The sequence below is a fragment of the Eschrichtius robustus genome, chromosome 8 (genome assembly GCF_028021215.1).
Source record: "Eschrichtius robustus isolate mEscRob2 chromosome 8, mEscRob2.pri, whole genome shotgun sequence".
Classification (NCBI taxonomy): Eukaryota; Metazoa; Chordata; class Mammalia; order Artiodactyla; family Eschrichtiidae; genus Eschrichtius; species Eschrichtius robustus.
In genome coordinates this window covers 96,071,502-96,343,269 of record NC_090831.1, presented here as the reverse complement: position 1 = coordinate 96,343,269, position 271,768 = coordinate 96,071,502, and the positions used below count along the sequence as shown (strand labels likewise).

At 35.4% G+C, this 271,768-nt stretch overlaps 1 protein-coding gene across 3 annotated transcripts; it reads left to right on the top strand.

The window, feature by feature from the left end:
- Positions 1 to 90,345: 90,345 nt before the first annotated feature.
- Positions 90,346 to 232,297, top strand: TFEC (transcription factor EC). 3 transcript variants are annotated; one of them, XM_068550060.1, is made up of 8 exons: positions 90,346 to 90,543; positions 180,300 to 180,551; positions 199,038 to 199,124; positions 218,530 to 218,644; positions 220,637 to 220,693; positions 224,278 to 224,353; positions 230,530 to 230,677; positions 231,555 to 232,297. In XM_068550060.1, exons 1-8 carry the CDS (start codon positions 90,346 to 90,348, stop codon positions 231,933 to 231,935), a joined length of 1,314 nt encoding a protein of 437 aa, XP_068406161.1. In that variant the 3' UTR covers positions 231,936 to 232,297. The 3 variants fall into 3 exon arrangements, with proteins under 3 accessions (XP_068406161.1, XP_068406162.1, XP_068406163.1); XM_068550061.1 differs by lacking the exons at positions 90,346 to 90,543; positions 199,038 to 199,124 and having other exon boundaries at positions 180,372 to 180,551; XM_068550062.1 differs by lacking the exons at positions 90,346 to 90,543; positions 180,300 to 180,551; positions 199,038 to 199,124 and adding an exon at positions 208,103 to 208,172.
- The last annotated feature ends 39,471 nt before the right edge of the window (positions 232,298 to 271,768 follow it).

The window sequence follows — 271,768 nt, the reverse complement described above, 5'->3', positions numbered from 1 at the left end:
CTTCCCTCTCAACCCTCCCAGCATCACTTTGTGTATCATTGGCAAGGTGAAATGCAGTGATTTCTACCTGGAATCATTACTCTGCCAATTATATAGAAGATAACTTTGAGGTAGATAAGTATTAAGTTAGGAGGATGAGATTTCAATTTCTTATTTAGCTATTCAAGTGTTAAGCTAAAGAGATATTAAGGAGTTAGAACTGGCATTGATGACAAGATGTAGTTGATAACAGAAAAATGAGTAGAAGATGACACACGTTTCTGGCTTGATCATTTATATAGATGGTTCAGGAAAAGGGAAAATACAGGATGATGGGCAGTGTTTTTTTAGTTGTGTTTTCTTGGGGGTGAGGTGGGGACAAAGGGTACAGTTTTTTTTTTTTAACATCTTTATTGGAGTATAATTGCTTTACAGTGTTGTGTTAGTTTCTGCTGTATAACAAAGTGAATTAGCTATATGCATACATATATCCCCATATCCCCTCCCTGTTGCGTCTCCCTCCCACCCTCCTTATCCCACCCTTCTAGGTGGTCGCAAAACACCGAGCTGATCTCCCTAAGGGTACAGTTTTTAATATATTGGGTTTGAGGTTGGGATATTGAAGTAAGATATCCAAATATAAATCTTAGAGATGAGACTTGGACTGCTATGGTAATTTAGGAGTCAACATCTTACATAGACAAATAATTGAAAGCCATGGATGGAGTAAGATCAGCATGGGAGATTGCAAAATAAAACAATATCAAAGACTACAGCTGAGCAAAGCTGAGCAAGAAAAGCACAGAAAGGAGATGAGGGTTAGTCAGATGGTAAGAAAAAAAAATTAGAGTCCCAACAACTAGGAGAAGAAATTCAAGAAGGAATTCATCCACAATGTCAAATTGTGGAGAAGTGTCAAATTCTCATTGGATTTAACAAAAAGGAAGTCATTGGTAAACTTGGGAAGTGATAGCTATATCCCATGTGAAATAGGCTGTGGGCCAAACTGAGGCAGCAACAATTATGGAGAGTTAGAAGGAGTGACCAATGATTTTAAGGAGGTAGAAGATATTGGAATTGAGTGGTTGAATTGAAGGGAGGGAGGATGAGCATAGAGTGACTCTTAGGAATCTATTTTGGTAACTGGTATGATGGCTGTAAATCACTCAAGATAGGAAACAGGAGGAGGAAGTTTGAGAAAGATGAGGGGTTTCATTTGTATGTAATGATTTTGCAAGGCCAATTGGATCTGAGTTTGGCAGTCAAAAGAAACATCTGGGCTGGAGATACAGATGACTGATTATAAATACACAGGCACACACATCTACATATACACATGTGCATATAAACACACACACATGGTCAACATACTGTAAACACTAGGAAAAGGAAACACCAATTGGAAAGTTTTCTATACCAGGTAAGGTAAATTTTCAAGGTAAAGATGACTGTACCTGTCTCCTCAATTATTAATGTGGTCCAAGGTGGCCTCTTTAGTGAATATTAATCATTTATTAACACCTGTTAGAGGAACTCCTGTGCTACTGACATAGCTATTATTGCTCATTAGCAGCTTGTATAGGATTACACATTGTTCTATAGGGATATACCAACATTTCTCAGAGCAAACTATTACCTGTAAAAATTTTTTTAATTGACTAGGCGTTGGGGATTGGCTAAGCAAATAATGGATGATTCACATGATAGGTTTATATTAAATTGTTTTGTAACAGTAAACAATTATAATGTTATAGGAACAAAATAGAAAATAGAATTTATATAGATTGTGCTCACAACTATGCAAAAATATCATACACAGAAAAGAAACATGAGGAAAATTCACTAAAATGTCAGCAGTGGTTTGTCTGTGATTGGTGGGTCCATGGGGATTCCTTCCTTCTTTTAAAAAATATTCCATGATGATCATGTCATATTTCTTAATGGAAAAACCTTATTTAAAAATATATTATAGTGAGTCCCCTACATACGAATGAGTTCCATTCCCAGAGCACGTATGTAAGTCCAGTTTGTTTGTAAGTCCAACAAAGCTAGCCTAGGTACCCAACTAACACAATCAGCTATATAGTTCTGTACTGTAATAGGCTTATAATACTTTTTACACAAATAATACATAAAAAACAAATACAAAAAATAAAGAAAACATTTTTAATCTTACAGTACAGTACCTTGAAAAGTACAGTAGTACAATTCAACAGCTGGCATACAGGGCCTGGCATCAAGTGACAGGCAAGAAGAGTTACTGACTGGAGGAGGGAGACTAGGTGGGAGATAGTAGAGCTGAAGATCATCAGCAATAGGAGATGGAGGGCAAGCTGCAGTTTCACTCACCTGACATTGATGGCACAGGTTCTGGTTCCTTCCTGTATTCAATTCTACCCTCTTGAAAAAATGATCCAGTGTTGTCTGGGTAGTAGCTCTTTTTTTCTCATCATAGATGACACGATAGCCCTGGATTGCATTCTGAACAGCTGCTGCAACCTTCATTTACAATTCTACGTTCGGTTCCTGTGCCTCAAAAACTAACAGTGCCTCCTCAAATAAAGAAAATCCCCTTGCTATTTCCTGCATCGTGAATCTCTTAGTTCTTCAGTTACTTCTTCTTCCTCTTGTCTCTCTTCGTCCTTTCTATGGGCCTCCAATTCCATCAGGTCTTCTTTAGTAAGCTCCTTGTATTGCACAGCAAGGACGCATCTTTGAAATTTCCCAACTTGAAGGTTCCTATGTAGGGGACTTACTGTATTCAAAGCATTTTAGGAAGATAGGGCAGTGGCAGCATAATTTTTCAATCTGCCTGAAAATCTACATTAAAAAAACAAACAAACAGATCAACTGGTTAGCAAAGCTGAAAGCTATGGACAACCTTTACAATAAAACTGGGTGACAAGATATGTCCATAAATCCCCAAACACAAGAGGTAAGGACAAACCACCAAGAGCCACAAGACATGCATGTATAAGAAATTCTGTCGGGAGAGGGAGGGAAGCAATAAATTGGTGTCCGATGGACAGGAAAATTCAAGATGTTCTCCTCCAGTTACTCATTTTAAAACACTGCAGGCCAATTTTCTAACAGCAACTGAAACAGCGAAAAGTGACTGAAGGGGCTGAAGCAATCTCACCCTATGATATCTCAAAACTAACCCACCAGGACTCCTTTCTAGGAGAGGATCCCACAACAAGAAACTTTGTTGAGGGAAATCAAAATCAAGTAGGATGGGGCAGAAGAGACAGTGGAAAGTGAAAGGCTAGAGGAGCTCTCTCCATTAGAGTAGCCAGTAATCACATGTAGTTGTTTAAAATTTAATTAGATTAACTAAAATTAATTAAAATTTTAAATTTAGACATATTTCAAGTGCTCAACACCAGAAAGGGGAACAGAGTCCGGAAATCCGAAAAGTCCTGCTGTATTTTTAAGCACTCCATGAAAACAAGGGAAGATGGAGCTCTCTCAGGTTGGACACGGTTTTCTGAACCCTGCATCATTGTAAAAGTTTAGGAAAATTAATATCACATAAAAATAGGTAACAGTAAATGTTATATTAAGGTCAAATCCAATACAAGCTTATAAGAAAAGAGAGAAAACAGAGCAGAATAACTTCCCTACAGATAAAGAAAGAACGTCAGAAAGATGTGTCCACAAAACAGAACAAAACTATAAGCTATTACTTTAAAGCAAGTTAAAGACATTACAAAGTTAATGCATGTTATGAAAGAACCACACAAATCAGAGTTAGAAAAACTCAGAAGTGAGGTGATAGAACTCAGGAAAGAATTAGAAATGAAGAAAATAATATTACATAGATGAAAACTAAAGTGAAAAGAATACTAGGGCAAAAAACTGATAATGCCTACAAACGATGGATAATAAAAATTCTTTTTTCTAACAAAATAAAAAAATAATGAAGACAGAAATATAGCATTTTCTAGAGAATGTAACAAATATTGAAAATAAGATAAAGAGATCAAACATGGATGATAGGAGTCTCTGAAGAAGAAAACCAAACCAAAGGAACAAACAATAAAAAAATGTGATTCAAGAAAACTTTCCTGAATTAAAAAAAAAATGATATGAAACTAGATATTGAAAGATCATACTGCATACTTGAGAATATATTGACTCAAAATAACCAACACAAGACATATTCTAGTGAAGCTACTGGACTTTGAACAATAGGAAAAAAATCCTTTGGGTATCCAGCTTTAGGAAGGGATGTGACTTACAAGGGGAAGACAAATATATTAACATCACACTTTTTCTACAGCAATCCTCTAAATCAGAAGAAAGTAGAGTAACATATTTAAGCTATTCAAGAAAGATAGTGTAAACCAAGGATTTTCTATGAAGTGACTTTCAAGTATAAAGAGCACAAACTTTTATAAACATAGAACTTAGGAAATACAGTTCACATGAGCCCTTCCTGAGGAATCTTCACATGGCTGTTTTCTCTGTGTCTGAGTCTAAATCTCTCCTCTCTCTCATGAAGACACCAGTCATTGGATTTAGGGCCGAACCTAACCTGGTATGACTTCATCTTAACTAATTACATCTATAAACACCCTATTTCCAAATAAGGTTGTATTCTGAGGTTCTGGGTGGATATGAATTTTGGGGGGACACAATATGACCCATTACAGTGGGGGAACAAAAGTAACATACCCACAATAAAACTACTACTTGGAAAAAGCAGAAGCAATCAGTGGCCATTGTTCCACAGCAAACACTATGTCTTGCAGAATTGAGAATATAAGAACTAAATTTACTGTCAGCGGGGCTAGTTCCTTTGTCTTCTACTGTAGATGCACTGGATTATTACTTCTGGAAAACTCTTCCTTATCCAGTGTTCCCTAAGGTGAATTTCTAGAAAGGCATTGATTGAGGTTTTCCTTCTGGAGAGCTGTGCTAGCATACCCACCTTTTTGGAGGACTGAGGTATTTGGGATAACAACACCTTTTGCCGGGCTTGAGACTTAAGGTAACTATATGCCTGTCATTTTTATTTCAGGGGAACTTTAAATCGGCATTTCTCAAGCATGAGACCAATGACATTTTGAGCCAGATAATTATTGATATTTGTTGCAGAGGGCTGTCCTGTGTATTGTAGACTGTTTAATAGCATTCCTGGCTTTAACCCACTAGACGCCAGTGGCATCCCTCCCCAGTTGTGACAACCAAAAATATCTCCAGACATTGCCAGATGTCTTCTGTGGAGCAAAATCATCCTCGGTTGAGAACCACTCAGCTTTAAATGATTCCAGAAATCTATTATCTATTGCTGTGTAACAAACCACCCTAAAACTTAATAGCTTTACACAATAAGAACAACAAATTTATTTTGCTCACAGATCTGCAGTTTGAGCAGGAAAGGCCAGAATCCCTTGTCTCTGCTGCATGCATTATCAGCTGAGATGGCTGAACTGGAGTACTGCAAAATGGTTTTACATGACTGGCATGTTGGTGCTGGACCTCAGTGATGTTTGTAGGGGGGCGCCTCAGTTCCTCTCCAGCTAGGGCCTCTGTGCTATGGAAGTCACATAGTGCCACTTCTATCATGCTCTGCTGTTTGAGATAATCATAAAGATCTGCTCAAGTTTAAGCGGAGGAGACATAGACCCCACCTTGATGGGAGGAGTATCCAAATCACAATTTAAGAAGAGTATATAGGATGGGAGATATTGTTGCAATCTTCTTTGGAAAATATCATCTTCTACCTTCTACCCTATTGTCAAAAAAACTCACATCCCTTCCACATTATATTCCAAATATAATTATTTCATTCTCCAAGATCTTCAGGTCTTCTCAGTACAAAGTCTATTATCTGTCATCTAAATCAAGTATAGATGTGGATGATACTCAAGTGTGGTTAATTGGTTACAGCTCTTTGAATACCATTCCTCTTGATCTGAAAAACTCTGAACTAAAGAAACAAGATATCTGTACCTCACACACACTTAATATATAGTGGGCCAGTCCTAGAATACCTGCTGTAGACAATCCCTTTCAAAAATGGGTAAAACAGGAGGCATATAACAATCACTGTTCCATAGCAGTTCTGAAATCCAGCCAGGACCATGTTGTGACTTTCTTGATTAGGACTCATTTCTACTCCCTGGCAATTGTTCTTCATGGATCTTGGCTCCACTCTCTGGAATCTTGGCTCTGCTCTCTGAGGCATTCTTCCTTTTCTGTCAAAAGTACTCCATGTTTGCTTTTGAGTCATTGTCTCAATCTGCTTCCTGAATGCAAAAGTTAGGAATCCAAAGCCCTCTTTGCATTTTGTACTGACTCTGTCCCTTTCAGTCCAAGCTGGTATAATTATTTGAAAAATCATGTGTTGTCTTATGTGTCAATGTATAATCTATTATATTAAGCCAAAGTCGTATCCACAAACCTCTCTGATACTATCCTTTCTTTATCTTGTTCTGCCAGTGTGAAATTTCCATGAGATATTACATTTAGTATTCTTAGAAACTCTCTATTTTAAATGCAGAAGATTTCTGAGACACACCCTTAAGATCCTTAGGGGGCCTTCCATCTGTCTAAAAGTTTATATATGAGTCACTCTGTTAAACCTTTCTGATGTCTTAACAAAGGCTGTTACACACCAGCCTGGATTTGATCTTTACCCAGAAGTCATTTCTCAATTCTTAATTTAAAAATTATTTGACATATGGAAATGTTGGGTACGGGAAACAGTTTTACTTTTGAACGCAGACAGTACCAGTCCCTTTTTATTTAACAGTGCATTTCAGTCTTTAGTTCATCTCTCTTCTCACATTTTATCATAGATGGTAAAAAGAAGCCAGATGGCACTTTCAATATTCTTCAGTCATCAAGTTCTAGGTATTTTCTGTTTTCTACATTACTGCAGACAACAATCTTGGCAAACTTTCTGCCACTACATAACAACTGCTTTCTTTCTTCCAGCTTCTAGTAACACTTTCATACTTTCCTTTAAGCCCTCACTGATAGCTTCCTTTAGCTTCAGATAACTGTTGCCTAGAAGCCCATTAGACTTTCAGATAGTATCCTTAAGGCCCCTTAAGTTTCTTCTCACTTCTTCCCAAAGCCAGTGCCACCTGTTTTAGATTTTTTTGGGGGTGGGGGGGTGGGGCAGGACCCTACTTCCAGTGCTCAAAAGCTGTTGTTGTATTTATTGCTTTGTAACAAACCACCCCAAAGTTAGCTGCATAAAACAGCCATTTTAGTAGGGTTAAAAATTATGTGGGTCAAGAATTTGGAGAGAGCATAGTGGGAAAGTATTGTTCCATGATGTCTGGGACTTTAGCTGGAAGTCTTAAAGGCTAAGGATGACAAAATGGTTGGGGAACAAAATTCTCTGGAAGTGTCTTCACATGTCTGATTAATGATCGATATTGACCAGTACTATCAGCAAGAACATCTAAATATGACCTCTCTATGTGTTTTTTCTGCGTAGGCTAGTTTGAACTTCCTCACAGCATGGTAGCTGAATTCCAAGATCCCAGAGAGCAAGGTGGAAGTGCATGGCATCTTTCTGAACTAGCCTTGTGCTTAGTAGAGGGTTAACTCAGCAGACCTGGGTTGTTCAAACCCTGCACATTCCAAATATAAGATTGGCTTTAATTGTCACCTAGGAGATAACCTCTAAACCTTTGGAATATCCTGCCTGAGAAAAAAGTCTTTGTATATCTGGAGACTTAGGATATATTAGATGGTTTATATTAAAAATGTGACTCATGGTAAGGGCCTTGGACTGTGCTGTATCAATTTGACCTCTTGAGGGGCTATAGACTGAGTAACTAAGATCCATGCCTATGTGAATGACTACTAATAGTAACGGTGGACACCAAGGCTCAGGAGAGCTTCCTTGGTTGGCAATACTTCATGAATATTGTCACACATCATTACTGGGAGAATTAAGTGCTGTCCTTCTAACTCCACTGGGAGAAGACAACTAGAATCTCATATCTCTCCTGGATTCTGCCCTATGTGCCTTTTTCCTTTGCTGAAATTAATCTGTATCTTTTCATTGTAATAAAACATAACCATGAGTATAACAGTTTTTCTGAGTTCTTGAGTCTTTCTACTGAATCATTGAATCTGAGAGTGGTCTTGGGGACCACAGACATAGGAAAAGGCTTGTTTCTGTTACATCATGTTTGACGCTTTTGCTGGAAGACTTGAAACCTGAGGTTGTCTCAATGGTTAGGGTTAGAATTATCAGAAGGTGTTTCATGTGTCTAGCTGATGATGGCTGGTGATTAGGACTATCAACAAGAACATCTATAAATGGTCTCTCCATGTGTTCTTTCAGCATGAGCTAGTTTGAACTTCTTCACATATGGTAGCTGGGTTCCAGATTAAACATCAGAGAGCAAGGTGGAAGTGATTGACATTTTTCTGAACTAGCCTCATAAGTCTCATGGCATCGCTTTCACTAAATTCTGTTGGTCAAGGTAGTCACAAAGGTCCACTCAGGATCACGGGGTCATAGACTTTACTGTGCAATAGGAAGGATGTCAATATCACATAGTAAGAATATAGCATGGAAGATATTTTTGTGGCCATCTTTGGAAAATACAGTCGGCCACTCTTGTCAAGTAAAATCTTTGTATCTCTAGCCTATAGCCATAGATTTGATCTCTTAGCAACAAGTTTGGGTTTCTATCTACCCCCTCTAACCTCAATTTAATTGCCTGCTCTAGGCCACTGTCCTCAAACAGAGATAATAGAAAGCTTCTCCTTGCCACAGGGCTAATCCCTGGTTACTGTGGCTTGAAATGAGGGTTTTGGAGAGTAGTCTAGTAGGGAGTACACAGGAGATAATTTGGTGAATCATGGGAGATTAAATCTTCCCCATTTCTGTGATTCCTTCTGAAAGCACCACTCTAAGCCAACACACTACAATTAGTATGGGACAAAGTGTTCAGTCTTTGTAATGAGCAGAACACATGATTTTTTGACCTTCTGCTATTTTGGATTTCTGGCAACAGGTGGAAAGTGCTTCTCTTAAAAACACTGTTGATTGATCCCAAGGGATCCTTTCTTCTTTCTGATGAGCCAGCTTGGATCCTAGCTTATCTCTGTCTTGTAACTTATGAAGACTTCAAGATGTCACCCATACCCTCCAATACCCTGACATTTGCTATGGAATTCTTTTACGTGACAGCCTTGATGTGTATGGCCTGTGTCCTAACAGAAAACTGGAAAGAAATTTGACTTTCTTAATATCATTTTCAAAGAATTGTATCTCATTGTCACCTCCCTCCACAAACAGAATCACATATTAAAGTCTTTCTTTTGCAATACCCCATTTTCAGATAGTAATTTCTCAATGTCTTGCCATTATCTAGTTGCATAGGACAGAAACATAATTTGAACTAGTTTAAGCCAATTAGGTTTATTGACTTCATTATAATTCTTACTCTCTCTCTCTCTTTCTTCCTCTCCCCGCCCCTTGCAGTATTTCAGGTTCATTCTCTCAGACAAGCTTCTCCATGTCATGGGTGACAAGGCTACAGATAGTTCAAGCTTACATCTTTCATAACCAAATAAAATAAGGCTCTTCTTTACAAGTTCAATTTTGAAAAATTCTGGGAATGATCTATGATCAATCAAGCTTTCTTTACTTATTATACTAAGGAGTCACAAGGTGTTATTATCTATTTAAGTCCCTTATAATCTTAAGGAAGATACTGGCACAAAATACTCATTTTTCTATTCTAGGAAAAAAACATTTTTCTTTTGTTATTTTGGTTGAGAAAACTCCATACTATTGCACCAAAATTTAGTAATATTTATTTTTAACCTAAACCTAGAGCACTGAATAATCCTTCTTGAATTGCTGGATGAATTTAGAAATGATGTATAAAGCAGAAAGGAAAGATATTATCTGTTTCTCCTACAAGTCAGTGTTAAATGTTAATAATAATGCTAAGTATATGCTCACTACTTTCCTAGGCAAACAAGGAAAATGTGATATAAAAGATAGGGTTGTAAAATAAAAGGATGAGACATTATAGCATTGGAGTTTATTGAGGTAATTGGCTAGGAATCCCTGTGTGTCTTGTAATGGAGAATTTCACATCATTTTTATAATAAATATTTTCTTGTGGGCAAATGCAGTGAGTGCTGAATGGTATTTGTGGAATTATTGTCTATGGCAGCATGCTTCCTGGGTAGAATGATACCTTTTAGGAATAAGCAATGAGGGCTTTTTTAGTTTTGCTCAGTAATCAAAACAGCTGTGGAAAAGAACCATGAGCGCTGCCATAGACTAAATGTTTGCGTCTCCCCCAAAATTCATGCTGAAACCTAACCCCGATGTGGTAGTATTAAGAGGTGGGCCTTTGGGAAGTGATTAGGTCATGAGGGCAAAACTCTCATGAACGGGATTAATGCCCTTATAAAAGAGACCCCAAGGAACTCCCTTGCCCCTTCAGCAATGTGAAGACACAGGGAGAAGCAGGCTTTCACCAGACACCTAATCTGCTAGTGCCTTGAACTCAGACTTCCCAGTCTTCAGAGCTATGAGAAATAAATATTTGTTGTTTAAGCCACCCAGTCTATGGTATTTTCATTATACCAGCCCAAAAGGACTAAGACAAGTACCATGCAAAATTAAACAAATATTATTGTCTTACATTCTTTTAACTATTTTAGCAGTTTATATTTTAAACAATGTAATTATGGTTTTTCTAGTACAGTGTTTTAGTACAGAAAAAGACAAGTTGGCTTGTACATAAGACACAGTACTATGTGCAATTCCTATACAGCTCAAAGCTCACAGATATTTTAATTCTACATTAATTATAACACAATACCTTGCCTTAAAGGAGTATTATTACTTAATAGCAAAATCATAATTTTACTTTATAGGAAAATATTCTTCTATCTAATATATTGTCATTTAATAAATTTTCTTACCTTAAAAGTTTACACAGATCTCATTTTTTTTTAAACTGATTTTCCTTGGGTATACCATTTCCTGAGAGCTCAATATGTTATGGCTAATGGAAATGTTGTACTTTTAAGATTGCCTCTTAACCATAGTATAAATATGAGTCTCTGGTAAGCTTAAGTGTGAACACAAGCTACTAATTTATTTTTCATAAGTTGAATCAGTCCTAAAAAGGGATGACAACAGCCTATTGGTGACTATTTTAGTGTCATGCTTGCAGTAATAGCTGGGTAAGGAGGAAAATCAATTATAGTTCTGAAAGAGATGTAGATTTTGTTCACTTAAAACTCAGGCTTTTAATCCCTGGACAAAAACCTAGCCTGGAATGCATTCTAAAAGGCATTTCTTCTACCATTAAGAGGATGTAGTAACTCCTAGACGCCTATCATTTAAACAAAAGGATTAGTCAAAATAATGATGTGAGAGATATGCCAACATGTTCTTTTTGAATACGTGAAAAGGAAATTGCGCAATAAAATTTCCATCATATCTCATCTGTTTTTGATAGGTCATAGAAGCTGTATCAGTATTCATATGTGCACGAGACATTCCAGGAGTATCAAAGGTGAATGAACTAATTGACTGGTTTGCTTCTCCTTAAGACTGAAGTCCTCTGTAACCTTAAAAAATAAACACCTATACATATTCAAAATAGGTATACAGTTAATTTTGTCCTGGTGCTTCTGCTTTTGGTGAATAAAAGGAAAGAATGTTACATTTCACTGCCTGCAGCAGGCTACTAATTCCATTCAGTTTAATTAAACTCAGTTCAATTTATTTACTACTAAGAGCACATTCCTCTCCTATTCGATATGGTATATAGCCCAAAGATGTAAGACTATCCTCTTTTTCTCAAGTCCTAGTGTGAAAGGAGTGAATGCATAGTAAGAAATAGTTAAATATCAATTAATTTATTCAATTAATGCAAGTTATATGTGATAGACAGTAAGTGCTATAGACTTTAGAAATAAGGTGTTATAAGCACATTTACAAAGCTCTGCTTATAACTGCAAACTTCTGGAAATAACCAACATGCTCATTATCATTGGAGAAGATAAATAAGTTGTTTATATTCACACAATGGAATTCAACATTTAGAATGAATGAACTGTGGCTATATGCATCAACACTGGTGAATCTTATACATAATATTGGGGTGGAGCAACCAGGTAACTCCATTTAGGAAAAGATGCAGTTAGAGGGAGTCCTTGTACTACGCACTGATATAAACTCAAAGATTTAAATGAAATTATGTAAGTACTGGAAGAAGACATAGGAGAATGTCTTGATAAAATTAAATTAGGAAAGTACTTTGTACCTTTGATTAAAAATCCAGAGCTATGTTAAAACTGTCAAAACTAGTTACATTTAAAAAAATTTCTTGGTGGCAAAACTACAATACCCAAGGTGAAAAGACAAATGACAAATCAGAGAAAAATTGCTACTCATGTAAGTCTAAGAATTAATATGCTAGGAATTAATTTGAAAAAGTATCAATAATTTAAGAGAAAAATGTGCAAAAGACATGAGAAGCTATCTCACAGGAAAGACAGACAAATGGCTTTAAACATAAGAAAAACATACGCAACTTTAATTATAATACAATAGATGCATTTTACACCTATTAAATTCGCAAAAATCTAAGTTTAATGAGATAGCAGGGAAACAGGCACTTATATATCATTGGATGAGCATAAAATAGCACACCCTTTCTGAAGGGCAATTTGGTAATGCCTGTCAAAATTATAAATGTATTTCTCCTTCGACCCAGGAGTCCTACTCACAGGAATTTATCCTACAGAAATATATGCACACAGAAAAAAAATGGCATATGTTATTATCTGCAACATTGTACTAGTAAAAGATTAGAGAATATCCAAGTGTCCATTAGTAGAGGACTAGTTATAAAACTATGGTAGATGGACACCATGGAATGTTATGAAGTTATAAAAAAGCATAAGAAAGTGCTCCAAGATTTATATGGAAAGATTTATATGTGACGTCAGGTCCTTTATAAATTAAAAAGGTGGGGGGGGGGGCGAGTAAGAATACAATTGTGTTTGCTTTTATTGGAAAGATTCAAAAGAAGCTGATAGGAGTGATTATCTATGGGGACAATGTAGAGGGGGACATAGGTTGGCTGCAGCAGGGGAGGAAGTCAGGCTTTCAGTATTTTGTATTGTATCGTTTTGCTTTTTGAACCACGTATGTAATACCTACTCAAGTTAACTGACAGACCCATGATGATAAGAAGGAACAAAGTACAGAAGAATAAATACATTATGATTGCTTTTATGTGAAGTTAAAAAAAGACAAAATGTAGCAGTTTATTATTTCAGGAAATATACATGAATGATAAATTCTGTGAAACAAACCAGGAAGTAATAAACATAGAATTCAAAATAGTGTTTACCAGGTTTGGGGAGCGGGGGATAGAGGTATAGAACAAGGAGAATACAGTTTTAGAAGGGAAAAAGGAAGGAAGGAAGGAAGGAAGGAAGGAAGGGAGGGAGGGAGGGAGGGAAATACAGAAAAGAAAAAGAAATAAGAGATCAGTGAGGACTATAGGAGTTTAGTAAGACTTCTTGGAAGAAGAGGAGACTTAAACTGGTTCTTGAAGAGTGTGAATTCCAGTAAATGTAGTTTACATTAATGTATTATTATAGTTTACAAAACTTTGCATACACGTGATGTCATATTGAGTCTCATACTGAGGCAGAGAGGTGAGAGCAGGCATTCAATAACATAGCCAAAGCACAGAGGATATGAAGGCATAAAACCTTGAGGAATTAACCTAGCTGGACAGTTGGACTGGCAGTAATGAGTAATAGTCTAATAGATTCACAAGGTTTGATTATAATGGGATTGGGAGCTTATCTCAGAAGCCATTAAATGTATGTTTGTTTGCAGACAAAGACAGATCCAAGCAATATTTGAGAGTTGAACACAGCAGCATTTCTTAGGCCTTACCTAACACTGCCTCTAGCCTTAAGGCTTATCACCAACAGTCATCCACAGGAGTAACATCTCCCAATCCAGCTGTCCAGCCAGGTAGATCCACTGATTATTTAGGAGTGTGTTGTTTAACTTCTGTATGTTTGTGAATTTCTCAAATTTCCTTCTGTTATTGTGATTTTCTAACTTCGTTTCATTGGAGTTGGAGAGCACACTTTGTATGATTTCAATTATTTTAAATCTGAGACCTAACATATGATCTCTCCTGGAGAAGGTCCCATGTACATTTGAGAAGAATATATATTCTGATGTTGAGGGAGTGTTTTATAGATGTTCTGTGTCTGTTACTATGTTTATAATTTGATCAAGTTTCTATATCCATGTTGATCTGTCTAGTTGTTACGTCCATTATTGAAAATGGGATATTGAAGTGTCCAACAATTATTGTTGAATTGTCTATTTCTCCCTTCAGTTCTGTCAGTTTTTCTTCATGTATTTTGAAGCTCTGTTGTTAGGTGCATACATATTAGTGTTGTTTTATCTTCTTAATGAATTGACCCTTTTATCATTATGAAATGCCCTTTTTGTCTCTAGTAAAAATTTTTATCTTAAAATCCATTTTGTCTGATAATAGTACAGCCACTCCAGCTCTCTTTAGTTACCATTAGCATTTGTCTTCTGGGACAAAGTAGTGTATAGGAAAGAGGAGGAAACTAATGTTTATAAAGCTTCTAAAACTTCCTGAACTATGCAGGAAAATTCCCATATAAGCAATATTCTTTAACTGAGGATGATAATGCTTTCCAGGAATGAATACTTTCTGGCTTACCTCAATATTGTTATTATATAATAAAGTCCTAAGTTGTTTTTTTTTTTTTTAATTAATTAATTAATTAATTTATTTATTTTTGGCTGTGTTGTGTCTTCGTTTCTGTGCGAGGGCTTTCTCTAGTTGAGGCAAGCCGGGGCCACTCTTCATCGCGGTGCGGTGCGCGGGCCTCTCACTATCGCGGCCTCTCTTGTTGCGGAGCACAGGCTCCAGACGCGCAGGCTCAGTAGTTGTGGCTCACAGGCCTAGTTGCTCCGCGGCATGTGGGATCTTCCCAGACCAGGGCTCGAACCTGTGTCCCCTGCATTGGCAGGCAGATTCTCAACCACTGCGCCACCAGGGAAGCCCCAAGTCCTAAGTTTTGATAGAGAAGGTATAGAGTTTTTGAAAAACCAGGAAAATCTCATTCTATGACATGAAAATTAGTAAAAATCATTCAATTGCATAACTACTTAAATACTGATGGGCCATGATTGTGTTTATAGTTCAACACAATAGACCAGGTATAGCCTTTAGGAACATATTATTTGAAATATGACTGATGTAGAAAACACATACACACTTTCACTCACATCCCTCAATAAGTAATTGATTTAAGTATGTATACAGATGGTCCCCTACTTACAATGGTTTAACTTATGATTTTCAACTTTATGATGGTGCAAAAGCGATATGCATTTCAAACCATACTTTGAATCTTGAATTTTGATCTTTTCCCTGGCTAGTGATATGCATTAGATCTTCTCTTGAGATGCTGGGCAGTGGTGAGCCGCAACTTCCAGCCAGTCATGTGATCACAAGGGTAAACAACTGATAAACTTACAACCATTCTGTACCCATACAACAATTCTGGTTTTTTACTTTCAATACAGTATTCAAAAAACTACATGAGATATTCAACACTTTATTAAAAAATAAGCTTTGTATTTGATGACTTTCCCAACTGCAGGTTAATGTAAATGTTCTAAGCACGTTTAAGGTAGGCTAGGCTATGATGTTCAGAAGGTCAGGTTCATTAAGTGTATTTTTGACTTGATATTTTCAACCTACAATGGATTTATTGGGTCGTAACCCCATTGTAAGTTGAGGAAGATCTGTGTTGGTTTTCTATTGCTGCTGTAACAAATTACCACAAATTTAGTGGCTTAAAAAATACAAATGTATCATGTTACAATTCTGTAGGTCAGAAGTCCTACAGGGGTCTCACTGGACTAAAAACTAAGGTGTCAGCTGGATGCATTCCCTTTTGGAAGGTCTAGGGGAGATTTTGTTTCTTTGCCTTTTCCAGTTCCTAGAGGCTTCCTGAATTCCTTGGCTCATGGATCCCTTACTCCATCTCCTGACCCTGCTTAGGAGAGCAACTTAGCATCTCTCTGACCCTGCTTTCATCACATCACTTTCTCAGACTACATGTGGGAAAGGTTCTTTGCTCTACTGGGAAAGGTGATTAGACTGGATTCATCTCGATATTCCAGGATAATTTCCCCATCTCAAGGTCCTTAACCTTAATCACATCTGAAACTTCTTTTTTTTTTTTTCATGTAAGGTAACATATTCATAGGTTCTGGGGATTATGACATGAATATCTTTGGGGACCTTATTGTGCCTATCACAGTAGGGAAAATTAATGAATTCTAAAACCATTAAATGGTTGATGGGGAATACAGATTATATGCAGGTCCCAAAAGAAAATAATTTAACTTTAAAACCGAGAGATTAGCTCGTCTCCCATTTTTTAACTCAGTAATCCCATTTACTATCACTAATAGTGGGACATCAGACATGATATGACTTTCTATGTGATGCACAATGTTGTCCACAGTATCACCTAGGAAGAATTCTTGTTAAGAGTATAAACCTGAACATAATGCAGGAGGTCCAGTTTTAACCTCCAGTATATAGGAAATACAGGAGATAGAGGGTTAATTTAAAGGATACCAGAAGGAAATGAACAAAGCAAGGAAATGTAATATTCTACAAGACAACTTGTCTCAAGTCTGTATTGTAGAGGAAAAAGGAAGAGGGAGTTGTAATTGTTTTAGATTAAGGGAGACAACAACTAAAGACAATGCATGGTTCTTGATTATCTCTTGGTTTGAAAATAAAAACAGTTATAAAATATGTTTTGGAAATAAGTAGCAGTATTAAAATATAGACTGGGAAATAGATGACATTAGGAAGTTTTCTAAATTTATTAGATGTGATGACAGTGCTGTCAATAGGTAGGAGAATGCTCTTATTTTCTATAAATGCATGCTAAAGCAGTTAGGTTGAAGCATCAGAATATTTATAATTTATTTTATAATGGTTCAAGAAGAAAACATATATAGAAGAAACAAATACGGCAAAGTGCTAACAATATAGGGAGTCTCTGGGTGATAATTTGGTATTTCTACTTTTCTATATTATTAAACATTTTCATGTTAGTAAAACTTTAAATATCTAATATAAAAGTACATATACACATAACTTAATTGCATTATAACCTGTTGGAGATAATGAGGTTGTCATTACAGAAATAATGTCATCTGAAGGAATAATTAAGAAATAAATGTTTGTCAGCTTTGTCTAGTCTCAGCTTTTCTCATTGTTCTAGGGGACAGACTATTTTTCCTCTCATCTTTTTTTTAGAAGAGAGGGAGAGAGTTTCTAGAGTCACTATAACATGATGAATTTTTTAGAACTTTCAGTTTTTTTCAGTATGTTTGGAGGGCTCACCAAACCTTATACAATCTATATGTTGGGCTCCAATGTGTCCTAGGCAGATAACCAGTCCCAATTCTTGAAATGGGAAGAGCATGTTTCATTCATTTATCATGTGATAAAGCTGCCAGTGCAAGAGACTACATGGAGGTCAGTAAACCACAGACCACTGACTCACTTGAAGGACTCATCTGAACCTACCTCAATCAAGAGGGTCAGGCATCCAATAAACTTCTACTGCCGTAAGGTACCTGGTCTTCTTGATGAGTGAATGACACTGCTGGAAAAGCCCTTGTAATGGTGTAATGACAGCTAAAAGATACTCGTTGAGGGCTCGCCAGACAGATATTGCAGGAGTTGTTGGAGACCCCTGGTGGCAACATAAAGGAAAAACAGATCACCACAAAATTCCAGACTTTTTTAGTTTGGAAATCAGAGTAAATGGAAACTGAAACCAACTTCTCTAAGTCTCATTTACTTCTCTGACCTTTCCATTTCATTTTTCTTTCTCCCGTTCTTTAAAAACTTTGTCATTCTTTAAAGGTTTTTTCATGCCATTCTTCTCATTTATATATTCTCCTTTAATGATCACATCCATTCACCAAATCATAATTTTAGCATGGTTTTCTCTATTGAGCTTGTGCTCGTACTTCTAACTCCCTGCTAGATATTTCCATTTAGATAGCTCTTAAACTCAGCATGCCAAAAGAAAGCTCCTTGGGCAAACTTGCTAATCCTTTATTTCCTATCTCAGGAAATGCTGTCATAATACAGCCAAGCCAGAGGGCTTATACTTCAATAAAGCATAAAGCTACAAAGAGTCTTGCACACTTACCATGTACCAAGCACAGGGATAGTTGCTGGGATGAAGAAAATTAAGACATATCTTAGAGTGGAGTAAAGAAAACAGACCCTTTAATGTGACAGAGGAATGTATATCCTGCTTTGGGAGTTCTGAGGAAGGAAACCTAACCCAGCCTGAGATGGAAAGATTCAAGATGAAGGATTCCTAGAAGAAATTAAGAGCAAGCTATACGCTGTACACAGTAAGAATTTGTATTATGGGCTGAACTGTGTCTCCCCCGACACACACTCCAAAGTTGAAGTCCTAACCTCCAGAATGTGATGGTATTTGGAGATAGAGACTTTAAAGAGGTAATTAACTTAAAATGAGGTTATTAGGGTATGCTCTAATCCAATATGACTTCTGTCCTTGTAAGAAGAGGAAATTTGGACAAGATGGAAGACAATATGAAGACATGGGGGAGAAGACAGCCATCTACAAACCACTGACCTTGTCAACACTTTGATCTCGGATTTCCAGCCTCCAGGAAGTAAATTTGTGTTGTTTAATCCATGTAGTCTGTGGTACTTTGTTTTGATAGCTCTAGCAAACTGACATATTCTGATTTCTTTTTCAAAATAAAGGTAAGACTTTTCTAAGCAGAGGGAAGAGAATATGCAAAACAAGTAACCATGAACGATTATATCTTACTTGTGAAACTAGAGTAGTTCAGTATGACCAGATTACTGGGTATGCAATGGGGACCAGATGTGGGGAATTGGGGGGAATGAGGCTAGAAAGAGAGGGGGAGGCCAGATTATGAGAGGCCTCATGTGCCAAATTAAAATAGTGGAAATTGAGGGTGAAGATGCTATGGAATTAAAGAAGGTAGTATTAAAGAAGATCTCATATTATAGTTAGTTCCCTCTAATTAAAGTTTATTACTGGTGTGCAACTCTTAGGGCTTTGTCTAATCCAGTTTTCCACGTTAATACTATTATTTCATGATGGCAATTACCAGTTGTTCACTAGATAGAGGACTACTTTTAAAGAACTACATTAATCCTTATGTCTCACAAGATGTTTATCCCCCGCTGAGCAATCTAAATATTTTTTTACTGAATTTTATGTCAATATTCTTTCCTTCACATTTTATTCCAGCTTCAAAAATTTCTTCTTTCCAGTGTTTATATTTTAACAGTATCTGGAATTTGTTACAGCAAGGCTGTCAGGCTGATGCTTATATAAACTGTATCTAGCTAGAATATCATTACCTTTAAAAGTCAGTATTTTTATTTCTCAAGTCTTAGTATTTATTTTGCTTCTTTTTAATTATGATTAATTTTCCTAATATCTCAGATATGGATAATTTTGCTTTATTGCCCTTTCTTCAATCTCTCTATTATCTTTCAATGCTTGGATAGGACAGAATTGTTATGCCTAATAAAAAAAGGTATAAGCTCCCTGAAGGCAGTGGCCCTGACCCACCTGTTTATCAGTATGTTCCCAGTGCCTGATATAGTGCCTGACATATGATTGATAATAAATATATTTTATTTTATTTTTATTTTTTAAAAATTTTTATTGGAGTATAGTTGATTTACAATGTGTTATTTTCTGCTGTGCAACAAAGTGAATCAGTTATACATATAGCCACTCTTTTTTAGATTCTTTTCCCATATAGGTCATTATAGAGTACTGAGTAGAGTTCCCTGTGCTATACAGTAGATCCTTATTAGTTATCTATTTTATATATAGTAGTGTGTATATATGTCAATCCCAATCTCCCATTTATCCATCCCCCCCACTTCTCTCTGGCAACCATAAGATTGTTTTCTACATCTGTAACTCTATTTGTGTTTTGCAAATAAGTTCATTTGTACCATTTTTGTTAGATTCCACATATAAGGGATAATTGATAATAAATATATTTTAAAGGAAAAATACTGTTTGCTCACAGCCGTCTATCAACAAATCCTTATAAGACAGTTGTTCTTAAATTAGAGCAGTACTTCAGAATCCCCTGGATTTTCAGTATACATATGTGCTAGTCCCTCCCTATACCAAATACGAATTTGAGAGGAGGGGATAGAGGGCTCTAGGCATAAGTACTGTACAGTGAAAAATCTTCCAACATTATTTTGATATTTACTACTAACTGATAAGGGCAGAAGTTGTTACTGCTTTCATCTCAGGTAAATTCCTCCTGACCTGGGTACAAGGATGAGGAAATAGGTAGTGAGTGAAATGTTTTGGAGAAGGGGATTTTACCTAGAGCTTCTCAACACATTCTTTAGCTGCTTGTACTATTCATAAGGCTGGTCTCCATTGAGATCAATATCCTGTGTAGTCTTATCTTAAAAAAATGGTGGCTCTGGAAAGATGGGTAGTCCAATAGACTTAGAATCAGGGTTTTATGGCTAGCTTTTGCACTTATTAGGTTTGAGATCTCAAGCAAAATGGTTAGCTCTCTGAGATTCAGTTAACCTCATCTGTAGAAAGGGTGTAATAATATCTACAGTTGACCTTTGAGCAACGTGGGGGTTAGGGGCACCAACCCTCCAAGGAGTCCCCAGTACCCATATAATTTATAGTCAGCCCTCCATATCCGAGATTCCTCTTCATCCTCGGTCCTGCATCTGTGGATTCAACCAATTGCTGATTGTGTAGTACTATAGTATTTACTATTGAAAAAAATCTTTGTATAAGTGGACCCACATCGTTCAAACCCATTTTGTTCAAGGGTCAACAGTATTTGAAAAATAAGTAAATATCAGCATTTGAGGAATGAGTTGTTTTGATTAACTTTTGTACTTGAAGAGTACAACTTGCCACTCTGAACCTTAAGGCATGTGTTTTGCTTTCAAGAAGTAAACCAAGTGCTATTTATAGAAAAAAAAAGAGGTGTGAAGTTCTTAATAATAGACTTCCAGAGTTAGCTGTCTTCATAACTAAAATTACTGCTAATTGATTTCTCCTCCTGTAACTCAAATCAAGGACACAGCTGCAATGGCTTTTGGCAATGCCTTTCCAAACTGCCCCTTTAGGACAAGGCAGATCTCTCTGTGTTTTAAAGCCTTCATATTAGCTAGGTGGTGGTTTTTCACCACTAGAGATTTTTTCCCTGTGTCTTTGTAAGGGAACTTTCCATTCTAAGCAACTGAAACTGCGTAAGCTGGTTTGTTCTAAACATGAGGAAATGATAGAGAGTACAGGGATACCATGGGTCCCAAGGACAAGAAGTGCTATTGGACCTCATATGGCTCTTGCATCAAGAACGGAAAGTTACAGGAGCAGAGGAATACCATAAAGCACCAATATCCTACCTATTTGGGATACTTTGCAATGATGACTTCTGTTTATAATAGGGAATATGGTAGAAAGACACAGAATTTGATACATAAAAAGCAAGGAGGACATATAAAGTCACGAATATTTGACTATCAAGCTATAAACACTGATATGCTTCACATTTTTGTTTTAAGATTTACTTTGAATTTTTTGCTTATTTTAAAATTAATAGGAGTACTTTACTCAAATACTGGAAAATGGGAAAAAATAAATGCAATCCCCCTTATTCCTACCATCTTAGCACAATAACTGTTTGTCTTTTAGAGTATGATTTCTTATGCATTTTTCCCCCTACAGTTACAAACATGAGGGTAGGTAAGCTTGGTCAGAGGTTGGAGTTAGGGCACCCATAGGAATTCCTTTCTTTGTGACATTTAAGGGAAGCTGTTAGAATTTAAATTTGTAATTTCTTTCTGAGATTGTTCTGATCTGCCAGTGAACCAGCCATTCATGTTTGGCTGATGTGCTGTGAATTCTTACGAAGGTTCGTGAAGGGAATGGTCTCTCAGGATCCAGTGCAGAAACCGTGTCAGCCTGCTGGGACACCTACTCCAGGATCCCAGATGGCACTGGGCAGTGCCAGAGAGTGTCCACTGGGTAGCTGGCAGTGGAATTTCCGAGGGCCTTAGAGAAATGTGCGAGAGGAGACAGCGCCACTGTCAGCTATTGAAGAGACATGAAGTACACTCTTTAGACAGATATTTGTGTAAAAAATCAGAGAAAAAAGTGAGTTATAAAGGGTAAATACAGCAGGCCCAGTATATGGTAGAAGTTCTGTAAAAAAGAAGAGGTATGGCAGGAAGAAAATTACCAAAGACATAAAGGAAAACATCTCAAATTAGAAGAAGAAAGACAAAAGTATGGAGATAGAAAGAGCACATAGAGTTCAAAACAGAGTATAAGAAAAAAATGACTCATACCTACACATATTCCCATGGAATTTAGTTAATCTCAGGGAAAAAAATCCAATATCAATAGCTTTCTTAAACTATAGGTAACACCTGGGCAATTCAAATCATAAAAAATAATTTATCTGAGTTTCAATAATAGATAAAAACAAAATTAAGAGATGTTTTACTATATCTTGAAATCTTATTTTGTGTGGTAAAAAACTATTTATGCTTGCTTTTCTATAATATAATAGATGAACCTCTGTCTCTTTGTCTGCCTCTCCTAAAACCAGTGGTAAGGGATGTGAGAGGTAGGGTGCTTTTAATTTTCTATAATTGAAACAAAATATAGACCCTCACCATCAAAATAGAAAGTAAATAAGACTTCATTGAAAACAAACAAACAAACCTTTTTGACTAATATTTCTCTCTTAGATCTCTAGATCTTTCTTCACACTGTCCTACAAAAAAAGAACTCGTTAATTAAGAGCCCAACAAAGAGAAGGGAGTCCCCCTGCTAGTTGGCCAAGAGGTTCCCTAAAATATTTTTATATCTTTCTTGGTTTTTATTCCCCTTCCTAGTGGCTAGTCCCATTTTTTCAAGTTCCAGTTAAGATAGTCTTCTATCAGTCATATTCTTCTGTTTCTCATAGCTCATCTCTCTCAGATACAAGATCAGAATGATATTTATGATACCCATGAGTCACACTCCTGATGCCTCAGGATAATTGCCCTAGGAATACTTCCCTCACAGGCTTCCTGTGAGACTCAAGTGAGGTTAAATATTTGATATGACCTTCAAAATGTACTTTTTTTGTTATTTTTTTAAATATGTGAGCAACTATGCCTTTATTTATATAAATCTACACTGTATATATAAATCTACATTTATAAACACATCAGTGAAATACAAAGCTGGAGTTTTGACCACATAAAATGGATTATCTTTCAAACCACAAATTATCCTTGTATTGTAGCAGTTTTACATTTAATAGTAGTGTGTGGCATTTTTCTATTTAATAGAGAGGTGTACTCACTAGGCATATAATAGATTTTAACTGAGTTATTTTTATTCATGATATTTAAAAATGATAAGTACTTATAAAACACCCAAAGACATCTAAAATAAAATTCTAGTCATTTCTGTAAACCAAATTTGACCAAAAAAATTCTTTATATATTGGCAGACAGGATATACTCTGGAAAGGTGAATTTATGTGTAGCCTCCTACCCTATTTCAATTACCCTGTTGATGCAGACCACCACAAGAACTTCTAAATACACATTGAGTAGATTTGCATGCCCTTAAAGACAGATCTTTGGGATATCAGCAAAATGGCAGAGCAGGCAGCTCCAAGCTCCTGTCTCTCTACAGAAACACTGAAAAGAAACAGAAATTGGCAGAATCAACTTTGTCAGAACTCTGGAAAACAGTCAAAGGTTTACAGCAACCAGGTGAATGCTGAATCAAAAACAAACAAACAAACAAAAGGCAACTTAGCAATGATAGAAAAGCTCTGTGGCATTTTTTACTTCCCCTTGCCCCACCCCCTCCCCAGCTTGGTGGTGTTCTTGAAGGTGGCAGCCCACCTACCCAGTGTAAGACTCTGACCCCCAGTTCCATAGGGAGTAGAACAGATCTAATCGGCAAAATATTATGTTTGTCTGTTCTAAGCTCTCTGGGGGCTGCCTGAGACACTTATGCAAGGTCTCTGGTTTGCCTAACTTGGAGCTCACTCAGGGTGGAAAAGTGGCCAGCATTGCTCAGAAACATTGTAAGGTGAGGAACAACCCACAGCCAGCTGGGGCTAAAGATTACAACGGAGACACAACAGACTGCCCAAATGTTGGGAAGAAAACCTGGGGAGAATTGTTTTGAGAAATGAATATGGAAAAGCATCCATGTATATTGGGGAATTTAGAAAACCACACATTTGCTCAAGGAAGGTCAGATGCTCAGAAAAGACCATAGAATGCCCTAAGATTTTACCTCTGGCTGACCTCTAGTCTCAGTGTAAGCAGGAAGTGAAGTCTAAGTCAGAGTTGTAAACAGCCTGGCTGTGTTGAGGGAGTGACTCATCACAGAGCCAATCTGTGAAAACTGGAGAGGATTTTTTTTTTTTTAAGTTCCTAGTGTACAAGGAAATTGCTGTCAAAATACTAGCTGAACACAGATAAAGGATCAAAGACTTCAGTGGCAACACACAGAAATGGAATAGTTTATATTCATTTGGAATTGTAAGGGGCCCTGAATAGCCAAAACAATCTCAAAAAAGAGGGCAAAGTTGGGCAACTCACATTTCCCAATTAAAAAATTACTCTAAAGCTACCGTAATCAAAACAGTATGGTATTAGCATAAGCCTAGACATATAGAACAGTGGAATAGAATTGAGTGTTTAGAAATTAAACCCATACATCTATGGCTAATAGACTTTCAACAAAGGTGCCAAGACCATTCAATGGGTGAAGACTCATCTCTTCAATATATGGTGTGCAGACAACTGCATATCCACATTCAAAAAATGAAGTTGGAACCCTACCTCACACTATAAACACAAGTTAACTCAACATGGGTCAATGACCTAAATGTAAGAGTTAAAACAATAAAACTATGAGAGGAAAACATAGGGGTAAGTCTTTTTGACTTTGGATTTGTCAGTGGATTCTTAGGTATGACACCAAAAGAAAGACTGACAGAAGAAAAAAATAGATACATTGGAATTCATCTCAAACTTTTGTGTATCAAAGGATATTATCCAAAGAAGTGAAAAGATAACCTACAGAATGAGAGAAAATATTTTCAAATCATATATCTGACAAGGGACTAGTATCCAGAATATATAAAGAACTGTTACAACTCCACAATAAAAAGACAAACAACCCAATTAAAAAATGAGCTATGGATATGAATAGACATTTCTTCAAAGAAGATATACAAATGGCCAAAAAAGCACATGAAAAATGTTCAACATCGTTAGTCATCAGGAGAATATAAACCAAAACCACAATGAGGTACCACTTTACATCTCCTGGGATGACTATAATAATAATAATAAAATGGAAACTAAGTGTTGGCAAGGATGGGGAGGAATTGGAACCCTCTTACAGTGCTGGCGGGAATGAAAAATGATTCGGCCATTGTGGAAAGCAGTTTAGGAGTTCTCAGAAAGTTAAACATAGAATTACCTTATGACCCTGCAATTAAACTCCTAGGCATACATCTGAAAAAATGGAAAACAAGCACTAAAATAAGTACTTGGACACATATGTTCATGGCAGCACTATTTGTAATAGTCAAAAAGTAGAAACAGTCCAAATGTTCATCAACAGATAAATGGATAAACAAATTATGATTAAAAATATACATTTCAGGGACTTCCCTGGCAGTCCAGTGGTTAAGACTGAGCTTCCACTGCAGGGGGCGCGGGTTCAATCCCTGGTGGGGGAACTAAGATCCCACATGCTGTGCCACTCAGCCAAAAAATAAAAAATAAAAAACCTGTCTTGTTGTCATTAATACACACACACACACACACACAAACACACACATATGTATTTCAGCCATGAAAAGAACGAAGTACTTATACATGGTACAGTGTGGATGAAGTGGATGAACCTTGAAAACAGTATTCTAAGTGAAAGTCAGACATGAAAAGTCTAATATTGTATGATTCTATTTATATGAAATATACAGAATGAATAAATCCATAGAGAATTCAGATGTCCAGGGGCTAGGGAGAGGTGGAAATGGGAAGAAATGGCTTAATGGATACAGGGTTTTACTTTGAAGTGATGGAAATGTTTTAGAACTAGACTGAAGAGGTGGTTGCATAACATTGTGAATGTACTAGATATGTCACCAAATTATCACTTTAAAAATGCTGAATTTTATGTTACATGAATTTTATTTCAATAAGTTATTAAGAAAACAAATAAATCCAGGAAACACTTGAGACTGGCTTGAGGCAAATTTTCTTGTCTCCAGAAGCTATATCTCAACAGACAATTCCATAGGAACATCCAGTCTATTCTTCCCTGATGTTTCATGATAATGAAACTTCTTTCTCCAGGAACAAATGCATCACCCGTTCTAATCATTTTACACCAAACATGGTCTCTAGCAATGGCACAAGGAGTGTGAGGCAGGTTGTTACAAGGTGATTGTTGATCCAGTGTTGCCAGAGTGGGTTTATAAACATCAAAGATAAGAAAAGGGCCCAGAATGAAATGCTTCCAAAGAAGCTTCCCCCCAAACACAGTGAGCTAGAGTCAATCCCTTCCCATGACACCATGATTCTGTAACTGGCAGGTGACAACACGTGGTGGAGGCGGGTTTTGAGGGGTATGTGAATGAGCTTAGGAAGCCACAGGGGCACATCCTCCCTAAATGTGTGCTTCATAGCATATTTATAAAATAGAAATGGAAGGAACGAGTTTCTCTAAATTGATCACTTTATGGACCTTCTTGTGAACAGTGATGTAGGGCTGATTTATTCACGTGGAAAGTTACATAACTTTTGCCAGATTTCTTATTTTACACCACAGGTAAGTCCTGTGCTTAATGACAGGATCTCAGGATGTAGTAGACCCATTTCAGAAGTGTTTTCTAAGTCCACTACTGAATCTTCTCTGAAACTGCTTGCTCCACTGGGGCCTTCAACCCCTCCCTTGCTCCCAGAATAAAGAGAGAAGAGTAATACAAATGAGGGGATGCTGGTTACTAATTAGGTGCCAAAAGATTCTGACTGAAACTGACACAACAGGACAAGAAGTAGAGGCTTAAGTATATGTCTTAAAAAGCTTCCCGGGCTGTTTCACATGGCATATACTGAAAATGCTGTTTGTATGGCACTTGGAGGTAAATGGATGAGGCCCTTTGATCTGGAAGTGAGCATCCTGGGACATCTGGTAGTCCTAGGCCTGGAGACCCTGAGAGCCAAGGAGATAAAGATATCTGTACATCTGTTATACGTACGTGGTATAACCACCATGCCCCAGCTCACCTATTTATAAGTTCTTATTAAAGTTATGTGGAGAACTAAGGGGAGCCTTAAAAATAGTAGCATTAGAAGATATACAGATTGCCAACAAACACATGAAAGAATGCTCAACATCACTAATCATTAGAGAAATGCAAATCAAAACTACAATGAGATATCACCTCACACCAGTCAGAATGGCCATCATCAAGAAATCTACAAACAATAAATGCTGGAGAGAGGTGGAGAAAAAACCCTCTTGCACTGTTGGTGGGAATGTAAATTGATACAGCCACTATGGAGAACAGTATGGAGGCTCCTTAAAAAACTAAAAATAGAACTACCATATGACCCAGCAATCCCACTACTGGGCATATACCCTGAGAAAACCATAATTCAACAAGAGCCATGTACCACAATATTCACTGCAGCTCTATTTACAATAGCCAGGACATGGAAGCAACCTAAGTGTCCATCGACAGATAAATGGATAAAGATGATGCGGCACATATATACAATGGAATATTACTCAGCCATAGAAAGAAACGAAATTGAGTTATCTGTAGTGAGGTGGATGGACCTAGAGTCTGTCATACAGAGTGAAGTAAGTCAGAAAGAGAAAAACAAATACCATATGCTAACACATATATATGGAATCTAAAAAAAAAAAAAAAAAGTTATGAAGAGCCTAGGGGCAGGACAGGAATAAAGATGCAGAAGTAGAGAATGGACTTGAGGACACGGGGAGGGGGAAAGGTAAGCTGAGATGAAGTGAGAGAGTGGCATGGACTTATATATACTACCAAGTGTGAAATAGATAGCTAGTGGGAAGCAGCTGCATAACACAGGGAGATCAGCTCGGTGCTTTGTGACCACCTAGAGGGGTGGGATAAGGAGGGTGGGAGGGAGACGCAAGAGGGAGGAGATACGGGTATATATGTATATGTATAGCTGATTCCCTTTGTTATAAAGCAGAAACTAACACACCATTGTAAAGCAATTATACTCCAATAAAGATGTTAAAAAAAAATAGTAGCATTAGAAAATTTAGGATGATACCACTTTATACACATTAGAATGGGTAAAATGAGAAATACTGACAATATTAAGTGTTGGTGAGGCTGTAGAACGACTGGAACCCTCACATATTGCTCACTAGTGTGTAAAAGTACATAACTCTGGAAAACAGTTTGGCAGTTCCTTAAGGAATTAAGCCTTTCACTCTATAGGTACTTTGAGTCCTTGTACTTGGTATATTTCTGTCCCTATTTGGACCTTTTTCTGCTACACCCCAAGATATTAATGAAGGCAGGGGCAAGACCAGCATCCCATGGCAGAACTACAGGGATGGACGTGGGCCCTATAGAAGAGCTGAATTTGGGGATGAAGGAAGTGGATATCTTTATTTTATTCAGGAAATCTTAGACAAGCAATTTTGACAACGTGTGTTATAATGATTTTCAAGCTTGAATTTCTAGTTAAGAAGTACCTTTTTAGAAAGAGGGTAATTTCACTCAGATGACACAGGACTGGTGATAGAGGAGATGAAGGTTGCAGCCTAATGTTTTTGATGTTGCTGGTATTTATCGATTCCACGTTGAGTTCTTCCCACTGGAGCCAACTTCATAAAAATAGAAAACTCCTAGAGTATTATTGGCACATATAATCGACGGATTCTTTGGATTGAGCTGTAAAAGAAAGTAACTCTGATTTTTTTTTTAATTTGAAAGATAATTTGCTCTAACCATTAAGCCTTTAAATTCAATACACTGTTAATCTTGATGTTTATGGAGCCCCTTCTGCTGAGAGGTAACAATTGAACATGTTTATTTCTGTGTGCAGTCTAACCTGTCAAACCTGTTAGGAAGGCACTTGAAGACAAAGGCTTTGGAAGTGTTTTGCTGCCACCTAGTGGAATAAGTGGAATATTTTTCATTATTCTGCAATAGACAATTTCCCTTTTACCTCATGGAACATTCATATAAACCTCTAATAATTATTTTAACAAATATACTTGAATTGCAAATAATTTTTAAAATTTATATTAATTTTAACATTATTGGTGTATGTGTGTGTGTGTGTTCTGGTGGTGGTAATGCAGTGCGTATGGTAGAATGTGAAAATTAGTTTGATTAACCAGGTTTTAATCTAAGCATCATGACATTTTCTACAATTTTATTTGAATTAAATTTACCAAAGGCTTAAGGATCTAATAGATTGTTTATGAATACTGATCTTTTTTTTGCTCAATGAACTTTAAGCAATTCAGATAAACCTATGAGTGAAATGAAGAGTTAGTCATAATGTGAAAGGACCCTGGGGGAATAAATAGGAAAAGCATATATACATATATATATAAATATGTGAGAGAGAGAGGGAGAGATATCTGCCTGCTGAGCTTGAAAATATTCAAAGTTGTCTTTTTCTATTTATAATCTAATCTCATATTGTATTTATTTTAAAAAAAGGCAGGGATTGATTTTTGCCTCTTTTGCTCACTGATGAAGAATGCCTGGTACATTCTGAGCATTGGATAAATAGTATTTATGTGAGTGCGTAAACTCTAGAAAATAAAGGAAAGAAAGCAAAATCATCCATAACCCCTCTTGTAACATAAACCACATTAGTCTTCTGATGATACATAACTATGTAACTTGCAGTTCACTAGGCCGCTTCTGTTCCTTAAGTAACCTGAGGGTTGCTAGAGGATTTGACTGCAAAGTTTTTCATCTACATGTCCTTCTGGAGTATTTTTCAAATCCCAGGGGTCCTCCTCCATTACCAGTTTCCCTTTGGACTCTGGTATTTTTCTTCCCCCTTTGGGATTCTGACATATATTTACCCCAATATATTAACACTCTTTCCATTGGATCCATGGAACCTCTTGGCTATCCTATTGCTTTATCTTCCACAAAACCATCACATACGGTTTTCTAAGAGTACGTGACTTCTTTAGGACAAAGACAATTTTAGAAAGGAATTACAAGGTTGAAAGGACCAAACTTAAAGGCTTAGTGAACTTGAAGTTTCTCTTGTCCCGCAAGTTAAGGAACCTAAATACTTAGGGCTTCACGGGGATGGGGCTTTACGGATGACTTCTGCTCCGCCTTCTAAAGATTACCAGCCAGTTGTGTCTCCCTTCTAGCTTCACACACTCCTTCTTTGACACTCTTCGTTCATAACTCTACTATTTTCTCTTGGAAAAAACCACCACTTTCCACAGGAATGGCCATCACTCCCTGGATCCACCTGGGTCTGATACTCTGGGCTTCAGTCTGATGGACACTGACATTCATCACTGCCCAGACTCTAGGGGGACTGGCTGCAGTCGTAAGAGACAATGAATGCAGGTCCTTCAATTAGAATTTCCTTTTTAACACTTTCACAGCAAGAACTGTGTGTTTGCTGGTCCCTTTATTACATGACCTATTACCCAAAGTACCTTTCCTCAAAGTAATGACTAGGAATGATTATGGGAAGTTAAAATGTACGCTTTACCATTCAGATGTGCAAGAAAAACCAAGTAACCTTTCTTTACTGTCTTTATTTTTATGTTGTCTTGCTTACAAACCCCCATCTTTGCTACTGGGAGACTTGGGGGATAGGCATAAATATAAATTAAATAGCTCATGCTTTTCTGTTTTAAAATAGTCTCTTTTGGTTAAATTCAGTGTCTCTTTTGTCTTTCATATACTCTCTTCTACTTTGTTTCACAAAACTCACATCAGAGCCAAGGAAGAATATTTGCTTTGTACTTTGTCTCTATCTGTGGCTCCCATGGACCTTGGGTTGGGTTCTTTGGGCATCAAATTACACTCTTATAACTTAAATCACATCAGTCTTTTGTTGACACATAACTATGTAACTTATGGTTCACTAGCACCTTCATTGGGCTTTCCACGTCCACTGCCTCTTCTAATGAGTCCTCAGGTGGTGTAACTTGTGTTTTCTTCTCTTGGCATTGATATGGTGTGAGATTAAACTTGGTCCCCTCCCGCATCTGACCAAATCCTGTCCTGACTCTGTCGGAGAGGAAGAAATTTTCCTCCACCCTTCTAAGTTCTTATGGTTGGTCTAAGAATTAAATTGACATGAACCCGATTAACAGGAGCAAATCACACAAAAGTTTAATAACGTGTACATACAAGAGCCCCAGAAAATCTAACCCACCAAAAAGGCTGAAATTCTCACCTTAAATACCACCTTCAGCTAAAGACAAAAGAGGATGTTGAAGGTAGTGGTTTGGGACCTCAAAGGGGAAGAAGGCACTTGACATGGAGATGGAAAAACAAATGTTTGGTAAACAGATATTGCTAGGCCATGCAGAGACACAGAGAGAAATTTTAACAAACAGACTTTGCTAGGTTCCTCCCTGTCTACGCACCTAGTTCATACTATAGTTTTATATGGTGACAGCTCCCTTCCTGGAACAGGTCCCCATCTACATTCTTTAGGCAGTTAGGGGGAAGGTCAGAGTTTCTTCCTGAGTCTTTTGGGCCTTGATTGTTTTCATCACGAAATAATCCACATGCCAAAGAGACATTTTGGGGTGGCAAATTTTGCTGCAACTCCTTTCCACTATATGTGTCCCTGAAGGTCCAGCTATGATTCCAGTTCAATCCCTTACATGGGTAGTTAGCCTGAAAGCTGTGTGGTATAAGATAACTTCCTACTCATCCAGACCCCTCAGGTAAGCTCACTTCATCTACTTTCCACCCCACATGGGAACTTCTGGATCACTTCTCTGTTACTCAGGAGGCAAGGGGATGATGCAGGAATGCCCAGCCCCATGTACCTAGACCCTTTTCTCTGGCCCTGCTGATGTAGGGTTCCCCACGGTGTAAACTGGAGTATCAGCTCAGTTGCTCTCAGATTCATTCTCAACTTATTTGGAATTTCTATAAGAATTTCTATAAACCACTGGGTTGAGGCCCTTTTCAGGTACTTGCAGCTTCCTTACCCTGGACTTGTCTCATCTGACTTTCTCTGCTTACTCCCTGCATCTCTCATCCCATCTCCTATCCTCACCCCCGACATTCTCCTTCCCAATCGCTCATTTGAAACTGATAGGTGGACATGAGCTCCAGAATATTATGTGCTATCCTAATTCTTCTCTACTCATACCTTATAAAAAATTATGTATTCAGACCTCTAAGCTTGATATGCAAAGGCAAACTTCAGATTTTAGAACATTCTTTACTCTCTCAACAAAGCCTGACTTTCAAGAGTATTCTCTTGCTGTGGACTCAAAAATTGAAGCTTCGAGCTTCAAAGAGAAACAATGACTTCTTTGTTCCAGGCTTTTATCACTTTCTTTTTCTAGGACATTGAACTCTATGCCTTAGCCTTAGTGGTAGAAGGAATGGCTTTTAAAAGAAGGAGAAAAATAGGATGAATACAAGGGAAAATACAATGTGAGGTTTTTCAAAATGCTTTTATTTTCAAAATTTTATTTATTTATTTCTTAGAACATACTGAGGAAGAAAATGCTCCACATGAGCAAGGCTCTGGGAAACCCTTGATATTATAGGTCCCTACTGCAATGCTGAAGAGATGGGCAAAGTCACAGAAGAAGATCTGTTTGCAGTCTTTGCTGCTGCTGTTACATGGGGAATGGCAAGGCCTGGATTGCATTGTTTTGCTTTTGTATCACATTCAGATAGAAGATGTGGATGGGGGATAAGGGGGAAGGATGTGTAGCTAATTCTTGCTTTTGTTAAAATCACAGAATAAATACAATTTTAAACTGGGATGTAAATAAAACTTAGTGACAATATATTAACAACAATAATTCTTATTTTCAATGTACTTGACAAAATATTTTTGTTTCATTATATCATATAGAACCTTCAAAACCTTTCATTTAGGAGTTGTAAGTCCTACTTCAGAGATGAGAAACAGAATCCAGGGGATATTAAGTAACTTCTCTCATATGTGTAGATAATCAATGCCAGCTAATGAATGGTGTTAATCCATTTATAGTTGTTGATGTTGTTCTTGTTTAAATCATACCATAATACCTCTGCTGATAAAAGATATGATAATAATAATAGCCTTATCTCTTTTCTGCATGACATCCCTTCACCTGTTTGAAGGTCTTTATTATGTGTCTCTGTCAGATCTCTCTTAGTTTTCATAACAAAAAGGGTAAAGAAAGCTGGTAGGGAGGGAATAACCAAAGTGGGTGGAAGAGTCATTATCAAAGGAAGAATATGAGTGTGTAGAACCAGGAAGCTGAGTCCAGAGGTCCCACTCTGAAGGCATTTTAACTTCACTTAGAGTCTTCTCTCTTGATTTTTCCCTCCACTAAATCAAGTCAGATAGGATCTTAGACTTATAGAATTGGGAGTAAAATTGCAAATGTTGAACTATTCAATGCTGGAATTCTATAATACCTAGTAGTGTGATAGTAAATGTTTAGCCACCAGGCCTCGGGGGAAAACAAAGGCCCTTGTTTTCAGTGTTTGCTGATATTTTTGGTGTAAATACTACCATGATGGCCAGTTTCAACCTACTGAAATGATGTCAGTGAACATGGAGTTTGGAAGAGTTGCTAGCAATTATCTCTTGTGAGCTGGTACAAGACAACTTTAACAAACCATTCGTAGGTTGATTGGAACCCTAAAATGCTACCTAGCCTTAGCTTTGAATAGTACTGTGTCCAACATTACCATTCCACTGTTTGGTAATTCTAATTATTATTGTTCCTTTCCTGATAATGCTTCTAAAATAACCTTTGGTCCACTTTGGCCTTAGTCCTCCCTGTTTATTACCGTCTTAAACCTTCCCTTCTCCAGGATGTGTATTTTTTGCTAATTAAATCATATATATATATATGATATTTTTCACATGCCAAACCATTCTGATAACCCTGCCTTGGTAATAATAACCCTGACATTGTTAATGTTCTTTTACAAATTTGATGTTTATAACTGACCACATAACACAGCTCAGTAGAACTCTCATACCCTTTTAGATAGATATTTCTAACATAGATTAAGTCTATGTTGTTTTTCTTTTCTTTCTTTTTAACTAATTAATTAATTTTTAGCACCCACATGACTTAATTGGTTACTTTTGAGCTTGTGATCAACTACCAAAAATCCCCTTGGTCTTTTTCATGAGAATGGCTATTTTTACATGTCTGCCCTATCCCAATCAACCAAACTATAGAATGTTATCACAAAATGATCTACTTGCAGATCATCTAGTCCAAGTTCCTCACTTTAGAGATGAGGGAACTAGAGATCACAGGGGTTAATTAATTGAAATAAGATTGCACACCTTGTTGGTGACAAAGTCAGGTCTAGACCAGATCTTATGGCTGCTATAATTTCCTTGTATTCTATTATTTCCTCTTACTCTTAGAACACCATCAGATAGGAAAAGCAAGTTCTGTTAACTCCATTTTAAACATGATAATATTTAGAGTCAGGAATACCAAGTAATTTGCTAAGGCTACATGGGCAATAAATGGCAGCTGATTTTTTGAGCCTAAGTGTAAGGCTGTTATAGTTTATAATTTTGGTTATGGCCCCTTACATTCATTAGACTGTGAGATAATTTTTAATTTTGGCTATGTAATCCAGGGTTTTAACCATTCTTCCCATCTTCCCGTCTTTTATAAGTGTAATAAGCATAGGTCTCTGTCAGCCAGGGTCCCGACAGAAAACAGAAGCCAACTCAGATGGTTCAAAAGAGTTTAACAAAGTATTGTATTAGTTTCCCAGGGCTACCATAACAAATTACCACAAACTCAGTGGCTTAAAGCAAAAGTTAAGGAGGCCAAAAGTCCAAAATCAAGGTGTTGGCAGATTTGGTTCCTTCTAGAGCCTCTGAACGGTAAAAACTGTCCATGCTTCTCTCCTAGCTTCTAGTGTCTGCCAGCAATCCTTGACATTCATTGGCTTCAAAAGGCATCTTCACATAGCCTCTTCTTTGTGTATCTTTTTGTGTCCTCTCCTCTTTATATAAGGATATCAGTCATTGGATTTAAGGCTCACCTAAGTCCAGGATGATTTTATCTCAAGATCTTTAACTACATCTGCAAAGAGCCTGTGTCCAAATAAGGTCACATTCTGAGGTTCTGGGTAGACATGAATTTTTGAGCAACACTGTTCAGCACACTACAGGTACCATGTATGAAATTGTGGGTGGAATAAGGAAACAGGCAAGATGTAAGAAATGCTTACCAACCCTAAGCCTGAAGGGACAAGAAGAGGAATTGTGCCCCAGGGTCCCACTAAGGTGGACCAGTGAAGGAGGGGCCCACGGCAATAATTCTAGCTGTAGAGATATGAGTGCCCTGCCAGGACACTGGTTTCAGAACAGGTAGAGAACAGGAAGGAAACATCCCAACCACTTTCTCCTCTCAGTTGCCACTCTTCTTCGGATGATTCCTGTTAGCCACATCCAACCAGAAGCCAGGTGTATAAGTTTCCTATTACTGCTGTAAAAATTACTACAAACTTCATGGCTTAAACCAATTCAAATTTATTATCTTATAATTCTGGAGGCCAGAAGTCATACAGAGGTCTCACTGGGTTAAAATCAAGGTATCAGCAGGGCTTGTTCCATTCTGGAGGCTCTAGTGGAGAATCCATTTCCTTGCCTTTTCCAGCTTCTAGATGCCATCCACATTCTTTAGCTCATGACTCCCTTCCTCTATCTTAAAGCTTGCAACAGCAGATTGAGTCCTCATATCGCATCACTCTGACCTCTTTTGCTATGTAAGGCAACATATTCACAAGATCCAGGGATTAGGATGTGGACATCTTTGGGAGGAGCCATTCTTCTGCCTGCAGTATCAGTTGACAGCCTTTAGGATTTAACCTCCTGGGCAGGGTTGGATACAAGTCATGTGGCAATGGAGCTTATACAATTAGGAGGTACTCTACAAAAAAAATAATTCAAAATTATCTTAGGCACAATGCTTGGAAGGGGCAATACCTGAGGGGCCCTGAAGAGGAAGCTTCATTAGCTCAACAGTAAATCAGCCTCTGCTCCTGGGCACAGAACATGGCAAATCAGGGCAGAGAATAATCTGGGGTGGGGCAAATGGGCAAGAGTCAGAAGAGCATGCCTTAAACATTCCTCCAAATAGCTGATTAAAAGTTTGACTTGTTTGGAATCTGCTGCATTCTACTAGTGCCTCTACTTCAGAGTGATACCAATCTTCTTCAGTCAGCCATAAGTCAGCTGATTTTTGATCATCTTTTTCATGAGGATAGCATAAGAGATGGCCAACAGCTTAGGAAACTGATTTATACCATGCCTTCATAGAAGCCATTTTTCACTCTTACTGCATTTAGGCAAATGTATAGTAATGGTATTGGGGTTGGTGTATTCCTACTCAATACTATTCCTTAGCCTTTTAAGGCAGTGTAGATTTCATGGGCAACTTTCCCTCCAGTCTTCCCCTCAAATGACCTGTAACAAGTTGTTCACTCAATCCACAAAAGGTACAACTGAACCTTAGGTTTTATAATAAGTTCAGTCTTATTGTATCACCCATGGAAGTTCCATCTAGCCATAGTCTATTCAATTCTAAATTTGCTTCTCTCTTGTGACTATGTAGTGTATTTGATACAGAATTTTTCTTCTAGATCCCCTAAGTTCTAGGACTTTACAGCGCAGTCATATGAGAGTGAGTCAGCAGTTTAATTCCAATATCTGTCTCACCACTGCCCAGGGACTTTCTAACAAGAACCAAGACAGTTATTAGTTTTATTATCACCCAAGTAGAATAAAGAGGAACTACATTAACAAGAATAGAGAAGTGAAGAATACCAATTGCCCATGTCTTAATAGTAAAAAAATAAAATAAAATAAAAAAGGAGAAAGGGAGTAAATTCCACTGTAGATTTTACTTTATGAAAATAGAGCGACTTCCTGAAGAAAGTGTGGTTTTCAGGGTATTTTCTTGTTTTATTTATTTCCGCAAGTAGGATGAACTCTCTGATTGCCATAATTGAACCAAACTTCCAAATGGGAATTGCACTGAAAATAGAAAAAGGAAGAGAACTAATTGCACTTATAGACTGTAGAGGTTAGTGCATATAACCTAATGATGGACATTCTGGGTAATGTTCTTTTTTCAATTTAGGTCCATTGAATGAGCAAGTCACAAATAACCATAATGAAGTTAGGTGTTGGTTCAGTCTCTTATATCTATCAGCCAAGGGCTTTATTTGATATTAATATCTTAAAAAGAGAAATTTCTAACTCTGTAGTGAACATTTCTTAGATTTTTTTCTCCAGATACTTAAACAAAATATGAAAAGAAATAGCAATGGAGTAAAAATCAAAGGAAATTCAGGGAAAGGGAACTTTTAAAATGAAAGTGATGGTTATTTCAAGTGCTGGCACTTTCCAGAAGCTCATTGTCTGACTTAAATAGTCCATGGAGCACAACTTAATCTTTGATTCAACAGCAGTGCCAACACAAAATGCTACTTTAACATGTCCTATGCAAATGTGACATAAATACTGAAAGACCTCAGATGACCTTCTGGCTCGGTCACTTACTACCTGTGTGATCTTGGGTAAGATACTTAATTTTTTTAACCCTCTATTTCTAAGATTTAAAACGGGCATCATGTTATTTTCCTTAAGGTGCTGTAAGAATTACAGGTAATATGTGTAAAATGCCTATCGCCACCATAGGCAATTATGGTGCAGTATTACTCATATTACAAATTGCATAGAAGTTTTTAATTAGTTTATGTAACTCTTTCTTTGTATATTTAATTTTAAATAAGATTCAAGATTTTAAAATAATCTCTAGCTGGGGAATTATATGCATTTGTTTGTTAATGCGAGCGATAATTTTGGGTGAAATAGATAGCATACATCTTTCTCAATCTTTCTCAGTCAAAGGGGCTTTCCTTTGAGGATATGGTCTGCAGATGTTTATTAAAATGTGTCTCTTCTTTAGTAGAAGAAATAGAGAGCTCAATTATAGCTAAGTTTTACATGGTATATTCTATAGTTCTTAGTCTTCAGACTCCTGGGCCACAAATAATTGTTACAGTACTTTATGGAAGAACAAAACTATTTTCAGCAATATTTTGTGTAATTACAAAGGATATAAATACTTAAGGAAAACAAGTACATGAACGTGGAATTTTTGTAGTGAATGATAGCAAGGAAAGTCACTCACATTTTCCAGATATTTCCAAATAAGTTAAAAGATTTCATAGAACTGTATTTTAGTTTCTTTATCTATAAAATGGGGGGAAACCCCATAAATCTCTTCCTCTCAAGTCTCACATTTGTAATACCTTGTCAAGTTCCCTATGGCAGAGTCTCCTAGATGTCACCAAGATGCATTCTCCCCTTCTTTATTAAAAGAAATTATGAGTTTCAGCAGGGGGCCTGGCTGCTTGGCTAGGCAGTATGTTTCCCAGTTTCCCTCACAGACTTAGTTCTGACCAAAGGGATGGGAGAGAAAGTGATGTGTGCCACTAGAAGATGAAGGAAATGGGACAGGTACATTGGCTCAGAGATGGAAACCCCTTGTTGAGAGTGGCAGATCGCTTATACCAGTCCTGAGACCTCTTATCTCTGTACAATTATATGAATACAAAATAAACTACCTTGTTTAAGGTACTGTATTTTAGGTGTCTATTGAAGCTTAGCCTATGCCCTCCTAATTCGACTCACCAGAGGAACATAGCACTGTCCTACAGAAAAAGTAGGCAGTTTCTAGATAAACATTATAGTGGGGTCTTTACCACACTGAGTGTACACTCCTGACAGTCGGTAGTGGTAGTCAGAAAAGTCAGAGTTCTTTTTTTTTAGTTAATTAATTAATTAATTAATTAATTAATTAATTAATTAGTGGCTGTGTTGGGTCTTTGTTGCCGCAGGCGGGCTTTCTCTAGTTGCAGCGAGCGGGGGCTATTTTTCCTTGCAGTGTGCGGGCTTCTCATTGCGGTGGCTTCTCTTGTTGCAGAGCATGGGCTCTAGGTGTGCGGGCTTCAGTAGTCGTGGCACATGGACTCAGTAGTTGTGGTTCATGGGCTCTAGAGCACAGGCTCAGTAGTTGTGGCGCACAGGCTTAGTTGCTCCGCAGCATGTGGGATCTTCCCGGACCAGGGCTCAAACCTGTGTCCCCTGCATTGGCAGGTGGATTCTTAACCACTGCACCATGAGGGAAGCCCCAGAAATGTCAGAGTTCTTTAAAATTTCTAGAGATTCTAACTGAGCAGTGATCCATAGTTCTGAGCTGTGCAAACATTAGTAGTCTCAGAAGTTCTCAGTAGTTATTGGAGCTGCCTCCTGGCTTCCTTGACTTCAAGATGTAGACTCACATCAGCCTTAACTTTTCTTCTTTGCTTCCGGACTGCCCTGTGGCTTCTTTGGCATGCACAATCCAGATTATGCCTCTCTGCCTTCTTCCTGTTTCCCTGGGGCATGACCCCCAACCAACCTGAGCAACTGACTTTGTAACTGTCCTTTGGAACTGCCTGGGAATGTAGGTCCCTGTTTGGCTTCTCTGGCATTAAATGCTGGGCTATAGCTTAGGGGGGTCACTTTTCGATTGGCTCAAATTTCTCTGAAGTTTAGGAAAATGCCTTCTATAGAGAGTTTGAGATTTGTAAACCCAGACACTGGTAATAATTCTGCTGGTTGTATGTAACAAAGGGAAATGTTCTTGCAATAATAGAAACCAGTAACTATTGAATGTTTTGCAAAATGATGTGTCACAGTAATTCCATGATATCTCATGGTTTGTTTTACCTCCTGTTAAAGTGTCATAGAAAATTCAATTGATTTAGAGGTTCATCTTAGACTTCTAGACTGATGTGTCTGTTGTACTTCATAAGCCTACATTGCCTCTTGCTAGCTGTTCTTTCTAAATAACTTGTCTGATGTCTCCAGTAATAATAGGTCCACAGGTCATTTTTTTTTTTTTTAAGCCATATGTGTTGCCTCCATGTTCTTCTGTCTATCTGGATTGTCTTGATTCCTAATCTTCCCATTGAAGGTCACTTTTTGAAAATAACCAACCTTTAGCAAATACAATCTCTCCTCCTCCTCCTCTACTTCTTCTCTTTCTTCTTTTACACAGACTCTGTTCCTGTGCATCTCTCTTTTTTAAAAAATTTTTATTGGAGTGTAGTTGACTTACAATGTTGTGTTAGTTTCAAGTGTACAGCAAAGTGAATCAGTTATACATATACATATATCCACTCTTTTTTTAGATTCTTTTCCGATATAGGTCATTACAGACGATTGAGTAGAGTGCCCTATGTTAAACAGTAGGTCCTTATTAGTTATCTATTTTATATATTGCAGTGTGTATATATCAATCCCAAACTCTCAATTTATACACACACACACCCCGCCCCCTGCTTAACCCCTGGTAACCATAAGTTTGTTTTCTATATCTGTAACTCTGTTTCCGTTTAGTAGATAAGTTCATTTGTCCCCTCTTTTTAGATTCCACAAATAAGCATTATCATATGATATTTATCTTTCTCTGACTGACTTACTTCACCCAGTAGGACAATCTCTAGGTCCATCCATGTCACTGTAAATGGCATTATTTCATTCTTTTTTTATGGCTGAGTAATATTCCATTGTATATATGTACCACATCTTCTTTATCCATTCCTCTGTTGATGGACATTTAGGTTGCTTCCATGTCTTACTATTGTAAATCGTGCTGCTGTGAACATTGGGGTGCATGTATCTTTTCGAATTATGGTTTTCTCCGGATATATGCCTAGGAGTGGGATTGCTAGATCATATGGTAGCTCTATTTTTAGTTTTTTAAGGAACCTCCATACTGTTCTCCATAGTGGCTGTACCAATTTACATTCCCACCAACAGTGTAGGAGGGTGCCGTTTTCTCCACACCCTCTCCAGCATTTATTGTTTGTAGATTTTTTGATGATGGTGTGAGGTGATACTTCATTGTAGTTTTGATTTGCATTTCTCTAATAATTTGTGATGTTGAGCATCTTTTTTTTAGCCATCTGTATGTCTTTGGAGAAATGTCTATTTAGATCTTCCACCCATTTTTTGATTGGGTTATTTGTTTTTTTGATATTGAGCTGCATGAGCTGTTTGTATATTTTGGAGATTAATCCCTTGTCAATTGCTTTGTTTGCAAATATATTCTCCCATTCTGAGGGTTGTCTTTTTGTTTTGTTTATGGTTTCCTTTGCTGTGCAAAAGCTTTTAAGTTTAATTAGGCCCCATTTGTTTATTTTTGTTTTTATTTTCATTACTCTAGGAGGTGGATTGAAAAAGATCTTGCTGCGACTTATGTCAAAGCATGTTCTGCCTATGTTTTCCTCTAAGAGTTTTATAGTATCTGGCCTTACATTTAGGTCTTTAATCCATTTTGAGTTTATTTTTTTGTATGGTGTTAGGGAGTGTTCCAGTTTCATTAGTTTCTATGTAGCTGTCCAGTTTTCCCAGCACCACTTATTGAAGAGATTGTCTTTTCTCCACTGTATATTCTTGCCTCCTTTGTCATAGATTAGGTGACCATAGGTGCGTGGGTTTATCTCTGGACTTTCTATCCTGTTCCATTGATCTATATTTCTGTTTTTGTGCCAGTACCATACTGTTTTGATACAGAAATCTCTTGTGCATCTCTTAAGGCAAAGCCCTTCTTTCTTCCTTCACCATGTCAAGAGGCTATTCCTGGCATACATATACCCCTGCATATCAACACATTCCTTGGCTCTCTCGTTTGACTCTTGCCATAGTAACATAGCTCTGAGAATGGCTGCAGAAAGGAAATCTGATCCATGTATATATTATATAATCTATAAATATATTTATATGAATTTATATTAATATATGAATTTATATTAATATATAAATTATATATATATATATATCAAACTACTTGGAGCCAGTTGTCTCACCTGGACTATTTCAATAACCATCCAACTTATCTTCCTGCTTCCATAGTTGGCCTCCTACAATGCATTCTCCACAAAGCAGCCTTGATGATCCTTTGAAAATGTAAGCCAAATCATGTTCTACTCTGCTTAAAACTTTCCAGTGCTTTCTATCTCATTCAGAAAAATTTCATTGCCTTCATCATTGCCTACAAGAGACTTGGTTCCTCCTCCATGTCTTTGATCTCACCCCTTGTATTCATCCTCTTCTCAAGGTGCCTCAATCTAAATGGCTTTCATGCTGTTCTTCAGCTACACTAAGAACATTCCTGCCTCAGGGCCCTTGCACATGCTGCACCCATTGCCTGGAAAACTGTTCCCTCGAGTATCCACATGGTTCACAGTCCTAATTCTCTGCTCAAGTGTCAGCTTAACAAGGAGATTTCTCCTGACCACTTATCAAAATCACCCTTGCCTCCTTCTTTTCTCACATTCAGCCTCTGCTTGTCACTGTCTGTTTTCCTCCATCACAGCATAGAATTTGCCTAATTTGCTTAATTATCCACTCCTCCAGTGCATAGAACAATACCTGACATGGTAAATGATTAATAAGTATTTAACACATTAAAAATAATTAAACACTTGGCTAGTGAAAAGTATTACCTGAAAAAGATGTTCTCAATTAGTCTATAAACCAGCATTAGACATTGATTAAAGGCTTAAATAATTGTTGGAATAGAATTTACCTTTAGTTACTAATATTTATTTAGTATCCATTGTGATATAAAATATTTTACTTGGTGATAGGGCATTTAGAGAAGAATAGAATATATTTCTATCCTTTAATAAGGGCAACACATAAAACTTGTATATTATTTTATTTGTTACTCAACTTTGTTATATAAACAAAGAAACCATTATTGTACCCATTTTACAAATGGGAAACTTAAGTTTAGAGTGCTTAAATGACTTGCCCAAAGTAATGCAACAAGTTAGTGAGAGGTTCAAGCTTTGCTACTAATTAGTTTGCATTACTTTGGACAACTATCCAGATCTCCAAGCGTTGTCCTCTTTCCATATGATTAGTCTGCACATTCATTGTAGAGGCAAGGTAGCTCACAGGAGGGAGTGGAGGCTTGTTCTTATAGACACAAGTATTTAAAGGTACACTACTTTTGAAAATAGAGTAATTATAATTTCATCCCCTGAGCCAGTTAAAATTGGTTAGGTTAGGCACATAACTTCCAGATATCAGTAGTTAATAAAATAGTTTATTTTTCATTTGTGTTACAAGCCCAATGTAGGTGATAGGAGGGTTTTGTCTACCAGAGTCAAACCCAGGGGCCCTGGGTTGATGGAAACTCTTTGGACACTTGCTTCCATGATCACCAAGGCAGCCAGAAAGGAGGGCTGTAGAGCCAAGCACCAGCAAGAAATGTTTCAAACCCTCTTATTTCACTGGCCAAAAGTTAGTTCCATGGTCACTCCTAACTTCAAGTGAGTCAGAAGTATAGTAGAATGGAATATGAATGAAAATGGTGAACATTAAATGATTACCACACCCACCCATTGACAAATACTCATACAGATACAGATACACAGATGTATGTATGTTACTTTTCTTTTCTTTTTTTTCTGGAAACATAACTCACTTGTTCTTCCAAATCTTTGACTGAAGCAAGCCCAGTGTTTCCTACTTGAGTTTGTTAACTTTTCCAGAAGACAACTTGTAAAATCCAGAGAAACTACAGCCAGACAATGATGACAGAGGAACAATTTATCTTTTCCTAGGAGCCTTCACCTAAGGCAATATTGTCCTCTTATTACACATTGAAATTTGTGCTTACTTCTCAGTTTTTATATTAATCACTTCTAACTTTTATTTGCATATAGAGCACTGTTGATAAAATAATAAAATATTTGATAGGGGGAAAAAAGAATTGGGTTGTTCTTTGTAATTACAAATTATTAAAATCATGGTCAGTTAAATATTACTCATTCTCTTCAAAACTATAGTCAGGAATATGAGAAATGAATGTAATACCAAAAAGAGGAACTATATCATGCTTTATATAGCTTGGCCTCCCTTAGAAGTAGAACAGGTAGAGAAGTAGGAGTCAACAGAAAGATAATGCTTACAGTACATAGAAAGCAAATGGAGAGACTGACTCTTACAGATTATGTTCCTGAGACATTACAAAGGTAATTTTTTCCTCCAAATTATTTAATTAGAACTATAAAATATAAAATAACATATATCTAGGGGTTTAAAAGCACAAAACTATAAATTTCAACTTAATTTGAAATGTTTACATATTAAAAACGTTTAGATTTTAAGTTACATTTTACTCTATAAATTAGAAATAGATAAAATTTAGTGCTATTTTTTAAATTATTGGTAACATTTGATTATAATGCTTCAGTGATGAATTTAATAGAAGAAAAAGGAAATGAGTTGAAGAACTGATATGTGAGATTTCTAAATAGTTTACTCTTTTGGCTGTGCAAAAATGGTTTCAAATTTTGCCAAAGTTTATAGAGAATTGGCATGAGTATGTTTATCTCATTTTATGCAATATATGTGTTTACAAAGAACTGGTTGAGGATATAATTATTATCTTAATGTAAGGGATATAATCTATCTATCATCTCTCAATCATCTATCTAATTTAAAGAAAGATCACCAGACAAGAAAGTTATTCTATAGGGTATATTTTTGATAAAGAAGTATGCATTATAAATTTGAAAATTTGAAAATTATATATCCTTAAAGTGAGGCATAAATAGATTTGAATTTCATAATTTAATGGGTGATATTTATTTCTCATTATTCACTGCAGTAAATACACTTGTAACTTAGTGTTCATTTCATTTATCACATTGAATCCTAGTTCAGATAGCCCTTAAATGGAGAGAAATGAGTTATTTAAAAATAAAAACAATTAAAATAAAGTCTGTGGATTAGCTATATGAATGACATGAAATACAGATTGTTCATATTCGTATTTGTAATGATAAATTATATAATAAATAAATTAGTGCAACATTTTATAATCTTTTAAGATAAAAAATTCAAGAATATTTGATTATACCTTTTTGTCACTTCATATTTTTAATATAAGCAAGCATCAAAAATAAAAGCAAGTACAATTAAGCAAAGGCCCTCTTCAAATCATAATGTTAATGAAGAATTGTGCAATACTATAAGACCGAATTTACATTGTTATAATATGACATTAGTACTATGTTTTTACAGTTGTATGCGATCATAAAAGAAAGGAAAAACAACTGTTTATCCATTATTGTTTAAGCAAGGCCAACACAGGACTTCATAAAATATTTTTATAGCTCAGAACTTCATTCGCAGCTCCACACTTACCATCTCATTTTTTGTTTTCCCTCTGTTTCCTGGTTTCTCTTTCCCCCCCCAAACACTGTTCATTCCCTACTAAATGTATTTTGTCATCACATATTATTTGTAATAACTAATCCATTTCACTTACAGCATATGTTTTCCTTACTATGTTATTCCACATGCACTGAATATAGTATGCATTGTATGCATACTGTCAAGTAAAATTCAATTTGTAATGTTATTTTACTTGCTCATATATTCTGAACTGAACATCTAGGATCTTCTCTACTGTCATAAAGGAAGTTAATGAGAGAAAAAGGAAGAAAATGGGAAAAACAAGCCAAGGAAGAAAAAAGAAGAGAATGGAGAGAGAAAAGACAGGGGAAGGAGGGAGAGAGTGAGAGAGAAAGAAAAGAAAAAGAAAGGTTTCTTAAGAAATATAAGCAGCACTAAGCTAGTTCTTTTCATGTGCTTGCGAATCTTCTGCATGTGAAAGGAAGGTGTTCTGAGATAGCACATTTTAGGGAATATGATAGAAGAAGGACACAATTTAAAAACAGAACATGAGAAAGTATAGGAAAGGTCATCTGAGACATGTTAGAGGCCTAATATATGATATCAAAACTCTTGCTATGATTGGAAGTCCCCAAATTACTTTCTAAGTCACCAATTTTAATTGAAGATACTTCAGAATAAAGTTTAGTACACAGAAAAGCAGAGATGAAGGGAGAGGGCCAACAAGTCCAACTTAAGCTAAGTCTTCCATATGGTCTAAAATGTGTATGTGTAGCAGAATTACTTGATCATAGGATGTGAATATGACAAAATATTTTAATGACCTTTTAGTCCAAAACCTTCATTTTGGAGATGAGGAGATGGAGGCCTAAATATCTTTTCCAGTTACAAACAAGGAGCCAATAGGAGACCTGCCTAGATTTCATAGCCTGTATTCTTTTCCCATTAAGTTGAGGCCTATTAACATTACTACGGAAAATGTCAGATTTGTGGGCTACACTCAGGAAATGTAAAAGTAAGCCCTTGAGAAACCAAGCAGAAATTCTAGAGACTCACAAGAGAGAGCTACAAAATGCATGTGACCCATTTCTTTGTGGCCAAACTGTTTGAGAGATTCAAGGCTGAGGATGGGTGCAGTTATGGGGAAGCCCACATGAAATAAAATATTTCTCTAGTTTGTAATATCTTGTTTTCCCATGTTTCAAATGTATTTTGCTAATTGTGGGTTGATTGTAATCTTAGAAGTAGGACTGAACAAAACGACTCTGCGTTAGCCCTCTGAGTTAGACTCTGGCAGGCTTGCTGTAGGTTCAATGGCACAGTAAGAAGTACAACATGGAACTATGTCAAGTGTATATCAGAGAAGTGCCTTTTGTAGAATAGTCCTTCTTTGATATCTTAAATAATGTGATATTTGATCATCTGACGTCCCTTCACCTGGCTAACTTCTATTCATACTCCAGTTCTTAGTTTAAATATTAATTCTTAAAGGAAACTCTCTCTGATTCCCCAGTATAGATTAGATCTCCCATTACATATATTCATTGGACTATGTACTTGGCATTAATCAATATGATACGTGTATCAGTCAGGAAAACAGAAATCACACTAGATCTTTCAAGGAAAGTGAACTTAATAGAACGAATTAGTTATGCAATTGGCAAAATAGTTGATTCCATACTCTGGGTTCTTTTCGTACTGGACTGGGGTCAATTAACAGTGATATGGAAGATGTCAGATTTGTGGGCTATACTTTGGAACTGTAAAAACAAGGTGAGGTAACCCAGATTGGGAGTGTGTTTATGACTTCTTAGGGTGCCTAGCAGGGTGCTAGAATTGCCAAAGGGGACAATTTAGCATGGGCTACTATAGCTGAGTTAGGGAAATCAGAGCCAAGGATGGGACCCCAGAAGGGTCACACCCACTTTCATGGACACCACCACAAGGCAAAGAGAGAGGAATAAATGCCCAATAGAGAGGAAGACCCATGACTTTTCCCCTCCTGTCACCTTCCAATATTGTATCAATTCCTCTCATCAGCCAAACTTAACTGGAAGTCAGTTAGCAAGGAAATATGGGAAATATACTTTCTGGGGGTCTCTGGCCCCCTGTAAATAAGGCACAGAACATGGAAGAAAGTGATTGACCTCAGACAAATAATGTTAGTATACTAAACAAGTATATATTAATTAATGCTATTATCAGGGTAATGCCAGTCTTTCCAGGCAGTCTCTAATTTCCATGGATCAAGAATGTATCTGCCTTATTCACTAATATATTCCCAACACATTTCATAGTGCCTGGCCCATAAAAGATTTTGAATAAATAAAAAAAATATGGATGAATATTATTATTGCCACTATGCTTTCAAGAGTCATGATCTCCACTGAGAGTTATGTGCTCCTTCCAGTGCCAGTGTGAATAGGAGCTCTGTGATATACCAAGAGATAGTAAAGCCTCCATCTGAAGAAAGTGGGGGATAGAGATGAGAGCAAGGAAAGAAAGGAAGGGCTTTAATAAGTGACAGAGTTTCATAGCTTATAAAGTTTTCTTCAGCCTGAGTCTTAACTGCATTATCCATCTCTCCCTCACACCTTGGAGGCCACTCTAGTACATGTATCAACTTGGGAAGATTTTTGTCAAAAGTGGGAAGACAGGCATCATATGAAGAATGGCCACTGTAGCTCAATACTCTTACTAAAGTTAAATGATGATACTCCTAATGTCTGTTGCCTGACAATGTTTAGTGAACACTGTGTTCTTTACCATTATGCTAGGGCAGGATCACTCTTCTCTCCTTATGGTTTTATCTAATCCTCTGCTTCAAGGGATGGGCCACATACAAAAACTTTCAAAACCTAGGGACACTTTTTTGTTTTCCTTTTCCTTCTGTGACTCCAATTACATGTATATTAGCCTGCTTGAAGTTGTCTCATAGCTCACTGATAACCCCTTAATTTTTTCAGACTTCTTCTGTTAGTTTAATTTTGAATAGTTTCTACTATTATGTCTTTAAATTCACTGATCTTTTCTTTGGTGGTATCGAATCTGCTTTTAACCCTATCCAGTGTTTTGTTTTGTTTTGTTTTGTTTTTTACTTCATTATAAATTTTATTTGGTTTGCTAACCAGTAACGGAAGAGAGAGCTTTTTTTTTTCCTTTGCCTAACTATTGCTAATCACTATGGGTAAAGTGAATGATCAGAGGTAGAATGCAAAACACAGAATAAGTAACTACAACTATAGCATCAAAGAAATAGAAAATAGCCAGATTAACAATCATAATTGTTGCTTAATTTGCTCAAAGGATAAGGAATATCAAGGCTATTTGTCCAGCCTGTTGGTGTTTCCTGGTTGCAAGCTACTCCAGTTCCCAGGCTAGGATTTATATTATCCAGAGTAAACTTTATTTTAGACATTATATTTTCCTTTTCTAGAACTTAGATATTTTGTAGTATCTTTCATGTCTCTCCTTAAAAGGCTCGTTCTTTCCTCTACTTTCTTGAAAATATGGAGTATGGTTATAGTAGTTGTTTCAATGTGCTTTTTATTGTTGCTGTCATTTGTGTGATTCATTGGTCAGTTTCTACTGAATCAGTGTTTTCCATATTATTCTTCATATTTTCCCACTTCTTTGTATGTCTGGTAATTTTTGATTGGATACCAAGCATTGTGAGTATTGGCACTTTTAGTACTTTTTAGAAACATTTTTGAGCTTTGCTCTGGGATGAAGTTAAGTTGCTTGGAAACATTTTGATTCTTTCACAAGTAGCTTTAATTTTTGCTAGATGGAATCGAAGCAGTCTTTAGTCTAAGGCTAATTTTCTGCCTTAGTAAGGCAGTACCTTTCTGAGTACTCTTCTTGAGCCCTGTGTATTTTCTATCCCCTGGCTCTTGGGAACATAAACCGTTCCCAGCTTTGTGTGATCTCTAGAAATTATTCCTACTACTTCTTTCTGGTAGTTTGTTGCCCAGCCAAAAGGTAGTTTGCTGCCCAGCCAAAAGGTAGTTTGCTTATACACGTGCTCTGATCAGTACTCAGCTGAAGTCTGTAGGGGAACCCTCTGTGGATCTCAGGAGCTCCCTCTCTTTGTAACTCTCTCTGTTGTGGTACTCTGCCCTGCAAATTCTAACTGCCTTTGCCTCCCCAGATTCTTGTCTTTGTCTCCTCAATTCAGAGAGAACTCTGGGCTCTGCTTGGATTCTCTCTCCCTGTGGTGTGGTTTGGAAACTCTCCAGGAAGTAAACTGAAGCAATCACAGAGCTTAAGTAGTTTATTTTCCTTCTCTCAGGGATCACTGCTCTCTGCTGCCAGTTGTTCAATGTCTGAAAATCATTGTTTCGTATATTTTGTTAGACTTTTTAGTTGTTTAAGATACAAGCGTAAATCTGGTCCCTTTTCCTCTATCTTGGCTAGCAATGGAAGTCCTTGACATTTTTTCCAAACTAAAACTCATGAACACATTGCTCCTAAATGCTATTTTTTAAATTCTAAGTTTAATCCAGGTACACTTGGAGAGATCTGAGTATTACTCTGCACCATCACTTCAAAAGGTTTTAATACTTTGATAAAATGACCAGAGAGATCTACATTTATGTTTAAATTATCCTATTTCCTACATTGGGATATAATTAAAAATTTTCCAGGAATTTAATCTTTGCTGAAGTCCAAGGTGCTTACTGAATTAGAATGGATATTTCAGTGAAAAAAAAGTTAAAATCCAGTGAAACAAATCAATTCAGATTTTGTTATTATCTTATGAACCAATTAAATTGATGACTTTATGTTATCTTACACTACAGATGTTCATTCACTATTTCATCCATCAAAAATGCAAATCTTCCAATTATGAAAGTTTGTATAATGATATAAAGAGTTAAGTACATTTGTCCTACTGAATAAAAGAAAATTCCATTGTAACAAGTTTTCATTCTTGTTGAAAAAAAAAAAACCCTGTTAAGATAAGGAGAAAAATTCAGCTGGAGAGTAAAAATTTCAAAAGCTAATATCAAATGAAAATGTTCTGTGTTCAGATTAATGTTAGAAAAAAATCTGTTTTGAATTTAACTGAGATTAATCAATCAATCTTTCAAAAGAAATTCAGACTTTGTCACACATTTATTTATTCATTTTCATGTGCTAATGATGGAGTATATGCTACACACAACTTGCTAAAAATCTACTGCATTATTTTCAAAGGAAATCAATGAAAATATTGTAGTGTGAATAAAATTATGTTTAGAAGTTACAATTTTAAAACCTCAGATGTTGGTTTTATACTATTTATTATACTCACTTAAAAGAGATGCATAACAAAATTAATGTTTATCAAATTAAGCTTTGAGCCAAGACAAAACCATACGTCACAAGGGCTTTATTTCTATATGAACAAATATAATTTGAGTTTGAATCAAACTCACATGTCTTCCAATCACCCTTACTCTACCTCTGGATGCTAATATAAGAACACAAAAACCCTTTCATGAATTTTTAAATGTTAGTTTCACTTCCAGTTAACACACTATTAAAATAGTATTCCCCTAACTATACACTCTGCAAGAAAGAAATGTGACAGCAATAAAAATGCAAACATATTCTCTAAACATGTAGATGCCAGGGTAGTTGTTGTTGTTGTTATTGTTATTGTTTTAATATCCTTAACCATTTGTATATCACCATGTGACTGTGGTGGTTTAGTTTTTAAGCAGGAAGTTGAGCTGTGGATTTTTTTTTTCTTTAAGGCCATTTAATCATAGTTCTAGTGACTCCACAATAAAATTTAAAGACAAGGAAGCCCATAATCATTGTATTCAATATTGTAATAGAGGTCCCAGAAGATATAATACAATTTATTCCCTGACTTCTAATTTAAAAACAGATTTAATTCTTCTTATTATAAAAATAATTCATGCATATCATTGAAAATCTTGAAAGTTGAAGTTGGTAATTGGGAAGTCATAATTCCACTCCCCAAAGAAGAGGAGCTTTAACTGAAGTAAGGTTTTCTATTAACATTAAACCATTTTAAGTAAGAGACAGAAGATTAGTAGTAAACTGTAAAAGTAAACAAGGTGTAACAAAAAGGAAATTTTAGATTGTGTGAAAAATGTTTTGGTCTGTTGGAATGTGAAATTATTTGGATTTTAAAAGTCAACAGAAACTAACATCTAAAGCCCAGAATTAATTTACTAGGTGGGGAATCCAGATAGGGAGGAGGAAGTTTTTTGGGTTAGTCTGATTTCCATCTGGTTGCACATTGGCTGTTGTAAAGGAATTACAGTATGGATGCCCCATTACTTAGAGGCAATGCAAAATACTTGAGGAGTTAATGGTGAACTGCTGAGTTCAGTACCTCTTAATGTCTTTTTTCCAGTTCTTTATTGTCCCAAGGCTGAAAAGTTGTATGAATTTTTGTTTTGTTTAGCTGGATGTAGAATGTGGGAATCGGAAGAATGAGAGAAAAGTGTGAATTTTTCTACTGAAATTTGAAGATATCACTAAATATAACAGCAAATGTATTATTTTTTAGAAATAACTCAAAAAGCCTCTGTTCATCACTGCGACTTGAGAAATGATGATGCTTGAACTTGTATATACATACATACACCAGTCATACGCTCTCCTTACTTGTGTGTTATTCTTACACAGTATAATAGTTAAACATTGATTATTTGTAATCCTCAAAATTAGATATTGTTATTGATTTATTTAGATGCTTATTTAGATTCAACTGCTTTTTTAACTACTTCTGTGCTCACCATTCATTTTAGCCCCTCAAACCTTCCTTCTCAGATCATTTTCTTCCTAATTCCTTTAGTGAGGGTATGTTGGTAATAAATTCTTTCAATTTTTATTTATCTGAAAAATGTCTTTATTTCATCCTCATTTTGAAAAGATTATTGAAAGCCTTTTTTTTTGGGGGGGGGCTTCTCTTCTCTCCTCCAACGCTCCCTCCTCCAACTTTACTCTCAGTTGATGATCTTGCAAGATCTGATCTATGTGATGGAAGGAAAACCAAAAGAGGTACGGTGTGGCAAGTCAAGAAAATATATTAAAGAGTAGTGATTGTTTCAAATGCTACTGATAGTAGAGTATAATGGAAATTGGGAATTTAGTGCTGGATTTAGCCATGTAACCTTGAAGTAAGCGACTTGGTGGTGAGGCACAAACCTGATTGGATAGTTGGATAAGATAATTGAGAGAAATGGAAATAGGCCTTGAATAGTAGTTATTTCAAGGACCCTTCCTGCAAAGGGAACAGGGAAATATTGTGGTAGCTAACCATGCAAATAAGGGTGAAAAAAACTTTTTAGAAATATTTGGAAGAAAGAAGAACATGCTATATGCTGATGTGAATGTCCAGTAGAAGAGAAACAAGTGATTGTGCAGACGAGAGAGGGAAGAATTGCTGGAGGAGTCAGAAAAAGGATATGAGGTCCAGTACCCAGTGGGTCATGGTGAGTTCACCTGAAGTTTCAGCCAAGACTGTCCTACACTTTCACTGATATGTCTAAGTATGGATTTCTTTCCATTCATTCTCATTGGGACTTACTGAGGTTCTTAAATATGAGGATTTAGTATCTTTCATCATATCAGGAAAGATCTCAGCCATTATTGTTTCAAATATTTCTTCTACATCTTTTCTCTCATTCATCTCTGGAACTCCAATTAGCAGACACGTTGGAATCTTTCTATTTTCATGTCTCTTATTAACTTTTATATTTTCCATTCTTTTGACTCTTTGTGCTCCATTTTGAATATTTTATCCATATATGTCTCAGAATTCACAAAATTTCTCTTCACTTTTGTCTAATCTGTTGTTTAATCTAAACTTTGAGTTCTTAATTCTAGTTATTACATTTCTTCATTTCCAACAATTTTATTTTATTCTTTCCTCAAATCTCTCCAATCAGTTCCCATAATTTCTACTTCCTCAGTTGTAGTTGATTATGGTCTCTTTTATTTATTTAACAGTAACAAGTAAACTCATTTTGTAGGCTTCTTCTGATCATTATAAGATTAACCATCTTTGAGAGTCTTGTTTGGCAGTTTCTTGATTTATATCTTAACTCTCATGTATAGTTGTTTGATCCTTTAGTGTTTGGTGACTTTTCACTGTGAGTCAATCTTGAAGCATTAACTGTGAGACTTCTTTGAGGTGTGTTAAAGTGAGTTTGTCTGTGTAAGGCTTGTGTTTGCTTTTGTCAGGAACCTGTGTTTACTACCAACCCTGGATCACTTTAATCGACATTTCCAGACATGGGTATTTTGGACCATAGATATAGCCTGAATTCTTGCTTTAGACACCTGAGACTGAGGCCTGTGGTTAGGAAGGGAAGACCATTAAATTTCTCTGACCTCTGTATGCTCTCCACTCAGAGGTAAAGCTGCAGCATGCAAGTGTCTCCACAGGCTCTACAAGCAGGGCAGTTTCTTTCAGGCACTGACCATAGTGTCCTTTCTTCAGGGGTTCTGGCTTTGGTGGATTTTCTTTGATCAACTTAGGTCCCGGACCTTTGTCTCTCTTGCCCCAACTGTAAGCCTTTTAAATTTTGACTGCTAGTTTGTCAGGGATGGCAAACAGTCCTGGGCAAACTCCTGCTCTGGGGTTTACTTCTTCTGGATTTGCAGTTTTTTGTGTTTCTGGTGGTTGAGGAATTTCTTGATTGTCTTCTCTTGCTCAGACAGATATTAAAGTGATTTCTAAAAATGCTATTCAGCTGTATTAGGTATACTACACTGGTAGGTTTTTCACTTAATTTCTTGTCCTTCATATTTGCTACAAACAGAATTCAAATATTTTCATTTCCTGTCAGTGTTTTACCTTTGTCTGTGATTTTAAATTTTCTTTCTCCATATTCTACTTTGAATTTGAAAATGTAAAGAAATTGATGATGACCAATTTTTATCATGTACCATACTTGAGTCTTAAAATATTACTTTTTCAACTGTCCCAGAAATTATGGTATTTCAATTTGTAAGCAACCTGAGAAGTTTTGCCTGCTCTAGAATTACCTTGTTTTAGTGGGTGTCATGGGTATTTCTGAGACAGTGTTACTGAGGAATTCAGGTCCATTCATGTGTGGACCTAAATTAATCCAAAATAACTTGATTTCCTGCAAGTATTTCTGAAACTGAAGCTACTTGAGACCTGATTATAGCTCCTGCATCCCTTAACAAATCAAAACTTCATTTTTGGCTTTGCAGTCTTGGTACTTGGTTGGAAATACTCTGCTTCTCAGAATTGCCTGTAATCCTTGAGCTCAGAGTGTTTGCTGAGTGTGAGTCTAGCAATTATGATATTCTACATATATGCAGAAAAGGAAGTGGCCTCTGTGGTGTGATGTTTTTGGGTGCTGCCAGGCCCCTCCTGACCAAATGATTTCCTCCTCTTTTTAACTGTGGTTTAGAGATGACAGTTTTAGCCACTTTACATCATACAGCAAAAGCAGAAGTCACTATCTTCAGATAGTTCAGGGAAAGAGCAGGATTTCTAGTTATCAGCCTGCTCTCTCCTTAGCATGGATTTGACTATAAGATAAAGTAAATGTCACTTCCCAAGGTTGAGAGCCTAGGGGGAAGAGATTTAGGACAGGTAAATTTCTAGGGAAAGAAGAGGAATCAGTTTTATCTTGTTTGGACAATTTACTGTTGTGAAAGAATAAGCATCCAGAATTTCCTGAGATCAGGGTAAAAGAGGGTAATTATTAGTAGTATACTGTTTTATTTGTATTTATTTTTACTTTTTTGCCACAGTTGGCCAGGATTGCATTTTCCCCTAGCCATACAATTTGTATTAGTCAAAAAAGTTCTCCAGAAAAACAGAGCAAGTGTGTGTGTGTGTGTGTGTGTGTGTGTGTGTGTATGTGTATCAATCTTGAGTCTTCATGAGTTGATGTTGAGTCTTGAGTCTGAAATCTGCAGAGCCAGCCAGCAGATGGGAAACTCAGGCAGGGTTCCTATGTTGCAATCTTGAGGCAGAATTGCTTCTTCTATGGGAAACCTGTCTTTTCCCTTAAGGCCTTCAACTGATTAGATGCGGTCCACCTACATTATGGAGGCACTCTGCTTTACTAAAGTTTACCTGTTTAAATACTAATCACATCTAAAAAAATACTGTCATAGCAGCATCTAGTTTGGTGTCTGACCAAACAACTGGGCGCCACAGCCTAGCCAAGTTGGCATGAGAAATTAATCATCACATAATCCTTTAAAATTTTAGTGGACTGCTTGCCAATTTCATTTAGCATGATTGCATTCACTATATCCTCATAACTTTTTTGTCATGCCAAATTTAGTAATACCCAGATGAGTGATATTGATGGAGTTTTTGTGCTAAGACACTCTACCCTTTCCGAGTACTTGAGTATCAGTGAATCAGGAAATAGTTAAAAAGGGCTTGCAGATACCCTTCCAGGAAGAGGAAGGGTATCTGCAAGCCCTTCATCTCTAGTCTTCTCTGGGCCTCTTTCTCCCCATAATCCTGTACTAAACTTTATAATTAGAGGCACTGTGATACGTTTGTAGAAAAAGTAGAGACAGCACAGAGGACAGGTTTCCTCAGTTTTCTCGCTCTTCCCAGATCCCATACCAATGGTCAAGATGTTGCAGTTCCATAATAGAACATCAGTAATATACACATCAAGGAGTGATGTGCATAATTCAGTTTGGCAAGACATCTATTCATTTCTTGATTTAGGCTTCAGCTATTTCAGTTCATTAAACATGTTTTCTCTATCTGCATCCAGATGGGACCCCTGGACTGTTTTCCTCTTTTATGTTGTACTTCATTGATTATCACAAAGAGTAGGCATCACATTTTAAAATTCTCACTCTAAACAAAGAATTCTCCTAAAACATTGTCATCTTTGGGGCAATATCATTTGAATTCCCAGACACTATAGGTAGGATTTTAACTAACTGCTTCAGCATCACGTAACATAGACAGTAGGATTTTCATAACGAAATAAAAATTTTACCCCACATATTCTCTACTCAGCTAGCTCTGCATTTTCTCTGAAGGTCTATTATGGCAACCTCTCTGTATTGATTAGGGGAGTCTTGTCTTCTGTAGCGAAAAGACCTCATGATATAGCGGTGCAAATGAGATAGAAGTTCACTCCTCTTTTGTGCTGGTCAGTCAGGCAGGTGGTGTGGGCAGAGTGGCAGAATCTTTTCTCCTGAAGGTCACAGGTACATTGGTTGGTGCGTTGGCTTTGTCATCCCAATTGTGTTTGTTTCTGGTCCAAGACAATTGTTCCAGTGGTCGCCATTTTCCAGTCAGTGAGAAAAGAGGAAAATTCAGGGTAGGCAGCTTGTCTAAGGGAGATAACCATAAAGTTGCATGCATCAATTTCACATACATCCTATTAGATGGAACACAGTGATATGGTCACACCTAGCTGCAAAAGAAGTTGGGAAATGGAAGCTTGAGTACTGGGCTACAATCAGTGGTCTGTGCTACACTTACACCTGGCATTAAGTTGTTTATTATTGCTAGCAAAGAGTTTTTGTAAATTATAATAATAGAAACATGCTTGAGTTGGCTTAAACAAAAATGGAGAATGTATTATAAAGATACAGGGAACTCAAGAGTGAGAATGCAGCTGGACCTCAGGAAGAGACTGGAAAGAGGAAATGAAAATTGTCAGGACCCTCCCTTGTCAGTATCTCTGCTTCTTTCTGCAGTTCTAATTCATTCTGTCTCCATAACCTGGCTTTTTGTGATTGTCAGGCCACATAAGGAAAAGAGCATCTACAGAGCCCCGGAGTTAACCTGCGACAATTCCAGCTGCATGCAGAGCTCATTTGGCTTCTCTGAATCCCAATTCCAGGTTTCTAGGAGGGGGAATTCGGTCCAGCTAGGGTCAGGTATCTACCTCTGTCCACTTAATTGTGGCAAAGGGGTATCAAATAATGCAATTGTAGCTGGTAGAACCCAACAATGTGTGGGAATGCGTTCTGAAAAATAAGGTGGGGCTCCCTAGAATGTGTCCACAATGCCAGCCTTATCAGTCTTCTTAGAAATCCAGCACTTCAAAGAGGACCCTTATCTTTTGTGCCCAGCTCTTCCAATTTACTGATAAAGTGAGTGTTCCTAGGGACAAGCAGAATTCATAGCAAATTCTCGTCAGTTGGGAGTTCTGAAGAAAATGAAGAATTCCTTCAGAAGATGTATATTTTTCTCACTGCATGGACAATCTTTGCATCACAGAAAATTGTGCTAGAGAAAAAAGAGCAGCTCTGACAGCTGTCAGCTGGTAGCTGGCCTGATTCTAACAGCTAAGGCATGGTGTTCTGCTTATCCTAAACAGCACTAGCATCTGCTGAGGTCACTCTGAGATTATGATAGAATGAGACAAAAACCAAACCCTGTGCCAGCCACAAAAATGACCAAACGACTCCCTCTAATGGCTGACATGAGTGGCTGCATTTGTTTACCAATTACAGTTTTAGACAATCTGTGTTTTCCTTGATTCCTAGAAAATTACTGGTACCCAACCACTGAATTACCCACAATTCCTGATAACATTCAATCTAAAGCCAAGGATGCTTCTTTGAACCTTTCTTAAAAATCACCTAATACAAGCCCAACCCCTCTAACCAGCTCCCTGTAACATCCTTGAACTGAGATGCTCCCTAATTCCTCATGAAATAAGGTCTCCTTGGCTGCAGCAAGTAATCAATGTAACTTTGTTTGACCTCAGCGGTACTTCCATAGTCCTTGGTTGGTGATGCTTCTCTAAGGCATCTGACTGAAAGAAAATCAACAAAATGAAACACTCTAAACACACATGTACATACACACAGAGACTCTTTTTGTCCCTTTGATCTTCTGTCCAGATAGACTGAGCATGTTTTCAGGCTGGTGAGTTGGTTTGTTTGGAAAATTATTAGATATCTATTATAAGTCAATTGGCTCAGCAGTTTGTTATGAGGGAGTGTGTTACAGAAACTTCATTTTTTACTTAGCTTTTAAAAATTATTAAACATTTGGACAGATACCCATGAAAGACTATTTATTATTTGTGACATTAAGACAATGATGAGAATATAATAGTTTGAATGGCTCCAGCTCCTTTTCACAGTTCCAGATATTTAAAATTACTCAAGCAATTTAAGTTTGGAAATGGCAATTAGCCTTTTAATTTTTACTTTTACTAGTTGCATCCTCGCTAACTGTTATATCCCTCCTGTGAATTCCTGGAACAACTTCTGCAGCACTTACTTACTTACCCTGTATTATTAATTAGCATGTAATAGGTACACTTCTGTTTATGTACTTGTGTAATTTGTTGATTGTAAATTTCGGAGAGTATTGACCATGTAAGAGGGTTTCTCCCAAGTCTCCCACAGGGCTTGATACTTTTATACAGAGTAGTTGTTTTATTAACAAGTGGCTGGTATCTGGAAGGTGGGGAAATTTGGTGCCAGTCTGGAAAGGACTAGATGGGGCAAGTGCCTTGAGGGCATAGATTGTGTCATATTCAACTTTATGAGGCTGCTCTATAAATATTTGTAAAATGATGAAAAGACTGCAATGGTATGACCTCTAGAGTGTGGAGAGTCTGGTGAGGGTCACAGTTGGGAAGGAAGAAATTGAAGATAGTTTCCACCTGATATACCATTTGCCTCTAAGTCTGGGTGTGTGGACTACCATATCCCTTTAAGTAATACATTTAGAATAGTTATGGCCATTCATATGCTATAAGGCACTGCCAATATATATTATATATTATATTATATATATATATATATATATATATATATATATATATATATATATATATAATATATATATTATATTATATTATATATTATATATATTATATATTATATTGCACATAGCTTCTTTTATTATTATTTGTTTTAAGGATATAATATTGATACCTTGAAATATGAAGTTATCCTCAGCAGAAATTCAAGATATTTACTCTAGGCTATCTCAGAGATTTTGGGACATAAAATATCTCCTCATGGGATGGAGTCACTAAAAAAAGACATGTTTATTGAAATATGTTATTTATTCTGTGGAATACTGAACAAAATACAGATGAAATTGGCTCTACCCTTGGGAGAAGAATGTGAAATTGTGGTATCTAAACAAAGAGTAGGTTCTTTTCCTGTCTAAGCCACACTTTTCTTTCATTTATCTCATTTTTCACCAAGCTTGATCTCTCAGATTTGCCTCTTTTTCTATGTTGAAAAACCAATCATCTGGTCTTGGCCCTTATTATCAAAACCACAGATTGTGTTAATAACCAAGTAATGCATTTTCTGACAGTCCTTCACCTCTCTTGATAAACTTCCACTCCTGCCTCGACAGCCAAATCTGCTGTGACTATATTTCTAGAACATTCCTTCTGTTGCCTCACGTCGCAACATAAAACACTATAATGGCTCCCCTCTGCTTTTTAAACTGGTGGACCTTTTTCACTTGAACCTCTACAATCCAGCCTACTGGAGGTTATGCCCTTTTCTGTTCAAGCGCCTCTGGGTGCCTGGTCCAGCTGGCTTCTCTCTGTCTTCTGCTTATGCAATGGCCATTTTTGTATCTGTGTCCTTTCACTTGATGATTTCTCACCTGGTTTCTCCTTTTGCCTCCTTTTTTTCTCCCAGGTCCCTGAATCCTTTAAGATTTAGTTCAAGCTCCCACTCCTCTCTAACCCCTTTTTTTCCAGGACACAAATATAATCTCCTGTGAATTACATTGGTAATTCTTGCCAGGATCCCATAGTTTATCACTAAATTGTTTTCTAGTTGCTTCTTATGATTGGATCGACATTCCTAACCTTGATAATTAACTAAATGAATCCAAGGCTCATTGGTTTAAACTCTTTTTTTTGATGTTACCTCCATTCTTGGAATGCGTTGTAAATACTAACAATAAAATGCTAGAGCGATGAAAGGTGAGCTTTAATCAAAAAAAGCACTATCAAGAAGTGGCTCCTGAATGGAGAAGTTTTGTTGAAAGGCTGGGGACGGGTTGGAAAGCGATGAGGATTGCGCACTGTTCCGACGCAGTGCGGGATGGAGTGCTGGGCAGTGAATGGAGCTGTCAGCTCTGGTTAGACTTGGCCATTGTTCCTGGGAAGCCCGTGTTAGCTCCGAGTAAGAGATAATTCATCAGAACGCTCTTGTACTTTTTCTCTCTTTTGCTCTGGGGCAGAAACTGTTCTACTTCACAGGCTGAACTTTTTACCTCTTGCCCTGTGAGGCAGAAACATGCTGCCTGAGTGCTTCCATTTTGAGACACCTTGTAGGAATCCTTATTGAATTGCTTTAGAAGAGTAGATTCTCAGCCCTCTAGTGCAGCCATCTGCCACAGTAACCCCAGAGGGTGTTATTTTTCCCTCAGAGGCAGAAGCCTCCTGTAATATGGGCTCACTGGGCTTTTGGGGGGGAAAAAAGACAGCATTTTGCAAGCCTAGTTCTAATTGAATATCCCCACGTTGCAATTATTATTGTATTTCAGTCTTGTAGCCTTTGTTATAGAGGTTTTTGTGTGAGTTAGGAGGGGACGCTTTGGGTGACTGTTCAGGCTTTTACTTTTCTTCTTTAATTTATTAAAGTTCAAATTAAACAAGGCTCCTGCTGTCACCAAAGTTTTCTGAACTATTTTGTGTAAATGTTATTCACCCTTTGAAACCAATACAATTAAAAGTTGTGTTAAGAGTCGTTCTTTTCAAGGCTCTGAACTTTTTCTCTAAGGATTTTGAACTTGTTTCAGGTCTTTGATTTCTTCAACGCGTTTCAGAAAAGAAGATATACATGTTCTTTAATTGCTTCTTACATTAGCAAAGTTATACTCTGTCTCTTAGACAAAAATCTTTAAATGATTGCATTTCTCTGTAGATTAGTAGCTTGCTAATTTTCAGGATGAAATGAACTCAGGAAAAAAAATCATTTGACGAGGTATCTCAGAAACTCACTTCAAAAAGAAACAGTAGATGCAGATTCTAACAAGGCCCCATCTGAGATCAGAGCTTCTGTATGACGTACTGGGGACATCTAGTGGACGAAAGACAGAATGGAACATAAAACTACCCTCAAGCAGGATCCTCACTTTCAGATAACATACTTTAAAAAAAATCAGAAAAAATTTCCCTCCTATACTAACATCAGCATGCTTTCTCTGAAGATAAGATGTCGGGTTCATTTTAAACCTGCTTTTAACTTTGTATGTTATTTTGAACTCTTCATGACTATAATGGCTTATCTTTCTTGATTAACTTGGTATAGTTTATTGTGGCAGCATCAGATGTTAATTTAATACAACCTATATGTAGAGGGAGATACCTTACAATCAACCTTGGAGAGGTAGATTTACATAAAACAGATAAATGTTGTATTTGGCTAGTTACGTAATCTTGGGAAAGCCTGTCTGAATCTCTTTTCTTTCACATTTATGGTTTTCTTCTGGTTTAGAAATCTGGGTTACTATTTGTATAATATTATTTTTGTTTTCTATACTATTTGATACGGTTCAAGGGTTTTTCACAACTATCATCTAAATTGATTCTTTTTTTTTTTAAAAGCATCGTCATTCTCCAGTTTTTTTTTTAATTTTTATTTATTCATTTATTTATTTATTCATTCATTTATGGCTGTGTTGGGTCTTCGTTTCTGTGCGAGGGCTTTCTCTAGTTGCGGCAAGTGGGGACCACTCTTCATCGCGCTGTGCGGGCCTCTCACTGTAGCGGCCTCTCTTGTTGTGGAGCACGGGCTCCAGACGCGCAGGCTCAGTAATTGTGGCACACGGGCTTAGTTGCTCCGCGGCATGTGGGATCTTCCCAGACCAGGGCTCAAACCCATGTCCCCTGCATTGGCAGGCAGATTCTCAACCACTGCACCACCAGGGAAGCCCCTAAATTGATTCTTAATAAAAATGTCCTGGCTATTTAGTTCAGATTTTATTCATTGATGCTCAGGAAGGTGAGGTGACTTGTGAACTGAAGAAAGAATCCAGGTTTCTTGGCACTCATTCTGACACCCTTCTAGGAGCTATCACTGTTGGTACAGTGCCAGTAAACTTCTTAATGTTTGGGGGAACCCAGCTAAACTGTCAACAACTAGTCACTATCAGCTAGCATCTACCATTACCATTTCCCTTACATACATCATTTCTAATCATCTTAATAACCTTGCAGAAAAGGATTGTTTAAACCCAGTTTAAAGTTGAGAAAGTTAAGACTCAAAGAAGTGAAATAATTTGCTCAAGCTCATCAGAGGGTCTTGTGACAGGACCTATGTTCACACCCAGGTCTCTGACTTTGTTACACTAAACTGAAAAGCATCCCTTAACCAAGCCAGGGAACCCAAGAAAGCTGGTGCTGGGTGGGTTTATTTCCCCTGAGGATTTAGAAGCATGTGGGTAGGTATCCCCAAAGTCTCAAACTAGACCTCTGGACACAAAAACACAGGCACATAAATACAACTTAGAGTTGAATAGCTCAGAAGATCTCTTAAAAATCATTTTAAGAGACAAATTCAAGCAATGTGGTGAGTCTTTTACTGAGAGGAAAAGATCAAGAAAATTTATGACAATTGCTGGTCACTACGAGGTCTATATTAATGAAAAAATGATATTTAAGATATGATAGAGACACAACAGGACATGTAAATATATTTTAAGATTAGCCAAAGACTAATTTATGGAAGAAACAATTCTAAACAGCAAAATTGATTAAATTTGAAGGAATTGTTCATGAAATTAACAATTTTTACACATTCTCGGTTGCCATCAAAATGTATAATGCAATGAAAAATATTCATTAGGAAGCAATTTGGAATAGAGAAAAGAATCAATTAAGTAGATGTGATGACTTAAAAAGTCACATAATATATTTTGCTAACATTGAGTTGATTAATTTTACTTGGTTAAAAATATTTTTAAAATGTGGCTAAAATGAAATATTGGTCATATCATTAGAAACAACACCTTTTTTGATATTTCATTTATTTTCCTACAAATGTTTAATTTTACTAATAAATCGAGAAATTATTTGGATACATTGTATATTGATATAAAACAGTGCTCAAGAATAAACTGGTTTTTTGGGGCTTCCCTGGTGGCGCAGTGGTTAAGAATCCACCTGCCAATGCAGGGGACACGGGGTCGAGCCCTTGTCCGGGAAGACCCCACATGCCGCGGAGCAACTAAGCCTGTGCGCCACAACTACTGAGGGCGCGTGCCACAACTACTGAAGCCTGCACGCCTAGAGCCCGTGCTCCGCAACAAGAGAAGCCACCGCAATGAGGAGCCTGCGCATGCAACGAAGAGTAGCCTCCGCTCGCCGCAACTAGAGAAAGACTGTGCGCAGCAAGGAAGACCCAACGCAGCCAAAAATGAATAAATAAATTTATAAAAAAAAAAAAAGAATCAACTGGTTTTTGAAAACTTGAAAGTCAATGAGTTAGTATTTTAAATAATATTAATATTTAAATTTCTATTGAGTTTGAAAACATACTATGATTCATTAATGGTGAAATGTTTACGTTATTATCTTTGATCCTTTTAAGAGAAATTCATTGTGTTCAGTAATTACATTTTGAAAGAGCAAATCTTCCATGGTGACGAAAGAATTCACTTATTAGTATATAATTATAGATTTCACCTTAACTAGATCTGTAATCCTTGAAGTATGTCCTGTTTACAACTATACCATTGGCTTGATGAAATTTACCAAAATTTAATCAGTTGTTAGCATTTAGCCATATGTGAATTTTATGTAACTCCAATTAATATAAATTAATATACATTTTAAGACAATACTTTTGAATCATTAAGCTATTGGAGTTGTTTTCATTAATAAGTTCAAAATATTACTGCTTAAAAGTCATATCCATTAACAATGTCTTATTATTATGGTTTCCCCTACCCCTCCTTTTTTCCTGAGTAAATTAAATGCATGGCTTAAAACCAGTTTCCTACGTAATGCATACAATAATCTCAACACCTTCTTGGTAGTATAAAGGAATATATAGAAAAGATTCATATCACTGAACCAAAGAAACTGTAGGGGTATGCAAAATAAACAAATGAGTCACATACATACTAATAAGCTTTAAGTAAAGCCTTCTTTTATTCACGGTGAGGAACCAATCTGTCTTTGCAGAGAACCCTAAAAACTAATTTTCTAAAGCTATATTTTTTTCACATAGTTTTAGTGATCAGGCACATTATAGAAAGGTAGTAACTAAATAAATATCATTTTAGTTTAATTAGATTAAAAATTAGAAATGCAAATTCTCCTTGTACTATATCTACAAGCCCTCATCTCTGTTTTTATGGTAATACCCTTTTAATGGTTTAAGCCTATGAAGAAAAAACACTGAAGATTTTTAACTAGCCGCTTTGCAGGGGGCAGAAAGGAGCAAAGAAGATTTAGTGGTGAAAAGAGCAAATAAATAGGTGCTCCAAGATTAAAAAGAGGGTAGAAGTGCATGCTGAGCTGTTGAAAGACCTCTCTGTGTTTAAAGAAAAATATTGTTTGGTGCTTTCACCAGTGCATGATCAAAATAAGAGGTACAAATTAGTTCATGGCTGCTGAAGCTACAAAACATCATGCAGAGCGCTGTCTTTGGGAACGTTTTAATGAGGAGAAGAGGTCATCAGACTGTGACATTGCTTTTCAGAATTCTTCAAGAACAACACAGACTTCCTGTTCCAAATGTGGTAGAGAATAAAACAACCTTAGTAGTAATCGTACAACTTTTGAACCATGTTCCTTGGAAATGCCGTACAGTGCTCATTTTGTAGCTTTAGTTAGCCATCTCAAAGGAAACGCTTCCATATTTTCCATGTGCCCTTATTTCAAAAGTACAGTGAAACGGTGGAGCTTTAACATGGATTATATTTATAAAATAAAGTTTTATTCAGGCTTCTAAAGAGATTTTAATGTTTTCATTGCTCCAGGTGAAATGGTACACGGTGGCTCTGTTCATTAACATTTAGCATCAGCAAAAAATCAAGGATTACCACATACAGCATAAAAGGAGGGATAGTATGACTTTGAAATTAAATTCACTACAATCTTAGTTTTGCCGCATTTCAAAACGTGGTTTTAAAATGTATAAGTTGTTAATGACATTCTAGGTCAAATATTCATAGTCCAATATCAGTCCTACAGAGACTGGCATTATTCAAATGTTGCAATGTATTTGAACAGAAGCTGAAGAGGTTTTCCTAATGCTTAATAAATAAGACATTTATTTTGGCTCCAAAAACCAGTATTATAACAATGTTTAATACTTCACATATAGGTTGGTGCATTTTTGCCACTCCACTGTGAAGCTAAAATATACCTTTTGTTTTCCATTAGTGTGGCCACATTTATAAGATTTGTATAGATAGAGAAAATATTTATGTCCATATATTTAACTCAGATATCAAAATAAAAGATGCAAAAACAGGACTTCTAATTTTTCATATAGTAATGATTATAATCATTAATTTCAAAGTTTTCTAATAATATTTTTTTTCCAAAATAAGGGATTCACAAATAATCACATTTCCTCTTGATGTGTAAAATTAATTGTCAAATGTGTGAAAATAATGTCAGAGACCTAAAGAGAAGAGTTTTAACTGGAGTTGAGAGGAAAGACAGGTCATTTCTGTATGCAGTAACATTTCTGATAAACTTATTAAGTAAGAGGTGATTCAATTTGTGTACAATTAATTGATTGAGAGGGAGCATTTTTTTCCTTCCTCTTTCTTTATCTTCTTTTCTTTTTTCTTTTTAGCATAGAACAGAAGTCAAGCATAGACTCCCTGCTTAACGTGTGATAAAGGATAAAAGCTGTAATTCTAGTTTTACAGCTTTTCAAGTATTTAATCGAAGTTTCTGAACTTACATAGATCATTTACTTGACTCAGTCTTTTATATTAATTTTATTTCTTTTAATGTATGTAGTCTTTGTTCTTAAATATTCTTATTTATAAACCAGACACATTTATGTTGACATCCTTAGCATGCAGAAGTTTTCTACAAAGACTAGTGAGGTAGTTATTTTTATCTTAAGCTTTTAGTCTGCTTTGCCTGGACTACTATCTTTTGGCTTGATTTGCAGGCTTTTCCTGTCAATGATTACATGTTAGGAGCTTGTGTCAATCTGGGTTTTTTTTTTTTGTTTTTTGCATTATTATCTTTCATGACCTATTCTCTTTTATCTACTCTATGAATTTAACAGTGCTCTACTTCATCAACATTGTTTTAAATCATAAAGATGTCTTAGGCATCTAATAAGCTGCTATACATTAGGCTTCAATTAGCACTTATTACAATAGCATAGGTTAAGCCCTGAAAAACAATGCAAAAAAATGACAAATAGATAAGAGGTAGAAATCTAAAATTTTCTTTTAATTATTTCAAAATACAATTCAGTCAAGAAAGAAAAGGCTGAATTTTTGGGAAATCAACAAGGGTGGCATGAAGAATCTTTAATGTAAATGATTAAGTTACGTTATAGTTTCCAAAACACATTTATCAGTAAAGAAACTTTCTAATTAAGAAAGGAATTATTTTTTGTTTGCTAAATAAGAAATGTTTGCACTTTTTGTTACCAGGAATCTTAACATAAGGCATTGTGATTTAAACAAATATTAAATTACTATTTATCACTATATAAATAATTATATAACTTTTGAGAATCAACAGAAACTTAAAAATATTATAAGCACTTTAATGATTTACGATAGCTTTTATTGCATACATTTATTTCTCTTTAAGTTACTGTAATAATGGCTTTCTTCATCTCCTAATCTATAAGAAAACCATTTTGAAGAAAAATAAAAAGTAACTGGCAAAGCTTTAAAATTGACATTGTTCTGTACCAGAGCTGTGTTATAACCATCCTTTGGGCCCTCTGCTGGAAAAGCAGAATCAAGTCTCAAATAATGCCTTTTTAATTATATCCTCTAGTATTATAGATGTAGGACTGTACTGTGTCATACCTCTGTGAATGTAAAATATCTTGTACCTGCTTTATGATACGTAGTAGTGACCGTGCTTTATCAGATCTGTTTTTAATGACGTTATTCTAGAATGTTTTCTTTCCAGATGATAATTGAGAAGCTAATTAAAAAAAAAAAAATGGTGCCAGGTACCACAACAGTAACAGAATTCGCTGTTCTCTGAGGTTTTGTTTTTAACCTTTTTTTTTTTTTAATGGAGTGTGCTGGATGTCTCTATAATTTTGTTCTGATGACTGCAGAACCTGGAAAAACTGTTGCTGCTATTGATGCATAACATACTGCTATTGGTCTTTTTATATAAATAAATAAATCTATCTATCTATCTATCTATCTATATACATATATATATAATTTGAATTTTTGGAAACTTTAGCTGTGCTGTCAACTTTGGAGAAGTATCCCAGTTGTACTGTGTTGGGTTGGCATTGTACAGAAATCAACAGCCATATTGGTCTAGAAACATTAAACACAATTTTTTCCATTTGTACAGGGGTAACGCACTGTATTAAATATGTAAGGTCTTATCTACATGGGTTTGATTACAGAAACTAATAGAGTATTCTCTAAATAAAAAAAATAAAATAAAATTGACATTGTTCTGGAAAAAGGACAAATAAGAAATGAGATAAAAGCAAAAATAAGTGATTTCAAAGTGTTACCTATTATATTGCTTACATTTTTACATAAATATTTATTATATAAACATTCACAATAAAATGAAAAGATATTTTGCCATTAGAAAAAAGAATTCTCACATTTTTTCAGCTACTAATGTTCTATAGTTTGTTTAAATGCTGAGTAAATGCTATAGTTCTCAAAGAGTGTTCCATAATGGCCAGGGAGTCTCTTAAGACACTTTCAGGAGGCCCACAATGTCAAAATTATTTTTATATTAATTGTAAGATGTTATTTGCCATTTTCACAGTCTTGGTATTTGCGCTGATGTTGCAAGAGCAATAGTGAGTGAAATTTCTGGTGTCTTTTCATGAACCAAGGCAGTGGCACCAAACTGCTAGTAATTACTGGGTTCTTCACTGCCATTTACTCACAGTTAAAGAAAAATACTGCCAGTTTTACTTAAGAATGTCTTGGATGAGGCAGTAAATATTATTAACTTTATCAAATTTTGACCCTTGAGCACATTCAGTTTTTTTTTTTTTTCTTTACATTCAGTTTTTTAAGAGCTGTACTTATCGATGACATTCCAAGTAACTCCTGGATAATAACTTTGATCTGTTCTGCATTTGTATTTTCCATTCAGTGTAGACCTAAATGGCCAAGTATTTCATCTGATGCCCAAAGAAGCAGAAATTTATTCAAATCCTTGAGAAAACACTGAGAAATGATATTTTTGAGCAGTGTTGTATAGATAAAGCTAAAGGATACAGCTTATGGTTGATTGAAGGGATTTCCATGAGTAATTTTGACTGTACATTTTTTTGGACTCATGGCTCAACTTTAGGCACTAACTCCTAAAGACGATGCTGCCAGCTGCTCTGTAGTATATCCCGTCACCTGCTGTGCATGTGATGATGGAACATCACCTAGATCTAGAGGGAACAGCACGAGTTTATCATTAAAAAAGAAAAAAGTAACTATTCCCACCTCTCCATCAAATTCTCTCTACAGATTTTTGGAGCATAAAGTGAAGCATAATGATCTAATATGATTACAGGCAAGAGTAAAACTTCAAAGGAACATTTTTAGGAAGGCAGAAAGTGGCAACCATAATTAAGTACCTGTATCCTACCATTTTATTGTGCCATGTAGAAAAAGCTCTTTTCAAGCCATTTTATATTTAATATGTGTTAACATCTCAAGGGTACTAAATATTGCAAATCATCGCTGGCAGTGAGTACTTCTAGGGTAGAGTCTCATCCTAATTTTTATTATTGCTTAGAAATCTCCTTCTTTATGGGTAGTGGAAATGATATAAAAGCTGGAGGAAACAAAATACTTGAGGAAACAATTTTTTCAAGTACTCTCATGTTCTCTAGAAAAATATATTTAAATATAAACAATAATATTGCTAATTAAACTCATTCCTTTTCCCCTCTATTTTATGTTATTTATTTTTGTCTGCATTGGGTCTTTGTTGCTGCCCACGGGCTTTCTCTAGTTGCGGCGAGTGGGGGCTACTCTTTGCTGCGGTGCGTGGCCTTCTCATTGCGGTGTCTTCTCCTGTTGTGGAGCACAGGTTCTAGGCGTGTGGGCTTCAGTAATTGTGGCATGCAGGCTCAGTAGTTGTGGAGCCACGGGCTTAGTTGCTCCGTTGCATGTGAGATCTTCCCGGACCAGGGCTTGACCCCGTGTCCCCTGCATCGGCAGGCGGATTCTTAACCACTGCGCCACCAAGGAAGTCCCTCCCTCTATTTATTTTAGAGTATTCTTTCTATGAAGTAATATTTTACCTGCATTTAGTAAAAATAATATAACATGATTACACTTGTTTTTACAATAGGTATAATGTTGTTAGACTGGTAAATGAGAAATCTGTTCTACATATATATTTTCATGATATCTTTGTGGCCAAAGTGAAGATACATGTTCTGAATGATGATATTGTTAATTCATCTTAACTGATTAACAGACCAGTCTTGATTAGTGGATCCATATTACCCAAGAAAAAAGTCTGTAGTGGCTGATCTTTGTGCCCTGTTCTTGTTTTTAACCTCTCCAAGATATTTATAAATTATTTGCATGAGGGTTTGGATGACTTACTGATGGCATATTGACCCAACTTACAGATGGTCTGAAAGCACAGCCATATCTGTTTATCATCTATTGCATATTTAAAAATTAGTTGCAAATAAACTTACTTTAAAAATTTGCTATACATAGACAATACTATAAATGAGATCATGGGTCTTAATGTACTGGGTACAAATTTGTATTAATACACATTGATGTAAATTCTACTAAAGGAAAGGGAAAGTTTGGCCATATAGTTATGTCATATAGTTAAATTAGTGTTCATAATATATTTTGGGAAATTTTCATCTAGGCAAGGCTTGGCAAAAGGAAAGATAAAGGGACGTCTTTGAGAAATAATGTACAGAGTAGAGACAGTAGGACTGGAGACACATAGTTTAGCTCTAAATGAACAGTTTTACAAATGTTATGTCTGATGTGCCTGTGGTACATAGGTGGAGCTGTCCACTAGTTGGTTGCAAATATGGCCTATGGAGTCATAGTTATCACTGGTGTGAAATTATATTATGAAATACATATTGTATCTGTAACTATTTGCTCTTCAATACAAACCTGTGACTGAGTTACTATTCTCATTTTATATATTTATTCATTCACTCATTTATTTATGTAACAAATAATTATTAAGTGCCTACATCTGCCAATAACTGTTTTAAGTGCTGGTATGCAGCAGTTAACAAAACATGCAAAACCCCTGTTTTTCTGAAACTTCATTCTAAGATGAGGGAAAAAAAAAAAGAAATTTAAAGAAAGATTAACTAACCTAAGCTAGTAAGTGGTAGAGTCCAAATTTAAACCCAGGTCATCGTTATTTTAAAATCTCAATTTGTTGATCTTTTCAATATAAATCAACCATATGATGTCACAGGAGAGAGAGACAGAAAGCGGGGGAGGGGGGAAGAGAGAGAGAGAGAAAAGGAAATTACAAAACACTAATAGTGGTTATATGAATAGATATGGCACACAGAACAAGGAAACATACATTTCCACCACAATTAAATTGGTCATCTTATGTCTGGGGTATTATATTCCGTTTTTGGCACTTTAATAATTCTTATGAAGTGAATTTTTCAGAAGAGATACTATGATAAACTATACTATATGAGAAAATGGATAACTGCATGAAGTCAAAAGACTTCTCTTAGCCTTGGTGGTTGTATTATAACTATGAAGGATTGTTAAGTGATAGAGATTTGATTGGTCTGAAACCAATAAGGTTGCCCAATCACAACAATTAGGGTTAGAGTTAGGGTTAGGGTTGCATGACAGTTTTCAAGCACTTTGTGGAAATCTTTTATTATATGAAATATGAGATGGACAACTTCTAAGGCCCCTTCTAACATGTGGAATATTAGATGGATAACATAGAAATTTATGATTCTATTCTAGAATTCAAATATATTATTGCTTCTGCATGGTTTTCCATTACTTCCTTTTAAATTAATGAGGTTTTTCTATAAATTAAAATATAGAATATATAGACATTTCATAACAAAACTTTTTACAATCCCTCCTTTTGTTTCTTTCTTAAAAATTTGATAACATCTCTACTGACTAATGTTTCCTGTCCTAGTCTTTTGTGTTTAGAGATTCATCACTTTTTAATTTTTCTTTCATCATTTGGTATCTTAGAAAGGAATGTAAACAACGATGTGTGATAAATTTGGAATGATTATCTGGACAGTTTACATATTTTTTAAACTCAGAATTCTGACCGCTTGTCCCTTATAAGTCTCTTCACTGGAGTTTCACCAAGTCTTAAATATAGAGCATTAGTTTTTCTTGTAGGTTACCATATTATCAATTTCACTTCCTTCTCTCTGCATTTGATAGAACTCCTTCCATTTGCTTACATATCTGTCATGCTGTACTAGTTGGCAACAGTGAAAGAGACAGATTAGGTTTCAGTGCTCATGGAATTCATAGTCTAGCTAATGAATGCATAAGAAAACAAAATACTAGCATTCTGTGATAGGGCAATATTAGTGAAACTACAGGGAACTAACAAAAGAAAATAACAGCCCTGACCTACACTTTATTAGTCTGAGGAGACTTCTAGTGGATAGGGCTTCAAATTTGTAAGTGAGCAGAAAGGAATTTGCCAAGCAAATGTGTGTGTGTGTGTGTGTTTGTGTTCTTGCATTTGTGGTAGTAGGAATATGGTAATATAAACAAGAATGCAGAAAAAAATATTGACTCATTAACATCATAGTGTGAGGGCAAAGAGAACACTGGGAGTTGAAAGTGTTAGACAACCACCATTGAAGGGAAAAAGTACATAGGGGAATGACAATAACTTTCTTCTTCTTCTCAGTTTGGTTAAGAATTGGCTTCAGAAATTATAAAAATGTAAAAATATTAGGAACCACAAAGGTAACAAGAAAAACACCATACAAAGAGTGTTGTGTTCTAGATCTTGTTCTTTCACCACTTTATTGGTTAGTCTTGGGAATCAATTATATTACTTTCACTACACAAATTACATTTGATGTTCTCTGTATGCTTAGTGAAATATGGTGTGCCAATGTAAAGGCAACATATGAGAAAGAAAATGTAAATTTGTGCTTGTTTCCCTTATATCTCTCAGTAACAACTCTTACTCCACGTTATACAGGTTGCCTTCTCAAGCCCAGTCACCCACATACCTGTATTATTCTTTGCTCACTTGCCTTTAAATAACATTTTTTTTTTTTGGTTGAACTAGTCTTTTTTACCTATTTTACTATTTGTAGAGTCTTTGGGTTTATAAAGCCTTTCTAAATGTAAAACCAAAGCCAGAAACCACAGGAAAAGATAAGAAGATGAACTCCTAAAAAACAGGTAACTCAAAAAGGATATATAGCTTTTTAAAAACACAAACTAAACATGCTCTGAAGCAAAATTCAAAGGCCAATAAAACTGAAGCTGTGAACATACTAGTTTGAAGTCACATTCCCCATATTCAGGAAGTTAAACCAACTTAAATACATACCCAGCAGAACATCTTATATGAAGCAGAAATATTTAAAGCTAGTAGAGAGAAAAGAATGATTACCTTAAAAGGGGTGAGAATTAGAATAATTGAAGATTTCTCATCAGCAACAATAGAGGCCATAAGATAATGGAGTAGTGGAGGGAAAATAATTATAATGTAAAATTTTATACCTAGCTAAATTATTACTCTAGGGTTGGAGCCCCAGCTTTTATTTTTTGAATCCTAATCTCCTTTTTCTTGGTTTACTTCCACAATTGGCTAAAGTACATTATTCAGTAGTGGTCAGAAGAGTATATAAGGAAATGAAATTTCATGATATCACGTGTTTGTAAGATTTTTTTTGACCCTGACAGCTAGGCCTAATAACTAACTTGGTAAAGATTTCTAGACCAAAAGTCATTTTCCCTCAGATTTTGAAGGAATCATACCTCCATTGTGTTCTTGCTTCCTACGTTACTGATACCAATTCCATCTGGCCATCTGGAGTTCTAACTCTTTTTCACTGAAATTTCTTGATAGTGTGACTTTGTCATTCCTTTGATAGGTTCACGAGGGCCTTTTCAATCTGGAAATTGATGTGCTTCAGTTCTAGGGAACTTTATTTATTAATTTATTAATTCTTTGATCATTTTACCTACCCCTCTTTTTTCTTTCTAGAATTCCTAGTTGTTTACCTAGTGTAAACAATTAAGAATTCTTATTTTTTTCCTCTCCTATATTCATCACTCTTTTACTTTAGCATTTTGGATAGTCTCTTATATTTATTTAGTTAGTTGAAATTGATTTTTTCTGTTTTTAGTGCATCCTGATTTTTATTTCATAAAATATATAATATATCATATATATTTTATAAAATATATAATATATAAAAAATATAAATATATAATATATAAAATATATTCTTTTATCACTCTGAGGCTAATTTCAAGCTTTATTTATTTTTTTCTTTTACCCCCCATATACATTTTCTCATTTACTTTAAGTTCTTTTCCTGTGATGGTCTTATTGGGAAATACTTTTGTACGCTTGGTTTAACTTCTCTAAAGAATGAATTTCCCGGGCTTCCCTGGTGGCGCAGTGGTTGAGAATCTGCCTGCCAATGCAGGGGACACGGGTTCGAGCCCTGGTCTGGGAAGATCCCACATGCCACGGAGCAACTGGGCCCGTGAGCCACAATTACTGAGCCTGCGCGTCTGGAGCTGTGCTCTGCAACAAGAGAGGCCGCAATGGTGAGAGGCCCGCGCACCGCGATGAAGAGTGGTCCCCACTTGCCGCAACTAGAGAAAGACCTCGCACAGAAACGAAGACTCAACAAAGTCATAAATAAATAAATAAATAAATAAATAAAAGAACAAAAAAAAAAAAAAAGAATGAATTTCCCACCTCCTACCATGTTGGAAGAGGACTAAATGTAGAGTGGGGACATGGAGAGCTAACTGCTTCTACTCACCCTTTCTCATGAGTTTCCTATTTTCATTACTAGGTTTCTGTGGTATCAAATTAGCTCTTCTTGCTGCTTTTTGTACAAGGTCTGAGATTTCAGTTTGTTCAGTTCTTTTATACTCACTCTGGTTGTTTTCCAAATCTACAACTTTAATCTTTGATCTCAATTGTCCTACATTGTAATTCCCATCTGGATATTTCATTCTGAAAGGCACTTCAAGCTGAAAAATATGTCTGAATGAAGTCATCAACTCTCCATAGATACCAACATTACCCCTCTTCTGTTCTTAGTTTCCCTAAATGGCATTATCTTTGAGATGATTCTCTTGGTTCATATTTGATCTGATCAACCAAGTCTCAGTTAATTTTATCTCTGTAGGATGTCTTGGAATTCTCTTCCATTTTGTCCTGGTCACTACATATACCACCAACTTTACTTCTTCTCTAAACTAATGTAATATAGCCTCTTAATGGATTCCCCATGTCTCCACACTCAAGGCCATTCCGTGCATTGTCATCTGATTAATTGCCCTAAAGCACAACTGTGATTGTGTCACTCTCTTGCTCAAAATTTCAAGACTCCTTCTTTGCTAGATTAAAGCCAAATTCTTAAGCTTGGAATTGACTGTCTTCTATATTCCTGTTTCAATCTAGCTTTCCAATATAATTTCTCAATGTTTCATTTCACGTTTTCTGTACATCCCAGTAAAAAAATTAATGTTCTCATATTCATCTGTGCCTTTGCACATGATAAAATCTCTGCCTGGAATGCTTTCTCTAATACTTCCCAACCCTGCATATTTAAACCATACCTGTACAATAAGATGAATCACAAATTCTGCCTCTTCTATCAAGTACTCTCTTGCCCTATTTAATGTACCTGCCATACATTTTTTGTTACACATACTGCTTTTGGGGGTCAGTTGTGTAATTGATTTACTTCTTATTCCCAAATGACTAATATAACATCTTGCTAATTGTGAGCCTTTAATATTTGTTGAGGTATGAAAATATAGACTATCTGCATAATATGTGGTATACTTACTTAAAAGTTACCATGGAATTTTTTACTATCTGTTATATTTTAAATTGTATAGGCCTTCTTGCCCCAGTAAGAAACTTGAGGGCAGGGTCTCTGGCATTTATATTTTTTGTTTCCCTCTACAGTATCTTGCACAAGGACTTGCATATGTGTCACTCTTTTGTGGTGAAATAGCAGTATATACACAGCATATAAGTAATTGTCCTTTTTCGATCCCTTTGAAAATGTCAGTTTAAGAATTGGGGAGGGGGAGATTTACATAGGAGAGGCATTTTTTTCTCTCTCTCCTCAAGATAGAATCAGCTGCTACCCCTTAAAATAGTCTAATTATTTTACTGGAAGCCTTGTTATAAAACTACTTGCAGTTGCACTAGAAATAGAATTCTGGTGTCACTTAATGAGATTTTTCAAGTTCACATTACTTATTCTGCAGACTTCTTCATTTGAGTAGATTATTTAATATTTTATTTGTTTTATTATTCACATTTTGGGGGTAAAATATTTCTGTTCACATTCGAAGTTGGTTGAATTGTATGCCAGAGTTTGAGTGCAGAGAACTTTCTCCTGGTCCTGTTATTTCCAAGTGTGCAGCTGCCTAATCTGTCTGTAATTCATATCCCTGGAGCAGATTTTCTGCTGCTACCCAAGAATTAAAACGTTGTCTTACCTTAGAATGCAAGTTAACATTTCATTACCTTTTAAATAACAATTTCTTTTTCTTCTGTGTTTCTCCTCTTTTTATCTGTGAAGTGAGCTCCTCTCACTGGCTGCACCCAAAGCAACTATATTCTACTGCAAACTTCCATGATTAAATTGTTCTACATATTTTGAAATATTAGTTTAAATGTATCCTGGCATTTTGAGGGATACTTTTTTGTTTGTCACTACTATTTTACATGATAAAGGAGGATAGAATTAACATTTTTCAATTCATAGGGTATAATTCCGTCAATCTTTCCCCATTCTATCCTCCCTCCTCTTCCCTTGTTCCCCACCACCAGACCACCAAAAGCACTTTAATTACAGGAATTCTTCTCTATCCCTTTCTAAATAAATCATTTATTTATTGCATTCTATGTTATGTTTAATACCACGCTGAGGTTTGTGGGAGATACAGACATGTTTAAGTTACAGAATGAGGACTTCCCTGGTGGCACAGTGGTTAAGAATCCGCCTGCCAATTCAGGGGACATGGGTTTGAGCCCTGCTCCGGGAAGATCCCACATGCCGCGGAGCAACTAAACCTGTACGCCACAACTACTGAGCCTGCACTCTAGAGCCCAAGAGCCAAAACTACTGAGCCCACTTGCCACAACTACTGAAGCCCGCGCACCTACAGCCCATGCTCTTCAACAAGAGAAACCACCGCAATGAGAAGCCCGCACACTGCAACGAGGAGTAGCCCCTGCTCGCCACAACTAGAGAAAGCCCGTGCACAGCAACGAAGACCCAACGCAGCCAAAAAAAAAAAAAAAAGAAAAAAAAAGAAGCTATGGAACGTTCTTGGCAGACATAATACACATAAAGCAATTAGAAAGTAATTAAATAGTAAACTCAGTGGTAATAACCAATAACCATGAATGTAGGAAGTTAGAGAAGAAAGAAGTGAGCTTGGCAGGGGTAGTAGATGAAAACTAATAGAAAAGGTGGAGTTTGAGTTGGATCTGAGTACTCAGCGATAGGTAAAAGCGTGGTTGTGTCTGAGATTTGGAGGTTGTGAAGCAACAGTGAGGAAAGTAGCCTAAGGGACAGGCAATACATTTACTAAGTGGAGTGTGGGGTTATGTGGGTTAGACCAGGCTTGTTAAAGATTACAACAGGATCCACTTAAGCATTCAAGCTTTTAATAGGGAAATGGTGTGACAAAAGTGATGTTTAAGGAAACTGACCTCAGGTAAGACTCATAGGGGCTTATGGCATAAAATGAAAGAAGAGGAACTCAAAATGTGACAAAGTAGACAGCTAATTGTAAAGATTAAAATAAAGATAACTGTAAACAGAAGGATTTAGAGACTATTTAGAATTATAAACTAGAAGAGACCAAGTATGAAAGGAAAACGGGAGGTTGGAATCCAAGGGACAAAAGGAGACGCTTCAATGTTATGTTACATTCTTGTAACAAATCCCAGTACTTTTGAATTTCAATGCACTTTGTTCAAGTGCAATTATCCTGCTGGGGCCACTAGGTGGTGATCTTTGTTAGTTGGTAACTCGTGATTCCTTGATATGAGTTCAACAGTTACAAGAAAACCAATATTTTTGTTTCAAACAATTCCCGATGTACAACATTGAAACCTATGGATATACATCTATAAATGATTTTCCTTCTCCTTTATTCTTTTATGTCTGTGCTCTCAGGTAAGGGAGATAGGAAGGAAATAAATATTTAGGTCTCAGTCCTCATACCTGTTTGGCTTTAACACTATTCCTGGCATTTCCCACTCCTGATCACTGCTGTATGGGAGAGTGAAACAGTAAAAAGCATCCTTTATCATACTGGCCTTTATTGGTATCATCTCCTAGGGCTTTCCTACTGTAAAGCCAATGTGGCCACGGTGTGGTGAATGGGGACAAGGGCATAGACGGCTTGGTTGGTGGATGGTTCCTATGCCATCACCTTGTTTTACTGATTGCCAACCCTCATTATGCCAGCTTACCCTAGAGTCTCATCTTTGCCCCTAGAGGGACCCCCACCATGATGGAGTTTTTAAGCTAGGCCACAAGGTACTTACTCCAAGTTGAAGAAAGTCTGCTACCTGGCAGATGGAAAGGGAGACAACTTGTCAAGGGGCCTGGCACATAGCAGGCACTACCAATGCTTGTTAAATGAGTGACGGAATGATGAATGAATGAATAAGCATCAGTAATGCAGTGGAGGGAAGAGGTGGTCTTGGTCCCAGAATGCTGAATGAATGTTTCCATGAAAATCTTTTTACATGTATGTTGCACTCTTTAGTACTGTTGGTGCAGGTGTGTATCGATTACCTGTTCCTTTGTACCCCATGGATGTACAGCTCAACAACCATGGCTAACATTGATCTGCAGGGAAATGCTTTCTGAGCTCCAAACATTTAACTTACTAATGAACTTTTGTTAACCTGTGACTTTATTCGAAGTTATTATTAAATTAAATAATAGCACAGTTCATAAAAGTCACTTTTGAAGTGCTTAGTCACAGCAATATGTAATTAACAGTAAAGGCTTAAAGTGCAAACAGGGGTCTTATCTATCTAAACACTTTTTTAATGTCAAGCTTCCTGATGATCTTTAATAAACCCTAGCAATTGTAACAACAATTACAACTTCAGTGGCTTCAGTAAGTCTGAAGGCTCCTCCTAAATTTATTTCCAACATTTCCCAGTAGAGAAGAAATTCTGGGCACCTTGCTATAGCCATACATCTGTTACCTGTTCTGAAAATTAGGTTGTCAATTTTCTCTTTAGTAGAAGAAAGGAAGGTTATTTCCTTTCCTCCCAATAGCTAAATTTAAATGAATTTTTTATTTTACTGATTTATTCTTGACTGCTTTTTCCTTTCCATTTGACCTTTTGGGCCAATCAGGGCTTTTAGCCAAGAATCAAAGAAATCTGAGTCCTGGCTTAGGCAAATCCCAGACTCATTTCTTTTACCTTATTTCCCTGCTTTATCTCTGTCTGGCAGAGGTAATCATCACATAATATTAATCATTTGGAACTCTGACCCCTGAAATAAGTGAGTCTGTAACACAAAGTTTCTTGGTAGCAAGTCAATACATTTATGCTACACTACATTTTAAAATAGTAATTTACTTTTATTTATTTATAAAATTCCTATAACATAAAATTCACTATTTTAACCATTTTAAACTGTACAATTCAGTGACTTACAGTACATTCACAATAATGTGCAACCATCACCACTATCTAATTCCAAAACATTTTTGTCACCCCCAAAAGAAACCCCATACCCATTAAGCAGGCTCCCCATTCCTCCTTCTCTCTAGCCCCTGACAACTACTAATCTGCTTTTTCTCTCTATGGATTTGCCTCTTCTGGACATTTCATATAAATGGAATCAAGCAATATGTGTCTTTTTTGTGTCTGGCTTCTTTCACTTAATATTTTCAAAGTTCATCCACGTTGTAACATGTGTCAGTACTACATTCCCTTTTATGGCTGAATAATATTCCATTGTATGTATAAAACACATTTTGCTTATCCATTCATCCATTGATGGGCTTTTGGATTGTTTCCACTTTTTGGCTATTATGAGCAATGCTGTTATTAACATTCATGTCCAAATTTTTGTTTGAACAGCTGTTTTCAGTTCTTTTGAGTATTTACCTAGGAGTGGAATTGCTGGATCATATGGTAATTCTAGTTTTAATTTTTAGAAACCTCCTTTTATTTTATACATGCTAATATTGGTTATTCTTCAGAAAGTTATCAGATAGGAATTATTATGCACCAACAAATATTATTTTCACATGATGTCTTGGACTGGAATATTTATCCATTAGCTTTTGTCTCCGTATACAATAGGAAGGTTTGAAAGACAGAGTAACTTAGATAATTAAGGAAACATGAAATAGTATATTTCTTCAATGAAAATCACTGAGGTATCCCTCTCCCCATCCTATGCTTTCATTCAACAAATATTCACTGTGTTCCAACTGCACATCCAGAATGATTTTGAGAACTAAGGATACAGGCAAAAAGACAAAAAGATTTTTGTCCTAATGGAACTACATGTAGGAAGGAGAGAGAATTTTAGAGATGAATAAGAGCTATGAAGAAAATGATGAAGGAAATTGGTATGGGGTCTCTATCATAGACTATAAAATCAGTGCTTCTCAAATTTTAGTGTGCACAAGAATCACCTGGGGATGATATTAAACTACAGATTTGAATTCAGTAGGTCTTGGGTAGAGCATGAAATTCTGACTTCCCAACAAATTCCCAGGTGATGACCATGCTGCTTTAGGTGGGCAGGAAAGACCTTACAGTTTACTAAATGACTTTTAAGTGGCAACATGTATGTGGACTGTGCATCAGGAGCCAGCCAAGTTAAAATCTAGGAGAAGAAATTTCCAGGAAGAGAAAACAGCCTTTGCAAAGGCTCCATGGGGAGAGTAGGCTTGGTGTATCTGAGGGAAAGTGATGCAGAGCAGCAATCCCATCTCTTTCCCTAACATTTAGGGGTTATACACAGAACAAGCTACAATTCCTTGACCCTCTGTTACGCCGGTGACAACCTATTCCCCACCAGCAAATGAACTAATTCATTCCTAGACCCAACTGTGCCTTTACATCAGCTTCTTTTATCTTGTCCAATATATTTTTGCAAAAAATCCTCTTCTCTCATACCATTTATTATAGCTCTAATTTCTTTTTAACCTTTATTTTATTTGTATCTTGCCATTTTCACTTAACATTGTGAGCATTTTCAATGTAATTATTCTGAAACATGATTTTTTATGGATATATTGAAGTAAATTTAGAAGTTCCTGGATTTGTATAGCTTCCATTGTTTTAATTCTTTTCGGGGGGACCTGTTATAAACAATGAGTATTATTGAATGAATATTATTATGAATATTATTGTGTATATATCTAATGGTTCATCTCCAATTAGTTTCCTAGTATGCATTTTTAGACATTTATTTATTTATAATAACTAGACTTTTTTTTTTAAATTAATTAATTTATTTTATTTTATTTTTGGCTGTGTTGGGTCTTCGTTTCTGCGCGAGGGCTTTCTCTAGTTGCGGCGAGCGGGGGCCACTCTTCATCGTGCTATAATAACTAGACTTTTGATAAACAAAGCTTAATTACTCTCTAGAAAAAAAGTTCTAATTTACATTTATACCATCAATGAATAGTCCTTATTTCACCCGCTTTCTCTTATATTAACTGGTAGTATAATCATTTATTTTTTAACTTTTATTGAGATACAATTTACATACTATAAAATTCATTCTCTTAAAGTGTTCAATTCAGTGGGTTTCAAAGTATATTCATAAGTTTGTGCACGTAATTAAGATTTTTAAAAATTTATTGTATTTAAACTCTTGTTATTTACAATTTTTGTGGTTGTTGTTGGTTTTTCTTAGGTTTTCTATATAGCTATTTGTATCATTTACAAATAATAATCTTGTATCCTTTCAGTAGTCTTAACTCATTTCTCTTTCCTGACCTACTGCAGTGGGTGGATTCGTGTTTTTCTCAAGTATTGCTAAGACTATTTTGCTGTATAATACAGGAGTTTGGAAACATATATTTTGAAATCAAACTGATATGAATTTAATATTCAACTTACTAAATATGTAGCATGGGACAAATTACTTGTGATTGTTTTCAGTTTCTCCATTTGATAACAATAAAGAGCATTAATAAATAGGCTTATTGAAACTGTTGAAGGAGGTAGTAGATACAAACTGCTTAGCAAATTTTCAATGTATGGTGATATTGATATTTTTTGTGTGTGAATTTCTAAAGATTGATTCTGCCCAGGAAATAAAAATATGTGAGATGATACACAATAGAAGACTTGTGCTATTATTAAATTATGTTCGTATAAACATAGTTGCTGTTGAACAGTTTCTTCTAGACATCCTTGAGCCAGATTATATCTACCTCTCCTACACTGTTATGTTATTTTATTATGCTGCCTACCCATAACCAGGATCTTATTTATGCCAGCTCAGAAATATAGCTGTTTATATCATTAAAAACCTCCAGAGAATCTGCATTCTCCCTTGGGTAACTCACAGAGGTGCCTCACAGTCCTTATCGCCATAAACTCTTAATCCCTAAATTAGATACCTCCTACTGTACTTTTGGACTTTTCTCTTTGGTATTGTAATCTTTCATAATATGCAACTATTAAATTTGTTTTTGTTAGAGAAGGACTGTTAGACTATACTAATCATGTCTAAATCCTTTAAATATACCTCATTTATTACTTTCAAAATAATGGGATAGACCTGAACAATTGTGTATAGGTGTGGGACTTATCTAGGGGGTAAAAGAGGCACCAGAATGCCTTGAAATTAATTTCTCCATTAGGAAACGATGCCAGCAGGCAGCCAATTGATCAAAAGAAACTGTTGTAACTTTTTAAAAATGCAGACACAGTCAGTTGGTTATTTTTAATGTATAATTGAGCACAAACATTTTAGTGAAGAGCTTAATAACTCTGAATAATGCAGATTATTTTGGAATTTGCAAATATTTTACAGTTCTGAATGTATTTGAAATGGAGGAAATACATAATTGAACAGAAAGTTTAGTGTTCTTTATATGTTGAGGAATGTTTTTTCTTTGTTAGACTGACCATCAGCAGTGGTATGAAACAATGATTCAGAGGCAGAGATGTCTATTCTTGTCCCAAGTCAAGGCATTCACTGAAAAATTGCTTCAGGCCATAACTTTGGCATGCCATGGGTTAAATAAAGGCCAACTCCAAGTAAAAACTAAAAATCAGTTGATCTTTTGGTGTTAAATGGACAAAATAGTTTTCATTTTAGATTTTTTTAGTGCTCTTATAATTCAAGGATTTTGGATTTCTTTTTCCCTCAACTGAGAATTTTCAGGCCAGTGAGGTCCATAATGTATATGAGTGACTTGAGGCATTTTGAAGGGGAAGAGAAGAAAATTGACCATATTTTTAAAATGTTCTTACCTATACTGGTTCTTGCATGATATTTAATAACTCAGTGACGTCACTAGCCCATGGGGGCTGACAGTGGTTTTCATATTTAAATTAGTCAATAGTCATTTGGAACACTGTTATCTGGAGAGCTAGGTTCTAACCCCATCTTTGGCACACTGTTTTTTTTTTGTAAAAGATATCTAAATACAGACTTGTAATTACTTTTAAAATATTTCTGCTAACTTATTTATCTTTGTTAGGGAGGTGGTTAAATGTTGTGGTTTATCAGTCAATGGGAGCTCAAGAGCATGTCCCTTTGCATTTTAATCTTGACCTCATCACATTCATTAGACAAGGATAAATGTGATACCTGCTCAACAGGGTGTTGAAAGGATTGCCTATGATGGTTCATATGATGTGACCATCACATAGTAAGAGCTCATTCAAGGTCCACTTGTATTAGGGTTATTATTATCCCTGCTTTGTGTCTTCTGCAAAGAAAATATTATAAGCAGCAAATAGAGGGCTATCCAATTATCTGGTCAATTCTGACACATACTAACAGCTGTATAATAAATGCTAGTGGGTGCTGTGTGATGAAGTGTCATATGCGTGGTGTAGACACTGGGCGCATTCTGCTCAGTGGCTGGAGACTTTCTTGGATTACCTGTGTAATTCAGGTCATTCTCCAAAAGCAATCTCCCTTAGCCAGAGAGGTTAGGTGAGAGGTAGGTAGACAGCTTCTTAATAATTCCCAGGACCAATCAGACTTAATAGATTTTTACCATAATTAATTTATTTGTGGGTCCACGAGAGTGAGTAAAGTCTCTGCATATCTTTGCTGGAGACAGTGGCAAAGCACAGACCGTTCCAAAGTGGCTTATGCTTCAGATCAAATGAGAAGGGTCCCATCTTTTCCCCTTCTTTGGATTAAAAGAGGTTGATTATTATTATATTTGTTTGCCTAGGCTGAAAGGAAAAGTAAAGTAACTAATGTGGAATAAAATTCTCTTCTCTCCTTTTAACAAAAGCCCCTGCTATCAGAATGCAAAATAAGTGATTTTTCCTATTAAAAACTGACTCTTTAGTGCAGAAAAAGTCTCCCTGTGACTAGTGATAAGTGATTGTGAAAATAAAGGCTTACTGCAGATCACACCAGACCAACCAGAGAGCCTGGGAGCTGAAGAATCAGTAAATCCAAAGAGAATCAGCCTGAAATTATGTCTATTTTTGTAACATGTGTTCTTATTTGTTCATTCATAGAATAGGAGATTCTATTATTTTCAGAGTTGTAAGGGGCCTTACAGGCGGTTCACACAGAAGATGTTCAGTAAATATTTGCTGAATAAATGCATGAATGTATTCTAATGTCCTTCTCATTGTTGAAATTCTTTCCATATTTTATATACTACAGAAAGTCACTTAGCTTGTGCTTGAACATTCCAACGGACTAAAAGCTTACAAAATTCTGAGGCAGACTTTTCCATTGGTGGATCGCTCTAATTATTAGATCTTTCTCTTTTTTTTTAAGATTTTTTTTTTTTGATGTGGACCATTTTTAAAGTCTTTATTGAATTTGTTACAATATTGCTTCTGTTTTGTGTTTTGTTTTTTTGGCCCCTGCATTGGAAGGTGAAGTCCCAACCATTGGACCGCCAGGGAAGTCCCTTTCACTTTTTTTGAGCCAGATTTTATCACCCTGTAATTTCTACCTTTAGGTTTTAGTTTGGTTTTATGGAGGAACATTAAAATAAATCTACTTCCCCTTTCACATGAAAGCTTATCACATGTTTCAAGACAGCTATCATGTCCCCATAATTCTTTTCTTCTCCAAGCTAAACTATCATTGTCCAGATCATAGCATTTCCAATCCTTAACCACGCTTATTCTTCTTTTCCTGTTTTGGGTTGGTTTTTATTTTGGCCAATGCTTCTGATATATTTAATTATTTTATCATTTACCATGTAATGAGTACATTTTGAATGAACAACTGTGCTAACTATTTTGTATACATTATTTTATTTAATCCTTATAACAACTATATAAAATAGGGTTTTCCCAGAGAAAACACTGTATCAAGGCCACCCAGCTAAGAGGTATTATTTGGATTCATACTGCCTCTAAATAACCACCAAACCATCTGTGAGTAACTTATCCTTTCTGTACCTCAGTTTTCTCACCAGTGAAATGGGGATTATAATGATTCCTACCTCCTAGGGCTATCATAAAGATTAAATGTGTTAATAATGTAAAGCATTTAGGAAAGCAGCTGGCCAATAAAAAGCATTGTAAGTGTGAAACAAGCAAAACTAGCTTATGCTTTCATGGACCTTGCAGATGTGGTTAAGTATCTTAAGACAGAGATATCATCCTGGATTATCAGGGTGAGCCCAATGTAATCACCACAGTACTTATAAGAGGGATGCAGAAGTCAGAGTCAGGGAGAAGGACATGTGACCACAGAAGCAGAGATTGGAGTGCCCCACTTTAAGGATGGAGGAAGGAGGCACAAGCTGAGGAATACAGGCAACCTCTAGAATCTGAATAAAGGAAGGAAATGGATTCTCCTCTAGAGCCTCCAGAAGGAACCAGCACTGCTGACACCTTGACTTTAGCCCAGGGAAACTGATTTCAGTGTCTGTCCTATAAGAGAAAAAAATTAAAATTGTGTTTTTTAAGCCACCAAAGTTTTGGTAATTATTTTACAGCATCCATAGGAACTAGTAATCAAAACTGTCTGAAGCCTGGCATAGAAAGAACTCAAGTATAAAGAACCCGAGTTACTTTCTGTGATCAGTATCATAGGCACTGTGTTCTAGTCAACGTCTAAGAAAATACATTTTACATACAGAAGGTTCCCCATTGCATGTAATATTCCTAAAAGCCTTGAGATAGAGGTTTATTAACAAAAAGCCACACTAACAATATTAGACCTGCCCTTCTTTGTCTCCTTTTCTTGGGTATCACCAAAACTCATGACAGTGTGAGCTTCTCTTCTCATGCCTTTGTCTTCATTCTCTGGCAAATGTCTTCCCTCCCTCCTTACTTTTGGTGTCTCCTTTGGATATTTGGGAGTGATATGCTCCAAATTCTCTTCCTAACTGGTGTCTTTCTTTTAGCCCCTCAAATGCGTGTGGTCATTCTTTGCACCCTTTGGTCTTAGCTGAGGGAGACTCTGGTATTTCTTAAAGCGGTTGCATTTCTTGGATGCTGCTATTATGAAGCTTCAATTGTTTCAGTTGCTTCAACTGAAGCAATCCGGCCTTCACCCAGATCTTCCTGTGACACTGATTTGCATGCCTTGGGAGCCTACCTCTTTTTGTCTTCCTGTAATTTAGCTGGGAATGTGCAGAAACCCTCCATCTCCTTTGGAACTCTCTCTTCTTTCTAAACCATGTATGCTGTTGTCAAATGTAAAGAGGAGAATTGCTGCTTTTAGAAAAACCTCCCCCTTCTGCAAATTATCACAGGCTTACGTACACCTATTAATTCACCCCAAGTTTTCACCTTTGTTGTTTGTTTCGTTTTGTTTTTGTTTTAGAGGCCATAAAAACACTGGACAGATTGAGACTTTGGTCAGCTGAAATGTCCAAATCTATTTTATATGAATTTATGATGAACCTGGATATTTCCCACTTCACATACTTTTATAATTTTGAACCCAAATGAAATATTGTGTATTTTCCACCTAAGTGAGATTGACCCATTATTCTAGGCTATAATGCTATTAATAATAGTAGTAGTTTATTGAGTATCTATTATGTATCAAGTACTGCTAGGAGTACTGTTAGTGGTTTAAATTATTAAATTGTTAATAATAGTGATTACTAAATTATGCTGTTATAATAATAAATAATTATTAAGATAATAATAATAATTTTATTTTTAAATGTTGTTTGTCTTTCAGTGAGTGTTATTTCTCCGACTTATCTTTTTCCTTATATTTGAGTAGCATCCATTCTGTGTATTTCTCTAAATCTTGTTAAATGTGTTAAAAGTAACAGGTGAATGAAGGTCCTGTGTCCACCATTACAAATGTTCCTCAAGATCAGTTTCCCAACTTCTGTCCATTTGTCTCCAAGAGCCCTAAAATATAGACATCCAAGGCCTGAGAGCTATTTTCAAAGTATCAATAAGTGAATTTTTTGGAAAAAATTAGATTTATGTTGAGTTATTAATCAGCTCTCATTGGGAATGACAGTTTTAACAACTTTGAACCTAACTCATAATTGAACTCACATAGATTGATTTTATTAGTAAATGCATTACAAGAAACTTTGTGAAATGTTTTGCTGAAATTAAGAATTGCTGATGTCTTCCTGACAATCACCTTAGGAAGATATATCACTAATTTCATTTTATAGAAGGGTATATTAGTTTAGTAGGGCTGTCATAACAAATTACCAAAAACTTGGTCACTTAAAACAATAGAAATTTATTCTCTCACAGTTCTGGAGACCAGAAGTCCAAAATCAAGGTGTCAGCAGGAGTGTTTCCTTCCTGGGAGTCAAGAGGGAGATTTCCATGCTTCTCTCCTGGCACAATTCCAGTCTCTGCCTCCATCATCACATGGTGTTCTTCCGGGTGTGTCTGTCTTCTCCGTGTCTCTTCTCCTCTTCCTTTCAGGTCACCAGACATGTAGACTCCTCCAGTATGACTTTATCTTAACTTGCAACTTAATTACATCTGCAAAGACAGTGTTTCAAAATAAGGTCATATTTACAGGTACCAGAAGTGAGGACTTCAACAGATTTTTGAGGGGGACACAATTTATCCCACAACAAATAAGAAAAAAGAGAAATCACTAAAGTAACCGGGGTACACATATAGAACATGAACCTAGAACTTTTGTTTTCATACAATACTCTTTTGACTTTATGCAATACTAAATTCTCCTAGTGAATTCCTCTTTATTTTTCATGACTTCCTAGACTATATGTTTAATAATCTGCTTTGAATTTCACGGGGGCTAAAAATCAAGCTCACTAGTTCTTGGTATCTGAATGTATCATTTCCCATTTTTAATAAGTTATTCTTATCATTAACTTAGGTTCCTCACATACTTTCCTTGTTCTAAGCTTACATAGTTGTTCTGGGCCTGGACAGTTTAATTTATTTAGATTGGTTTGCTGACCCCTTATTATCTTTCCTCCTATACTGGGCTTCAATTTCATTTTAATAATGGCTCTGTATATTCGAGTTTAAAGCATAGTTCAGAGTTGAGTAGTTCTGCTCTTCTATATGTATATCCATTGTTTCTGGACTGTAAGTTTTCACAGAAATTGTTGATGTCTTCCTAGATCCACCTTCCCTTTACAATTCTTCTGCTGTCTTCCAGGAAAGGGTTGGTAGTTCAAAAGGGGACACAAATTGTCAACCGCACAACTGTATTTAATAAGTTAACCACCCAACGAATTAATAATTATTCAATTACTATTACGTGCCAGGGGCTGTGTGAGATGGGGGTTCTTAAAACATAAAAAAGTGACATAAGAAATCTTGCCTTCGAAGAGCTTGCATTCTAGTATGAGAATCACAGCAGAGTAAGTAGGCAATTGCAATAATATCCGGTAACTGCTACGAAAATCGTTGAGCAAAGATGTCCCTGTATACAAGAGGAGAGCCTTACCCAGCTTTGAAATAATTGTTGGTACCAGGTTTTGTAATTAGTTACGTTTTCTGCAATATTGTTCCCTTATTGTTCCAGATTATTATCTGCTTTTTGAAGGCATATGCTTTTAAAAAATATATCCTGCTGTGCTGAGGACTGGTGCTATCACACTGAGCATCCAATGTTTATTTTTGCCTTACAGTAATATGCAACATACTAATCAAATAAGAACAGTATTATTAGAGTTGAACAACATTAACCTCTTTTTTTTCTTTTTTCTTTTGCAGATTCATATTAATGATATAGTTCTCTAGAGAAAAATCAGAAAAGCAAAGGTTGGTATGATATCTTGTGAATGCTTAAACCAGACTTTATCTAAGAGGGGTTATTTAAAGATAATGTTAGAGCATTAATTCTAAATTCCCTGGGCTACGTTTGTTTAATCCAGCCACTTCACATTATTACAATGTCTTATGTGGCGAGAGATTTTATAGAGACTAGAAAGAAAAAATGTTTTTCCAGATACACATTCAGTTCCTCTAGCAGCTTCCTCGTTTTACTTTCATAGCTTTTTACGAGGTGACTTCTAGGACAGCACTGCTCTTCAGTCTGTGATAGCTCAAGTCAGAAACATACTGAGGGAAATGCGGCATCTATTGTGGTCTGTTTTTCTATGTGACAGTTGTTCCTATTTTGTGTTTGTTTCTCCTTTAATGAGGATACAACTTTCATCCAGGGAGATGTATGGGTCACTTGTTAGTGCACTTAAATGCACTGAGGTACTCCTGCAGCTGGAAATTGTGACTTGTAGTTGAATTATTTTTGCACAGCGAATGGTTTTCCTTTTGACATATTTTAATATACTTGCACACTGAGAGCAAGAGTGGGTGAACAGAAAACAGGCTGTTTTATTAACCCAGCAGTCACCTTTGAGGTTTGTACATGTCCACTTTTTTTCTTGCCTTTGTACATAATCCCAAGAGACTGGTACCTGGCTTTGCTCAGAATAACAAAGTCAGGCACAAATCTCCAAACACAATTGTTAGCTGAATGCCAACTGTTTCTTCTCATCTTTTTTTTTTTTAACTTGAACATTAAGAATTGTATTATGGGTGAACCGTAACCATTAAAGAATGAATTTGTTTTTCTATTTCAGATGCTTCCCTTATCATTTACTAGATTATTTTACAATATGTAATCTCAGGTGATGAAAGAAAATAATTTTTTGCGTGTTTTTTGGAGAGCTTCTTTTTTTTCAAATCATTAATAGTGAAAAGAAAAGAAGAAAAATATGTTACAAGCTTTAATCGGATTCCAATTTAAACTGAAAGAACAATTAGGAGAAAAGGAGAGGAGACTTCAACTCAGCCAGGAAGCCAGGACCCAGCACACACAATTCCACATGCAATTTTCATACAAACCAATGTTTCAGAGACTTTTCCCAGTAAGACCAGAAATTTCTTCAAGCCAGTTACCACCCTTTTCCAAGGTACATATCTGTTTACATAATAACCATAATTTCTAAGTAAATATAGTGGGTAATCACCTACTTTTTAATTCATACATTTTAATTGTACTCAAAAGTTGAAGACAAAGTAAGGATATAAATCCAGAACTTCCTCTCAATACCCAGCAAGTGGTTCATTTAACAGCATGTAAATATTAGAGCAACAAAACGTCCAAAGTACATAATTTTCTCTTTCCTATCATCATCATTATAATCAACATCATCATTAAGATAATAATATGGCATTTTATACTATACAGAGAAGTTTCATATCATCTCATTTGACTATCTAAACCAATCAGTGAGGTGTGCCATGTAAGTAGGAAGATTATTAAGAATGATAAGCTTTCTAAAGTCATTCTAAGACTTTAAAACACAAGTAAGTGCTAGAGTGTAAAGAAAGGATGCCATCTTTGAGTTGGAATTCTGGATCTCTCGCTGACTCTGTGATAATGGGTCTTTTAAAGCATTGCTTTGTTGAGTTGTTCAACGTGAGAGATAATAATTATGCCAAAAAGTGGTTATGAACTTCATTGAAGATTACTTTTTTGTAGAGGGTCTATCTGAGTGTGCAAACGTATTTTATTTTATTTTATTTTTTATTGGAGTATAATTGCTTTACAATGGTGTGTTAGTTTCTGCTTTATAACAAAGTGAGTCAGCTATACATATACATATATCCCCATATCTCCTCCTTCTTGCGTCTCCCTCCCACCCTCCTTATCCCACCCCTCTAGGTGGTCACAAAGCACTGAGCTGATCTCCCTGTGGTATGTGGCTGCTTCCCACTAGCTATCCATTTTACATTTGGTAGTGTATATATGTCCATGCCACTCTCTCACTTCATCCCAGCTTACCCTTCCCCCTCCCTGTGTCCTCAAGTTCATTCTCTATGTCTGCGTCTTTATTCCTGTCCTGTCCCTAGGTTCTTCAGAACCATTTTTTTTTTTATTTTAGATTCCATATATATGTGTTAGCATACGGTATTTGTTTTTCTCTTTCTGACTTACTTCACTCTCTATGACAGACTCTAGGTCCATCCACCTCACTACAAATAACTCAATTTCGAGCAAATGTATTTTAGAGGGGATTTTTGCACTGGAGTAGGAGGTTAGAGTACCTAACTTTGAAGTCCACTGCAGTGAGTATATGACTGTAAGGCTATTGACTTTTTTAAGGGAACACACTGAGTGAATGACAGAGGCAAGATAGGAAACCATTTCTTCTGACTCCCAGTAAACTTCTAGAGTTCAGTTTAATTTAATACTTTGAGCAGCTACTTTTGACCAAGTTCTTGAGCTATAATTATAGGGTACAAATATGAAAAAGAGAGACCTTGCTATGTAGGTTTTATAATGTAGAAGGTAAATAAATAAATATCAATACAATGAAAGAAAGACTAAATACCATAGGTATGGTGTCTAGTAATTGTACATAGGTTTGCTGAAGTCATGGAAGGCTTTATTATTATGGAGGCATTTGGGTTGGGCCTAAAAGTATTGTTATATCCATTCTCAGGGAATAGCTATATCAATCACATTTGCTTGTTTTTATATTAAACCTATTCTTAAAAGTAAGACTATTTCATTAACCTCTAGTAAACTTTTGACCATGAATGCTTATTTGTTGTAAATTAAGCTTTTAAAATCATTGCTTCTTAAGGTAATGGAGATGTTTTGTTTATAATTATCTCTGACTATGTTACATTTTTCTTTTCAGTTCCTGTAACTTTTTTTACTAAAATATGTTTGATCAGGCATGCTTTTAATAGAAAAATCACATAAGATTCTGAGTCCTGTAATCTTTATCTTTTCAGGGTCATCTTCATCATTATCCTCACATCCTCACTTTCAGAAAAATAAATTTTTAGCACTTTTTAAGAAGTGCCATGGAAAGCCATTATGCTAATACTTTACAACATTATTCTTAATTTTTCAATAATCCAGTAGAGTAGCTGTAAGCCCTATTTTCCAGATAATATACTGAGGCTCAGAGATTTTAAGAAATTAGCTCAAAGTTGCAGAATTAGAAAAAATGTTATTGTTCTATGACCATTACAGTGTTGGCAGTTATTATTTGTCCATCTGGTTGGGGTTTACCCACTTTCTCACTAGCTTTATTAGTGAAGACTCAGATGATGTTCAGTAAGAACAACCCAGCTGGAAGTAGATTAAGTCACAAAGAGAATTCGTTGACCCCTATTACTAGGAAGGATAGCAGATATCAGGGGTGACTGGAACCAGGACTTTGAATACCGTTAGGAAACTTCAAATATGGTTAAGAAGTGTCTATTTCTCATCTGTGCTTTTCTCTGCATATTGTCTTTGTTCTCAGACCAGCTCCTCCTTGTAGCACACGGTGTGGGCTTCATTCCCTTTAGGCCTGCATCCTCACAACTTGTCACCTAGGAAAATGGGGGCTTATGTTACTTGTCTCTAGTGTGAAAAATTCCAGATAAAGATTTGCTGGGATCACATTTGGGATCCCAGCCTTTTTTTTTTTTAAATTTTATTTATTCTATTTTTGTCTGTGTTGGGTCTTCGTTGCTGCGTGCAGGCTTTTTGTAGCTGCGGTGAGCGGGGGCCACTCTTCCTTGCGGTGCGGGGACTTCTCATTGCAGTCGATTCTCTTGTTCCGGAGCACGGGCTCTGGGTGCACGGGCTTCAGTAGTTGTGGCTCGCGGGTTCTAGAGCGCAGGCTCAGTAGCTGTGGAGCACGAGCTTAGTTGCTCCGCGGCATGTGATCCCTTGGCCTGGTCATTAAGGTGATGGTGATGCTATGATCAGTTTTCATTAGTCAGGTATTCACTTTTGTGGCTGTAGGGAGAGATGGAAGGGATAGTATATTATTAGAATGGGGAGGGGGTGCTTTACAAACATGGCTCCAGAAATTACTATGAGCCAGGCAGTCATCCCAGTTTGTGGCTATTAACACAGGCCATACCTGTTCTCGTTGCACTAGTTAATTCTCTACTGGTTAACAGCCTAACTGATTATATTTGTTAAATCACTTCTGCAGGGTAGAGGGGCTTTGTCTAATTTTGTCCATTAGCTGAAGTCTGTCAAATTTGTATGGAACGTTTGAAGCTGGTTTGACCTAAGAACCAAGCTTCCTGTTAGCTCCCATTGCCAAGTCTGTGGCTAATGGGATTCACAGTCTGCCTCCAGCAAGGGCAGCAGCAGTGGTCAATGCCAGTGGACCCTGGGCCTCAGTCGCAGAGCCTGGGGCCTGCTGGAATATTTGTCATCATTTCTGATATGCTGTGGTGACTCAACACCATCATAAAATGGAAAATGGAGCAAAAATCCCTCTTTTTATGTTTCTTCTTCTCTCTGACTCTCCACTGCATATACAAAAATGGTTTTGTCCCAGAACAGGGAATTAGAACCCTCATGTTTGTCATCTTGTCTCCCTTTGTCCTCTTACTATAATTTTTTTTTTTTTTTTTTGGTGGAAATGTATTACTTCTCATTGCTTGATCTGCCAAGAACTTCCTACATCTTCATTTTTCCAGTGTTGGCATTTGCCTTTACTTTTCTCTGGAGTCGTAGGACAGGAGGGATGCAGGGAAAGGATTTGGCATACAAAAAAAGGAAAAATCCACAAGAGGTGTATATCAAGGATACTGACTCTGAGGCAGAGGTAAAACTTAGAGAACAAGTGAAAAGAGTAAGAAACCAGAAATCCAGTTACAGAATCAGTTGCTAAATCTTCCATGCTTAGATAGCATTTTCTAGTTGTCCTTTGGATGTTCTAAATTTGTTAAATAACCTGTAGGATTTGTTCATTTCCTCCAGACATAGATTTCATTTACATCTATGCTGAGCAAACTTTTGAAGTTATCTATTCCAAAAACCTTTTAAAACCCTTCTTTTTTTTCTAATAAGACTCAGACTTAAAAAAGAAATTATGTCAAGTGGCCTGTGTATTACACCTAACATACTTAAAAAACCCCTCTGCCTCTAGTGTTGATGAAAGGGACAGAAATTACAGAAGCTGCGGAGCTGAAAACATAAAGTGAGAACTATACACTGTCTATAACAAGATTTTTTGATCAGAGTGAGGACACGTTTTCCACAAACATGTATTTCCTTTTGTTATGAAAATGAGGAATGCATGGTTGGACCTGAGCAAATGCAGCTACTACTAACTGATAATGAGTAATGGATGAACTAAGATGGTAGCTGTGGCTTAAGCTGAGTTCATCCAAGTTATGATCAACTTCATAAGCAAGAGTCTCAAGAAGACAACTAATCCCCATGGTGTTGTCTGAATAAAAATTATTATACACCTGAGACTAGTAGCATCTAAAACCCTATGAAATATCTTTATAGCTCAAAAGCTTACTGATGGAGGAAAATGGCTCACTGAAGTCAAAGGGGACAAGAGTGAGAGTGACCTGTTTCTTTGGAAACCTCAAGTATAAGATAGTCTGGCACTATGATTCTTATGAATCAATACCTGCTTTTCAGGGCCTATCTTGATTTTAGGTAATGAAGCAGAGAGAATTATACAACCTTCTGGGTAATATATTGTGGCATACATAGAAGTTTTAATATTAATCTTCTTCACTATGATTGGCTTATAATTTTAACCTAATTTCCTTTTGCTTATCTTGAAACATAGAAAATTGGTCACCTTTAACTTTATAATCTCCCTCCATAAATGTGAATACTGTTGTTCTTTTTCAACTTTTCCTTGTATGTCTCTTTTTGAGGATTTTAATAAATTATTATGACTTCAAATTATTATGATTTCAAATTTCAAGGACTCTTCAAATTTCTCATAGCTACTTGAGAATGCATCATGGGGATTAACCAAATATTTTTTCATTAGAATTTTAAAATAATGTGTGCTCAACCTATAACTTTGTTTAGCTAAGTTTTAGTGGCAACACAGCTATCATCATTAAAAATTATTTTTTAAATATGTAAACCCAGATATACAGATGCTAATTATTTCAGTAGCTTCCACTAGATAAATCATGATGTCTAGATGTGGTAACTAATCCTGAGGGTGAAATATCAAACATGAATAACCGAGAAAAGCAGGAATAGTATACATTTCCATTCCAAATTACATTTTTGATATTAATATATAACTATATTAAGGAAAGGTCTTATCTCGGTGTTTTCTTAATCATTTTTGCTCACTAGATTCAGCAGTTCCCAAACCCTCCTTGCTTTCCTTTTAACTTTCTAGACTTTAGATTCAAGGCACTGTCTTTCTACAACTTTTCTGAGACTTGTCCAGTTTGATTGCACACTGTATAAGCAGCAGTTTTAGCAGAGAAACTTTTGGTGGCCTTATTAGAGATAAAACTAACTTTCCGTTTTCTGCCTCTTGGTTGGCTCTGAGTTGCAATAGTTTCCCTCTGCCCATAAAAGACCTGTTCCTATTGCTGCTCTCCTTCCTTAGGGCTCCTGCTTTCCTTTGCATGCTGCATCTTCTTATCCCTCCCTCAGTGTTCCACCATGTTCCAAGCACTTGTTACCACCATGTGCTCTTTTATTTTCTACACAGTTTCTCAGAGTATCTGAAAATACCTAACTTATCATGTTGGAGGGTTTTGCTCTTATATGTTTACTGGTTAGTTGTTTGGCTCAACCCCTGAAAATGTATGCTACATGGGAGAATACACCTTATCTGTTTTATAGATCGAGATAGATCGAGCTCTGGGGACTAGAACAGAGTAGGTGCTTGCAAAATACTTGTTTAATAAATCTTTTTCCTTAAAAGTGTTTTCGAGATTCTTTGCTTCTGATTTTTCACATTATCCTCAGGCAAATTTATCCACTACCATGGTTTCAATAAAGTAAATCCTGCTTACCTAAAAATATTTGTCTTCAATTTACAGCCCTCCTCTTAGCTACACATCCAAATATCCAACTGCTTCTATCTAGATGCCTCTTCAAACTTAATATGGCCTAAACTGGATTAGTAGTGTCTCCCAGTGAATTCACAAAAAAGAAAAAAAAAACAAACAAAGACCCTGCTCCTTCTTCAGAGTTTCGTATTTCATAACTGGAATATTTATCCATGCCCTTGCTCAAGCCTTAAAACAGAGATCATCCTACCGTCCTCTCTCTCTTTCATCCCTGTTATTGCAAATTCCTGTTTGAGCCCCCCTCATAAATAGTTTTCAAATCTCTCCACTCCTCTACTGCTGCAGCCACAACCCTAGTCAAGGTCATCATCATTTCTCGTCTAATTACTACAGTGCTCCACATTGGTGTCCTTATTCGCTGTCATGTTACCCTCCAATCTTTCCCCACCATGTATTCCCAGGGATCTATGGTGGTGTAAATGTGACTGTGGTACCCTTCTCCCAAGCACACACCCCAACAAAAGCTTTTCAGTGGCTTCCCGTTCCCTTTAAGATAAAGTCCAAACTCTTTAAGTGGCCTCAGAATAGTGTATGATTGATCCTTAGGCAATTTCCCCTACATTATACTTTTGTCAGCTGGACTATAGCTAAAAGAAAATTTTGAGATTATAGTCTCAAATAAGGACCTTGTATCCTGTTTTTCCATATTAACAATTGTGGATGGGTTATTAAACTTTGAAAACAGATGAACGTGGTAGGATTAATATCTTATGATAAAAATTATATTTCTTAAGATTAAATTACTTACAAAGGTATATAGGCAAGCAAGCCTTAGAATTTTCCTCAAGAATCACCTTTGAATCTGCTCTAACACATGATCAAATGTTCTGTTGACTCACAGTTTCCAGACATTATTGAATGGCCAAATTATTTTTGTCCAAAAAATTCTCAAAGCACTTATTACTTGTGTCTAATTATACTCATAGAAATGTATCCGTAACATCCTCGAGCATTTTCTAATTCTGAGATATCAATTAATGCTTGTTAATAATTTACAATATATTCATTATTGTTCCCTGCCCCAAGACCCAGGCTTTTTTCTGGAGTCAATGCTATTTTAAAAGTAAAAATTCCTTTGCTGGTTCTTGTGAACAAAAACATTCCTCCTCTTTTTCCAACCAATTATTTGGATAGTCAATCAGGTCTGCTATGGAGGCAAATAGTTTAAATATTTTTAAAACTTTAATTCTTGAATTGTGAAAGCTACATATATGTTAAACTTATTTAAAATGGTTACTTTCTGATTCTACCTTCATCTTCTTTTCTTCCATTACAGTTGGAGCATATTGCAATTGCCTTCTTTCTTCACTGTTATTAACTTTTCCCCTTTTATCAGAAAAAGGACCTTGCTTTCTTTGATTCTCTTATTGATATTTTAAAAGAACTTTTTTCCCTCTCTTGCTGTCTCTCTCAGGCAAGTCCCATCTCAGTTGTCCTTTGTCATTCATTGTCAGTCTTTGTGTCCCTCCTCTTATCCCAGCTTAGTTTTTTCCTTTTTCTTTTTTCGGGGGAGGGGTGGAAGTAGCGGGCCCTGGTGTTGGGAGTCTCACATCAGTTTCAGGCCTAAAGCAAAATGCATTCATTTCAAATGGAAATTGCAGTTTATACCAAAAAGGCAAGGTTTCTTTACTTCAGTAAATTGGAGCCTTATGTAACACATACTCATCTAAAGAAATTTTAGAATAGAACTTCTAAATAACTAGTAACTGGAAAATTCTGATCTTGAGCTTCAGTTGCTGAAGATGAGGAAAGACATCTGCTTCAGTGCCCCTATCTGGCTTTTACGTATCTATTTCAGACTCAGTATGCTCTTGCTCTTTCTTTTATCTAAGCCCATCTGCTTGTATGGTGTGTTCCCACCCTGACATATTTTCAGACCCTTGCCATAGGGCAGAAGTGCCAAGCAATTATTCGTTGAGATAGATAGTCCACGTAATACTGTAAGTGACATCTGTTCTGTAGGAAATCCCTCCCTAGTGGCAGCAATGTCATATTGGCAGCTCATAGGAATATCGAAATTGACATACAGGAACAATTGAATGTTTCATCTTATCCTGAATTCTCACTCAGAAAGCATCCAATACCAGATGCTTTAGAGGGCCGTGTAACCCCTGGACTCTTTCTCTTGTTCTCTCTACACCTATGGTAATTGGCAATACTATACTATGGAGAAAATTTCTTCCTGACCCCAGCTGGTAACCAAATTATGCCCTAAAGCATGAAGATTGGCATATTTTAAAGTTTATTGTAGCTAAGATGGCGAAAAAGGAGATGTTTTTCATATTAATGTTCTTACTAGATTGACCTAAATAATAGCTTGAATAATAAATTCCACAAATTACTCAATAACTTATTTGGCAAAATTACAATGACAGATGAACATTTTAATCTTTTTAGTGTTGATCTCCACATGTGGCAATTGGTTCTTCTTCTTTAAACTATTTCAAAAGATGATAAGAAAAACAGTCCACAGTCCACGATTGTTCAAGACTTGAACTTTGTATAAAGGTATAATTGGTAAAACTTACATTAATTGGTTCTGAGTAAACTCTGAATTTGCTGGTTTTTAGCCATTTGATATTCCGAAGGCAGGCAGAATTTGAAGCCAAAATCATTATTGGCAAATTAAAAATACATTATGTAAGGTAGATTCTGAATAAATTCACACAAAATTCAATTTCCCAAACCAGCTACATTGATGCTGTTACTCTCTTCAGTGATTCTCATAATACCATGAACAACTTCAAATTTTAAAAAGTTAGAGTGTATAATTATGAAGGGCTTTCAAAATTAGAGTTGAAATGAAAGTACTCAATTACATAATTGAGTCAACCCACTTACTTAAGTTTAAGTAAGATTTAAATATTTAGTAATAATAAGCTGTATCAGTTATGTGTTGTCGCGAAATCTACCACTGTGAAAATTAGTGACCTAAAACAACTATTTTACCTCTTTATCATTCTCTGGGTCAGCAATATGGGCAATTCATTTTATTGGTTCCTTTGCTGCTAATTCTGCATACTATCTGGTGACTATTCTTGGGATTGATGGTCTAAGACAGCCTCACTCAAAAGTCTGTTTTTTGGTGTTGGCTGTCTGCTGGACCATTTGTCTCTAGTAGGATAACTTGGCTTCATATGTAGCAGGGTTCTAAAAGCAGGAAGAGATGGGGCCAGCCTGAATGTGACATCATTTTGCATGATGTCTCATTGGCCAAGCCAACATGGCTAAGCCCAGAGTCAATGTAGGAAAAGACTACATAATGGAGTTAATACAAACAGGTGTGATTTTTTGGGGGTACTCTAACTGTAATAATCTATCACATATTGCTATCCCAGGATTATCAGTTGGCAGAACCTTACCTTCCTGATTACTTAATACAGTGTAGCCATTACTATTGTGCAGAGTTCTGTAAGTCTGTAAGAAAACTGTGTAAATAACATAAAGATCGGTGAAGCTAATTCTTTATCCTTCTTTCTATACATTTTAAAGGTATAAGTCATTTGTCAGATATGTGATTTGCAAATATTTTCTTCAAGGCTGTAGTTTTTCTTTTTATCCTTTTAATAAGGTCTTTCACAGGACAGAAAAATTTAATTTTGATAAAATCCAATTTATCAATTATTTCTTTTATGAATTGTGTTTTGGTGTTATGTTTAAGAACTCTTTTTATACATTGCTAGATTCACAATGTTCATATTTTGTCGAGGATTTTTTGCATTTAAGTTCATGAAAAATATTAATCTGTAGTTTCCTTCCTTTCTTTCTCTCTTCTTCCCTCCTTTCTTTCCCTTCCTTCCTTCCTTCCTTCCTTCCTTCCTCCCTCCCTCCCTCCCTTCCTCCTTGCCTCTCTCTCTTTCTTTCTTCCTGTATTGTTTTTGTCTGACCTTGATATCAGGATAATCCTGACCTCATAAAAAGAGGTGGAAAATGTTAGTTTCTCTTCTATTATCTAGAAGAGATTGTGTAGAGTTGGTCCCAATTCTTATTTATTGTTTGGTGGATTCCTCCACTGAAGCCATCTGGGTCTAAAGAGATTATTTTTTGTAAGTTTTTAATTTACAAATTAAATTTCTTTAACAGTTATAGGGTGTTGAAACTGCCAGTTAAAATGATTTGTCTTCTTTTCCTTTCAGTTCTATTAGTTCTTGTTTCATGTATTTTGATGCTCCGTTGCTTGGTGCATACACATGTAGGATCACTATGTCTTCTTGGTATAATGACCCTTGTAATATGCTTCTGTGTTGTTGGTAAGGTTTTGGTGGGGTTTTTTTTGTTGTTGTTGCTTGTTTGTTTGTTTTTGGTTTGATTTTTTTTTTCTCGGAAGTCTACTTTACATGATATTAATAGAGCTACTCTTTTTTAAAATTAAGTTTTGTATGGTGTATCTTTTTTCTGTCCTTCTAATCTGCTTATATCATTATGTTTGAAGGAAGTTTCTTGTAGACATCATATAATTTAATCATTTTTAAATCCAGCCCACTAATTACTGTCATTTAATTAATATATTTAGAACAGTTAAAATTAATGCAATTGTTGATATATTAGGAGATGTCTTCTATTTTATTATTTGTTTTCTATTTGTTCCCTCTGTTTCTCATCCTCTGTTTCCTTTTCCTTTCCTTCTTATGGATTACTTGAATGTTTTTTAGAGTTTCATTTTCTTTATTTACAGTTTTTTAAGTATATATCATTGTATAGTTTTTCAGTGTTGACTGTAGGTATTAAAGTAAATACATATATATCTACCATCACAGTCTACATACACCACAGTCTACTGGTATTGACATTTTACAACTTTGAGTAAAGTGTAGAAAATTACTTCCATTTAGGTCCTTTTACCCTGCCCACTTTTAAAATGTAATTTTCTTAATTAGTTTTTCTACATACTTTGAGCATACATCAGACAGCACCATAATTTTTGCTTAAACCATCAAATGTGATTTTAAAAACTCATGAAGAAAGAACTCATAAAACTCAACAATAAAAAACAAATGACGCAATTAAAAACTGGGCAAAAAAATCTGAACAGGGACTTCACCAAAGAAGATACAGAGATGTCAGTTAAACATATGAAAAGTGCTCAATATCATATGTTATTAGGGAATTTGAAATTAAAACAATAATGAAATACCACTACACATCTATTAGAATGACCAAAAGCTGAAACACTGACAATTCCAAATACTAGTGAGGATGTGGAGCAACAGGAACTTTTATTTATTGCTGGTAGGAATGCAAAATGGCTCATCCCCTTTGGAAGACAGGTGTGTTTTTTTTTTTTAACATCTTTATTGGAGTATAATTGCTTTACAATGGTGTGTTAGTTTCTGCTTTATAACAAAGTGAATCAGTTATACATATACATATGTTCCCATATCTCTTCCCTCTTGCGTCTCCCTCCCTCCCACGACAGGTGATTTTTTAACAAAACTAAATATTCTCTCTCTCAGATTTTCTACATAGACAATTAAATCATCTGAACAAAGTTTTATTTCTTCCTTTCCAACATGTATATTTTAACTTCCTTTCATGTCCTACCGGATTTTCTAGGACTTCTAGAAGGTGATGTAAAGCATATGTGAAAGGGGACATCCTTGGTTTGTTCATGATCTTAGTGAGAAATCTTCGAGTTTCTCACCATTAAGTATGATATTAGTTGTAGGTTTTGTGTAGTTGTTCTTTTATCAAGTTAAGGAAGTTCTTCTTTATTCCTAGTTTGCTGAAAGATTTATCATGAATGGGTGTTGTATTTTGTCAAATGCCTTTTTGCATCCATTGATATGATTATGTGATTTTTCTTCTTCAGCTTTGAAGTGATGGATTACATTAATTGATTAATTGATTTTCAAATGTTGAACCAGCTTTGTGTATCTGGGTTAAATCCCACTTGGTCATGGTGTATAATTATTTTTATGCATTGTTGGATTCAATTTGCTAATATTTTGTTGAAATTTTTTTCATTTATGTTCATAAGAGATATTTATTTGTCTGTAGTAGTTTCCTTTTCTTGTCTTTGTCTGGGTAAAGCTGGCCTCATACAGTGAGTTAGGAAATATTCCCTCTGCTTCTGTCTTTTGGATGAGATTGTAAGAATTGGTATAATTTCTTCATTAAATATTTGGTAGAATTCACCAATGAGCCCATGTGAGCCTCGTGCTTTGTTTTGGAAGATTGTTAATTATTGATTCAATTCATTTAATAGATGTAGGCCTATTCAGATTGTCTGTTTCTTCTTGTGTGAGTTTTGTCGAATTGTGTCAAGAAATTGGTCCATTTAATCTAGGTTATCAAATTTGTGGGCACAGAATTGTTTATAATATTCATTTATTATCTTTTTATGTCCACGGGCTCTTTAGTGATATTCATCTTTCATTTCTGATATTGGTCATTTGTGTCTTTCTCTTTTTCTTAGTCTCACTAGAAGCTTATTGCTTTTATTGGTATTTTCAAACAACCAATATTTTCAAAGCTTTTGGTTTTGCTGATTTTCTCTGTTGATTTCCTACTTTCAATTTCATTGATTTCTGCTCTAATTTATTATTTATTTTCTTTTGGTTACTTTGCATTTAATTTGCTCTTCTTTTTCAAATTTCCTAATGTGGGATCTTAGATTATTGATTTTAGATATTTTTTCTTTTTTAGCCTGCTCATTCAATGCTATACATTTCCCTCTAAACACTTCTTTCACTGCATCCCATAAATTTTGATAAGCTGTATTTTTGTTTGCATTTAGTTTAAAATATTTCTTAATTGCTCTTGAATTTTCCTCTTTGATTCATGTATTATTTAGAAGTATGTTATTTAATCTCCAAGTATTTTGGGATTTCATGCTATCTTTCTTTTATTGATTTCTAGTTTAAATTCACTGTGATATGAGAAAATACAGTGTATGATTTCTATACTTTTAAACTTGTTAAGATGTGTTTTATTGCCCAGAATATTGGTGACTGTTCCCTGTAAACTTGAGAAAAATGTACATTCTACTACTGTCGAATGGAGTACCCTATAGATGTCAATTATATCCAGTCAATGGTTAGTACTCTTGAGTTCAGCTATGTCCTTAGTGATTTTCTGCCTGCTGGATCTTTCCACTTCTGATGCAGGGATGTTAAAGTCTGCAACTATAATAGTGGATTCATCTATTTCTCCTTGAAATTCTAGCAGTTTTGCCTCATATATTCTATAGTTAGACGCATACATGTTAAAGATTGATTCACTTTGTTCTACAATAGAAACTAACACAGTATTGTGAAGCAATTATACTCCAATAACGATCTATTAAAAAAGAAAACAGATTGTTATGTCTTGGAGAATTGACTCCTTTCTCATTATGTAATGCCTCTCTTTATCGCTGATAACTTTCCTTGACTGAAGTTCACTCTGTTGAAAATTAATATAGCTACTCCCACTTTCTATTGATTAGTGTGAGTATGGTATATCTTTCTCCATTCATTTACTTTGAATTTATATATTACATAGTATATAGCTATATAAGTATAATCTTTCTATTTAAAGTGAGTTTCTTATAGACAACATATAGTTGGGTCTTGTTTTTTATCCACTTTGACAATCTCTGTCTTTTAATTGATGCATGTAAACCACTGATGTCCAAAGTAATTACTGATATAGTTGGATTAATATCTACCATATTTGTTATTGTTTTCTCTTTGTTGTCCTTGTTTTTTATTTCTGTTTTTGCCTTCTACTCTTTTTCTACCTTTGTGGTTTTCACAGAGCATTTTATATGATTCTATTTTATTTCCTTTTTTAGCATATCCATTATACTTTTTAAAACTTTTTAGTGTGTGACCTAGAGTTTGCAATATACATTTACAAGTAATCCAAGTCCATTTTCAAATAACACTATATCACTTCACAGTAGTGCAAGTACCTTATAATAACAAAATAATTCTAATTCCTCTCATTCTTTGTATTGTTGCTGTCACCCATTTCACTTACACATAAGCATACACATAAGTATACAAAATTTAATATATTGTTATTATTTTGAATAAACTGTTTTCTATTAGATCAATTAAAAATAAGAAAAACAAAAGCTTTTATTTTACTTTCACTTTATTCTTCTCTGATGCTCTTTCTTTATGTAGATCTGAGTTTCTGACCTATATCATTTTGCTTCTCTCTAAGAACTTTTTTTAACATTTCTTGCAAGGTAGGTCTACTGGCAACAAATTCCCTCAATTTTTGCTTGTCTGAAAAATCTTTATTTCTCCTTCACTTTAAAGGATAATTTCAGAGAGTACAGGATTCTAGGTTGGTGTTTTTTTTCTCTCAACACTTTGAATATTTCACTCCAGTTTTTGCTTGTGTGTTTTCTAAGGAGAAGTTGATGTAAATCTTGTTTTTGCTCCTCTGTAGGTAAGGTGTTTCTATCCTATGGCTTCTTTCAAGATTTTTTCTTTGTCTTTGATTTTCTAAAGTTTGAACATGATATGCCTAGGGGTAGTATTTTAAGCATTTATCCTACTTGATATTCTTTAAGCTTCTTGGATACATGGTTTGGTGTCTGACATTAATTTGGGGAACTTCTCAGTCATTATTGCTGCAAATACTTCTCCTGTTCCTCTTTCTCTTCCTTCTCCTTCTGGTATTCCCACTACATGCATGTTACACCTTTTGTAGTTGTCCCATGAGTATTGAATATTCTGTTCTGGGGTTTTTTCAGTCTTTGCTTTCCTTTTCATCTTTTGGAAGTTTCTACTGTCATATCCTTAAATGCAGAGATTCTTTCCTCAGTTATGTCCAGTATGCTAATGAGCCTATCAAAGTCTTTCTTCATTTCTGCTACAGTGTTTTTGATTTCTGACATTTCTTTTTTATTCTTTTTTAGAATTTCCACCTCTCTGTTTACATTATCCATCTGTTCTTACATGTTGCCTACTTTTTTCTACTAAAGCCCTTAGCATGTTAATTGCAGGTTTTTTGTTTTTTTTGTTTTTTGTTTTTTTAAAGATTTATTGATTGATTGATTACTATGTTGGGTCTTCGTTTCTGTGCGAGGGCTTTCTCTAGTTGCGGCAAGTGGGGGCCACTCCTCATCGCGGTGTGCGGGCCTCTCACTATCGCGGCCTCTCTTGTTGCGGAGCACAGACTCCAGACGCGCAGGCTCAGTAGCTGTGGCTCACGGGCCTAGCCGCTCCGCGGCATGTGGGATCCTCCCAGACCAGGACTCGAACCCGTGTCCCCCGCATTGGCAGGCAGACTCTGAACCACTGCGCCACCAGGGAAGCCCTTTTTGTTTTTTTTTTAAATTCCTGGCCTTATAATTCCAACATCCCTGCCATATTTTATTCTGACTCTGACACTTGTTTAATCTCCTCAGACTGTGTTTTTCACCTTTTAGTATGCCTCATAATTTTTTTTATTGTTGAAAAGTGGACATGATGTATTTCATGAAAGAATCTGCTTTAAAAGGCCTTTAGCAATATAGTGGTAAACTGTGGGAGTTAATCGACAGATTTTAAAGTCTGTGATTAGGTCCCAGTCTTTCGGTGAGCTTAGGTCTCTGGACTGTGAACTTCATACCTTCTTAATCTCCACTTCCACACACCCTGGGTGGGACAGGATGGCTAGGTGGGGCTGAAGTTGTATATTTCCTTCTCTCGGTAGGTTAGGATCTGGTAAAATAGTTTCTTCTGAGGGAAGTTCTTGTTAAGAAGAACAGAATGCTCCAGTGTATTTTAAAATGGCCACTATCCCCCTACCTTTGCCAGAAGCAGGAGGGAATCTGTCTCTGATTATTCATTATGAGAACCTGGTAGAGCTCCTGGAGGTAAGACGCATGAAAGTGGGAGGTCCCTATAGGTCTGTGTACCCTTAGAGCTTTTAACTCGCAGTCTTGTACTCCCTGAGCTTCCAGCAATTCATCAATTACAGTTTAGGTTTTTCTACCATATTACTGGTTCCCAAGGAGATTTCTGCTTATGGATTTCTGCTTGAGTAAGTTGTGAGTCTCTGTATCTGCCTGTCTCTCTCTTCAATTTGGTGGGCAAGAGTTTGCCCTGTGAGAGGTCTTTTTGACAGATCTAAGAAGAGTTGTTTATTTTTCAGTTTGTTCAGCTTTTCACTTGCCTTTAGGAAGGAGTGGCTACTTCTAAGCTTCTTACATTTGGACCAGAAACCAGAAGTCACACACTTTTGTTTTGTTTGTGCCGTTGGTATAGTGGCATTAGTGAAATGTTTTTCATTTCAATAAAACAGAAACAATTCACAGAGGAAATAGGTTTTGAGGTGAGCTAAGGCAACAAAGTTTTGAAAACTCAGTGGTTTTATGCTTAAATATTAAACTGCATTTTGAAAAGGTCAACCTATAAAAGGAATATTAAATAACCAACTTTGTATTATAAATTCTATAAATCTTGGATACAATTTAATGATATCTTTGCAAGTGGGTATTACACCTGTTAATTAAAGTTGAAAAAATAACCAGCATCCTCATTATTAGTATCTATAAGTAGCAATTCATCTGCTGGGTATCCCAGGCATATATATTTAAAGCACAATGTGCTACATAAAATCAGTGATAATCAGTTTAATTAGCATCTGATGGGAGTTAGCAATTTAACTTCAATTTACAGCATAACAGTTAGGTGTGGTGAGCTCATTCTGTAATACTGGTGCTATTATAATAATGAACAGTAAATTGACCACTGAATAAAAAATAAGTAGAGGAAAACAGTCCACAAGTTTGGTAATCTGTAAAGCTACTACATCCCAATAAAAATGTATTCTAATTTTTAATTTTAAAATACATTTGTCATTACGTGGTAGTGCTTATGGGAAGCTAAAACCTGAAGTCTAGTCTAGTCCTAGGCATAATGAGAAAAAAGTAATCACATTAACAGCAGTTGGTCTTACCCATCTGACTTCAAACCAATTCTGATTTTTATAAAATTGTCCAGGTTACCAGATGTTGGGGCAAATTCTCTGTAGTGTTTATATTCTCATACTCAGGAATCAAGATTATTAATGTCCTTTTTTACCTCCTTGATGTATTTAAAACTACCTCATACATTATTTTGTTGGTCTCCAAACTGTCTCAGTGGTTTTAAACTGTGTTCTTTATCCTTTTAAATAGCTCTTGTGGTGTTTGCTTTTGTAAACGCACCTCACTTTTATAATAAATTCTGTCAACTTGTACAGTTTGGAAAAAAACGGAAAATGGGGGAGACCTTCAAGATGGCGGAGGCGTAAGACGTGGAGATCACCTTCCTCCCCACAAATACATCAGAAATACATCTACATGTGGAACAACTCCTACAGAACACCTACTGAACGCTGGCAGAAAACCTCAGACCTCCCAAAAGGCAAGAAACTCCCCACGTACCTGGGTAGGGCAAAAGAAAAGAGACAAAAGAATAGGGAGGGGACCTGCACCAGTGGGAGGGAGCTGTGAAGGAGGAAAGGTTTCCACACACTAGGAAGCCCCTTCGTGGGCGGAGACTGCGGGTGGCAGAGGGGGGGAGCTTCAGAGCCACGGAGGAGAGCGCAGCAACGGGGGTGCGGAGGGCAAAGCGGAGAGATTCCCGCACAGAGGCTCGGCGCCGACCAGCACTCACCAGCCCGAGAGGCTTGTTTGCTCACCTGCCGGGGCGGGCGGGGGCGGGGAGCTGAGGCTCGGGCTTCAGAGGTTGGATCCCAGGGAGAGGACTGGGGTTGGCGGTGTGAACACAGCCTGAAGGGGGCTAGTGCGCCACGGCTAGCCGGGAGGGAGTCGGGGAAAAAGTCTGCAGCTGCCGAAGAGGCAGAGACTTTTTCTTGCCTCTTTGCTGCCTGGTGCGTGAGGAGAGGGGATTAAGGGCGCCGCTTAAACAAGCTCCAGAGACGGGCACGAGCCGCGGCAATCAGCGCGGACCCCAGAGACAGGCATGAGACGCTAAGGCTGCTGCTGCCGCCACCAAGAAGCCTGTGTGCGAGCACAGGTCACTATCCACACCGCCCCTCCCGGGAGCCTGTGCAACCCGCCACTGCCAGGGTCCCGTGATCCAGGGACAACTTCCCGGGAGAACACATGGTGCGCCCCAGGCTGGTGCAACGTCCTGCTGGCCTCTGCCGCCGCAGGCTCGCCCCGCATCCGTACCCCTCCCTTCCCCCGGCCTGAGTGAGCCAGAGCCCGCGAATCAGCTGCTCCTTTAACCCTGTCCTGTCTGAGCAAAGAACAGACGCCCTCAGACGACCTACATGCAGAGGCGGGGCCAAATCCACAGCTGAACCCCAGGAGCTGTGCAAACAAAGAAGAGAAAGGGAAATCTCTCCCAGCAGCCACAGGAGCCGCGGATTAAATCTCCACAGTCAACTTGATGTACCCTGCATCTGTGGAAAACCTGAATAGACAACGAATCATCCCAAAATTTAGGTGGTGGACTTTGTGTGATTTTGTCTGTATAGCTTTGCTTTTACCATTTGTCCTAGGGTTCTGACTGTCAGTTTCTTTTTTTTTTTTTAATATAGTTTTTGGCACTTATTATCATTGGTGGATTTTTTTTGGTTTGGCTGCTCTTTTCTTTCTTTCTCTCTTTTTTAAAAATTACTTTAAAATTTTTTTATTTTTAATAATTTTCTTTATTTTTTATTTTAATAACTTTATTTTATTTTATTATTTTTTCTTTCTTTCTTTTTTTCTCCCTTTTCTTCCAAGCCATGTGGCTGACAGGCTCTTGGTGCTCCAGCCGGGTATCAGGCCTGTGCCTCTGAGGTGGGAGACCCGAGTTCAGGACATTGGTCCACCAGAGAGCTCCTGGCTCCATGTAATATCAAAAGGGGAAAGCTCTCCCAGAGATCTCCATCTCAAGGCTAAGACCCAGCTCCACTCAACGACCAGCAAGCTACAGTGCTGGACACCTTATGCCAAACAACTAGCAAGACAGGAACACAACCCCACCCATTAGCAGAGAGACTGCCTAAAATCATAATAAGGTCACAGACACCCCAAAGCACACCGGATGCGGTGCTGCCCACCAGAAAGACAAAATCCACCCTCATCCATCAGAACATGGGCACCAGTCCCCTCCATTAGGAAGTCTACAAAACCCACTGAAACAACCTTAGCCACTAGGGGAAGACACCCAAAACAATGGGAACTATGAACCTGCAGCCTGTAAAAAGGAGACCCCAAACACAGTAAGTTAAGCAAAATGAGAAGACAGAGAAACACACAGCAGTTGAAGGAGCAAGGTAAAAACCCACCAGACCAAACAAATGAAGAGGAAATAGGCAGTCTACCTGAAAAGGAATTCAGAGTAATAATAGTAAAGATGATCCAAAATCTTGGAAATAGAATGGAGAAAATATAAGAAACGTTTAACAAGGACCTAGAAGAACTAAAGAGCAAACTAACAATGATGAACAACACAATAAATGAAATTTAAAATCCTCTAGAAGGAATCAATAGCAGAATAACTGAGGCAGAAGAACAGATAAGTGATCTGGAAGATAAAATAGTGGAAATAACTACTGCAGAGCAGAATAAAGAAAAAAGAATGAAAAGAATTGAGGACAGTCTCAGAGACCTCTGGGAAACATTAAACGCACCAACATTCGAATTATAGGGGTCCCAGAAGAAGAGAAAAAGAAAGGGACTGAGAAAATATTTGAAGAGGTTATAGTTGAAAACTTCCCTAACATGGGAAAGGAAATAGTCAGTCAAGTCCAGGAAGTGCAGAGAGTCCCATACAGGATAAATCCAAGGAGAAACATGCCAAGACATATATTAATCAAACTATCCAAAATTAAATACAAAGAAAAAATAAAAGCAGCAAGGGAAAAACAACAAATAACATACCAGGGAATCCACATAAGGTTAACAGCTGATCTTTCAGCAGAAATTCTGCAAGCCAGGAGAGAGTGGCAGGACATATTTAAAGTGATGAAAGGAAAAACCTATAACAAAGATTACTCTACCCAGCAAGGAATTCATTCAGATTTCATGGAGAAATTAAAACCTTTACAGACAAGCAAAAATTAAGAGAATTCAGCACCACCAAATGAGGTTTACAGCAAATGCTAAAGGATCTTCTCTAGGCAGGAAACACAAGAGAAGGAAAAGACCTACAATAACAAACCCAAAACAATTAAGAAAATGGTAATAGGAACATACATATCGATATTTACCTTAAATATGAATGGATTAAATGCTCCAACCAAAAGACACAGGCTCGCTGAATGGATACAAGAAACAAGACCCATATATATTCTGTCTACAACAGACCCACTTCAGACCTAGGGACACATACAGACTGAAAGTCAGGGGATGGAAAAAGATATTCCATGCAAATGGAAATCAAACGAAAGCTGGAGTAGAAATTCTCATATCAGACAAAATAGACTTTAAAATAAAGACTATCACAAGAGACAAAGAAGGACACTACACAATGATCAAGGGATCAATCCAAGAAGAAGATATAACAATTGTAAATATTTATGTACCCAACATAGGAGCACCTCAATACATAAGGCAAATGCTAACAGCCATCAAAGGGGAAATCGACAGTAACACAATCATACTAGGGGACTTTAACACCCCACTTTCACCAGTGGACAGATCATCCAAAATGAAAATAAATAAGGAAGCACAAGCTTTAAATGATACCTTAAACAAGATGGACTTAATTGATATTTATAGGACATTCCATCCAAAAACAACAGAATACACTTTCTTCTCAAGTGCTCATGGATTTTCCAGGATAGATCATATCTGTGTCACAAATCAAGCCTTGGTAAATTTAAGAAAATTGAAATTGTATTAAGTATCTTTTCTGACCACAACACTATGAATCTAGACATCAATCACAGGAAAAAAGTATGTAAAAAATACAAACACATGGAGTCCAAACAATACACTACTAAATAACCAAGAGATCACTGAAGAAATCAAAGAAGAAATCAAAAGATACCTAGAAACAAATGACTATGAAAACACGATGACCCAAACCTATGGGATGCATCAAAAGCAGTTCTAAGAGGGAAGTTTATAGCAATACAATCCTACCTCAAGAAACAAGAAACATCTCAAATAAACAACCTTAACTTACACCTAATGCAATTAGAGAAAAAAAAACAAAAAAACCCCAAAGTTAGCAGAAGGAAAGAAATCATAAAGATCAGATCAGAAATAAATGAAAAAGAAATGAAGGAAACAATAGCAAGATCAATAAAACTAAAAGCTGGTTGTTTTTTTTTTTTTTAAAGATTGATTGATTGATTGATGGCTATGTTGGGTCTTCGTTTCTGTGCTAGGGCTTTCTCTAGTTGCGGCAACCGGGGGCCACTCTTTATCATGGTGCGTGGGCCTCTCACTATCGCGGCCTCTCTTGTTGCGGAGCACAGGCTCCAGACGCACTAGTTGTGGCTCACGGGCCTAGTTGCTCTGCGGCATGTGGGATCTTCCCAGACCAGGGCTCGAACCCATGTCCCCTGCTTTAGCAGGCAGATTCTCAACCACTGCGCCACCAGGGAAACACCAAAGATGGTTCTGTGAGAAGATAAACAAAATTGATAAACCATTAACCAGACTCATCAAGAAAAAAAGGGAGAAGACTCAAATCAATAGAATTAGAAATGAAAAAGGAGAAGTAATAACTGACACTGTAGAAATACAAGGGATCATGAGAGATTACTACAAGCAAATATATGCCAATAAAATGGATAACCTAGAAGAAATGGACAAATTGTTAGAAAGGCACAACCTTCTGAGACTGAACCAGGAACAAAAAGAAAATATAAACAGACCAATCACAAGCACTGAAATTGAGAGTGTGATTAAAAATCTTCCAACAAACAAAAGCCCAGGACCAGATGGCTTCACAGGCGAATTCTATCAAACATTTAAAGAAGAGTTAATACCTATCCTTCTCAAATTATTCCAAAATATAACAGAGAGAGGAACACTCCCAAACTCATTCTATGAGGCCACCATCACCCTGATACCAAAACCAGACAAAGATGTCACAAAGAAGGAAAACTACAGGCCAATATCACTGATGAACATAGACGCAAATATCCTCAACAAAAATTAGCAAACAGAATCCAACAGCACATTAAAAGGATCATACGCCATGATCAAGTGGGGTTTATCCCAGCCAGGAATGCAAGGATTCTTCAATATATGCACATCAATCAATGTGATAAACCCTACTAACAAACTGAAGGAGAAAAACTATATGATGAACTCAATAGATGCAGAAAAAGCTTTCGACAAAATTCAACACCCATTTATGATAAAACTCTCCAGAAAGTAGGCATATAGGGAACTTACCTCAACATAATAAAGGCCATATATGACAAACCCACAGCCAACATCATTCTCAATGGTGAAAAACTGAAAACATTTCCACTAAGATCAGGAATAAGACAAGGTTGCCCACTCTCACCACTATTAGTCAACATAGTTTTGGAAGTGTTAGCCATAGCAATCAGAGAAGGAAAAGAAATAAAAAGAATCCAAATCAGAAAAGAAGAAGTAAAACTGTCACTGTTTGCAGATGACATGATACTATACATAGAGAATCCTAATGATGCTACCAGAAAACTACTAGAGCTAATCAATGAATTTGGTAAAGTAGCAGGATATAAAATTAAGGCACAGAAATCTCTTGCATGCCTCTACACTAATGATGAAAAATCTGAAAGAGAAATTAAGGAAACACTCCCATTTACCACTGCAACAAAAAGAATAAAATACCTAGGAATAAACCTACCTAAGGAGACAAAAGACCTGTATGCAGAAAACTATAAGACACTGATGAAAGAAATTAAAGATGATGCAAACAGATGGAGAGATATACCATGTTCTTGGATTGGAAGAATCAACATTGTGAAAATGACTATACTACCCAAAGCAATCTACAGATTCAATGCAATCCCTATTAAACTGCCAATGGCATGTTTCACAGAACTAGAACAAAAATTTTCACAATTTGTAATGAAACACAAAAGACCCCAAATAGCCAAAGCAATCTTGAGAAAGAAAAACAGAGCTGGCGGAATCAGGCTTCCAGACTTCAGACTATGCTATAAAGCTACAGTAATCAAGACAGTATCGTACTGGCACAAAAACAGAAATACAGATCAATGGAACTGGATAGAAAGCCCAGCGATAAACCCATGCACATATGGTCACCTTATTTTTGATAAAGGAGGCAAGAATATTCAATGGCAAAAAGACAACCTCTTCAATAAGTGGTGCTGGGAAAATAGGACAGCTACCTGTAAAAGAATGAAATTAGAACACTCCCTAACACCATACACAAAAATAAACTCAAAATGGAGTAAAGACCTAAATGTAAGGCCAGACACTATAAAACTCTTAGAGGAAAACATAGGCAGAACACTCTATGACATAAATCACAGCAAGATCTTTTTGACCCACCTCCTAGAGAAATGGAAATAAAAACAAAAATAAACAAATGGGACCTAATGAAACTTAAAAGCTTTTGCACAGCAAAGGAAACCATAAACAAGACGAAAAGACAACCCTCAGAATGGGAGAAAATATTTGCAAATGAAGCAACTGACAAAAGATTAATCTTCAAAATTTACAAGCAGCTCATGCAGCTCAATATCAAAAAAACAAACAACCCAATCCAAAAATGGGCAGAAGACCTAAATAGACATTTGTCCAAAGAAGATATACAGATTGCCAACAAACACATGAAAGGGTGCCCAACATCACTAATCATTAAAGAAATGCAAATCAAAACTACAATGAGATTATCACCTCACGCCAGTCAGAATGGCCATCATCAAGAAATCTACAAGCACTAAATGCTGGAGAAGGTGTGGAGAAAAGGGAACCCTCTTGCACTGTTGGTGGGAATGTAAATTGATACAGCCACTATGGAGAACAGTATGGAGGTTCCTTAAGAAACTAAAAACAGAACTACCATATGACCCAGCAATCCCACTACTGGGCATATACCCGGATACAAGCATAATTCAAAAAGAGTCGTGTACCACAATGTTCATTGCAGTTCTATTTACAATAGCCAGTACATGGAAGCAACCTAAGTGTCCATCGACAGATGAATGGATAAAGAAGATGTGGCAGATATATACAATGGAATATTACTCAGCCATAAAAAGAAACGAAATTGAGTTATTTGTAGTGAGGTGGATGGATCTAGGGTCTGTCATACAGAGCGAAGTCAGTCAGAAAGAGAAAGAAAAATACCATATGCTAACACATATATATGGAATCTAAAAAAAAATAATGTTTCTGTATAACCTAGGGACAGGACAGGAATAAAGACGCAGACGTACAGAATGGACTTGAGGACGTGGAGAGGCGGGAGGGTAAGCTGGGACGAATTGAGAGAGTGGCATGGATATATATACACTACCAAATGTAAAATAGATAGCTAGTGGGAAGCAGCCGCATAGCACAGGGAGATGAGCTCTGTGCTTTGTGACCACCTAGAGGGGTGGGATAGGGAGGGTGGGAGGGAGATGCAAGAGGGAGGGGATATGGGGATATATGGATATGTATAGCTGATTCACTTTGTTATAAAGCAGAAACTAACACACCATTGTAAAGCAATTATACTCCAATAAAGATGTTAAGAAAAAAAAACGGAAAATGAAACAAAACAACAAAATCCTTTGTTTTACAACTCCCTTAAAAAATGTGGAATCTCAGGAAGATGAGATAAGTGAACGTAACTAAATTTCTGATATTAATTTTTTTCTGGGTGGGGTTATGTCTATAACAAACTTTTAGAGCTTGCATTTTGTCTTACGTATACCAACCTATGCATGTATTTTCCAACATCAGCTTAGATCTTGTTTCACTATTAGAGCTTCAGAAATCAATGAAGTTATGCGTCGGGAAAAAGGTAGGGTTTTTTTTAAAATAGGAAGTGAGAGATTATTTTAGGTATACAAAGATGTGAGGGAAAAGAGTATAAAACATGAAATCACAAAGAGAATATGCATTTGGTATGTGCAAAATGGCAAAGCAACAAAATTAAACAAACAAAAAGAAGCAAAGAACAAAAGTGCACCTGCTCTAAAACCACATAGCAGGATAAGTCATGTATTAGATTGTAGACTAGGTAAATTTAACCTTCAGAATTCAAAGCCTTAAATTCTGCATTCTTTAGTTTTTTGCTAGAGCCCTTTTTTGCTCATTTTGTTTCCTTGTGCCTTTTTGATATCTCTTCCTCACATGTATGTCCTTGAGAAATTTTCTTTTGCTTTAGAAAACAAAAATGAAGCCTCTTGTATGAACTGTAACTGTAGATTTTTCTTTTACTTTCCATTTTTTAAGCACGTATTTTCTATAGACCACACTGCAGGGTTCAGGTATCCTCTTACCATGGTTTCATGGATGTCACGTATTGTCTCTTACTAGGAAATTTTCCCTGAGGACAAGGCCCAAGTTTACTGCTTTCTTTGAAACTTCAAAGTATTCATCTGCTGATGTATTAACTGAATAGGTACTCAGTAAATTTAATTGGTTGAATAAATGAGCCAATGAAAGGGATACAAATTCTTTTACCTTTGTTAAGAATGGTTAATCTATTCTTGCTTAGGATCTGTTTAAATTGCTATAAGGGCATTTGGTGGGGCTGTTTGTTAATCTAACTTGCTTTTTGTTTGTAGAACCTATGGAAGTTGGCTGATTATCTAATAATGATCATACTTTGCAATATACTTTTTGGTCACAGGATTAAAGATCCAGTTTGGCAATTACTCAGTGACTATTCAAGTGACCTATATGTTTTACATTAGAACACATGGCTAAAGAGAGCAGTAGTGACCATCATGGAAATCTGCCTTGTTTACTTGGTGGAGATTGCCCAATTCAAATTAATTAAAGTTATTAATGTTGTGAGTATCTCCTTTAGCCTTGGCCCTCATTTTAAGTCAGAAGAATACTACCAAGCAAGAGTGTATATTGAGCAAAACTTTAATTAATACACACACACACACATACACACACACTAATCTTTCTTTTTAAAGTTTGGTTTTAAAACTTTACCATAATGGAAAACAATACTTTAGCTAAAAAGCAAAATGCTACAATATCTTATTATGCTTATGTTGCCTCAGGTGACATATTTATTTTAGAATTCATGGGATACATGAAAGATGTATTTGCCAAGATTTTTGTCTATTAAAATCTGCAGTTCCAAGGCAGTGTTTTAATCCTATTAAAGCTAATTGAATGGATTCTACAGGCTTTGTCAGTAAGGTGAAGTTCAGGTTGTAACTAGTATTAAAGGAAGAAAAATATAAGAATCAAATAGTAACGTGTAACTTCTGCCATTTATTCTTTCCACTTGAACCTAGGGCAATGTGCAAGAGTGCTCTCTGAGTTCACAGGGCAGTTCATTGGAGACACTGGATGAGATCTGATCTCTGAAAGGACAATTAGTAGGTAAAAAAGGCCCCTGTGTTTGGAAGTTTAAATTATGTCTTTATGGGTCCAGTAGCTCTACTGGAGACAAAGGACTGACAGTGTTTCCATTAAAATACCACTTTCCAGAGCAGACACTGTCAGTGTAAAAATTTGCTCCAGGCTAAAGTTGGCATCAAGATTCTAGCCTAGAAGCTATTTTGTTTCAGAAATTCATTTGGGCCAGTTTAGCCTAATGGTTAAAGGGTATAAATATATGTGTCCAATTGCTTTGTTTTTAGTGAAGTTATGAAATTCTTTTATCAATGCCATGTGCAACTGGACAGTTTTTTTCTATACAACTAAACAGACTGGTTTATAAAAAGAACAGTTTGGAATGAAGCACATTTTCAGTCTTGGATGATTTTGTATATTGGGCTAAAGGATTAGTGTTCTTGTTTATTTTTATTAAAAAAAATTCATGTTGAAGGTGTTTCTCCATTTAGAAGGCAACTCAGTCAATTTTGACATCCATTTTGAAGCTACATATCTTTGAGTCTCTGTTCTTATTCTCCCATGGAGAGATTTTATATACAAATAATACTGATTTTTAAAAGCAGAAACATTACAGATGTTTATGAATTGCTTATATTAAGAATCTCATGTTAGTGATGACCTAACTGAGGGGAAAACAAATTGGGGGAAAATACAATCCTAAACTTTTATGTGAAAGGCAGGACAATTAATTTATTTCACCATTTACACAGTATTTATTTTTATTCAGGATCTTACATCATTTAATAGGTTTTACAGCAACTGGAAGCTTTGTATAGTCTAACCTGTAAGATTTTAGAAAGACCATTTTTCATGCTAACACTATTTCCCACTGTATTATTCAATGTTCTTCACACAATTCTGATCTATATAATGAATTTTCCTGGAGGATTTTTTTATGCATAAAGTCTTGCAAAAAAGAGTATTTTCTGTGTATTCTCTTTTAAGTCCACAATTCAGATCTCTAAAATAGCCTCTGATCTTTTAACATCACATGACTACTGGTAAAACATTTTTGAGTATCTGCAAATTATGTATGTCTTATTATATTTAAAAATGTATACTGGTAATATTATACTAATATATTTCAGATAAAAATAGTTTTATCTTTGAGGAAAAAAAACAGTAGTAAAAATTCTAGTGCTTTCTCCTTCCACCCCAGTGATATGACCTCACCTTGAAGACAAGCACCCTTGATATCTGGGAGAAGTCATACTGGTCCTCTGAGGTTTGGAACTTCTTCCCAGAGGGCTGGATTTATGTGATCCAAACCTTGACATGAGTATTCCTTGAAATTTCCAGGGATACTGGCCAGTAGAATAGGGATAAGGACTTACCCTCTTCATTTTAAAATCAGCTTCTTCATACATTCTTATTTGTGTGCATCCTTCCACAATAGCTAGTGGTTGACATCTACCTACATCAAGGCCCAGCTTCAATAATCCTTCTTCAGAGATACTCTCCTTAGTCTTTTTTACCCTCAGTGGGAATTAATATCTCTTCTCCTAAATCATCATTTTAATTTCTATTTTAAGAGTAGTCAAAGCTGCCTTCTATCAGTTTTAAAAAATATATATCTATATTCCTCAGTTCACTTGATTATTTTTTAACCTATAAGACTAGTGTATATTTCATCATTATATCCCCATCAATGTCAATGATTGTGATTTGTACCTGATGGTGGTTCAATAAATACTTTTAGCTAACCTCTTGCTCAGGCTACTACAAAAACTTTTAAGTGGTCTCCTTGCTTAAGAGTCCACCTTCTCCCATCATCTTGCATATTGTGACACATTACATTCCTGAATTAGAGGTCCAGTTGTGTCATTCTTCTACTAAAAAGTTTCATTGGCTATGCTTCCAAATAAGTGTTTACTCTTCATCTTTGTATTGTAGGCCTTAAATAGTCCGGCCCATTCCCACCTTTCCAACGTTACTTCTTTACTACTTTTTATGTACCATATTTTCAGGACCAGGTATGATACTCACTATTCATCAAATATGCTTCAGGCTTCTCTGTGATAAATACTATAGAGTAATTATAGGTTCAGAGGATAGAGATCATTTCCAGTTACTATAGATTTAAGCAAATACATGCCAAAATCATAATGAAATATTGATGTGATGATAATGCACTGTAGTGTGGTAAATTTATAGTTGGCTAAACGTCTACAACAAAGAGATTAATAATGGAAGAAAATGAGCAACTTTTCCAAGTTTGTACAATCATTAGGTGCAAGAACTGAGACTTGGACCCAAGGCTGACTGTGTCCAGAATCCTTGTACTTAACTAATACATTTCCTTCTCTGTCTCTCCCATTTTCTCCCACCCTTCTCACTCCCATCTCTCTGTCTCTCTGTCTCTGTTTCTATTACATACATATATATATATATAATATATTATATATATGTTTCTTTATTCATATTTTAGGTGAAAATACTAAATGCATACATATTTCAATTATCTTGAACAATTGGCTAAGATGAAAAGTAACTAATACAAATGTTAAACTTGTCCCTTAATTTTTTAAAATCAACACTGAAAGCACAAAATTGTGTAGACACTTTAATATTAAATTATGTGAAAAAGAAAGTGGTTTTAGTTGACCACAAAAAAAAATAACCAAGATTTATCAAAACCTTCCTGTGTACTAGGGAATTTTCTAAGATTTTTTATATATTGCTTCAATTGATCTTTTCAACAAGCTCAGTAAGTGGATACTGGTCTGATTTCCACTTTACATATAAAGAAACTGAGGAACACAGATGTTCACTATTCTACCTCATTCTTTAGTTTTCCAGTGCCCAGTTTTGGAGATATATCAGTGATTAAGGCAGTTACTTTCATTAGAGAGCTGGCAGTCTATTTGGAAAGACAGAGGAAAAAGGGAGAATTACAGGACAGTATGAAAAGTTCCATAATGGGTCAGCCCACAGTTCTATAGAGATAACTATGGGTGAAGGTGAGAGTGGTTATCCAACCCAGTTTTTGAGAACACGAGAGAAAGCTTCCCAAATAAATTTATCCCAAAATTAAAATCTGGTAAATGAGAGATAGGTAGCCTGGAGCAGTAGAGGGTGAGGAAATAGTGCTCCTGGCAGAAGGAGCAGCAGGTACAAAAGCTCTGAGGGGAGAGAAATCATGAAGAACTTGACAATAAAGTCATATAAAGCATCATGAAGGAATAAATATAGTATCTCAGAGATTGGATTTAAGGGAATTGTGATAGCAAGTATTTTTTGAAGGACTGTTGTAGGGAGAAAATAATCTTCTTCCACATTTTTCCAAAGGAAGAATGAGAAACAGAAATTAAGATGTTAATTACCATGTTAGAATGTGGTGATTTACAGTTTAAGATTAAAAATAAACACTTAAGCTATTAGACTGATCGAACAGCAGAATGGGTTTGAGATCTCTGTTACTGGAGGCATTTAATAGCAGTCTGAAAAATTTTCCTTTTTCATGAATAATCAAAGATTATATTTTTCTTTCTCTCACTGGGAAGGAACTTAGAATGTTCTCAAAGATACTTTCTACCTCACCCACCCCTGAAAACATTACTAGATTGGAAAGTGTGCTGTTAAGAAAAAGACAATGGAATGTAGCACTCTAAGTTGCTGACTACAGAATCTATAGAGAAGGGGATATATCTGATAATATCTGAAATTCAGTTTGTAAGCAATCTTACAGTTCATGGGTCAAAACCCTATGTACTTTGGAGAAATAGTGAAGGAATATAAAATTATGGTCTTTATTGTATACAATTTCAGTTTAGATATGAAGAGTAGGATATATTACAGACAATAGTCAATATTTTTTAGGATTCTAGACATTCTATTTTGATAGGGTATTTGTTTTGGAGGGTCCTAACATTAATGCAATTTTAATTTTTTAAATTTTCATCTGAAATAGTCCCTTAAAAGAGAAATAATTTCATGTGATATATGAAATGGTTTAGTACAATATTTAACATTTTAGGTTCTGAAGAACCTAGGGGCAGGACAGGAATAAAGACGCAGACATAGAGAATGGACTTGAGGACATGGGGAGTGGGAAGGGTAAGCTGGGACGAAGTGAGAGAGTAGCATTGACATATATTCACTACCAAATGTAAAATAGATAGCTAGTGAGAAGCAGCTGCACGGCACAGGGAGATCAGCTCGGTGCTTTGTGACCACCTAGAGGGGTGGGATAGGGAGGGTGGGAGGGAGACGCAAGAGGGAGGGGATATGGGGATATATGAATATGTATAGCTGATTCACTTTGTTATACAGCAGAAACAAACACACCATTGTAAAGCAATTATACTCCAATAAAGATGTTAAAAAAAATTAAACACCATTTTAAATATGGTTTATGTTGAATAGATGTGTTTTAAGAACAGTTTTATTGATATAAAATTGAGGACCCAAGGGTGTGAGTTGGAGGTATGGAAGTTTATAACATTGGCTGAGATGCCTTCTCTTCTTTGACCTCTAACTGATTATGGGTCATGTACCAAAGAGTTTTGCCATAAAACTCCCAGTGATGGTTCAAATAGTGGCAGATTAAGCTAGATAGTTAATGAATTTACCAATGGAAAATAGCTCAAATATTATTGTTGCTGCTCTAAGGATGTCACTTCACCTCTTTTACAGCATTTGGGAGATTCAGAACTATCTCACTCATACATCCAGAGGGAATATACCAGAAGAATACCTTGTGAGATATGAGGAAGCAAATGTGGAGGCAGAAATTACATAACTATACAGTTTCCAATCTATATCAGTTCAAGCAGTTTACTAGTAGCTTATAAATAGGGGAGGGAAGTTTAAAATCATGAGTTGGCAGTAGATTCTGCTTTCTCTCTTTCCTATGGAATGCTGAATTATCATTCTTCTAGAATCTGATTCCTAAAAATAAAATCCAACTTTCTTGAAGTATTGATATTGTCACACTGCATTTGCTAACACTTCATTGCAGGACAATGAATTTATTGTGTCTTATAGAATTACAACTTGAGAAACAGTGGGGAGGGTAATCATAAAGAAACATTCAAGATCTTAAAAAATGAGGACGAGAGCAATTGAATGGTCATTTGGAGTTGGCCTTTTTTCAATTTCCCTGGTCCTAAATGTGGCATCATTATTTTAGGATAGTACCCATAATGTGACTAGCCAGAAATAGAGAGAGAAAAATATTTAGTTTGACAAACTGGGCCAGGGGAGATGAAGGGGTTTGGAATGAAGCAAATAAGTTCTTTGAATTCTGCAGGGGGCAAGAGAGAGTTAAGGGGGTGCTAACATCAATCTAGAGCACCCCTCTTTACTTCAAGTGTGGAACTTCGAGTTAGATGAAAATCATTAGAATGAAACTACATTTTAAAACTATCATTTACCTTTCATTTATATTAAGAAAAAAGAGCTTAATACCTTAATTAATCATGAGTGAAAGAAGTTAAATTTAAAAGAGAATAATTGGCATTCTAAAAATTAGAAATAGGCAAGCCACAGGCTCTGAAAAATGTATTTTTGCAGATGTTATGTAAGAGTCAATTAATTCATGGAACTATTTTTGCCATCCTAGTGTTCGTGTTACAGCATCTTATGAAAGAGAGGTTAAAAGGATACATTTAATAACTTTGGAATCATGGTTGGTTATTTTTGTGTTAGCTTTATTAAAAGGTCAATCTGAAAAGTTCTGTCATTGATAGCACTGTGAATGAACTAACCAAACACATTTAATACAGGGTTGCAGCTAAAGGTGACATCTATGTAACTTTGAATGAATGATTGGTATAACTTCACTGGTACTAATCATTTCATTTTGGCTTCATCTTGGGCTTATATTGTTCTTGTGACATTTAATAAAATCTATAAACCAACTTAAAAAGCTTATTCAACAATTATGTACTTTGGGCTTTTAAACGTATTTTATTTAAGCCAAGAAGTTATTGGCCTCTTCTTTTGACACAATTGCTTTGTGGAGTGTAGGATTCTATCATCTGTGTAATGGAGATTAACAAATGGAATCTATGTGGTCAAATTAGTCCTGTAAATTAGACTCAAGTAAGTTTTATGGGTATATGCAAAGAATGCTCTCCATCACAGAAGTAATTAGAAGATTTATGGAATTCCTACTTAAAAACTGATCTCTGGCTTCGCTTCTCTTTTAGTTTAAAAACCCTTTGATGTATTCTTCTCAGCAGTATAAAAAATAATCACATCATATGCATTGTTCCTTAAATAAGTTCTTATCATAGTCTAGAACACCCTGCATGATCTGGTTCCTATTTTCCTAATCTAGTCCCCAGTCATTCTTCTCCCTCTCACTATACTGCAAATTGGCTTAACAGTTTTTCAGACTCAGCTTGCTCACCTCTAATGGGGAGCTTTTGCATATACTGTTCCATCTGCCCTACTCTTTGCATGCAGGGCCCCTTTTCGTTCTTCAGGTTAATGGTTCTGTTTGTTAATGGGCCTCCTTCAAGGCAGCTTCTGTGTGTTACTATTTATGTTAGCATTTGCTTATCTGTTGAAATTTTGACAGCTCCATTAACCTAAGGTTCTGTGAGAGTAGACACTCTTTTAAACTCATTCACCCTCTGTCCACAGCAGCCAGCGAATGCTGGATATGTAGTAGCTGCTTAATTAATTGCTATTCAATGAAAACACAACTGCAGTAACTGAAAATAAATTGAGTACTTAATTAGTGCATAGCTCTGAAATAGATGCTTTCAAACAATTGCCAGATACTATTGAAACTGATACATGAAAAGCAATGGATTCTTGAAGGTTTTGAAAAAATATAAAGACGTATAAGGCATACTCAGGAAGCACTACAAGGCAGGATTATTTACTTTTGGAATTATATTTCAGAATTATAATAATGGTCAAATATTGAAAATTTACAGAAACTGTGTAGACTCACCACAGGTGATTTCTTTAAATATCCTGATAATATTGGGATTAGTTCATATATTACGGGAACCTCAATATGACATGTAAAAACTAAATCTCAGTTCAGATCTTGGCTGACAAATGTGCAAAAAGTCATTTTTATTAGAATGGGCTGTGACTCAGTGTAGGAAGGTAGAATAAATAATTTAAAATTGCTGAATGTTCAGCAATTTGTTAAAGAATTTTTATGTTATAAATAATGTATTTATGACAATTAGTACAGAAGAAAATTTAATTGTGTCATTAGAAGTTTATGAAAGATTATATCATAAAATAAGTTTTAATCAAATCTTAAAGTTGCTTGGTTTACTCTGTAGGTAACCCAGTGAAAATATTTAAGGCAAAGCTCGAAAAGATGCTGGAAGGCCAAGTAAAAATGCCAAGAATTGGGTTAATTGGCATAATTCAAGGTGGCTGGGCACAGTTGGGGAAAGTGTCAGAGTAGGGAGAATCCCTACCAAGAAAGACGGTTTGTGCAATTAGCTCTCTGAACTTTAACCCTTCCAGAATAATTAATGAGTAACAGAGGGGATCAAGACAAAGACACAAAGTGATATGGTGGGTGCTAGCAAGTAATACATCAAAGAATGCTTGTAATTGGCCCTGTGGCTTTCATTCTTTGCCCTATTTCTTTCAATCCATTGACTCAAAATAATGGGTTCAGGTTCATTATCAACAGGTTTTTAGCTGTAAGAGTACAGCATTACAACAAAGCTTGGATTGTGGCAGTGTTGATGGCTAAGTAAGAAGTTGTAGTTGGTAACCACACTTTGAGGAGAGAAAATAACAGATTCCTTCTAAATGAATCAACAGCTTTTACACACATATTCAGAATCTTGTAAGCCTTAAATTCTCCAACTCTACAATGCTGGAATATGGTTGGTGTGGGCAGGTATGTGTATTTCTATTTGAATGATTGATGTTTGAGGCTGTGGTGAAAGGTTTATCATCCCTATATTATTTTAAATGAAACTGAATTATTGGTATATGACACACAAAGACACCAAGGGTTTTGTCACTCTAAGCCTGTAACTGTAGATTATTATATTTTTGAATTATAAGTTTGCAGAAATTTTGATTTCCTTTAATTATTTACTTTAGATCATAATGGGAGAAAATTTGGACATTTCTAAGATAAGTGGTCTGATTTCTTTTAATTTAGTAAGCTAAACTTAATAAGAACTTATATTGTACACAAGATATGTATATAGTTTCAAGATTTATGCTTTGTTATTTTATTTAATTTTGTGTGGTCATTATGTAAGGCAGGGTAAATTTTATTTTTGTACTTCAATACTTAAAAATATCTTTATTAATCACTCTAAAGTCTTTAAAAATTAGCATTGCAGTTATTAATTTATATTATCATACCAGTACAGGTAATTTCAATTGTAGAAATTAGATATCATTATGCAATTACAAATATCAGAATCTAAAACTAATTAATGCATCTAATGTTTATCATTTAAAATTTCAAATATTTTCATAGTGCTTAATATTATCATTTTATCTAACTAAATATTTAGCTGTATATTTTGAACTAGAATTTTATTAAAAGCTTCTGTATTTTCAGCTATTATATTGTCTTTCTCAAAAGGATACTGTTTACTGGTAAACAAGCCATCTATTTGTTGTTAATGTTGCAATCAAATTTCTCTCAAACTTTAAATACATATTGGAGTCAAATACTGAATATTAGATTGACTGAGTTAGACATTTAGCTTTGGGATTCCCATTAATTAGACATCTATTAAAATGTATTGAAAATGATTGATGGAGATGAGATTCAGTAGAGATATATATATATATATATGTATATGTATTTATGTATGTTATATATGTAATTTTATCGTGAGATAATAAAGTTATCTCACAATAATGAAATTATACTAATTACCTAGCATGTATCTGCTGAGACTACAATTTGCCAACAAAAAATTTATGACATTATCACTAATTCATATGAGCATATCATTGGAAATCATTATGCTTATGATCATTATGATTCACTCTAACAAATCTATGAATTTACAAATTTAGCTTTTACATTTCCTGGTGGACAGTGTTTCACTTAGCATAGTTTCTTTTGTTTTAGATCATAATGGTACATTAGATTTTAAAAGAGGAAGATACTCATTTTTAAAAATCAGTAACAGAAAGCACTTTTTCATTTGGTTAATAAATGATCCATTAATACATAATTTTGGCCAAGTATTTCCTGTAGTGAGTTAAAATTTTCTTGGACTTAAAAGTATAGAGTTTTAAAGACTCCTTAGAGAGCATTCTTTGACTTTAGTTTATCAAGTTAATCTAGAAAAAGGTCCTCCTAGCTCTAATATGCTATACTAAATCTGGGTGAAATAGCAAATTTAGGAGTGAGGCTTTGGAGGATTTGTCTCTCAGTGTTAAATTCTCCACTTAGCCTGAAGCAAATGTGTATGTATAACATTCATTAATTCTGTATGTGTTTTATTCTTTAATAAGAATTAATTAAGCATTTCCTAATATAACAAGGATTCTAATGGATGGATTGGAAAATCAAAGATGAATAAATGTGTTATCACTAAGCTCACAGTCTACTGAGGAAAACAGATGTGTAAACAAATAATAACAATACAACAGTGTTCAATACTATAATGAAGATATTAATAAAATTCTTCCCAAGCAGAAGAAAAGAACCACTAAATATGCCTGAGGGGGTCTCCTAGAAGACTTCATAGAAAAGGTGGCATTTAAACTTGGGTCTTGATTGATAAATAAGAATTAATCTAATCAGACAGGAAAGGTGAGAGGTGGAGAGGATGTATTATACAAGGTTACTGAGGCATAAAGAGCATACTAGTTTCAAATAGCAGCAAGTTGCTTAAAAGATTACTTTGAACACTGAGTACTGGTTGGAAAGTTGTAGGGATATTAGGCTAATTTGTTGTATGGGGTCAGGTTGAAAAATACCTGAATCTATGCTAAAGATTTTGGACTTAATTCTGGGAGCTATGGGGGAACTCTGGAATATCTCTCAGAGCATGCTTTAGGAAGACAAGTGTATAGGCAGTGAGTAGCTGGTCTGGAGAGAGCAGAGACTGGTGGCTGACAGCAAGGACTTCTGGGAGGCAGCTATGATTATTTAGACAGTAAACTATTACCTACTCAACCGAGGCAAGGGCAGTGGGCAAGGAGAAGAGTAGGAAGGATTTAAAGAAGATTGCTGAATGGTTCCATAGGATTTTGATACTGCCATGTAAAGAAGATGGTATAGCTGAGAGAAAGCCCCGAGATTTTTTTTTTTTTTTTTTTTTTTTTTTTTTTGGTGTTTGAGACATTGTAGGTGTAATATTTCTTTGTGGGAAAATAATGAGATGGACATTTTAAAAATAGCATCATTGAGATATAATTCATATACTATTCAGTTCACCCACTTAAAATGTACAATCCAATGTTTTATTTTTTAAGCGTATTCACAGAGTTGTGCAAAATCACCACAATCTAATTTTAGAATGTTTTCATCATCCTCCCCCCAAAACACCATAACAATTAGCAGTCACTCCTTATTATCCCCATTTTCCCAACTCTGGGCAACTACTACTGTGCTTTCTGTTTTTGGTCTATTCTCGTCATTTCGTATAAATGGACTCATACTATATGTAGTCTTTTGTCACTGGCTTCTTTGACTTAGCATAATGATTTCAAGCTTCATCCATATTGTAGCATGTATCAGAACTTTGTTCTTCATTCTTTTTTATTGGCAAATAATATTTCATTGTATGAACATATTTCATTTTATTCATCTATTAATTGGTTGACGGACGTTTGGGTTGCTTCTACTTTTTGGCTATTTTGAATAATGCTGCTATAATATATGGGTATAAGTTTTTATGTGGAGGTATTCTCTCATTTTCAATTCACCAAGGTGTCGAATTACTTGGTTTTTATAGTAACTCTATGTTTAACATTTAAAGAACTGCCAAATTATTTTCCAAAATGACTGCACAATTTTACATTCCTACCAGAAATGCATGAAGGTTCCAATTTCTCCACATCCTCATCAACACTTGTTATTGTCTGTCTTTTTGTTAGAGTCATCCTGGTGTGTGTGTGTGAAGTCATTGTGGATTTACATTTTCCTAATGAATGATGATGTTTAGCGTCTGTTCTTGTGCTAATTGGCTATTTGTATATCCTCTTTGGAGAAATGTCTATTCAAATTCTTTGCCCATTTTTAAATTGGGTTCTTACAATTTTTTTTTTAATTTTTGAGTTGTAAGAATTCTTTACATGTTTTGGATAAAAGCCCCTTGTGAGGTGTATGATTTGCAAATATTTTCTCTCATTATGTGGGTGGTCTTTTCACTTTCTTGATGGTGTCTTTTTTTTTTTTATAGCTACTTTATTTATTTTTATTTATTTATTTTTTTTTTTGGCTGTGTTGGGTCCTCGGTTCGTGCGAGGGCTTTCTCTAGTTGCGGCAAGCGGGGGCCACTCTTCATCGCGGTGCAGGGACCGCTCTTCATCGCGGTGCGCGGGCCTTTCACTATCGCGGCCCCTCCCGTTGCGGGGCACAGGCTCCAGACGCGCAGGCTCAGCAGTTGTGGCTCACGGGCCCAGCTGCTCCGTGGCATGTGGGATCTTCCCAGACCAGGGCTCGAACTCGTGTCCCCTGCATTAGCAGGCAGACTCTCAACCACTGCGCCACCAGGGAAGCCCTTGATGGTGTCTTTGAAGGACAAATATTTTTAATTTTGGAAGTCCAATTTATATATTTTTTCTTTCATCACTTGTGCTTTGAATGAAACCTCTAAGAAAGCATTGCCTAACCCAAGGCCACAAAAAGTTCTTTCTATGTTTTTTTCTAAGAATTTTATAGTTTTAGCTCTTATAAGGTCTAGGATCCCTTTTTAGTCAATTTTTGTGTTTAGTGTGAGTAAGGTGTTCAGCTTTATTCTTTTGCATGTGGATATCCAGTTGTCTCACCACCGTTTGTTGAAAAGATTATTCTTTCCCATTTTACTGTCTGAGCACCCTGTTGAAAATCAACTGACCATAAAGGTAAGGGTTTATTTCTGGACTTTCAATTCTATTCCATTAATTTATGTCTATCCTTGGCTAGTACCACATTGTATTGATTACTGTAGCTTTATTGTAAGTTTTGAAATTGGGGATAGTAAGTCTTCCAACTTAATTGTTTGTTGTTCTTTTTTAGTACTTGTTTTGGTTATTCTGGGTCCATTAAATTTTGATATGAATTTTAGGATCAGTTTGTCAATTTCTGCAAAACAGCCCACTGGGATTTTAATAGGGATTTTGCTGAATCCGTAGATCTATTTGGTACACATTGCAGTTTTAACAGAGTTGAATATTCCTATCCATAACCATGGGATATCTCTTCAAATATTTAGAACTTTGTTTTCTTTCAACAATATTTTATAGTTTTAGTATACATGTCATATTTTCATTAAATTTATTCCTAAGTATTGTCTCATTTTGGTGCTGTTGTAAATGATATTGTTTTCTCAATTTTATTGTTTGGATTGCTCATTGTGGTTTATAGAAATATAATTTTTGTTTATTGATCTTCATATCCTGCAACCTTGCTGAATTTATTTATTAGTTTTAATAGTTTTTCAGTGGATTCCTTAGGATTTTCTGTGTACAAGATCATGTCATTTGCAAATGTAGATAAGTTTTCTTCCTTTCCAATCTGGATACCTTTAATTTATTTTTTTAGCCTAATTGCTCTGGCTAAACTCTCTAGTACAATGTTGAATAGAAGTGGTACAACATCCTTCTCTTGTTCCTGGTCTTAAAGGGATAGCATTTAGTCTTTCACCATTAAGTATGGGCTATGTTTTCTTCAAAGATACCCTTTATCAAGTTGAGGAAGTACCCTTCTATCCCTAGTTTGTGTTTTTTTTGTCATGAAAATGTGTTGAATTTTTTCAGATTCTTTCTCTGCATCTATTAAGATGTTCACGTGGTTTTGATGGGATGGAATGAAATTTAAAAAGAATTAGTCTATGGATACACATAAATACAACATTATAAGACTACTTAAACATTTCTGTAGCAAACATTTTATTGTTAATAATATGTATTTTTAAGAAAAATGTTTGGGCCCAAATACAAAGGCATGATCTGCGTATTCCATCCTTCAGTATCCCATACTGAATATATATTTTTGTATAAGATTTAAAATACATTCTTTTTGACTATAAAATAGAAATTAACCAATTTTATAAACACACACAAGTATGAAACTGCAGCTATATTTTTTGCATGTATGCATTTTCAATAGAGACAGAATAAGGGCTAATCTTTGGGAAAGAAATGAACAATGAATAAATTTACTTCATAGAGTCTTGTTTGTATTTTAGTTATGACAAAAACACATTTTCTTGTTTATGTAGTACTAAATATTTTACTTAAAATGGTGGCATACATTACTAAAAATGAGTTTCTACTTTGATATGTGGTATTTAGACTTGAGAAAATCAAGTGCATTATCATAGACAGTGAGGCATTATAAGCAGGTGTTTAGATCAGAATATGAAATTATTAACATTTATAGGGGAATTATTTAAAATGAGATTTGTGTATTATGTGGCAGCTGCAGAATTTCTCTCACTATACCCTTTACATAATTATAGCAATCATTATAAATAGACTAAGGAAATCTCTTTATATCTAATAAAGTATATGTTTTAGGAAAAGGAAAGAGGGATATTTTAGAAATTCAGTAGTTATTCTTAAAATAATAAGTCATTTCTGAAACGTACCTTTGATTATATAGTCTATTAAAATCTCAGTTCAAGATAAATATTTCTGTATTGCTACATACCTGAGTTGCCCTTTAAATGCCTAATACCTTGATTCATATTCAGGGTTTTTTTTTTAACTTTAGTCTGCCTGCTGTGATGAAAGAGTCATCTCATCTTGTATTAATTTCATTTGATATATAGACTATCATTATGTCATAGCTGTTGGGGTAAGCTTAAATTTCAGAGAATCTCTAAATTTTAAAAGTAATATTTAAAATTTTTCTTGTGTTGGGTATATTTTTCCTTTTCATAAAAATGTCTATTTTAACATCACCTAATATAGTAAAAATATTAACTTGTTGAGCATCAGAATATTTTAAGAATTCCCCTTCTTATACAATAACCAAATAAAATAGCTTAAAATGTGTATATGCATATTCCTTATCATTTGAATCTTTGCCTTTTCTTCCTTTAATCATTATGCGTGGAGAATACAGATCACGTTCAGATTTATAGCTTAGAGGAATATTTTAAGTCGATTTCATTGTGCATTACTTGAGTGAGCATGTGTGTGTCTATGTGTTGCTTTGAGGTTTATGCCCTTACTTTTTTGTTCTGTCTTGCTCTTCTTAGAGGATTATTTCTTCAAGTACATTTTTGAAAAAGTATTTTTTCATGCTTCTCTGATAATAGTAACACGAATAGTCACATTATTAAATTTGATTTTAACTACATGATAAAAATATCGAAGAGTGTACCACAATTTGGTCATATGAGAACATTATTACTTTAAAATGAAATTTTGTCATTGAAACTTCAGTTTAGATCTAATAGACACTTGTGTTTATTGTTATATATATTAAAAGATGGTGTTTCTAACCAACTGCCAAATAGAATATGTATGTTGAATGTGTTTCTTTTTATTTCTAATGTGTTTATGTTTTCTTCAGATTTATCTCATAACCTAATGATACTCATTTCTGAGAGTATAATACTAGATTCTTAAGTACCAAAACACTAAAATACCTAACTCTATAACTTTGTATTAGATGATCTGAGAGAATTTATATGTTTATAAATATTACATTTATAAATAACCTTATTTTTTCAAACAAATACATGTTAGGAGATTTTTGTATAAGTCAACAAAAATGATCCATTTGTTTGCTTTATTATCTCTTGCTTTGTCTGGTGACAAAGAAGTAATAAATGAATATACTTGACATTTTAATACAAGGAAGCATATTGAATTTTATAGGTTTTACTAACAATTAACAAGGTTGGATTTCTTTGGAAATTCTGAAAATGGCTTTGTACTTATACACACACATTTATATTGCTTTATATATGCATACATTTATGTATATATAAAATACATATGTATATTATATTTTTATATTATTTAATAAATTATTTTATTTTATATATGTATATGTTTATATATGTATTTATATTGTTCTGAGAAAACATATCTCAGAGAAAATTAGAGTATACATCATCACTGGAGACTAAAAATGGTTAAATATCTTGATATATTAAAATTACCCCAGACCAGTAATTTGAGGTAAATTTCTAAAAATATTTTAAATTTGATTAGTAGAAAGGATTAAACATTAATTATGACATCTCTGGAAAAAGAAGCAGTGCTCACTAAAAACCTATATGCATAAATCATGCCAATCTAAAATTATCGTTAAGAATCATGACAGCAGACTATTACATTGTTGATTAATAGTGTTTTATCAACCTGGCAGTAAGGCTCTAGCAGCATTTCAGAGAATATAGTCTGAACTTTTCCTCTTCAGGATTTTTTATCATCAACAAGAAGAGGAAATGTGCATCAAATATGTGCATAGGATTACTTGACCTCTTCATTTCTTATTGAGTCAATTCTGATGAGACATATTTTTAGGAATTTGTAAATTTTATTTTCAAAATCAGAGCCTTATAATATTCTATAATATTCTCTCTTTACTTTTTTAGTCTCTTCTTTATCTTTGGTTATGTTCCTCTTTTAATTGATTATATTGTTTATGTTTTCTTTATTCTTTTAATCAATTTTGTCAGAGATTTGTCTGTTTTGTTAGGCTTTTTTTTCCCCCTCAAACAACCAACTTCAGCTTTGTTGATCTTCTCTAGAGTACCTCTAGGTGCTATTTCATTGAATTTTAAAAATGATCACTCTTTCTATGCTCAACATGTTAGCCAAGAATCAAGTATGGAGAAATGTAACGTTTGCAAACCCCACATTTAACAGATATTAATGAATTGTATGTATCTATTTTTCCTGTTGTCTAAAAGTTGTGTTCTTGTTTCTACTATTTCTTCATGTTGTGTTTGTATTTTTATTATTTCAAGGTGTTCAAGTACAGTATATCCTATTCTTGGAAATATCCTTAGAAAATATGTGTTATTAAAAATGAGAAAGTGGATCTTTGTTAAATAGCCTGCATATAAATTAAAGAACTAGATATATCTAACAGATTTTCTGCAGTTGCTTTATGACTTTGGGATGTATTTTTTGCCCTTTACTTTTAGATTTATTATTTATTATTAAGATTTGTGAAGGCAAAGCATTCTTTTCTGGTAGTGTTAAAATAATAATTAAAATTTTATTTCATAGATGATCTGTTCATATACAAGTCAACTTTTCTCCCACTTTATTAGTTATTCCAAAATTTTCCAGTCAAATTATTAAAAAAAACTGTAGCTACAGTGTATTGTAATATTGTTTGTAATATTAGAACTTTTAGTGTTAAGGACTCAGCTTAATTATTTCTTTGACATAGATGGTATGTTTTCTAGCTTTTTGTCTTCCCATTTATTTATACATCCACATTATACACCCACAGTTTACTCTCCTACCCTTTTAGGTTTTTAGAGTCAGAATCTCTGAATCCTTGTTTTTAAGTTGCACTTAATGTAATACTTAATTAAACTATTTCCATGCTTAGCAACATTGAAATAGTTATTAACCCTGATTTAGGGAGATCAGGGCTGGGCTTATAGGAAAAATAATTAATCATCCTGTTATACAATGTAAGGGAAACAGAGACTTCCAAGTCTCCCCACTGCCCTCAAAAATACAAAAATGTAATTGCTTCTGTCTTGCTAGAAATCCTCATTTCATTTGGCAACACTCCTTGAAAGTCTACCAATTAAACATTCATTTGTGATATTAAGTATTCCCTTTCAAAACAAACAAGAAAAAAATTCTCAAATAGTGCATATTTATGTGGATTTATTCTTTTTTAGGTATCTTAAATTAGAAAGATAGAGTAGGACTTCTGAGAGGAGAAAATGGTGGGCAAATTCTAGGTCAAGATTTTCAGTGAAGGAAGGGCTTAGGTGAGTAGTAGTGCACTTTAAGTTAAAACTGAGAGGAGAGCTCCTCCCTTTTCCTACTCCCTCAGGGAATTTAATTTACCAAAGATCCCTTTGATAGCACTGAATGTTGCAGGTTAATGGACAAACAGATTATTAGGTGGAAGAGGACTGTGGTATTAGTGGAAGAAAGACTTTACTCAAGAACACCATACCTTTTCACTAAAAGATAGATTATTTGAGTGAGTTTGGGAATAATAGCTATGAGTAGTACATAGTAAATCTTTCTTTCTTTCTTTCTTTCTTTCTTTCTTTCTTTCTTTCTTTCTTTCTTTCTTTCTTTCTTTCTTTCTTTCTTTCTTTCTTTCTTTCTTTCTTTCTTTCTTTCTTTCTTTCTTTCTTTCTTTCTTTCTTTCTTTCTTTCTTTCTTTATGGCTGCGTTCGGTCTTTGTTGCTGCACGCGGGCTTTCTCTGGTTGCCGTGAGCGGGGGCACTCTTTGTACTATTTTACATACCTACCAGCAGTGTATGAGGGTTCCCATTCCTTCACAACCTGACACCCAATATGGTCAGTGTTTCACATGTTAACCATCCTAATTGGTGGATACGTGCATGGTGGTATCTCATTGTGGTTTTAAATTGGATTTCCCTAACGACTATTGGTATTGAACACATTTTCATTTGCTTATTCACTATACTTACGCCTTCTTTGGTGAAGTGTCTGTTCAAATAGTTTTCCTCCTTTCTTACTGGATGTCTTGTATTAAATTTTGAGAGTTCTTTATGTATTCCAGCAACATGCTTTTATTAGATATATGATTTGCAAATATTTTGTCATAGTCTCCTAGTCCTATCTTTTCATTCTCTTAATAGCATCTTTTAAAGAGAAGGTGTTTTACAATTTGTTGACATTCAGTTTATCAAATTCTCCTTTGCTGGATCAGACTTTTGATGTCATATCTATGAAATTGTTCATTATCCCCAATTCACCGTGGTTTCTTTGAGAATTTTTGTAGTTTTAGGTTTCATATTTAAGTCTTTGATCCATTTTGAGTTAACTTCTGTTACAGTGCAAGTTATGGAAGTTATTTCTTGTTTTCATATCTGATTTTTCCAGGACAATTTGTTGAGAAGGTGACCTTCTCTGTGCTGAATTACTTTACAGCTTGATTGAAATCAGTTGTCTATATATCTATTAGTCTATTTCTGGACTCCCTATTTTGTCCCATTGGTCTATGTATACGTTTTAACATCAATTCTACACTATTATGATTACTGTAACTTTATAAGTTTTGAGATCAGGTAGTATTAGTCCTCCAGCTTTTAACTTCTTTTTCATTTATTTTGGCAATTTTACACCCTTTCCACTTCCTATGAATTTTAGAATCAGCTTGTCGGTTTCTACAAGAGACCCTGCTTGAATTTTGATAGAGATTGTGTTGAATCTATGGATCAGTTTGGGGATTTTTGACATATTAATAATATTGAATCTTCTGATGCATGAAAAGAGTATACTTTTTCAGTTATTTAAGTCTTTATTTTTTCCCAGGAATTTTTTAAATTTATAAGTGCACTGGTATTTCACATATTTTGTCAGACTTATTCTGACAATTTTTAATGCTATTTAAAAAGTATTTTAAAATTACCCATTTTCTAGTTGTTCATTGTATTTTCTAATGGTTCATAAAAGTGTCATTGATTTTTATGTTGATTTTGTATCATACGACCTTGACAAAGTCACTTAGTAGTTCTAGTAGCTTTTTTGTAGATTCAATTGCATTTTTTACATGGACGATCATGTCTAAGAATAATGACAGTTTTACTTCTTCCTTTCCAATCTGGATGCATTTTGTGTCATTTGCTGCCTTATTGAAATGGCTTAAATCTTCAGTAAAATGTTGAATAGAGATGGTGAGAGTTGACATCTTTGTCTTGTTTCTGATCTTAGTGGCAAAGCACTCAGTCTTTCACTATTAAGTGTGATGTTTTCTTAGAATCTTTTATCAGGTTAAGTTCCCTTTTGTTCTAAGTTTGCTGAGACTTTTTATCAAGAATGAATCTTGTAGTTTGTCAAGTGCTTTTTTTAATGTCTTCTGAGATGATCGTATCATTTTTCTTTTTAATTATGTTAATAAGGCAAATTACATAGATTAAGATTTGAATGTTAAACCAACCTTGTGTTTGTAGGATGAACTCCACTTAGTAATGATTATTTCTTTCATTTGATATATTGTTGGATTATATTTGCAAAAGCTTTGTTTAAAATTCCTGCATTTGTGTTCATGAAGGATATTGATACATAGTTTTCTTGTTTTGTGACATCTGGTTTTGATTCAAGGTAATACTGACCTCATAGAATAAGTGAGAAAGGATTCCCACCTTTTCAGTTGTCTAGAAAAGTTTGTGTAGAATTGAAATTATTTATCCATAAAAGTTTGGTAGAATTCATCAGTGAAGCTATCTGATTTTGGAGTTTTCTTTTTGGTAAGAATGTTAACTTCATATTCTATTTTTTTTAGATAGACGTAGGCTATTCAGGTTATCTGTTTCTTCTTGAAGTCTTGTTTGTGCCTTTTAACAAATTTGTTCATTTAATTTTTTAAAAAGTTTTGAGGGTTTTTTGGAATAGAGTTATTTGTAATATACATTGATCATCTTTTCAAGTAGCTGTAGTATCTGTAGTGATATCATCTCTTTCATTCCTTATTGAGTGATTTGTGTTTTCTCTTTTTTACTCTCTTTTTGGATCAGTATGGCTAGAGTTTTATCAATTTTATTGATTTTCTCAAGGAACAGCTTTTGATTTCATTGATTTCTTTATTTTTTATTTTATCAATTTTCACCCTGATCTTTATTATTTCCTTTCTTTTTTTACTTAATTTGTAATTTGTTTCGTTTTTCTAGTTTCTTAAGGTAGAAGCTGAGGTTTGATATGAGACCTTTCTTCTTTTTAAATATAATCATTTAGTGCTAAAGATGCATCCTCAAGTACTGCTTCATTAGTACTTCACCCATTTATTTAGCTCACATAGTTTTGTTTTTATTTTTATTCAGTTCAAAATAGTTTCTAACATCCCTTTTGATTTCTTTTCTGATCATGAGTTATTTAGAAGCATATTACTTTGTTCCAGATATTTGGAGATTTTCCATAAATCTTTCTGTTTTGATTTCCAATTTAATTACACTATGCAGAGAACCATACTTTGTATGACATGATTTCTGTTATATTTATTCATATTTATTTATTGCCCATAATATGTTATCTAGGTAAATTTTCCATGTGAATGTAAAAATAGCGTGTATTTGTTGTTGCTGGGTGGAATGTTCTGTAAATATCAATTAGGACAAGTTGGTTGATAATCCAACACCTTGCTCACATCTTCTGTATTCTTACTGATTTACCACCTTCTATCTGTTATTAAAAGAAGGTTATTAAAATTTCTAACTAAAATTGTAAAATTTTTTATTTCTCATTGTAGTTCCATCAGTTTTTGCTTCATATATTTTGAAGCTTTGTTATTAGGTGCATAATTGTTTTAAATCATTATATTGGTTTAAATGAATTGACAGTTTCATTATTATAAAATTACCTTCTTTATCCCTGCTAATATTCATTGCTGAATAACCTACTTTAACTGATATTAATACAGTCACTCCAACTTTCTTTTGATTAGTGTTAGTAAGGGTATAGCTTTTTCCACCCTTTCACTTTAAAACTATTTCTTACTGTATATTTAAAGGACATTTCTTGTAGGAAGCATATAGTTGGGTCTTGCTTTTTAAAAAAAAATACAATCCTACAATCTTTGCCTTTTAATTAGGGTAATAAGACATTCAATGTGATTAGTAATTTGAGTGGCTTAAAACTATTATTGTTTTCTATTTTTTCCATCTATTCCTTGTTCTCCTTTCCTCTTTTTCTGCCTCGTTTTGGATTAGTCAAATTAAACAAATACTGCTTATGATTGCACTTTATCTCTTTTGTTGGCTTATTCTCTATAACTCTTTATTTATTTCAACGACTACTTTAGGGTTTATAGCTATGTCTTTGACTTCACACAGTTTTCCCTCAAGTGATATGACTTTTTATGTATAGTGAAGAACCTCACAATAGTATACTTCCATTTCTTTTCTCCCAACTTTTGTGTTATTTTTTGTTAATTTTATTTTTATGTTATAAACCTCACACTGCATTATTAATAATTTTGTTTAAATAGTCAATTATACTTTAGAGAGATTTAAATAATAAGAAAAAATCATAAATATGTACCCATAAATCACTATTTCTAGTCCTCTTCGTTCTTTAACATTTCTGATAGTATGGGTCTGCTGGTGTTGAATGCTTTCAGAATGGAAAAGTATTTCACCTTCATTTTCAAAAGATGTTTTTGTTGAGTTTAGAAATCTAGGTTTACCATTTTTATCTTTCAGCACCTTAATGATGCTGTTTCACTATCTTCAGTGACAGAAATCTGCTGTCATCCTTATCTTTGTTCCTCTGTACATAACATGTTTTCTCTGGCTACTTTTAAGATTTTTGTCTTTATCACTGGCTTTGAACAATTTAGTAATGGTATGCCATGATGTTTAGGGATTGGAGTTATTTAATTGAGCTTCTTGGGTTTATAGTTTTTACCATATTTGAAGAGTTTTGGGCTATCATTTCATCCAATTTTTTTTTTTTTTTTCTGTTCTCTCTCTCTTTCCTAACTCTGGGAACTACAATTACACATATTTTAGGCTACAGGAAGTTGTCCCATAGCTAGCTGGTACTATGATTTTTCAAAGAAAAAATCAACATTTTATGTACATTTAAGACCTCTTTAAATATTTTCAATATTAATTTTATAAAATATTTATTACAAATATTTTTGCAGTATATAATCCATGTATGTTTCATATGTTACTTATATATTTTTCAGGAAAAGCCCATAGTATGAAAACATTAAAAGACTCCTAGTAGATTGTAAAATCACTACTTAAGTAATATCAGAAAATATTTGTATATTTAATTTATTTTGAATTTAGATTTCTGTTCTTCTTTTACACACATGTTTTACTATCTTTCTTGATCTTGATTTTGTCTACATCATTCAAAAAGAATTTAAATTAAAGATGAGATAGTGTGAAATAGCACTGGAAAAAGCAAAAAAAAAAAAAAAAAAACCCCACAAAAAACACATTTAAATGACAGAGATTACTATAGCATTGATTGCAAACTGTGGGGCCTATTGCTTTTAAAAGCATAGCTTCAAGCACAATGCTAAATTGTTTTAAATATAACTATGGAATTACTGAGAGGAATCTTTTCCCATTTATGTCAAAGATGAAAGATAATTTGTGATGATGCATAGCTATTTTCCTGTCATCATAATTGAACTTATTCTCTAAACTGTGTTAACAACAGGGGTGATCAGGGAGCCTACCAACTGATATCTTACTACACATATAACTAGTGATAAAAATTTTAGATCACAGTTTATGCTTTCAAAATGCTTTTGCTTTCATAAAATGCCATGTGCATTTATATATTCATATGAATATCATATTTAAGATCATGAAATGCATTTACTCTAGTTTAGCAAACTAGGAGTATAATTTTTGACTCAATAAGATTTATTCATTACTTTATTTGCTTAAATTAATACTAGCAATAAAGATATGTTATCAAGTTTAGGAACTAAATCTGTGAGTTGGAAAAATCTGAATTCAGATGCTGGCTCCATTAGTAAGGTTGCCAGATAATATATAGGGTGCCCAGGTCTACATTTGAGTTTCAGGTGAACAACATGTTATTATTTGGTATGTATATGTCCCATACAATATTTGGACATACTCAAAGAAAATTTATTTTTCTTATCTGAAATTAAAATATATCTGCGCATCTTATACTTTTATTTACTAAATCTGGCAACCCTATCCATCAGTCACCATTTTAATGGCAATCCCCTTATTCCCTCAACATTTTAGCCCCTGGATCTATGTCATTCTCCCTTCAAATTGTTCTGTCTTGGTGATTTCAGTTTTTCTGCAGATAATGTCTCCAGTACTTTGGTCTCTTACTTCCTTAACCTCTTTTCCTCCAGTGATCTTTCTCTATTATGTTAACCCCCCTTTTACGTTAATTATTATATTCTACACCTCATCATTCCAAATATATGCACTTCCCTCATAATCTTTTTTTTTTTTTTTAAATTTATTTTTATTTTTTGGCTGTGTTGGGTCTTTGTTTCTGTGCAAGGGCTTTCTCTAGTTGCGGCGAGCGGGGGCCACTCTTCATTGCGGTGCGCGGGCCTCTCACTGTCGCGGCCTCTCTTGTTGCGGAGCACGGGCTCCAGACGCGCAGGCTCAGTAGTTGTGGCTCACGGGCCCAGTTTCTCCGCAGCATGTGGGATCTTCCCAGACCAGGGCTCGAACCCGTGTCCCCTGCATTGGCAGGCGGATTCTCAACCACTGCGCCACCAGGGAAGCCCCCTCATAATCTTTAATTCCAAGAATTCCACTCTCCAGCTAACACTTCTGATTTTTTTATTGTACATCATTGAAAATCCACAGCTGTAGTATTTGTTCTTTTTTACTCCACTGGAACCTACAGTCCACTGTTCCTTCTACCATTTCATTCTTCACGTTCTTAATTCACTCCTTATTTGATAGATTCCACAGTTGTTCATGGCAGTTTGGAATTATTATATGGAGCCAGACTATCTGGAATTAAAGGACTTAAATCCTGCCTTCACCATTTACTATCTATAACTTTCAACAATTTACTTAGTCATTCTGCCTCAGTTTACTCATCTATAAAATGGCAATACTAATAGTTAAACATGCCACATAAGGCTATTGTGAAGAATAAATAATTTATGTAATGTGTTTTGAACAGTTCCCTCCTGGTACAAAGTTTGCACTATAAATTTAGCTTTTGTTATCATTATCATCATTAACATTATTACCATTGGCAACATCAAAATGCCCTAATTCACACTCTCAAATCCTTTGTCCATCTCTTCCTTCACTTTTCTTGTCTGGCAAAACCTAAATCCTATTCAAATCCAACTGTACTCTGTACATGAACATAGGAAGTAGAAGGAAAAATCGCAAAGCAAACAGGCTGTCTGGTTTCACTTTAAATTAATAATTGTGAACTTCAAATTGTCCCTTACTGCTCCCCAGAAATCCAATTACATGTCCAAGATTCATTCCATCTCTGTTTCGCATGTCTCCTTTCTCACCAACCTTGAATGCCTCTCCTCATTCTTACATTGTACTTCACTGAGGAAGTGTGAACCATCAGAAAAGAACTTCCAAAAACTCACAGCCATGTTTCCCAGCCTCTTGGAGTCTGTCCACCCTTTGGCTTCCCTCCTTTCACTCTGAATGGACTCTCCGTGCCCCTACCTTGACCAGTCCCCCCATTTGTACACTGCATCTCCTCCCCTCCTGGATGTTTGCATTTGGATGTATGTCTAATAGACACCTCAAAGTTAACACATCCAAAACCACACTGCTAAATTTTCCAGCAGATTATCTCATCTCAGGAAATGGCAGCTCCAGCCTTACAATTCCTTAGGACAAAGCACTTGGCTCCTCCCTTCCTCTCACACCTCACATCCTTTGCATGAGGCTCTGAAGAGCACCTGATGTACCCAAAAGTTATTTTATCCAATCTTTAGTTTTATAATTTGGAAAAGTAGATGAAACAAATAGTATCATCTATCAAAATTTTGGGAGAGAATTAAACCAATAATGCCTGGAAAGTGCTGACCGCTGTGTCTGGTGTATAGTAAATATTCAGTAAGTGTTTGTAGCTATTTTTACTATTATTCATACTGCTCCTTTTTCTGTTTCTCCTCCTCCAGACTATGCTAATGTAGGTAAATATACAAACACATGCAACTGAATATAAAATGCTATGGGCTTAAACGTCATTAGATGTGTATTAATACAAAATATACTATTTGCCCCAGTTTTGTAGAAAAGTAATTCCTTTTGGACTGCTTATATGAGTTTAGTTTGAGATACCCAAAGAATCTCATCATTTAGTAATGATGTTGTATAATGTAAAAATTCAACTTGAGCCAGACTTCCTGAGCTTGAATTTTGCCTCTAGTATGACTTTGGTCACTTACTTGAACTCTATGCCTCAGTTTTCTCATCTGTAGTATGGGGATTATAATAGTACCTCCTCATAGGATTGTTCCACTGTTTTTCATATTTGTGCAGTTTTAGTGTGGTTACTGAGATATTATACGTGCTTTATAAGTGTTCACCACTTTTGTTTCTATTTTGTTTTTGTTTCTAAGAAGAGGTCTTCTTCATAAGCTTCCAAGCCATGAATTCAAAGGATTGTATTCTAGCTCATTTCTCTTGCAGGTATTATGGTCTATGTATATGAGTATAGTTTTTCACAACTTCAGAAATGTAAAGTACAGTGTGATTTTGCCCCAGATGCTTTGCCGTTTTTTTTTTTTTTAAAGGATACCTTTAATTTATTTATTTATTTTTGGCTGTGTTGGGTCTTCGTTACTGTGCGAGGGCTTTCTCTAGCTGTGGCAAGCGGGGGCCACTCTTCATCGCGGTGCGCGGGCCTCTCACTATCGCGGCCTCTTGCTGAGGAGCACAGGCTCCAGACGCGCAGGCTCAGTAATTGTGGCTCACGGTCCTAGTTGCTCCGCGGCATGTGGGATCTTCCCAGACCAGGGCTCGAACCCATGTCACCTGCATTAGCAGGCAGATTCTCAACCACTGCGCCACCAGGGAAGGCCTGCCGTGTTTTTTTTTTTTTTTTTTTTTTTGACATACATGTTTCTGAAACAAAAATGGATGACTTTGGCTGCATTTAAATTATGGGGAGTATAATCAATACCAAATGTCTGTCAATTTCATTCATTCCACAGAGAGCTATTAAACACTAAATGTGCACAAAGTTTTGTAGTGGGGTACAGTGGTGATTAAACTGAAAAAGCTTTTGCCCTCTTTGAACTTATGGTATGAAACAAGGAAAAGATATTTTTCACATAAATAACTATAAGCCTATTTCTTTTCTTTTTTATAGTCGTGTTGGATTAAGGATCTGGCCAACTTTGTAGCATCACATGGTGCCAATTTTTAGGCAGCACTGCAACAACACTGGGGTTCTTTGGATCCGGGGTGCTAGTTTGCTCAGGTTTTGCCCACGCAATTCCTTACCTAACTGGAAAAATTGAATTTGGTCTCCCTTTCACTGAAGTAGACAGTGCTGCTCAGTGTAAACAAATTTGGAAAAGATAAACTTCTTCATGGGTGCTGCTTGTCCCAATCAAGTATTTTAGATCTTACACAGGCAGGTTCCAGGTAGAACTACAGATCATGCCTCAGAGCCTGAGACTGGGAAGCTGTCAGTTGCCTGGAATCAGCAGGTGTAGGCAGTCAAAATACTGAAGAAGAGAATAACATTCAGCATCTGGCTCTTTACCAGGAACCAGTGATTCATTTTATTACCTAACATTTAGACCCTTAAATATGCTTCCCAAGTAGTTGCTCAAAAAAACCGAGAAAACTAACACTAAAGGATTTGAAGGACATTTTGCTGTTACAGTAGCCAGAGGAAAATAAGCTTACGTTCTAATAAGATTTTATAACAAAGTAAGTGTAGGTCAGTTTATCTATTCTTGGTAACTATAACACTGTGAAAGGAAAAAATATTCTAAATAATTTAAATTTTATGTTCAGAGCATGTAATAAATCTCTTGTTTTGAATATAAAGAACTACACGATTAGTACTAATTAAAAGCAAATGCCTATTCTCATTAAATAGATGTTGTACAAATACCTTAAAATATCAGTTAGAAGACAGTAACATTATCATACTGCATGATATCCGATAAGACTTGTTCTGACCATGATGGAGAATATGTGTAGAAGGACTTTAGAATACTTAATGAATCCTACTCCTGTCCTCTTTGGGGCAAGTCACTTCTTTGTTTAATGTTCAGAGGCCCAAGTTTACAACTTCTGAGTAAAATTTAACATCGTTCACATTGGAAGACTTAGATTCTAATTCTGCCATAAATTTAAATGATATACTTTTAGAGATTGTAGATTACCTTTTTATTTTTGAGAAAATAACTAAGCATTATTTGGCAGCTGAGGGTCCCGAAATTGGATACTAGTGGTTTTGTAGTTCACATTCACAGGAAGGCCACATTTAGCACCCAGAAGAGTTTTCTTTCATAGTGTCACGATTCCCACCCATATATTCTACTTCATTAATCAAAGAATTCAGTAATGTTTAGTTCATTTTGAGCCCCGCGTAGACTGTATATGCATAAGAAGTTGACCTTGGATTTGTCAGGGTATGAGTGAACCCACTGGTGACCTCTCATGACATTTTTTAGGTAAAGCATCTCAAATAGTCATACTCTGTTAAATACTAAAACATGCATTTTCATATGGGTTTCCTTTCCTTTTTGTTCTTAACTATTATTTGCAGGTAAAACTTTATACTGTTTTTGATACTTTTTCTTTGAAAAATAAGAAATGGTTTATTTTTAACACATTTTGATAAATGTAAATAGAAATCTCAAATTTAATCATAGTTTGTTCAGCAAGATTTGCTAGGTGAGAGCCCCTTATTTTTACTTAAACCCTTACATATTGATAATATGACAGTTTTAACAATTCATGTTTTAGCCCACCATCTTCTCGTAGGAATTTGATGAAGGATTTTTAAATGACTATTTCCATTCATAAGCTTATTCCCCTTTGTATAACCTTCACTTATAGTGCATATAGTTTTCAGAAACTTTGGTCCTCTGTTTGTAGAGTGTGAGATATCTATTATTAATGAAATATTGGTGGATTTTTTTTTCTGAATTGTCTTGAGAGAATAATGTTCTCTTACTCACAAGAAAGTCCTTCAGAATGAGGTATTCTAACAAAAAAATCATTATATCCACATATGTTCATAAGATACACTATTAAATTTAGTAGTCCCATCACATGTAAGCTTCAGATATTGTTGCTTTAATGCATTCCCTCACTACTTTGATAAAAGCCTTAAGATGTTGCCACTAGTTCTTTGATGATTTCCTCTGATGTTACAGTACCTTTCTTTTTTTTCTCCAAAAAATCTGTTTTGCATAAACATGAGAAGTCAAGGCAGTTTGAGTTAACCAGTAAAAAGATTCAAGTTTTTTCAACAAAAGTACATATATTTGTGATCACATATTATAGCCCTCTCGCTCAATGTAAGGGAAGTTTATTTTCTATTTCTGGAAAATTTGAGCCTTTAGGTTTAAGAGAAGCCCAAATATGTTATTCAAATTTATAATTTTGAGCTTTATTCAGCTACTTCCATGTTGAATTAATGAGATTTATTAATGGAATTTAGAAGGAGAAGAGGCATATTGACCTAGATATTGACTTATTCATTTTTCCCCATCATCCCTGCCTGACTCCTGAATGAGTCCTGCATTCTGTTGGATTCAGGCATGGATAATTTTCTTCTTAATGTTTAGTTCTAGCTTCCAAATCTTTTTGTGGCAATTTCTTTTAATAAAAAGCCATTCTGGATTACTTATTACATCCATAATTAGGTTTAATATTCCTATAAGGATGAAATATTAACAAATTAATAACAAACTTAAGTTTGTCCATTTTAACTACAAAGTTCTGGTTTCAACTAGACTATAGTTAATAATATGGTGTTACATACTTGAAATTTGCTGAGAGTAGAAAAGTGTTCTCAACATTTAAAAAAAGAGTTAACTAAGTGAGGTGATAGATATGTTAATTATTTTGATCATGGTGATCATTCCACAATGTATATGTATATCATACTTCTTTTAAAGCCAAGCATGTTCTTCTGTGACTCTATTCTAGAAAAGAATGCCATTCTACCAACTGTCAGTGGCACCTGTGGGTTTGCATTCATCTCATTGTGCTAAAATGTCATTTTTCACTTTGCTACCTATATTCTGTGACTTGATAGTATAGGCATCTAAAATCTAACTATTGCATCTGATACTTTTACCTGTATTTCCTTTTCTTTAAAATGAAGCTTACTAGGCACCACTTTCACTATTGTTTTTCCCAAGTCACACTTGTTGTTTTTCTGTAATAACTGATCTGTAGCTTTATATCAGCTTGCCAGCAGAAGGTGAAGAGTTGTAGGTCTATATATGGTGTGAGAGATGCATCTTTTGCCCCTTGTTTCAGGAACTGGCTGATTGTGAAGCTCTGCCATATTTTTGTGCGTGTGCATGTGCGTGTGTGTGTGTGTGTGTGTGTGTGTTCTTTGTTTCAGAGCTGTCATCCAACACAGGGAGCATAGAACCTCTGAAATCCCTGGGTTTTTCAAAACTCAGCTCTGCCTGCTTTGAGTTGAAACCAGAAAATGAAGTATAGTTTTCTACATGATTAGCAAGATCCATACACATGAGAAAAGAATCACTTCTGAGCACACTATTACTTGTTATAGATTTTCAGATATACCAGCATGGCCACTGCCACTTACGAGCTCTCTTTTTCTCTTATTTAACATAGGAAGTTTTCAACTGGTTGAATTTTCCAATATTCTAACTTTATAATTTCTGAAGTATGTTACCTTTTAAAAAACTTTTAAATCACTGCATTTCATGTTCAAGTGAAAGCACCTAGCACAGCTCCTGGCACATGACACACATGCCCCAAGTTACTTGAATCTAGAACTGATATCTGAATAGAGTTGTGCTTATATTTTGTAATACTTGGCCGACCTTCTCTAGCAGTTTAGTTGGATATGTATACATATATGTTTTTTTCTACTTCTCCCTCATTAGTTGATAGCAAAATGAAAGGAAGCATTACCATATGGGAAATGCAATAAATACAAATGTTATATTGAAAGATAAGGCAATTCACATAGCTTACACCCAGTGTAATTAGTATGTTTACATGCTAGTCTAGATACACCCAGTTATTTATGTTTCAAGAAATATTTCAGTATATTTGACAGATCCTTCTCATTTCAGTGTCACAACAGGAGATAGATACTCAAGTTACGATACTCAAGTTACATTAACTAAGTATCCTGGGAAATTAAGTCTTAACATTCCCTTGAGGGAAACCTCTACCTAAAAAGAATGTGTTCCATTTTAAATTTCCTAAGCCATGGCAGTATATTTAATTTATCCTAACATTTGAACTCTGACAAAATGAAAGTGAATAATCCAATGTTAATTCTTTAATATCTGGCATAAGAATCACAATTCCTACAAATGCAAGAACCATGCATGGATTCTGGCGAATCTGGGTTAACCCATATCAGATAAGTCCCAAATGGCAAAGGTGGGGATGGGAATGTGATTTAGAAAGTATAGGATGGTTTTCATTGGCCATGATGTTAGTGGCTCTGTGTCATGAATATGTGGCTGCACGTTTGTGCTTGCCAGGTTTGATGTCATTAACCCAGGAACTCAAAGCTGACCATCACGACACTGTGCATTTAAGCATTACAATAGATTCCTAATATGGGGAAAGTAAATAAATAAAAATGGAGTACTTAAAATGCAATTGTAAAACAAAAATAATATTAGAATATCAGGTCTTTCTATTTGTAATTTCTATTTTATGTGCCTTGTAAAAATTGAAATGAAAAGATATTTCCAAAGCTAATTTGTGAATTTAGTTTGGCCTCTCTCTTCTGAGCCCAAATGAGGTGAAAAATCTTATTAATAGAAAATATTAATGCTCTTTCTCTCTTTCTCTCTCTGTATGTACATGTCTTCCTCAACTTACGATTGGGTTACGTCCCAATAAGCCCATTGTATGTTGAAAATATCATAAGTCGAAAATGTATTTAATACATCTAACTTACCAGACATCATAGCCTAGCCTAGCCTACCTTAAATGTGCTCAGAACACTTACATTAGCCTATAGTTAGGCAAGATCACCTAACTCAAAGCCTATTTTATAATAAAGTGTTGAATATCTCATGTTATTTATTGAATACTGCACTGAAAGTGAAAAACAGAATGGTTGCGAGTGTATCTATTGTTTATCCTTGTGATCATGTGGCTGACTGGGCTCTGCGGCTCACTGATGCTGCCAGCATGGGCAGAGAGCATCTTACCGCATATGGCTAGCCCAGGAAAAGATCCAAATTCAAAATTTGATGCATGATTTCTGCTGAATTCGTATTGCTTTTGCACCATTGTAAAGTCGAAAAATCATAAGTTGAACCATTATAAGTTGGGGACCATCTGTATACATTTTTTTAAAAATTAGGGAATAAGAACAGATCATGTTGGCTAATTCCTAAAACATTATCAATTAAACAAAGACTATTCCTGCCAGTGCCATCATTTTCCTGGATTTGTTGACACCATTATTGAAGTCCTATGAGCCCCATTTTCCTTTGTTTTATTCCCACATCATCATGCACCTGCTGACCAAAGTGAATTTAAATACCACTGGCATTTCTTGTCACCAAGAGTATGAATTATCCCCAGGAGAACATTTATACCTTGCTTTATTCTACTCTCTTTGTATAGGTCACACCTAGACTTTGTAGATTATTGCATATTACTTCCTATCTTACCTGAGGAACAAGACAATCTTACTCCCCTCTTCCCCCTTCTATTTCTTCTTATTTTACTTTGTCAGAGTGTAGTTTTATCATAGTTAAAAATGTCAACCAAAAATTATAGATTAAAACAAGAAGTATACTTTGATGATTCTTTGGTGTGCATGGGCATTTTTTTAAACCTCTAAAGGAATTTTAAAAACCCTCAAAATGGAAATAGGAAACACATTTCTACACTTATTCTTTCTCTATCTCTGATCTTATTACCTTTCCAGATTCTATTCCTTTAAAAATTATTATACTCTTATAATTATTATAGTTTCCTCAGGGAAACTTCATGTTTGCTTATAGCGAACTATGAATTTGTGAAGTGTCTCATATTTTTATACTTCTTTGAAAGACGGCAATTCCCTCCTTGGGATTCCGGAAAGCATTTTTGGCATAGATCATAAGAACAAAAATAATAATACTGATAAACACACATATACTCATACAGAGAGTTTTTCTTTTATTTTAGTTTTTATCTCCCCAAATCATGGTAATCAAAATTATCATCTTCATCTCTCTGTCAATCTACTCCCTCCCTTATTCCTGTACCTACTCCCTCTTCCTATTTGTATTTATAATGAGTTTCAGAATAAAGTTCATAGCTTATTATTGCATGGACTGAATTTGTTTCTTAGGTGACAATACAGATGAACTAAACTTTACTAAAGAGTGATTCCCTTGGGAAAAGTTGATAAGTTAAAGGCTATTAGGAGAGTTTTATAGTCATTGATCCTAATGACAAACATCTCAGTTCTCTCAACATATGGAAGGATTATGCAGGTTAATTTCCTTTGAAGTAGACATGGTCATTGACAGCTTTGGCCAATGAATGACAAACAGAAGTGACGAGTGTCACTTCCTACAGAAGCTTTAAGCACCTGCATATGGTTCATTGCATCCTGTTTGCCTGCCTCAGTGGTGTTGAAAACATATATGGAGATGGAGCCTCCATTATCCTGGGTTCTTGAGTAACTGTGTGGAACAGAGCCTCCCTCCCCCCACCCCCCGCAATCCACACTGGACTTATAGAGTATAAAATAACGTTTTGTTTTTAACACTCTGTATTTTTTGAAGGTTTTTTATTACCACAGCATATCCTGTCCTCCCCTGTCTAGCAGAGAACAACTGTGCAATTTTGGCAGACTGCAAAAGAATTATCATTTTCCCAGTCTCTAGGGAGCTGCAGTGTCAATCATGGGAGATGCCCTCTCATTTGGAACTTCCTAATATTACAAAGGAAGAAGCTTTATACTTTTACTTATTTTACAGATAATAAATACATCGTCTCGTCTGAGTATAGGTTAGATGGTAGCCTCCATGGAATATTTCTGATTTCTGGAATTTTATATATAATTTTCCCTTCCCAATTTTAAATATATCTTCTGTCTTTACCTTAAGGATTTATTACCTTCCAAATGCAAATGCTTTGGGGAAGGAGAATATTTTAAGTCTTATTAGGCATTTATACCTTGGCGAATAAAGTACATAATGAATTAATTAGAGAGTTTCCTAAAAATAGTTTTAGATAGTGGCAAAGTGGGGAGATGATAAGGGATCATGGCACCTGTCTGGCAAAAGGGAAAAAGACATAGAGATTGCATGTTAAAGACAAATTTTGCCTAGTTCATAATTTTTAGAAGAGCCGATTCTTTGTTTAATTCTCTGGTGTATGCCAAGATTAAACATAAGCTCTAGAGAATTCTTAAAGCCCTTGGCATCATAGAAGAATTAAATTATATTAATGCCTTAAAGGTTTCTAGAGACTTTGTGCTCTTCAAAACTGATTTGTTGGGGACAGAAAAACTTGCAAAAGTCATTTGATTCTCCATTTCTCATGGAGCAATGTTAAGTCATGCACTTCTGCTGACACTGTGGATTGATGAGTTGATGTTTGTGAAGTTCACTGAAGTAGATGAGAGCATTTTAGAACTGAAAAGGTACTACTATTGCAATTGTATATTTATACTGATTTTACACGTGTTCCACAGCTCTCATGCCTAGTACACTTCTTGTTAAGGACATAACTTTGATGGAATAAAACTTAAATGCAGTTTTAAAAGATATATTGAAAGTTTGCAAATACTACACTTGCTAATGTGCTAGTGAAATAGTAGAAATCTAGATAAGTTTCAGTGTTAGTATTTTAGTGGGATGAACTCCTATATGTTTGATGGTCTGTAATTCTTTTTTTTTTTTTTAAACATCTTTATTGAAGTATAATTGCTTTACAATGGTGTGTTAGTTTCTGCTTTATAAAAAAGTGAATCAGTTATACATATACATATGTTCCAAATGATATTGGAATTTAAGATCAGATTTGACATTTAGTGTTTATCTTAAAGTGCTATTCAGGCAAAGTGTAGAGTAATCACATACAAACAGGGAACATTCACTTTCTAACTTATGCACTTCTGGTAATGAAATCAGACTTTTGAATAATCAATGTGAATTATTTGCCAAATGACTTAATGATAATATTAATCTCTCTGTAAAAGGATAATTTCTATCCCTGAGGGACATATAAACTCCAGTTCTATATACTCACATCTGTTTTTGTTTGTTTTCTATGGTAATATTGATTCTGGACTTTTTCTGCAAACTTCTTAGGAGAGTTATATCTTTTCCTTGAATTTAGCTTTTTAAAAGAGAAGTTAGATTTCTTCAGTGTTTATCAGGTTGGAAGTTTTTAAAAAATTAATGATTATCTTAAACTAGGCTACTTGTTGGCAAGAAAAAAGGCATACTTATGGGCATAATGACCCTCAACATCCCAGGTATATATGTATAAAATCAATTGCCATTAAAAGGATTCTTTGCCAATAATCTTTTATCTTTGAGACTTCTATGAAAGCAGTCTGAAGTTACAATGAATGCATTGTTTTTCTTTTCTTCTTTTTTTTTTTTTTTTGTTCTTTTTCACAAACCCTTGTGTCGAGGGCTGACTTTCAATAGATCGCAGCGAGGGAGCTGCTCTGCTACGTACGAAACCCCGACCCAGAAGCAGGTCGTCTACGAATGGTTTAGCACCAGGTTCCCCACGAACGTGCGGTGCGTGACGGGCGAGGGGGCGGCCGCCTTTCCGGCCGCACCCCGTGTCCCAGGACGAAGGGCTCTCCGCACCGGACCCCGGTCCCGACGCGCGGCGGGATGTTTTTCTTTTTTGAAGAGCTGGTATGCAATCTACTTGTCTCCTTTCTACTTACTTGTAGGAAATGTTTTTTGAGTCCATTTCCAAAAGTGCATTAGCTGCCATTTGGCAAACAGAAAATTTTTTCTTCTATCATCTGTTAATATGTTTTTAACTTAAACATTATTTATCGTAGACATTATCTATTACTGATTGTTACCTTAGTGCCCCCAAATATGTTTGACTTTAGAAACCAAGCAACCTCTACTTTTGTGGCATTTCTCATTTTAATATCCCAGTCCTTCACAAAATCAGATGTAAGAAAACAATCCATTTATTCCTTACATCATTTTTGTTTGCTATTTCATATATTAATCTATTAAATTACTGTTTCTCTGCCTTTAGCTAACTTAAACCATAGGTAATTTATCTTCCAAATGCTATTAGATTTTAATCTCCTTGAGGGTAAGGATCACAACAGCTTGTCTTTGTATCCTACTGCCTGATACATGGTAGACATTCAGTAGAAGCTGATTAATGAATAATAGATAGATAGATAAAGTATTGGTTTTGATGGAGAAGCTACTGTGAAGAACATAAGGCTTAGTATTTAATATACATGTCTATTGTGTGACAGGACTAATTATAAGTACTTGGAGCAGATGCTGTCCATGTTCTGTCTATACTTCCATATACCACTTACCATCTCAGTGAATGACAGCTTGTCTTCCAATCGCCTGCAATGGAAGTTTTTGTCAGAAGGCTGTCCTCAGCAGACCAGATTCCACTTTGCCCAGCTGCAACTTGGGCAGGATATGCTTGGAAGTTAATGTTCCCTTGGAGGCAGCCTGAAGCCAGTGACTGATGGATTTTAGGGGCTCTAAATATCCCAGGTCCTTTGCTCCCTGCCTGGAATAAATCTAAGCATTTTACATAATTTCCAGTGTCATGAAACTAAGAATTACCAATACAAAGAAGAAAAAGTTATGGTCCAATCCAGCAATAAGTACATCTTTAGGTAAGAAGACAAACAATCAAAACTTTATAATACAGTATAACGATTACCTACATATTATATGATTTAAAGCTAAGGAATAAAAGCATTTTCCCAGGTTTTTTTTTAGTCATTAAAAAGTATTTCTTTTCTTAGAGAGATTTTAATCTGTATGTGGTCAAATACATTAGACTTTCTTGATATTTTTCTCTACTTTATGAATTACAAAATAGTCACATTTTGGGGGGTGATTTTTAAAATTTTATATTTGCATCTTTAAGATTTTGAAATTGAATTTTTGGTATAGTAGAAGTATGGGTCTCTGTCTACTTCTCTCTTCCTCTCTTCCTCTCTCCCAACAAATTGTTAGCTATTTGCCCTTAAAGTATTTATTGAGAAATATATCTATTTCCTACTGATGTGAAATACAACCTTCAACATATACTAAATTTCTAAAAATGCATGTTTGAGTTTTCTGTCTACTGTATGCCAGCAGTAAGCTGTTTTAATTAGTGTAGTTTTACAGTATGTCCAGTATCTCATTAGTCAAGTCCTTCTTCACTATTTTTTTTCAAAATATTTTGGCTATGTTTTTCATTTATTCTTCTTAGTAAATAATAATAGAAACACCAATAGACTGTAACTAGAATTTTGATGGATATTATATTGAATTTACAAATTTATTTGGGATTAAAATATACTGACATTAATACTTATAGTAGAAAGATATGTAAAGTTCCGTTTGTTCACACACACAAGAGCATTTCATTCTTATCTTTCAAGAAAAGCCTATAGACAGGTGGTCAGACACAATCTAGACTTTGAAAAAGGGAGAGTCTTGCATCAGGACATTCTAAGCAGAAGGAAGGAAGGATGTTTATGATGAAGCTTAAAATCCAGACTTAGGTTTGGTTGTGAGGACTTTTATATGCTATTCTAGAGTAATGGGAATCAGTTTAGGCAGTAGGAAGCTTCTGATGGTTACAAGTAAGGAGAATAAAATTATCAAATCTGTGATTTAGAAAAACAACGCTCTAATCACGTGGCTGTTTCCTCTGACAACCAGCCCTCATCCGGAAACTATTTTGGGACCTATGAAGTCACCTCTTCAACATAAACTCATGTACTAGTTGAAATGGGCTTATATGATTAACAAAAGATGCTCTACTCCTCCCTATTAAGAACCGTGAACCAGGAACCAAGGATGAAGACCAAATATTTATTTCTTATTATATCACAGCATCACACAAAGTAGTATACTACCCTTAAATGTTTTGGTGTACAAACAATTTTTAAAATCAAAACTATATTTTGATACAAATTACAAACATGTTTATTATATAAAATATAGAAGCTATAGGTAAACAAAACTTTTAAAATATCTTAAGTGCTCCTCTAGACCACCATTAAGATATAAGCACTGTTAACACATTGGTGCCTTTTGCTTCAGGTGTGTGTATCCACGTGTGCATTTCCAACTTTTCAAAAACCAAAATGTATGCCCTTATAATAATAGAGCTTCAAAACTTACCTTCTGAATCACACAAATGTGTTTTAAATTATAATTCTATCTGAAATAGTTTCTAATAGGAGTTAAAATCCCAAATGTTTCTCTTTCTTAACAATATTTCTTATTAATCTTTTTTTTTATTTCTAAAATTAGCTTAAATCAATCACCTTTGCTCTAAATTAAGTACTTACTCCTTCCCATCACCTTAGGAGGTTTAAATGTGTGATAACATCATAAGAAAATGTAAGGTGACTCAAAAATTAGTTATTGATAATGAGAGAACTTTTAAAATTTTTACTTAATAGTTTTGCAGTTCTTCAGAGAAGACACAAAGTGCTGAGACATTTTCACATAAACGTCACTCCTTGACAAACATCAGTGTCAATTTAATTGCATGACTTTATAAAACACAAAGAGAGGAATTTGAATGTAACCTTTGCATGAAATTTTAGTAATTATGTTATATGTAATGATGTAACTGTTATAAAATAAATGCAAATTTTCACAGCACAAATTATAGTGTGGGAACAAAGTTGTATCTTTAGATTTTTACTTTCATGCAGGTAACTAATATATAAAATGAGACCTCTTTAGATGTTTCATTTATAAAGGCAGTGAGTGAGTAACCAGTACTCATGTCCCTTAAAAATATTTCACACTGGGATATGAAAAATAAAAATAATAATAAAAATTAGAAATCTTGTAAGTTGAAATATATATCTTCCAACTACATGGGAAAATAAAATATTCCTGGACAAGATGAAAATTATCCTGGAATTTGAGAGCTAAATCATATGTAAGGAAAATGTGATTATATGAAGTATGGGAAATTTAATGGCCGAAAGCAAAAACTCAAAATCTGTTAACACTCTTAACAAAACTGCAATTCTTAAAAACTGAAAATCGGTGCAGGTCAGCTTTTTGAAGAAACGTTAAGTGTGAGACTTGACATGTCGCAATAAATGTGGGATCTTAGTCCATTTTGATAACAACCATTTACTGCTTGTGTTTATTCTGGGAAGAAATGTTGATTATGGGGCAATAATGGGATCAACTAGAGCTTTTACTGTGGTCACATTACTGTGGAGTACTTTTGTTGGAGTGCTATTTCTCAAATTGGTAGCATATTTCACATAAAGAAAGGAAGTCCCCCTACGTGAAACTGCTGTGTCATTTCTTCTTCCTTAACTGAAATTCCAACCAAGGTTCAGGAAATGCCCTAATGAGCCACTTCTCTTTTCTCTTTCCTCAACTAAGTGGATTCCAACCAGCCCAAACTATTCATTATTCATGATCAGGGCGTTTACTTTGGTTGTCTCCTTTGGCATGGTGCTTATGTTATGGGAAGAGGGATTATAATTTGGTGCTGTTTGTAAAGGTGATAACACTGATAGAATCCAGTCATTGCTGGTAGGTAACTAAACTGGCAAGTTAATTTTCTGTACTTTAAACTGTGAAAGACAAGTCTAATCAATACCTATTTTACTTTGATATGTGTGGCTTGCTGATAATTATAGATTCATCTTGCATGATCACTGGATATCAGGATATTAGAGTAGTTGAGCTACGATTTGCTGTAATTTGGGTAAAATATATCTAAAACTCAATCTATTAATGTCTTATTTTAATCAAGATGTAGAAATCACTGTTTTATTTCATGATAACCAAAGGAATTTCTTCTTCCAGTTTAATATTCCTGGGTATTTACTAAATTGGAACATGATTTAACATTTTATTGCATCTTTTATGTTATTTTATGAGTAAATGTTAATTTCTGTTTACATTTTAGCAATATATATTTTATTGGCTTTTAAAGGTAAGAAAATATGCGTACTATTCATAGCAGAAATAACACCAGATAGTATTTTAGTATATGTTATTTTTCCAGCATTAAAAGTTATTCTGTTTTTTTAATGGAGATTTGAATCTGAAAAATTTGTGTAGGAGATGTCAAATATCCCAAAGCAATAACTTTTTATTATAATAGTTTTCAATTAGTTTATTAGTAATAGTTTTCAACTGTAATAATTAGCAGAGTTGTAGTAGGGACTGGAAGATTATATATATATTTGTTTATATATATATGTATATAAAAACACATATATTTTATATATATTTGTTTATATGAATTATAATCCCATGCTTTCAGTATCATCTTAAAATGTTTCATTGGGAATACACATTTTGAGAAGAAAATAAACCTGAGGTAATCTTTCATTCATTTTGGGTAGCTTTTTAGTAACTTATTTACTAGAAACTTCATTTAAAGTTAAGAGAATTTAAAATAACCTTCACAGTTCTTCCTTGTTCAGAGACTGTGTCAAAAAAGCAAAGTGAAACAGAATATAGAGTTCATTATCAAGATTATTCAGACAATTCTGCTTCACTTCTATTTTAGATGAATCTGAGCGTAGCTTTACACTTTCAAGTAACTTTTGAATTAATACTAAATCTTTTACTTTTTTTGGTGGAAGCTACCTTAAATAGGCCAAACTTTGTAATCTCCATTTTGAGAATAAAAACTCTTCTTAGCTATAAAACAAATGGAATAGAGATAAATTTCATGTTGTCTATTTCTTTGGTTTATCATTATTTTTTTAAAAATTTCTATTTCATTACAAAGCAGTAGAATAGTTCAATGTATGAGTAATTTTATTGAACTGGAAGTCGGAGCTGATGTCAAAAATAAAACAAACTGAAAAAAGTTCCTTAAAAATCAGCTTAATTTTAATGACTGTGGCACAAGTGTTTATTATAAGTTTTAGATAGCCAAAATAATTATGAGGTATTTAAATCTGATGGAAATGTCTAGCATTAGTGACATTTTCATAAATTGTGGTAATTAGCACAGTGAAAGTGGAAAATAATTTTTAAAATAGTGGTTTGAATAGTTAGAAAGGAGAAATAAGGAAAGGAGAAACTGAAAGAAATAAAATATTCTTACATGATAGTTTCAAATAAACTAGTGAAATATGATTCAAAGGAATAATGATGGATACTGATAAAGTAATAAACATACAAGTGGATGTATAATCATCAATTCTCTATTAATCAATTATAAATAAAATTCAATTTTATTTTTGTACAAATCAATGTACAAAATGAAATTCACTAGACATACCAGATTCTTCATTGAGGAAAATTTAATTAACTCCTTATAGTAAAAAATATTGGATTAAGCAATGGAGTGATAGCAGATCCAGAGAAACGATGTTTACAAATAGCAGATTGCAGATTTTATACTATTTGGCAAAAAAACCCAAAACAAATGTATAGTGCAAAATATAGTTCTTGCTCAGGTTTTACTGATTATATTTACTAAGATTAGGAAGAAGAGTCAGTGAGGCATAGAGCAGAGGATGTATGAGGAAAACAGTAAGAATCACAAGTGTTTTCAAAAACATAACCTATGAGGGGAGAGCTTAACAGTAGTCTTATAGAAAAATGAGTATCAATAAACTAACATACAAAAATATCCCTTATTTTCTAGAGTAGTGAAATACCAGCCTGTTCAGGAATCTGTAGGTCAGGGTATAGGTGTTTGGAGATACACCAAAATTGGTCAGACATTATTTTGCTTGTGAGAACTTAGTTGATGATAATTTTGTGATTCCATTAAATTGTAGCTATTGGAGCATGATGTCTTGGTCAATTACTCATCAGCAAAAAAGAATGGTATGGGAATGTATTACAGGTAGTTTATGTTAAACATTAGGAAAATTGGGGGAATCTGTATTATTGAAAAGTGAGATAGTAAGATAGGTTGTGGAATTTCCTCAGGTGACAGTTTTAAGAACAGATTGGTTAAGGACAGAAAACCCTAGGTTCTAATTTTGTAATTGTTCTCAGAATACAGCAGGAGGTTGAGCCTAATGATCTTAAAGCCCATTAGGTTGCTGTTTTACTTTTTATCACTTCACATTTGAAAGAACATGTGAAATTCAAAAATAGAACTAAAAAAGGCAATTGAAGGGAATGAGGCTAGGAAAGAGATTGAGGTTTAATACGAATTCCCATATCCCCTTACGTTTATTCCCAAGAGTTACCATGGAAGAGTATTTCCAAATCATTTCTTGCCTTTCCTGAAACACTTCTCCTCGGCCTGTGTACTGGAACAGATTGTGATTCACTTTCTAGCTTCTTCCACTGCGCCAGAGAATCCTTCTATCCCTCCCTTTGTTCCTTTCTTTATTCCTTCTATTGTGAACATGTTTCCAATACAAAAGTTCATATGCACATGAACAATTAAGTTCTGAAAGATATTTAGCTTCCTTGGGTGTATTTCCATCCAGAAGAGCATTTGAGCCAGGGTTATCTGTTCAATCAGGCATTTCACTGTATCCCTTTTTTTCCTCCATTGGTGAAAACTCATTCCATCAGACATCTTTCCACACCCCCCAAAAATCTAGACCATTACCTATTTGCCTTGAAAATCTCTCTATAGACAGGTAATGCTGTCAGCTAGTGTCTGCAGGGAATTCCTCAGCAGCTAGGATGTTTACATTCTCTGCTCCCTTTGATCCTGTGCAAATTCAAATAGATTTGAACCTACTGAACTATTGACGTCCATAACAGAAGTTTTGTCAGTAGCATTTTTACCATCAGACTCTAAGGTTTGGTAAACTTTTAGGCTTCTCTTTAATTAGTCTTAGGCTAAGAGGCATCTCTCAAATGTTTCTCTCCATTTAGTCAATCACTTTTCCTCTTCTATAGCTTATGATTGTCCTACACATATGTAAGGCACTTTTCACATGATGGATGATTTGCTCTTTCCATCAGAGCAGAGATGTGAAAAGCATGGCACATTCAGGGGTCTTTGATTATAGCTTGGAATCATTGTGGGGAATAACATAAAGAAGAGCTGGAGAGTTAAGGTGGGGGTAGACCATAAGAGCTATGCTTTTAAGGGTTGTACAGATTTAACAAGAGTAGCTTGTTCTGATTGTGTTTTAGCAGGATATCTCTGGCCATTTGGAACACAGATTGGTGGGATGAAAGACCAGAGTCATAAGTTTTAGATTTTGTTTATAGAGTGCTCCTGTATCTGCTTTAATACAGCAAGGACAATTATGAGTCTCTGGATAATACTTTGCAAAGTGGTTGTACCTCTGGCAACAACAGAAGGCAAGTTCTTTACTAAAAATATTGTAGAACCTACTTCATAAGAAAATCAAAGGTGGTGGACTGTGTCATTTTCCACTGTAAAAAATAACCACTTAAACTGAACATGGATTAGCTCCCAAACCAGTGGGCCAAGGAAATATTTGCAAGTGATTCAGTGATTTCTTTGTGGTTGCTTTGTTTAGTGCTGATAGAACACACTGTAAAATAGGAAGTCAGAAGTTCAGCATTTTTAGCTTGCTACTAACTTGCCATGTGACTTTAAATAAGTCTGTGTGTGTGTATGTGCAAGTGTTAGCTGAATATTTTATGTTGAATTAATACCTAGCGTGGAGAGTGAATGAAGGGCTGGGGCTGGGCCTGAGTGTGAAGGAAGAGGGGTCTGGTTGTGTTAAAGTCTCCTATGCTTGAAGAGTAGTTCTGAATTTGCTCCTAGGATATCAAATTTAGATTGGTCATGGGAGCTCTAAGATTGGAAATAAAGGTCACAACCCAAAGGGAGGACTTCTCTGCTTCTCCCTATGGGATCCCTGATCTCCCATTTCTGACAGATTTCTAGAGCATAGAACATAACCAGGGGCTACTGTCTCATATATTCTCTCCTATGAAAATAGCCTTGGAGGACTCTGCCTTAGGACAGAGCTCTCAGAGCAAAATGAAGTAGAGGATGAAGCAACTCTTTGCATGATTTGCCTTTTCTTCATAGGTCACATCTACTTTTCCATATTTTCTAAAAATACATTGCCAGTTCATTCTCATTTCTATTTGTTTCAATAGGAAACACTGGTGTACTAAGTAGTATCTAAATTCATTTAGATTCAGCCCCACTGAACACACCCAGTGAAATATGTAACGCAACCTTTAACCAGTTGCTTAAGATGTATTTGTCTAAAGACAAGTAGCAACAATGACAAAATAGCAAGCAAAAATATCCTATAATATGCTAGGAGAAGGAAAGAATTTATAAAATAAATGCATAAGCTGAAATATTAAGTCCTCTATTGAGGGATAAAAGAGAGACAGTGAATGTTAATTACTTCTACTTGAGTAGCAGTCATCTTAGAAGGAGTTTTAACCAGTATCAAAATCAGATATCGTACATGAAATACTTTTCTCTTCCACAGTTGATAATAGTTAACATCCATTGGGCTCTCATCATGTACTAAAGACTTTATCACCTCATTTGAGCCTGACATGCCCTTGAGGCAAGTCAGCTATTGCCATTGTTGAGAAAAGTGAGGCTTTTGAAGGATAGGTAACTTTTCCAAGGTGACCAGTGGGTAAGTGATGGAGCAGTGACCTGAATCTAGGTCTGTAAGGGTCTTAGACCTAAGTAAACTCTGTAGTCTTTTCTGGGGAACTTTTAAACTTAAACTGTATCTTTGTTGCTCTACTTTATTCATTTTGAACAAGATCCCATCTTTATAGCAGAGAAGGGGAAACAGTTCAAGGGAGAAGGGTTGGTGGAAATCAAAAATCACAGCTCTGCTAAAAGTGGTTCCTAGGCTTATACATGGATAACGAGGTCTTTGACTACATTAAATTTGCAAAAATGGCAGTTGCAGAGGTAACAAGGGACCAGAATAGATGGCTCTATTTCATAAAAGAAAGGGGCAAAGTGAAGAGACTCATTAATGTTGAAGCAGTAGATGGATAACCAGTGACAAATATCAAGCAGATTTGCTTCAGTTTGGTCAGAGAAAGGTCATTGATTATTTTTGGTTAAACTGGTTCACAGAGGCCAGGTCTCCACTAAAAAAGGGAATTAATTGCTTCCATTTCCCACTAATTGCCTCAACATTTCCCTTTGCTTTGTCATTGGAGATTTGGTCAGAGAGGCAAAAAGTCAAAAGTCAGAGTTTGATGGAATCTACATAAAAAGGGAATCTGAGGAGACCAAATTATGGCATTTGGTGTAATAACGATAATGATATTTAGCATTTTTCCCTGGGAGTGCTGTGGATTTTTAGAGACCTTTTCAATCTTTAATCAGACCATAGGGCACATTTAAGAGAGTTCACTGCTTTTATTTCCATCTAGAGGATAAGGCATCACAGAGATATGAACTGACCTAGGGCAAATCTCCTGAGATGTTAATCCTCTATGTTGGATTACACCCTCTATGTTGAGCTTTAGCTGGAAGGCTGGGCACTTCCCAGAGGTATCATTCATTCATACTCCTTCAGAGTCTAGACTTTTTGCACATTACTTTCTGAGATTACTACCTCTATCAATGGCAGAAAAATCACCCAAGAAATTGGCATGAAATAGTTTTGATGTCACAAGAATTGCTTAGTTTTCAGGCTATTAATTGATTCTTGAGCCATCTTCAATTAATGAGATATTCTACCTGTATTTTCTTAATTAACCAGTCTTTGAAATCCTTTATAGCTCTAAATCCTTTGGAATCTGTGAGTTTTGTCGTCCAGACATTTTGTACTTTTTTGGAACCCAAAGTGGCAGTGTAGAGAGTAGGAAGAACATGGGATCTGGATATGCCAGGTCAGTGTTCAATATTCCTGGTTCCTCTGATTTACTAGTAATACCTTTGGAGGCCCAATAGACAAATGTTGCTCTTTAGGAAGTCCCAAACCTGCAATTTCAGCTACTCTTCTTTGCTGGAAGAACCAGAAATATGTTATTATTAATTAGATATTTATTACATTATAGGTTCTTAGAAACATGGTGTATTAGAATGAGCATAGGTTTTAAAACAAGGCGCTTAGGTTTCAAAACCAGCTCTGTCATAACCAGCTGTTTGATCCCAGACAGGTCATGTAATTTGATTGAAACTCATGTGTAAACTCATTTCTTCATGTGTAAACCTGGTATACCTCATTGGGTTTCATGATTGTTAAATAAGAAAGTAAAGGTAAAGCACCCAGCTCAATGTCCACATATACTTATTAGCCATGTACCTATTAACATCGTTATTAGAAATGATAAAGATATTAAATGGTAAAACTATTAATTGGGGCATGACTTAAAACATAAAACCCTAGTAAAAAAGAAGTCTAGTACTTTATAAAAATCCTTCCTTTGAATAAGATACTCTCACAGTTATGGTGAACTTGAGCTGGACCATCTTCTGGTCAGATGCCTCTCTACAGCAAGTCCTCCTTACCTTCCCCAACTGAAAGTGCTTTACTCACATTAAGTCATGTAGTAATCAGAACAATTCTGGAAATTAAGTAGTATTATTGCACCCAGTGAACAGGTAAGAGTGTTTACATATGGGGAGGGAAATATCTAGCCCAAAGTCATACAACTTGTCCGTGAGGAACCCAGCTTTGAAGCCAGGTGGGCTGATTCCAAACCCTATAATCCTAACTGCTCCTCTAACACTGCTTTGGAAACATCAGACTGCAGTTCAAGGTTGTCATGTGTGCAAGCTGAGAAATTAAATAGCCCTCACCCTCATTTTTAAATTAAGGGGATTCTTAAAGCTTATCTTTTGTCTGACAGAAATGGCTCTTCGCACCAAGAATCAAAAACCATTGTTAACAGTGGTATCTATGTCACCAAACACTTCCTTGGATTCTTTCTAAGTGTTTTTATTTACTTTCAAAAGGTACAATCAGCCCTTGTCAGAACACATCTCAGTCCTCTAACCAAGAAATGTTAGGAGCTGGGCATATGGTTTCTTCCTGCTCCCATGGTGCTTTTCCCTTGTCTGCCCCTGCCCTTGCCTCCCTCTGGAGCTCTCAGCAGGCCCCATGGGCCTTTTCTCCCCAGTGCTGAAGCTGAGGTCCAGCTCTGAGGGGAGCCCTAATTGTCAAACTAGTTGCTCATAACTTTTTTGACTTGTTTCTCTTAAACAATGTAACTTAATAAAACTCAAATATGTAAACAGGGCACACCTACTAACACAGGAAGAGCTAAGACCGTGTACACATGGGAAAGCTGGTTTGACTGTTTTGATTAACTTGACTGCTCAAGTCAGTCAAAAAGTAATCACCAGTTAAGCAAACCATTTTGACAGATTTTTGGCCCACTGTGACTGCTTATTTGACTGGCTTGCCTGTCAGCTTGAAGTGGTCAGATTGACTGGAGACAGTCTAACTGGAAAATTTAACTTTGGAATACGTGTATACCAGAATCTACTTTAAATAACTTTATTTGAAATCTGTACATATTTTCCTGGGACCAGTGAGAGAAGTTTGAAAGTGACACATTGCAGCATTTGACTTTCTAGAGTGAGATAGATGTCTTGCCACTTGCTAGCGCTGGCAATATATTTATAGGCTACAAAACAATCACATTTCCCCCCATGCACATATAGAGTTCAATAAAATTGAAACTCTACCTTAACTTGGCCAGGTCCTAATGTAAGGCATTACATTCTCTTACTCTTCTGAAGGGTTTGTGATAGACGTATGACAGCGAATGACTTCTCAGATATCAAGTTACCAATTCAGCCATTAGTGACTTGGGGTAAGACAAGGTTGACCTTGCCACTAAGAGTAGTCCTTCTAAGAAGAATTTATGAGAGAAAGAAAAACAAAACAAAACCTTTGATGAGAGGCAAAATAATCTGGTTGACGTTATTATTTGAGCTGCTTTTTCAAAGCAAGCCCCTTTATATCTATCTATTTATCTATCTATCTATCTATCTATCTATTTATCTATCTATCTATCATCTATCTATCTATCTACCTATCTATCTATCCTTATGTTCCTTTAGGAAGTTTACTTTGAAATGAGCTCCAGCTTTGGGCAAGACATAAACAACACTATAAGGATGGAAATAATGATTTATTCTCACATTATAGCGTTGGATTTTATGGGGAGAACATAATGAGGTTATTGTCTGCTGTAAGCACATTTTTATAAGGTCTGGTTTATGCTGGTTGAACATCCTAATACATTTATGTTGAGATTTTGAAATATCCTGTTACTGTTTGAAAGACGTTCATGTGCTGCTCTTCAACACTCCTAAAATTCTAACTTTTCCCATGGAAATGTTTTGTAAATGTTCAGGACTTAGATGCTATCTCATGTACTTCTATTAAAGTTCAGTGGTAAGGCTAGATAGAAGTTAAAGCCAGAGTGTTAGTAATGACTAAAATAATGATACTTTTCTTAAAATAGCTTGCTTAATAGTCATATTTTCTCTTGTGTTAGAGTCACTTGATGTATAATTCTATTTTTAAAATTTTGTGATTAATAGAGGGAAAGGAAGCTTACTTTAACTTTGCTTTCAAAGTTTATGCTTTCTAGTCATTTTACGATTAAGTGGTTTTAGCAGTAAAGCCCTTTGACCTGAGTAAAAGAGAGAAATAAATTAAATCTCACAGTTTGAAGAATGCTATCGAGAGTCCACTGGGGTATATATTTAAATTGTATATGTTCTCTACATTATAGAATCATTGTTAATAATGTTTCAATGATCATCTTGATGCTTCAAACCTTTTACACATCTAGGACTATTTCCTTAAGCTATGCAAATGTACAAATTTACTTCCCCAGCAGCAACTCACATGGATGCCTATTGCATTGTTCCTTCCTCAGCCCTAGGTATTATCATTTAAAAATATTTGTTAATTTGAAAGGAAAACATCTTCATTTTAATAATCAATTCTGATGAGGAACAAAGACTCAGTAGTGAGACCAGTGAGGCTTTGAACTCAGGCTTTGCTTCAGAGCTCCTCAACCTATCCTTTATCTCCACTTTCTCATGAAAGTGCAGAGAAAGGCTGCTCACCTCACGGCTTGCTGAGAGGATTATATGAGACATGGTGGGTAGCACTCCGTGCTCTGTGCCTGACACAAAGCAAACTTTCTATACTTATCAGCAATGTATGCCATTATTATCATTATGATTATTAACATACTTTTTCACTTTCAAGAGAACACCAGCATAGACATGAGCAGACTTCGATTGATTTTAACTCTGCGTGCTGCTTTATTAACATGCTTAACATGAGCCTTAATTAGCTTATCAAAAAAATGGGTCAAATAAGGGATCATAATCATAAGGGATCAAATGAAAAATGAAGTTGAATAGGTAGGTGGGGGACAACCTATCCATAGGCCATGATAAGGAAACTGAACTTTATTCTAGATGAAATGGGAAGCAACTGAAAGATTTTTAATCAGGAGAGAGGTTAATCCATTTTATGATTTTAAAAGTCCATTCTGAAGGGTGTATGAAGAATGGTTGAAGAGAGCAAAGGAGGGGGCTGGGAGATGAGTAATGAGGGATTCACAGTAAGGGATGATGGTGGCTTATACTAGAGCTCTGGTAGTTGGAGATAGAGATGACTATTTGAGGTCCATTTGTGAGTTCGAATGGATGGGGTGGATTATATATGAGGGTAAAGGAAAATGAAGGACAAAAGGAAGACTGCGCAGTTTCTGAGTTGAGAAATTGGATGAATAATTATGCCATTAACTGATTTGGAGAAGAATGAAGAGAAACAGGCTTTGGGGAGGATTATCACGAGTGGCTGGACATGCAAATTTTAAATTTTGAGATATGTGTGAGATATCTATCTATTTATCTAATATACATAAACCTCGGCCTCCCAGAGAGAAACTTTGGGATTTATGTTTTGTTAGTGTGTAACTGGTATTTATAACTGAGGGAATAGACAATATCATCCACGTACATGAGAAAGAGGAGAAGGTGTCTAGTGCTGAGTCCTGTGTCATCTCCAATTCACTTCTCAAGTTACTGCATTCCCGTTTCCATTTCATAGAGAGTTCTGGAAGAGAATTGCAAATTTGGGTATCATTAGCATATTGGTGGTATTTAAAGCCAGGGGAACAGATGAGACCCTCTTTGGGGAGAGTGTGGAGAGAGAGGAGAAGTGCCTAGTGCTGAGCCCCGAGGTCTCATTTACAATTTGCAATGTCCCTCCTGTCCCTACAGGCTGACTTCTATTCTCACTATGTCCCTGAGATCATTCTCCTGAGGGTCACCAGTGACCCAGTTATTTCCCAATCTGCCAGCAATATCTCCTGCTCTTTCTATTCCCTCATCCCTGTGCTATTTGACTCTGTTAACCACTTTTTCCTTGAAATTCTATCCTACTTTGGCTTTGTTATATCATTTTGTCCTAATTTTCATTATACTTTCTTGAGATTTCTTTAGTCTTTCCTGCCCATTACACGTTGCTATTCCTCAGAGTTCTTTACCTGGATTCTGTCTTTTTACTTCTAATTCTTTGTCCTGTGTGATTTTAACTAAAACCCTGATTCAGTGATTTGTTCTAAGCTGTCCACCATATCTGTTTCTCTAAATCCACGCATCTAGCTGTTTACTAGGCATCCCCATTGGATGTTTCACAGCCACTCTGATTTCATTATGTCCAATACTGAAGTTATCATCTTTCCTTCTAATCTTTTGCCTCCACTTTTATTCTTTATTTTGATAAATGCCATCTTCTCCACCACTTCATCATATGTGAATCTTCCCCTTCACCACATGTATAAATCAATCAGAAATCCTGTACGTATTTTACAATTTTTATCCTCTATATTATGGGTAATATTTAACCTATCTTTTTAATATCAAATACTATTGCCTTAGCTTGGGCCCTCTATTCTTCTCTCCTGGAATATTACTAAAAACTCCTAATTGTTCTCTTTGTGCCCTGGTCTTTCAATAATTCAGTTTCCATATTGTTGCCTAAGGGATATTTCTGAAATACTAATTGATCATATTACTATCCTGCTAAAAGTCTTATATGGCACATCAGGGCTATAAGCACAAACCTTATGGTTGTATATATTCCTCTTTATGAGCTGGCTTCTGCCTAGTTTTCTATTTTCATTTGTTCTCACCTACACTTTATTCAGATCATACAGAGGAAGAAAGAAGGGAAGAAAGGAAGGGAGAAAGGGGGTAAGAAAGAAATAACATTTTGTCTTTATAACTTCTGCTTTTGGAGCATTTTAATAACATTGAGAGCTTAATTAAAGACATTAGATTTGGGGAACTGAACTCCGTAGGATTTTCCTCAAATGACTTCAGCTATGATGAGGAAATCCCATAGCACCAGAATTTCCAGGCAGGGTGTTTCCTAGAAGCCATCATCAAGATTCTTAATGCTACAAGAATGAGGAACTCAGAATTTAAACGGAGTACCTATTAGTTTCCTATTGCTGCTGTAACAAAATTACCACAAACTTAGTGATTTAAAACAATACACATTTATTATCTTACAATTCTAGAGGATAGACATCTGAAATCATTTAAACAGAGCTAAAATCAAAGTGTCACCAGGGTTTAGTTTGTTTCTGGAGGTTCTAAGGGAAAATCTGTTTCCTTGCCTTTTCTAGCTTCTAGAGGCTGCCCACATTATTTGGCTTAATTCTCATCACTGTGTCATCTGCTTCCATAGTCATATCTCTCTCCTTTGTCTAATTCTGACACTCCTGTCTCTCTTTTATAAGGACCCTCCCTTGAGATTACATTGGACCCATCCAGATAATCCAGGATAATTTCCCCATCTCAAGATCCTTAATTTAATCACACCTACAGAGTTCCTTTTATAGTGTAAGGTCAGATATCCACATGTTCTGGGGATTAAGATGTGGACATCTTTGGTGAAGGAGGCATTATTTTACCTACCACAGAATAATTGAAAATAAATGGAAAAAGTTTAAAAAGGCTAAAACAAATATGTTCAAATATATTTTTGTTTTCAATGAAAAAGTTTTATTTTACTTAGTTTGTCTGCTCAGATTAGTGTGGAAAATAGAATCCTGTATCCTCATATATGAAGTTTCAGTAAAAATATTTTCCATATATTCCAAAGCTATAATATTAACTAGCACTCTGATTTTTCTTTATTTCTCAAAAGTAATCGACACAAAAGAAAGCTCTGACAAAGAACTTCTTTATTATTTCAATTCTTACCAACTTTTTATATGCAGTTATTCATTTCTTAAATTTATCCCCGAGAGCAGGAAGTTTAAAGATACTGAATAGAATAGCCATGATATTTATTTAGAATAAGCCAAGCTAAAATTAATATTATCTTCTGCTGTTTCCACCTGCTGCCTTCGCATCCACCCTTGTGAAAAGGAGTAAAAGGTTTTTGGGAAAGGTAACAGTAAAATGATATAAGGGAAATAAAATTTCTCCTGGGTAAGGAGGCTAATACTCTTCAGAATAGTGTATATTTAATACATAGATCTAGAGACTAAAGTGGAAAAAGCATCTTAAAGAAAGGAAACACTTATCTAGGGTTCATATTTTCTGATGGTAGATTTCAATTATAGCATTACCCAACTTGTATGGAAAACCCAGGTCTTGCACCATAAGGTGGTTACAAGATAGATGAAGTGAAACACAAAATAAGACAAAATCAAAAGTGAATCAAGCCAAACCCAACTAATAATGGGGAAGCAACTCCAAAGGTTTTTCCACTACAGAGTAGAGTCAATTGATTCATATTTGTATGCAGATGTGGGACATATTTTTTTCTATTTGCAGGGGCTGGAGTTTTACTATCCTTGTGTGCTGATAATAAATAACTTGCAATTGAAAGAATGCCCTCCTTGTACTCAAAAGACAAGAGGTCAAATTCACTTTTCTGCCTGTGTGATTGTAAATGAGTCTGATAACCTGTTTGAGCTTCAGTTTTTTCATCTATAAAATGAGGATAAAAGTCTTTACTTAAATCGTTGGAGTGTTTGATTCAACTTGTGACTGTGGCTACTATTATCTTGCATTCTGGGGCTTTCAACTAGTCCATGAGGTCCTGTGATCAATCTTCTCAACAAACTGATGTTTCACGGCTATATACTTTCCATAACCATAAAAAAATTAAAACAGAAGTATATTTTTTTGACTCTAAAGGAACATTATTCTTCAGGGATAAGTGGAAAGTAAAACTACAACTTTGTAACTGAAGGCCTTTCGTACATGAGGGCACAATTACTTGAGCAGTTTGATTTATGTAAATAATGTAGTAACAGGTGCCTTTAAAACATAGAGAACCAAAAATAATTATATGCACTAGTTAGGTAAAACAAAGACAAGATAAATTTTACTTTTTTTTTTTTCTCCAGAAATACTAGTAATATCTGCGAAAATTGAGTGATAAAATGTACTTATGAAACAAAGCCATTTTCTGCCGTTTGCCAATCAAAATGAATAATTTTAAAGTCTCATTTTCAATTAGGTTATTTTAATATTTAACTACCTAAAATTCCCCAATCATATTTTTTAGAAAATGGTTACACTAGAATACTGCAGTTCTAATGATGACATTTTATTATGATAAAAATGACTTCATTAATTGATGACCATATATCAACTCATAAAGTAGATAAGGGATATAAAAAGTTTTCAAGCCTAAGATAATATAAACCAATTTGAATTGTTAGATTTTCTTTTTTTAGGAATAAACATTTATGATCCTTTTATTCTTACAAAATACATAAATTTATTTGTTATAAATTCACCTGCATTAAGTGGCCTATGAATTTCTTTTATAAGGTCTGCATAAGTCGGCAATATATTGATGTTATCCCAAATCTTACCATTAAGATATACTAAAAATTAAAAATGTAATGTATTTGCAGCATAATGATACAAGAGATGACAAGTATTATAGGGAAGTTTGGATTTTTGTCACAGATATTCCTATTTATGGCTTTGGATCTATTTTAGAACATGTAAAAATTTTTTTTAAAAACACATTGATGACTTTCCAAGATATTTGAAATATGACCTTTTGAAGAAGTCATTCTTGTTTCTCCTTTATTCTCCTCATCCTTGAAAGAACATTCACAACTTCATAATGAAAATGATATCAAAAAGTCACTATATGGAGGATGAAAAATAGTACATTTAAGCATTACATGAGAGCTTTGTTTTAAGTTGAAAGTAACTGTGAAGTATAAAGCATCATTTAAACACAATTGTTGATTTCTGAAGCAAAATGTCTTTTGTTTTATAAAAGTCTTATTAATAAATATTAATGTTTAAGTCTTAATGCCATTAGATAAATATTTTTTAAAGAAGTTAAGACTTTTTACTGAATCTAGCTTAAATAATTAACTTGTATATTTCTACATTTACAGGAAACAATTTAATTGTATGAGAAGCTTCTAAAAAGAATATAAGCTGTAGTATTAACTTACTTGAATACAGCCATAAGCACTAAACATAAATGTCTAATAATATCAAAATATAATGTTACAACTGGACAATTCTTTCTTATTAAAGGAAGAATACATCTTTCATTCATTCAATTGGTTTGTTGAATTGGAAAGGACATTTCCTCATCTCATTATTTCTCCAAGAGAGAATATGCTCAATTTTAATTTTAATTTTAATTTTTGATACACTATAATCTCTGAAAACAAAATGCAGTTAAATATTGTACTGAAGTTTTAGAAAATAATTGTGGAGGCCCAATTGAGTATTTATGTATGATATTGTAAGATTAAATAAGATAATATATGCAAAGTATATAGCATAGTCCTTTCTATAGGCTGTTCACTCAACAAACAAGAAAAGGTACAAAATCTATTATTTAAAAACCTAGGGCTAGATGTGTTTCAAAATTATCAATACTTTAAATTTTGAAAGGTAATATGGTACATATTCCTTGATACCCTGCAGAGTCCAAGACAGCATCCCATAATCAAACGCATTAATATACCTGCAGCAGTACATATGAATATCTACTGTAAGGAGGATAAAGAAAGACTTTAAATAACCTTACTTCATTTCAGGTTTGATTTTACCACCAACTGAGTTTGTGCCAAACATAAAAAACAAAAAGAAAACTCCTACTTTCAGAGCTTTTTGGATTTTGGAATTGCAGTTAAGAGGTGGAGGACTAATAGAATTGTAATGCAATTGGACTAGGAAAATAGGGCTGTATCTACATCAAAAGGTTGAATGCATAATTTTAGAAAGGGCAAACTAACTATTTAATTAATGAGGATTTACCTGACAATGTAACACACACAAACTTCAAATAAGCATTTTGCAAAATGTGAGAAAAAAATCAATGGAACCAAGGGGAAAAATAAAGTTTAGAATTGGAATAGATTTCCCTATGTGTAGTTAGAACATGGGAGTTAACCATCTTTGGCACTAGGTCCTCTCATCTTCTATTCTGTGCATCCTCCAACGATCATCTCAGTTATCACCTCAGTGTAGATGTTATGTAAATTTTATCCACAGTCCATACCTTACCTCTGAATTCCATACCCATAAATGCAGCTGCCTACTTCACATACCTTCTTGGACACTTTCAAAACATCACAAACTCAACGTGTTCAAAACTGAACTTAAAATTCTCTGTCCCCCTCAAAAAACCTAGTCTTCTCTGTGAAAGCCATCACTATCTATTTAGTCACTTAAGCCAGAAACCTCAGGTGTCATTTCTTAATCCATTTCTAAACATCTCTTGAATCCGTCTACTCGTTTCCATGTGACTATGCAACCCTTATCACATGACCCTAGTTCAAGCAGCCCTTTTTTCTTTCCTAGACTCTCTCATTTTACCTCTCTAAAATTCATCCCACTGAATTGCTACTGCCCCCTTTCTTATGGTAAAGAAAATAAGACATCTTTCTATACCGAAAAGATTGCATGAATTGGCCCTACTGGCCTCCCCAGCCTCATACCACATTCTGCTCTAGTCCTATCATCTCCTTTCAGTGCATTTTTTTTCATCTTGTTTCTTCCCACCAGGGTCTTCACATATGCTTCTTTATCTCCCTAAATGTTTTTTCTACTCTTCCTCTCTTTATTTCCTACTCATCCTCCAGATCCAGCCCTATCATCCCTTCTTTAGGAAAGTTGTCCCTAACTTCTGTCTAGATAATCTTTTTCTACAGGCTCATAGTCATGTGTATCTCTCCTGCCTATCACTTGTTTCACTTGAAAATTTACAGTCATTTGTGTGATTATTAGATTAAAATCTGTCTCTTCCACCTGTCCATAAACTGCATGGGGAGAGGGACCATGTTTCACTTTATTCATCATTGTTACCCACACAACTGGCTACTATATATAGGCACACACATATCTATTAAGTGAATGAATCAGTGAAATTAATAGCAGAAACTGTCATTTGAATGACTCGTTCCCATTTTATCTAGGTCTTTCTGCTTGATTTTGTGACACCTTTTACTTTCACAGGGTTTATCACATTGTGTTATAATTATATTTTAATTATCTATTTCTCCTAGTAGACTGTGAACTCTTTGAAGACTGGGTTATGTCTATTTTGTTCATAATTATATCCCCAGAGCTTATCACAGTCACATAAAACCTGATGTGTAGTGGCACTCAAAAATATTTATAGAATTAATGAATACTAAGCCTGAGAATGCAATGCCAAATATGTTTTAAAGTATTATGACTTAAGTTATCTGCATTTTTCATATTAACTTATTTTGGTTATTGATGATATTTCCAGTTGACTTTAGTGTGTACATGGCTGCTGTGTAATTTTGAAGTCAATGGGAAGTGGTTAGTGTCTGCTGTGATTCTTAGTTGATATTTATGGCTCTAAATTTCTATATACACATACTCTTATAAAACAGATCAGACTAAATAAACCACAGTTATTTCTGGCATTAGTTCTAATTCTTTTAAAGATATAAAATGGTAATTTTCCTGAGATACTAACATAAACAAAGCAAATCAATGCAAGTATAAATGGAGATAGATGGAGTTGTAAGGGAAGCTTAGTCTTTACAGTAATAATATGAGTGCTCATGGAGTGCAAGCATTTTTACTGCTAGAACACTATTGAATTAGGAAAACTATGCTTAATAATATTCATGCCTCTTTAAAGTCTCTTAAGTGTGGATCTCTTCTAAAGACACACCATTGGAATTATCCAAATTCAAGTGATAGGGACTGAAGGAATATGTTACAATCACATTTTATATTATTATCCATTAAATAGCTTTGGATTATATAATGATCAGCTGAAATATGCTGACAGTTATTCAGAAACCTAAGTAAAACTTTTGATGAACCCGGCCCTACTTTGTTCAGTAGTTATTTCTCAATCAGACAAGCTCGACTGTATAATTTTAGGTTTAGTCAGGATGAGATTTATGGGTATATCATATCCAAAGACTGCTGTGAAGAAAGTAAGATTTGAAGAAACGAGTTATTAATCTTTGCTACAGAATATTAACAAACGTCATGTGGCTTTTATGAGTAGGTATCTAGGAGGTTGTAGATTCATAAGCCCCCCAAAATAGATTTCTTCTTATATACCTCAGCTACTAGGAACATAATTAATAGTTACCTATTACTCACTTGTGAAGTCCAAGCTTTTACTTCATTTATTAATTTCAACCTTAGTACAAAATTAACAAAATTAAATGAGGGTTGTCATGTTGTAGTGAATGGGATTGTCTGTCTTGCTTTTTGATGGGGTTGTGTGTATACACCTGCCTGTATGTGTGTGTGTGTGTTTAGTGGTAGTGCATGTATTTTTATTTACTATCACTAGATAGTAAATATGTATAGAATAAATATTTTTCTTGCTGAAAATATTTCTGTTTCTGTTTTTGCAGATAGTCTAAACACACTCATTAGGTAGGTGCCCATATTTGCCTGATTGATTTGTTTGGCTAGTCAAATTAGTGGTGATAAAATGTCTTGTTATTCAGATGATTGCTTGTGTGATGTTTGCCACCACTTTTTAGTTTTGAATTTCAAAAGGCCAGTACCCAGAAGGTGTTTCATCTCCTCCCAGGTTCTGTGCCCTCAGTTTAGATAAGTGATCTCCAGGTGGATGGTGACACATGGATCATAGACCTGCTTTCTGGAGAGGAATGACTTTCCCTTGGGACTGGCTTTAACAAAGAACAAACTCTCATTAAATGTTTGCTGAGTGAATGTTAAAAGAATTAGCTGAGGGCTTTTACAATTATCTTATGGTTTCTCTATAAAAAGGTAACTTTTTAAAGAGACTATCATATATATGCATATATATGAATTATGTTTTAAAGTATTTATATGATTTGTAGCAATATTTAAGAAGATATGATACAAGTAGACAATATTATAGACAGAGAATCACAGGGTTGGTGAAATCCTTCAAAGTTGTTTTTTTTTGTTTTTGTTTTTTTGTACAACAACCCACCCAATTGTTTCTAAAATTTCCTCATTCAAAATACTCTCCTTGTTGTTATTCTACTGGATAGGACAGAAACCCATATGAGAACTAAATCAAAAGACTACAGTGTGGAACAATGAAACGTAAATTGGGAGAATTAATTCATGTATTTAGGAGCATAATTTGAAAACCACTGTGTGAAAATAAGAATGCCTCCTTCTAGCCAGCACTGCTTGCCTGGCCTGCATTACTCCATAGCTCTTCTACCTAGCAGGAGATTTTAAACACAAATGCATATAGGGCCACATAACATTTTGTTAGCCTTAATTTCTAATTAAATATTTGCTGATTTACAGAGTTGAAACCTCCCAAGACTGATCTAAACTCTGGAATTAAAAAACAAAACAAACAAAAAAAAACTTCAGGTATCAGATACCCTAAATCATCTTCTGTTGTGTCAGAGAATGAGATCTGACTTTTTTCTACGGCATTGGGCTGCTGGCTCATGGATTTCCATCAATGCTCTCAATAGTCAGGATTCCTGCATCTATTCTAGTCTAAAAATAGGAGTAGGAAAAAAAACCCTACAGTTACATAATTTTTTTTTAACATCTTTATTGGAGTATAATTGCTTTACAATGGTGTGTTTGTTTCTGCTGTATAACAAAGTGAATCAGCTATACATATATCCCTGTATCTCCTCTCTGTTGCGTCTCCCTCCCACCCTCCCTATCCCACCCCTCTAGGTGGACACAGAGCACGGAGCTGATCTCCCTGTGCTGTGCAGCTGCTTCCCACTAGCTATCTATTTTACATTTGGTAGTGTATATATGTCCATGCCACTCTCTCACTTCGTCCTAGCTTACCCTTCCCCCTCCCCGTGTCCTCAAGTCCATTCTCTATGTCTGCTTCTTTACTCCTGTCCTGACCCCAGGTTCTTCAGAACTTTTTTTTTTTTTTAGATTCCATATATATGTGTTAGCATACGGTATTTGTTTTACTCTTTCTGACTTACTTCACTCTGTATGAGTCTCTAGGTCCATCCACCTCACTACAAATAACTCAATTTTGTTCCATTTTATGGCTGAGTAATATTCCATTGTATATATGTGCCACATCTTCTTTATCCATTCATCTGTTGATGGACACTTAGGTTGCTTCCATGTCCTGGCTATTGTAAATAGAGCTTCAATGAACATTGTGGTACATGACTCTTTTTGAATTAGATACATACATTCTGTATTTGTGATTGTGATTCCCCAGTGATTATATTTTCTACAACCAGAATGCTTTTTTCTTCCTGACCAATTTCTTCCCATTAGCTTGTTGTACTTGCAGGAATTTACGTATTTCTAATTAAAAAAAAAAATACTTCAATTGACCCATTAAGCACATTGCTCTGGTTCTCTTATTAATGAATCTAAGCATTTTTTTTTAATTTATTTATTTTTGGCTGTGTTGCGTCTTCGTTTCTGTGCGAAGGTTTTCTCTAGTTGTGGCAAGCGGGGGCCACTCTTCATTGCGGTGCGCGGGCCTCTCACTATCGTGGCCTCTCTTGTTGTGGAGCACAGGCTCCAGATGCGCAGGCTCAGTAATTGTGGCTCACGGGCCTAGTTGCTCCGTGGCATGTGGGATCTTCCCAGACCAGGGCTCGGACCCGTGTCCCCTGCATTGGCAGGCAGATTCTCAACCGCTGCACCACCAGGGAAGCCCCTAAGCATTTTTTATAGCTCATCAACAGATGCATTTCTAATTTTTAAAAATACCCACATCCCTTTATTAGAGTATGAGAACTTAACTACATTTGAAACATATTTTAAAAAAATAATTGGATGTTTTAAGCTAAGTTTCATTTTTGTAACTCCAAATAATGGAACTTTTTGAAAAAAAACAACATAATTTCTATCGAAAGCCTAGTTTGAGATAATTGATATTGGGTTAATGGTCTAACCAGGTGATCCTCTAGGTTAGTGTATTTAAATATGGAGTCTGAAGTATAAATTGGTTTGGAAAACATTGCTCTGCCTGCTCTAAGTCCTGTCTAAGGTATCTAAGGGTCAAGTCAGATCACTATAAAGTTATATGTTTGGGCTTTCACTTGAGCTGATTCATATTATGCTTTGGGCCTTTGATCAAGAATAAATGTAGTGGATGTTATGGTGCATGGCCAACGTTATCCCCTTTATGACTGAACCACTCTTGCCTCCGCCTGATCCTGTTTCCCTCACCCTACTGCAGCGCCGATTCTGAGAGCACCCCCTAATAAACATCCTACAGGCAAGTTTCAGATTATGTTTCCCGGCTAACTCAATTTACGACAATAAATATTTATTTTTAAATATGGGCGTATAAAGAATTTCACTACCTATTTTGCAAGTTGGAATTTTGTTCAAGATATCATTCAAGTCTTCCATGAAAAAATCTAGTTTATAAATTCTCAGATATTATTCTGAAAAATATTTGTCTCTCCTCAGAGCTAGCATGATTTAATTACTTATTAAGAAATATATATTAGGTTGAACTATACAGAAGGGACAATTCGTAGATCAAAAATTGTCAAATATCTGCAATTTCACAAGGCTCCACCTAATATGTTTTAAAAATTTTCCTTTTTCCTTGGCTGTCAGGATGCTCATGGGTAAATTTTGTACTCAATTGCAATATTAATCTTCAGCCTACATTTTCTGGTGTAAATACCTCTCACCACATTTACACCTAATATTTATTTATAATGTTTTGGAAAAGAGGGAGAATATAAGTAAATAAATTCTTTTAAATGAAATAAAACAGATCTCTGCACATAGACAAAACCTTGGACTTAAGCTGACCATCATTATTTTTAGTTTGCAATAACAGCATGCCAGAGAGATAATGCTGAGACATAATTCAGAGTTAGGAGATATGTTTTACTTATTACTCTCAATAGCAAAACTTCCCTACATCTGGGTGGTCTTAATTTCTTTGATAGTCCAAAGAACCAAATCACAATCTACAGCTGCTCTAGCCTTCTAGGTGAAGACTTTGGTATTCTGATTATGGTTTACCTGCTTACTCTAGTGGGTTCCCAAAGCTCTCTGCAGTCACCATAGTTATTCACACACTGTACTTTAATGATTCATTCATAAAATCACTCATTGAACACATGTGAACACATATTTTTATGTGCCTGCTGTGTGCCCCTCTCTGGGTTATGTATAGGAAGTATGGCAGTCCAGCAGCCAGCAAGACAAATGCAGCCCTTGCCCTTGGAGATCTCTTATTTTTCTTCCCTGACTAGACTACGAGTTCTTTGAAGGCAGATACTGTGGTTATCTCCCTTTTACCTTCAGTGCACGACTCAGTGCACACACACTTGACACTCAAAAATATTTCTTAAATAAATGAACAATGGCAACATATTGTTTCATTTACTTCATCTCACCAACTACCAAGACCTTCAGTGAAACCAATCCAATTTTATAGTTGTGTCTTCAGATCCCAGGCAATTTAAAAGTATTTTAAAATTGACTGCACATGGTTTAACTGATGTTTTACATTTAGTTGTCTCATTGTTCTGATATCAGTCCATACTTGGAAAAGACAGAGGTTTACTGGGGAGTAATTTAATTACATTCCATTTAATCTTCCCTGGCTCCACTGATCTTTCAGACTCTCATGCTTAGTTTATAGATGTTGTATACATAGGATCCAAGAGAGTCTTCACTTTTGCCTGCTAAACCCTTGTAATTCCCTATAAATAACCAATAATTTAGGCAGAATTAGAATTTCATATTTTTTATTGTGTCTCTGTATAGAGTGATCTAATGAGATGGTAGTTTTGCTTTGAGAAAGGAAAAGTATTCATGTGAATTCCTTTTCATGACTAATATTTGTGACTGTCTCCCAACTTCTTTTCTTCTTTCATTTTGATCTTTTACATTTGAGTTTTCCTTCTTTCTGTCCCCTATCCCAGGACCATCTCCTTCCAACACCTGATTTATAACCATTTTCTCTTTCAATTAGTTTTTAAAAACCACTGCTTCTTGTGGCATTTTAAATTCATTGTATACATTACTGAGCTTTTGCTTTGTATTCCAGTCATTTCAATCAGGAGCCAATATCTTGTAGTGTTTAGGAAGCCAGGCCCTGTATTCCAGTTCCATCCCTTACTAGCAGAGTGATAACAGCCACACCATTTAACCTCTCTAAGTCTCAGTGGCTTCAGTTATATGGTGCAATGCGGGTACTATTGATACCTATCTCCTAACGTTGTAACAAGGATTAAATGAAACAATGTGTGTAAAATGCTTAGCACAGTGCCTGATACCTGCTGCATATTATTATTTTCATCATCATCATCATTTTTGCTGTAGTTGATATTAATATTGCCCAAGTATATTGTAAATTCCTAGAGCCCTAGGATCACATTTATGACTTCCCTTGGACTCCTGATGTAACACAAAACGCAATAAGTACTCTAATGATGCTTTTAGCATCCATAGATGAAAAGTGAAAAATGAATTAGTTAATGAATGTTGTAAATTCTGATCCAGCATACTTTTCTTAAAATAATATACAGTGTTCTTTAGCATTCAGTTACGTTGTGTGAAAGTCCTTCAGATTTGTGAATCTGAAAATGCTGTTTATAATGTATATTTTGTAAATGTATATGGATTAAGAAGGATTAATTTAAAACTGTAGGATAATCTAAATAGCTACCCCCAAAAAATTACCACAGGCATTTTAATGAAATGTTGTTTTACAACTTTAAAGCTCACAGCAATTTAATTAGTAATATGTGTAATCTTTATTACCAATCTTAATCTTTTTTATATGACTGAAAAATTATTTTATGGTAGTACAATTAAAATAATGCTAAAAATGTCAGCATAACAGAATTAAACTAAAGTAACTACTACAATATTGTACCCCAAACCAGCTAATTTAAATGCAAAATACTTTGTAAAGGCTATTTATCTGAGCTAATGCATGTTAAGGGATTTAAGGAGTAGTTTGTGTAGCTGAAATAAAAGGAAAAATAAGCACTGTACAGCAGTCTTTACTATTGTTTAACACGAGGGAAATATTAAATAGGTTTATATATAGGCCACTTGAGGAAAATGTATTAGAAGTCACATCGCAGCACAGTAAATATAAAGGGGACTGGCAGGCAATACTATTTTCAGAGGTTTTTAAAGGGAAAGCTTGAAATACTTAAAATTGTCCTTATACAAATAATGGTATATCATTAACTATGATAGCTAGACTGAAGATGCCCAGAATTTTATGTCTATGATTTGAAAAAGGGATTTCAATATACTGGATAGTTGCTTAGTTGGCACATGACACTGGTTAGATTTTTCTCTGAATACTTCTTTCTGTCAATTCATAATGATTCTACCAAAGTATTGTTATTATAAAGTGAGAATATGGAAGGGTTTAAAATTAAGATTTTTAAAAAATTAAAATAAACTCAGTATAGAAACTCTGGAAAATACAGAAAACTGAAAAAAATCACTTAGATTTTCACCACCCATAAAGTATCAGACAATATTTAGTATATATATTTCTAGTCTCTGCTCCCTCATGGAAAATTTTTTAAAATCTTTAATTAAAAATGGAGTGATTATAGCCAATGGAATATTTATATGTAATATAAAGGAATACAAGAGATATATGTTATATAAAAATCACTAATAATAGTAAATCAGCTGTGTTTTCCTTTTATTATTTTAGTCATTCTTTTTCAGACCCTCAGAAAGTTTTGCTGCTTTTATATTTATTCCAAGTTGGTTTCATTTGCATATTATTTTAAGAGCTATTCTTAGACACTTGGTTAGCATTTAAAATATTTTAGTAAGTTTAAATGACTTCTCAAAAACTATAGTCCATTAATATCTTATGTAAATTATGACAGAAGCATAGACAATAAATTAGAAAGAAACTAGATGTTATAGTGTTTATTGTCATAATCCAATTGTTGAAAGTGAAACTCGTTTACCAGATGATGCTACACATTGCATTTGTTTGGTTTCTATTCGGTAGGTCCCAGCACACCTGGAAAGTTCTGCTAGAACTCAGCTACAGAAAGTTCAGAGACAGCAAGTAAAACCTTTCATGACCCTTGACCACCAGGTCGTCCACCAGACTCTTAAACGGTCACACCCTCCAACACCAAGCAGCGCACTTCTGGTACAGCATGGACACCCGTCTCCCGAGAGTGACACTGGGCTCACTGGAAATCCACTCACCAAGTTGCTAACTCTTGGGAAAGAAGATGACAATGTGGAATGGCATGTATGTCTAATGGCTGCTTATGAAAATATATAATCAGTTTCTTGGGAAAAAAAATACCTCAAGAAATTGAAGTCAAATTTTTATAGTAAACATTCCATATGCAAATTTATTTAACAAAAGGATGTCTTAATTTATTAATTTGTAATAATTAGTTATGCCCATAAGAATTGTTATGCATAAAATATAACAATTCATTTTTTAACACTCATTTCAGTTTTGTATCAATGTGAGTCAAAGCAGGTTCTAATAGTAATTTATGTTAAGAAGATTTAGCTTTAATTGTAATGGTTTTCTGATAACTTTAGTTAAAACATTTATCAACAGTTACATTATCTAAAGTACCCATTAAGATAAAACAAGCAAAAGAATAAATAACAGTAAACATGTGCTCTAGAAATGTTTATCAGAATGAGACTAATAATCTTCTTGCACTTAATATTTTGTAGAATTATATCAGAATTTATTACTATTGATTATCTATCCATTCATTTCTATTTTCAACAAATACTTGCCTACCATTTACTAAATAAGAGGAAATTAGAGGTGCTGAGGATACAAAATGGATGAGTGTCTAGCTTCGTGGAGTTCATAATTATTGTGACTTGCTTGTAAATGAACCTTCAAAAAATACTGAAGAATGAGTAGAAGTGGGAAAAAACTAGAACTGGGAAAAAGAGTTCCTTTAATATCTCAATGTAGAAAAACTACATCAGTAACTGAGCTTTCTATTCTTTTCTTTTTCTTTTTTTCCATTTGATTTTTAGATGGAGACATGGTTCTATGATCTCCCAGATTTAATCTCCCAATCTACATTCCTGGTGATTATTACTGATTTCAGGTCACTGCTTTTTAGCTAAGTCTGTAGCCTCCAGGTACAAAAGAGTAATGCTCAGTATATCATTATTTGAATTCCAAATGATAGAGGAAGATTTTCTTTTGCAAATTTTATGTTAATCTAGAAAAGAGAAAAGAATAAGGATCTGGTAGATTGTTTAATAAAATATAATACAACCACAAAACAGGACTAGTTGAAATCCAAAACTGAACATAAATCTCTACATGTATATTTACTTAAACTTTTCAGTAGTGGATATACAAAGAATTTTCAAAAAAATATGTAAAACTAGGTTCTCTACTCACTCTATGAAGATAATAAAAAATATATGTAGGTTGAAAATCATCTGTACAGTAAATATTAGAACTCACTCAATACAATTTATCTTACAACCACCTTCTTCCCAAGTTCACTTCCTTGTGTGGAAGAGTGATTCCCAAAGGAAAAAACAAATCCCAAAGGATATGCATATGCCAGTCAATTCTAGGCAAAACCCAGAATATGATCTTATTATGTGTCTTATGAAATACGTCTTCTAAGAAATGAGAAAGGATAAGTAACATATATAAGTCTTCTCAGTTTTTCTTAGATAATATTTTTATTCCTTAGGCACACAGATTACCTTTTATTTTATAATAAGTTTGTATAAGAGAAATTTACCTGATCTTAATGGACCTTTAGGTGGTGTCAGTCAAAAGGAGTTGCATGGCTGGGAAGGGTTGAAAGCCTCATTAAGTGCAATGGTCTAGGGACAACATGCACATTGGCCGCAAACAAACACTTTCTATTTTTTTAACCATTGTTCTTTAAACTGTGTATATGTCTCCTCAACCGTTAATGTCAATCATAATTTTATTCCATCTGTTATAGTTTTAATGTGTGTTCTCTTTGAATTTGACTTATCATGTACACATTTTCACATACTGCCATCAATTCCAGTCTTGCTATCTTTAGTAGCTAAGATGTATCCAACTTGTTGCCATTTCCTAATATTCTTTTTTTAACATCTTTATTGGAGTATAATTGCTTTACAATGTTGCATTAGTTTCTGCTGTATAACAAAGTGAATCAGCTATATGTATACATATATCCCAATATCCCCTCCCTCTTGCATCTGCCTCCCACCCTCCCTATCCCACCCCTTTAGGTGGACACAAAGCACCGAGCTGTTCTCCCCATGCGATGCAGCTGCTCCCCACTAGCTGTTTTACATTTGGTAGTGTATATATGTCAATGCTACTCTCTCACTTCGTCCCAGTTTACCCTTCCCCTTCCCTGTGTCCTCAAGTCCATTCTCTACGTCTGCATCTTTATTCCTGTCCTTCTCCTAGGTTCATCAGAACCTTTTTTTTTTTTTTTTAGATTCCATATATATGTGTTAGCATACGGTATTTGTTTTTCTCTTTCTGACTTACTTCACTCTGTATGACAGACTCTAGGTCCATCCACCTCAATACAAATAACTCAATTTCGTTTCTTTTTATGACTGAGTAATATTCTATTGTATATATGTGCCACATCTTCTTTATCCATTCATCTGTCGATGGACACCTAGGTTGCTTCCATGTTCCGGCTATTGAGAATAATGCTGCAATGAACGTAACATTGTGGTACATGACTCTTTTTGAATTATGGTGTTCTCAGGGTATATGCCCAGTAGTGGGATTGCTGGGTCATATGGTAGTTCTATTTTTAGTTTTTTAAGGAACCTCCATACTGTTCTCCATAGTGGCTGTATCAATTTACATTCCCACCAACAGTGCAAGAGGGTTCCTTTTTCTCCACACCCTCTCCAGCAATTATTGTTTGTAGATTTTTTGATGATGGCCATTCTGACCGGTGTGAGGTGATACCTCATTGTAGCTTTGAGTTGCATTTCTCTAATGGTTTGTGATGCTGAGCATCCTTTCATATGTTTGTTGGCAATCTGTATATCTTCTTTAGAGAAATGTCTATTTAGATCTTCTGCCCAGTTTTGGACTGGGTTGTTTGTTTTTTTGATATTGAGCTGCATGAGCTCCTTGTATATTTTGGAGATTAATCCTTTGTCAGTTGTTTCATTTGCAAATATTTTCTTCCATTCTGAGCGTTGTCTTTTCATCTTGTTTATGGTTTCCTTTGCTGTGCAAAAGCTTTTAAGTTTCATTAGGTCCCACTTGTTTATTTGAACTGTGATTAAAAACCTTCCAACAAACAAAGCCCAGGACCAGATGGCTTCACAGGCAAATTCTAGCAAACATTTAGAGAAGAGCTAACACTTATGCTTCTCAAACTCTTCCAAAATATAGCAGAGGGAGGAACACTCCCAAACTCATTCTACAAAGCCACCATCACCCTGATACCAAAACCAGACAAAGATGTCACAAAAAAAGAAAACTACACACCAATATCACTGATAAACATAGATGCAAAAATCCTCAACAAACTACTAGCAAACAGAATCCAACAGCACATTAAAAGGATCACATACCACCATCAATTGGGGTTTATCCCAGGAATACAAGGATTCTTCAATATTCGCAAATCAATCAATGTGATACACCATATTAACAAACTGAAGGATAAAAACCATATGATCATCTCAATAGATGCAGAAAAAGCTTTTGACAAAATTCAACACCAATTTATGATAAAAACTCCCCAGAAAGTAGGCATAGAGGGAACTTACCTCAACATCCTAATATTCTTTGATTGGTGCTAAGAGTCATTGTCACAAAGCAGAAAGTTTGCAGTCTTCAGAGTCAGGCACCATGAGGTTAGAACCACCACTTAGTTGTTGTGTGGTCTCAATCCTTAACCTCTCTCACCAACATTTCTATGGGTTGAAGAGTTGTCTTTTTTTAATATATATATATAAATATATTTATTTATTTACATTTTACTTTTGGCCGTGTTGGGTCTTCATTGCAGCGAGTGGGGGCTACTCTTCATTGCGGTGCGCGGGCTTCTCATTGCGGTGGCTTCTCTTGTTGTGGAGCACGGGCTCTAGGCACACAGGCTTCAGTAGTTGTTGTATGTGGGCTCAGTAGTTGTGGCTTGCGGGCTCTAGAGTGCAGGCTCAGTAGTTGTGGCACACGAGCTTTGTTGCTCCACGGCATGTGGGATCTTCCTGGGCCAGGGATCGAACCTGTGTCCCCTACATTGGCAGGCGGGTTCTTCATCACTGCTCCACCAGGGAAGTCCTTGAAGAGTTGTTTTGATGCTTACATTTTCCAGGCGGGTTGGGGGGAGCTTCTGTGATCTTTTATTTTTATAATTATTTTAACATTATTTTATTTTTTCAGCTTTATTGTGAAATAATTGACATAATCACTATATATGTTTGAGGCATACAGCATGATGATTTAATTTACATATACTGTGACATGATTACCACAATAAGTTCAGCAAACATCCATCTATCATATACAGTAAAAAAAAAGAAAGAAGAAAAGAAAAAAATTTTCCTCTTAATGACTTTCCTGTATGTCATACAACATTGTTAAATATAGTCATCACATTGTAGTACATTATATTATATAAGTACTGGTTGTAGTACTTATATAAGTACTAGGGTACTTATTTATCTTAGTATTGAAGTTTGTACCTTTTGACCACCTTCCTCCAATTCCTCACCACTCCCCCAGCCAACTTCTGGTAACCACAAGTCTGATCTCTTTTTTTTTTTTTTTTTTTAACGTCTTTATTGGAGTATAATTGCTTTACAATGGTGTGTTAGTTTCTGCTTTATAACAAAGTGAATCAGTTATACATATACATATGTCCCCATATCTCTTCCCTCTTGCATCTCCCTCCCTCCCAACCTCCCTATCCCACCCCTCTAGGTGGTCACAAAGCACCGAGCTGATCTCCCTGTGCTATGTGGCTGCTTCCCAATAGCTATCTATTTTACGTTTGGTAGTGTATATATGTCCATGCCACTCTCTCACTTTGTCCCAGCTTACCCTTCCCCCTCCCCGTATCCTCAAGTCCATTCTCTAGTAGGTCTGCATCTTTATTCCCGTCTTGCCCCTAGGTTCTTCTGAATATTTTTTTTTTCTTTTTTTCTTTTTTTTTAGATTCCATATATATGTGTTAGCATATGGTATTTGTTTTTCTCTTTCTGACTTACTTCACTCTGTATGACAGTCTCTAGGTCCATCCACCTCACTACAAATAACTCAGTTTTGTTCCTTTTTATGGCTGAGTAATATTCTATTGTATATATGTGCCACATCTTCTTTATCCATTCATCTGTCGATGGACACCTAGGTTGCTTCCATGTTCCGGCTATTGAGAATAATGCTGCAATGAACGTAACATTGTGGTACATGACTCTTTTTGAATTATGGTGTTCTCAGGGTATATGCCCAGTAGTGGGATTGCTGGGTCATGTGGTAGTTCTATTTTTAGTTTTTTAAGGAACCTCCATACTGTTCTCCATAGTGGCTGTACCAATTTACATTCCCACCAACAGTGCAAGAAGGTTCCCTTTTCTCCACACCCTCTCCAGCATTTATTGTTTGTAGATTTTTTGATGATGGCCATTCTGACCGGTGTGAGGTGATATCTCATTGTAGTTTTGATTTGCATTTCTCTAATGATTTGTGATGTTGAGCATCCTTTCATATGTTTGTTGGCAATCAGTATATCTTCTTTAGAGAAATGTCTATTTAGGTCTTCTGCCCCTTTTTGGATTGGGTTTTTTGATATTGAGCTGCATGAGTTGCTTGTATGTTTTGGAGATTAATCCTTTGTCAGTTGCTTCATTTGCAAATATTTTCTCCCATTCTGAGGGTTGTCTTTTCGTCTTGTTTATGGTTTCCTTTGCTGTGCAAAAGCTTTTAAGTTTTATTAGGTCCCATTTGTTTATTTTTGTTTTTATTTCCATTTCTCTAGGAGGTGGGTCCAAAAGGATCTTGCTGTGATTGATGTCATAGAGTGTTCTGCCTATGTTTTCCTCTAAGAGTTTGATGGTGTCTGGCCTTACATTTAGGTCTTTAATCCATTTTGAGTTTATTTTTGTGTATGGTGTTAGGGAGTGTTCTAATTTCATTCTTTTACATGTAGCTGTCAAATTTTCCCAGCACCACTTATTGAAGAGGCTGTCTTTTCTCCACTGTATATTCTTGCAAAGATGAGGTGACCATATGTGTGTGGGTTTATCTCTGGGCTTTCTATCCTGTTCCATTGATCTATATTTCTGTTTTTGTGCCAGTACCATACTGTCTTGATTACTGTAGCTTTGTAGTATAGTCTGAAGTCAGGGAGCCTGATTCCTCCAGCTCCGTTTTTCTTTCACAAGATTGCTTTGGCTATTCGGGGTCTTTTGTGTTTCCATACAAATTGTGCAATTTTTTGTTCTAGTTCTGTGAGAAATGCCAGTGGTAGTTTGATAGGGATTGCATTGACTCTGTAGATTGCTTTGGGTAGTATCATTTTCACAATGTTGATTCTTCCAATCCAAGAACATGGTATATCTCTCCATCTCTTTGTATCATCTTTAATTTCTTGCATCAGTGTCTTATAGTTTTCTGCATACAGGTCTTTTGTCTCCGTAAGTAGGTTTATTCCTAGGTATTTTATTCTTCTTGTTGCAATGGTAAATAGGAGTATTTCCTTAATTTCTCTTTCAGATTTTTCATCATTAGTGTAGAGGCATGCAAGAAATTTCTGTGCATTCATTTTGTATCCTGCTACTTTACCAAATTCATTGATTAGCTCTAGTAGTTTGCTGGTAGCATCTTTAGGATTCTCTATGTATAGTATCATGTCACCTGCAAACAGTAACATCTTTACTTCTTCTTTTCCAATCTGGATTCCTTTTATTTCTTTTTCTTCTTTGATTGTTGTGGCTAAAACTTCTCAAACTATGGTGAATAATAGTGGTGAGAGTGGGCAACCTTGTCTTGTTCTTGATCTTAGTGGAAATGGTTTCAGTTTTTCACCGTTGAGGACAATGTTACCTGTGTGTTTGTCATATATGGCCTTTACTATGTTGAGGTAAGTTCCCTCTATTCATTGTCATTTGTTTCTAGGTATTTTTTGATTTCCTCTTGATTTCTTCAGTGATCTCTTGGTTATTAAGTAGTGTGTTGTTTACCCTCCATTTGTTTGTATTTCTTACAGATTTTTTCTTGTAATTGATATCTAGTCTCATAGGGTTGTGGTCGGAAAAGATACTTGATACGATTTCAATTTTCTTAAATTTACCAAGGCTTGATTTTTGAGCCAAGATATGATCTATCCTGGAGAATGTTCCATGAGCACTTGAGAAAAATGTGTATTCTGTTGTTTTTGGATGGAATGTCCTATGAATATCAATTAAGTCCATCTTGTTTAATGTATCATTTAAAGCCTGTGTTTCTTAATTTATTTTCATTTTGGATGATCTGTCAATTGGTGAAAGTGGGGTGTTAAAATCCCCTACTATGATTGTGTTACTGTCGATTTCCCCTTTTAAGGCTGTTAGTATTTTCCTTATGTATTGAGGTGCTCCTCTGTTGGGTGCATAAATATTTACAATTGTTTTATCTTCTTGGATTGATCCCTTGATCATTATGTAGTGTCCTTCTTTGTCTCTTGTAACAGTCTTTGTTTTAAAGTCTATTTTGTCTGATATGAGAATTGCTACTCCAGCTTTCTTTTGATTTCCATTTGCATGGCATATCTTTTTCCATCCCCTCACTTTCAGTTTGTATGTGTCCCTAGGTCTGAAGTGGGTCTCTTGTAGACAGCATATATATGGGTCTTGTTTTTGTTTCCATTCAGCAAGCCTGTGTCTTTTGGTTGGAACATTTAATCCATTCACGTTTATGGTAGTTATGGATATGTATGTTCCTATTACCATTTTCTTAATTGTTTTGGGTTTCTTTTTGTAGGTCCTTTTCTTCTCTTGTGTTTCCCACTTAGAGAAGTTCCTTTAGCATTTGTTGTAGAGCTGGTTTGGTGGTGCTGAATTCTCTTAGCTTTTGCTTGTCTGAAGCAAAAAAAAATGGCAAGACAGAACCCTAGGACAAATGGTAAAAGCAAAGCTATAAAGACAAAATCACACACAGAAGCATACACATACACACTCACAAAAAGAGGAAAAGGGAAATATATATATATATATATCATTGCTCCCAAAGTCCCCCTCCTCAATTTGGGATGATTCGTTGTCTATTCAGGTATTCCACAGATGCAGGGTACATCAAGTTGATTGTGGAGATTTAATCCGCTGCTCTTGAGGCTGCTGGGAGAAATTTCCCTTTCTCTTCTTTGTTCGCACAGCTCCCAGGGTTCAGCTTTGGATTTGGACACACCTCTGAGTGTAGGTCAACTGAGGGCGTCTGTTCTTTGCTCAGACAGGACGGGGTTAAAGGAGCAGCTGATTCACGGGCTCTGGCTCACTCAGGCCGGGGGAAGGGAGGGGTATGGATGCGGGGCAAGCCTGCAGTGGCAGAGGCTGATGTGACGTTGCACCAGCCTGAGGCCGCCGTGTGTTCTCCCGGGGAAGTTGTCCCTGGATCACGGGACCGTGGCAGTGGCGGGCTGCACAGGCTCCCGGGAGGGGAGGTGTGGAGAGTGACCTGTGCTTGCACACAGGCTTCTTGGTGGCTGCAGCAGCAGCCTTAGAGTCTCATGCCCGTCTCTGGGGTCCGCACTGATAGCCGTGGCTCGCGCCCGTCTCTGGAGCTCCTTTAAGCGGTGCTCCTAATCCCCTCTCCTCGCGCACCAGGAAACAAAGAGGCAAGAAAACGACTCTTGTCTCTTCGGCAGCTCCAGACTTCTTCCCGGACTCCCTCCCGGCTAGCCGTTGCGCACTAGCCCCCTTCAGGCTGTGTTCACGCAGCCAACTCCTGTCCTCTCCCTTGGATCCGACCTCCGCAGCTGGAGCCTCAGCTCCCAGCCCCCGCCCGCCCCGGCGGGTGAGCAGACAAGCCTCTCGGGCTGGTGAGTGCTGGTCAGCACCGATCCTCTGTGCAGGAATCTCTCCGCTTTGCCCTCCGCACCCCTGTTGCTGCGCTCTCCTCTGCGGCTCCGAAGCTTCCCCCCTCCGCCACCCGCAGTCTCCGCCCGCGAAGGGGCTTCCTAGCGTGTGGAAACCTTTCCTCCTTCACAGCTCCCTCCCAGAGGTGCAAGTCCGGTCCCTATTCTTTTGTCTCTGTTTTTTCTTTTTTCTTTTGCCCTACCCAGGTACGTGGGAGAGTTTCTTGCCTTTTGGGAGGTCTGAGGTCTTCTGCCAGCGTTCAGTAGGTGTTCTGTAGGAGTTGTTCCTCATGTAGATGTATTTCTGATGTATTTGTGGGGAGGAAGGTGATCTCCGCATCTTACTCTTCCACCATCTTGAAGCTCCTCTGATCTCTTTTTCTACGAGGTTTTTTGTTTTCGTTTTTGTTTTAGATTCCACATATAAGTGAGATCATGCAGTATTTGTCTTTCTCTGTCTGACTTCTTTCACTTAGCATAATGCCTTCAAGTCCTGTTCATATTGTTGCAAATGGTAGGATTTCCTTGTTTTTTATGGTTAAATAATATTCCTATTTATATATTTCACAATTTCTTTAGCCATTCATTGATGGATGGACACAGGTTGCTTCCATGTCTTGGCTCTTGTAAATACTGCTGCTATGAACATGGGGGTGCAGATATCTTTTTGAGTTAGTGTTTTTATTAGCTTTGGATGTATTCCCAGGAGTGGAATTTCTGGATCATATGGTAGTTCTAGTTTTAATTTTTTGAGGATCCTCAATACTGTTTTCTTTAGTAGCTGTATCAATTTACAATCTCAACAATATTTTAAAAGTATGCCCTTTTCTCCACATCATGCCAGCATTTATTATCTCTTATGTTTTTGATGATAGCTATTCTAACAGGTATGAGGTGATACTTCATTGTGGTTTTAATTTGCCTTCCCCTAATAACTAATGATGTTGAGCATCTTTTCATGTACCTGTTGGCCTTTCATGTATTTTCTTTGGAGAAATATGTATTTAGGCCCTTCAACCATTTTTTTAAATTGCGTTTTTGTAGTTGTTGTTGTTGTATGAGTTCTTTATATGTCTTAGATGTTAACCCCTTATCAGATATATGGTTTATAAACATTTTTTCCCATTCCATAGATTGTCTTTTCACTTTGTTGGTGGTTTCTTTTCTGTGCAGAAGCTTTTTAGTTTGATGTAGTCTCGTTTATTTTTTATTTTGTTTTTTGTACTTCAGGTGTCATATCCAAAATATCATTACCAAGACCCATGTTGAGGAGCTTTGTTCCTTTGTTTTTTCCTAAGAGTTTCATGGTTTCAGGTCTTACATTTAGTTTTTTTAGTCCATTTTGTGTTACTTTTTGTGAGTAGTGTAAGATATCAGCACAGTTTCATTCTTTTACATGTGAATATCTAATTATTCCAGCACGATTTATTGAAGAGAATGTCTTTTCTCATTGAGTATTCTTTCCTCTCTTGTCAAGTGTTAGTTGACCATATATGCTTGGGTTTATTTCTGGGCTCTCGACTCTATCCTATTGGTCTATTTGTCTGTTTTTATGCCAGTACCTTACTGTTTTGATGACTATAGCTGTATAGTGTAACTTTAAACCAGGAAGGGTGGTATCTCCTTTTTTGTTCTTCTTTCTGATGATTTCTTTGGCTATTTGGGGTCTTTTATGCTTCCATATAAATTTTAGGAGTGTTTCTTTTTTTTAAACTTCTGTGAAAAATGCCATTGGAACTTGATAGGGATTGTATTGAATCTATAGATGGTAGCATTGACATTTTAACATTATAAATTTTTCCAATCTGTGAACATAGGATGCCTTTCCATTTGTTTGTGTCTTCTTCAATTTCTTTTATCAACTTCTTGTAGTTTTCAGCGTAGAAATCTTTCATCTTCTTAGATAAATTTATTCCTCTTTTTAAATTGCTTTTGATGCTATTGTAAATGGGATTGATTTCTTTATTTCTTTTTCAGAAATTTTGCTGTTAGTGTATAGAAATGCTACTGATTTTTGTATGTTAATTTCATATCTGAAACTTTACTGAATTCATTGATTAACAGTATTTTGGCTGAGTCTTTAAGAATATCTGTATGCATATAAAGTCATGTCATCTGGAAATAGAGACCATTTTACTTCTTCCTTTTCAATTTTGATATTTTTTAATTTCTTTTTCTTGCCTGATGCTCTATCTAGGACTTCCAGTATTATGCCGGATAGAAGTGGTGAGAGTAGGCACCTTTGTCTTGTTTCTGATCTTAGAAGAAAAACTTTTGTCTTTTCACCACTGAGTATGATGTTAGCTGTGGGCTTGTCACATATGGCCTTTATTATGTTGAGCTATGATCCTTCTATGCCTAATTTGTTAAGAATTTCTTTCATAAATGGATGTAAAATTTTGTCAAAAGCTTTTCCTGCATCTATTGAGATGTACATGTGATTCTTTTCTTTCATTCTATTAATGTACTACATCAATTGGTTTGCATATGTTGAACCATTCTTGCATCCCAGGGATAAATCACACTTGATCACTGGTGAATTATACTTTTAATGTGCTGCTGAATTTAGTTTGTTAGTATCTTATTGAAAATTTTTGCATCTATATTCATCAGGGATATTGGCCTGTAGTTTTCTTTTTTGGTAGTGTCATTTTCTGATTTTGGTATCAAGATAATGCTGGCCTTGTACAGTAAGTTTGGGAGTGTTCCCTTCTCTTTGATTTTTTGGGGAAGAGTTTGAGAAGTATTGGTGTTAATTCTTCTTGAAATGTTTGGTAAAATTCACCAGTGAAGCCATCTGGTCCTGGGCTTTTCTCATTGGGAGATTTTTGATTACTGATTCAATCTCCTTACTAGTAATTGGTCTATTCACATTTTCTACTTCTTCCTGATTCAGTCTTGATAAGTTGCATGTTTCTAAGAATTTTTCCATTTCTTCTAGGTTTTCCAGTTTGTTGGCATATTGTTTTTCATAGTTATCCCTTATGATCCTTTGAATTTCTGTGGTTGTAATGTCTCCTTTTTCACTTATAATTTTGTTGATTTGTGTCCTTTCCCTTTTTCCTGAGTTAGTCTAGCTAAAGTTTCATCAATTTTGTTTACCTTTTCAAATAATCAACTCTTAGTTTACTTAATCTTTTCTATTGTTTTTCTGTTCTCTATTTCATTTATTTCTGCTCTAATTTTTATTATTTCCTTTCTTCTACTAACTTTGGACTCAGTTTGTTCTTTTTCTGCTTCCTTAAGGTGTAGGGTTAAGTTATCTATTTGGGATCCTTCTTGCTTCTGTGAATGTAAGTATTTATTGCTATGAACTCCCCTCTTAGAACTGCTTTTGCTGTATCCCATAAGTTCTGGTATGCCATGTCTCTATTTTTGTTTGTCTTAATAAACTTTTTTATTTCCCTTTTAATTTCCTCTTTGATCCATTGAATGTTCAGGAGAGTGTTGTTTAATTTCAATGTGTTTGTGAATTTTCTAGTTTCCTCTTGTTGTTGATTTCTAGTTTCATGCCATTGTGATTAAAGAAGACACTTAGTATGATTCCATTCTTCTTGAATTTGTTAAGACTTGTTTTGTGGTCTAACATACGGTCTATCCTAGAAAATGTCACATGTGTACTTGAGAATAATGTGTATTCTGCTGTCACTGGATAGAATGTTCTTTATGTATCTGTTAGGTCCAGGAAGTCTATAGTGTTGATCAGATCCATTGTTTCTTTATTGATTCTCTGTGTGGATGATCTATCCATTGTTGAGAGTGGGGTAAAAAAGTCTTCAACTATTATTGTTTATAGTAACTATACCATTTATTTTTCTCTTTAGCTCTGTTAGTTTTTGCCTTATATACTTAGGTGCTGTGATGTTGGACTCATAAATAGTTACATCTTTTTGATGTATTGACCCCTGTATCATTGTATAATGACCTTCTTTGTCTCTTTTTACCATTTTTAGTTTAGTCTGTTTTGTCTGATGAAAGCAATATAAGCTGTCTACCCCTGCTTTCTTTTGGTTACCACTACTTGAAATGTCTTTTTCCATCCCTTCACTCTCAGTCTATTTGTGTCTTTAAGGTGAAAGTGAGTCTCCTGTAGACAGCACATTTTGGATCTTCTTTTTTTAATCCATTCATCCATATTATGTCTTTGAATTGGAGAATTTAATCCATTAATATTTAAAGTAATTACTGATAGATAAGGGCTCACTACAATAAAATATTGTTAGTTGTTTTCTGGTTATTTTGTAGCTCCATCATTCCCTGTTTCTTATCCTGCTATCATTTTTTGTGTTCTGCCTTTTGGTATCAATATGCTTTGACTTCTTTATTGAGTCCTTTTGCATAATTACAATACTATAAGATTTTCCTGTGGTTATCATGAGGCTTACATAAAATAACTTAAACTTATAACACCCTATTTTAAATTGATAGCAACTTAACTTCAATAGAATTTGTATTCTTTACACTTTTACTTCTTCTCCCCATCACACTTTAGGTTATTGCTGTTAAAATTTATACTTTTTTTAATATTGGGTTATTAATAATAGATTATTCTATTTATTCTATTTCTTAATTTTGTTTAGTTATCTGTCTGTGTTTTCATGTAGGTCACTAAACTTCCTTAAAAGAATTATTCTGAATTCTTTATCTGACAGTTCATAGATCTCCATTTCTTTAGGGTCAGTTATTGGAGTTTAATTAGTTTCCTTTGGTGGTGTCATATTTACCTGATTTTTTATGATCCTTAATTCCTTATGTTGGTATCTGTGCATTTGAGTAATAGGGCTCCTCTTGCAGACTTTACAGGTTTGCTTTGCCAGAGACAGTTCTTCACCAGTCTGCTCAGTTTGGGTTTCTGGGTGTGTCTGCCACTAATGCCTTTGGGCAGGTGGGGCCTGATATTATGATATATTTGGGTGAGGCAACTATTAGAACTCTGAAGACAGGGATTGGGGGTTGTGCCACTAGCTGAGAGCAGTTGGATAGGACTGCTGGCTTTGTTTCTTACTCAAGTGAGGCTGTAGAATGGGCTCCACAGTTGCCTGAATTCTCTGATCAGGCTTACTAGATGGTTGGGACTGGATGTAGCAGGTGGGGCTATGAATTAGCTTCCCTGTCCTAGCAGGGAAGTAGGTCAGGGCCCAGGACCTGTGCAGTTCATTGTTTGGAGGCCTGAATAAGGCCTGAGTATGCACTGAATTCCCTGGTCAGGTGAGGCCACTGATTTTGCTCTGCAGATAGAGGAAGCCATGGCTGTACTCTCTGTTCAAGTGCCACTGTATGTGGGACTGTTGACTTCCCATGTGTTCTGGTTAGGTTTCCTGGTTGGATGGGCTGAAGGCTGTATTCAATGATGAGCAAGACTATAAATTAGATTCCCTGCCCAGGCACAGTTGCAGAAGCTGCTCTAAAACAAGTAAAGCTCTTTGTTGTCTTAACTCAAGCTGACCCACACCCAAGTTCCTTGGCTGAACAGGGCTGCTGGCTTTGCTCTCCAGACTATCAGTTCTGTCTACCCTTTGCTCAGCTTGAGTGCTGCTGTGCTGCAAAGCTTTCAGGTATTTTTGCTAGCCCTTCTGATCAGCTGGGGCCAGAAGAATAGCCCTCCAGACTATTCTCAATTTTCCAAGGAGGTTCTCAGTTTGAGAGAGACCAAGAGCTACCGTTGGCTATGAATTAATCTTCCTGCCTGTGCATAGCTTGGGAAGACCCCATGACTGGTACTGGCTTTGCTCTGTGGGTGATCTGCTCTGCCTGTCCACCTGCCTCTTGACTCAAGCACCACTGTGCCACACAACTTCCAGGAGTTGTCACTAACTCTTCTGGTCAGATGGGGCTGGAAGGTACTTTTCACTGTGGGTGAGGCTATGACTCAGCACCTTGCCTGGGTGTGGACAAATGGGCTCTAGGGCTGATAAAACTCCTTTGAGGATCTGAATCAGTCAGATCTGTGCCCCCTCCCCCCAAGTTACCTGGTCAAAGTGTACCCCTGATTTGGTTCTGCAGACCAACGATGTCGCTGGTTGGGTTTACTACTCAGGCACTGCAGATATGAACTGTCTGCCAAGATCTGTGTGTTGATTGTTGCAAGCCCCTCCCTGCTTCTCTGTCACAGATTCCCAGTGGCTGGGCCACATAGATTCCTCTGCAATTCCCACAGTGCGAGATCAAAGTAGGGGCTCCCACAGAGCAGCCCACAATTTTGAAGGAGATTGGTTGTCCACCCTGGGTTCTCTTTTCCCTCTGGAGGAACCAGGGGCTCAGAGAAGACCTCTCTGCATAGTGTTGCACTGTCCTAGGGGAGGGTCAATGTGGTCAACGTGTAGCTGCTTCTCTCACCTTCTGATGCAGTCTGCCTTGATCTCTGAGGTTCAGGGGGTATTTCAGCCTCACCCCCGTGCTCTAGGATTCTCTTAGTGGTGTCTTGTTTCTGAATAGATTGTTAATTGTTCTTCTCATGATGGTGAGTGAATTCAGGAACTACCTATGTTGCCATCTTGGTGATGTCACTCTGATGCTTACATTTTTTGAAGTTTTTAACACAACGGCAGTGGGATTGCTCAGGATTTGGTGGCTGTTGCCATATTTTGGTGTTTCTTCTATGCTTGTCCTCCTGTGACATCACGGAACATTTCATTAATTCAAAGACCCCAGAAATCATAGCTACCACAGAATAAATCTATGAGAGCATCCATAGATTTAGGATTTGGGGGTTGGAATTAGGAGCAACTAGGTGATTAAAGCTCTCCAAGACAATCAGATATAAAGTCGAATAAGCATTTTATAGCATGGGTCTTTCGAAGATAAAATTCAAATTTGGACTCACGGCACACAGGACTCTTCCACACTTAACACTTGCTACCCTACCCAGACTTATCATTACACATCTGCATGGTACTCTGTTCTTCAGACATATGGTTCACTAGTGATTTTCACAGCAGCCAGGTTCTCCTTCCTTATATCCTTTCTTTACCAACTACGCATTCAATCTCCATTTATCTGGATAATTCTGACTGACTCTTCAAAATTCATCTCAGGTTTCTTCTTTCACTGGGGGTACTCTGTGTGGATTAGGTACTCTGTGTCTATTAGTGTCTATTCTCTGAGTTTTCGTAGTAACACCTATATCATGTGGATAAAAATTGCTCTTATCATAGTATTTTTACAGCACATGCTATATTTCAATTATTCCTTGTTTTGTTTTTCTTATCCTCTGTACTCTACAAGAACTCTAAGTTGAAGGGAAGAGAAAAAAAGGAAGCAAATAATTATACTATTATGTAGAAATTATACTATTATGTAGAAGTGCAGAAGTGCTGTTCTGCTTCAGAAGTATGTCAAGTAGACTTAGAGGAAAATGGCTAGTGGGGCAGTTTAGCCAAGTAAGATAGCATGAGCAAAGAATAGGAAACAGCATGAGGTGAGGAGAAAATGAGAGGCAGGTGATGACAAAAGGTCACACTAGAGAAGCAGGCAATAGACAAATCACAGAAAGGCTGGTGCTCCATGTTAAGTAATTTCAAATCCTTGAAAGGCTTAAATGTAAGGGCTAGGGCGACATAATCAGATTTGACTTTAATATCACTCTGTCAACTATGTAGAAGAAGAAGCCTGGAGGGAGGGAGCGACCAGTGGGGAGGTTATTTCTATAGTGCAGTGAGAGATGATGAGGCCTTATATTAGAACAAGTTAGAACTGAGGTATCTGTGAGACCACCACGTGGAGATGCTGGTGACAGCTAGATATCCAAGTTTGTCTTGAGGAGGAATAATCTAGACTGGAGGAAGAGATTTAAGAGTTGTCAGCCTATGGGTAGTACTTGAAAATTTGAATAAGGAAGAAAGCTTCTGAAGAACATGAAAACAATGAGAAGAGTAGGAAACCAAGGGTGGGATTGAGGAGATCACCCACATTTAAGGGGTGGTCAGAGGAAAAGGACTGTAAAGGTAAAGTAAAAAGATAACTAGTGTGGTGCCACTGAAGGAACCGGTTTAAAGAAGGAGGAAATGACCCACACACTCAAATGTAGTGACTGAGTCTAGTAAAATAAGGACTGATAAATATCTATTGAATTTATCAGTCACGCAGTCAAAGAAAATAGCAACAAAAGGAATTTCAGTAAGATGGTGGGCAAGAACCATTCTACTTTGAATTCAGAGTTAACAGGAAGCAGAGAGATAGAACTCCTGGGGAGTTAGGGATGATTGGGCAGAAAGATAATAGGGTAAAGGCATAGAGAGTAATAATGAAAATTGTTCAGTTGATCTGCCATAGGGGGCCTAGATTGGATCTAAATGGAATATTGCATTTGATCAGTGAGATAATTGAATTTAAAATTTCAGAAATGGAGTGGTATAGACTAGAAGGTGGTAGGACCCAGGCATGGCCTAGAGAATAGGTGAAGAGAAGGCTAAATTCAGATTTATGATTTTGAGAGTGGTGAGCTAAAATATTCAACTACAATTGAATTTATTTTTCATAGATTTCTGACAGTTGTTGCTACAGATTTTTTTAGGTGCATATGTATTCATGGTCACTTAGTATTATTTTTCCCTTAACATTTGATCTTGAATTTTATATGGTCTAATATTAACATTGCTACTGTTGCTTTCCTTTTGGTCATTTTTGTGGTACACCTTTGCACTTTATTTTCCGCTTTCTCTATTATTTTATTTTAAACGTGTCCCTTATAGACAAAATATTACAATACCTTTGAAAAATCCAATTTGAATGATAATTTCTTGAGCACTATGTTAACTCATTTACATTCTTGTAATTACTCTACCATTAGGATTTAATACTTACCTTTTTTCACGTTTTTTAAATTACTATGCTTTCTGTTTCCTTATTTGCCATCTTTTTTTCTATCCTCTATTGGATAGGTTAAATTTCTCTCTCTCTCTTTTTGGTTACACCTAACTTAAGACACATAGCTATATTTCTTCTTTATCTATGTCATTGTTTAACAATATCTATGTCATACCCTTAAGTAAAAGTCTATCTGAGTATGGTCTTCTCCTTCTTGTTCTCACCTATCTTTCTTTTTTTTTTTTTTTTAAATTCAAACAGAAAGTCACAAAAATTATAATCATCCTCATCAGTTCATGCAAAGCATGTAGAACAGCTCCTGCCACATTTCCTGCATTATCTGTGTTTGTTACTATTTAAGGTGTCCATGATTATTATTGTTGTTGATAGTATTGTAATTATTATTATTAGTGATCATTAGGGAAAGTTGGATAATACATTTCCATGTAGTTTCTATCCATGTGGACTAATTGGCTAAAGTTTGATCACTGATATTTGAATATCCAACTATAAGATGCTATCAAAACATTTTAAAAGAAAAATAAAGTTTGTAGGAAGTCATCTCTCTACAAGCTAAGTATATGAGCTCTGGCTCAAGGTATTCATGATAACCACTCTATTTATGCAGATACTAATTTCCAAAGGACTAACCCAGGGTGATTTGCCCAGCCATCACCTACCAGCTGGCGTAAGCTAATGCAAGGAAAAGCAACACAGATCAGAGTGTCAGGATTACTTCATTTTAAGTTCTAAAATATTCTGCGTTTTGATACACATATAATCTAAATATTCTAAAAAAACTTTTAAAGATCGCTAAAATTTTTCTCTCTGAATTCAGACCAACGTGCAACTTTTATCATTATGCACAATATTCTAAATGTATTATATTTTGCTAGATGGAGGACGTTATTGAGGATATAATCGGTATGGAATCAAGTTTTAAAGAGGAAGGAACAGACTCTCCTCTGCTAATGCAAAGAACAGTAAGTGTTTCCAGACCTGAGGAGGTCAATGAGATTAAAATCAATAATAGCATCTGATGATAAAACAAGAAATTTCATTTGATTAGTAAGTGGTGTTTTCTTCTGCACTTTTGAAACAGGTACAAGATAGATAAATATTAAAAAATATTTATTGGTGCAGAAAAAAGATACATAATTTTATTGAGGAAGATAATAGGACGTGTACTATTCTATCTATCTGTCTATCTATCTATCTATTTACCTACCTAATCTCTATAAACACCCATCTAATTATATATCTAGTCTGCTATAGCATTTTCTGTGAAATCTTCAGATTTCCATTTGAAGCACAACATATCATAATACCCTCATAAGTTCATGGCTAAATTTTAACTATTTTACCATGACTAACAGCTATCAGATTCAGAGGCTCTACACCTTATAGAGGAAAGAAAAAAATTATAACAACAAAAATATAACTTTACTTCTGAGCCAATAACCAAAGGTTAAAGATGAACTGAAGAAAGGTAGAAGAGTCTCACACTACTTTAAGGCATGTAGACAGACGTCTATGTTGAAATCACAAATTCCTGGAATAATATGCAGTGAAGAGATATCTTATCTCCTATTTGATTACTGTTGCCTTCTCATTGTTCATTTATTAATCTGTAGAAATGAATCTGTAAAGGGTGTGCAAGCTCTTTCTATACAGTTTGAAGGGTTGTTGTTGGTTTGTTTGTTTATGGTTTTAGACCTTTTAGAAAACATGAGAAAAAATATGAAAGGCTGTGATTTAATTGTTATTTTAAACATTTCATTTAAAGAAAGTGAATTCTGACTATATTGTGTAGTGTAGATACTGTTCATCAGTAAATCAGTGGGCTAAGTTGTATTAATGTTAACAATGGACATTTTAAATTTAAAACTTTAAGAAAAAATTAGACAAAGCATCCCTCTTTTCTTTATTAATTCCCAAATAGACTACAAAAAGGAGAATTATCTCTTTCCTCCTTTTCTCTCATACAAAGGACCTCCACTTTATAACAAGTCACTAATACCACTATTATCAGACAAAGATCAAATGATGTTTAAAATCTAGGTTTTTTTTGAAGGTTTTTTTGGTGGGTTTTTTTTGTTTGTTTTTTGCCTGTTTGTTCATTCGTTTTTTAGAATGAAGTGACAGTTCTTTCTACCTCTTCTCTCTTCAGATTTCAAGCAGCATATTTATAGGAAATCTGACTAATTATCTAGATAAATATATTATTAATGCTAAGTTTCCCCATCTAATTCCACAGCATGAGGTTACTATTTTCTTAACTAGTATTCAACTTCTGGGTTTGAGGAAATGATATTAATTTCCTGCAATCTTCTCTTCCTTGTATGTGGTACTTATTTCTTTGAAATTGTATATTGAAACATTCTCTTTGTCAAATTATCTTACTTGTTTTGTAGAGGTTGCATAGATTGCTTATTCCATGCAAACTGGTGACAATGACTATTGGGAATTTGCTTTTGATATACAGAATGTAAAAGATAGATACTACTGGCCTATTTGTACTTATATAAAGAAGTATCTGCTGTTGACCAATCAACAATCATTGATAAATCAAGATCAAGGTATAAACCCAAGCAGTTCAATTGACCAAATATTTATTCAATAGTTATATGCAAAGAACAATACATGCACTATAGGAAACTAAAAGTTGAGTGAGACACAATTCACATACCAAGAGGCCACATGATAGTGAGGCAGTGCAGTGAGGCACACCTGAGAGGCAGGGAGGGAAAGAATATGGATCTTGGTATTAACCCAAGTTGTCAGCTAGGTATCGTGCAAGTCACTTCTCTTTATTTCACTTTCTTCTTCTGCATTATGAGAATAATTGAAAATATTTATTGCCAAAGCTATTTTTATATTAAATCTTGGTAGATGACATATATATATATATATATATATATAATTTTTTTTGAATGCTAGTCAGAGAGTTGCCCTGGAGTTTGACTAAAGTAGAAACCATGCGAAATTGAGATATTTTTGGAATGCTTTAGGAAAAGATGATATTTGAGATATAGTTATAAAAGAAGGTTAAGATTTTAAGAGGTAGACATGAAGGCAGAAAAGTATAACAAGTTAAGAGAACAACATAAGAAAAGGCAAGAAGTCAGAAAAAAAGAGAATGTGTAAGAATAGCTGGTAGAACAGAGATAGGAAATTCTGAAGGATATTTATAGTTCATGTGGATAAAAATAAAGACCTGTTAGATTCAGAGGAATGCTTTGAGTAAGCATTTTAGCTAGTGAACTTTTGGTTGTAGATGATAGAACCTGGCTTATATGGGGCTTAAGTATGAAAGGAATTTGTTGGCTCATGTCATCCATAAATTCCTAAGTAATATTGTATGTGGACATCCCTCCATAACTTTGCCTTTGTTCTGTACTGGCCTTATTCTCAGCTGTTGAGCAGACACTATCACAGCTTATTCCTAGCTATGCACACAGTTCTTCCTTGCTAACCCAGTTTTTTTTCAGACATCCACTCCTTCACAAGGAAGAGGAAGTTTCTGATTAATTTAAGCCAACGCTGGTGGCCCCATTTCCCTTGCCAGAGATTGTTTTAAGAATGAGCTTGTGTTGCAATTCTGGCAGGTTGAGCAGGTTCCTGGGGTCTTCTAGAATTTACTTCAGTCTTTAAAGGAGACCCAAGAAAGAGAAGGTTTTGCCTCTCCATGATGTTGTAAGACAATGTGACTTATGTAGTCATTTTATTGCCCAGAAGGTAAATAAACTGAGGAAAAACGAAAGAAACAAAGGGAGAGGAAAATCCAAGCGGAATGCAAAGAAATACTGCTTATATGCCCCTGGAGAATTCTTTACCTATGGATTTCACACATTAAGTAAGATTTTTTTCCTTTATTTTATAAGCTAATTGTGTCAGGATTTTCTGATTGTCATAACCAAATGCATCCTGGTGGATACATTAAGTCAAGCTTAAAAACTTAAGAGGAGAGCTTCCTTTCCTGCTTAGTTCCAGTTAAATCTCTGGGCTAATTCCTTGTGGAGCAATTTCTGTCATATATCTATCTGTCAGCCAATTTTTCTGGGTCTTGGGCCCACCCTAGAGCTGTGAATCAAGCAGCTCCACAAAACAAATTATCTAGGTTAAGAGTGAGAACCAGGAGAACAGGAGTTGTTACCAAAATAAATGTAAATGAATTCTAGAGAGGCTAAAACAATAGATGCCCATAATGGTAAGCTTCAAAAGTGAGGATATTTATCAATAATAATAATTTTTCTTAATGTCTCACCTACTATGTCACAGGCACGTTGCTGAGTATTTTACATATTTTCTCTAGTTCTCACAGAAATTGCAAAGTCTAAGGGGCAATCTACTGATTGTGCTGTTAGTCACTTTGGGGTTCTTTTGCTGTGACTTAAGCAGAAAACCTTGAGTGTAGATTTATCCCAGGACCACTGCATATAGGCTTAATTAAAAATCATGTTCTAACTTCTGTTGGTGGAAAGCTTGGAAGCTGCTAAGGGGTAGCTTGGACCACTTGTGGTGGTCCTTCACATTTCCCCAGATTGAGTGGAATAGTTCAAGGTTTTCACTGATCAATTTAGCCCAGGTATTTCTGACCCAGAAATGAATATTGAGTGATTAGTGACTAGACTCAGAATAATTAAGCAGAAGTTACCTCTCAATTTCTATTTGACCAAGAGAGCTAGGCAAGTGTCAGTTAGTTCTTACTGCAACAATTTTGTAAATTGGACTGAAAAGACCCAAAGTGCAAGAAACATTCAGTGAAATCAGCTGTGTTTTCATCAATACCTTAACCTCTCAGTTTCTCAGTCTCCTTGGTGTCAATGGTATTTTTCTCCTTCCTATCCAGGCATCCCTTCACATGATGATATCCTAGATCTTGTTATTATGTATTTCTCTATCCTATAACATTTTTATTTCATACTTTTTGACCATTACATTCTGTTTTTCAGTGCACCTACTCTAATGTTCTTACTTCACCAATTGCTCGAGCTTGTGGAGATTCCAAATCAATTGACTCTACCACTGTTTTCAATAGCTATTATTTCTCACTCATGACATTTTTTTGATATAGAATATGTTTATTATACATAATCTAGGTATATTGAGTATAAAATAACTATCAGTGCAAATAATCACACACACACATTATTAGGGTTAAGCGTCAGGTTAGGGTTTTTGTGTCTCGAAGGCTTGTGTTGTGCGACTTCTCGGTCTGTTTTCCAGATGATCGCCATTCTCAGATACAACGTTTGCAGATCAGTGTTTTCTCACATTCGGTCCACTGCCTCTTTCGTCATGCATACGCTTTGCCTGTGCTGTTGAAAACCTTTTCAGTCACCTGGACCCCCAACTGGGTTTATTGTGCTTCTCTTTCCCTTGCCTGAGGACACCAATCCACAAACATGGTTCTAAGACTGAGGTCCAAGAACGCAGTGCCTATGGGTTTCTTCTAGGCCTGGCCTGGGTTCAGGTTTTACGTTGCAGTAGTCGATTTGGTGTGAGTTTCTTGTTGTAGGTGGCACGAGAAAGGAATCCATTGTGATGCTTGTGCATGGAGTGGTCCTGTTTCCCCAACACCATTCATTGCATAGGCTATCATGTCCCCATGGGACCTTCTCACCTCCTTTGTCAGAGACGAATAGATACACAAGCGTGGCTTTCTTTCTGGGCTCTCCTTTCTCCTCCATGGATCTATGTGGATGTCTTGTGTGCCTATACCATGATGTCTGGATGATGGCAGGTTGGCGAGCTAGTTGGAAATCAGGCGGTGTGGGCAGTCCGAAGTCTGTGCTTCTGTCCGAAGAGCGTATTGACACTCTCTAGGTTCTTCTGTGTTTCCAGACGCATTTTGGAATTCTTGGTTGTACTTGTCTGAGAAAATCCGTGGGTATTTTGAGAGGAATGGCATTGCATCTCTGGATTGCCTTGGGGGTGTGGAATCATTCCCACAAGACGGACTTTTCCAATCCATGAGCACCACCTATCTTTCCATGTTGTGTGTGTATCGTTTTCATTTTCTTTCATTGATATGTCTGTCGTCCAGTTTTCTGAGTTATGGGTCTTGTAGGTCGTGGGTTAGATGGACTCCTAGGTATTTTCTTTGTGTTGTTACCGTCATTGTCCACAGGGTTCTCTTCTTCCTTCCTCATTCGGATAGTTTGTTGTGAGTGTACAGAAAGGCAACCGATTTCTGTAGTGTCGATGAAGTTTCTACCCTGCAATCGAACTGAGTTTCCTGATGAGTTTTGTTCTGTTTTGTTCTGTTTACTTTTGGGGGTGGAGGGGGTCACCTTCAGCATTCTCTGTGCAGAGAATCAGGTCCATTGTAGTCTTTCCTCTGCCGTTGGATACCTCTTCTTTCTTTTGTCCATGCCATTAATATGGCGAGGATTTCCTCCACCTTGGAAAATGAAAGCGGCCAGTGTGGTCAGTGCAGAGTTGGGCGTATGCAATAACTGGCCCCCTTCTCCTTCCTCCGTCTCTATCTGAGACCTCCAGGAAGGGCAGGACTAAGCCAGGGCTCCATAGAGCTCAGCTCAGTGATCTGGATCGCTGTTCGTCTGCCCCTCTGTCCAGGGCGTAATTTGCTCTACCATCTGTGGCCGGGGTTGTGGTCATGGGGGGTTGGGGGTCCCGTCAGCCTTTTCCCTCTTTGAACCAATCTTTTCTTCGTTATGTGTTGGCAAATTGCAGTCCACCAGACGGGTTGTCTGAGGCCAGCCTTTGGTTCGGGCTGAACACCAGCCTCTGGGGGTCACCCTGTGGTGCCCAGCATACAGCCCCACCCTGCTCACCTTTGTGCTCCAACTGGCTGTACTCCGGGTCCTCCAGCTGACACTGGGGGAAGCGTGGCATGGTGCTCCAGGTCAGTGCCAGCTGTGCTGTGCTCTTTTCAAAGCCCGGGATTGGGTCCCGTGGACCTCTGGGCCCTGGTTCCCGAGAACCCTCCATGGCCACACTCACCCGGAGCCCACGCTGGCCCTCGTGGGCAGTGGGGGCAGGGGGAGGGTGGGCTGCCCCGGCCCCTCACTCATGACATTTTGACAATTTCTTCCTTAACCTATTCTTGGTCAAGTACTATAACCATTTCTCTTGCAAACACTCTTAGCATATACCCATTTTTCTTCGTTTTATTCTCCTAACAAAAGCCCAACCCTGATTAAACTTATTTTTCATCTTACTCCACATCTTCACCTGAGTAGCTGAATGGATAAAATTTTACCACATTGCTCATAGTACTCACCTCCAATACATCACCAAAATTTCATAGGGGCTTTCATTACTACCAGACAATACTACAGCTATTCCTTGGTGAAAATTCTCATTAATTAAGACATTATACTTTCTCTTCTCTTCTCAAATCTCCACCATTCCCCATCCATTCTCCATTTTCTAGCTGATTTCTCTTTCACAACACACTTCAGAAAGAAAATATATGCAGATTAGAACTTACTTGTTAGCTTTGCGTCACAAATTCTATAAGACCACCTGCATCTGTTTTGATTTTCTCTGCCATCCCTTTTATTAGAATAGAATTGTCCCAGCTCATAATCTGAAGCCAGCCCAACTACTTGTGTCCTAGATCTCACAAATTCTTACCTTCTCAAGCACTTTCCCTCTCTAAATAGCAACTCCTCCTATATCATCAGTCTATTTTGATGTATTGAATTATAAATATCAGCATTACACTTGTTTTTACTAAGATTCCCCCAAAATAAAACCAAATCAAACAACTCCCTTTGAATGCAATTCCTCTCCAGCTACCACACCATTTCCTGACTCCCTACCCCTCAAAACTCTCTCTGCTTCCATTTCCTTACCTCCCACTCTCTACTCTCCAATACAGCTGTTGCCCTTACAATTCTAAAAGAGCTCTTAAAACCAACCAATACCGAAGCCAATAGTAAATTCTCCATTCTCACCAGGCTTGGTTTCCCTGTGGCATTAGCCATGGTTGACCACTCCTTCCTTCTTGAAGTATTATCTGGGATTCTGTAGCACCATATTTTTTGGCTTTTCACCCACCTTACTGGTTTTTCTCTTCTAATAGACATCTACATGCTAAAGTGCTCCCAGGCTTAGACTTCAGTCCTCTTTTCTCACATATCTATACATTCTGTTGGTGATCTCAACCCTTCTCCAGCCTAGCTCTCTCCCCTAATGCTAGATTCCTATGTCTTACTGCTACCCTAACATCTTTTGTGCTTCCAACAGACATCTCAAACCTAATCTGACTGAAAAGAAGTTTTTGTCCCCGTCCTTATCCATCTAGAACCAACACCCCCCCAAAAAAGTCATTCTTCTTCTCTCTCTTACTTCCACACAACCACATTTATCAGTATGCCCTCCTACTCAGCGTCCAAGATTTCCTGAATCTCACAGCTTTTCAGCTCCTCTACTAAAACCCTTTTCCAGGCTATCATCATCTCTCACTTGAACTTCAGAACTAACCTCTCTGCTACTTCTTTCCCCCTTACCGCTGTTGATCACACAGCAGCCAGAATGATCTTCACAAAGCAAAAATCAGATCCTGTTTCTCTGATTGCTGAGCATTCTATTAACTTCCTGAAATCCTCAGAATATAACCAGGACACTTTACCATAGTCAGCACTTCCCTTTAACTTTAGGCTCTGGTCTTGATAGCCTTCTTCCTACTCCTTGAATATGACATGCATATTATCATTTTAGGACCATTGAATTTCCTTTTTTGGGCTTGGAATGATTTTGTCCCAGATCTTTGCGTGACTATCTCTTTATGCCTCAGATCTTTAGTCAATATCAACTTGTCAGAGAGGTCTTCCACAATCACCCTATTTGAAAGACCCCATCCCACACTTCCTAAATCAATATCTTATTTAATTCCCTGGGACACTTAGGATTAGAGTTACAAAAATTATCTTGTTTTTTATTTTATTTACCTATTTATTGTGTGCTCCCACCCTTAAAATGTAAACTCCTGCAAGCTGGTGATCTTGTCTGTCTTGTTCACTGCTGTGTCCCTAAAGCCTAAAAGAGTGACCTGTTCATTATTTTATTCTCAGCACCCAGCACAAATGCCTAGCACATCACAGGTGCTCAGCAAATGCATATGAAATAAATACTTTAAAATTCACACACAATATTTTTAAAAATTGTTCCCATTATACATTACCATTTAGGAAATTTTTTAATGGCTAAAATCAGCAGCAATAAGGATAACAACAATAATAATAGCTACTATGCCTTGGGTACTTGCTATGTGACAAGGATTGTGCAAAACACTTTTCATGAAAATTTAATCACCACAACAAACATATGAGATAGAGACTATTATTACGGATTATCATTTTACAAATGAGGAAAGAGGCTTAGAGAAGTTCAGTAACTCACTCAAGTTCATATAGTTAGTGAATGGCAGGAGAGGGGTTTGAATCCAATCCTGTATGACACCAAATGCAACAATCTTACCCAATCTGCTGTGCTAGCAGCCTCAGAAGGAAGCCATTTCATAGAATTGTAGAATCTTGGAATCTGAAGGGACCTTAGCCTGATCCGATCCTCTGTCACATTCCAGCCAAAGGATTGTTTAGCCTCTGAGTTTAAATCTGTCTCCCTATAATTTCTACCCTTTAGTCTTAGTTTCACCTCTCCCTTTCAGAGATGTGGTTGTGCACAGTAACTTATTTCTTTTATTATAGATGGGTATTTTTCAATCAAGTGTCTGTAGATGCTGGTGGCATTTGACAATCTCAGTATACTGTTATAGTTCAAGACTATTTCAGAGACAAGGACTGAGTAAATATTAACAACCCCCTGTGCTTGGTTGGAACTTGAAAGGACTGCATAACACCAACAAGCAAGCTTTTGTCAATCACAATCTAGAGCAGATTAGACTTAAAGTCCAAGGAAGAGCCAAAGTTCACCTTAGAAGTTTCTGCACAGCTCTCCCAGTTATTGCTTGCAAGTGTAAGGAAAAGAAAATGATGAAGGAGAAAGAGAAAACCATTGCTATTGTGAAGGTTATAGACACTTCAAAGTTAAAACTGGTGAGCAAGTGCATTTTGGAATTCTTTCAATGTTTGGAGATGAAACCACCTTAAATACTGAATTTAAACTTTATAAACTAATAGTCAATAAAATAAGGTATGTAGAAGTTGAGCATTGAAAAGTGTAACATATAATCTGCTGTACTGACAAGCTTGTGTACTTACAAGATAATTTTTAATGCTTTGGCTACAGTAAAAATATTTTTATAGTCTATTTAGTTAAAAAATTGTTAAAAATTATGTTATATTATGACCTTTTTATCAAAAAGTGAAGGTTCTACTAATTATTTGTTGCAGCGTTTACATTTAGTACTAAACAGATTATATATATATAAAGTGTATGATGCAAAAGCATTTATTTTGTTACCATTCTCTGTTTTGTATTTTATCTTTTCTATTTGCTTTATGAACCAGCTGGTCAAGGACAGGAATCTCCCACTCCCGCCCAACATATTATTTTTATTCACTTATAATAGAACGAAAAAAAAATAACTCAGTGGGACTTCTCTTTTCAATGTTTATCATTCAAACCTCATAGCCCTGCTTCAGCAAATAAAATAAACTTAGGGGAAGATCAATTGTACATGTCCTAAAACTGGAAAAATCTAGTTTACTATGTTTAAATGAATAAATACACAAAAGGAAAGAAAATATTCTCTTAAATGCCAGTTTTTATGTGTGCTTACATTGTGTGATATATGCTGTCCTACAGTGCTCACTCTTTATTCCTGAAGTTTATCTTCTTTCTATGCCTACAGTTATTCTATCTAATAGTCTCAAGCTCAGTTTTGCCATTTTGCATTCACAGTAAATGTCTTCAGAGAAAAGCAAAATAGAGGATCCAAACAACTCAAAATCCCCTCACTTTCCCATGAAACTCACACTAAATATTTGATATAGATATAGACATATAGATATCACACATACACATCTATGTATGGGTTTAGAAATTTTTCTTCTTTTAGTCTCTATACTGAAAAATTGTCTGGAAATATATGTATATATATATATATATGATTTTATTTCCTTTTTTGCATTTATAATGAGATTATCTGGGAGATAGATACATCACACACACACCACACACACACAAACACCCATATATAATATACATAATACATATATGCATATTATATGTATGTATGCATATACACAAATACACATGTATGTATCTCCAGGAAATTCTCAGGGTTTTACATAATAAGTTTTCAGAAACATGATGAGTGTTCCTGGGTACTATAGTACCCTCTGTCTTGCTGAGTGAATATAAATGAAGAGGAGTAAAACAATAAAAATGAATTAAATTATTGAATTTGTGGTCAAGTTTCCTCGTACTATAGCGTTTTGGTGAAGAAAAAAATTAAGCCAGGTTGCCGTAGGGAGAGTGTTGGAGATGGTTTGGACCTTAAGTTGAGCCTTAGAGAGTAGGTTGTAGTTTGATAGTTAAAGAAAGCTTGAAGACATTTGAGGTGCAGAAAATAGCAGTGGGAAAGAATAAAACTGAGAAAATAATTCTCCAATGGCCTCCAACTTTTTTGAGTTTTCAAAACACTTCTTACCGTTAAAAGTGTTAAGGCAAGCGCCCTTCCACAATAGGATAGGTAGTAAAGAATCCAGCCTCTGTGTTATACGGACCTAGGTTTTAATCTCAAGTCTTCTATTTATTACAACTGTATGATCTTGAGATAAGTACTTAATTTTTCAGAGTTTTAATTATTTATATTTAAAATGGGAACTATGAGACTTCACTCACAAAGTTATTATAAAGATTAACTGAGAAGCTGTTATTTGTTATTACTATGAAACATGCTTATCTGAATATCTGGCATATAATAAATACTCAACTATCTATGACGTTGCATATATATATATTATGATATTGCTTGTATTTTATTATCTTTTAAAAATTCTCCATATGCGGATTCATAGGTTCCGTTTGGCAACATTCTATCCTCTTGCCTCTTCCCTCCCGCTGGAATGGGAGATCTATTTTTGCAAGCTGTGACATAGTCTACATATGTGTATGTGGTGATGAGAAATCTTTCAGAACTTGAGAGTAGTGGGAAATAATGTTGACCAGATAATGTGGGACCGTTTAATGAGATTTTGAAAGCTGGACACAAGGGTTTGAACTTAATATATGAGTTAAAGGGGAGAGGTTTAAATTTTAGGTTTTTGAGCTGGGAGAGATCAGAAGAAAGTTGTATTTTTTAAAACATGAGTTGGTTTGAGAGGAGCAGTTGGAAACTAACTGAGAGGGCTGGAGGGCTACTGGAGGGAGGGACATAATTTAGGCTGAAGACCCTGAGGATCTTGAGATACAAGGATAGGGAAGAAAATTTAAACTGACCAATGATTTAAAAGAAAAAAATGTCATAACTGAGTAATAGATTGGACCTAGTACATGGAGAAGGAAGAGGCCAAAACAGTCAGAAAAAACATATGTGGAATTTAGGTCAGATCATTTATGCTGCCCTTTACTGTATTTGGCCTGAGAGTAAATGGTTATATGAACATTTGTACAATAATTTTGGACCCAGATTTTATTTTCTCATAGGGAAGCACTGATTTTAAACACAGGCAAAGCTATATTTTTCTATTATTGAAAGTTATTGTCCTCTCACAAACTAAGAATTTTATAATAAATGGGATTGAATTTTATCAGATACTTTTCTTAAATCTATTGAGATGATCATAGAGTTTCTTTTTCTTTTTTAACGTCATAAAATATATTTATGGGAAATCCAACTTGATTATGGTAAGTTACCTTGTTTATATTCTCTTGAATTCAAATTACTAATAATATTTTGCTTAAGATTTATAGTAATGAATGAAATGGGTCTATAATATTTGTTTTTCATAATGTTTTCATATGGTTTCAGTCTCAATGAATTGGAACGTATTCTCTCTTGTCTCTGTTGTCTGGAAATGTTTGTACAAAATTGAGATGGTATGTTTCTTGAAAATGTGACACTTTTGCCCATAAAACTGTCTAGTCCAGATATTTTCTTGTGTAATATGTTTAAAGCTTGTTTTGATTTCTTCAGTAATCATATGACTATTCAAGACTATTAATTACTTGTGTAGTAAGTTCTGCCAAATAATACTTTTCTAGAAATTTATGTATTTTTCCTAAGCAGTCACAGTCATTGGAAAATTATTATAGGTAATCTCTGTTATTATCTTTTTTATTGTGGTAAAACATGTATAACATAAAAATTGCCATTATAAGCATTTTAAAGTGTACAATTCAGTGGCATAACATAGATTCACAATCTTGTGCAACCATTACCACTATACATTCCCAGAGCTTTTTCATTCTTCCAAACAGAAACCCTGAACCCATTAAACAATAACTCCCCATTTTCCCTTACCTCCAGCCCTTAGTAACCTCTATTCTCCTTTCTGTCTGTATAAATTTGACTATTCTAGGTACCTCATGTAAGTGGAATCATACAATATTTGTCCTTTTCTATCGGCTTATTTCACTTAGCATAATGTTTTCAAGATTCATACATGTTGTAACATGTATCAGTACTCCATTACCTTTTATGGCTGAATAATATCCCATTATATGCATATACCACGTTTTATTTATCCATTCATCTATTGATGGGCATTTGGATTGTTTCTACCCTTTGGCTCTTTAATGCTTCTATGGACATTGGTGTGCAAATATCTGTTTGAGTATCTGCTTTCAACTCTTACTGGTATATACCTAGAGGTGAGAAATTGTTGGTCATATGCTAATTATATGTTTAACTTTTGAAGAACTGTCATACTGCTTTCCACAGTGGCTGTATCATTTCACATTCTCAGCGGCAATGCACAAGGGTAACATTTTTTCCATAGCCTCACCAACATGTTTTCCTTTCTTTTAATAATAGTCATCTTAATGAGTGTGAAGTTGTAAAACATTGTGGTATTGATTTATATTTCCCTAATGACTAATGATGTTGAGTATCTTTCAATGTCCTTATTGGTCATTTGTGTATCTTTTTCAGAGAAACGTCTATTCAAGTTCTTTGCTTATTTTTTAGATTGGATTGTTTTTGTTGTTGTTTTTGTGAGTCATAGGAGTTTATTTTATGTAGTCTAGATATTAACCTCTGAACAGATATGTGATTTGCAAGTAATTTCTCCCATTTTTTGAGTTGTCCTTTCACTCTCTTGATAGTGTCCTTTGATGTACAAAAGTTTTAAATTTTGATGAAGTCCAATTTATCTGTTTTGGTTGTGGTTGTTGCCTGTAATTTTGGTATCATATCCAAAAAATCATCACCAAACCCAATATCATGAAGATTTTCCCTCATCTTTTCTTCTAGGAGTGTTATAGCCTTAACTCTTATGTTTAAGTTGTTGATCCATTTTGAGAAACTTTTGTTTATGGTGTAAGAATCCAACCTCACCTTCTGCATGTGGCTATCTAGTTTCTCAAGATCGTTTGTTGAAAAAACTGTCTTGGTCTTGGCACTCTTGTCAAAAATCGTTTGACCATATATTTGAGGAATAATTTCTGGGCTCTCTATTCCACTCTGTATGTCTGTCTTCATGTCAGTACCACACTGCTTTGATTATTGTTGCTTTGTAGTGAGCTTTGAAATATGGAAATTTGAGTCCTCCAACTTTGTTCTCTTTCAAGATTGTTTTTGCTATTCAGGGTCCCTTGAGATTCCATATGAGTTTTAATATGGGTTTTTCTATTTCTGCAAAAACCACTGTTAGGATTTTAATAGGGTTTGGATTGCATCTGTAGATTGCTCTGGGTAGAACTGTCATCTTAACAATATTAAGTCTTCTCATCAAAAAACATGGGATATCTTTCCATTTATTTATATCTTCTTTAATTTCTTTAAGCAATGTTTTTTAGTTTTCAGTGTCTAAGTCTTTTCCTCCTTGGGTAAATTTATTCCCAAATATTTTATTCTGTTTGATGTTATTGTAAATGGAATTGACTTCTTAATATCCTTTTCAGATTGTTCTTTTTTAGTGTGTAAAGATACAACATATTTTTGCATGTTGATTTTGTATCCTGCAACTTTGTTGAATTCATTTATTAGCTTTCATACTTGTGTGTGTGTGTGTGTGTGTGTGTGTGTAGCCTCATGATTTTCTACATATAGGATCATATCATCTGTGAACAAAATCATTTTACTTACTCTTTTCCAATTTGGATGACTTTCTTTTCCATGACTAATTGCTCTGGCTAAGACTTCCAACACTATGTTAAAAAGAAGTGGTGAAAGAAAGTGGGTGGTATCCCAGTCTTGTTTGTTCCTGATCCTTGAGGAAAAAAACTTATAAATCTCAACTTGTACAGTGGTTATATCCTCCTTTCATTTAAGATATCATTTGTTTAGACTTCATTCTTTTTAATCAGTCTTGTAAGAGGCATGCCAAGTTTGTTAACTGAAAAAACAAAACAAAACTTGTCTTTTGCATTGTTTTGTTTTTCACTGATTTATGATCTTATATTACTATCTGTTCTACTTGCTTTGGGTTTATTTGGTTATTCTTCTAACTTCTTGAGAAGTTTACTTAGTTTATCAAATTTCAAATTTTTATCTATTTTTCTCATATTTAAGGGTATAAATTTCCTTCAAAGCATTACTTTGCCATATTCCAGAAGTTTCTTAATGTGTGTTTTCAGTATCTTTCATTTATTTTTAAATTCCAGTATGATTTGCTCTTTACTCTTGAGTCAGTTAAGAATTTCTAAATATATAGGAAATCAAGGACTCTATGAAATGTTTGAAGTTTTTTTTGGGGGGGGTGGTTTTAGTATTTTTTCTGAGTACATGATCAATATTTATGTACGTTCCATATGTACTTGGAAAACGGTGTGTTCTCTAATTTGTAGATGTAGAACTATATACATGTATGAGGCCAAGACTTTACTTTTATTGTTCACATCTAGAACATTACTGATTATTTTTGTCTACTTGACTTTTCAAAAAACAGGGAGAAATGTGTTGAACTCTCCCAATACGTTGATGGATTTATTAATTTTTCCTTGTAGTTACAAACATTTTGTTTCATATTTTGAGGTTATTCTATTAGGTACAAGCCTGCTCATAATTGCTGTGCCTTTTTGGATAATTGAATTCTTTATTATTAGACAGTGACTCTCTCTAGCCCTAATTTTTCTAATTTTAAAGCCTATTTTCTCTGATATTAATGTAGTTCATTGGTTTCCTATGGTTATAATTTGCTGGACATATCTTTTCCCATCTTTTAACTTTCAATCTTTTGTGTCCTTTTGCAATGTAGCTGTGTCTCTTGTAAGCTATATAGATCTAAATACTGTCTTTTTAACCAAACTGTCAACCTTTTAGCTGAGGAGTTTGACCTATTTACATTGATTATTCTTATTGATATATTTTCATCTGTTTCTCTCATCTTATTTTATTATTTAACTGAGTCCTATATTTTAATATGTTTTTCTTTAGTACTTTTTTTTTTTTACCACTTTCACATCCATTGGCTTTTTTACTACTCCAATCCAATCATACTGATATTATCTAGACTTTAATACTGAGTTATATGGTTATACATTTCATTTTATCTTTGATTTTGATTCCCTTCTTCTTTTTTAAACTACAACCACTTTACCAAGATATTTGATTATTTTTTATGACATATTTTATTATATCATATTTACTTCATCCAAAACTGTTTTCAGTGTTAGTCTTTGAGGGTAAATATTCTTAAGCATTTTATACCTCTAAGAATATTTTTCATCATGGCCTCATATGTGGATGATATTTGGGCTGGATATAAAACTCTGTATTTTAAGTCCTTTTCTTTAAACATTTGAAAAATACTGATTCACTTTCTTCTTTCATCCATTTTGCTATTGAAAAATTTTATGTTAATCATATTCTTGTTCCTTTGAGCATAATCTTCTCTTTTTCTCTTTAGGCTTTTCGATCTTTCTCTTTGTCATTGTATACTTTTAAATTTCACTGTAATGTGTCTGAGTGTAGGTTTTTCTTCTTTGATATTCTATAGGCCCTTTGATTTTTAAATCAAAATAAAACAATGATGAAATAAGATGAGATAAAATAAAAGACTTTCTGGTCTTTTATTTAGTGTTAATTCTAGGAAATGCATCTCCATTATTTCTTAAAATTTTTTCTTCCTTCCAGTTTTATTTATTCTTTCTCTCTGAGAGTCCTAATACCTGTCTGTATTGTAGGTTTAATAATTCTATCCTACATACTAATTAGATTTTCTTTCATATGTTTTGTTTCTTGGTTCTTTTCATCACCCTCCTGAGAGATTACTTTAATTTGGTAATTCCTTTATTTCTTTCTAAGTGTATGCATTATGCTGTTTTTCCATAGTTTTCTTTTGTTCAAGTATTATATTTTCATGGCTCCTATTTCTGCTTCATCACTTCAGCCATGTTATGCTTTCTTGTTATTATTTTATATTATAAATTATTACAAGTTATTTTATATTATAAAGATATTACAAATATCTTTATTTCGTTTAGAATGTACACTAAGTCAATTTTAAAAACTTGGTTTCATGTGATCTTTTACTTTTTATTTCTAAAATTTTTGCTTTTGATGTTATTTCTAACACTCCATATTGTTTAACTTTTAAAATAGTCATTTTTCTCTAACGTTTTGATATATTGACCTGTGAGCTAATTTTCTTTAGGGGATATTGGCTATTCTGAAAGGTAGCGTATGTGTGGAAAGGCCAGTTCTCAGTCCACTTAAGTCTCTATGATCTTAGTAATGAGATGTGACTAAAATCTAGGGTAGAGAATCTTGGACATCAGGAACCACTGCCAATCACTTCTCACTTCAAAGCAACTTCTTAGATCAGGAGTTCACTTTTTTCTGCTGGAAAGAAGAATTGTCTTGATGAGTATGTTTTACCTTGTTGAAAATATTTTATAATAAATTCTCTATTAGATGTCTTTAAAATTTGTGAGTTTATTTCTAATAATAACATTTCCCTATTGTTATGTCAATGATTTTGCTTTTCTGAAAAAGTAACCTGTGTTTTAACTAGAATAATAAATACTTCTTCATAAAATATCTATCCAGTTGCCTACTACTCTATAAAATAAAGCTAAGACTTAGACCTTAATACCTAAGTAACTTACACCTTTAAAAAAAGTAGTTATAATTTTGCTTTGTAAGCCTTTTCCAATGTCTATGTAATCTTTAAATTTTCACTAACACTGTACCCTTATATCTTTTAATGGAGAAAAGGCTCTTTAGATTATGTGAGATGTATTACATACTTTGAAATTGAAACCAGTTGTTTAATGATATTCAAAAAGTGATTAGCCATTTACATGAAATAGAGTAGTGCCTACAGCATAAAATTAAACAGGATATTAATCATTGTGCTTCAGGGCATAAATTAGACAATAACCAAGGTCAGGAGAGGATGTAATATACCCACAGTTAAGCAGGATTAGATTCATTTTCAGAATTCCAGACCCATTTCTAAGGAAAAATGCATTGGGTACAGTCTGATGAGGTAATATGGACCCAGTGAGATGCTATAGTTAGGAATCTATCACTTTATTGTTGCAGTGTATATGTAATATGGCTCCTTTTCTTCTCACACATTTCTGCTATTTGCTACTGCTGCATTGAAATCCATCGGAATTCAAACTGTTCAGAGAAAAGTGCCCTTTTCCTAGTTCTTTCCCCCTTCCTTCTCCCTCACTGCCTGTCTTTTTGTTCAGCATGTCCATTACGTTTCTCAAAGGCACAGTGGATATGTACAATTCAGGTTGGTGATGCCCCAGCTTATAACCAACAGGGTTTTCAAAAAAGATCTTGGAAACTTTTAAATTTTACCAATATAACTAAATGACTCACATGTTAGGGAAATATCTGCTTTTAGGATTTCTTCCTAATTGTGTTGTACTGATACTAATACTCATCATCTATCCAATTTGGTCAACTTTGTCTCTGTCCCTATTTTTCAGATGAGGAAATTGAGAGGGATTAAATATCCCACTTAAGGCGCTCCCTTCTAAGGTCCAAGAAGCAAAAATACATTTTAAAACAATGAATTTATATAAAATAAAGATGAGGAGTCCAAATAGAGTAAATAATGAGAAGAACCAATATATGAAAACATACATCAGAATACCATATGCAATCTATAATGTCCTTATTGATATGCACATACACTTAAATATTAGCCTGATTTCCACTGTATTTTCAATGATTTTTTTCCCTCAGAAATATACAATATTATTATATAGTTTAATAGATTATTATGTCAGAAACTAATTTTAGTCTTTCTTCACATTTATTTTCAGTCTGATTTTATAAGTATTAAAAAATTTCCCTTAGTTTGAATTGGAGTTTTACAAAAAGTGGGAATAAGATGTTAGAGTCTCCATAATAATCTGGTTATAGCTTTGCTTGGTTACTTGTATTATTTTTAGTTCTTTAGGAAAGAAAAAAGATACTGCTTATTCAGCTCTTGGTTGACTTCCCAGAAATGAAATAAAGATACTTAGAATGGAAATATTTTAAACATTCAAATCTTATATTTTAAATGTAGCTTGTTCTGGAATAATGAATATTAACTTGAGTTATGAATATTATTTAAATTTTTTTCTTGGGAGATCAAATCAATAAGCACATTTTAACTAACAAATTGGTATGATTTTAAATTGTGTATAAAGTATCTTAGCTTTCTGAAAAATTGTTCCCAAGAAGCACTTTAAGAATTGCAGTGTTGCTATAATTAGACATACCCTATATCCACTAGAGGCAAAAGCAATTTTAGACTACTTTTGGTTACCAGCTAGGATATTTATAATAATCTAGAACATTAAGTGTACAGTGAGAAAAGTATGCCTTCCAGGAAGGAAAGAAAGTTTTTCACTTAATTAACAGTGTAGAACACCTCTTGACTGTGAGTTGCTGGTAGCACTGATGGTATTAAGAAGGCTTCCAAAATGTTCAACCATTATACCTACTTTATGATATGCAATGAACTTTCCAGCTTTGCTAATATGTATATTGATTTTTGTCAAAAATGATATTTTTAATCTTTTTCATTTATAACTGGGTAATGTGCTGGATCAAATTCCCATAACTTTGTAAATATTAATCAAAATTTTTCTTCGTGAGTGAACTAATTTCTCCTTTTGCTTAAATACAAACAGCTTTTTTCAACATAGCTTATCCATAAGCATGCCACAATGATTTTACAAAGTTAAGGCATACTCACTTTTGTTTAAAATTAAAATGCTATCTATTACAAATTACTATTAATAAAGTGGTAAATTTAAAATGAACATCTAAATACTTCGTCAATATCCAACGAAGATTTGATTGATCTTTTCTTCCTTTTTCCTCTAAAGCTTTCTGGAAGTATTTTGGATGTGTATAGCGGTGAGCAGGGAATTTCACCAATTAATATGGGCCTTACAAGTGCTTCTTGTCCAAGTAGTCTACCAATGAAAAGAGAAATTACAGGTAACATTGCTTTTATAGTTTTATCCTTTTTAAAAATCAACTACATAAGACATGAGTGACATATATTTCCAAGTTAAAGAGGATTTTAAAAATATTATTAAAATAGTTAGTTAAAATGGGAGACATTTAGAGAGTAAACCCATCTTTTTTTCCTCTATGACAACCAAACGCAAGTTAACGTAACTTACAGTTCAATTGAATTAATTAATTATTTTAGGAATTGGGTGAATATACACATAACCTCTATTCATATGTATATGACAGTTTGACTAAGTTCTTCACTTAACATACGTTCATTTTGATATTGAATAGATGCAATTTATTAACATGGTTGCAAAAGAACAGATTAATAGATTAAGGAAAATTAGATTTTCCCCTTTTTAGCTTGTTTTATAGATTTCATGATTCACATTTAACTTTGTCACGTGGGTAAAAACCCCTCAGTTTTCAATAGTAAATCTCAAAATTGTTACAACTCAAAGGAATTATAGGGGCACTGTCAAGTTCCTCCAATATGTTGATGCGGGAATCAAGAGTCAGAGGAGTTATTTTCCCAAAGTCATACAGCTGATTAGAAGCAGAAGTGGATCAAAATAAGGATTTCATGACTTACAAGACCAGTGTCAGTTTCTCCATAAGAATAAAATAAAACTCAGTCGAAATTTCTGTAACAAGTTTTTAGTTTGGAGCTCAAACACTGGTCTTTAAATATTTTTATACAGTTAATATAAACATTTTTAATAAATGCAATATATCCATTCTTGGAGTCTAACCAATAACTCAAAAATATCTATGCATTCAAATTATTTAGACTAAAATTAATGAATGTAGCCTTAACTAAATTTAAATAAATGTATTTCTATTTTAAAACTAGAATAATTCAAAGAACATTGTATTATTGTCTATTGCTGTATAACAAATTACTCAAAATTTAACAGCTTGAAATAATAAACATTTATTATCTCATACAATCCCTATGGTTTGGAAATTCCAGGAGTGACTTGTAAAACTGGTTTCGGCTCAGAGTCTCTCATAAGGTTGCAGTCAAGATGTTGGCCAGAGGTACAGACATTTGCCACTTGACGGGCTAGAGGATGCACTCCCAAGGTGGTTCACTCACAGGTCTTCCAAGTCAGTGCTGCTTGTTGGCAAGTGGCCTTGGTTCTTTACCACGTTGACCTCTCCACAGGGCTGCTCAGGTGTCCACATGACATGACAACTAGCAATTCAAGGGACACCAAAGTGGGAAGCCGAAAACGTCTTTTATGATGTAGTCTGGGAAGCCACACTAATCATTTCCACAAAATTCTATTAGTTTCACGGGTCAGCTTTATTCAGTGTGGAAAGGAGCTAACAAAGGTGTGAATATCATGAGTGAGAATCATCGTGGGACATATTGGAGACTGACTATCACAAATGCTCACAACTACATAGCACATGAAGTGTCACTTACTGAAAGTATGGAGTTGTCCAATAGAAATATCTGAAAAATGTAGTTAGTTCCAATTCTTGGGATGTAGAAATCATAATTTTTTATAAAAAATTAAGGCTGTAAAAATTTAGGTTGTAATAATTTTGAATAATCTTAAAATTCTGAGAACAATACTAATAAAAATGATTAAGCAGTTTAATATTTTCTGTGTGCTGTACCTATTTTAATCATCACAGTGATTATCAGGTAAGTATTATATCAGTTTTACAGGTAAGAAGCCTGAGACACAGAGAACTTAGGTAACAGTCCACAAGGCTATTAAATGGAGGGCCAGAATACAAATCCAGGTTTTACTGCTCAAAGCCCGTAGGCTTTGTCACTGCCTTCTTACTAAAGAGCATTCTGTTCCAAATTTCTGAATATTTGCAAAATATATATATATATATTTTACCACTTGGAGCAAGTAATATTGTATTTTCGCTAGTATTTCTGAATTATGTTGACTGGAAGGATTGTAAGGTAGAAATAAGTACTGTTTCAATTGTTTTCCTTTCGATCAGAAACTGATACTCGAGCTTTGGCAAAAGAGAGACAAAAAAAGGACAACCACAACCTCAGTGAGTATATTTTCCTTTTTCTGAAACAAAATTAATTAATGCAAGAGGAAATGCAGAAGGTTAAAATGTGTGATGTTTTATTGTCGCCCCATAAATACTTTGAGGTCAGATGACCAAAAGTAAGTGTACATGCTCACTGGTAGAGCTATGTTGGGAAATTTAAACAATGTGAACTCTCAGAAAATCTAGACATTTTTATGAAGTTCAGCATCTCAAGTTCTCTCCTTGATCATTCTCTCTCTCTCAGGAAGACTGCATGTGAACATTGAGTTATGTTTGAACTCAGTTGTGACTCATTGACTCCAAGGTTTAAAGAGATTAAAGTGACTTTAGAAAATGTCCACCATTTAAATAGCAAGAAATGTGACTCCAGGTTCTTATCTTTCTGTGTCAATCTGCTCCTCCCTTCCTAATGATAAGTTATCTGAAAGTATTGCTTATGTTGTACTGCTGAATTCCACGGCTGCTGCCAAAAAAGGGGCCTCTTATGCCTTCCTGGGGGTCAATTTGACTCTGATAATGGGTCACATGAGATGGGTAAATGCATCCAGGGAAGTTGTTGAGGGGCAAGTTGAGCTTTAGAGTGCTTTGTCATGTCTCAAATGCTTAACTGTCTTAAGTGAGCTTGACTAATTGTGTGTGAAGCTTTTTTGTTCTGGGAGCCAAATCAAAAAATGAGAAAAAAATAGAATAGAATAGAATTAAATAAAAACTTTAAAGTTCTAAAACAAACCAGGAATTTCCTTACATGTGGTTAGTTGAAATTGATTCTACATGTACCTGTGAAACCTGCATATATCTGTTCATGAAGCATCTGCCTACGTCACAGAGTAGGTTGACTGTGTGACTGAGGGGAGGGCTGACCTGTGGTTATAGCAGTCCTTAGAGTAATTGTGGAGAGGGAAATGATTTGATTCTGATCACTTAGTGGCAGAGCAGATAAGTGTTGGTGCAGTTTATGAGACAAGTAGAACCTGAAAGACAGAGCTAGTTGTTGGCAGAAGGAATTAATACATCAAGGAGCTAAAGGCTTCTCTCTTAGTTTTAAGTCTGCTAACTATTACCTTCCTTGCTCCTTTCTTCTCTCCTCTATGTTTGCGCTTTAAATAGCAGGTCATTTAATGTAAAGTATGATAGGTGCCTGGTATGACCATTATCAAAGTGTTTTCTAATTTGGATTCTCTTACTTAGTGATCTTCCTTTTTGGAGATATCAATGTTACAAAAAATTAATATCACATTTTAAATATGAATCTAGGATATCCCTTAACATTTGTGAGGATCATGGCTGGAGGACAAATAAAGTCCCACTTACCAGATGTCTAAATACTTAAAAGCTATAACTCAAGCTAGAAATGCTAAATTAAGTATGTTCTATCCTTCCTAAAGATTGGAAGGCCAGGTGTGAAATAAGAATTCTCAGATCCTTGGAATTCTGAGTAGGAATGTCAGGGTGGGGCAATGCCAGCCTTTAGCCAGCAGCCCATCTCACTTCTCTCTCTACCCCCTAGAGGCCACTTGCATTTCTATGCTGCAAGTGGCCTCAAACACGAGTGGGAACCCTCATCCTGTATATTCAAGTTCTATACATATCTCTGCAAACAGCTGCCCCTTGTCTGCATCATGGGACTAGGGTAAGCACCTTGGTGTCCTGATCCTCCCTCCAGAGGATGGACCTGGGAAGCAGCCTGAACAGGCTCAGGGTGTTTGGGAAGATATTCCTGTTGCAAATTACCCAGAATGTAGTTTAGAAGGGGGATCCCTTTGTCCTGTGGCTGCCTTGCTCAGTGTGGATGGGTATGGTAAGAAAAGGCAAAGGGGGCTCCTCATCAGTATGGGGTCTGGGAAGAGGCCCCTTTTGCTTGGATGTAAGGACAGGAATGAGTGAATATATCAAAAACTTTGTAAAGAGTGAAATCACATGTAGCATGAAATAGTTTAGTAATTTCTTAAAACTTGACTCCTTTACAGACAACTAGTACTGGAGATGAAAACATTGAGGAACCAAACTTCTCATCATAATTAGCCATTAAAAGTTTTACTGGGCACAATCTAAGAAGAGCTGGGTAGGAATTTCTGATATTTTACGTAAGGTGCATCTAAATAATAGATTTTGAAAAAACATTATAGGACTAAACCAGTCTCCTATTTTGAGATAAAACTGTGAACATCCTTCCTAGCTGCTCTCCATCTTATATTTAAAAGTCTGTTTTATAATATAGGAGTGAGTATGTGTGAACATAGACTTACTAATAAATTCTCACTGTAAAATATAAATGTATTCCTATCAGCATTATCTTTGTTTATTTTCTTTTCAGTTTTTTATTTGGTGTCAGTTTTTTGAATCACATGCACAGGAAAACAGGATTGGTAAAGAGGGAAAATAAACTCTCCCAAGAATCAATTATATCCTAATTTCAGAGGAATCCAAATGTATTATTTTTGAAGGTCAAGTTCATTCATGGTAAATTTTTTTGTAGAGTAGGTTCACCAAGACAATTGATATTTTTTTCATGACTTTCCTTATTTCCAGTAGCAGATCTTATTTTTGAAGCACGTATGGTTTAATGTTTTTGACATATAGTTTTCTTCTTCTTCATGACATTTTACTTCCTTCATTTCCCTAAAATGCTTTAAAAATGTTATCTACTTAAACAATATTATGCATAAGTTGTGGTTCCTGATACTGGGAATATAGAGTACTGGGAATATAGGACTACTCTGTGCTCTATAAGACTGCTCTTAGGTAAGGGTCAATATAGAAAACTCTACTTATTTGTTTATTTGACATTTATTGAACATTTACTAGATGCACAAAATTTCCATAAGCAATGGATGCATAGAAATGCAAACAGAGAAAACAGTCTCTGAATAAAAACCTATATCAGTAGTTCTCAAAGTGTGGTCCCTAGACAAGCAGCATCGGCATCACCTGGGAACTTGCTAGAAATGCAAATTCTTGGGTCCCAACCCAGTCCTACTAAAATCAGAATCTCTAGGTGCGGGGTACAAATTTACTTTAACTATCCCTCCAGGTGTGTCTGATGCATGCCAGAGTTTAAGAATCACTGCTCTATGTATTATTGAAAGTTGTTAAATTAGAAAACTATATTTATAGTCTAATCAGCGTACATTTATTTAGCACCTTTTACATGCCAAGGCCTCTGGAGATACAAAAGAAATGGTCCCTGCCCTCAAAGAGGTTGTAGTCTATTTGGGCACACATACCTACCATGTACCAAACTTTGTGTTAGCCTTTCAGTGGAGTGTATGAGAAAGGAGAGTATATAAATACATATATATCTGTATGAGTGAATATTATTGCATTTCAAAGAATGATAAAAATGTTGTTTTTGAGAGAAAATGTTTTAAAATAATTGTGAATAATAGACTCACAATTCTAATATTGTTATTTTTACTTTTAGAATAAAATGTGTTTGAATTTTTTATTTTTGAGAAGTACCCTTTTCACTAAATGAAACTTTTTTGCTCATTGTTTTTCAAAGATTGTTAAGAAAGTTTACAGCTGACCAAAAATGAATTGTACTTTAATGAGAATAATCAATAATATTTCTTTTTTAATAGTTGAAAGAAGAAGAAGGTATAATATTAATTACCGAATCAAGGAGCTTGGCACTCTTATTCCAAAGTCTAATGATCCGTGAGTTCAACAATCATTTCTTAATAATGTTATGGTTTCAATCCCCCCCGCAAAATGAGTGAGAGGGAGAGGGGGAGGGGAGAACCAAAGACTAGGAAACTAAGCAGCTGTGGTAAAGATAAGCCTACTGCTGGTCTCACTTTTTAATATCTATTCAAGGCTGATAGTTATTAAGCATCAACGTTGTTACTAACTGATAGTTATTAAGCATCAACGTTGTTACTAACACTTGTCCTATTGAGCTATAGGAAATAAGTAAATTATTTCTTCTCAGTATTTAGTGGATTTTTCTGTATGGCACCAATATTTGCAAATTTAGTGGTAGTACCAAATGCTTTCATGATACTGACTGGCATCCTCAATTTATGATTATAGCACTCCTTCCAATTTAAGATTTATGTGTACATGAAAATTGGAATGTTGAATTTTCAGAGGTTCCAAAATTCTGGCGATATGCAAGCAGAAAAAATAGAATTGTAAAAACAGGCTGATTGATGCCAGTCAATAATCGGTTATTGCAATTAAATTTTCAGCTAGGTTATGGTGTTTAAACAGGATGTTTGAGGTTGTAAATTTCAAGAACTAGTTGATAAAACAAAATATCAATTTAGCATGTTAAGTGTTTCTCTAAAAACATGAAAACATTGTAGCATTAATAATGACTAGAAAAAAATGTTTTGTTCAGACTGAGAACTGGACTCTCCAAATACTGGCAAAAATCCATTATTCAGAAATGATGATGTTTGATAAAGTGGGATCTGTGAAATTTGAAAGTATTCTTTCCCTAAATATAAATGTGCTAATTCACTTGGACAACTCATCCATTTATAATAGAAGGGAATGCCATATTTATTCTTATGGGCATAGTAGATAGTGAAGGCATCTCCAGTAGAATGGCAGAAAGAGCACTGGACAGAAAGTCTGAAGAGCTCAATCTTGGTGTAGGTCCTACCAATAATTTTTCAAAATCTTTTGAAGTCTCTAAGCATGCAACTCTTTCTGTTAGCAGAAGGAAACATCCATTTTCCAGATAAGACATTTTTTTTTTTTAAATTTTATTTATTTATTTATTTATGGCTGTGTTGGGTCTTCGTTTCTGTGTGAGGGCTTTCTCTAGTTGCGGCAAGTGGGGGCCACTCTTCATCGCCGTGCGCAGGCCTCTCACTATCGTGGCCTCTCCCGTTGCGGAGCACAGGCTCCAGACGCGCAGGCTCAGCAATTGTGGCTCACGGGCTTAGTCGCTCCGCGGCATGTGGGATCTTCCCAGACCAGGGCTCGAACCCGTGTCCCCTGCATTGGCAGGCAGATTCTCAACCACTGTGCCACCAGGGAAGCCCGGAGATAAGACATTTTTTAACACTTAAAATATAAATGCACATTTATTCACCAAACATTTGATGTAAGACCAAGACCTTTTAGTTTGAATGTGTTTCAATTTTTCTTCCTTACGTAAACTGCACAAAAATGTATAGTCTATTTCAATTTCTTAAAGATAAAACAAAAACCTAAGTGCCGACCACCTAAATATAGATGGATTTTTTTTTAATGTTTGCACTCTAATTTGTTACAGCATATTTTTTAGCAACCTATCTCTACTGACATTTTACTTGAGTTTTTCCAAAGCTTTTAATGTACTTTTCCTAAGAACAATAGCTATTTTTATAAATGCTCTTTCTTCTTTTGCATTCGTATTTCATTAGTTAACATACATATAATTTAATTATACTATCACAATAATAAGTACAATGGGCATTCATTTAACAGCCTGTCAGTAAGTACATGTTACCACAAGGATAACAGAAGTACCTGGGTGTCTTAGAAGGTAGCCTAGTGTCTACTTTGTTCTGTCAACAGTCAGTGAGTATCACGAAGGGAATGGAGAACATTAATTAATCCTGAAAGTGATTAGGTAAAGGTCAGTTAAGAGAGCTTCCCTTGTAACTGGTAGAGCTAACCCACAGTGCCAGGCCCAGGTTATATGCAGAAAACAGATGAGACTATAAAATTGGACACTGAAGCCTGACTGAACATCTTTAGATGTCACCATGCCTGTAAAGCACCAATTATATGGCTGGGTTTTTATAAAAATAAAATCAAGTAATATGTATGAGAATACCTTAAAAATTATAACGCTTGTGTGAGGGATAATTATTACTCTACATTTTTATAGAAGCTTTGGTTGTAAAATGGCTCCTTTCTGGTTCTAATTCATTGTCTAGAACAGGGGATGGAAAACTTATCCTCTAAAGGGCCAGATAGTAATTATTTCAAGCTTTGTGAGCATAAAGTCTCTCACAATTATTCAACTCTGCCATTGTAACATGAAAGCAGACATAGACAATATGTATATGAAAGAGCACGACTGCATCCAACGAAACTTTATTGACAAAAACAGGATGCAGGCTATAGTTTGTCTACCCCTGATCTAGAATATGGAAAATCAATTTATCACAGAATCACATCTGAAAGGGACCATAATTGGGAAAGCTTCATTTTAAGTGTTCTTAAGGGACTTTCTCTTTGTAGATTTCAGAAAGGGGAAGTATCAATTGTTTTAATTCTATTATATTATATGTAGGCACTGAAAATATCAGAATATTACATATTACACGTTAGAAGGATAGTAATACCTCATGAAACCTTTGTTGCTGTTATATGTACAAAAAGCGCACTGGATCACGACAGAAAACACATTTCTTATGGCAGATGCATTTGAAAAAGTGGGAAAGCCACAGATTTACAGATACAGCGCTGAACTGAGAGAGGAGACCTAGGACTCATCTTCTAAACACCGCATGCTCTTGGGCAAGTAGCAGGAACTCTGAAGCTTTGGTTATAAAAAGGCTCTGAGGACCTTTCCAGCTCATGGCTAGAATAAACTTAGGGCGTGGCTTAGCAAATGAAAGCTAATACCTGGAAGCATATTGAATTCTATGAAGTTGCCATTTTTGTGTATGAAAAACATTCAGAAATTTGTACTTCTTTCTTCTTTGCTGGGTCAAAATAGTATGGTCAGAAGGGAAAAAATATAGTAAAGAGCTATCGTTGAGGTATATATGTTGAGAAAATGAAATGAAAAACACACAGTCTCTTAACTGTCAGTGAAAAATAAAACCAAACAAAACTAGCAAATACAAAAAGTGAAGCATTTCTACAGACGTGTGGTAGTGATTTACTTCATATGTGCTTTTAATTAATCATATTTACAAAAAAATCATATTTGTAGATATAAAAATGCCAACAGAGCATGAATTATTCTAGTTGTGCTATCAAATTATTCTTTTCTTTCTACTTTTTTATATATAAAATTAAGGTTTTTTTGTATTGATTTTTTTATCTTCTACAGTCAGAACTTTCTCCGGCTTTTGTGTAAGAATGGCAGTTGAGGTAGTAAATGATACCTAACAAGACCTTCTAAATCAGAAGTTATAAAATGTTGATCAAAGCAAGAAGAATCAGACCTGTCATGGTGTTTTCTTTCTTTTTTATTTTTTTAATGCTTCTAAGTGGATGTGCACTCCTAAGATGACAACAGATTGTACATTTTCCATAGTTTTGCCTGGCAGCATTCTTACTCCAACTTACATATTTCTGTTACCTGCTTTATCCCTATATACATTCAAGCTTTTAACTTTCTCAAAGATATAAGTTCTTCAAAGAAAATTATTTTGTAGAAAATGAAAAGCCAGTATCAACATTCACTCCTTAGGTATGTCTTTGTATGTGTTAGTATTTATAGTATAATGTCATATATAATGTTTTTTAATGCCTAACTGCATGAAATTATCTTGGGAGAGAGGTAAACATCTCTTTAATATATTTGGAAAACTTGAAATATTTTAAGAAGAAACCTCATATATTAAAATGGCTTTAAATAGAGTGAACTCTTAAACATTTAGTGAAATGACATCAAGTAGATATTGTAGCAAAACCCCTTGTGTGTTTTCTATCACAATTTTTTTTTTAACATCTTTATTGGAGTATAATTGCTCTACAATGGTGTGTTAGTCTCTGTTTTATAACAAAGTGAATCAGCCATGCATATATATATATATATATATATCCCCATATCTCCTCCCTCTTGGGTCTCCCTCCCACCCTCCCTATCCCACCCCTCTAGGTGGTCACAAAGCACTGAGCTGATCTCCCTGTGCTATGCGGCTGCTTCCCACTAGCTATCTATTTTACATTTGGTAATGTATATATGTCAATGCTACTCTCTCACTTCATCCCGGCTTACCCTTCCCCTCCCAGTGTCCTCAAATCCATTCTCTACGTCTGCGTCTTTATTCCTGTCCTGCCCGAAGTTCTTCAGAACCATTTTTTTTTTTTTTAGATTCCATATATATGTGTTAGCATACGGTATTTGTTTTTCTTTTTCTGACTGACTTCATTCTGTATGAGAAAACCATAATTCAAAAAGAGTCATGTACCACAATGTTCATTGCAGCTCTATTTACAGTAGCCAGGACATGGAAGCAACCTAAGTATCCATCAACAGATGAATGGATAAAGAAGATGTGGCACATATATACAATGGAATATTACTCAGCCATAAAAAGAAATGAAATTGAGTTATTTGTAGTGAGGTGGATGGATCTACCACAACTTTGAAGGTTTATTTTAGACCTAAATAAACAGTACCTTAAACTTCAAAGTTGACTAGGGTTATTGTTTTCATCCTATTCCTTCTGTCCTTCAAGTTTTTCTTCCCATGAGAAGAAATAAAACAAAATTAAGGCCTTTAGGCTCCTGTTGCTGCTTAGAGTTTTAACTCAGGAGTTCACTACACTTTTAAGTGACAGATAACTTCTTGGTTTAATGACAAAAGTAGCCTCTTTTCCCTCTACCCTTCCCACCACTAGATAAATCACTGTGCTTGGAAAGATAACAACAGCTGTATGGCCCCAGAGAACTGACAAAGCAGTTTCAAGCTTGAGACAGACGTGGCAATGGTTTGGTGCTTTTCAGTAGAAGATGGCTTATTCCAGCATTCTCACCTAATAAGCATTTTCACCTGTGGTAGAATAATGTATCTTCCTTTAATTTGTTACAGCTAATGGAATTGTCGTCTAACCTGAACTTCCAATGAGGCACATGCCAGTCAGGTTTTTCATAAACTACATTTTCCCACTTCTGAACACTTAATAAATACATATTAAGTTCCATGAATTTCGTGTAGATCACGTAAACCAAAAATACATGCAGTGTAATGTCTTTTAAAATTTTCCCTACAAGTTTACTTTCTGTTGTATTAAAAGAAATCTCATGATTCTAAATGGAAAATTCATCCAAATTTTTCAACAGCTCTGATTAACTTTTAGCAATCAGTTTGGCCCTATTCTCCATACATATTATGAATTGTCAGATAGTATTAAATTTATTGATGTATGTTTTTAGATATTAAACTCAGTAGCCTGTTCTGTAATTTCAGATTTATCATCTCTCCTGTCTAAAAATAAGTTTTAATAAAATATTTTTTCTATGCTACAGTCTGAAGATTATTGGCAACGTTCAACTGTATTTACTTATTGTACACTTACTTAAAAATAGATATCCAGCTTTTAAAAAAAATGTTGATGCTTTTTGTGCAGAAAAATTTGCCTAATGATTCTAGAAAGTTTTGCTCTATTGCATAAAGTGATGTTGCCAAACTCCGATTTGTTTCACAATTACTCAGGATCACCATTCAGGAGGGACTTTATTTTATTTTTTTCCTAGAAGCATAAAAGCAACCTTATAGAAAGTAGGTTAAAAGATTGGTACATTTGAAATGATCTTAAAAAATTTAGGCTTAAGTCCTCAGTAATGTACATTTCCTCATTCATTAATGCAGAAATACCGCACATAGATTTTAATCTCGGAGTTAATAATAAAAGCAATTTTCACTAAAAATATAAAAACTGTAATGGTAGAATCATGATATTGCATTTAGCTCTCCCACAAAAAGTCACTTTATTACTTTCTTTTGACACTTATTTTCATTCTGGGATTAATTTTACTATATAAGGGCTTCTTAACTATTCTATTAAAATTTCTATTCAGAAGCAATAATATCTAAGAGTGAATAATAGTCATGTAAATCATTATTTCATATTAATGTGAAAGATTTTGTAAGTTCTTATGAATTCTGCTGACATGCACAATTGTGAAAAGGTTATCTCTCCTTTCTACAGTGATATGCGCTGGAACAAAGGAACCATTCTAAAAGCATCAGTGGAGTACATCAAGTGGCTACAAAAAGAACAACAGAGAGCTCGAGAATTAGAACACAGACAGAAGAAATTAGAGCAGGCTAACAGGCGCCTTCTACTCCGGATTCAGGTTTTTATAAGAACGTTGCCATGAACCATGTAGCTTACATATGACATCCATCATCAGTTTTATTCATTGGTCTCATTTATTTTTTTCTCATTAACAATTATTTTTTCTTCCCAAGGATAATTTTATTGCCTTTTAGAAGTTCATGAATTAGATTGATTCAATTAGGTTTTGATTAGAAATCTAGGATCAAGTTGGCTTTAAAAATATATAATGAATGATAACTGATTGCAAGATGCAGAAAATAGAACCAATTTTATAAACACACAAATGTTATCCCAGTCAAAAAATAATAATAAGCAGAACCTTTGTTTCTCTGGATAATATTGGACATTAAATTCTCCTCTCCCCCTTTTATTTCTATAGTAACATTGCTATGGATTTCATTGCCTTAAGGCATATTTTGCCAGTTTATATTGTCACTCCTCATCTGTTCATGTGACACAAAATCTCAAAATATAGGTTTTCATAAGCCTCAAGATTTTTTCTTTAATATGTGAGCAAGCTTACTGCCAGGTAAAACACTCCTGTTTCCATGAAATGGACCTATAGAGAGAAATTAATCAGAAAGAATGACTGGAAGATTTCCACTATCTCCAAATAGTTGTACTGTAGCCTGAGCCACTATGGGACCATTATATGTCATGTATTCCTTTAACAAACAATCTGAGTATTTTTTTAAAATCTGAGTATTTTCCTCAGGGTTATTTTTCAGGCATTAGAAATATACCACACTCTGTTATTTGCAAAGAATATTTATAATGTGTATTACTCTTCATTTTGAGTGCTTGTTAATATTTTAAATCTATTTGTGGCTTATTCTCTAGAGTTGATTTTACTTTCAAAGTCATTATTTAATTATTCTTGTTTGAAATTGCAGGAACTAGAAATACAGGCTCGTGCTCATGGTCTGCCAACCCTGGCTTCACTTGGCACAGTTGATTTAGGTGCTCACATCACCAAACAACAGGCCCATCTTGAGCAGAATTCAGTAGACTATTGTCAACAATTGGTTCTGTCTCAGGGGAAAAGCCCTGAGCTCTGTGATCAAGCTATGGCCTTCTCTGATCCTTTGTCACACTTCACAGATTTATCATTTAGTGCGGCTTTGAAAGAGGAACAAAGATTGGATGACATGCTACTGGATGACACAATATCTCCGTTTGGAACAGATCCTCTGCTATCTGCCACTTCCCCTGCAGTTTCCAAAGAGAGCAGTAGGAGAAGTAGCTTTAGCTCAGATGATGGTGATGAGTTATAAAAAATAAACAGGCTCAATTCATCAACTGGGAATCAATTCTATGCTGGTGCTATGCAATTAAGTTCTGTGTTTCATATATTGCTTTGGCTCAATTTTTCTGAAAGGAATATATTGTTCATGAAAAACTGATTGGTTAGAAACAACAGAATTCACAGGAGGAAGAAGCACAGTGTTGAAGAATTATTAAGAGCAAAAAAGATTTTTTTTCTCTTTGACTACTGAGTCCAAATCTACTTAAATTTTGTTTTCCTGGAAAGAGGGACAACATAAGAAACAGCTCTCTACTGATATTTTAAAAGTAGTGACTTGGTGGTGTACTATTGGAACTAACAGACTGCGAAGAATAAACCTTCTGAAATATACATTTTCTTACTTCCGTCTCCTTCCTATTCAGCTCTGACAACGTTAATTTTCAAGAATCAAGATCGACAGATCTGGTTGTTCATTGCCTTTTTTCCACTGTCTGGAGGATAGTTGTCTAAAGTTCAAGCCTTATAGGGGAACTAATTAAAAGATAGATTATCTACCACTTCTAATTGAAAAGTGAATCTACAATAAACATTAGAATTTTCCACAATAAAATACAGAAAATTTATAAAAACTTAGGATTCTAAAATTAGACTCTAATTCCCTTGGTCAGTTCAATCACGCTAACTCTAAAAGCATCTTTGCATATTTATGGAGACATGCTCAGTTCAGAAAAAGAACACATTGAATACTGTCCTCAAGAATACTGGCTATAATTGTTATCGCTTCACACAAGCATACCCACCGCTCCCCCAAACAGGTACACAATGCAGTTAATACATGTTCTTTTTTTCCCTTCATTCTTCTGATTTTCTAATCAGCATCTGAAATTACACTCCAAATCCTTTTTACTTTATCAAGAAGAGATATTGGATAATCAGTTTCAGCAAATAAAATATCGAAAGTCCCCCTACTAGGACAATTTGTTAATTTGTTAAATAAAACTTATCACTGTTTCCAAAATTGGATTTAAATTAATTAGTTGATACAGTTTTGCTCCAAATTGATGAAATCCTGAAAACTGGATTGCCAACTGACAAAATAATTAGTAAAACAGAAAATCTTTCTTATTACATTCAGCTCTGAGTGGAGGATAAAGTCCTATTCCTGTGAGTACTTAGAGTACCCTACGATCTCTGTTAGCCTTGTTAGCATTTATTATTTATATCTATGGTGCTTCACTCAAATTTTTCTCTCTTGAGCTTCTTCAAAGTATTGGGAATTGACTTACTAAGGATGTTACTCTGTGCTAAACCTACATGAATGATCATCTGATCAATGAGTATTTATGGAGGGATACTCAAAACTGCAGTAAGTTCTGTGAAAATATAGAACAGATGAGCAAGATATGGTCTTACTCCTCAGGGAGTTAAAATGACTGCATGAGAAACCACAACAAAAGATAGAAGACATTTAAAATTAAAGCCTACGTGGTGCAGCATAAGCTGCAAATACAGGAGGTCAGAAAAACTAAAAATGAAGATTGGAGAATCACAAAAATGTGTGGGGACAGCAGAATTTAACTTCTTTTAAAAAGCATACATTTGGTGGAGGGGAGGCTATACAGGTGAATAATATCAACCAAATCATAAAAGCGAGAATAAGTTGGGGAAGTGTCTTCATGACACATTCATTAGAAAGATCTGACCACCCTAGAAGATGCCTGTTCGGAGTCCTGAAAAATACTGGCAACAAGTTATGAAAGCCCTTGAAAACCAAGATGAAATGATGTAGCAGGAATAGATTTTTTTACTAAGAGGAAGAAGCCTAAAAATTAAAATGCTACTGTATATTACTAATGTGATTGACATGTAATCTTTCATGAATATTAATTTTGGGATAAACTTTTGAAAGGGTGCTTCAGGTATTACTCACATGAAAAATACGTCATCACAAAATTTGAGATTTTAATGCTAATGAAAGTGGAAAATATTAAATCTTTATGGTATGTTTATTATCTCAGGCTTAGCTTACAGCATTAGCTCAGAGTTTGGAGAATTAAAATAATTTTCATTTTTTGACATGAAAAAACTCTTAATTTATAGGAATAGTTGTCAAAGCCAGATAGATAAATTCATCTGAAATAGATCATGTGAAAGAGAGCCATAAGATACATTTCCTCAAGAATTTTCAAGAGAACATTATACACTTTATGACAAAATTCCACTGTATTATCCGAGTTGATAAGTTAACATTGCAAATCATACAGAAGGAATATATCTTGAAGTCAATGGAAAACACATCATTCTAGATAGAGGCTAATTTCTGTTCTCATTTTATACATTATTCTAATTTCTTCATATTCTGAGAAAACTTACACTGAGGATTTCTTTACTCTGTCATCATTTTCCATTCTGCTAAAACACTACTACTCAGCCTTGAAAGCCATTTCTCATAATCTTAGCTAGTGAATGGCTTGACACAGGATGGTAGAGTCTGGATGAAAGAGATCTGGAAAGGATAATAATATTTGCTACTACTTACAGATTATAATAACTATCAGGGGATTGTAAAACAGGTAATGGATTTTTAAAGACAGAGTGAAGAGTAGTGTTGTGTCACAGTCAACTGAAGTAGATTAAAAAATTAATTTTAGTCAGTAGTTCTTAACTTTTTAAGGCCTTGAGAATCTATTGAAAGTTATAGACTTTCTCCCTGGAAAAATACAGAATTTATATATACAGCCCCAAATTTGTATGTGTTAAGAGGTGTGAGGGATCTCCTGAATATCTCCTTGGATCCCAGATGAAGAATTCCCACATCAGGTCTGTTACTCAGTTGATAGCATTGTAGCTGTGTATCTATCAAGAGCTAAGTGTACAGTTAATGTCATATGTAATGATGGAGGAGGGAGCCCTAGTTATCTGAATAACATTATCCCAGCCCCAGAAATGATAAGGTTGCATAGGTAAGTGAAAGTGTACCAAACACTAAACTATTCACTAAAGAAGTTTTTCACTTATAAAGTAGCCCCTTTCTAACATCCCATGTTATATATATGCCTCTGTTATATGCTTATACACTTATGGGTCAGTTTCTCTATGATACATAGATGTTGTAACTATCTGACAATAACATTTTAAAGTTTTATATATATATATATATATATATAACTTTATATACATATAACTTTATATATATATATATATATATATATATATATAAAAGTAGAAATAATGTAAATTCACAGGCAAATTATTTGAATATCTAAGAATCAAGAGTGATCCTTGGGAAAATTGATGCCTAGAATATGTTTGCAGAAATGAGACTTACAACAGTAAAAGAGGCATATTGTTTACCAAATAATTTTGTCACAGAAAATATCAGCTACCACTGAACTATTAATACACAATTAACCAAGCCTTGTTCATTCAAATAATTATTACATAATTTCTATCATAATAAAAACTTGGTTAAAAATGAAATAAAACAATTTAAAAATTATTTTTAGTTATCTTTTCAAGATAAGGTCCCATGCAATCTTTTTTCTCTAAAATATTGGCTTCCTTTTCATGGACTCACATTAAACAACCTTTCCAACTCCCAGTTATCTTAAAATAACAAGGGCCTCTTACGAGTAGATGTAGCTTTTCATATTTTTTTCTTCTTAGTGTTCTTTCTTATTGAATTTTCCCCATAACTGGAGAATATATATACAGATCATATTTTCTCAGTTTACAGATGTGAAGTCAGTGACTATAGCTTTCTAGATGTGGGTACAAAAGCTCTAAATAATAAATAGCCAGATGAGCTGGGGACATTGGGAAATAGCCTTTCTCTTCCTTTTTTAACTCATTCTTTTCCACTCATATGACTGTAAATAAAATATTTAATAGCTCTTACTTTAAAAAAAATAGACACAACGAGTTTCTTGATTGGTATGCTCATTTACCTTCATTGTCAGGGGAGAAGTTAGATTACACAAGGTAAAAAAGAATTTATTTTTTTCTTTGTTTTGATAGATTGAGCCATGCTTGAATTTTCTTATACTTCAAAGTATCATGAAAATATTTTTTGCTGCTCTGGTATTGTGGAATTTTGATATTTAAATAAATGGCATAACTAAATGTTCCAATGTTTTTACAATATCTCTAGGCTGATAGTTACCGACCTTATAATATCTAAGATGTAGAGGAAAACTGGAATCAATTAATCTTTTGCTATGTTATCAACACTACATCAACCATCTGGGTTTCTTGAAAATACCTGAAGGATTGAATTTTGCTTCAGTTTTGATAATGGCACAGCCTATATCTGCTACATGGAATTACATCCTTTGCCCTTCTGGTGCCCTGCTTGTTGATAAATACAAGATGTCAATTTGAGTTAGTGTAAGTTACATATACAGAGATTTCATATCATTTACTTAATAAATACTTAACACATTTAGAGTGTTGCTGATCTAATGCATCTTATGACCTTTCTGTAATCATTATTCATTGTATACACCAATATCTTATCATTTGTATGATTTCTAATTTGTAAACAAAGTATTCAAAATGATAAAAATAGTTTTCTTAAAATTTTTCCGTGCTACATTTGTTTTCTGTGAGAGTCATAGAGAATTTTAGTATATAGGAGATCATCAGAAAATAATTATTTTGATTAAAAAAACCTCCCACTGGATTCAACCAATTTAATGATGAAATACTGCTATCTGCTGCTTTTTATATAAAAGGGAACTTTTTATCTTTTTCTTGTAAAGGGATCTGTGTATGTATTTCTACATATCCAAATGATTTCTATTGTGTTTTCTACTGATGAAATCTTCAGTAATATATCTTTTTTCCTACATTTATCCAACATGCTTCAAGAATAAAGTTAAAGACTTTTGTGTTTCCAATTCTACCTCTCCTATTCCTGCACTACCATTTTATTTCAAAAGTTCTGTATTTTCAACTTTGCTTTTGCCACAGAAATAAATTTTATTTGTACATTGTTTAAAGCTGGTGATTATATATAACAAACAAAATAGAAAGTATGCAAAATATGCTGAAAAAATTATATGCAATCAGGAAGTTACATATTATGTTATTCTTTACTACATGGCTACTGAAGTTTAAAAGCTAACTAAATTCAAGGATCTTATCTAAAAGCACTGCAGTTGCTTATGGCATACAAGGCTACAATTAATTCAGCTATTTAATCTTAATAATAACAACGTAGTTAAAAATCTTTGACTTTAATAACATTTTATATATATGAATAGCTGAAGTAATATTCCTATAATTTTAATCTAACATTGGTTAGATCAAGAAAACATTGTTAGTATAATAAGACTGTAGAATTTATAACTATTGCTATTTTTCATTTTTAATAGCAAAGTAATGTGTCTTATTTTCTAAGAAAATAGAGAGCACTGGTGTTCTCTAACACATAAATGAATGCTTGTACACATACTTTTAAAAAATGTACCAAAATTTTCTTTGCATATGTATAAAATGAAAGCATAGAATCATTAAATGCTTTAATATACTTTTTGTTCTGCCTTTGTATATAGATTGCACTGGAAAATATAGAATGTGGGTTAATCATCTGAAAGGATACTTAACAGCCATGAGACTTCACAACTGACAACTGCTTACTTCATAGTCCATGCTGAAAACAGTAATCCAGTATTTCCTTATTAATGAAAGTAATTGTTACATTTTAAAGTATAGTCTCCTGCCATCTGCTTCTTAAGCTGTTATGATTTTGATTTATGGAAAATGTTCATCAAAATTGCTAACAGGCATACTTGTAGCAATGAAATCACTAAGAAACTCTGCAAAATCTTTTAATATACTAGATAGTCCCCAGACAATCTAGGATAAACAGAATACTGTATTTTAATATGTAAAACATTTTAAAGCTGCTAATTGGTATTGACTAGACCTATCCCTTGATAATGAAATTAATAAGAATTTCAGTTAAATGTTAAGACTTTCTAATATTTAATACCATGTTTGTGAATTTTTTTCTACACACCTGCCTCAGAAATAATAAAAAGGACGGCTCTGAGTTGACTATAAAAAGATGCTATTCTGTGTTCAAATATAGGTTCATTGATTTTTAAAAAATGTTATATCAGATAAATTTTTTTCTTAATGAATTATCAATGCCAAAAATACTGATCAATACAATAATTTCTGTGTAGAAAGAAATAACCACTCTAATAAGGTAAAGGTAAGTCAGGATGATTTTCTGACACTGTATAGACTGAAAAAAGGATGACTGAATGGGTTCTATACTTGATTGTTTATTGTATGTGTATGTACATATGTGGTGTATTTGGGTACAGATACATGTCTGCCTATGTGGGAGCTTATAAAAAAGTCTTCTAATCTCTTGATGCTAGGAAAGACTCCACATGTAAGAATATGCTATTTTTATGTTATTTTTTTATTGGAACCTACATGTAGGCAACATTTGAAGCTATCAGCAAATCCCTTCTGCTAGAAACACACACACACACGCACACACACACACGCACACACACACACACCCCTTACTCTGAGTTGAGTCAAAAAGATGGAAAAGATGAAGAAAGTTGTAACAAGTTTTAATGTTTTTGTTAAAATAAGTGATATTTGCAGCTATAAACCTTTTAAATATATTACAAACATTGATTTTATTGACCACCAAAAGGAATATTGAAACCCACCTAAAAAATTGTTATTATTATTATCACCTGCAGAGTTCTAGCTGTGGGGTGGTTAAGTGGTAAAATACAATAAGGTTTATGGGTTAAGGACTGGATACCCATGATGTTAAATATATATCAGTTTCATTAGTTGGCAACCATAAGACAAGAGTACAGCATTCTAGATGGTGATGATTTTGATAGGACTGACCACAATGTGGTTAAGTATATAATTCATGTAATAAGAAAAAGGTGCCTGCAGGCTATTGTTCCTAGCATGGATTAAAATTTACATTTTGCTTCTCCTTATGTCAAAACATCTGGTGCCTGCAAATGCTAACATTTTGTTAAAAAGTTTCACAAGCCAAGAAAAGTAGATTGGAAACATTGCATGTGAATCATTCAAGCATTATAATAGAATAAGAGCTATGTTCAGAAAAAATTAAATTGCTGCAAACAATACCGTAGTCAAGATTATAATTTATTTGCTTACACAAGTGAAAGGTGATGCTGTGTGTTTCTGTGGAGAAAAATAGTGTTTGAGTTATATGGTTATCTCTCCAAAAATACTTATTTCATATAATTACATAGAACAAGTAGGTTTCTAAGTCCTTCAAGACTTTAAAATCACTCTATGTTAGAAGCAGAATGTAGTTGTATAAAACCCATTGTAATATTTCTAAGGACAGGAAGAGGGGATCCCTGAGACTTTATTTATTCTGACATTAAATTTCTATTTATTCATTGGTAAATATAAAAAGTAGGTTTCAGATATAGATGAATTACCTTTTCTTTAAAAATTTTTTTTTATTGAATAGATGAGTCACCTTTTCTACCTAGGTCCTCAAATCAATAAAGATAGTTCTTCCAACTTCCATCCTAGTCTGGCCTTCTGTTCTTTAATCTAAGGCCACTTTAAGATTTTCCAACTTTGAGGGTTTTTCTCACTACCCCAGTCAACGGTTATCATTGTCATGGTCCTTGATGGCTATAGCAGCTAGCTGCTACTTAAAATCTATCTTTGTATTGCTGTTTTTCATAGCCATGCATATATTACCTTCTTCAGTAGATGGATGAGCATTGGAAGCAAAAATTAGCTTTCTCTATATCTCACATTATTTAATACAGTGTCTTGCTTAACATGCTATTTTATTAATAAATGATTAAGTGATTGTTAATTATAGGTGAGGGAAGTGTGCAAGTGTAAGATTCTTCAGATAATGAAATGGTGCTCACTCAAGGCTGTGACCATTCATTGAAATGAATCTCTTCCAGTCTCTCTTTGTCAGTTCTTTCAATTGCCAGCTCTGTGGTCTGGGACATGGGTAAACAGACAGTCCAAAGGACAGAAATAAGCTTAAGTACATATTGGAATTAAATATAAAGGAAGCATTGGGAATCAATAAAGAAGACACTATTCTATAAATGGTGTTGGAATTAAACCACATGCCCACCTATATGAGAATTAAGGTACATCCATGAAATGGAATACTATGTCCCTGTAATGAGAAATGAAGGGAAAAAAACACTCTGTGTTCTGGTATGAAAAGTCCCTATAAACAGTTTTTTACTTAGTCATATATATATATATATGGCATGCATAGAAATGTTCTCTTTAGTGTAATAAAGAGAAAGATAAGAATATGTATTTATATTTGCTATATATGCAAAAATAAGCTGTTGAAGGATGTACAAGAACCTAATATCTGTGTTAAAGGGGAAGCAGATGAGGGAATATTTTCACTGCATATCTTTTTATTACTTTTTCTAATTTTTGAAGCGTATAAATGTATTTAGTCAAAGACAATTTAAGATGCATGGTATGTTTATATTAATGGTTTATTGACCCAGGTGTCTCCATTTCCATTCTCTTTATTCACCCATAGTACTTTCGGCAATCTTGGTTTTCAAATCCCTTTGGCCAGTGACAGTCCTTACTTTCTTGTTTAAAGACAAGAAAGGCAGATGAAGCAAAACAGAAGTAGAGTATTTATATTTATTTTGTGGGTGGATTCTCAGCAGTAACTAGATCTCCACCCTGATATAAACATTAGCTTTAAGACTCCTGTAGCAGGCAGAATAAATCGCGCGCCCCCCCCTCCCCCCACCGCAAAGAGTCCACATTCCAATTCTTGGAGCTTGTGAGTACATTAATGACAAATGGGACTTTGCAGATATGATTAAATTAAGGATCTTAAAACGGTAGATTAATTTCTAAGTGAGCCCAATCTAGTTATATGGATCCTTAAAGCCAGAGAACCTTTCCTAGCTATGGTCAGAAGGAGATGAGACTTCATCATTGTCTTGACAAACAGTATTCAACTGAGATAGGAGAAGTTGTGTCACCAGTCACCATCACAGAACTAAACCTAGGGTTAGAATCCCAGATCAATTGGTTTCAGACCAATGTGCTATTACCCAGATTGTAGGATCCCAGTCTAGCTACAGGAGCAACTGATATTGTGCTTGCAATACAATTACTTCTTCAATAAAGGTTTACTGGATGAATAGGAGTTGGAATTTGTCAGCAGATGAAGACGTACACAGAAAAGAATTAGTTCAAGATTTTACACCTTAAAAATGAGGAAAATCATAATACTTGTGTAGACTGGGCTTTAAAAGCATCCAATTTAGAGTGGTGTAAGTAGTATGGATAGTTTATTAGCGAGTACGGTGGAATAACTATGGTTTTTGTAGATCACTGAAGAGAGCATCAAGGAGATGGAGACTGCTCATAGTAGACTTGATGTTCAAATCTATGAGTATGAGTGGGGTCTCAGAAAAAGGCAAAAGAGAAAAAGAAGGATGGAGGGGCTAAGAGTAAAATAGAGTAAAGAGGAGGAAGAAAGAAGAAGAGGGAAGGCAAAAGAGAAGGGGAAAGGGGGAGTGGAAGACAAGGAGGACAATGATGAAGAAGAGGAGGAGATGAAGATGTATCATTTCAATGAAATAAAGCCTATCTGTTTTCTTTTAAATTACTCATAAAAGGAAAGGAAGAAGGTTGAGTCTTTGAATGACCTTTTGCTTTTCAATTTTTATTCTCCACTCTAGATCTTATTGCTTTCAGCAACTCTTTTGAGTAACACCAATCACTTTAGGTATTTTTCCAGAGAGATCACATTCATTTAGTGGACAAGAAAATGTGAAGGTTCTTGGAGACTTTCAGATCAGATGCTGAGACAGCATGTAATATCTGAGATGTCTGTAATAATTTGAGAGCCCCACAGTGTTTATAGTCAGACAAAGTTGGTTCAAGTCCCTGCACTACAATTTAAGGTCTGTGTGACCTCGAGGATTCACTTAATCTCTCTGTGCATCAATGTGTAAATTGGCAACATATTAAGTTGTTAGTGAGGATTAAAAGAGAGAAATTGCATAAAGAATTTAGCACAATCCCCTGCATATGTTTAGTTAGCACCCAGTAAATAATAGCTCTGGCAACTATTATCAACTATTTGCTATTTCCTAACAAATTTTTATTTATTTAATTTTTAGGTAAGCTATTTGGTGGCATGCTATTATCATAGTTTCTGTTAACATATTCAGCCATGTCTTTCTGTCTGTCTATCTAGCCATCTATCCATCCATCAAAAAACTTGATTATTACAGAAAGAATTTGAAGTGCATAGAATTTTTATAATTTTCAAGGAGATTCCCTATACAATAGTTCATTTATACATCATAAATATTCAAAATCTCAGCATAAAAATGATGAATGACAGGCCTTAGATCACATAACCCAGATCACAGCTTCTCACTCTAAACTATTTGCACTTTTCACCACAGAAATGGTGTTTGTGCTTTGTTGGACATTATTACAGATACAGAGACATTGTAGTAAATAAGACCAAGATGCTGCCTGCATTTAACTTAGATTTAAATAGGGAATATAGGCAATTAACAAATTAAAAAATAGAAAACAGTAAAATTTAGTAAAAATTATATAACACTCTGAAGTACTATTAGTCCTATGAAGAATATAAAGGATGATAATATTATAGACTGTGATGAGAATAGAGATATATGCTTTGAACACATAATCAGGGAGAGTACCATAGGTTAGGTGGCATTTGAATAAAGATCACAAAGCTATGAGTGTACAAGTTGCACAAAGGACCAGGCCAGGTAGAAGAGAGAGCAAATGTGAAAAGGGCTCACTGTGGAAACAACTTGGCCTGCCTGAGGAATAGAAAGGCCAATGTGCTATATTGTAGAGAAAGAGGAAGAATATATTAGGAAATGTGGGTATAGAGACAGATAGAGCCTTCTAGTTCTGCAGGTATCAACTCCATACCTTCCTGCTACAGCATAATCTTCCAAATGGATCTCATAATAGGACAGTCTGGATTTGCTTGTGGGCTAAAATTATGGCCATACGTGTCTGGTAATATTAAGCTGTTTATTCCCCGATTTTACCATGACTAGATTATTACCCGTTAGGATATAAGCAAGTTATTTATTACAACTTCTCCTTTACAGTACTAATTAAAGTAGTGTGGTTAGCACACTGTTGTCTAGGATATTTCTTGTCAGTCATTTGTAGTATTGAATGTGTTTCTCTGCCAAATACCTTGCAGATAGAGATGACTCATGAGTATTAGAAGGCATTTACTGCAAATATGTCAAAAGTCTACTCTAAAACATTTGAATGTTGGCATAAGCATTCAGGGCTTTCTCCAACAGTATGGAAATGACATAGATCATCATTCATTCCAGCCCTTCCCCCTTGGGAAGAAGCTATGTCACTTTGGCAGAACAGATTCCACCCTGAGTTTTGAGTATGTGTTCTTGCAATAGGGGTTGGTTCAGGTAACTCAGGCTTACAACAATCAGCTCATGGCTTTTCCTTGGCAACATAATTGGTAGTAAAGGGTAGTAAAGTTCAGGAAGCTCAAAACTCTCATTTAATCACTTCGAAAAGTGATTTGCTTGCTGTCTCTCCATGTTTGTGAACAGAGCAGCATGTGGGACCAGTTAACGCTGGTGGCCATCCCATCATATGGAGGAAAGTCAGCCCAAGAACAAAGCTGATATATGTGGGGACGAAGGAGCTTTGAGAATTCCAGAGAAACATGGCGGGAACACTCATTGACTCCCACCTAAAGCCTACCTTATCACATGTCTTTTTAAGTTCTGTGGTTTAAAAAAATTCTTTAATATTTCAGCCAGTTTAGGTGGGAATTTCTGTTACTGGCAAATGAAAACATAGTAATAGATACACCAGAACTAAGGGGCCATTGCCTAATCTTCTGACAGACTTGGCCTTGTGTGTGAGACATGGTCACTTGCAGAGCAGCAGGTGCTACTCCCATGTGTTGATGTTTAAGATGGGAACAGGGGATTGAGAGATTCTCCATCTGAGCTCTTTGCAAGCATCATAAAGTAGATCTCATACTGAAACCCCCATTTCTTTGTCTTAGGGACATGTGTCCAATATGGTAAGTCCCTCTAAGCTTGAGATATGTGCATGAGGAAATTTAGGATGTCAGAGAAACACTTCTTTTTCCTTTTCAAATGCAGCAAAACTTGGTCACAATTCTTTTTTGCATCCCCCCCCTTACCGTTCCTAGATTATTTCTCCTATTGGTGAAAATAATTTATATCATTTAAAAAGTTGTTCTCTTGATAGTCACAGAATGCAAGTAATTCTGAACACAAAATGGACAGGATCACTGTGAAACTGTAGCTTCTCCCATTCACTCATTTATCTATTTATCAAACATCTCTTGATTTCCTGCCAGGTGTCCTATGTTTTACATTCTATCAGTGGTTAACAGTGATAATGTTTCCTTAGTTCCCATCCTTAAGGAACTCATTGGTGGAGGAGAGGAACCAATATACCCACGATTACACACAGGATCACATAGGAGGACCCAGTAACCCAGACTTACGGGGGTCAGGAGAGGATTCCTGAAGGAAGTGGCTTATTCCCTGAGTGTATGGTGAATGCCGCTATTCCAAGTCATGGTAAGCAGATTTCTTATAATTTTTAGTAAATTATTTCTTTCATTTTTTTAAGTAAACTAGTATTTATGATTTGTAAAAGAAAGAGTTAATGGCTAAATAACCCAAATATATAAAATAATATGAACAATATGATATATAAAAAGATAAATATGAAATTATATATAATAGTTCAAACTTCTAAAATATATACAACTGATTTATTAGTAAAAATAAATACAACAAAATTTAGATATGAATACTCATATTCCCACTATGTAAAGACAGATTTCTACTGATATTTTATCTGTTATATGTGTTTGTGCCTGTGTGTGAATATGTGATTCAGTGTACATAACATGTATAAGATTTGTTTTTGCAAAAATAAGATCATATTACATTTTACTTTTTTCACTTATTGTGTTAGGGATATCTTTTTTGTCATGGAATAATCTACATTGTTTTAATGGCTTCATAAGTGTGTCTCCTAGTATACATGTAGAACTTTTTCTCTAGGGCACATATCTAGACAATTAATAGCTAGAATATGGGGTAATATCCTTCAAAGTAGGAGTATTATTTTGTATCCCTAGTTGAAGCATTTGATCATTCTCTGTGGCCACAACTCAGCAATGCTTAGTTTTGTCTTCTGTTTTATTTTTATCAATTTAATGGGATAAAATGTTACTGTTTTGCCTTATTTTACATTTCACTGACTACTCTAGGACTAAATTTTTAAAATATTTTAAAAATATTTGGGTTTCTTTGGTGAGTATTTAAATTTTGTTGTATTTTATTGTATTTTGTTGTATCTAAATCTTTTTGTATTTATTTTTACTAATAAATCAGTTGTATATATTTTAGAAGTTTGAACTATTATATATAATTTCATATTTAGCCATATTTTAAACATTTGGGTTTCTTTTGTGAGTATTCTCTTTCTATCCTTTGCCTCCTTTGGCTGTTTTATTGTTTGTTGTCTGAAACTATTTTTAATTGATTATAAGGATTTAAAATATATTCTGGGTGGCAATTCTTTGTTGGTTGTACCTTTGTAGGTATGTTTTGCTAGTCTGTGGCTTTTTTTTTTTTAACTTTGTTGGTGATATGTCTTTTTAAAAAGAAAATTTAATCTCCGATGTAGTCAAATTTTTCAATCATTCTTTCTGAGATGTATTTCTTATATCTTATCTAGGAATTTTTTTGCACTCTTGTTGATTGAAGATATTCCATATAATACCTTTTGATAGTTTAAAATTTTTATTTTACACATATGAATCAAAATCTTCTGGAGTTTATTCTTGTATATATTGTAAGGCAGCAATCAAATTTTCTTTTATTCCAACTTATTTCAATATCATTTGTTCAGTAATCTCTCCTTTCTAAAATGATTGTATTGTACTATGTCATGGTATATACTTGGGCAATTTTCTGTGTTCTCTTATCCTTTTAGTTTTTCTGTTAAATATAATTTTGCCAGTATCACACTGCTTTTCTGCTGCAGTTTTATAATAAACCTTAATAATAGAATAGGTTCCTAGTTCTTTCCTTCAAAACTGTCTTTTTGTCTTCATGTGAGTATGAAAAATAGTTGTCTATTTTTGCAAATCATGTACATATTTTTATTAAAATTACATTTAATTTAAAGATTAACTCAGGGAAATTTACACCTTTATTGTGTCAAGCCTTTCCCTCTATGGCAAGTTTCATGTGGCTAACAGTGTTCTGTAATTTTTTTCTAAGATCTTCCACATTTTTTATTAGGTTTATACCTCTGTTTTAAAATTTTTTCTTCCATCAAGATGCAAATTTTTTACATTAAAATTTTTCTATGCTTACATTTGGGGTAGAGGAAAGCTATAGATTTTTGTATTTCTAGGAACTTGTCCATTTCATCTGAGTTTTCTAATTTGTTAGCACACAGGTATTCACAGTATTTCTTTATAATCCATTTTATTTTTGTAAGATTAGTAGTGAACTTCTCTCTTTTATTCTTGATTTTAGTAATTTGAGTCTTTTACTTAAATTTCTTTTTTTTCTTGGTCAGTCTAAGCCAGTGATCCTTGTATGTTGACATTTAATCGAAAGAATCTTGCTGGGTTTTTTTTGTTGTTGTTAGTTATAATAATACATTTGTAGATGTTCTTGAATTTTCTATGTTAACAGTCTCTGAAATTCGTTTTCTTCCTTTGTAATGCTTATATCTTTTAGTTCATTTATAAGTATCAGTTTATTGACTTCTATCAACAGTAGAGTGTTAAATTAACAATGATTCGGGCTTCTTGACTTTAGCAGTGTCAATGAAAATTACCCTTTCAAGAAAAAAGTATTCAAAATTGGAAAAATGTAAAAGAGAATACTGGATGCTTTTCCAGTGCTTGTAACTTTGATTGACTTTTTAATTGACTAAATGATTTTACAACTCTGAAGGGGTAGACCTGAACTGGCAGAAAATTGATTGTGATGTAAATTATTCTTGTATTAGAGAAAAGCAAATAATCCTTGTCCATAGCAGTGCAAAGGAATTTTGTCTGGTAGTCATGCAATTGATTTTAATACAAGTTTATTTTATGTTTATATGAAGGTTATGTTTTAACTTTTTAAAACTATGCTTTGGCAATGAAAACATTTTTACATTTTTTAACAGTAAACATGAAACTTGCTGTAAATTTTTAGTGAATTGTTTTTATCAGTCTAGGGAGGTTCAATCTGTTTATATATGTGGCAGGGGAGGGGTATTTGTCTCTTTTTTTTTTTTTTTTTTTACTTTAGTTTTTTTCTGTCTTTTTATTTTACGCATATGGATATCCAATTTTCAATTACCATTTGTCGAAAATATTACTCTTCTTCCATTGAATTGTGTTTGTACCTTTGTTGAAAATCAATTGTCCATGTATTTGTAGGTGTATTTCTGGACTATCTATTCTGTTCTGTCGACCTCTTTGACTAATTTATGTCAATACCACACTGTCTGGATTACTGTACCTTTATAAGTTGTCTTGAAAGCACATAGTGTAGGTTTAAGAACTTTTTTCTTCTTTTTCAATATCCTTTACTTTTCCATATGAATTTTAGAATCAGCTTGTCAAATTTTGCAAATAGACAGCTGAATTTTTGATTGGGATTATTTTGAATCTATAAATCAATTTTGGAAGAAATAGCTTCTTAACAAAATGGAGCATTCTGACCCCTGAATTTTGTAGAGTCCATCAGATTTTCTACATGTTGTCTGTGAATAAAGACAGTTTTACTTATCCTTTCTCAATGTGGATTCCTTTTATTGTTTTTTCTTGCCTGACTGTTTCATTGGCTAAACCCACAGTAGAAATTGAACAATAGTGGTGAGAGCATAACTCCTTATATGTTTCTGATCTTTTGGGTAGAAAATATTCATTGTTTCACCATTAAATATGTTTGGTGTATGTGTTTCATCAATGCCCTTTGTCAGGTTGTGGAAGTTTCCTTCTGTATTAGTTATCTTTTGCTACATAAATAATTACACCAAAATTTAATGGTTTAAAACAATATTTATTATCCCACAGTTTCTGTGGGTCAGGAATCCAGACATAACTTAGATGTATCCTTTGATTCTGAGCCTCTGCAAGGCTGCAGTCATTTCAATGTTCATCTGGGAAAGAGCCACTTCCTGGCTCACTCACATGGATGTTTGTTCTGAAATGTAGTTGAGTTACTTGGAGAAAAGTTTGATCCTTTTGAGTCTTACTTTATGAGTTTTTGGGAGTCTGGAGCAGTGCTCAATCTAGGGCTAAATATTCCCCATTGAGGCAAGACCTTCCTAAGTACTGTATGCAAACCCTATGAAGAAATTTTTTCAATTTGCTTCAGAAAGCAAAGAGTGATATAAAGAAATTAAAGTTCAGACTCAGTCAAAGAGTCCTCAGTAAATATCTCAGGCTTTTATTTGAGAAAGTTTATGCCCCAGGAGCCAGGATGCCTGACTAAGTTGCCTCTTAGTCAGCGCTAAGAGTAATGGATCTGCCTTTGGAGTAATAGCAAAGCTGAATCATACTCATTTTAACAAAGCCTAAAAACAAGTCTTGATAGCTGTAATTCACCTCCAATAATGTAACATTTTGCCAAAAGAAAAATTTACATTCTACAGAGGAAAATAACATAATCCAGAGTTTTTCTACTATAACTTTTACAACTTTGGGAATATAATTTGCTATCACTAGACCTGTGAAGAAGGAAAATGTTACTGATAAACAAGAATTATTTTTTAAGTCAATAGGAGCAAATCCAGGGATGATCCTGATATTGGATTTAGCAGAACATGACTTCAAAAATAACTTAACTTTTCAAATATTTTTACTTCTGCAAAAAATTTTATTTTGGATTTAGAAACTAATTAAATACCTTTGTTTCTCTTTCTACTTCTGTAGTAACAATTCTCACATTCTCATAGGTAAATGAATGGCCTTGTAAAAGTAGGAAAGAGACCAGTGTAAGAAAATAAAAAGGAGAAACATCATAAATAAAGTTTAATAATGCATTATCCTTGTTGAAATTGCAAACTTAAAGATAAATAAAATACAATATTATGCCTATCAAATTGAGAAAGATGAAAATAATTATTAAGATGAAATTCTATTACTACTTAAAGGGTTTAAATTGTATATACTCAGCAACATGGCATTATATATCGGAAACCTTAAAGTCTTTAACATTTTTGACACTAAGTTCATTTCTCAAAATATATCACAAGAAAACAATGTTAATTGCAGGCAAAGATATATATGTAAGTTTGTTTATTCTAACCTTATTAACAATAGCAAAATGTGATGAGCACATAAATTTCCTATAAAGTTGAATGATTAATTAATTGTTCATCCTTATTAAGAAAAAGTAAGGGCAGTCATTTAAAATATTCATTTAGTTATTTAAAATAAATAATATAAATGTATATGACATACATATATACACATATGCATATATGTGTATAATCATATATATATAGTACATTCTCAATTATTTAAATAAAATTATATACATGAAACAACTAGAAAAATGTAGAGCAACATTAATATTGATCATTTTTAGCTGCAAGACTATAATTCAAAGTTATTATTTTCTTTTTTTTTCTTTTTTTTTTTTTTAAACATCTTTATTGAAGTATAATTGCTTCACAATGGTGTGTTAGTTTCTGCTTTATAACAAAGTGAATCAGCTAAACATATACACACGTTCCCAGATCTCCTACCTCCCGCATCTCCCTCCCTCCCACCCTCCCCATCCCACCCCCCCAGGCGGTCACAAAGCACCGAGCTGATCTCCCTATGCTATGCGGCTGCTTCCCACTAGCTATCTATTTTACATTTGGTAGTGTATATATGTCCATGACACTCTCTCACTCTGTAACATCTCACCCCTCCCCCTCCCCATATCCTCAAGTCCATTCTTTAGTAGGTCTCTGTCTTTATTCCCATCTTGCCACTAGGTTCTTCATGACCTTTTTTTTTTTTTTTTTTTCCTTAGATTCCATATATATGTGTTAGCATACTGTATTTGTTTTTCTCTTTCTGACTTACTTCACTCTGTATGACAGACTCTAACTCCATCCACCTCATTACAAATACCTCCATTTCATTTCTTTTTATGGCTGAGTAATATTCCATTGTATATATGTGCCACATCTTCTTTATCCATTCATCCGATGATGGACACTTAGGTTGCTTCCATGTTCTGGCTATTGTAAATAGAGCTGCAATGAACATTTTGGTACATGACTCTTTTTGACCTATGGTTTTCTCAGGATATATGCCCAGTATTGGGATTGCTGGGTCGTATGGTAGTTCAATTTTTAGTTTTTTAAGGAACCTCCATACTGTTCTCCATAGTGGCTGTATCAATTTACATTCCCACCAACAGTGCAAGAGTGTTCCCTTTTCTCCACACCCTCTCCAGCATTTATTGTTTCTAGATTTTTTGATGATGGCCATTCTGACCGGTGTGAGATGATACCTCATTGTAGTTTTGATTTGCATTTCTCTAATGATTAATGATGTTGAGCATTCTTTCATGTGTCTGTTGGCCATCTGTATATCCTCTTTGGAGAAATGTCTATTTAGGTCTTCTGCCCATTTTTGGATTGGGTTGTTGGTTTTTTTGTTATTGAGCTGCATGAGCTGCTTGTAAATCTTGGAGATTAAATCTTCCTCAGTTGCTTCATTTGCAAATATTTTCTCCCATTCTGATGGTTGTCTTTTGGTCTTGTTTATGGTTTCCTTTGCTGTGCAAAAGCTTTTAAGTTTCATTAGGTCCCATTTGTTTATTTTTGTTTTTATTTCCATTTCTCTAGGAGGTGAGTCAAAAAGGCTCTTGCTGTGATGTATGTCATAGAGTGTTCTGCCTATGTTTTCCTCTAAGAGTTTGATAGTGTCTGATTTTACACTTAGGTATTTAATCCATTTTGAGTTTATTTTTGTGTATGGTGTCAGGGAGTGTTCTAATTTCATACTTTTACATGTACCTGTCCAATTTTCCCAGCACCACTTATTGAAGAGGCTGTCTTTTCTCCACTGTATATGCTTGCCTCCTTTATCAAAGATAAGGTGACCATATGTGCATGGGTTTATCTCTGGGCTTTCTATCCTGTTCCATTGATCTATATTTCTGTTTTTGTGCCAGTACCAAACTGTCTTGATTACTGTAGCTTTGTAATATAGTCTGAAGTCAGGGAGCCTGATTCCCCCAGCTGCATTTTTCGTTCTCAAGATTGCTTTGGCTATTCGGGGTCTTTTGTGTCTCCATATAAATTGTGAAATTTTTTGTTCTAGTTCTGTGAAAAATGCCAGTGGTAGTTTGATAGGGATTGCATTGAATCTGTAGATTGCTTTGGGTAGTACAGTCATTTTCACAATGTTGATTCTTCCAATCCAAGAACATGGTATATCTCTCCATCTATTTGTATCATCTTTAATTTCTTTCATCAGTGTCCTATAATTTTCTGCATACAGGTCTTTTGTCTCCTTAGGTAGGTTTATTCCTAGATATTTTATTCTTTTTGTTGCAATGGTAAACGGGAGTGTTTTCTTAATTTCACTTTCAGATTTTTCATCATTAGTATATAGGAATGCAAGAGATTTCTGTGCATTAATTTTGTATCCTGCTACTTTACCAAATTCATTGATTAGCTCTAGTAGTTTTCTGGTGGCAGTTTTAGGATTCTCTATGTATAGTATCATGTCATCAGCAAACAGTGACAGCTTTACTTCTTCTTTTCCGATTTGGATTCCTTTTATTTCTTTTTCTTCTCTGATTGCTGTGGCTAACACTTCCAAAACTATGTTGAATAATAGTGGTGAGAGTGGGCCACCTTGTCTTGTTCCTGATCTTAGTGGAAATGGTTTCAGTTTTTCACCATTGAGGACAATGTTGGCTGTGGGTTTGTCATATATGGCTTTTATTATGTTGAGGAAAGTTCCCTCTATGCCTACTTTCTGCAGGGCTTTTATCATAAATGGGTGTTGAATTTTGTCGAAAGCTTTCTCTGCATCTATTGAGATGATCATATGGTTTTTCTCCTTCAATTTGTTAATATGATGTATCACGTTGATTGATTTGCGTATATTGAAGAATCCTTGCATTCCTGGAATAAACCCCACTTGATCATGGTGTATAATTCTTTTAATGTGCTGTTGGATTCTGTTTGCTAGTATTTTGTTGAGGATTTTTGCATCTATGTTCATCAGTGATATTGGCCTGTAGTTTTCTTTCTTTGTGACATCTTTGTCTGGTTTTGGTATCAGGGTGATGGCGGCCTCGTAGAATGAGTTGGGGAGTGTTCCTCCTTCTGCAATATTTTGGAAGAGTTTGAGAAGGATAGGTGTTAGTTCTTCTCTAAATGTTTGATAGAATTCGCCTGTGAAGCCATCTGGTCCTGGGCTTTTGTTTGTTGGAAGATTTGTAATCACAGTTTCAATTTCAGTGCTTGTGATTGGTCTGTTCATATTTTCTATTTCTTCCTGGTTCAGTCTCGGTAGGTTGTGCATTTCTAAGAATCTGTCCATTTCTTCCAGGTTGTCCATTTTATTGGCATAGAGTTGCTTGTAGTAATCTCTCATGATCGTTTGTATTTCTGCAGTGTCAGTGGTTACTTCTCCTTTTTCATTTCTAATTCTGTTAATTTGAGGATTCTCCCTTTTTCTCTTGATGAGTCTGGCTAATGGTTTATCAATTTTGTTTATCTTCTCGAAGAACCAGCTTTTAGTTTCATTGATTTTTGCCATTGTTTCCTTCATTTCTTTTTCATTTATTTCTGATCTGATCTTTATGATTTCTTTCCTTCTGCTAGCTTTGGCGTTTTTTTGCTCTTCTTTCTCTAATTGCTTTAGGTGCAAGGTTAGGTTGTTTATTCGAGATGTTTTCTGTTTCTTGAGGTAGGCTTGTATTGCTATAAACTTCCCTCTTAGCACTGCTTTTGCTGCATCCCATAGGTTTTGGGTCGTCGTGTCTCCATTGTCATTTGTTTCTAGGTATTTTTTGATTTCCCCTTTGATTTCTTCAGTGATCACTTCGTTACTAAGTAGTGTATTGTGTAGCCTCCATGTGTTTGTATTTTTTACAGATCTTTTCCTGTAATTGATATCTAGTCTCATAGCATTGTGGTCAGAAAAGATACTTGATACGATTTCAATTTTCTTAAATTTACCAAGGCTTGATTTGTGACCCAAGATATGATCTATCCTGGAGAATGTTCCATGAGCACTTGAGAAAAATGTGTATTCTGTTGTTTTTGGGTGGAATGTCCTATAAATATCAATTAAGTCCATCTTGTTTAATGTCTCATTTAAAGCTTGTGTTTCCTTATTTATTTTCATTTTGGATGATCTGTCCATTGGTGAAAGTGGGGTGTTAAAGTCCCCTACTATGATTGTGTTACTGTCTATTTCCCCTTTTATGGCTGTTAGTATTTGCCTTATGTATTGAGGTGCTCCTATGTTGGGTGCATAAATATTTACAATTGTTATACTTTCCTCTTGGATCGATCCCCTGATCATTATATAGTGTCCTTCTTTGTCTCTTGTAATAGTCTTTATTTTAAAGTCTATTTTGTCTGATATGAGAATTGCTACTCCAGCTTTCTTTTGATTTCCATTTGCATGGAATATCTTTTTCCATCCCCTCACTTTCAGTCTGTATGTGTCTCTAGGTCTGAAGTGGGTCTCTTGTAGACAGCATATATATGGGTCTTGCTTTTGTATCCATTCAGCCAGCCTGTGTCTTTTGGTGGGAGCATTTAATCCATTTACATTTAAGGTAATTATCAATATGTATGTTCCTATTCCCATTTTCTTAAATATTTTTGTGTTTGTTATTGTAGGTGTTTTCCTTCTCTTGTGTTTCTTGCCTAGAGAAGTTCCTTTAGCATTTGTTGTAAAGCTGGTTTGGTGGTGCTGAACTCTCTCAGCTTTTGCTTGTCTGTAAAGGTTTTAATTTTTCCATCGAATCTGAATGAGATCCTTGCTGGGTAGAGTAACCTTGGTTGTAGGTTTTTCTCCTTCATGACTTTAAGTATATCCTGCCACTCCCTTCTGGCTTGCAGAGTTTCTGCTGAAAGATCAGCTGTTAACCTTATGGGGATTCCCTTGTGTGTTATTTGTTGTTTTTCCCTTGCTGCTTTTAAAATGTTTTTTTTATATTTAATTTTTGATAGTTTGATTAATATGTGTCTTGGCGTGTTTCTCCTTGGATTTATCCTGGATGGGACTCTCTGTGCTTCCAGGACTTGATTAACTATTTCCTTTCCCATATTAGGGAAGTTTTCAACTATAATCTCTTCAAATATTTTCTCAGTCCCTTTCTTTTTCTCTTCTTCTTCTGGGACCCCTATAATTCGAATGTTGGTGCATTTAATGTTGTCCCAGAGGTCTCTGAGACTGTCCTCAGTTCTTTTCATTCTTTTTTCTTTATTCTGTTCCACAGCAGTGAATTCCACCATTCTGTCTTCCAGGTCACTTATGTGTTCTTCTGCCTCAGTTATTCTGCTATTGATCCCGTCTAGAGTATTTTTAATTTCATTTATTGTGTTTTTCATCATTGCTTGGTTCCTCTTTAGTTCTTCTACATCCTTGTTAAGTGTTTCTTGCATTTTGTCTATTCTATTTCCAAGATTTTGGATCATCTTTACTATCATTATTCTGAATTCTTTTTCAGGTAGACTGCCTATTTCCTCTTCATTTGTTAGGTCTGGTGTGTTTTGACCCTGCTCCTTCACCTGCTGTGTGGTTTTTTGTCTTCTCATTTTGCTTATTTTACTGTGTTTGGGGTCTCCTTTTCACAGGCTGCAGGTTCGTACTTCCTGTTGTTTTTGGTATCTGTCCCCAGTGGCTAAGGTTGGTTCAGTGGGTTGTGTAGGCTTCCTGGTGGAGGGGACTAGTGCCTGTGTTCTGGTGGATGAGGTTGGATCTTGTCTTTCTGGTGGGCACGTCCACGTCTGGTGGTGTGTTTTGGGGTGTCTGTGGCCTTATTATGATTTTAGGCAGCGTCTCTGCTAATGGATGGGGCTGTGTTCCTGTCTTGCTAGTTGTTTGGCATAGGGTGTCCAGCACTGTAGCTTGCTGGTCGTTGAGTGAAGCTGGGAATAGATGTTGAGATGGAGATCTCTGAGAGATTTTCACCGTTTGGTATTACGTGGAGCTGGGAGGTCTCTTGTGGACAAGTGTCCTGAAGTTGGTTCTCCCACCTCAGAGGCACAGCCCTGATGCCTGGCTGGAGCACCAAGAGCCTTTCATCCACTCGGCTCAGAATAAAATGGTGAAAAAAATAGAAAGAAAGAAAGAAAGAAAGAAAGAAAGAGGACAAAATAAAATAAAATAAAGCTATTATAATAAAAAATAAGGAAAAAAATTATTAAGAATAAATGTATTCAGAAAATTTTTTTTAATTTTTAAAAATAGATTTATTAATTTTTTATAGTAAAAAATAAGAAAAATATTATTAAGAAAAAAATTTATTAAGAAAAAAATTTTTTAATTTTTTAAAATAAAAAATATGAAAAAACTTATTAAAAAATTTTTTTAATTTCTAAAAATAGAATATAAGGAAAAAATTATTAAGAAAACATTCATTAGGAAAAAAAATTTTTTTTAAGTAAAAACAAACAAACAAACAAAAAAAACACGGACGGACCTAACCCTAGGGCTAATGGTGAAAGCAAAGCTATACAGACAAAATCTCACCCAGAAGCATACACATATACAGTCACAAAAAAAGGAAAAGGGGAAAAATTAATATATCCTGCTCCCAAAGTCCACCTCTTGAATTTGGGATGATTCGTTGTCTATTCAGGTATTCAACAGATGCAGGCACATCAAGTTGTTTGTGGAGTTTTAATCCGCTGCTCCTGAGGCTGCTGGGAGAGATTTCCCTTTCTCTTCTTTGTTCGTACAGCTCCCGGGGTTCAGCTTTGGATTTGGACCCGCCTCTGCATGTAGGTCGCCTGAGGGCGTCTGTTCCCCGCCCAGACAGAACGGGGTTAAAGGAGCAGCTGCTTCGGGGGCTCTGGCTCACTCAGGCTGGGGGTAGGGAGCGGTACGGAGGAGGCGGGGCGAGCCTGCAGCGTCAGAGGCGTCGTGACGTTGCTCCAGCCCGAGGCGCACCGTGCATTCTCCCGGGAAAGTTGTCCCCGGATCACGGGACCTTGGCAGTGGCGGCTGCACAGGCTCCCGGGAGGGGCGGTGTGGAGAGTGACCTGTGCTCGCACACAGGCTTCTTGGTGGCAGCAGCAGCAGCCTTAGCGTCTCCTGCCTGTCTCTGGGGTCCGCGCTGATAACCGCGGCTTGCGCCCACCTCTGGGGTCCGCGCTGTTAGCCGCGGCTCGCGCCCGTCTCTGGAGTTCGTTTAGGCAGCGCTCTGAATCCCCTCTCCTTGCACGCCGCGAAACAAAGAGGCAAGAAAAAGTCTCTTGCCTCTTCAGCAGCTGCAGACCTTTTCCCGGTCTCCCTCCCGGCCAGCTGTAGTGCGCTAACCCCTTCAGGCTGTGTTCTCGCCGCCAGCCCCAGTCCTCTCCCTGCAATCTGACCGAAGCCGAGTCTCAGCTCCCAGCCCCGCCCGCCCCGGCGGGTGAGCAGACAAGCCTCTCGGGCTGGTGAGCGCTGCTCGGCGCAGAGCCTCTGTGCGGGAATCTCTCCGTTTTTCTCTCTGCGCCCCTGTGGCTGTGGGATCCGCGCTGATAGCCACGGCTCGCGCCCGTCTCTGGAGTTCGTTTAGGCAGCGCTCTGAATCCCCTCTCCTTGTGCGCCGCGAAACAAAGAGGCAAGAAAGAGTCTCTTGCCTCTTCAGCAGCTGCAGACTTTTTCCCGGACTCCTTCCCGGCTAGCACCGAAGCCCGAGCCTCAGCTCCCAGCCCCGCCCTCCCCGGCGGCTGAGCAGACAAGCCTCTCAGGCTGGTGAGTGCTGCTCGGCGCCGAGCCTCTGTGCGAGAATCTCTCCGCTTTGCCCTCCGCACCCCTGTGGCTTCGCTCTCCTCCGTGGCTCCGAAGCTCCCCCCCTCCGCCACCCGCAGTGTCTGCCCGCGAAGGGGCTCCTAGTGTGTGGAAACCTTTCCTCCTTCACGGCTCCCTCCCACTGGTGAAGGTGCCGTCCCTATTCTTTTGTCTCTGTTATTTCTTTTTTCTTTTGTCCTACCCAAGTACGTGGGGATTTTCTTGCCTTTTGGGAGGTCTGACGTCTTCTGCCAGCGTTCTGTGGGTGTTCTGTAGGAGCAGATCCACGTGTGGATGTATTTCTACTGTATCTGTGGGAAGGAAGGTGATCTCCGTGTCTTACTCTTCCGCCATCTTGCCAGCATCCCCCTATTATTTTCTTTTATACATGCTTCTGTATCTCCTTCCAATAGTGATAATATAGAGTGTCTTATCCTCTCTTTCACACACTCAGAAATTCCCACTTTCTTGCCCTTGTGCCCTAAGCTCCTCCAGAATGGGCATCCCTCTTATCTCTGCATGCTAATTAATCTTCATGAATCAGTTCAAATTTCATCTCCTCCAAGAAGCTTTCCATAGGACTTCTGGCTGGAAGTCATTTTTACCATGTCTAAACTGTCATAGCACATTATCTCTACCTTCTTTATGGCCTTATCACTTTCTATCTTGGATTATAACTATTTATGTATATCTTATGATTCAATGTATAATAGAATTTAAGTTCATTGAGAAAAAGGATCTTTTAAAACTTTTTTTGTGTATTTCATAGCATCTAGCTTAGTGCATAGCATGTGTGTTTAAAAAAGCTGTTGAATGAATAAATTTATGAAACTATAGATAACAATCAAAATCAATAATTCAATAATCCAGAATTTACTTTGTAAAAATGTGTGTTCATATTTCAGAATATTGGCTAATTAAGCTCTTTCTTAGGCAACAATTTACTCTCTTAATGACAAACATATATATGATGATTTTCACTTATTAGTCATTGATGTGGGTACTCTATATAAATTAAAGTACTAAATCTTCTGTATTACTCTATGAAGAAATTTAGGCATGGAGAAGTTAAGTAACTTGACCAAAGTCACACAGCTAGTAAGAATTGTAACCCAGGTAGTCTTATTTTTGAAATCTTGCTCTTAGACATATTACAGTGTTATAAGTTTTTCTTGCATCTTCTGAAATGTTGAATGCCTCTGCAAATCAGTGGCTATGAAAAATTTTTCTTCTGAGTGGAGCTAAGGTTTGGGGATGAATTACATATATATACATATTTATATTTATTTATATTTATATGTATATGTGTGTGTATATATAGGGTGTGTGTATAAATATATATGTATTTTTCATGATGAATGGAATTCAATGCGCAAACAATTCAAATTAAGTGCTAACACTAGCTTGCCACAGTATCAACTGCCCATTCGATTTGCCTTCATGTTTAATCTTTGAATTAATTAACTCTAGAGTTATTACCAGAAAGTGTCTTGAAAATGCTCTCCGTATAGTAATCGATGCCTTTGCAAATAAATGCAGATAGTTTATTAGACAGCTAATTATTATCCTTCTCCTGCAGGAATAAAACTAGAACAAATTTGTTTCTGTGGAAAGGGAAATATGGCAGCAACAAACAAAAATGATAGGACATGGCTCTGACAGGTGACAATCCAGGAGAATAATTCTGGAGTGCCTTATCTGATTCTTGGGAAACTAGAGGTAAGCTTGGGGTTGATGGACATTGCTGTTCAATGCCTGAGAGAGAAAAGTAGGAGATGCTCAAGTCTTAACTTATTTTAGAATATTCCTGGGAGATTGACTTCATTTGGGGTAATTAATCTGAAGAGCCAACCTAGAATATTCTGAAATTACTTGTGATATCCCGCTATATGTTATCTTAGTTTCTTTGAGAAAAAATTAAAATAACAGGTGGAAGAATTGTTTGGCTACAATCCAGGCCATCTGGCTTAGTCGCATAGACACATCCACTAGGACAGTTTACTCAAAACAGAAAAATATAACTAAACGAGCTAGAAGACTGGAATTCCTCTTCATCATCAAAGATATGCCCAGAATAGTTGAAGAACTACCATTGTCATTTTATCTTCCCAGAAAAGAAACTGGAAATACATTATTTCAGAGTTTCAGAATGGCTATATGTCAACAAAAACCAGTCCGTTCAGTGGAAAATTAATTCCATCATAATTGTAAATTTCTTGTAGAGAGCACTAACAAGGTGGTTGATATTTTACACTCTTCAGCTAGTTTTTAGAACATCATACTATCATAGTCACTGTGGTGTTATGTCCTTTTGTGTACTAAGAAAACTTATTAAATTTGCTGGTAACACATATGCAGATAGTCTTTTGTACTTCTAGCAATTAGGTTTTGTATGACCGGTCAGAATATGTTCTAACTATTATGGTTTACTCTCAGAGCACACAAATACTTTCTCCAGAATGACAGATATTCTACAACCCTGGATTTCTTATTTTATCCAAAAACACATCTTCTTGCATAAAAGAAGCCTGTAAATACCAAGAAAAATGACATTCCCATATATGTGTTTTGTAAAACTTTATCCCCAATTACAAATAATAATAACTGCACGTGGTACATAATTCTAATGATATAATCCAGTCTTAGTGTTTTACTGTCATTCATAAACTGCTTCAGCAGAACTCCTTGTGATTTACAGCATCAATAGAACCCTTTAAATTACATCCTATATTATGTCGTAGGGCATGTATTGCCCTATGGTCTCTCATGCAATGTCAGAGACAGAGGGAACAGGAAATGAAGAATTGTGATTTCACTGTAAATCAAAAGCTAAATGTTGTTTATGAGCACTGGGGTTTTAGCTCATGGTATCATTTCACTTTTTTTTTTTCCTTATAGCAGTTAACCTGATGTGGGACAAACTTAATCCAATCAATAATTATTTACCCTTTAACATCTTTGGTATCAATAAGCAAAAGGCAAGTACTAAACATATAATTTATTTCCCTAAAATTAGTCTGTTATTTTAAAAATTGGCTGCATTTTTACTGTAAGAATAAAAAGAATATTGAAAGATGTGTATACTTAATCCCAATGTCATGTATACATTGTAGGCACTCTATAAACATTTGTTGACTTTCCCCTTAGTTTTAAAAATAAAATTTCCAAATTAAACCAATTTATTAATTTGTATTTAACTAAGGATATAGAACAGTGAAGTTTGCACTTGAGAAGCCATCTATAGTCACCAATGAATTTGTTATTTTTTAATTTTGATTAAATGTTTTAATAACATTTAATAACATTTACGATGTCACAGACACCCAAACACAAAAGTTGGATTCAGAGGAGACACTCAATTTATTTCATGGCCAAGTATTTGAAGTGTTCACATCAAATTCAATGATTTATTTTAAGACTTAAGAAGACAACTACGATTTTTTAAAGCATTTTAGGACAGCTTGACCTTGATTTTTCACAGAATAAATGTGTCTTTTGACTTCAGATTTCCTCACAAAGTCTGAGCCTAGTAATAAGTAGTTATAAATGAGGGCAATAATAATTTGTGATTCAAATGCAAGCATCTCATCTGAGCAAAACCATTGGTCTTGTAACCATTACTTAGCCCTGGTGCACACATAGGGAGGTATGCTGCTTCCTAATGAATATTATCTTCTCTCTTCCAATTGTGATTTGATGTCTTCAAATCCTGTGCATACCATAAGCAGCAACTCTATGAAATTTCCATGAACAAAAGATATGTATACAGATAGAAAGAGTCATTTAAAAAAATAGATCCTCAAGCCCATTTGGATTCAGTTAGTCTCTAAAGAGGCTGGTTAAGAAATCAAAGCAGTAGATGGGGTTTTTTCTATATTCTATGTGTCTAATATTTACCCGCAGGCATCTACGAAATAATTCTTAAATAACTGTGGCTACTTAAAATTTACAGAATTGAACCTATGCAAGGAGTAGTTGATCTTAAACTGACACAAACCAGATAGTCTCTTAATGTTACTCTAAGGAATTTTAAACTGACTCTGTTAAAGCTGAGGTTATTTGCCTTGGGGATGCCTAATGGAAGGGTTATTATAACATTGTCCACAAATAGGGGTCTTGAGAGAGTCAGGCCATAGCACTCCATTGACAGCTAATACACTGGGCCATTGCCATGTCACAGAGATCTCCAAAGTCAAAGGTCATATCTCTCCCTTAATATTTAAATAAAGATACTTGACAAAAGCAGAAAACACCTTATTGTCAGTGATGGCTGCTGCTCAATTTATAAGAACCTTTACAAAGTCATGCTAATTCTCGGCCTTCTTAGAATGCATGGTAACCTTTCATAAATCCATCTTTTCCAGATGTCCTTGGAAATGACAGTTATAAAACTACAAATGATTTGTAATGCAAAATGGGACTGACAGACTTGAAGATTAGGGCTCTGTGTGCTAAAATGACTGAGATTATAGCTAACAAAAGGCATAAAATGCATCAATAAATAGCTGCCTAAGTAACTCAAGATTATTTTAAACATCCCTAGTAAATGCTAGAACAACAACAGCAACAAAAAACTTATGCTTATAATTTTACAAGTAGCAGTTTACTTCAAAATAATGGAATAAAATTCCTCTGTGTGGGTCAGCTGGAAGACAGATAGCAAACCAGTTATGCTTTTTTTTTTCTAGGCAGTATAATTTTTTTTCTCTCATGTCATTTTTTACATGTCAACATATGAACTTGATTTTTTAAATCTTTAAGGAACACTGGACAAGTTGAACTTAATTATATATTCTTTTTTCCTTAACTTTTTAAAAACGAATCAACCAAATGCCTTATCCTATTGACATATCTAATATAAGTCACAAATTAAAACCTAATGAAAAATAATTTTCATACTTAATCTTTACTGCTGAGATGACTTACATTAACAGGGTAAGTTGGGGCAATCTATTTAAGCAATACACACTAATGGATATTTTCAACTGCCTGTTTTCAGGGAGACTGAAAGTCAGGAAATAATTTGAGGCATATAACCTGAGATGCTATAACCTGAGATTTTGAATAATACTTGAAGAAATGACTAAATACTACTTTTTTCTGTGTAATCTTCAAAAACCTACATGATAAGCCTCTTGCCCTGTTGCGCTTGCAAATAGCAAGTATAAGACCTGCCTCTGAAAGCATCAGGAAAGTGCAAAGAGCTTGGATCCAAAGTGACCTTCTGCTGGAGAGGAAGCTCATGGCTGACCCATTTTCAATGCTTTGGTTCTGTTTGCTTCCTATCCCTTTTTTCTCCATATGTCCTCTACTTGAATTTAACTCCTTCCATTTTATTCTCTCTTCTCCTCTGCCTAATGACTGTTCAATAAAAATGAGACCAAGCCCATAGTTGTGATTCTGCTAGATATGGGGGGAAGAAACAACTTTAAATCCATCGAAACCTTCAAATATTAGTCCTTTATTTGCATGCTGAGAGCTTGAAAGTGAGCCATAAGCCTTTCAATATTAGTGACCTAGAACTAGAATTATAGTAAAGACCTTTTTTGTAGAGGAGCTAATACATCTTTGGAAACAGGAAATAATACATTTCCAAGGAATCTCTAAGTTGTGCTGTGAATAGTTGCATTCATTAGCTCAACTTTACTCAAAGTAGGAAGTTCATTTCTGAACATTTCTGGAAACCCCATGTGTGCTAAGTTTAGTTAACTGCAAAATATATTTGACCAAAGCATGGAGGAAGGATATTTCCTTTCCTTGCTTATTTTTCCAGTGCCATAAAATACGCTATCACATTTACAATATGTCAGAGTGATGTCACATGCAGAACATAAAAACAGATAGTTTTCAGTATGTGGGTAAAAAAACCCTCAGGACTCACTAGGAGCCCTAAAACCAAGATATTATACTGAGGCTGTATGGACTGTACAGAGTAGGCTAGGTCCCGATGGAAACCAGGGTGTGACTTACCTATCACATGGTCAACTTATTCTCCTTTCTCACTTAGTCCATCTTATGAAATGATTAAGTTGTTGGGTGAAAAATACAGCGCAGTGTGAGGTCAAGCTACTCATGCAAGAAAACTTGCCATTTCTAGATATTTTGAGCACCAGGCCTGCAGTATATCTTTCATTCACCCTTAGCTTAACATTTATTTACTCACCAGAGCCAAGGAAACTGACTCTTCTGGGGTTCTTTGAGTGCAATGTTTATTCACTCATTCACTGTCTTCCACGTATCAGCAAAGCTTCCAGGCACCGCGGGGATAAAGATGAACAATGCAGTGCCTCCTTCTTTAAAGGCCTAATCATTACCTTGGCATTATACCCTCATCAAGTGACTTGGCCTTCTTCTTCTTCATTTTGACTCTCATCTTCAATATTAACTGATATATTTTCACTGAAAGAGACAATTGCATGTGTCTTTCTTACCTCACTAAGCTGTGGATTTCTGCTGGGAAAGAACTATGCTTCATCATTTTTATAACCCCAGAGTAAATGGTCAATAAAAATGTATAGAATGAATGAGTGAATGAGTGGATGAATGAATGAATGAACAGGATACATAACAGCACAATTATACTTGCTTTGTGATCTGCAGCTTGCTAGTGTTCAGTCTGAGATGCTCAAACATCCCCATGGCACAGTATTGCCAATAATCTTAAACATTCTTTTATTCCAAACCTTGGTTTGGGGAAATTTAAAAGGAAAAGCAGAAGGGGAAGCTCATGATTCAAATATGGGACAGAAGTGCCACGGCTTATTGTGTAGCTTAGCTATACTTGAGAATAAAATAGACTCAAAATCAGGATGAGATCCCCAGAACTTTCTACGTTTATTCCAATCAAGATATGTCATATTGACGTTTAGAACATTTAACGCTCTTTAAATGATTCCTCAGTTAATATTTCCTTATGCAGTTTGTATCTCATTTGATCTACTGTTTATTCTAATTAACATGAGTGTCATATGGTCTGATTGTCTTAAATGATTCTTTACAATATTTCCTCTGTATACACAGGATGTCTTCGTCGCCCTAGCCCCCTGCGTCACCACCCCTCTGGTTGCAACACAGAAGCTTTTTGGGTAACATATTCTTTTTTCTCTTTTTAATACAAATCCAGCCTGGCAGGCACAGTGCTATGTATAGACTGGATTGAATCAAAGCACTATTCTCCTGCTTTTCCCATGTATAGGAAGTGATACTAACAAGAATCAGATTTTCCTGGACCGGTAACAGAGGAAACAACTTCTGGCACAGTAATTCTTTGAACTGGAACCATGAGGGCAAGTACTAACGTATCCTTCTATTGCATGCAATGTCTTATGCACAAAAGCAGTTTTTTTGACAGTTGAAATGGACTGAATCAGATTTGTGTTACTAAATTTTTTAGGGTATGTGAATATTTTTATTTATTTTGAAAGATTCTGTGTTCACAATTCATCTGGTCAGATCAGGAGTTTCATTTTTATTCCATGTAATTTACTTATGGAATGGATTTAAGACAGATGTTTAGGAAGATGTTTTATAAATATTTTCATTTGATCAGAAGAAGAAGACAACTAATAATCCAAAAATACTAATAATCCAACAACGATCTTGTATTGTTGGATTAGTATTCGTTAAGCACCCACAGGATTTGGAGTAAGAAGCCTAGAGCCTGTGATCTGCCATTGATTAGCTGAGTGACCTGAAGCAACATAATTAACCTCTGAGAAACTCACTTTCCTCATCTGTAAAAATGGAGCTAATTATACCAACCTCAAATGGTGGTTAAGGTTCAAAGGATATCATGGAAGTAAATGTGCTTTTCAAACTGTACGGTTGCTAAAATCATGTAATATAATATTATTTTATTTCCATTAGACTGTGTGCTCTTTTAAGGCTAGGATCATGTATTCATTTTCATAAAAATTTCTACACTTAACAATATTCCTGGCATGTAGCAGGTGTTCAATAAATGCAGAATGAATGCACAAATGAATAAATTCAGGATATTAGAGCTACGAAGATTCCTATGATCCTTGCCCTCAGAAAACTCATAGTCTAATAAAGGAGGTGGATATATGTACAGTATACTAGAACACAATTTAAAATTACACCTGCACAACCTCAGCAGTGTTATGTTAATCACTATCTGGTAATTCCTCTATTCTTTTCTGTGTGCAAACATCTGCAGAACAATATGCAAACACAAATTGAAGCTCACGCTGATATGTGCTATTTTCAAATTACTATGAATTTTACCATATGAACAAAGAAAAATAAAATCAAAGGTTTTAGAGTTGGAAGAGATACTTTAGATAACATATCTAGTGAGGAAAGCAAGCCCATATTATGTGCACGTTCTTTTAAAGAAGATAGGTGAACAACCCCCATTTACTATTTCCCTATATTTGATGTAGGAACAATGGTCTTCCAGAAAATCTATACTGACTGACCTTTGTGATTTCTCATGATAAAGGGAAAGTAAGCGTAATGTTTAACTCTAGTGAAAAAATCTTGAATTGATTAAGATGTCGGGTATAATAACTTACATCTCAAGGATATTTCCTACCAGAAATGTTCTTGTTCACAAACCAGAGAAAGCTCTGCTTACTTAGTAGGTGCTTAAATAATTCCTGTTGTATGAATGAACCAGATAACCTCTTAGGTCCTTCTTTCCTCTGAAATTCCTTGAGGATGAAAAGCCTAGAACAATCAGGGATTAGACACTCTAGCCCTCTTTGATGCAGTTTGCATCTGGAACCTGAAATTGCTTCTCAGCTGGAAGATGGTGTTGAACACTAATTGGCCACAGCTGCTTTATTGGCAAAGGGAAGAAAACACAGGTCACTTCAAAGGTTGGCTTAGTCTCACCCACAATTCAGCGTCAGTCATTTGTGTGGCTCTAGCAAGGTCCCAAAGCAATGGGCAAAGGATTTAAGCTGGAGGATTTCAAGTACAGCCATCAATTCTATTAAGCAGAGGAATTCTAACAGCATCCGACAGCTGCTGTCTTCATTTTCAGATGCATAATGTTACCTTGTATTTGTATTTCTTCCAAGCATTTCACCTTTATATCAACATTCCATTAGGGCAAATGGTGATATCTTTATATGTTGAGGATAGAGAAACCAAAACACAGAGGAGTTAGGGACCTCCTAAGGTGACCTGTTTAGTGACAGAGCAGTGACAATAATCCAACGCTGCAGAAATGAGAAGTTGGGTCGACTGAGTGCCATTCCAAGGGTGTTTGTTTTTCGCTAGAATGCTTTTCTGTAACAGCACATCTGGTGCCTACTTGGTGGTCCCTGCGGTTAGAATGGGAATAAGGGTGAGGATGACATTGAATGGTGGGAAATGATAAATTCTGAATCAGTTTATTGCAGCCTGAAAAAAGTGTATGAAAACACAGCCCCAAACTAAAAAGTGAAATGAAAAATATTGCCCATGTTTAGGGCAGAAAGGACTCTGATTCTCTTCCTTCCTTCTTTTCTTTCTTTATTCCCCCCTTGTATGCACCCAAAAGAGAAGCATAAAGGGCAATAGTAGGTGTATAAAAATTAATAATTAAGACAAGGGTCTGCAACAAACCTAAAATAAGAATGAAATTGTATTTGCAGAGTTCTTTCCTGTTGCCAGTATGTGTGTGTGTGTGTGTGTGTGTGTGTGTGTGTGTGTGTGTGTGTATGAATGAGGCCCTCAAGCAAAAGGCATAAGGTAGTAAGTGAAGAATGGTTTGCATTTACCCCCTTTAGCCAGACCCGATTGTGACTTTTCCTTTTCCAGTGAGAATTCTGGCAAACTCAGAAGGCTTTTGTTTTCACTTTCACTCTTTCTCGCGTACTACGGTGCTTGTGGAAATTAGTCTTTTTGTGGAACATGAATGGTGAGATCTATTAAGATCAGAAAGAGTGCAAGGAAACCATTCACGAGGTGTACATGCCGATAGAGACAGGGTTCAACATTGTTAGGGGAAATAGTTATAAACTGAAATGTGCAGTTTCATTTGAAGAACACACAGCAAGCTAGGAATGTGAATAGCTTTATTTTAAAGAAGAAAGAACCAGAAAGGAGGACAGACAAATATGTTGCTTTATGTTCTTCTACCTTCGGACACTTTCTGTTAGCCATTATAATTATTTTTAAATATAAAAAATCTCATTCAAAGCCTTTAAAATTTGACGCTATTTTTTTCTCTGAAGAAATGCCATTCTAAACTGGAAACGAAGTCAGGGAAATAAAATTTGAGTGACACTCTCCAGTAACCCCTACCCCCCCACTACCAATTCTCATTTAACTGGCTGCCAGCCGCCAGCCCAAATTTGAAAAGATTCATGAAGCACGCTTCCTCGGAATTATGATGTCCTGTTTTATGGGATGTTCAGACTTTGGTAAGAATGGAAAGATAGATCCTCTTCAGCATTAACTGAGATATATCAGTATGAGGAATATAAGGGCTGTTAATAACCTGCCTTGCAAATAGGCTCTAAAATTTCATTGTCCTAAGGAGAAATTGAAGAGAGTTTCATTAAAGACAACAGGAAGAATTAAAAATGGATAAGAAAACTAGGGACTACACTGAAAGTACAAAATAGCCTCACAAAATACTCCTTTCCTAAATTTGGATGAACATCTGAACAATAACAAAACCTAAAGCTCTATTGTGGTTAAATTTTTAAAAGTGTATGTAACAGTTGTCATTATTATAGAAGCAAATTTCAGAAATTGTTACTGTAAGCAACTGGTTCCCACAGCTATAATACTTTTCTTAAAAATTGTGACCATATTTCAGTGCTGAGTTAATACTACACCTTTGGATTATCAACTTCTTTCACTTTCTTCCTTATGCCTGGAGCACTTTCAAAAATTATGTAGCTCTGGGTCACCGTGTTGCTCTGAACTCAAGTGGATGTCCTAATTTAAATTAGAACTTATTACCTAGTTCATAAACACAGTTAGCAGACCCAGATTTCTCTGGGATTTACTGCTATATCTCTAGCCAGAAAACATATCCTAATTATCATATTTACCATTACCATTGTTTAAAGTAGAAAACTGTAATAAGTGATTAAACTTAGTTATACATCAGAGGGAGAATTAAATGCAATTGTATGAAGGACAGAGGAAAACTAATCTTAAAACTAAGGAGCACCAGTTGAATGAGACACTCTAATCCAGAGGCAACTATTTTCTCTAAATAACCTGTACTTGGGTGCCTTCTTACACTGCATTTGCCAGACTTTGCTGTTTCTCTTTAAAAATAACATTGAATTAATATTTTATTATTAAAAGTTATGGTTTACAAAAAAATGGAAAATCCCCAATCCCTGCTTCTACCCTCCACCCATAGAAAATTGCTTTGATATTTTATATGTAAAACAATTACCTACAATTAAAGTATAATTCAACAAACAAATAAGGCTATAGTTCCTAGCTTATGGAATGCCTCCAAATTCTGGTTTCCCTCTTTTACAAATCTTGTCTTTCTTCTTAGACACCTGTAACATGTTTTCCAAAATCTAATGTCTAAGAAGTTGTCTCCCTCAAGCACTTTGCTGGCTCCGTTCGGAAAATCATTATTTGCCTAAACAAATCGCACGTACTCAGGATGAAAGAGGAGTTTAGTTTGCTGTCTTGTGGACGCTGTCTTAAAATAGTGTATGCAAGTTCCGTTTCTCAGATGAAGCATAAACAATAAAACCCCTTTCCAAGGCACTTGCATTTTTTTCCACTAGAGGTCTCTCTCGTAACAGCTTTCCTTTTGCTGGGCTCATTAATTATTTTACTCAAAGGAACAAGTCTACCTTTTAGATTGGAATGCTGCACTTAACATGTTATGCTAGAGAAAGATATAATACCTTCTCAGCTTGTTCTCTTCCTTGATGAGTAGATATCAGGTTGAATGAATGAATCACCTTGGGTATTTTATTACACAATGGCTATACTTTAGTAAAGAAGTTTGAATTTTCACCTACGCTTCCAAAAGTCTCGAAATTTGACCAGTTAAAACAATGTACTGCAATAAATATGCCTTATCAACGAACACTAAATGGTCAGGCTTTGAATTCTTCAGAGAACATCCATGATTTGGTGCCAACTTAGATCATATAATTGCAAGCCTGAATCTTTTTACATTCATTTCTTCCACTTTTGCAAGAAAAGAAAGCATATTTTCTCATTTGTGTAGGGGTATTTAGTTTTTGCCATTTCCTTGTATATCCCTTTTATAGAAAATAAACTATTCAAACAGATCTATATTATATTATGAAGGGGTTTTTTGTTTTTAATGTATGTTTTCTGGGGGAAATACTAATTAAGAACTTTGTTTTTTACTCAAAAAATTCTTCTGTCATTAATTCAGGCAAAAAGACCAATAAGATTCAACAACATTGAAACAGAAAGAATCAGAAATGAAAATGAGCACTGACTACTCTCAAAGATTAATACAAAATTGTATTGAACACAGTACTATAGAATGAATCACACTGACATCAGGCACAAAACCACTTAAATATTCAGAAAACCCAAAGAGTGTTCAGATTTCTGAGGATGGAAGTAGAAAGATAGTGCTGTGCTCCTGACACAAGAAATTCAATGGGAAGATGTGAAATGTGAAGAAGCAAAGGAAAGCCTAGCAAATCAATTTTAGTGTTACACTGAAGGTAGAGTGTGTCTGCATGCACGGATACAGTGGCTAAGCACAGAGCAATGCTGTATAATGAAAAAGGGCGTGGGGAAATTTGACAAGCTGAAAAATGTACCACCACCTGGCCGGGAGAACACAGACCTATCAGACAGTTTGGAGAATCAGAAACTATACTGTAACAGAAGCAGAAAATAGATAATGTGCTATTTACATTATTGAAATTTTATTCTGCTACCCAAAGAGTTTACCTGATACCCCTTCCTCCAGTTGTGATTTATTAACCAGTTTAAGTACATATTTTCTTTCAACACCAGTTCAGACATATCAATGTATTTTATAACTGAATTACTGGTCAATTAATAACAAAAAAAATGGTGAAATTAAATATAAGGTTGGCACATTTTTCAACTTGAGTGACTAGATTGAACAGATATTTTTACAAAGTTTTGGTCTCTTTGTGTTAGTGACAGCCCTCCCCTTCACCCTCCCACCACCCCCCCCCCCCAAAAAAAAAGCACATTCTGGTGATCAGTTTGAGCTGTTCAGATGGCTGAAATAATAGCATAGGCATGACAAACAGGAAGGAGTCTTAGAGACCAAATTTCTATTTTACATTTGAAGAGACTGTTCAAATCGGTTAAGTGACTACTGTTGGACCCTTATATGACTGGATTATTCTGGTAGTTGAGAAAAAGACCTAATTTGTTGAAAAACAAATAAACAGCAGCTTGGTAGCATCATAGACAAAGGGTATGGTTTCACCACAGAGAAATACAGATTCTAAAAGCTTTGAGAGTTAAGGACATGTTAATAGCATCTTATTATGGAAAAACTTATTTTTGAATATTAATTGGCTCATTTTAGCAGAATGTAAAATAAGCACTATCTTTAAGAAAGATGGCTTTTCAGGATAGGCATTCAATGCAGGAGGGTTTTTTATCTATCAGAGGACACTATGCCCCTAAAGGTATGTTTCCTTCATGTTTCTGTTCTTAACTTATGAACTATTATCTCTGGTTTCAGGCAGATCTTCTTTATTTTTTATTTAATTCAGAAAATTCTAATTAATAAGCGGATAGATTGACCTAGTCATCCACACCCAATAGAACTAACAACAAAATGATCCAAATTAGAACAATGAAGAAGCATTCTATTTAAGTGGTTGTTTTTTCTTTCTTTCTTTTTGTTTGTTTTCTTTTTCTAAGCCAGTTTGTCATTGAATTTAGTCCATAGTCAAACTTGTGCATTTCAAAGCACAACTTTAAAAAAGGAATGATAAAATAAATTGTCATTAATATACGGAAGCAGAAAATCTCTACCATAGAAATCAGAAGTGAAGGAACAAACCAGGCTCTTTCTTTGAAAAATATGATATTGCATCTTTATGAGATCTTTTTTCCACAAATCTACCTAAGCAGGGTAGTTGACAACTATATTTCTGTGTGTTTGTCAAGTCACTTTTATTCAGACAAATTATTGAGATTCTGATGTTGAACATATTATGGAAGAAAAATATTATAAGCAATTTCCAAACTTTAAAAAGTCACATTACATTTTTTTCTTAGTAGCCCTTTAGGTAAAAATAATATGTTTATTCTATTAGTTACCAGGGAATTATAAAGGAATGCAATTGGTTTGAATTAGATTGGTTCAGACTTCAATGCAATCTTAATAATTAGAAGGCTTTACTTTTAATATGTTTTCGAGTGAGGGAAAAACAACCTAGAACCGCCCCCCTCAAATGCTTTTCTCATTTCTTCCTCCTTTTTCATCATTTCTCCCTCTATCTTTTAATCCTTCTTTAATCCCTTTCTCTTTCATTCTCCTGTGATATTTTAGAAAGTTATTTGCTTAACTTTTGTTCCCACTTCCATTTTAAATCCTAGATGAGTTTCATGAGGTCAATGAAAACCATTTGGAAGACAATGTAAATTCATTTTGGTGATTTTTAAAGGATGTACTTCTTAATTCATGTGTATATATAGATTTTTTCTCCTTTTTTGTCTACCATGGGAATAGAACTATTCAGGTACTCCCTCCCAGTATTAAATTATACACTGTAGTAATCCCTGAACGGAGATAAAAATGCCAGGAAGATATGGTTCAACAGTGTGTTCCCTCCACTGAGAAAACTGGGTTTATTGCCTAGGCAATAAGTTGAGCC

Bases quoted from the DNA above. Each gene is read 5' to 3' on its own strand.
- TFEC (XM_068550060.1), top strand. From the start codon at position 90,346: ATGTTACAAGCTTTAATCGGATTCCAATTTAAACTGAAAGAACAATTA. The intron at 180,552-199,037 runs GTATGTCTAATG...ATATTTTGCTAG, and splicing joins ATGACAATGTGGAATGGCAT to ATGGAGGACGTTATTGAGGA. The intron at 220,694-224,277 runs GTGAGTATATTT...CTTTTTTAATAG, and splicing joins AAAGGACAACCACAACCTCA to TTGAAAGAAGAAGAAGGTAT.